At 33.2% G+C, this 243,793-nt stretch overlaps 33 protein-coding genes and 1 long non-coding RNA gene across 51 annotated transcripts in view; 23 read left to right on the top strand and 11 right to left on the bottom strand.

Moving 5' to 3' along the window:
- Positions 1–5,289: 5,289 nt before the first annotated feature.
- Positions 5,290–20,155, top strand: LOC144840006 (uncharacterized). Its single transcript, XM_078695620.1, has 5 exons — positions 5,290–5,652; positions 8,007–8,050; positions 10,843–10,908; positions 14,855–14,915; positions 18,139–20,155. Exons 1-5 carry the CDS (start codon positions 5,584–5,586, stop codon positions 18,733–18,735), a joined length of 837 nt encoding a protein of 278 aa, XP_078551746.1. The 5' UTR covers positions 5,290–5,583; the 3' UTR covers positions 18,736–20,155.
- A 2,680-nt stretch (positions 20,156–22,835) lies between these two features.
- Positions 22,836–27,137, bottom strand: LOC144840552 (uncharacterized). The gene is made up of 5 exons (XM_078696402.1): positions 26,822–27,137; positions 26,662–26,705; positions 26,512–26,574; positions 26,301–26,358; positions 22,836–25,530 (listed from the first exon to the last, which is right to left on the bottom strand). Exons 1-5 carry the CDS (start codon positions 26,918–26,920, stop codon positions 24,589–24,591), a joined length of 1,206 nt encoding a protein of 401 aa, XP_078552528.1. The 5' UTR covers positions 26,921–27,137; the 3' UTR covers positions 22,836–24,588.
- Positions 27,138–29,533: 2,396 nt separating this feature from the next.
- On the bottom strand, positions 29,534–40,094 carry LOC144839781 (uncharacterized). 2 transcript variants are annotated; one of them, XM_078695271.1, is made up of 5 exons: positions 39,935–40,094; positions 39,686–39,729; positions 32,756–32,821; positions 31,775–31,820; positions 29,534–31,432 (listed from the first exon to the last, which is right to left on the bottom strand). In XM_078695271.1, exons 1-5 carry the CDS (start codon positions 39,995–39,997, stop codon positions 30,614–30,616), a joined length of 1,038 nt encoding a protein of 345 aa, XP_078551397.1. In that variant the 5' UTR covers positions 39,998–40,094; the 3' UTR covers positions 29,534–30,613. The 2 variants fall into 2 exon arrangements, with proteins under 2 accessions (XP_078551397.1, XP_078551398.1); XM_078695272.1 differs by lacking the exon at positions 39,686–39,729 and having other exon boundaries at positions 39,935–40,025.
- A 4,450-nt stretch (positions 40,095–44,544) lies between these two features.
- Positions 44,545–46,089, bottom strand: LOC144840508 (protein PERCC1-like). Its single transcript, XM_078696338.1, has one exon. The coding sequence runs from the start codon at positions 45,441–45,443 to the stop codon at positions 44,646–44,648; it is 798 nt and encodes a 265-aa protein (XP_078552464.1). The 5' UTR covers positions 45,444–46,089; the 3' UTR covers positions 44,545–44,645.
- A 3,526-nt stretch (positions 46,090–49,615) lies between these two features.
- On the bottom strand, positions 49,616–68,331 carry LOC144840349 (coiled-coil domain-containing protein 33-like). 3 transcript variants are annotated; one of them, XM_078696136.1, is made up of 21 exons: positions 68,317–68,331; positions 65,264–65,539; positions 64,523–64,983; positions 64,162–64,322; positions 63,432–63,565; positions 63,164–63,273; positions 62,808–62,995; positions 62,225–62,336; positions 61,807–61,933; positions 61,250–61,383; positions 60,205–60,276; positions 59,613–59,891; positions 53,987–54,162; positions 53,680–53,770; positions 53,273–53,438; positions 52,841–52,929; positions 52,249–52,438; positions 51,980–52,071; positions 51,801–51,887; positions 51,377–51,490; positions 49,616–50,919 (listed from the first exon to the last, which is right to left on the bottom strand). In XM_078696136.1, the coding sequence occupies exons 2-21, from the start codon at positions 65,517–65,519 to the stop codon at positions 50,824–50,826; spliced, it is 3,135 nt and encodes a 1,044-aa protein (XP_078552262.1). In that variant the 5' UTR covers positions 65,520–65,539; positions 68,317–68,331; the 3' UTR covers positions 49,616–50,823. The 3 variants fall into 3 exon arrangements, with proteins under 3 accessions (XP_078552262.1, XP_078552261.1, XP_078552263.1); XM_078696135.1 differs by lacking the exon at positions 68,317–68,331 and adding an exon at positions 66,360–66,482; XM_078696137.1 differs by lacking the exon at positions 68,317–68,331 and adding an exon at positions 66,360–66,482 and having other exon boundaries at positions 64,162–64,319.
- A 3,031-nt stretch (positions 68,332–71,362) lies between these two features.
- Positions 71,363–71,947, bottom strand: LOC144841472 (histone H2B, gonadal-like). Its single transcript, XM_078697807.1, has one exon. The coding sequence runs from the start codon at positions 71,825–71,827 to the stop codon at positions 71,459–71,461; it is 369 nt and encodes a 122-aa protein (XP_078553933.1). The 5' UTR covers positions 71,828–71,947; the 3' UTR covers positions 71,363–71,458.
- A 1,562-nt stretch (positions 71,948–73,509) lies between these two features.
- Positions 73,510–73,821, top strand: LOC144841490 (histone H4). The gene has a single exon (XM_078697843.1). It carries the CDS (start codon positions 73,510–73,512, stop codon positions 73,819–73,821), a length of 312 nt encoding a protein of 103 aa, XP_078553969.1.
- Positions 73,822–75,327: 1,506 nt separating this feature from the next.
- Positions 75,328–75,769, top strand: LOC144839677 (histone H3). The gene has a single exon (XM_078695129.1). The coding sequence runs from the start codon at positions 75,345–75,347 to the stop codon at positions 75,753–75,755; it is 411 nt and encodes a 136-aa protein (XP_078551255.1). The 5' UTR covers positions 75,328–75,344; the 3' UTR covers positions 75,756–75,769.
- Positions 75,770–76,926: 1,157 nt separating this feature from the next.
- Positions 76,927–77,553, top strand: LOC144840678 (histone H2A). Its single transcript, XM_078696621.1, has one exon. The coding sequence runs from the start codon at positions 77,080–77,082 to the stop codon at positions 77,455–77,457; it is 378 nt and encodes a 125-aa protein (XP_078552747.1). The 5' UTR covers positions 76,927–77,079; the 3' UTR covers positions 77,458–77,553.
- A 1,386-nt stretch (positions 77,554–78,939) lies between these two features.
- Positions 78,940–79,511, top strand: LOC144840454 (late histone H1-like). The gene has a single exon (XM_078696272.1). It carries the CDS (start codon positions 78,940–78,942, stop codon positions 79,504–79,506), a length of 567 nt encoding a protein of 188 aa, XP_078552398.1. The 3' UTR covers positions 79,507–79,511.
- A 908-nt stretch (positions 79,512–80,419) lies between these two features.
- LOC144840679 (histone H4) lies at positions 80,420–80,761 on the top strand. The gene has a single exon (XM_078696622.1). It carries the CDS (start codon positions 80,435–80,437, stop codon positions 80,744–80,746), a length of 312 nt encoding a protein of 103 aa, XP_078552748.1. The 5' UTR covers positions 80,420–80,434; the 3' UTR covers positions 80,747–80,761.
- A 1,578-nt stretch (positions 80,762–82,339) lies between these two features.
- On the top strand, positions 82,340–82,991 carry LOC144839673 (histone H3). The gene has a single exon (XM_078695127.1). It carries the CDS (start codon positions 82,499–82,501, stop codon positions 82,907–82,909), a length of 411 nt encoding a protein of 136 aa, XP_078551253.1. The 5' UTR covers positions 82,340–82,498; the 3' UTR covers positions 82,910–82,991.
- Positions 82,992–83,959: 968 nt separating this feature from the next.
- On the top strand, positions 83,960–84,426 carry LOC144841458 (histone H2B, gonadal-like). Its single transcript, XM_078697789.1, has one exon. It carries the CDS (start codon positions 83,986–83,988, stop codon positions 84,352–84,354), a length of 369 nt encoding a protein of 122 aa, XP_078553915.1. The 5' UTR covers positions 83,960–83,985; the 3' UTR covers positions 84,355–84,426.
- Positions 84,427–85,723: 1,297 nt separating this feature from the next.
- LOC144841453 (histone H2A) lies at positions 85,724–86,135 on the top strand. The gene has a single exon (XM_078697784.1). It carries the CDS (start codon positions 85,724–85,726, stop codon positions 86,099–86,101), a length of 378 nt encoding a protein of 125 aa, XP_078553910.1. The 3' UTR covers positions 86,102–86,135.
- A 1,377-nt stretch (positions 86,136–87,512) lies between these two features.
- LOC144840190 (histone H1-like) lies at positions 87,513–88,138 on the top strand. The gene has a single exon (XM_078695915.1). It carries the CDS (start codon positions 87,528–87,530, stop codon positions 88,101–88,103), a length of 576 nt encoding a protein of 191 aa, XP_078552041.1. The 5' UTR covers positions 87,513–87,527; the 3' UTR covers positions 88,104–88,138.
- An 821-nt stretch (positions 88,139–88,959) lies between these two features.
- LOC144840034 (histone H4) lies at positions 88,960–89,419 on the top strand. The gene has a single exon (XM_078695662.1). It carries the CDS (start codon positions 88,977–88,979, stop codon positions 89,286–89,288), a length of 312 nt encoding a protein of 103 aa, XP_078551788.1. The 5' UTR covers positions 88,960–88,976; the 3' UTR covers positions 89,289–89,419.
- A 1,232-nt stretch (positions 89,420–90,651) lies between these two features.
- Positions 90,652–91,071, top strand: LOC144839736 (histone H3). The gene has a single exon (XM_078695208.1). It carries the CDS (start codon positions 90,652–90,654, stop codon positions 91,060–91,062), a length of 411 nt encoding a protein of 136 aa, XP_078551334.1. The 3' UTR covers positions 91,063–91,071.
- A 1,230-nt stretch (positions 91,072–92,301) lies between these two features.
- Positions 92,302–92,923, top strand: LOC144841482 (histone H2B, gonadal-like). The gene has a single exon (XM_078697822.1). It carries the CDS (start codon positions 92,325–92,327, stop codon positions 92,691–92,693), a length of 369 nt encoding a protein of 122 aa, XP_078553948.1. The 5' UTR covers positions 92,302–92,324; the 3' UTR covers positions 92,694–92,923.
- Positions 92,924–93,737: 814 nt separating this feature from the next.
- Positions 93,738–94,341, top strand: LOC144841429 (histone H2A). Its single transcript, XM_078697757.1, has one exon. It carries the CDS (start codon positions 93,756–93,758, stop codon positions 94,131–94,133), a length of 378 nt encoding a protein of 125 aa, XP_078553883.1. The 5' UTR covers positions 93,738–93,755; the 3' UTR covers positions 94,134–94,341.
- Positions 94,342–95,170: 829 nt separating this feature from the next.
- LOC144840097 (histone H4) lies at positions 95,171–95,564 on the top strand. The gene has a single exon (XM_078695757.1). The coding sequence runs from the start codon at positions 95,171–95,173 to the stop codon at positions 95,480–95,482; it is 312 nt and encodes a 103-aa protein (XP_078551883.1). The 3' UTR covers positions 95,483–95,564.
- A 1,162-nt stretch (positions 95,565–96,726) lies between these two features.
- LOC144839766 (histone H3) lies at positions 96,727–97,253 on the top strand. Its single transcript, XM_078695243.1, has one exon. The coding sequence runs from the start codon at positions 96,727–96,729 to the stop codon at positions 97,135–97,137; it is 411 nt and encodes a 136-aa protein (XP_078551369.1). The 3' UTR covers positions 97,138–97,253.
- Positions 97,254–98,036: 783 nt separating this feature from the next.
- Positions 98,037–98,560, top strand: LOC144841470 (histone H2B, gonadal-like). The gene has a single exon (XM_078697803.1). The coding sequence runs from the start codon at positions 98,037–98,039 to the stop codon at positions 98,403–98,405; it is 369 nt and encodes a 122-aa protein (XP_078553929.1). The 3' UTR covers positions 98,406–98,560.
- Positions 98,561–99,528: 968 nt separating this feature from the next.
- On the top strand, positions 99,529–100,199 carry LOC144840763 (histone H2A). The gene has a single exon (XM_078696778.1). It carries the CDS (start codon positions 99,673–99,675, stop codon positions 100,048–100,050), a length of 378 nt encoding a protein of 125 aa, XP_078552904.1. The 5' UTR covers positions 99,529–99,672; the 3' UTR covers positions 100,051–100,199.
- A 3,412-nt stretch (positions 100,200–103,611) lies between these two features.
- Positions 103,612–106,788, top strand: LOC144840760 (uncharacterized). The gene is made up of 5 exons (XM_078696774.1): positions 103,612–103,793; positions 104,249–104,635; positions 105,448–105,474; positions 105,835–105,867; positions 106,219–106,788. Exons 1-5 carry the CDS (start codon positions 103,781–103,783, stop codon positions 106,497–106,499), a joined length of 741 nt encoding a protein of 246 aa, XP_078552900.1. The 5' UTR covers positions 103,612–103,780; the 3' UTR covers positions 106,500–106,788.
- Positions 106,789–107,209: 421 nt separating this feature from the next.
- Positions 107,210–118,982, bottom strand: LOC144840757 (transducin beta-like protein 3). 2 transcript variants are annotated; one of them, XR_013611952.1, is made up of 24 exons: positions 118,877–118,982; positions 118,333–118,480; positions 118,099–118,143; positions 117,535–117,612; positions 117,122–117,270; positions 116,484–116,573; positions 116,081–116,234; positions 115,607–115,700; positions 115,209–115,420; positions 114,671–114,812; positions 114,504–114,562; positions 113,855–113,958; positions 113,499–113,631; positions 112,896–113,126; positions 112,545–112,615; positions 112,263–112,419; positions 111,850–111,908; positions 111,332–111,435; positions 110,982–111,053; positions 110,306–110,464; positions 110,060–110,156; positions 109,066–109,561; positions 107,740–108,341; positions 107,210–107,679 (listed from the first exon to the last, which is right to left on the bottom strand). XR_013611952.1 is itself a non-coding variant. In XM_078696768.1 (23 exons), exons 1-23 carry the CDS (start codon positions 118,900–118,902, stop codon positions 108,240–108,242), a joined length of 2,982 nt encoding a protein of 993 aa, XP_078552894.1. In that variant the 5' UTR covers positions 118,903–118,982; the 3' UTR covers positions 107,210–108,239. The 2 variants fall into 2 exon arrangements, 1 of the variants encoding a protein (XP_078552894.1); XM_078696768.1 differs by having other exon boundaries at positions 107,210–108,341.
- Positions 118,983–119,308: 326 nt separating this feature from the next.
- On the top strand, positions 119,309–122,220 carry LOC144840762 (uncharacterized). Of its 3 annotated transcripts, XM_078696776.1 has the most exons (6): positions 119,319–119,417; positions 119,565–119,683; positions 119,923–119,972; positions 120,504–120,627; positions 121,023–121,193; positions 121,652–122,220. In XM_078696776.1, the coding sequence occupies exons 2-6, from the start codon at positions 119,659–119,661 to the stop codon at positions 121,672–121,674; spliced, it is 393 nt and encodes a 130-aa protein (XP_078552902.1). In that variant the 5' UTR covers positions 119,319–119,417; positions 119,565–119,658; the 3' UTR covers positions 121,675–122,220. The 3 variants fall into 3 exon arrangements, with proteins under 3 accessions (XP_078552903.1, XP_078552901.1, XP_078552902.1); XM_078696777.1 differs by having other exon boundaries at positions 119,309–119,683; positions 121,023–121,188; positions 121,653–122,220; XM_078696775.1 differs by having other exon boundaries at positions 119,309–119,683.
- Positions 122,221–122,245: 25 nt separating this feature from the next.
- On the bottom strand, positions 122,246–125,586 carry LOC144840759 (uncharacterized). Its single transcript, XM_078696773.1, has 3 exons — positions 125,506–125,586; positions 124,382–124,902; positions 122,246–124,181 (listed from the first exon to the last, which is right to left on the bottom strand). The coding sequence occupies exons 2-3, from the start codon at positions 124,887–124,889 to the stop codon at positions 122,863–122,865; spliced, it is 1,827 nt and encodes a 608-aa protein (XP_078552899.1). The 5' UTR covers positions 124,890–124,902; positions 125,506–125,586; the 3' UTR covers positions 122,246–122,862.
- A 3,580-nt stretch (positions 125,587–129,166) lies between these two features.
- LOC144839666 (ras-related protein Rab-26-like) lies at positions 129,167–144,761 on the bottom strand. The gene is made up of 7 exons (XM_078695121.1): positions 144,580–144,761; positions 141,105–141,215; positions 134,305–134,346; positions 132,223–132,342; positions 131,913–132,035; positions 131,288–131,364; positions 129,167–130,892 (listed from the first exon to the last, which is right to left on the bottom strand). The coding sequence occupies exons 1-7, from the start codon at positions 144,649–144,651 to the stop codon at positions 130,790–130,792; spliced, it is 648 nt and encodes a 215-aa protein (XP_078551247.1). The 5' UTR covers positions 144,652–144,761; the 3' UTR covers positions 129,167–130,789.
- A 905-nt stretch (positions 144,762–145,666) lies between these two features.
- Positions 145,667–178,122, bottom strand: LOC144841247 (lethal(2) giant larvae protein homolog 1-like). Of its 5 annotated transcripts, XM_078697507.1 has the most exons (26): positions 178,025–178,122; positions 177,687–177,869; positions 176,213–176,310; positions 166,630–166,711; positions 166,395–166,504; positions 165,324–165,467; positions 160,751–160,847; positions 160,208–160,418; positions 159,998–160,049; positions 159,654–159,808; positions 158,580–158,652; positions 158,041–158,188; positions 157,498–157,722; positions 156,948–157,100; positions 156,318–156,785; positions 155,487–155,751; positions 155,196–155,359; positions 154,785–154,890; positions 154,293–154,485; positions 153,501–153,805; positions 152,764–152,847; positions 150,753–150,867; positions 150,442–150,458; positions 149,019–149,065; positions 148,269–148,307; positions 145,667–147,376 (listed from the first exon to the last, which is right to left on the bottom strand). In XM_078697507.1, exons 2-25 carry the CDS (start codon positions 177,789–177,791, stop codon positions 148,293–148,295), a joined length of 3,432 nt encoding a protein of 1,143 aa, XP_078553633.1. In that variant the 5' UTR covers positions 177,792–177,869; positions 178,025–178,122; the 3' UTR covers positions 145,667–147,376; positions 148,269–148,292. The 5 variants fall into 5 exon arrangements, with proteins under 5 accessions (XP_078553633.1, XP_078553631.1, XP_078553632.1 ...); XM_078697505.1 differs by lacking the exon at positions 148,269–148,307; XM_078697506.1 differs by lacking the exon at positions 148,269–148,307 and having other exon boundaries at positions 160,751–160,823.
- A 3,227-nt stretch (positions 178,123–181,349) lies between these two features.
- Positions 181,350–203,928, bottom strand: LOC144839812 (rab11 family-interacting protein 4A-like). Of its 8 annotated transcripts, XM_078695310.1 has the most exons (15): positions 203,620–203,928; positions 200,534–200,652; positions 199,293–199,362; positions 190,631–190,791; positions 189,494–189,658; positions 188,921–188,995; positions 188,254–188,289; positions 186,177–186,209; positions 185,672–185,780; positions 185,267–185,461; positions 184,903–184,952; positions 184,483–184,702; positions 183,954–184,100; positions 183,417–183,566; positions 181,350–183,279 (listed from the first exon to the last, which is right to left on the bottom strand). In XM_078695310.1, exons 1-15 carry the CDS (start codon positions 203,752–203,754, stop codon positions 183,133–183,135), a joined length of 1,812 nt encoding a protein of 603 aa, XP_078551436.1. In that variant the 5' UTR covers positions 203,755–203,928; the 3' UTR covers positions 181,350–183,132. The 8 variants fall into 8 exon arrangements, with proteins under 8 accessions (XP_078551436.1, XP_078551438.1, XP_078551439.1 ...); XM_078695312.1 differs by lacking the exon at positions 188,254–188,289 and having other exon boundaries at positions 203,620–203,927; XM_078695313.1 differs by lacking the exon at positions 188,921–188,995 and having other exon boundaries at positions 203,620–203,927.
- Positions 203,929–204,296: 368 nt separating this feature from the next.
- On the bottom strand, positions 204,297–211,940 carry LOC144839548 (uncharacterized). The gene is made up of 7 exons (XM_078694964.1): positions 211,857–211,940; positions 207,844–209,137; positions 207,495–207,626; positions 207,146–207,280; positions 206,280–206,475; positions 205,840–205,956; positions 204,297–204,893 (listed from the first exon to the last, which is right to left on the bottom strand). The coding sequence occupies exons 2-7, from the start codon at positions 209,062–209,064 to the stop codon at positions 204,751–204,753; spliced, it is 1,944 nt and encodes a 647-aa protein (XP_078551090.1). The 5' UTR covers positions 209,065–209,137; positions 211,857–211,940; the 3' UTR covers positions 204,297–204,750.
- A 1,016-nt stretch (positions 211,941–212,956) lies between these two features.
- On the top strand, positions 212,957–220,554 carry LOC144839373 (uncharacterized). Its single transcript, XM_078694689.1, has 17 exons — positions 212,957–212,982; positions 213,224–213,530; positions 213,814–213,990; positions 214,222–214,381; positions 214,575–214,716; positions 215,147–215,275; positions 215,470–215,552; positions 215,735–215,929; positions 216,142–216,323; positions 216,712–216,844; positions 216,923–217,165; positions 217,290–217,424; positions 217,877–218,064; positions 218,237–218,345; positions 219,011–219,184; positions 219,501–219,691; positions 219,918–220,554. Exons 1-17 carry the CDS (start codon positions 212,957–212,959, stop codon positions 220,095–220,097), a joined length of 2,754 nt encoding a protein of 917 aa, XP_078550815.1. The 3' UTR covers positions 220,098–220,554.
- Positions 220,555–225,144: 4,590 nt separating this feature from the next.
- On the top strand, positions 225,145–228,751 carry LOC144840338 (uncharacterized). Its single transcript, XR_013611897.1, has 4 exons — positions 225,145–225,242; positions 226,109–226,228; positions 228,226–228,345; positions 228,592–228,751. It is a non-coding gene; the product is annotated as an uncharacterized LOC144840338 (long non-coding RNA).
- LOC144839372 (uncharacterized) overlaps positions 228,369–243,793 on the top strand; it is a 19,891-nt gene continuing 4,466 nt past the window's right edge. The window contains exons 1-17 of the mRNA XM_078694688.1: positions 228,369–228,372; positions 228,592–228,711; positions 229,132–229,413; positions 232,536–232,787; positions 233,396–233,560; positions 234,060–234,179; positions 234,348–234,420; positions 235,424–235,467; positions 235,894–236,013; positions 236,137–236,256; positions 237,122–237,241; positions 237,327–237,446; positions 237,535–237,654; positions 237,808–237,924; positions 238,302–238,418; positions 238,719–238,835; positions 239,698–239,814. Coding sequence (XP_078550814.1) covers positions 228,369–228,372; positions 228,592–228,711; positions 229,132–229,413; positions 232,536–232,787; positions 233,396–233,560; positions 234,060–234,179; positions 234,348–234,420; positions 235,424–235,467; positions 235,894–236,013; positions 236,137–236,256; positions 237,122–237,241; positions 237,327–237,446; positions 237,535–237,654; positions 237,808–237,924; positions 238,302–238,418; positions 238,719–238,835; positions 239,698–239,814 — 2,128 coding nt within the window. The remainder of the gene's footprint in view (positions 228,373–228,591; positions 228,712–229,131; positions 229,414–232,535; positions 232,788–233,395; positions 233,561–234,059; positions 234,180–234,347; positions 234,421–235,423; positions 235,468–235,893; positions 236,014–236,136; positions 236,257–237,121; positions 237,242–237,326; positions 237,447–237,534; positions 237,655–237,807; positions 237,925–238,301; positions 238,419–238,718; positions 238,836–239,697; positions 239,815–243,793) is intronic.

Below are 243,793 nucleotides of genomic sequence, written 5' to 3'. Positions count from 1 at the left end.
GATATCAATATTATTTTAACAAACTTCCCAGAGGAAGCCAATTACATCAAATAGCTGCCGTCTAGGGTTCATTAATCGATGCAAAAATGTTTTTTAGCCCCATACTTTTTTGAAAATTAAACAAAAATCAATCAAATCGTTCGTGTCTATACAGTATATATAGTACCCAATCCAATTTAACGTTTGCGTAATGCCAATATTAGGCCACATCAAGCCACATGTCACTTTTATTGTTGTTAATTCTTAATACTATAATGCATTTTGTCCACTTTAAACAATTAGATGACATATCTATTAGCGCCGATTTTAACGGTTGTTGAAGAATTACGCGCGAATTCAGAAGAAAGAAATTCTAAGGCTGAGTATAATTGTATCAACGGTCTTTTGTCAAATATACTCACTTAATGATCGCTTGCTTTTATTGCTTGCTTCTTTGTAAAACCATGGAATTGACATTACCTCGGGTGGTAAGACATTTTATGTATCTAAAAAATCATTTATTTTATTCTTGGTAACTTATTTTTGTTCATCATGTACAATCGCTTTCCTTAGTCATTCTGTACTCATTGGCTTTAATATTCATTCATTAATATTATTCATTTTATTTTCACTTTAGGCCTAATGTCTTACAAATAAAGTAATGGCTTTGATTATATATTATTACGTAATAAATATTAACTCCCAATTATGAAAGTAGGCATATGGCATACGTGCATAGATTACATAATATCGAAACCCAAAATGACTAATGTTCTTATTTATCACAGTTTAAACCAAAGCATGTAACATATTCGTTAATTTAGATTCGCGGCCTATGGATTATTAAATTAATATCATTTATTTCCTGTCTTCCTCGTCTAAGCTATTATCTGATTCATAATTGTTTTGTATTAATTACGCCATCATAAATTAAATAATGATTCTGCAAAGTCTGTTAGTTTAATTAACAGGGAGCTTCATCAATTATCGATTCAACTTGAACTTGAACGAGGTTTACTAGATGGCATTGACGGCCTAATTCGAGGTTTCATTGTAAACAAACTCCTCGTTTAACCTTTCAAAGATACATTGTTTGATCGTAATACCTTCTTGTTGGAAAAGACACTTTTGTGGATATTTAAGTGCTTGAATCACGTGAAAATTAATAACAAATCAAGCCTTGACGACGACAATGTTTTTGTTTGTTGAGTTTGTTGAGATTTACAGTTTTTGACAAAACATGCAGGTGTCGTCGAATATAATTTCTTTTTCGTTTTCTAATAGCGATCAAAAATGAATAAGTCAAGAAATCATTAAACGAGTAGGCATATGCCTCAAATGTGGAATTAATGTGCTTTTCTTATATCCCCCGTGCACCCCCTCCTCCAGGTTCGGGTGTTGTTATTTTTCGGTTTTGGAAGCAGATGAGTAATGGCCTAATAACGAGCTTGCTGAAAAGAGTATTGTATAGAAGGCAATCTCCGCCGCCAAACATAAATTGAAATAAAACTATTAGGGCTATGACGCATTGCCAATATAATACTATTTATTCTCCCTGAAACAACGATGTGTTTGATTCTTTGGTCTCCTAAAAGTGTAAAACGCAAAACAATAATTGGTTTATTAAAATGCTGCACACAGGCGTTCCTCATTAGATAAATTATTGTTTCATTTCATGTCCTACTTAATAAATATGTTAATATAATCTGGTGTACTGATTTATATACTTTGGGGATAGGCTGTAAATGTTGTGCACATGAATACGCGTCGTCATTATCCAAACATTTATTTTCGATACAGTACGGTACATTTTTTGAGTCATCATCGATAACAACAACATTCTCAAAGCTGTAAATATCATAAATTTGTGACGTGATACGAATGAGGAATTAGAAGTCATAAACGAGTCCCTTGATATGAGTTGCGTTCATGAACCTTTAGAAACGCGTTAGAGATATCAGATACATTCTCATGCGTGTCGTTGTTTTGATTGTATCCTTTACATTTCATTATTTTGCAACAACGTTTTTTCAGATCTTTGAAATAAAATTTAAACTTACATATCATCACATTCACAATGATAAATATATTAAAATTATGTCTCTATTTATCAATGAAATAATAAACCAATAACAAGATATATTTATTGACTCGGCCTATTTTTTATTGATCGTGTTTTAGGTAAGCTAATTAAAAGCCTCCAAAGCTTTATTCATTAAAAAAAAATAAAAGCGCCGGAAATGAAAGAAAACCATATTCAATTTTAAAACGTACTATTAATCTATATCGGAACTGTACAATCATCATTTTAAAAAAAGTAACAAACAATTTATATACGTACTTGACTAATGCAAAAAAGAGGCCTATTTAATCTAGTCGAATGAATAATTGTAAAAGATAACGCATAGGGCAAAGTAGGACGATTACAACCCACCTACAGTTATTATGAGTTATAAATACAACGTATCATAATTATATTTAGAAAAATTGAGTCATTTTGGCTTTATAGAATCTTGAGTAAATACTAACTAAATCCTATTTATTTCAAGTATTTTTTTAGGATTATGACTGCATCTTAAAATCCTTTTACTATCATTTTATATGAAGTATTATGCTGCTAGCTATATTGTAATACATACATCTTACTGACTGGTATATACATATTACTTTTCTAAAGAATGTTGGTGCATTTTAGAGTGTCGCAAAACAGTATTCGAGTCGCACAAAATACATTTTATAAGAAACTAAACAATTAGATAAAATTAAGAACACTATATTGAAACACCCACACATTTCTTTGAAAGTCTGAGTCTTTCTATAGGAAAATGTGTCCGACCTAAAACAAAAAAAAATGGTAAAACAAATCTGAGAATACTATTTTACGTATTCCGTCTTATGACCGGCCAAGCAATAGTTTAAAAACTACTTAGGCCTATAATGTATAAAGCCCTGTCTACACTATCAAACTAGTTTGACAAAAAAGTGTGATGTGTCCAAATATGGTAGTGATATGCCCAAATATGGTAGTGATATGACATCATCATGTCCATATATGGGCACATCACATTTTTTTTGTCACATAAAGTTTGATAGTGTAGACAGAGCTTTACAGATAAAGTGTAAACCATGAGGCGTAACCTTTAGCTTACTGAATATGGCTGTTTTTTTTCTGATAAATTCTATTGTATTGGTATTAACCAGAAAGCGACTCCACGTATTGAATAAGATCTTCCTAGAGATAACCTACTTTAATTGAATCATTCAATTATTAATTCTGGCCAAATCACCGAATCAAGATGCATTGTTAGCTCAGATGCAGATATGTGAATCCGAATAAGCTTTTACGTTGCAATTAAAATAAACGATAGTTGATATCTGTTTGGATTGACATGTTCGGAGTAATTACAAAGTGTGCCATAAAGTGGTTGACAGAATTATGTGGTATAACAGTATACTTGAGAATTGCATCCGGGAAATAATTATCAAATTCCGAGAAATTTGGAAAATCAAACATCGATTTGATATACATCCTGGTTCATCAGTCTCCTACAACAAAATAATTCTTGTTTTCACGGAAACAAATCGAAAAGTTTGACGCTTTTAGTCGATTTCCTTTTCCCATTAAATGAAAAAACAAACTCAGCATATTTTTGTTTGTACCTGACTCAAGGTGGGGAACCCCCTCTCCAGCAGTATTTGCATTTGATTTGAGATGGGAAATTAAATGGGCTTGTCGAAATCTGTCTTTATGGTTAACGTTATCACAATTTGATAAAAGCTATTACAATTTGATATAATTTCATTTTCTTGAAGATTTGCAGTGGTGCGATAGATAGATTTACAGGCACTAATTCACTAACGTCACCTTGTGTGTATGTTTGTCTTGTGAATCTCTGAGAGTCCCTAATGATCAGAAATTGCTGGATGGATCACCCTCATTAAATATGGTCAAAAAGAAAAAAAAACAAAACAAAAAAAATAAACTAAATTTAACTCTTTTTTCGCTTCCCGCGGTTCTCTTATTGTTGAGTTTTTGACAACCGATCATATTGATATCATAACCAGAAAGATATTGCGTTAATGATCCTTGTTTTATCACGTATAGGCTAAATAGATACAACAATATTAATTATAGCTTGCTATTTTATCCTATTTTCCACTGATTTCTCACTTTTGTGAATGATTACACGGTCGCCTTACAGGAAAGATTGATTTGTATATATAGTTGAAGTTAAAAGGCTTCTGAAATTTATGAGAACACTGAAAATGAATGGATTTCTTAGAGATTTTCTTTTTTTTCTTGTAACCGTAATTTTGTTTTTCTTAGACTAAACATAACTGGCCTACAACTAATACCGGTTATGGGTGTTTTATATTATGATGTCTTTTTCATGATTTAGCCTATCTTTGTATTGATGCCGATGTTAAATCTACAACTAACGAGATGGAGACCAAAACAGTTTTTTCAATGCAATCTAACAGTTTGATTTGGGGTAAATTAACTACTGGAAAAGAATGCATCAAAGAAAGTTGGCATACTGTGTCAATTGTCAACATGAAAATAAACTCCTTCGTTGAAATACGGTACCCCTTTCAGTGAATAACAATGCCACTTGTAAACTCTCCAGTTTTAAATGAAGTGGAAACTAGAATTCAGGGCGTTTGTATGGATTATGCAATAGCTGTAATTATGACAATCAACGAATGATGCTTGTAAATTTATGTAGTAAGCTTGGTTGCTACTAGGACCCAACGCAAGGGCGCGCGTACACGCTGAGCATTTTGACCAATCACAAACAAAGAATATCCGACTGTTGCTTGTGATTGGTCAAATTAATTGCGTTGCGCGTACGTAGTTACGTTGCGTCCTAATAGGGAACTAAGCTTTAAAGTTGCATGGGTTGAAACGAAATTAGAAAAATAATTTATGCTTTGGTCTTATTTTCTTTTCTTGATCGTAAATATGTTAGAGGAAATCGAAAATGGCTGAAGGAAATACAACTATTGTCACTAATCTAATAATTCAAAATAAATATTTGGCGGATTATGAATTAAAACCGTTAAAATGTAGACGATAGCTCCAAATGACATGATTCTATGCATCCTGTTTGTAATAATATCTTCACTTGTTATTTCCAGATGAATTCAGAAATTTCTAGTCAACTTGACACGTTCGAGGCTAACTCCACCTGCTGCCTTGCACAATAATCCATGACGTCATCATCGGATAAATTTCTGACGTCACATGAGGCCATTGATTCAGCCATTGGCTGATGAAAGGCTGAGTGAATCAGCGAGTCATTCACCCACACAACAGCGTGCTCACAATCAACAAACCATGTACACACTGTCAGCGTTATTATTATCTCAAGTATCTGAAGCGAGCAGACGAATACAAATTCGACGGACGATATAATATAAGTATTTTTACGCGCATGGACTTCTACGGACGGACGTATATTGCATAACCAACGCGTGGATTTATAATAGCTATTCAACCAACGACTTCCTATATCTTGGTTTTATATGGATTTAAATTAATATATTTGTATTGTATGCCTTTTTTGGGGATTTATATATTTTGTTTCTAGAAATTTTAACAAAATGGAATTACCAAGTTTGGGTGAGCAGGTATTTGTTGCTGATTATATACAGAAACGACGAATACGCGGAGTAAGTAGTTGTTTTGTTTACATATTTATTGGGGAGATATAGAGTTTTCTGTTGCTAGCAGACGATTGAATTCTGATTGGTCTACCCAGCGTAAACGTGCTGTGACCGAGAGTTCGTTGTAACATGCTGGTTTGTTTTGATTTTGCAAGGCATAACCAAATTACCTTGTCGCTGTTAGCAAGTTAATGTAATACTAATTAAAAACATATCACACACGCACTTGTTAATGATATATTTCCCTGAGTGGACTAGGCTCGTTAGAAACAGTTTCAGAAGATAAAGATAAAGAATCTTTTTGGTGCATTAAAGATTTCATCAAAAATCATAGGAAGAATTATCGACAAAATGAATTAACATGGAGTAGGACTCATGTCTTAGCAGGAGTACATTTAAAATAGAAAAATTATACAAAAAAAATATCTAAACCTATTATTCGGTTAATAATCCCACCCCACACACTCTAAATATTAATAATATGATTTGAACTACAATAAACGTCAGCAGATTATAACATACGTAAATTAAAATATATTTAGATCTGAACAAATGTTAGCAGGTTTAATCGTACCTACTACTGGCGTACAATTCTAAATAATATTTTTATTTGTGGGATAACGAAATACTTCTCAAGGCCTTATTACCTTGTTTACACAGAGGACATGGGGGCCGAATAAAAATTGAATTATACCATTTATGTTCTCAATGTTGACACTGAACACCATGTTTTGAATTTATTTATGAATAACATTGACTATGTACATGGACCTTTTTATGCAATAATATTTTATACTTTTTTAGGTCAATGTAATTCCTGAAAAATCCCTTCGTCAGCGTAAACATTGACATTTCTATTTTATGATGTCACATGAATTGCGTTTTATAGTATAAAGACGATCATTCTAGAATCTTCTCTAGTTGTCGTTAAGAATTGTGTTAAAGTACTGCATTTGATTGGTGCTTTTAAGAAACTTCAAGATCTAATCTAAAGCTTTGTCTACACAATCAAACTAGTGTGACAAAAAAGTGTGATGTACCCAAATATGGTAGTGATATTCCAAAATATGGTAGTGTTATGACATCATCATGTCCATATATGGGCACATCACATTTTTTGTCACATAAAATTTGATAGTGTAGACAGCTTTAGTTAAATCTGTATACAATACAATTAATAATTATTCAATGTTTACCAAAAAGTTTAATCCTATTAGTACTGTAGACCTAATTAGAACTCATTCAAGATTCATTCTATAATAATTGTGTTTCTTTGTTGTAATTATTTTTCTTTCTAACATATCATGAATTTAATTTCTGATTCAATTGAATTGATCAATACATTAGCTTACACATTTGTCAAGAAGTAAATTGAGAGAATATAAATTGATTTTATGAGATCGTATGAGAAACAAAATAACATCTTCTTACAATTTTGTTTTCAATCACGAAGAAAATAATTTACAGTATGTATTTGTAACGTAAGTTGTTTAACCTTGACAGTGGATTCAACAGAGCCCGGTGAATATTAAGTCCGCAAATTACATTAATTGGGTGGTAAATTATTTCCAACAGTATTAATCGAACTTCCTGGATATAGTAGATTTAATTGTTTAGGTTGCAACAACCAGCGTCCCTAGAAAAAAGGTCATGGCCTCTGACCCGGATGCGCCTGTCTCCCGAGGGTGTTGGGATTACGTTGTGCATCACCCATACAATTCCTTCCGTTTCGGTCGCTGAAAATTATGGAACTGGTGCGTGAATTAGCTCACATCATGACCAGAACTTAATCTTAAACAAGAATATATCAACTTAATTCTGTAGGCATGGACATTTACTTTGAAGTTGTTAGTAATATTATTAATATTGCAAACGATCACTTATATTAATAACAAATAATTGTCGATGTGATCATCCACACGTACGTCCCAATCTACATCACTTCTACGAATATGGTCTGCCAAAGAACACTGATAACAATGCAATGATATCCATTGAAGCAGTGAGAGAGAGGGGTTTGGAATTATCATCCCCAACATTTTGTAGAAAGGCGGGGAGCAATAACATTGTCAAAAACCTTGCTCTAGGGTTTTAGGGGGTTTTTGCTTTGGGGTATCCACCTAAAACTCTATCGGCGGCCTTTTTCCTACCTTAAAAAAGATCAATTTAAAATCCCTATTTTTATTATGTGGTTTTATGACGAGAGACCTGTTGCTATCTATTTGTAGGCTTACATATTGACATGACCTTTGACATTATGTTTAGTGCGTGTTTTTCTCGGTCGATATTTTGTAAGGCTTTTATTTACGATCCATTAATACCCATTATATAATACTTTATCTTCGATTGTTTCTTTCCAGAGAAAAATTGAATACTTGGTCAAGTGGAAAGGTTGTTCAATAAAGTAAGTTAATCATTCATTACAGTAGGAATGACATCAATCGTAGTAACGATGTATTATCAATCTCCTTGGAGATTGTAGCATAATACCAAGAATGATAAAGTGTGTGTTTCTACAGTTTTTTTTATCGCATTCTGTATATCTTTATTTATATATTTATAATATAAAGGGCTAGTGTTGCCCGAAAGCTCTGCTAATTTTTCTAGCTGTTTACTTAATCTTTTTGATTTAACTTTTTGCTTATTTTATTTTGTATCTCCATTGAGATCCAGCCACTAATACCCACATCATTGCCATTTATTAAGTAATGGATTCATATATATCTTTATATTATTCTCATCATTATATGATGGCACTGGAGGATAGGTGGTTATATCATGGAGGTATACTGCCTCCATGGTGATACTAAGATCAATGGTGAATTGTCCGCCATCATTAAAAGTTAGGTCTATAGTCAAATTAGGCGACATCATGGTCATTAGCAAAGACTATGGCATAATATTAAATAATATCGAATTATTATTGAATCTTGACACGATGGATTACAATGATTGTTTGATACAATTCGATATGGTTGATTGGACAGGAGAGAAGGCCTACACCAAAATTATAATAAATCAGCATGTCGTTGATGGCGACAAACAGTTGGACAAATAATTATATTTACGACATAAGCATGTTGTTGATTTAAAAAAGAAACATAATTTATCAAAACACATCGAAACACAAACCAGTTTTGGTGACACAAATTGATATGATCCATTCCGTGTACTATTATTGATTGTTTTAGAGCAAGTTGTGAGAACTTACACACAGAGAGGAGTGTTTGGGTTATTTTAATTTCACCTTTTTAAATAGCAATTTGTGTGAAAATGCCTTTAGATAGTAAACAACGTACAGTAACATATCTTGCGGGATTATGTTAGTGAATAATGCTTGGCAAACCTCCAAATATCATGCATTATTTTTGCTGCGTGAGCTTTCTTTAATTCGTTATTCTAATCTGAAAGGCATGTACGTCATTTAACAAGGAACATAATGGGTTCAAATGAAATCAATAATTCTATGTTTAAAATAAATGGTAAACATACTTCAAATAATAATGTTGATGTGTTAACATCACGTGTGTATATGGAATGATGGAAAGGATACAATATTTATTTATTGGTAGGCCTATCTTAACACAGCCGCATGGGATGGTAAACAAAATGGTTCAAATTAAAACGCAAAAAAGGTGCATAAAACAAAAATTAATCAAATTGAAACATAAAATGTTATTATCAGCTAAGGTTCTATAATCAAATTCATTAAATTAATTTACTTAAAAAAAACACCAAAAATGAAAAACGAAAGTTATTTATTTGACCTTTACAATAATAACGGTTTAAAGAAGAACTCCTCCTTTTCCATGAAATGAACGAACATATATATGTACTCAAGAGGACATGTGTTCAGAAGGTGTCCCCTTCTACTGTATTCAATGTTGGTATCATTCTTTACTCACTTTATAAAATAACATAATCAGAATTTAAATTGGTTAAATTTATATATTTTGATTTTTTGGTTATGAAATAATAGTGAAACCATAGAGTGTACGGCGCCATTTTGTAAGATGCTGTAATTGCCTACTTAAAACATAATACACATATTATACATTGGAGTATATTGACACATTGTACATTCAGTTTATTTCAAAATGTCAATCTTTTGTTGCACATATCAACCTCGATATTCATTAATACAATAAACAATATCTCTATTTTTCTATTAAAATATTCTATATATATTCTATATTATATTTAGTTAATTATATAGCGGATAATAATTGTTTAATAATTATCAATTAATTTTTTATTAAGTTATTGTAAAGAATAACTAAACCAGTTTTCTTTTGGGTAATACATCTTACTCAAAAAGGTAAATTATTAATTTAAGACTATAATAATATTTTCAATCTAATTGTTCACTATTGTCTTCAATATTGATCATCAACAAGTGCGAGAGATGGACGCGCGCGCAACCACACACACAATCGTGTTTTTTTTAATGTCGAGTTTATTTCGGATACTATATAATATACAAACAATATCTTGACTTGTATCGCTATGAACGGTCATGACAATTAGTTTATCTTTCTATTTCATCCAAGCTGTACACAGGCAATTTACCACTCTATATTTTATTTACTCATTAAAAATGTCCGAAAATTTAAACAGACATTGAAATATAAGTAGTTCTTCCACAATGTTTTACAAATCAATCTAATAAATGTTATTGAATAATAAGATGATCACGTGGCTTTCACGAAAGCACTAATAACGCGAATCAATTGACTCGGGTCAGTGATGACTCGGGTCAGCGAATCAATTGACTCGGGTCAGCGAATCAATTGACTCGGGTCAGTGAAGTCAATGACCAGATTTGCTTTGATCTAATTGAGTCATTTTGTGACAAACGTGTAATATGATTAATTAACCAGTTATTTATTAACTGCATTGCATCGTATATCATATATAGTAATATCATACGACGGTACCGTAAGTGTAATGAGTGAGATTGATTGGCTAATAACTTATTTTCCGCGAATTCGATGCGCGTTTTTCCAAAGGTATATGGAAATATGAATACGCATGCGTATAATTACGCCACATTCGATAAATGGAATATGACATTAATTTATTACAAAATTAGTGTTTATTACTATGCTAAAACTTTCACCTTTGACCCTTTAATCTGCTCATAGGGGCTTAGATATGAAATGTGTTGTAATTCAATTTCTTTATGTTTATCTTTAGGGCAAGCACATGGGAACCGGAATCAAACATTCTTGATCCAACTCTCATCCGAGATTTAGAAGAAAGGTAAGCTAATCTTTTATGCACAAGCACATTTTAAATTCTAACATTTTGTAAAGCAAAATGATAGTTTAATAATATCAGTACTGGTTGTCTTATCATGCCTACGTTGCTTTACATAAAAGAGAGAAAAAGTCCAAAAATAACTCTGTTCTTTAGCTCCACCCACGAGAGATCGCCGAAACAGAATTCACGGATGCTCCAGTGAAAAGAGTATCCTACTACTCCTATCCTAGAGAAAAAACGGATTAATTATATTAACTGAGAACCAACCTTTGAAAAAAAAGAGTTGTTAAAGACTAAATCAACGGACGCACTCTTTTATAGAATGTGGCAGATAACTTTATGTTTGCGGTTGTCTGGGTTTTACCTAGGTCAGCATTTGTTACTTGTGCAATCAGAAATGAGATCAAAAACCACGATGGTAGTATTAAGACATGACGAAACAAAAGCGACTGAGCTGTTCTTGAAGCACGTTTTCATCTCCCAAAGATGTTAAAAGTGAAGAAATCTGTTGGCACTACGTGAAACTGCAGCAGACGACGGAAGTGTTGTATGCAATCTGAGCGCGTTTTTGGCAGTTATTGTTCACTTAAGAGCAACAATTTGGCAGATAACCAAGTTGCTTTTCTTGTGTTTACTTTATATCATTTATTATATCATTGTGTACATCGTAATTTCTACGTAATTTATAGGCGTACTTAAGCAGGAGTTACCGTGTGAGAGTACCGGTATCGTAAGTGAATGCGATGAAACGAAAATGTGCGTGTAAAAACGTTGCTAAATTGCTTTTCTTCAGTACGGTACGCGCGCGTAAAATTAGCAAAACCAAATCCGTGAATAAAAAGGTCGTAGAAATTATGCAATATCAGCATGAGTTAACAGTATAGGCTTACAGTTACATAATTTGAACTAAAACATTGTATCAACATAGAACATCATACACATTTGTTTACGTTTGTCACATAGAACGAAAGAAGATTGTTAGTGGTGAGTTGTGACGTAAGTAATCGATATGTATACCCGCCGGATTGAATAAACGATGTTGAAAACATCAATCCAAGTGTTACTTGGGATAGATAAAGCGATAGAATTAATTTGTATCAAATTACTCAACAATTACTCGACTCAAAGACAAGATTCTTAAAACGGTTAATAAATTAAAATCTGACTATAGTTACTTTTTTGCGAAGATGGCGTGCATAATTCCATGAAAAGACACAATGTCGATAATATATTTACACATTCAGGTCAACTTTGGCTTTTTTTGGCCAGATTTAGATACACCCATTTCTGTTATTTTATTCCGAAAATTTGGGGACAGACTATTGAGAAACGTAAAACATAAAACAGATCTCAGACTACTGTATAGTAAAACACTATAGAAGTATCGATAATATTTTGTTTTAACATTTGTATTAATTCCATCATTTTATATAAAATATGAATCAAATAAATAATAAAATAAACACACACCATCGTCAGCGGACTTGTTTCAGGTTCTAGCAAAATAACCGAATAATAACCACGTGAATAAATTAGTTAAGGGTTAAGGGTTATTTTGGTATAATTATGTAATTAAGCCTATATTAGAACTTTCGACAGCCTTGAACGATTTTCACCGAAATATTTGTTTGTGAAAACTAGCGATAGTGGTGGTTTAGTTATTGTGACGTAATTGTTTGTGATTGTTCAATTGTGGAACGACCGCGGATTTTGAAATTAGTTTTAAGAAAGAAAGATGTTTTACTTACCAAAGCAAGAAAATGGCCAATATTACTCAAATAAAGGACGATAAACACGAGACAAAATGTAATGTTTGTGGTTACCTAACCCGTTTGTTGTGTGCCTGTCTTGGGTGATGGGATTTTCAAATTGTGTGGCTTAGCAAAATCTGGTAAAAGATCCTCCATAACGTAACTTATCTATATTTTTAGAGGGTTTTTTCTGGAGTCAGCAGAATACCAGCTGTTGACATTGTTTGTACTTGTAGTAATTTGGGACATATTATATGAGCCGGTAAATTTTTAGAGAGTTCTTTTCTGTGCTGATCACATAACCACCGTATAGTAGATTATTACGTGGGTTTATTTTAAGTTCAGAAGGTCTCCTTCTTCGTGTTTCCATCACTTTTGATTTAACAAGCTTATTATAAATCTAACAGGGATAGAATGTGATTAACTGAGTGTGGCATTCGAAGGAAATAGGTCACTTTACATAAGATAATGGATTAAGACATAGACGTAGTTATAGACGTTTATAGCAATATTATTATGTTAAATTGGGAGATACACTCTTAAATTGTACTTAACAAGAAAAGTTCACTTGTCTGCCTGCGTTGAAAAAATTAATAAGTTACGAGTTAATGTTGAAACATTTTCATGACGTCAAGGATGACGTTTTATGATTCAATTCAATAATTTAAGTATAGAGTATTGTAAATGATACAACGATGTTGTCGAAATAGCAATTTAATTTAAAAAGAAAAACTGAAGCAGATGTTACTAGAAGTTTTATAAAACATTTTTTTTGATCAGTGATTTTCTTCATTGTGAACCAAAATTTACTTTAGTTTTTAACAGGTTGCGGAGACCAATACCATTTTTTTTTATTGTTCGCCAGCTCAATCTATGTTTTTCAGAGGTAAAACAGGTATTATGAATATCATAGACATGACTAGAAAAACAGTTCAAAGCCCAAAATAGCTATAAGTCTAAATGCATTAGAGAAATAATTTTTCTTTATTAAAATAAAGATACCGTACTTTTCAATATGGTCACTTTTAAGTTTTTTTCTACATGTCGTTATACCATGTCTGAAAAATTCACATGAATGCGGAAGACTGGGTGACTCAAGCCATAATTACTCCTTAATTAGTGTTACAAAAGTGATAGATTAATTATACAATGATTTGCAACTACCTACTCACTGATTAAATTACGATTTCGTGGAATCCTGATCTGAGCTGGCTAGATAGATGGGTGAATCAAATCTTGATTTCAAATAGAGAAAGTTAGACGTGTATCATGTAGAGCGCAGAAATGTCTTAAAGTTTTGGTTAAAAAACAAATTAAACGTTTATACACTGTCACACCCTTCTATCAGAAGAGAGGGGGACAACAGATCTCTTAGCCCGCATGACGGACGGGACCCAAAGGTAATATATTAATACTCCAAAGTGAATTTAAATTGGTAGTCTATGGATGATAAAGGCTGTTGAATTTTGGTGGTATACCATTTTTGGCTGACTCTTGACCATACATCTAGTAGGCCTACATACGTTTTATAAGCAAGGAAATATCGTATTCGATTGGGAATGAAGACAGTTCTGTACGTGTTGTTAATTCAAATGTGCGCATGTCCGTGACCTTTGCATTCAAAATTAGCACACAAATGTCACTTCGAGCGCATCTGAAACTAGAAGCTGATATTAATTGATGTTTAATTTATAATTATTAATAATATACTATTTTTGTGTGTTACTGATTAGTGTAATCTCTACAAGGTTGTTCATCAATACCTTTAACAGAAATACTGTGAAGTATTAGTTTCCGTTGTCATGGTTACACTTTATGGATTTCTAAAAATCAATAATCGGATGACATTTATTATTTAAATGTAATAGATCCGCCGGTATAAATACGAAATATGTCTAATTTACATGAATAATAAGCTAGATATAAATCACGTGTAAACCACGCGTACATACGTATAGTTGACAATGTGTAGCCTACACATACGACTTGTCGCGCGCGTTCAAAAATCTGATGAAAATGCGCGTGATATTAATTAACAACGGATAGGCGCGCCAAAACATTTTAAATAGATTTCAGAAGATGATATAAGTTCCAGATATTCAATGTAGTAGGCTTAAGACAACTAGGCCTAAATATTAATGATCGATGTTTTCAATTTGAGAAAGTGTTTAATGTGTTATATATTTCCTTTACAGATTACAGCTTAGTTGGTCTCAGCACAGAAGAGGACGAAAACCAAAGTTAACACACAATAAGGTATTTATATAATTATTAATTTCCTGATATTTGTTGTCAAGGAATATAAAAGCTTGCTAATTTCAATACACAGCGGAGGAGGAAGATTTCTATACATTTTTAGGGAAATAACCAACCGTTTTTTACTTCAAAATTCTCTAAACCGTTATTACTTGAAGTATGTGGTGACAAATCGTAGTGACACCACCACAAAGAAACAATATTATTTTACGCGTCTGTACAAAACTATACTCATCAATATATGGACGCGCACGTATTTTGTTCTGTATCAAATGTCTGTCCTCAATACTTTATTTCTGTTGCTGAGCCGCGGAGTTGCACTGGTCGACTGGCAATATCAAACCACAATTTAATAACAATAATAATATTTTATGTGCATTACTATCCTTTTACTAACGGTAGTTATATAACTAGTTTATTGAAAGAAATTAACCTTTACAATCTAACACGAACAAAGAGCAAGACGATTGTGTATTCGACGATGTAATAATACAAAATTCGAGGAAGGAATTATCTCTGTAGACATTGTACTAATATTCCATACAGGCTGATTCCCTTAAAGATTTTCCGAGTTAACTTATTAAAGAGCAATAATTAGGAAGGCTCGGGATAGACTATAATTATCAGGAAAGATATCATGCAACCCACATATTTGAGTACGAGTTTCATGATTGGCTATTAATAATATTTTGAATTCGTTTCAATTGTGGTTTAAAACAGCATCCTCACCCACCCATGTTCAAAGCCGTATATTTTTGGAAATCTAAAAAATAAACCATAAACCAGCATATAATGGACGGTATAATAATGGGGTTTAGGCGGGTCCGTAGGATGGTGAGTCAGACGTGCAGGGGAACAAACTGAGGTGAAAAGGCGACAGGAAAATGTGGCTTTGGCAAATGAACAAGATTAGGCCCACACATAATTCTTCTGTGAGTACTTTTACTATAGTGCTAGAAGAGATGAAATTGGCAGACAATCATGAAAAATATAAATCTTTCAAGATTGGCATCATATAATAATTTTGACGAAGTTCGCGCGTGTCTAGCAGACGATATTGATGTAATTCAGTTATAACCGCCAGAACAATTGAATTAATCTAAGCTATTTACTATAGGTTCATTTTAATTAAAATGCATTTACTTTAATTTGTTAACGAGATGGCGATTTATTTTTTTAGTTTTAATTTATATCACATTTATTATGATTTTGTCTGAAAATTACCGACATCAGTCCCATTTGATTAACTAACGAATAAAATGTTAGTCCAAAATGGTCACGAGATTCAGACAGCAGATTTTAAATTTATTTATTGTGACTGGAATTGGAATATTATATAAAATTGCTATTCAACTCATGCACAATAAAATTTGACAAACAATTACAAATATTAGGCATGTATATACAGTACAGTAATCAAATACGCCTACATATTGATAAATGAAAAGTGGAGATGCTTAGTTGCCAGATTACTCATAATTATTCGACCCTATTTGCATTGTCCCTTGTAGGGCGGTGATCGTCAACACCCGACTTAGTTCACTACCATCAATACATAATAATAGCTTAGGTCCCACATATCAATGCAAACTTATTAGTCACGAATTGATGTTGTTACTTTTTATTTATTGCCCGTTAAATGCAGATTATTGGCATGGAAAATGAAATGAATCGCTATCACTTAGAATGTTATGAGTTATGTAGATTACAATGTATTTTTAACATGGTAACAATTTTCTGTTAATTAAATGTATACTTGTTTTTTATAGTGTTATGTTTTCTGGAAAATAAATGAATAAATGCGTGAATATAAAGCAAATGCTTTAAGCTTGGTTCCGAAGAGACGCAACGTAAGGACGACGTAGACGCAACGCAAGCAAGTTGACCAATTACAAGCGACAGTTCGAACAAGAATCCATCGTTTGTGATTGGTCAAAACACTTACGCTACGCTTATGTCCTTGCGTTGCATCTCTATTTGGAAACAAACATAGCGGTAATAGGATAGAAAAAAGACAATCTTGTTACACTCTGCAACTATGAATAAATTGCAGTTGAACAATATTACAAGATTCCAATGTAACTAATTCCAATAAATCACAATAAAGTTGTAAGAAATGGATAAACTTACTTAACCATGATGTGGATTTGGGCATACATGCATTATTGTACCATTATAATAGATTTCTATTTTCTAACAATGACGAGGTCCCTTTGCGAGTATAATTTCTAGGAAATAGATGGGTGATTACGGGTTAAATGAAATGAATACAGAATAAAACTTATATCTGTAACAGAGCATTGTGATTGGGAATAATAGCATAATGTACACCCTCAATATAACACTACCGGTACATTATTAATTACCGATATATCGCAAGTTATCTAGAATTGGATTAAATTCTTAGAAGTAATCCGTAAATCATGAATACATGAATAAAATACAGATTTGACAAACGTTGTTACGCTATTTTATTTGTGGAGAAGGTTTCACAACAACAATATTAAAGGATGGATGGACCACCATCGTAAAATATTGTTGAAGCAAAAATAAAATATTATCTCAGTACGCACAATAAAAATTTAAAATTAATAATAATCTATTTGATCAAAGATTCTGGTGAATCCCGATTTAATGTGTGATAATTATTGATTAAAACAAATTATTGATAACATTATGATGTGATATTTACATCCGGGCTTTTGAAAGATAAATCGTGTCGGTATCACGTGTTTTGTAGAGAAGTATACATTCCCTGTCTAATTACACAATTATCATATGATGAATTTCCATCATTTAACTATAATATATAATTTGTCTAATTCAGTATTATCACAGAAATTCGATTGTTGACGCATTTGCTGTTTATTTTGTGCTAATAATAGAAATTACCGGAAAGTGAAAAACCAATCAATCGCAACCTTGTCGATAGAAAAGATCCGATCTAATAAATTTCTAGGAGATAAAATCTGGCATGAGATAAAGGAAGTAATACAATCGAAGGATCCGATTAAAATATTATTATTACGCGATGAAACATTAGCCTAATACGCAATTAATACCATTTGAGTATCATTTCGTTGTCGATATAAGCATTATTTCGTCCCCAACAAATAGTTCAAAATGGTTCAAACGTCACCAATCTGAATGATCAGTAGGCCTATGTACGTAGCTAAATTTCCGAACAGTATTAGTAATGTATAAATCATATTTATTCTTGCAGATTTTGGCGAGAGTAAGAAAATTATCAGATGTAAGTGATCTCGCATCTAGATTTCATTCAAGCAATATCAAGCCACGTAAACTGTCCGTAGAAGAGGTTTACGGAAGTGACGACAGTGATTGCGTCATGTCACCCACACTCGGTGACGGTAAATGGGATTCAGATTATTTCTCTGCGGACCACAATGAAAACACAGACCCAATTAATAGGAACATATCATGCGCGACGACAGACGCAGATGAACGCAAACCAAACTACGCAACACCTTTACCGCCAATTGATACCAATTTTCTGTTCAGCGCACCGCTTTCACCGGATGAGGGCTGCGTCACTTCACCAACCAGCGCGTATTCTTCATCATCATCAGACGGATATGGTACCAACCAAAGCAATCTACCACACACCGGTACCAATAACAATTCAGCTGTCACTCCGACTACCCTTAAAATGGGAAAGTTCTCACTTTTGAGAAAATATAGAAACTCATTGGAAGCCGAAAATAGGGTCACGGTGACGAATGTTACCGTCGGAGACATTACGGTAGCGATCAAGGAGAGCGTATCAAGTGACGGGTTCTTTAGGGATATGGAAGATTGAACGAGGAAAGAGGAAGCAAAGAGTAAACAATGCATTACAGAAAGTAAAAGACTGAAATACACTATGCAAGAAATACGATGTTTGTGAAAGACAGGGACTTGTTTGAAGAATTGCTTATAATAATTATGTACCTCAATTTGGTTTTGAAATGTGTACATAATGTTAGTAAATTGGAAGGTGATAGAGGGCGGTATTATTAGAGTTAAAGCAGAAGATGTTGAGGAAAAAACAGCAGATTATTGAGTCATGTTTGAATTTTATGAATGGAGATTGAGAGGTTAGAATAGTGAAGACAAATCTTGAATATTATTATTATACCGGAGTTATTGTTAAATTAGTTTTCATATTTGTTTATGTAAGAATAAAGTAGAACCCGGATGGGAAATGTAACATTAATCACCGATTGCAGAGAAGAATAACAACGAACCTTATGAACAACAATAATATAGCACTGGACCCACTGTATTGGTAGTTTAGTTGCACAAGAATAAATAAGATCAACATTAATTTTGTTAGTATTAATTGTTTAGGTTTATTGGTATAACTACTTTAATCTTGTTGTCAATGTCAACAACACAGAGAAAAAAAGATCTTTTAAAAATAGTGTAATCTATTAATAGGGAGCTATTGATTTGCGACGGCCGCTTGGAGACCTTATAGAAACCACCAAACAAACCTGACGATGAATAGAGAGCGAGAATCCAAATCACAACCTCTCAGCATGCGCACAATTGACTAATTTCTAACTAACCTTTGCTCCAGTCGTCGATCGTCAAAAGTTTCATATAATATGACAAGTAAAGTAGGGTTTAGTTTTAAAAATGAAAAAGTGAAAGAAATATATCGCCACCGATTTGTTGGTAGTAGGCCTATTCTGTAAAAAGCAAAACGTGTCGATGAAGGCAGACATTTTGCTGAATATTGTGAATTACTGGTGGGATTCTAGTCCCCACTCTCAACGTGGTGTACATTTTACAGTGGCAGGCCTACATAATGATAATATGCTAGTGAAAAATATTTCCATGAGAGGCAAAAAAAAAAAGGTTTACTACTACTGTAATTTGGTTTGGATAATGTTAAACTCAAGAAATGTGTACAAATTGTTTTTATTGTTTTATTTCTTTATTTGTACTGGTACTGTCACGTGAACAGGCAGAGGCTAAGCATGCAAGGTTCATGATTAAGTCATTCATTAGGCTTGGTTTTTAAAAAAACTTGAATTAAACACTCAAACATATCAGACCCAGGGGTACTAGTATATCGTCTGGGATATTCGAGCCTACCGTTTTACTAAATAAAATGAAGAGTTAATGGTAATCGAGAAAATAAGAATTCATTTTTAAACAACTTTTTAATTCATTTTTTCAAAGAACGAAATCCATGATCGATGAAAGAAAAATAAATATTGAAAAAAAAATAACTATGGTTTAAGGTGCGTTTGTTTTTTATTTTATTCAGCAGAGACAAAAACCTCCACTAACAAAGAGGCTGGGAGAGGCTTATTTTTCTTTGTTTAATTTAGGACTATCAATTATTGATAATAAATACGGAAATTGAAATTATAAATATTGATCAAATTAAATTAAAACGACATAATCTAGATAACGTTTGATTAACTTTCCAGTGTTGTTTGTTATATGCAGCAAGTAGTGTAGTTTGTTACTACAGTAAATAATTTCGCTAAAAACGCTCGATCAATTGTTCTGCCCAAGAGGAGTAGTCGATTTATCATTTTAAAGCGAGTAGTATAAAAGTACAGTTTTGTAGATTTAATTTATTTAATGTAAAAACTAAATAAACTAAAAAGACCTTCTTTGTAACATCGATATATAGGACTATATTGCCCGAACATTTTAGAGTAATGAATATAATCTGTGATAAGGGACGCGTCTCGGGGAAGACTCTAGACTTGCTCCAAGTCTATTGTATGTATTTTTACTTTTTTATGTCGGCGTTTCGATTTTTGTCTGGAAAACAAGTTAAGGTATTATATATATGAAACGCCATATGTGCCAAAATATTTATCTTTTTTTACTCATATTCGAAATACGGTTTAGAACCTAGACTAGGAATGTTCATGTTTTTGATATCAATATAACGATCGACCAATACTCAGTTTTATAGATCTAGACTCTTTCACGTATCAATATAACGATCGACCAATACTCAGTTTTATAGATCTAGACTAAATATAGACTTTCACGTGACGATATGTTTGTATTAATTTAGGCCTGATTTGTTTCCGAGATTCGCTAGACTGTATTAAACTTTATATACAACCAGCCATGCAAACCAAACACATATAGAGCTGTAATATTAGTATGTGATGATTTGGACCAAAAATGTGATGATTTTGTGTTAGTTCTTACTATGTTTGAGGATTTCCTCTTCAAAGGTAAATTCCAAGTTCTTGATATCAAAAGTAAAAATCCAAACCAGTATCTTGATGATCAAAGGTAAAAATCTTGATATCAAAAGTAAAAATCCAAACCAGAATCTGGATCAAAGGTAAAAATCTTGATATTAAAAGTAAAAATCCAAACCAGAATCTTGATGATCATAGGTTAAAATCTTGATATCAAAAATAAAAATCAAATTAGAAACTTGATGATCAAAGGCAGGCCTAACATCTTGATACCAAAAGTAAAAATCCAAAGTATAGAATCTTGATGAAAACAAGCTTAATGATCCAAAATAAAATCTTCTGAACTAATAGAGTAGGTAGGCCTAATCGTCTGATCCTCTTGAACTAATAGAGTAGGTAGGCCTAATCGTCTGATCCTCTTGAACTAATAGAGTAGGTAGGCCTAATCGTCTGATCCTCTTGAACTAATAGAGTAGGTAGGCCTAATCGTCTGATCCTCTTGAACTAATAGAGTAGGTAGGCCTAATCGTCTGATCCTCTTGAACTAATAGAGTAGGTAGGCCTAATCGTCTGATCCTCTTGAACTAATAGAGTAGGTAGGCCTAATCGTCTGATCCTCTTGAACTAATAGAGTAGGTAGGCCTAATCGTCTGATCCTCTTGAACTAATAGAGTAGGTAGGCCTAATCGTCTGATCCTCTTGAACTAATAGAGTAGGTAGGCCTAATCGTCTGATCCTCTTGAACTAATAGAGTAGGTAGGCCTAATCGTCTGATCCTCTTTAACTAATAGAGTAGGTAGGCCTAATCGTCTGATCCTCTTGAACTAATAGAGTAGGTAGGCCTAATCGTCTGATCCTCTTTAACTAATAGAGTAGGTAGGCCTAATCGTCTGATCCTCTTGAACTAATAGAGTAGGTAGGCCTAATCGTCTGATCCTCTTGAACTAATAGAGTAGGTAGGCCTAATCGTCTGATCCTCTTGAACTAATAGAGTAGGTAGGCCTAATCGTCTGATCCTCTTTAACTTATAAGCTGTTTCTTGTTGGTATTAGACGCATAAGGAGGTGTCGATAGGATTTCGCCATGATTAAAAAATGCACAGTAAACAATTAATTAATATGCATCATAAACGCTTTATCTATGTCACAGTGGATATTCGTCCGGCATGACGTTAGCCTCATGGAATTCTTACGAAGGTGCAATGTGTGTCGGGTGAATAGCGGGTATATTTGAAACTGATCTAGTACTGCACTGCAAATAACTCATGGTAGCATTATTATCCTTCTCTCGCCGCACAACACGAATGGAATGAGACCCACGACCCAAACGACTCTCGAGCAATAATATTTAAAACTTGGCGCGATCTGAACAATTTGATTGGGTGAAACGTTAATAAATGCAAATTTTGAGTCCCATCTGTGTCGCGGTTCACGTAAATTATTACCGTATATTTACAGGTTAACATTGAGTGTCTCAATACCGCTAATTAACATAGTTCAGATAAGCCATGGTTTTATGCTTAATAAATTCGTTTCAATTTTAATTAAATTTAATTAAATTCTAAATTGAAAATACCATAATATCTACAAAACAATCAATATAAAATTCGTTGCGGAGGTGCGTTTGTCTCGGGGGAAAAAAGAACAAGGTTTTACATTTAAGTAGCGAAAATGGTTTCCCGCGTCGTCGTCCCAGCAGACGACACCCGTCACAGAAGACGACACCCTTCACAGCAGACGACACCCGTCACAGCAGACCAGACAAACATGACAGTAACAAAGAATGTTCTTTTGACTGTTTCTTTTGAAGTTTTATTGAACAGAGAGAGTATCGACATTATCTGCGCACAAAACAAAAATTCGTACTAGCACACAATAAAGACGGTCTGAGATCACACTTTCATACAACAGTAACAAGTTAAGAAGGGATGTTTCACATGGGACAATGCTGTACTTGACAAAACGGTAAGGTAGATATAATCAGGGAAGAGTGAAATTTCAGTCTTCCCTGATATAATAGTATCGGCGCAAGCGCAGTATAGTAGTACTTGTCCCTATGAAAGAGACGAATGCGAGCCGCCCATAAAGATACTAACATTCACACACTACGTTCCACCAAATAACGAATTGTTGAATGACGATGTTGAATTTGAATCATTATATTTACACACCCTGGTTTTACGAACCAAAATAAGAATGTTTGATTGTATGTAGGCCTATGCCCTAAGCTTATCAAGGTGAGAACACATTTACAGTATAAAGGGAGACAACAATTAAAAGAGAGTTACACACAAAAATGCATATTCAACTCGTTCAAAAAATATATACAAGTTCAGTAAATAGGTATACAAGCAGCACATATTCATTTTTATAGCACCATGCAATATTAAAATATTTTAAATATGTTTTAATTACTTAACTTATGACCAAGGTATAAAGGTACATAGGAAGTAGGCTTGTATATTACACAAAAGGAGCGATAATTTTACTTCCAATTCCTAGGACACGCAAGTTATTTGATCAATCAACCGAGACAACCACGAGTCATCTAGACTGCCGATTGTTGTGATTGGTCAAATTACTTAGGTTGCGCGTACGACGTCGCCCTTGCGTTACGCGTCTTGTGGGAACCAAGCGCGCGTACGAGGATACAAAACACGCCTACTATTAGTCTACAATAAATTAGCGGTATTTTCAACAGATCGTTATACAGTACTTTAAAAAAAGTAAGTTCAAACCTAATGTTTTGCTCGTAATTAAATATAAAATTAAAAACATGATCAAATTTTGCGATTCTCGTAATTAATATAGCAATTCTGTAATTTTAAAAGTATATGTATAAAAACACAATTGGCAGTGAGGTAAAAAGGAGGCTTTTGTAATTACATTTCATAACTAGTAACGTTAGCGAAACTAATCTAATTCCTCTATTATAATTCAAACATACAATTTAAAGACAGACTATAATAAATATATAGGGCTAATAACATATTATTTTAAGTAAAAATTCTTACAAAATTCTATTACTGGTTTTTTTTGTTAAAACGTATTAACTTCTATAGCTACATTAACGTGACATACAAATATATTGTTTGAATCACCTCTGTACAGTAAAATGCAGTAGTAATACTCTGTCACCAAGTTCAAAAAGAGACACCATGTAGCATGCGCGTTAAAAAGATGATGAAATCAGCACAGCTTTTGTACGCGCGTTAAATTTGTGTTTCTTCATGCTTTCTTGTCACCGAAATTATAAAACCTGTATTATATAATCCATCTTTTCAGTTTTTTTCCAAGAGCATGCATTGTGATCACCATACATCAAGATTGTCACCCACAGTATAGTAAACAAATATAACTAAATCGCATATGAAATTATCCAACTTTAAAATAGAAATACCTTTTAATATCCTACCAACAACAGCGCGTTCCTTTTTCGCAATCGAGGGTAATTCCCCTTTCATCGTCGGGCGACTACGCAGTGCTATATTATCGTACATTTTCTTTAATGGTGACCATGATGCCACCAACAGATACATCTGTAACAAGTACACTGTTGAGAAGTTCATTTGGTGGTCTCCACACACTCATTTTATTGCGATTGCTATGGAGGGCGCGCTTTTCCGCCATTAGTTTATAGTCTGGGAAACGTCTTTGTTTCTGTGTATTTACTGGGCTTATCACCTGCTCGACTGGTGGTGTTGGCGGAACTACCGTTGTTGGAGCAGTCTTCAACGGGTACTTCCGCGGTCGTCCACGTTTTCTCTTCTCTTTTTGTACGGGTTCTACCGATGTAGGCTGCGAGGAAAGCGCGGGAATTAACGCGGTTGTGTTGACTGTCGGCGCACCCGATACTCTCACTTCTTCCTGCCTGCCAACCAGGCTTTCCTTCTTGGCAATTTCTGCTGCCAAAAGTGACGCTTTAAATTGGGCCTCTAACTTAGCCCGCTGTTTCCAATGTAATTTCTTTTTCTTTTGAACAGGATGTTTCTTTTCTTTGACCTCCTTTATCTTCTTATTCACAAATTTTATCAATAGTTTTGGTCGACCTCGTTTTGCTTTAGGTTTTGCTTCAACAATAGATACCTTTTCCCTTTTCTTCTTCAGCTCCTCCTCACTGTCCTTAGATTCGTCTATAACTGACGCAAGTTCGTAACACGTTGGAATCTCATGCGTAGGAGCATTTGTCACAGGACATTTGATTGTGGCCTCGTTTTGGTATGAGGCCGCCTCCTTTTCGTAAGAGGCTTCGCCATTCACCACCACCGCCGCGTCGGTAGGATTGATGTGTTGTTTTTGGGGGATCAGTACCCGGTCTTCTGTTTCTGGGGGTGGTGTGTCGGTCCCGGTGCACTGATCGTGAGTTTCCACCTGTCTTCGGGCTGGTATGGGTAGAAAATCTTCATCGAACGATGCAATTGACTGACTTGCCTGAAAAAGATAAATTTACGACATTGAACATTGTTTAGCTCCTTCAATTAGTATTTCCTGTGAATCGAACTGAGGTCGACGAATGCCAATGTCATTCCCGACTAGCCACTCTAAAAGGTCATGAAAACTTGTGGATAAGATAAATTATTACACAGTAGCCTAGTATTAAGTAAAATCTAAACATTTATATGAATGGGTGAATTAATGAGTTTATCCATTGCACATTATTAGGCCTACACAAGCGGATACAACTAACATAATTAAATGATGAATGTATTGTACAACTTAAGCAAACACACAGAGTAATTAAATGATCAGTACTATTCTATTTACTTTGTTTGGAACCAGCATTTACTAGCTTGTAGACCTTTGCTATTATAATTTATCCACCACGTGATATAATATTGTAATTTGCTATATCTTTTTTAAAGGGTAGGCTTGAATAAGAATGGTGGTCATAGTATATGTACTATTTTTTTGTATTTCGATGTTTTTTAAGGGGCAACTGACTCTAATTGTTTTGCTTTAGTTGCCCCTGACCATTGTGCTTTGTTTCTGTTCTGTTCTGTAGGTGTATTGGTCGAATAAATAAATGAAATGAAATGAAACAATATGTGTATATTAAAGTAGGTCTATGCATACTCAATCATTATTTTTACTTAAATAAACCTACAATTATGTTTTTAATTGTGATTGAGATAAACTCAATAAATAACAGTTAAATAATGACAGGCCTAGTAGTAGTAAGTAGGATGTTTACAGTGACTGACCTGTAGTTTTCGCCTTCGTCGTCTTTTTTTCTTTGGCTGTTCATCGAGTTCTTCCTGCCTATAATAATAGATAGAGTAATAACAACATGCATTGTAAAATAGAATGGATAAAATAGCGTTCATTTTGCTACAACAACACATACTGTATGTTTTTAATTACGCCATAAGCTAGGCTCACTGAGCTAGGCCCGTAACAGATGGCTCAACTTACCGTTCGAAGGCCTTGAACAGTCGTTCGTCCAATATATTTTCCTTCGGTTCCCATGTGCTGTACCTACAGCAGTGAGAAAATATCGTTTAAATAATAATACATGAACTTATATTATAATATTTAAAGAAAATATCAAAGAAAAATATTTACTTTATTGACCAGCCTTTCCATTTGATTAGATATTCCTCTTGATCCTACGGAAAGAAGAGTACAAAGAACGCAATTATTACCCGGGTAAAACAAAGAATAGGACAAAAAGCTCGATACGCTAGGCCTAGCTATAGAAATAATTTGTTACCCAAATACGTACATTTACTATCCTTTTCTTGAGCACAGCTTCAGCGGCATAAACGCTTTCACCTATACTGCTGAGCTCCATGCTCTCTTCATGCCTAGCCCTTCGAACCATCTCTATTTTAGCGACCTCTGACACTAATATAAATGCAGCAGACGATATCTCTTATGAAGCTAGGCTTACCAAACAATTCTTCTAGGCTACTCTACTCGTTCGTTCTTACGCTGTGTTCATTGACCTACATTTACCACCCTGACACATGCAATATAAACATACTGTCAAATCAATTTGGGATATTTAAGTTCGAAAAGACATGTATTCGTCGGCTGACCTAGTCTTGTAGGCCTATTTCATATATTATCATAATAATAATATGTTTAAAAAACATTCTTCCTGTACACTATATATAGCTACAGTATTGTCTTGGGGAAAAGTTGTTAAGTTCATATAGCAAATTTATTTTTACAGATTAAAGTATTTAGAATTAGATATATTTTCCTTATCACATTTTGTGATATTGATATAAAAAAACATGTTTACACATCGGTCAAAGATGTGACGTAGGCATATGGTATCACACGGAGCAGCCAATGATGCCAACTGCATGATTTCATGTGTTTGTTGTAGGTTTGTGTATGTGAATAGTGAAATGTTAACATTATTTTGAAGTTTAAGATTTGGGAAACGTACCTTTGTTTGCTATCGGCGTTGCCTAAGAGAGCGGCCTTAGTTTTGTTTTTATTGTGTAGGCTATTGTATTGTTTTTGTTGATGATAAATAAAGAGATTAATTTGATGAGTTGATATATTTTTTTATGAGTTGAAAGATTATCCTACGTGGTGAAGCCGATTTTATAGCAACAAAATTACAAAACGATCAATAAAACTGCGCTAAACTTGTATAAAATCACAGTACTCCCAGTCCATCTTGATCGTTAGATTTGTTCAAACCTCGGATCCGACAATCGACGCTCGGACAGCTACAACAATTTCCAATCAAAAGAGAATACACCAAAAACAATAAATACCAAAGAAAAATAATTTAAATTATAGCCTCAGTGAAAACTTTACAACATTGTTAATCAAATATAAATGTTACTGTTCATAGCAAATGATTAACAATAAAGCAATTAGTTACAGTAATTTTATTATATAATACGAACACAATGAACTTTATGAGTGTGTAAATTGCGCCCTCTATGTGGAAAATGCACATGACTTGAGCTTACCGTTACGTGATATTGGAAAACATGGGAACGAAGAAAAATTCAATGATGTTTCTCTCAAAATGCATTCGTATTAGCTAAACAAAAAACACAATATCATTTTTTTTTACAGATTATCGACTATAATGTGACAAATTCAAAGAAAATGAAAGTCAAGCCATTGAGATTTCGTCCGATCTTTATTGTAAACCAATTAATTTAAATAACCCTCCCTTTGTGTCAAGAAAAAGAATTTATCAAAATCTTTAATTTAGGAAGATTCACAATAAACATGGTCACATGGGATGAGTACGGTGTTTTGTATCTATATTTCTGAATTTTCAAACATTAATTTATATTTGACTATAGGCCCTAAATATATATATCTCGGTATTTTATTCAAACATTCACATTTAAAAGTACATACATGGCAGCACATGGCTGAATTGCATATGTATTACACAATAAAAAACACTATCAACTATATATAAATATATGAATAAGAATAATTTTGGTTATTTAGGCTATTCATATCAATTTATATATATTTATTTTATATTTATTTATTACACTTGCACCGATGAAGGGCTAGTGTTGCCCGAAATCTCTGCTAACTTTTCTGGCTGTTTACTTTTCGCTTTTTTTTTGCATCTCCATTGAGATCCAGCCATTGTCATTTTTTCAGTAATTTGCCTTTGGATTTATAGATCTATAGGCCTTATATTTTGTTTTTGTTCTGTGTTTTATTTGTGTTATATGTATATGACAAACTGCATTAACGTACGGTGAGAGTCAATAAAGAATTGAATATTGTGTAAGTCTAAAATGTTTGCGAACACAGAATATACTGTAGTATTGTACATCTTTTAGTATCCCGCCTAAAATCCCGACCGACTGCACGGCGGCAGTTTCGATAGCGATTCAGTAGTGGTGGAGAAGATGAGTAAGTTTGGTGATAGAGACTGAATTCTACAGTTCGTAAATAATAATCTTGTTCTATCTTTCTGTGCGAATAAGCGATGTTTGTAAAAAAAGTCACCTCCCCGGGTCACTCCATTTTAGGGTTTCTGGTAGCACGTGTGTAAGCTAGTAGGCCTAGGCCTACTAAGTACGTGATGAAACCGAAGTCAGTGTGTTTCTACTTATAATAAATATCGGTTGTGCATAATGTAAACAAAACAGGAAATGACACTTATACGTCGAACTCCAAGTAATATTCTGTAACAATACGGAAATGAGGCGTAGAATATAGATTTTATTGAACGTGAAAGATGTGTGGCCTATGTAATACAGTGTAGTAGTCTAGGGCCGTGGGCTTCTGATAGTCCAGGCTAACCATTTAGAAGGCCCATTTTCTCCAAAACTTGAGCAACTTCCGTATCCGTCCCAATGGTCGTCGAACCCGATGCTAGATGATTCATTTGGGGTTAATGCTAGGACTGGATGTGCTCTGCATCTGGCGTTTAAATCGATAAACTACTCTAAATTTATACAACAAACATTTAACAAAAATAAATAAAAAATGCTATCCATTTGCCATTTAATATTTTTATAATTGAAAGCGCTGCCAAAATAGCGAACAAATGAAATTTATATCCAGATTATACTAGACTACATAAATAAACAAATGTAAGATTATATTATACAAATATCGTTTTCCACATAAATGTCTATTTCAGAAAGAATAATAATCGGTCCATTTCAGAACACGTGTTACTCTTAAGCAATGCTAATAAGTATATCCATGCGTAATCCAGCTATCTATCGTTTCCGTTAGTCTCCATGAAAAAAAGATCCAATTTGATAAGATTGTTATCCAGAACATTTATTGCATTGACCTTTGGATTAGTGAAGTTCCTGTTTCTGGAATCAACTGGTAGAAAAGAACAAAATTGCTCATAACATTTATGTTCTAATTTTAAATGAATCCGGGTGGCGGTTAATGTATTTATAATTCCAAGTTGTCTTCAACAAAATATTATAATTATGATAAACGATCCAGTGGCTGTTTTGAACAGATACAATGTTTTCGTTAATTCGAATAAGATTAATTAATTTTTCCTCACAAAAAAACTCCTTTGAAAAAAAATTAGGCCTATAGCATATATATAAAGTTTGTTTGTTGAGTATAAATTTATAGTGGGTGATTTTCCCAACAATATTGTAATTTTAACTCCTGAGTAAAATACTGAATGACATTTGCTATTCACAGTTAATTAATCCAACAACCGGTAAAAATAACCTTCATCGACTCTCAGTACGGAAACAATATCATGATTTTTCGTCAGAAGGTTAGTGTCAATGTTTAGTAGTTGATAAAAGCTGAGCACAAACTGCCAATGAGACAACTGATCCTGGTGCGTCCACGATACGAGGAACACAACATATTACATTTTGTAAATATATTCTAAAGCTGTCATGGAGTCTTGCTTGACAACGTGGAAATTCCAATACAAAAACGAAATATATGTATGTGTTTTCCGTAGCATCGCTACCGCGCTCACTCGCTCTACATATTGTCTCCGATGCAATCAGGAAGGCACGCCGATCCGTCGTGCTGATATGAATCGACAAATTTGAAATAAGTACTGATATAGCTTTTCTTATCTTTCAGAATTTTTTCGTATTAAGTTATTGTTGAGTGCATATGTATAATCCATAATATTGATAAATGCTGTAGAATCGTTAGCTGAAATGTTTGTCTGTGGTGCTACCATTGAGTGTGATGAAGTAGCAACATGTTGTCTACTTGCTACATCATTTGATGTAGGGTCAAATAATCTAGGCTTCTTAATACTAAGGTCTAGAGGTTCGTCTTGTAGTGGGAGAGAAGCCTTTCTTTTAGGGTGAATATCAGCGCTGCGTAACGACTGCGCAGAGCCTACGTTCGAATAATTCCATGTAGTAGGATACGCGGCCAGATCACCATGTGACCGGAATTTATTTTTGTGATTGGTTGAATTGTACGATGTTTTTGAATACGTGCTGTATCTGTTTAGACCTTTCCAGAAATTCATATTTACAACGTAAGCTTCCTTTGGTGATACGGATGGTGGTTTTCCGGATTTTCGCTTGCAGGTCGTCATGCCTGAATACATATTTTTAGGTGTAGGCCTACTACTAACATTTGATAAAATCTTGGTCGCTAGGCCTACACTTGACTCTTGGTCTACACTTGCTTCTTGGCCTAAACGTGATTCTTTTACCTGGGACGCACTTTTAACCAAATCCAATGTGCAATATTTTCCAATTTTCTCCGTAGGGCTACAATTATCATCTGCATTTTTGCATGATTTATGTTTAGTGGATATGTCCGCTATGACGTCACCTTGTGTGGCATCATTCTCAACATCTTTATCGATGTTAGTCTTTGCATCTGTTTGGTGTTTGTGATAAGGAAATACTAATCCCTTTCGTTTCCCCTGGAAAAAGAAGAGAAAATTAAAACAGTGCGTCAAAGTTAGTCGAACATTTCACGCATTTCCGCAACATTGATGGTCATAATGAGCCAGGAATGACTAATTCAATGTTTTGCTATGAGCTGAGTATAGGTATCAGCGGTAGCTCACCAATTAATCATATATAATTCAGAAAAGGTTATGGCCTAACTTTGTAAAAGTTAAAAAATGTTAACTTCTTCAGATCATAACATCTAGACTACTACAATCTTGCGGCTACTAAATTATAAACGTCTTGTTCACAAGCAGGGGCCTACATTACAGATATGTGCTGTTGCCTAGCGTTAGAATACTTTTTATACCCACCTTTGGTTTCATGACTAGACTTTCTGCTTCTTTCGTAACTTTCATTCTGTGGAAAAGAAAAAGATAAGTATAAATAATAATAATTAAATGATTTCGATATATTAACGCCCCTATCTCGTACATTTTTGTAACACAGTGACGTCACGTAGGTTGATGGCTTAGACTTTCATGATTCGCATGGCTTGCGTGAATCGCATGCCTCGATTTGCATCTTGCCCTTTGCAGTACGCTTTTGTTCGATAAATCCCCGCAGAAACCGGGTTTAATGTATTAGGCCAACGATATTAAACGTACGTGGGCAGCAGTGACTAAGCTAGGTCAATTATAGGCCCGGATGCACAAAGAAAATTTGGAAAAATAGCAATGTTATACCATGGTTATACGAACGCCTTTGTTTGCACAAGAGTGGCATTTTCATTGAATTTACTGTAGCAGGAAATACACAAAAATGTAATGTAATCAACGTCGTGCGTCCATCACAATAATATGTTTTAAACTGAACGAAAGTTAGAACAGCAGATGCGTAACTGAGTTGTTTAATGGATTTCGTAAGCACTAAATCAAAATGAAATAATATGCCGTTTGACACAAGGAAGAATCCGATAAGGCTGCGCTAGTGTGAACACATGCCGCCTACAAAAGAAAAAGTGAACCACCGTATCGTTGCTTTGCTTTGAGTATCTGCAAATGTGTCTGTGGTCGGGACACTGGTAGTTAACGGTTTTGTTCCCTCTGTCCCTTTTATGTTATTATTCCTTCTAGTCGTGGGCAGATACGTGGGTGTGAAAACGGCCTCATAACATATTACAGTACTCTGTCAGTGCAGCCAAACATTTCTTTATCTTTTTTATTTAGGCTTACTTTGCTTAATGCTGTTAATTAGGGAGGATAGTATTTCATTCTAATTCGCCAAAACGGTGTCTTTTATCAGTTTATATATGATATTCAACTTGATATAAACAAATCTCGTTGCAAACATACCTTTGTTCATAACGCTCAAATAGTCGAGCATCCAAAATATTGCCTTCTGGTTCCCACGTGTTGTGCCTAATGAAAAACAAAAAAAACAATGTCATTTTACATGAGTATCTCAGTGTAGAAAAAGTACTCGAGCTTTGCTAGTCAGCGGGGCAGTTTCATAGGGTATGCGATCGAGTTATAAAACTCACGTGTGCCTCTATCCTCCCCGAGAACCAGACATGTCTGGGTGTGCAAGTGCCTTTTGTATCAGTGTATGTTAGGCCTATATGATTTATTTTGAATGTATCTGTGTATAAAGACACTAAAGTCGCTATGCCAATATTAATACTACTAAACAGCATCTGATAATGCCTACATAGCATCTAATTACTCACTCATATTAGTTAGAATTGATTTATTTATGTCTTTCTTCGACAGCTGATGTTGAGAACAACATTTCATAGTTATCCTTTAAAAACTAGCATACTTTAGTTTATTAAAGGTCTAGGGGATCTATGTCTGCAAACAACTTTCGTTTGTACCGGAGACGCCTCTACGGACAGTCTGTCTGTCGAGAGGCTTTCCGCCTGCTCCTACCTTCTAGTTTGAAATAACGAAACGACAACGAAGGTAGCAAATTACGCAACCTACAAATAAACTGAATTCTATGGCCATTTCAGCCAATAATTAATTACCTCTCAAATTTGAGCTTTGTTAATCTGAATGTTTTGCTACAAGTCCCAATTACGTGTAATTTATTATGTGTAAAACCAATCATCTAATTAATATACTACTTTACTATTGGCTCAATTCCAAACCATGTATTAAAAATCAGTTTATTAAAAGAAAACCACACTAACGGTAGAGACAGAGAGTGCGCGCGCGCGTAAAAAACTGCACCATTATTATTGGATCCGTTTGCAAATAATAGACGCTACTGTAGAATATTATGTTTAAAAAAATAAAGTTCGTACTTATCGATATCTACGTCATTAGCACTATATTTTCTCAAGCTTAAATTGTTCAATTATTACATTACAGAAACGAGGTGCAATGGCTTTGGACTTTAGCAGGTCTGATACTAAGGCTCATTTACATCCTATAATGTTGTTATCATATTATGCATTTATGATGTATAGAATGTGGTATCATGATCTACAACTACAAATGTCAATGAAGAATATCAACGATCGATTCCTTCAACGTTTACCGCACACACTTAACAATGGCCTATTGTTTAACAGTCACGTTAACATCATCCCAGTCACAATATTCATTTGCATATTAATATTTCCGTCAAACTAGTAATACATCACTTTTGGTTTATCAACCATACAGTTGTTCCAAATTATGTTTTATTTATTTATATTACACAAGACTAAAGTTGTGAAAAAAAATTGATAACCGGTAATTAATTTGCTACTGTCGAAACATGACACGATCATGCTGACAACATTAGTACGCAATGACGGGTTACCAAACCGACGCGACCTTACGCTTTAAACGCGCGCGTCCGAAGTCATGACGTAATAACAATAATTTACTTTAAAGGCCCATTTACACTAGGGCGATAACGATCGACGATAAATAGATAAACATACATTTTTCTTAGATAAAACAAAAGAAATTAGAACAGTTTTCGTTCTAGAACTATTGCTGTATTTGATAAAAATAATATTTTTGAAAATCCAATCAAATGACGTCATGATCAATAAAAACAATAAAATCGTTGTATTGTAACGATATTATTGCTCTTACTAATCATGACGTCATTTGATTGGACGTGTGGAAATATTATTTTCATCAAAGGCAACATAGATAATAATCCTATAGTTCTAGGATGACAACTTTTTAAAATTCTTATGTTTCGGGTACGAAAAATGTATATTTATCTTTTTATCGTCGATCGTTATCGCCCTAGTGTAAATGGGCCTTTATTAATAAAAATGATTCGTATGCTTATGTTTATATGGCTATTAGTATTATTTTGTTAATAATATCTTTTGAAAAATCACTTTGGAACCATGAATTAGATAATTTAATTCGTTTTTATTTGGTCTAATGAAAACACTGACCCAAATCACAATAGTTGACACTACCTCTCCCAATGAATAAGGTCTAAACAACTCAAGCGATAATCTACCTAAATGAGGCTTAGAAGGATTAAGTTCTTCCTTCTGGTGAATCAAAAGGGAACTTCGATTAATCGATGATCTTTTCCCCATTTAGACCTAGTTTAAAAAAAATATTTATAGGAAATTTTCGAAAAAATTCCAACTTATTTGACATGACAAAAATCAAATAGCGAGCAATCAATCTTCCCATCGTTTACAAAATGTTCACTAAAGCCGGTGTCAGGATCAGGATCATGTGAAAAGTTGATCCAATCCGCATTATTATCCCAGTACACTCTCTAATAAACATTAGAAATACATTAATATGCTATACACGTCTTACGCATGCGCTTATGCTGCAGGTAATAGACTTTTGCGATATTTCATTCTGCCTCAATTACTCCCGTTCTTCCTCAACAATCAATAAAATAAATTACTTTAAATGCTACGTTAATGCATAGTTGCAATCATATCTAAGTGAGATAGTCAGTCTTCTCTATCAATTAAGTATCTAAAGGCGACATGATATGATAGCGCTGGTGATGACCACACGATCATTTTGAACAGTGACGTCATCATCGTATTATAATACAGTGATCACGAGAAATAATTTCCTATTATAAAATATTATACAATATGACTTGGCTAATTTAATCATTTCTATGTAAATAAATGATTAATTTAATCCTAGAAGTCTTCTAACCAACGCAGTAGGCCTATCCATTCATACACGGTATAAGTATGTATTTTGTATTATAAAAAGTGATGATGAACACCCCACATGGTTCGATAAACATAAATAATAAGAAAATAATAAAACACGTAAATACGTTTTTTATTGCGGTGATTGCCCTATATCCATAAAGATTTAAACTTATGTAATACGGTATTAATTAAAGGGTGAATTCCAACTTTTAAAATAAACTTCCACTTTTTAGGAATGTTTTAATCATTTTTCATCATATTTCCTGTTTTAGCACTTATAGGCCTACAATAAAAGGTCTCCTGACGGTTTTTAGCTTTTGAAATTACATAATAATAATATTGTTGGGAATTTCAGATAATTCTTGCTCTTTGTGCTTTAACAAAGTTAAAAGTGCAACCAGGAAGTAGCTACTTTAACTTGTAATTCAGTAATTTTTTCCAGTCATTTTTAGGGCGTGTAAATTATTTTGTGACCATTTAGGCCTACTGATACTTGTTTTAATTCCGAAACTCGCATTGAGTTGCTGAAGCTGAAGTTGGTTTAAAGTAGTAGACTTAAGAAGTTTAAATTTAATATTGTTTCATTTATAAATGTATTTATTGAAAATTCAGCAAACAGCCAAAGATAAAACAATGGACTAAGGGCCCAATATTGGGAACCTCTTTTTATTGGAACTTACAGGGATGGAGGATTTTATTTCAAAACAGTAAAAGAAACCGGTGGTACAATCCATCTCACATTTTTAATACTCACAGCAGACAAGCGGATTCATCTACAACTCTAAGTATATTCATAAGTTATACAAGCATGTGACGACTGTGTTTAAAGGAAGGCTCCAGAATGGTGACATGTCATTTAGCATATGATATTTGCCACAACTGTATACGTGTTTCAGTTTTTATTGGAATCGGATAAGGTGTTACCGGTTATGGTCAAAATCTACACGCGTAATTTGGCGATGATGACGTAAGAGAAATTCTCTTATTATGGTACCATATTCAAAGTGTCATGACGTCACTTGTTCTATTTATTCACGTCACGTTTCTTTAATTTTCTACTTCATTAATAATGGATAATTAATGTTGTAAACTAAGGCCTACATTACTTGAGTAATAATTAACATATACAGTACTTAGATATGATTGTTAAGTACGGACTTATTTTAAAAGGCCTGCTATACTCTTTTTTTAGTTTTTCAGAAGAAAAAAATAATGTAAACGATCTAGGCTAATTAATAACGGTTCAGAATTCTATACAGATTTTACATAATACGCGCAGAGAAACCGGATTTTTAAAACTTGGTAAAAAAAAAAACAATCGAAAAGCGTCCAAGGGGATGATTAAAATAATACATTTGCTATAGAACAAACACATTTAGTGGATTCGTTGCAACCAGATGTCCATAATGACTATTGTCAAATGCTGCTGTGAACAGTTACAGGATGTATGATCCAAGGTTCAAATCATATCGGCGGCGGATATGTTCCGATCTTAACAATTCATCTTTGTAATTATGATGAGTTGTTATATGGTCGTAAAGCTTCGTTCTCACTAGGACACAACAATGTAGGCGCAACGCTGACCAATCACAAGTCTGATGATCCATCGCGTCGTGATTGGTTAAATTACTTGCGTTGCTCTTACGCCCTTGCGTTGCGTTCAAAAGTGGGAACCCTATAGTTATTTATTTATTACCATCTTTAATGAGGGTGGCCTACCCAGTTCCAGTGAAGGAACTGATAATTGAGGGCCCGAAAAAACATATAAATTCAAACATATAAAATATACAGACCAAGTTAAGTATATAAAATCTGTACATCGAATAGCTATGCTTTACAGATTCATTTTGCAACAGAAGAAATTGCTGTGCACGGCCTAATTCTTACATTTTAACATTCCATTCATGCTAACGAATATTCATCTTGTTTTACTAAACCATTAATTCATCCTCCATGTTTACCGACAGAATGAGAAGCTATACAAAGTTATCGATATTATTATGAACGGCGTTTCTTGTAACAACAATCCACGAAATCCGATAAGAGTAATCTTCATATACACACACTAATTAGACTAATCTTAGCAATGACAACATATAACAAGATAGACTACCGGTATACCGATAAAGTACACAGTCGGTCCGGCCTTAACACACAGTCCACGATACTAATGTCGTTACCACCCGGAAATGATTCTCTTTTGTTTTGAAAACTCATTTCCCGATTCATTAGATTCTTTATTCGATAGAAACATCTAATTGTATATTTATGTGGTTAACTATTATTTACTTGAATAGGCTATCGAGCTTTGTTCCCAATTGGACGCAACGACGCGTTGCGTTGCGCAGTGCCTACTCACGACGTAGGCGCGGCGCAAGTGAGTTGACCAATCACAAGCAATTGACAGTGTGGATGAACTATCCCGTCATGATTGGTAAAATTGTTAGGGCTGCGCTTAAGCTGTTGCTTCAACGTGGGAACCAAGTTTCAAATAAGATGATAACGTACATTTACGTGCGTTTTTATTTTTTAAACAAAAGGAAATACTGGACATTATTTTATGTCTATACTTACAGATCTATATATTCCAAATTTTGTGTTATCAAGTTTTTTAAAAAATCCCGAAAACCTCTTCATGAACAATCATTAAAGTGTTCCTTTCATCATCGCGAACATTACAGATCGCGAAACTAAAGTGCTTTAGACTTTTGCAAAACGGAGTTATTGAGCATATTAACCGGATTATAATAATAATAATATATCACATGTACAATTCCTGTTTTGTTCTATTAACCGTAAAGCTTTTAATACTGTACTACACGGGTGGTTCTTGGAATCTACTTTCAAAGTACTGTTTAGTGGCCCAGTATTTATTTAGTCGACATTTTTCGTCAGCAAGCGTATGTGATGGTTGTAAACCGGTCATTGCCTGGTTTGGGCTTGGCTGCTAAATAAGTCGGAAGCGACAGACGGATCAGTTACACAATAGCAAACCACACCCAAAATAATTTGGGCCGATCCATGGTAATACAAAAATACGGGCACCATGAGAGAAACCATAAACTGCTAAATATTGGACGCCATTTATGCCTAATAACATTTTAGTATAAATATATATATTGAATAATTATATTTTATTTCTAATTTTATGTATTTTTCATACAGAATTTGACCAACTTATATACTGTTCACTATTGATTTCGTATTCCGTTAGATACGCACCAATTCGCGCTTTCCTTTATCCTGTTGAGAACACAGAATATAACGTGTCCTTATTGTCAACCTATAATCGTATTATCGCATTTAAGTGCCGTTAGGGAGTAAATGTCATTCTTTACTTGGAAATCTAAATTACTAAACCAGAATAGTTACAAGATCCGGCACTGTCATCTTAATCATGTTTGATAATTATATTCAAACCTCGGTATCAACCTATGTAACAAACACGTTGTTCATCAATGTTATTACATAATTCAGGTGGGTGTCCCAGGTGGGTGTCCCAGGTGCGTACATAACCCAAAATGTGCGTAAAGCATGTCATGTCCCTTGGATTTTAACGAACTTGCCGATTGAAGGAACGACCGAGAAAACGAAATAATGATCAAAGGAACGCAAAATGAATTATTTGAATGATGATGTATGAAACGAAAATAAAAAATATAAAGTATATGAAACACATCGTAATGCTCGGTCGCGATAATGTTTAAAAAATGCGTAGGTCAATTGCAAAAATGGTAGCCTACAATCACCTTCTGTCAGTGTGTCCCCTCCTCATCGATTAGAATTCCGTTCTTTCAACTAAAAGGGGCAATAGTGGTTGGGATGACTATAAAAACTATTAAACGTTAGGATATGTATTAAAACAGATTCTTTTACCTGATTGTGAAATCCTGGAAAACCCACGATTTTAAAACTCATAACTTCAATCATTATTGCAATTTGTTGTTCAATTGTTCAAGTGTATAAGAAAGGAAATGTAAATATGCCTATAAAAATGTCCAACACAAATTTTCAAACCACATAATGTTGTTTCTTTTCTGGTCGATTACAGGCGGGGGGATATTTATTATATTCCGAACTGTAGGCCTATATGCACACGAATAATAAAAGTGAGATGGTTTTGTATACCGACCTTAAAGACCAACCTCTCCATTTCACAAGATATTCCACCTTTCCCTAGAAAAACAACAAGATTAGCGTGCACGTTATCTGGTAGACCTAGATAAGTTGAAGGAGCATGCGAATTAACTAAATACAGTCAATTTAGACAACATGCCCTGGAGTATTGTATTTGTATACGTATCCGTGACAGACTGAGTGAAGCTGAACGTGTAACGATCAAATGTGATGAGATATTGAAAATTGCCACAAAATAACTTACCTTTCGAATACGTCGTTTTAACAGTCTCTCGGCGGCAAAAACATTCTCTCCCATGTCTTCCATAATCAACCAACAATATAGTAGGCTGACTGAGGCAGCAGTAGCAGACGATAGCTGTTCACGGCTTCACGCTAGGCAGACGATGGCAGGAAATCGATCAATCGCATTGAAATGAAACTAGAAACAAAAATTCCGATGTTGGCGCTACACTATTTTATGGATTTCACAATAGATTTTCTGGTCGATTGGACGCTGTAATGATTGGGCGCGGCAGAAGACAAGCCCACACATTCACGAAAATTGTACACAACGTTCAAACAGATAGATCACAGTTCTGTTCAATATTATCTATCGTCGAAATAGAATTAAGATCATGTTTACATTTTGTATACACACATTTGGCCTATTCTATTATGAATACATTGGTGAACCAGCTACTGTTAATAAATTCATAATGCCGGGTTTCCCAAAATTTATTTTAATTTATGACGATAACCTAATACACCGAACCGGATGACTATATGCTCATGATTTTATCGAAATGTATGTTTTTCCTATTTTGGTGATAATCAATGTTTCATAAAATCAGATCCGTAAAATAAGAATTTACGTTTGGATAAATGTCAGTTCTGAAAATGAGTAGGCCTACTGAATACTATAAATAGATCAAAAAATCGCCCATGCCTATTGACTGCGGAACATTGCAGATCTAACATTTACAGTACTTACAATGTTTGGTCATAACATTGTCTGGTACTACTGCATTGGAAATTCCAGCGCGCTCCAAGTAGATATTGCACGGGTATTGCATGCCTTTATTTTAAAATGTATGTCAATTGCGTAATACGTTGTAAACGTCCGTATTGTTCTAACGGTATCACAATTTGATCATCGAAGCAACAATGAAACATGATTGTTATAGCAGGGAAGAGTTAAATTACAATTTAACTCTTCCCTGGTTATAGGTAGGGCTATATTTGAAATGTTTAAATGACGTATTTCCTTTATTGTCAAACATTAATACATTTTTGGTCAAAAAACCGACGGGAAAAAGTTCAATGCAATGAATATTTTTTCAATACTTCCGTATATTTTAAAACCATTAATAATTATTAGTAATAATTATAACATATTTTTGGCAATAAATTACTTGAACATTTAGGTAATAATTCCCTTTTTAGAGCATCTAATATATAAATACGAAAACCACGATGCAGGCCGATATCTATAATAGAAAATTAACCTAAATATGATATGCAGGGACTTCCCCAATATTCTTTTGATTGTATAAACAGCAAACCATAACCAACAAGAAAGCCATAATGGTTTTCGATTAACGCGGTTGTTCAGGCCGATTGGTCATGTTTGGTAGCCTACGCAAGAAGAATAGGCCTACTTTAAACTGGTTTGGAAAGTTGGTTTCACTAAAGCATGCCAGGCCTACGTAGTACAGTTGACTTAAGAGGCACCTCTTATCTACAGAAAATTCAAATTTAAAACATTTAATTATCTTGCTCTGTGTTGTTTGATATAGGCTGGCCCAACTCAAGATGTTGTTATCTTCTCGAGTATCTGTCTGCTTCCTTTAATGATTGCTCCCTACTTAATTCACAGTTTAAATGTAATATAATTTGTTACTAACTTTTTTTTCTATTTTATATGATGTTAAAAGAAAATAATTATTTGAAATAAAATACAATAAAACATCAAGGTAGGCCTAATACTATTTACTGCATTAAACAATTGGTCTCTTCCTGGAAAGACCAAATTGTTTAATGCAGTAAATACTATTACTTTGATGTTTTATTATTATTTTCTTTTAGGGGTCGACGGGATGGGTCACTTAGAGACCGGCGAAAGCCTTCCCAAATTAATATAGTCAGTGGCCATCAGAAATCTGTATTTTCAATTCTTTAAACTTATTCTAAACGTATTTTAGACAAAAAGTGCGAAAATTCAATTTGTATTGAGACTTTCATTGAAAAAACAGTACACTGTGCATATAGTATGCATCCTAAACGATTACACCGCCCCCTCTATCTTTCATACCAGCTATTCAGTAACGGTAGGCTTAACCATAACATTAAACCAAATAGTATACGATCTAGACTGTGCTTCGACTTCGCCTTTGTATAGTAAAGAGATAAATATTTTGAAACATATGGCGTTTCATACGTATAAAACTTGAGCTCCCAGACAAAAATTAATTAATTTTTAAAAATCTAATTTAAATTGGTCTAAAAAATACACAACGCCCTCTAAATTTAAAAGCGAATTTCACGTTATGTTGGTTCATTGTGCGCATGTGTATATATTGGAATGTACGTATCCTCGGCGACGCTCCCCCTCACCTCCTCGACGAGGTTTGAAGATTTCTAGATCCATACGACGACCGACGACTCATCGATTGACCTGAGGTCCCCCGTCCGTGGTCGCAAATCGAAACCTCCCTAATCCAGGAACAACTCCCTACCTAATCAGGGCCAGAGTTGTTAAGTTCGGGTTTCAAATACACAGAAATGGCGAACAAACATCTAAAATTGAAATGGGTATGGAACAAATTGCTTGGGGCGCTAATTGTTTAGTGTACATAGTGCCTGCCGTCTCAATTTGGACTACTTGAGCTTGTCAGGTGTAAAGTAACAATTGCAGAATAAATAAATAACTGTTAAGTGCCAATACACATTAATTCACGATCTGTAAGCGATAGTAATCATCTACAATAATTGAAACTAATTTAAACCTCACAAATCATATTTATAAACCAATTTTCAAACAGACAGTTATAAATGATATCTCTAAATTCCATGTGCAAATAATCAATTTAAACAAATTCGTCACGGGTGTAACAAGATTGACACATCTTGTAACCCTATTGATAACAACAGATACTGTGCAGTACTTAACTCCAGTGACTTACATGTTTAAATATGATTCTTGACACTAAAGTACACTTTGCCCCTCTTGACAACATTGTATCAATGTTATTCCTATTGTCGGTGTTTTTGTCCGTTTGCACTCAAATCGATTTTCGATAGCGGTTGTAGGCGGGTAATAACAGCGGTCGCAATAGGTTATCTTAGCCTCCTGTTTCTTGTTGTTCTATGGCTGGTACACTTGACTGTCAAGGGGTGTATAACCAGCACGCTATGGCCCAATGTTTGTTTTAATTAACTGGTACATACGCTTCATGTAGATAGCACATACAAATATTAGCGACTAGTTACTTGTACGGGTACATGCGTAATTCATGCAGGATAGGGTCACTGTGTTATCCAACCATTAGCATCACTATCTAATGTGGTCATATACTATACCACATTAAACCGTTATAAATTTAACTACGATAATTGGAAAGCAAACAGAATAATGAACCTTATCAGCAGCCTCCGAATGTAAGACGAAAAAACATGACCGGACCAGACTGGACGTACACGTGCGCTGCACAAACGCACTGTCTACTTAACCAGTCAAATTTGGTTCACACTTAAGCACAATGACGCAATCAGCAACGCAAGCAAGGTTGACAAATCACAGCGGCGATATGATTTTAAAACTGTCGCTAATTACTTGCGTTGCACGTGCGTTATTTGCGTTGCACAATGACATGTCGGTATTGAAAATAATACGATAAAAGGTATAGGCATATTGTTAAAATACAGCTGCTTTATCGGATATTTTAAATATACAACTGTACTGTTTGGAAATTTACATGAAAAAGAATGTGTCGACTATTATACGGTAACACCAACTAATTTAGTTTAAATCAATGACAAAATTCCGGCGTTTGTTGAAAATCAACTGTGTTGTGTAGAAAAGTTGACAAACTGCAGGAAACAAGATTACATAAGTGTACAACTCGAGTTTTGCAAACACAAGTTTGCTAACGGGTGGGTTACGTGAGAGAAATGAAAATAGTACCTGAATGAACCATCGACATAGTGATAAACGCCCTACTGACGAAACCCGATATCAGAGACCCAATCTGATGCAAAAATCAATATTTCCTACAACAGTGACAGTAAAGGTGATTAATTGTACTGAAATCACCCTACACTAAACAAGGTTTGGAATCGATCGATACTAAATGGTTTTAAATAGAATATTTAAAAAATTACTCGGCGATTCCAGCTGAGGCAATGCCAAAACTGTTTAAAGGTCGTGTGGTATCATTCTAATTGGGTGTCTAAATATTATAATATCTGGAATACGCTATAAAAATATAATTTAAATTTTCCAGAAAGATATAGGCCTAGAGTGTTATGTCTGTTTAACTAGAAGCAACGCTTAACTTATCAAAAGTTAAACAATGTAAAAAATGAGTGAAATTACTGCACTTTGTCGCTCTCTCCTTGCCAAAATAAATGAAGATTCATATTTTGTACAATATTAAAGATATGCTACAAGTTTCTGTTTAAAAAGAAATGAAAAATAAACCAAAGCAACAGCAAAATGAATTTCAAACAAAATATGAAGATCTCATAATTGTATTTTTTTATTTATTGAGTGATGCGCATCGGTTGGACGGAGTATCCAGTAGCCTACGGTACTTAAAACAACATGCTTTTTTTAAAAGCAAGTAGGCCTAGGCCTAATGGATGATTCAAAGGTACACATAAAATAGTAATGGCAATTCTATCCTTTCTAAGGAGAACAATTTATTTACAACAGCTAAACAATTTTAATTAAATATCTAACTATTTTTTTGAGTTTACAAACTCTGGAACGACATGTCATCCGTGGAAGAATTAAACTCACTGGAGCCGCCTGGACTCGTGTCCTCATCCACCATCCAGTGGGCTAACAAATCACTAAAATCTAAGGTGTTAGAAAATTTACTTGCATGCTTACTATCACCACTGCCACTGTTTATAGTTTGTCCTATATGGGGTTCATTAAAGAAACTAGTTGGTAATTTACGTTTCTTCCAAGGTAAGGTATAATTATCAGTACATGTTTCCATTCTATGGCACGTTGTATCCCCGTCTTGTTCTTGAGCAGTAAATGAAGATACATTTCTTACTTCGTTTGTCTTAAAAAGATCACCAAATGGTCCTAAACTTGAAGAAGATACTTTTCCATTATGAGTTTTATCTTGCCAGCTAATTTTATGAATAGTTTCTGTCTTTTCTCCTCCATTCTCTCCATTTTCATCAGCACCGTTTACGTCACTAATTTTGGCAATTCGTAAAAGATCAGCATAATATAGTTCTGGACCAGTTTTCCTTTTCTTAGTTGATTTATTATCAACATCATCTAGAAATTTACTTTTTCCGAAATATTTCTGAATATCTTTGTTCACAATATCAACATAATTCAGAAGCTGCTGACAAATATTTGGTTGAAATTCAACATCCTCATCCTCCTCCTCTTCGCTATCGAAGTCATCTTCCCAGCTCGCTTCATCGTCACTTTCAGGCAAAAATGCTCGATTTGAAACGGTAGTCTGTAAATTTTGCAACGTTCCTGTTTCATCTAACTCGCCGACTTGAAGAGAGAAACTGGCCATTTCATGTTCGTTTAAATCCACGGTGAAAGCTTGCTAATCTACCAAGTTCGATAAATCAAGAGATGATGTCACTTGGTGTTTCTAAGCCTTATTGTTATCAATGTGGCTCCAGCAGAATCGTTGCTTTAAATGACCAGTTTTCTCAACAAACTTTAGGAAAAATCGCGAATGTACGCGCAATTTTGAATTTCATCAAACAATAAGATAGTTTTTATGAAAATGTTTTCAATGTGGCTTCAAGCAGACTCTTTTCAATCAGTCCTCAGTAAATAACATGACTTCTTGAAAAATGCATCATTAACAAGACTCGTGGATTGAATGCTAGCGGTCCTTAATGTTAAGGCGAATACAGAAAAAATCTCATAAAGAATCGAATACCAACAGGAAGACTCGCCAACCAGACTAAATCAAATCCAGTATAGGTCTATTAGAGTACATTTACAGCAAACATGACTTTGATCCGTGGCTACTCGTCAATACTTTATTAAATGTGTCGGTTATACCTGGAAACGTCAAGAGAATAAATACATTCATTAAACATAGACTGCTGCCGATTGCGGATCTAGTTATTAATTTCTTCGACAATACAATGATCACATTCATACATTAAGTGCGCATTTGACGTCATAAACAAAAGGAGAATAAAACATAATTACTGAAGCAACATTGTTTAAAATTTAAAGCGTCATAAATTTTGAAAAGTGTTAATATCATTATGAAGCAGCAACGAAAACAACCCAGTGTATTACAGTTTAATGTTACATTACATTCAATAATGTTCTTGATAATATGTACAAAATTTAACAACATTCACATTAATTTTCATTATTTTTTAATGAAATTAATAAGGTCTATTATTAAATATTGCTCAGACGATATTGCTCAGATTTTCAGACTGTTAAATAACTTGTAGGCCTATTTAATTTATAGGTGATTATGCGGCAAACAATGATACTTAAGCCTAAACTAATTAAGGAAATACTTACATTCGTACTAACACCAAATGTTAGCAAACTACAGTACCAAAAATAATTCCGGTAAGTCGAAAGCTTGAATTGATTTAAGTAAAATTCAGCTAATCGCCGTCGTCACCGGCGGTTTGATCTCAGTCTTGCAATACACGACATCTAATCGATGGTCAAGTGATATGCCGACAACTGATGCCGTATTCATGTACTAACCGTTTAAATAGTCTGTATTTACCGGTTGCATTATTGACAATACAAGTTTGCTAGATAGGCCTCTACATCAATATTCAGACAACAAACAGCGATAACGAGCGATCGAGCTTGGGCGCATTTTAATAGCTTGTACTAGGCTAATTATTACAGTAAGTGTGGGTTTATTAGGTGAATGAAATTGAAGTATAGTGTGGTCATATGCTAAGCGAATATTCATTTGTTGCTGATGATGAAAAGAGGGGTCAATGTCTACTAGTCTGTAAATGATTTCTTACAATAAGGATGATAAATTTAATTTCAAATTTACGCTTGGGAAGCATGTTTGTAAAAATAAATTTGGTGACACACCATCTTATATAATACAAAATAACAATAGCAAAAATACAACTTGTACCGATTTCGTAAATGAGAGATCTTAGCCGCCCCGCGGAAGATATTGCTGTAATTACTAACATTGATTAAACCAAGGACGTACGCGTAACAGACTGCGGCAGATCATTCGCTTGTGATTGGGCAAATTACTTGCATTGTGCGTGCGTCCTTACGTTACGTCCAAGCTTCACGACGACGACGTTGACGACACAATGCAATATGAAGCTTTAAATTCAATTTCGTTTTATTTTTAAACGACAACCTATGACGTCATTTTAATTTAATGTGCGTTTGTGTTTGGTTTGGCACGTAGGCTAGGCCTAGTCGGACCAATTTTTGTTTTGCACGGTCGTCATGATTTAAAAGCGACGTTTACGTTGTTGCATTACGTCCAAGTAGGAGCCAACTCTTGTCAATGGTACATATAATTTTTCTTACATACATGAGATACATAGGCCTACTCATCATAAACACTATTATGTATACATCATGAAACACTTTATTAACCGACCATCAATCATATTCCAACAGACGAGGTATATTGTATGATTACCACTTGACATGTCTATGTGTAATTGATATTGTGGTTTATAGGATGGTCCACAGTAAAACGTGTTTAATCTTGATGTAGGCATGGATAGAACATGTTAATTACTATACCACTTAAGAAAAGCAAACATTATACGATACATTCGTACAAAACGCTAATCGTCGCCAACGACAAATTGAAGACCAATAATTCCCTTACGCACATCGCTTACAAATTACGCACGATAGCAACACTTTGGAAGCGGGCATGCCTACACTAGCATACGCACGTATAATATGCGCACAGCAACTATTCACAAACGACAGTTCGGATGGTTCGTCGCTGATTGGTAAATACATGCGTTGTGTGCACGTCGTTATTGCGTAGCCTGCCAAAGTTCACCGAACGTCGTTTTGTTACATTTAACTGAAAATCGGTGTGTGTTTCGTCCGATTGTTGGTTTTTGTTTAACTTTCTTGCTGAATTTTTTAATTTTTTTTAATGTTTTTTTATATGATGTACTATTCAAAATATAAGAAATGAATGAATAATAGAGTATACTAGTGAAATGGTAGGCTGCCCGATGTAAATCTAATTTCAATACAGTACAGTACTGTCACTTTCGAAAGTAAAGAGACAATCAATTGTGTAATTTATAATAATCGCACTGGACAATTGACGTTAGGCAAACAAAACAATTCGAATAAGTGACGGTTGGAGAATTATTAACTAAAACACTTGTGCCGAAGTCACGCTACAAATACGCTAGCGTTCTCAAGTGTGTGTTACGATCATTAGACCTATACTTGCAATCAAATGTGTCAACACAATAAATCAAAAAGAAAAACACAAAGAAATAAGACTATCAAGAAATCGTACGCTGTTCAGTGGTGGTATTGTTTTTGTCCGAATAGATTTATGTGTCACATAATTGTATCATTTCGACAAAATTAGCAATGTTCCGAACGGCGCCCCGTAGTGGTAACTAGTGGTGAAGCGAGAAGCTTCACCCAATTTACCCAATATACAGAAAATGAGTTCGTGTATCGACATAAAATACGCGGTCTTTACGTTCTTTTTTCAGACACAATTATTAACAGTATTTCTAGACTCGACAACGCAGAATCAGATTTATTTTATAATTAAAATTATAAAAATTAATTGATTATAAAATTTAATAATTATCGGTTGTATATTTATTATGTTACTCTGTATTTTGCTCTATTATTTGTGGAAATAAATATTATTATTATTATTATTATAATGATATAAATATGATATTGAAATTTAATATTTACATGATTTACAATCAGCTATGTACAGAGGATAAGTTTCCACATATATATGAAATATATTAACAAGATGAGTATAGGCCTATAGGCCTTGCACACATTTTATGAAAACCTACTTTACTGGTAAGTACATGCTAGCAATAGAGCGAAAACAGATGTTTAACTCTCCAAGTTTTTCATATATAGTGATTTGGAAATTGCGGCCATCAGAAGCATGAGCCTGTGATCTGGAGCCTGCAGCCATGAGTCGAGTGATCTGGAGCAACTTTACTGTCAAACAAACCTACTCTATTGCAGATATTTTAAATTAATTAAATTTATTTTATTGTTTTTCTTCTTTACTTTTTACAGTCGTTTTGAATAAATTGAATATTTATTTAGAATCCTTGTATTCAATTGGCTGCCCATGTACAAATAATTTGAATAAGTTGTATCAAATTCCAGTGAATTGCTTGTTTCCATTTCTTGTTTCCATTCTACAGTTCAAATACATCAAATCTTGATCCAATAAAATACTTTCATTCTCATTGGACGCAACAAGTAGATTTGAACAGATGAATGTAGAGCAAGCCTGATGTTTTCTCCAATCAGACAGCATGCCTGATGTTTTCTCCAATCAGACAGCATGCCTGATGTAGAGTTTTCTTCAATCAGACAGCAAGCCTGATGTTTTCTCCAATCAGACAGCATGCCTGATGTAGAGTTTTCTTCAATCAGACAGCAGGCCTGGTGTAGAGTTTTCTTCAATCAGACAGCAGGCCTGATGTGGAGTTTTCTTCAATCATACAGCAGGCCTGATGTAGAGTTTTCTCCAATCAGACAGCAGGCCTGATGTAGAGTTTTCTCCAATCAGACAGCATGCCTGATGTAGAGTTTTCTTCAATCAGACAGCAGGCGTGGTGTAGAGTTTTCTTCAATCAGACAGCAGGCCTGATGTAGAGTTTTCTTCAATCAGACAGCAGGCCTGATGTAGAGTTTTCTTCAATCAGACAGCAGGCCTGATGTAGAGTTTTCTCCAATAAGACAGCAGGCCTGATGTAGAGTTTTCTTCAATCAGACAGCAGGCCTGATGTAGAGTTTTCTCCAATAAGACAGCAGGCGTGGTGTAGAGTTTTCTTCAATCAGACAGCAGGCCTGATGTAGAGTTTTCTTCAATCAGACAGCAGGCGTGGTGTAGAGTTTTCTTCAATCAGACAGCAGGCCTGATGTAGAGTTTTCTTCAATCAGACAGCAGGCGTGGTGTAGAGTTTTCTTCAATCAGACAGCAGGCCTGATGTAGAGTTTTCTTCAATCAGACAGCAGGCCTGATGTAGAGTTTTCTTCAATCAGACAGCAGGCCTGGTGTAGAGTTTTCTTCAATCAGACAGCAGGCCTGATGTAGAGTTTTCTTCAATCAGACAGCAGGCCTGATGTAGAGTTTTCTCCAATAAGACAGCAGGCCTGATGTAGAGTTTTCTTCAATCAGACAGCAGGCCTGATGTAGAGTTTTCTCCAATAAGACAGCAGGCGTGGTGTAGAGTTTTCTTCAATCAGACAGCAGGCCTGATGTAGAGTTTTCTTCAATCAGACAGCAGGCCTGGTGTAGAGTTTTCTTCAATCAGACAGCATGCCTGATGTAGAGTTTTCTCCAATCAGACAGCATGCCTGGTGTACAGTTTTCTTCAATCAGACAGCAGGCGTGGTGTAGAGTTTTCTTCAATCAGACAGCAGGCCTGGTGTAGACCAGCCTTGTTATTATTCCTCAGATTCCTCTCATACAGACATTCAGCTGCTTATTTATCATCATTACACTCTAGGAAGATTCCAACTTGAAAACCAATTTTTCATAAACGATCTGGTTTAAGAAGACTTCATATACATCTCAATAATATACATCCTTCAATAAAAATTCAATCGCTTAACCACAATCCCAGCCATAATGTGGTGAACCGTAATGTGTGATGTCAGACAATGTTTTCCCAGTTGATATTCATAGTCCCAGTTTTATCAGAGCTGCAGCACACATTTCATATAAGAGGTTCTAACTGAGGTGAACCGTACCTACCTCTACCTCTTAACCTTGTATGCCGTTTAGGAAATATTCTGTCATCTTCATCGTCATCCTGCATTACAAATAATATAATCATAATTAGTAAAACTGAAAATGAAATAATTTCATGACTTAATAAATATTTATAATATTTTATATTTATTATTTTTTTTATTTTAAGCAATTTTTTTAATCTTGTAAATATCTGATAGACTACAGTATATTGTAATTTTTAATGTTTTTAGAGTTTTTTAATTAAATTTCATTTTCTGAGATGGAGTAACCGGCCCGTGGGTCGAAGTTTTATTTTAAACTGTGGTTATTCCTTGCCTTCTCAGATTGTGTATTTTTATATTATTATGGCTAATAAAAAATTGAAATATTTAAAGTATAAAAAGAAAGGAATATCAGAATAATTCTTTAATCCAGCACATACAATCAAATCAATGGTTGTATCTGAAAGAAGACATGCCATCAATACACCATATCACAAAAATATAAAGAGATCAAAACATGAGGTAACATCTTACATATCGGTAGTAACTTCTGTTTAATGGCGGTAAAGATGGCCGATGACTTTGCTCATTCAACCGTAACAATAGATCTTCCTTTTCTTGACCCCATTTTCTTGCATTTTCTCGTACCTTTGTACAGAAGCAAAAGGTATGTCACATTTACAATACAAACACAGGATGATAAACAAACAAAAGGAAAAGAGAGAGAGAGAGAGCAGACATAGTGATCCAATGGTGACATTTATGTAAGAGCAATCAACTCATAGACTTGTTCAGCTGTATATCGTTTTTAACGTTGTAATTTGTTTACAAAAAGTTTTCCTTTCTCTCCTAGGCCTGACCTAGGACATATATACATGTATTTTTTACATTAAAATTGAAAAAAATAAATATAGCATTTATTTATTAATTTATTTCACAGTAAATAAATTTCACTTACTGCTCTTTCTAATGTTCGTATGCGACCATCTGACCTATCAAGTTTACTATACAGTTCCATTCTCTCGGCATCGTCAAAAGATGAATCCTAGAAGAAGAAGACGTAAACAATTTGGTCTTTATAGCTATATTACCACAAATCATTAACCCATGGTAGGAACAAAAAGTGCCATGACTTACCTGTACTTGTACTTTATTTTTCATTTGGTTAATTTCACCTCTAAGCCGTGCGTTTTCTGATAAGAATGCTTCTTTAGCATCTAATCTGGGTGCTAAAACAAAATTGTTAAAGAACAATATTATTACAATTTTAAAATCTGCTAAAATCTTCAGAACTATTGATTTTGGTCAATGCAACAAAGATTAAAAAAGTTCTTTAATAATATGAGTGTATAAAATAGGGTAAAAAATGTAAAAACTGTATACACTTTAATTATTTAATTTCTTACATTCATCTTTTCCTTTTTTTATTTTACTTCTCAAAATTTTCTCCATTTTCTCAATGACTTCTTCCTGTTTTTTACACGTTTCTTCCAGTTTCTTAATTTTCTGTTGTTTTTCTTGTAACCGCTGAAGTATTGCTGATTGCTTTGAGTGGGCATCCTGTAGGTTAATGAACTCCTTTTCTCTGTCATTATGCTACATGAACACAAAAGAAATGCTTAAGAACAAAATGGAAGACAGTTTATACACAAGAGTTTAAGAACACAGGAAGGACCAGAGTATTTTATTTAAATGAGAGCAAGTGGCAAACAAGAAAGAGAATTGTGTTCACAACATGTTTTCCCAAAAAATGGTGGTGACATTAATCTGGTGTATACCTGTGATACCACTACCTAAAGCCTGTTTTCTAGTCGACGTAACATTACGGTGAGTTGTGTTGAATTTTCAATTCGTTAAAGTTGAAAATAAATAAAGATAACGACGATCGAGCCGGATGGCAAATATTTACACATTTTTACCTTATAATGAAACTTAGTATGGATTTAAGTGTTAAGTTAAGTGTAACTTACAGCAGTTGGGACAATTCTAAATACTTACCCTAATAAGTTCATTTTGAAGTTGTAATAATTTGTCTCTGTAAGAAGTTGCTTCTCTTACTTGACTAGATAATTTATCCCGTAAAGATGCTTCATGGGAAATAAAAACAATAATACAAATTATAAATTTTGTTGAAGAGCATGTTATTAAACTATTAATTTAAAATTTTAAAATTGAAATTTTAAAAATAATTTATTTTAAAGAGAATAATGTCAATGTCGTGAGAAAAAATCTTGTGGGATTGTTACTAAAGTCCTTTAACCACAAACTACAACCACTACTGAATAAATAGAACATCATCCTCATGGAATTCATTACCATATCACGTTGTTTCAAGCCCAACACTCAACACTTTCAAACGAACATATCATATACAAGTAATACTCTTTGCCTCCTAATTTCACTTAAGGTAAGCATTATTTAACTACCTACCATATCTCTGTATTAACTCATTTCTTGGAATATCTGCGAGGTCTGAATCACGTAGTAGTGCCTTCGTTGTGTCTTCATGCATGTTTATTTGTTGACGTAACCTACTGTTAACCACTTCTAACCTTGTGACCTCCTCCTGTAATCTCACAATCTCATCCCCCATTCGCTAAAATAATTCAAATGAAAAATATTCATAAACAAAGGCCACGAAAATAATTTGTAAACAACTTTTAAAATGCATTCATATATAATAGATCAAAGTATGATGACTTTCTTCTGGAAATTGTACTGATTTATTGTTTCAATAAAAAATAAACTTTTCAAAGTTTTGGGAGAGTGTAAGACTGTGCTGAACTTTGTTTGACATAAAACTACAAAAGATTAAGTTAAATGTCAATGTAACAAACCTTCATTGCTGATCTATAGTTATCTAGCTCCCTCTGTTGGTGATCAAGTAAGGTCATTGCATACCGGTCTGGTGGAGTCTTGAGACTAGATCTGTAGATGAAAATGAAAATGTTAAACAAATGAAAATGTTGAAAAATATGAAGATTAGTAAACTTTAAGACTTTTATAAATTGTTTGTATTTTCTAATGAAATCATACATTCATATTGCATAGATATATTATGTTTGTTTGTTCCTTTATTCTTTATATATGTGTTAATTTATCCAATTTTTCATTTATTCATCCACTTTGTATTTATTCACTTACTTTGGTTTATTTTCCTGAGGTATTTCATTACGATTAAGGTCTTTAGGTGGTAATCTGGTTGGAATTAATCCTGGATGATCCTGATATCTTTGATCTGGATCCAGAAGTACCCGTTGGGGATCTGGAAGAAGATTGTGCACTGCATCTAGTGGTGGCAGTTCACCCTCTTGTAAGACCTAAAACACAAAAAGTTATATTAGGGCAATTTGTATCTTTCAAAAATTTAAGATTAATTTCCAAAGCAGAGGAAATTATATTAAGAGTACCTACCAGTCAATAAATATCAATTGAGAAATGTGATTATTTTATACATACAATCTTAAGAACTTATCATTAAAGGCTCAGTCATACACAATCTAAATTGAAAGCTGGCGATATCAGTTTTTCTGCCGCCCGTTCTGTCACTTACTAAATATCTGTATCTATCAAAAGCACTCAATCTATTCCAAGCAATCATGGTGTTCAATACTGTAGATGAGCAGAGAAGCAATAACAAAAACCAGGATTTAAACCATCATCCCATAAAATAGGTCAGTGGTCATTTACAGTAAACCAGTAGGGGCACAACAGCAACAATTGCATCTGCTACCTCTACATGTAACCAAATCCGATCCGCAAATAGCACTAAGAAAAATGTCTAATGGTTGCGAGTATGAACCAAGTGCGTAGAGTGATTCTTTATTAGATGATAGTTTGTACTTTGACAGCCCTAGTTATAATTTACTACACTGTTGTTCTCACAACACATCTACTACGTAAATGCTATATTATTTACTACACTGTTGTTCTCACAACACATCTACTACGTAAATGCTATATTATTTACTACACTGTTGTTCTCACAACACATCTACCTCCTGTAAATGCTATATTATTTACTACACTGTTGTTCTCACAACACATCTACCTCCTGTAAATGCTATATTATTTACTACACTGTTGTTCTCACAACACATCTACTACGTAAATGCTATATTATTTACTACACTGTTGTTCTCACAACACATCTACCTCCTGTAAATGCTATATTATTTACTACACTGTTGTTCTCACTTCACATCTACCTCCTGTAAATGCTATATTATTTACTACACTGTTGTTCTCACTTCACATCTACCTCCTGTAAATGCTATATTATTTACTACACTGTTGTTCTCACAACACATCTACCTCCTGTAAATGCTATATTATTTACTACACTGTTGTTCTCACAACACATCTACCTCCTGTAAATGCTATATTATTTCATTAGACTTTCTTTGTGGCAATATCTTGTGTTACAGATATACAATGTAATCTGAGAAATTAATCTAATTTTTCTTTCATTAAATTTCTTGTTTTTAAAAAGGTGACATCTAGTTTAGATACCAACGAACAGTTTAAAGTGTATGCTTTCTTATTGGCAAAATTGGCCATAGAGGAAGAAAGGAGTAAATAAATGAACCGACTGAACACATACTGTAAATGAATAAATGACCTGAACAAATAAACAAAATAAATAAATTACTAGGATTAAAACATTATGAAGAATTTAAACGAATGAATATTTTTAGAGTAATAAATAGCAACTCATTGTATGTTCAAAGATTAATTAAAGATTATTGTAAATTATTTATAAATAGGCTGAATGAATTACTGTACACAGTGGCTCATTGTATTGCATGATTAAGAAAGAAAAACAGTTTTAAAAAAACATATACAAAATATAATTGGCCCCCAACCAGAAGAATAATTCATAAATTGAAGGAATGCACCCACAGCTGATGGTAAGATTATATTCAAATAATAGAACCCTACTGAGATACACCCAACTACATGATAAAACGTCTGATCCCACCACAATGTACCCTGTATTTGTGAACACTTTGTCACTAAGTCTCCATTGCTCTAAACTAAGTCTCCATTGCTCTAAACTAAGTCTCCATTGCTCTAAACTAAGTCTTCATTGCTCTAAACCAAGTCTCCATTGCTCTAAACCAAGTCTCCATTGCTCTAAACCAAGTCTCCATTGCTCTAAACCAAGTCTCCATTGCTCTAAACCAAGTCTCCATTGCTCTAAACCAAGTCTCCATTGCTCTAAACCAAGTCTCCATTGCTCTAATAAACTAAGTCTCCATTGCTCTAAACTAAGTCTCCCATTACCAATTTTCTAAACAATACTGTACTAACAGATTTCATATACAAAAGAATGAACCTTTTAAAGTTGATATGTGATACAACAGCAAATACTGAAATAATCTCTCAATCAATTCATTTAAATAATAATGATGTAGATTTTAGATTAAATGAATTGCAAAAGCCTCATACAAACCCTTTTAAAGAAATTGGTTTATAAATAAAACTAGTTTATTCAATGCCATTTTCTATCATACTTATTTATTGTGATAATGTAAATAAATTGCTTTAATTAAATCACTTAATTGACAATTTTTTAGCTTAAAGTGTACAGAATCTGAAAACTGTGAATTAAAATGTCAACACCATTTTACTAACTTACAGTCACTTAATTAAAAAGTGACAGTTGTCAAGGAAATAAGAAAACAGTTCTAAACACTGAAAAATCAATAGAATTCATATGGCTTTGAGTTCAGAATAAATAATGACCTTTTTACAATAAAAATATCTGTATTAATTACTATATTTGACTATTTCATCTTTTATGATAAATCACCATAAGAACAAATAAAATCTAAATATAGTGGGTCGATTCGATTGCAATTCTCTAATAAAACATAAAAAACATCATACCATTATAAGAATAGTATTTTCTTGAAAAAAACAGGAATTACATTTATAAATATTAAGTCACTATGGCTAAGAAGTGGTTCAGTTAAAAACTGAATATTTATTTGTAAAATCAGTTCTTTCTTTTTAATTGAATCTGTCTAAAAGTATACATAATAATTTTAAACTGAAAAGTTAAGATGTTTTGCTAAGCAAATACGACCCCAGGTCTAACACTGGTAATAGCAAAATAGTTATATTTATTTCATTAGCCAAGTGCAGTCATAAAGTTTTGATGTTCAGGTAGTTAAATATGAGGAACGTTGTATGCTACTACAAATATGACCTACTAAATACCAATGTTATTCAAACTAACCCACCATTGCTTTATTGATTTGGGAGTTCATTGTAAAACCTTCAAAAGAGAACTTTTTAACTCTGAAGATTAACAAACAATTGAGATCGGACCACCAACAATAGACACGTCATTTAAGTACAATACAAAACAACAAAGTACTATACAGTGAAGTGTACTAAATGCTGTAGTAGTAGTAAATTACCACCCTAACAGTTACAACTAGACTTTGGGATCGTATGATCTAAAACCGAGTCACCAGAATGTAATCAGTGAAAAATAAACACAAACAATAGTATAGACTTAGAATGGTACTTTTAACATATTGCATAAGGGCAAAGTATAGTGTTAAGGAGATTTTTATTTTCAATACAAACAATGAAGATATGAACAACAGAAACATTCCAATAATAAAAGAGTTTGGTTATGTCTAATTAAAACTGTTTTTGTTCTTTAATCAGTGCTTTTGAACTAAGTTTTAATTATTTTTAATTAATTGAGAGCCTGATAAATAGCATGATAGAACATTAAACATAAAGACATCTTTACCTAAAAACCATGATTTGTTTGGATTGTCCTCTTTCTATTTTGTTACAGGAAATACCAGAAACTTTCAAATAAAGAAATAAAATATTGGACAGAAAAAAAGCTAACAAATTGACATGCAACTATCTATTTTTGTAAAAAAAAAATACACAGTCAAGCAATTTAGGTGAGATGCATTGTGAACAAAATAATCTAACATTAAACTTCTCACTGATCATTAAGAGAAGTGCAGAAAACATTAAGACAATATTATGGTAAAAGTAATACAGTACAATAATAAAGTATACTTAGAGAGAAGATGAAGAATACAAGTATAAATGAATAATAAAAGTTCTTCTATATTTGAAAAAAATACAAGACACAATATGAACCATAAACAGCATAATAATAAGCGCTAAAATATCTCTAAAATATTCTGTATAAAACACTTTCTCATACCTCTGATGTGTAAGGTCTATAGTAAGCAGTGGCCATAGTACTACCATGAACAGTATATCCAATTAAAATCAAACATCAGATTGATAGAAAATAAATTGAAACAAGAAAAACAACAGGTAAACTGATCAGTTAGAATTCACACTGATTTTTCTAATAAATATTTCGCTTCAGGTAACACAAATGGGACAGTTAGGGGTCAAAGTTTATAACTATTATATTAATAATAGAAAGGGAAGTTTACAGGTATCTTAGCAACAAGTATGTTAGACTGATCCATTATTTATGTAGGGGATGTAAACAATTGGCAGCAGGTGTTTCTAATGCAGATTATTAATCAGTTTATGCACATATCATTTCACAAGAGACGTAATTACACATTTTAGAATCATTTATTACTATTGGAATTAACATAGATGATGTTTGAAGACCCAATTATAAACCAAACGCTAAGGTTATAAAAACTGATCTAAAAATACACACTTTCCAAAATTCAATTATCAGACCACTTGAGTAGAAGAAAAAATTATTCTATGAATTAGGTTTAAAGATCTTGTTTTTTCTTTAAACATAAATGTTGATATCTTGAGCAATAAATTGGTGATAGTCTAATTAATACCTGATATTAATATTGAGCAAAAGAAAGGATATGTTTGGTTTGATTGATTTCAGTTTTTGTGCCATGCATTCCTTATTGTGCAATTGTAAAGTTAAAGATAAAACTGATTAATATGTGCATATGTTCTAGCAACTCAATTATATCTTGATATGGATTCTACAGTTGTGACAGATACTCTCTCTCTCTTGATGAATCTTAATCATGTAAATCAACAAATCTAATACAGTTATGTAATAATATCTACATATTATACTTTTTGTTGTATTATAATCTTTGATTACTTTTCCAATACATTGTCCAATTACTTTTCTAATATTGTTTGCCCCTGAATGATTGATCCACTTGATAAATAATTGACTTTCAGAAATGCGGCCAAATCATGAATAGGGATATCTTGACATAATGATGAATCAATATCAGTGTTTGGTACAACTAAACATTAAGCTTGGATAGATTATTATTGCTAAATTCAATACACCCACAGTTTGTGAATTTAAAAGAAAATTTTAAAAATATCTTATTCTTATGAAAATGAGAACAAAAAATAAACGGACAGAAAAAAAAATGAACAAAAGAATCTACCATTAAACTTCTCAATAATCATCAAGAGAAGTGCACAAAACATTAAGACAATATTATGGTAATGTATTACAACAAAGAGATAAAGAAGATGGAGAATACAAGTCTAAATGAATAATAAATATCTTATTCTTATATACCATTAATTTATTTAACAGTAATTTTATTTAAATAGTAATTGTATAGATATATCTTTTAATAATAATGTACAGTATCTTTTTTTTAAAACAAATTGTCTTTTTACATAGGGTTTGTAAAATCATGTTTTTGTATAATTCATTTTTAAAGGATCACTGACGATTGCCTATTATTTCTCTTTCATTTCAATTTATTTGAAATTCATTAAAATAAATCACAAAAAAACTTACCATTTTTTTAGGTCTTGTTTTTGGTGGCGAATGATTCACTTTGTTGTTATACAATGGTATGGGCAGTGGTGTCTGTCCATCTCTAAATGGAATGTTCGACTCTACCAGTACTGTGTCTTGTTGTGTTGGAAGTCTTGGTGGGGACTTCTTTGGCGGGGAACGCATTGGGGATGGTTGCTTTTGTGGTGAAGGTGGAAGTACTCTCTCAGCTTCCATTGAGAAGCTCTCTAACTTTGGAAGATCATTTACGTAGCTGGCGTTTAGAAGAGAACTTGGATGCTAAAACACAATAAATAGTGCTGTCATATTAAACTCTTCTTTTGAAATGAAAACTCTCCAAAATGAGATAAAAGAGTGGCGTAAAAGAGTTTAAAAAAAAGAGGACATGAAAAATACAGTGAAGAAAAAAGAATCAAATAAATGATGTGCAAGAGAGAAAAAATGGTCGTATACTGTAGCAATCATGAACCCATTTGAAAGAAAAAGACATTTATTTAATAATGATTAATAAACAGTTATTTTACTTAGTTTCTAATATCCAGAATGTCACTACTGTAGTAAATTAGTTTAACTTGAAGAATGTATTAATTACCTCTTCTGAAATAAGGCGTAGAATGAGATTGACAGCTGGAACGTGGTTGTTCTCAGTTTCCAAACTCGTCTCCTAAAACAATTAAACATATAATACAGAAAATATATCAAACAGTAATTCATTAGGAGTTTCTTTTTTGAGAAAGTGCTTAATTTTGTAAAAATGTTAAACTTCATATTTTGTTTAATATAATAAAATTAAAAATTGCTTTGTGTGCAATATCATATTATTTGGCGAACAAGGCGGTTCAAACTTATATAAATCAAATTTCATCAAATAGATTTGTACAGTACACACGCTTAAATTGAAAACACTTGGATTTGTGTTTAGCTAAAGACACGATCTACTACACACATTTGAATTAGGTGTTTGCTCAAAATATTTATTTGTTAAATAAATTTACAAGAGGTTAAATAGAAGATTTTATAGTATACATATTGACTTGTATAAAGCATTAAAAATACTAATTAATAACTGGATCAATGATAACTTACCAACTAACAATAGTTTATATTTTTTATTTTTCACCTCATGAAATATTAGTACCATTGCACTCATATTATTTGTATACTAATCACTGGATCAGTGATCACTCTTACAAAGCAACAATTGCATATTCATTTATGAGAGCTGCATACAGTAAATCAATTTATTTACATACTTATAATACTGTACTATCATTAGCTTAATAATTAGAGAGCGTGCTGATTCGGTCAAAGTACATGTGGAATGAATTAACGCATATAATCATACTATAATGAACAATTTAAAAACATTTGTGCCCTAAAGCCTTTCTACCCATGTGAATTGAAGAAAGTAAATTCCTGAATCTTTCTGGACACAACAAAGGGTTTTCCTGAATATGGATTGGTAGTGTTATATAACTCTATAGTGCCCCTTGTTTTTTCTTGGGTTCAGTGGGGTATACTAAATGTTGTATTTTACTGTAGTAAATGATGATGTTAACCATAACTATTGGAGGCAGGTCAATGTCTAGATATCCTAACTCTCATCACTGCTTAAGAATTAATAACCTTGTACTTACTCTTATGGACAGGTTTTCAACACGGATACCTTTTCTACCACGTTCTGATCTGAGAGCATTGAAGACATGCTTGTTAAGCAACATTGTTGAATATCCAACACTTTTACTCAAATACCATTTATTGCTTTCGAAAACTTTAAAAAAAAGAGATCATGTTTTCTTGAAACAAATAAACTAACTCTCAGGGGAAATTCACAATTACTGACTTTTTAATATTTTCCTTGATCTATAGTTCCAGATTACTTGGTTAAACCAAGGCAATCCAACAACAGAATGCTGAGCTCCGGAGATCAAAGGGTTTATCTGTGGCTGCGACACAATCAGTTTCACGCCCCATAACAGACATAGCACGCTGCAGAGAATATGTATACATAGTACAGTACTGTTGGTATTTGTCGTAGCCAGACATAAGAATCAAAGGACGAGTTCCTATCTTGGCAAGGCAAGCTCAGTGTCCTGTTGTTAGATTGCCTTGGTTAACCTACATAAAAGACGGTAAGAAAAGTTACTATTGTAACAACACAGCAGTAGACGCATGTCTACTACCTGATATATACCTGAGATTACACTGTAGTATTCAATGACAAGAGCAGAGACGGCAGTAAAGGTGGATGCCATTTGACGAGCTTCACAAAAGAGGAGTTGCTGGTTCCAGTGTGATTGGTCATCCAGTGGAAGTGAAATCTGAGGAAAAGAATAATAAACAAATGATTGCACTACAAAGTAAATTTGTTTTTTCTTTTGCCATTTTAAGAAATTGAATTCAAGTACATGGGGCTTTCTAATGAAAAAAATATTGACCATAATCAAAGATAATTATTTCTTCTTTCAAAAGCAAAGTAGACATATTTCCAAAATTTTAGTAGAGTTTTAATATAAAGTATATGCATGGAGAAATAATTTCTCCATGGTATATGTAAAGAATCATAACCGTATACATATATTTCAATAAAACTTCCATTTGTGAACACTCACCTGTGGATTGGTATGTTTTAAATTGGAAGGACTAAAGTCAAGCTCTTGGACTGGACAGAGAACAGGACGAGGGTGAAGCTCACTAAAATGATGGTTCACCTCATGGTCCTTTCTGTTAACAAAAAAATGTTAATAAATGTAGTTGGTTATTGTATGCTGCCAGTTTTTTAAATTCATTTTCTTCGGCATCCGTTTCTCTATGGAATGCGTTGCCTATTGAAATCCGTCAGGCTACTTCCACCAGTGTCTTCAAATCTCTCCTCAAAACCCACCTTTTTAATTTGTAATTTTTCTAAATTTTCTGTCTTTGTAAAGCGCATTGAGGCTTTCAGCATAATGCGCTATATCAAGTACCAGTTATTATTATTATTATTATTAAAATGAATTGTTGTTAATCATTATGTTAGGTCCTTGAAAGATATATCTTCCATAATCTTTCATAATAATAATGTATAATTATATTATGGAAGAAAATAGGAAGGGGAAATTTTTTTGCTGTCAACTTCCACAGAGGTAATTAGTTTTATGCAAATTAGTTTATGTAAATTAGTTTTATGCAAATTAGTTTTATGCAATTTCTCACCTCAAAGCATAATAATTTGGCACGATTCTTACAACAGCCATCACAGGACAGGATAAGTTTGATATTGCACGAGAAAATGAGCATAGGGTAATTTCAACACCATTGTACACAAGTGCATCAAAGAGCTGCAAATGGCATGTACGTCGTAGTACAGACACATACAAATGTGTTTCATATCCTACGCCCTCCTGAAAAAGAAAGTTATATTAGGAGTGAAGAAACAAAATCCATATGGGGGAGTATTAGTACATATTTGAAATTCTAAGACATTAAAAGATTTAGGATTAGGATCTTTTCTCAATAGAAACATAATAATTAATTGATTAATTGTTTTCCTCCTATGTTACACAACTCACCTGAATGAGATCCAAGTGATACTGATAAAAAGGCTGCAGGTAAACAAATGGCAGTGAAAACCTAATCAAGGTCTTCTTACTTGTTAGGTCAATGACCAACAGAACAACAACTGAAAACAAAAAAGGCATAAATCTTAATATTCTATATCAGAGTTAAGTAAGTATAAATTTAAACCATAATTGAATAAATGAAATGAAATCAAGAATTTTGGCAAAAAATGTAAATCAATACAAGCCATTCACACACACAAAATAAAAATAATTTTACCTTCTGTATCTGCATCTTCTTCTTGTGTTGTTATGACAACTGTGTTTTCCCAACTTGGAAAACTTGTTGCAGACGTTGCTATGCTTGTTGTTTGTTGAGGAGCAATCCCTGCTTCTTCTTCAGATTTTGTTGTTCTTAAATAGAATACAAACCATGTTTTGCACTCGTCAACAAAACAAAATACTGTACATATTACAAGCCAAATGGATTTTGAAGACTAATTGACTAATACCCTAAAACCTTACTCTCCTGACATGGTGCAATACTAAGATGTGTATAAAGAACATCTCCTACTAGCACAGCGAGTCAAATGGCCGAGCGGTTAAGGTAGGGGCGCTGTTTACCGTACCTAAAGAGCCAACAACATCGGCAAGGGTTCGAGGCCGACTCGCTCCTAGTTCTGGTGGTGGAACAAGTCTTCTCGGATAAGGACTATAAACCGTAGGTCCAGTGTACACAGTTATAACCTGTGTGCACTTTAAAGAACCCAGTTCATCATTCGAAAAGAGTAGGGGTTACTCCGGTGAACTGGTTCACAAAATAGCCTCTGTATCACAGGGATTACCACCTATATGATATGACAGTGATTAATTCACTATTGGTAATCCTTGGCCACATTGCCTAAAGACATAAAATAAAAATAATGTATATTTTTGCTCATGGTTAAAAAAAAAACTTTGTCATTAACAACTTGCTGAATAGAAATTGATAACTAATAAAAAAAACATACCCCGCAACATATGGCAAAGGTGGGTGTGAATCTTGTGAAACTTTTGGAAGTCCACTGGCAGCATGCACATGCACTATGACTTCTTCTTTACCAAGTTTTGAAACAATTTGTCTACGATAATTTTGAGAACCTTTTGTCTTTGGCAACATTTTCTTCTTCTTCTGAAAAAAAAAACAACTAAAGAGTTACTTAATAGTACTTCATTGTCATTAACTAATTATTATAGAAGATGACATTTTTTTTATATGTCATTTTTGTTTGGTACAGTATAATTCCACATACAGTAATCACTTGGACAAATTTGTTAAAATTCAATAAAGCACTGTAATTGGAAAAACAACAACAAAAAACAATTTTTTACTTGAACATCTTGCTTTGGTGCTGTTTCCACAGGAATCAGAGGAGGTAGTGGTGGCACTGATTCTGGTGTTGTTTTAACATCTTCAGGTTCTGGTGTTGGTGTTTTCGGTTCTTGCTCAGGCTCTGGTGTTGGCTCTTTAATTGGTTCGGGTGTTGGCTCTTTAACCGGTTCGGGTTCTGGACTTGGTTCAGGAGTCGGTTCAACTTCAATAGCTTTAAGCGTGTAACTCCAAATAATGCGACCAACATGAATAGAAATATCTTCATCCAAGAGCTTACTGGTTAAGTTGAGACTGTTCCGGGTCGTGTTCTTCACAATTTTATTGGAATCAGGGTTTGGAAGGTTAGCAGGAGATTGAAAGATGAGAACACGAGATGAAGCTACATTTGCTTGAGTATCCTCAGCTTTAGCAATATCAACCAAAAGTAAGAGTGAGGAGTCATCCTGTTGTGTAAAAGTACCTTTAGTTTAAAAAAGATATTAAACGTTACCATGGAGGTCAACAGACGCTTTTAGTGGAATAAGCACAGATCTTAGTCTTAAAAAAGTGATCATATTCTGTGTTTCAGATACTGTAAGTGTAACAATAGTTAATCCATAGAGTACAAATTTAGAGACAACACATGGACAGAAATTGCTAGTTTGCCCTGCAAAAGTAAGTGAAGCAAAAAGGAAAAAGGCATTTTAAAAACATTACAAAGCAATAATTGATACTGTACAGTATGTACTTTTATACATTACCCTTTGGAATGTAAAATGTCACATTCTTCTGAAATTGCACCACTTTTCTCAAAAGGTCATCTGTTACTTCAATATGACCTAAGTTTGTACGATAACCTTGTTCCTTTCCTTTATGGTCAACTTCAACAGAAACTCCATTTAGTTTCTCTTTATCTGAACTTTCTAACGCTAAAGCAACAGAAAATGTACCGGCAATGTTTAAACTCAATTCACTGAGTTCTACATAAAACTCTAGTTCAACATGATCAGAATTCATTGCATCTCATTGAATTTATTCTGAAATTTAAAGTAGTTATTTAGAGTAGTCAGTTTCAGGTGTGGTCTCAATTTCAACAAAAAATATAGATTTTCTTGTTTCCATTAAACATTCATTCTAACTATATTATAATTATAATCCAGACATATTTTATTCATAAGAAATCGTACACAGAAGGCAGCCAAAGGCTGACAAATTCTAGACACAATGTAAAATGACAAGCAATAAAAAGGGCCGGGCAGAGCACAAGTAAGACAAGTAGTTATATAAAAATATTTATAAAATTGTAAACAGTTTAAAATATTATACCATTAAATCATATTCTAAGATTTTGCCTTAGCCTTAGGAATATTATTCATATATTTATCTCCACAACACAATACAAGGCACAAATATTATAGGCCCCTACTAGAAAAAAATGAGAATGGCAATGAAGGGAGGGAGAAGCTAAAACAGCAGCTAACAAATATCCAATCCAGCCACCCCAAAAACGAGAAATAAATAAATTTGTATATAAATTTTATTCCTGCATCTTATAGTATTCCCAGGCCCAACTAGCCTCTACTACTCTACTGGTTTATAATCTAGGTAGGCTATGTTTCTCTACACACAGTTTCAGTTCTAGCCTATCACCCTCTATTTTCTTTACTACTAGCCTACTTGCTGCTGTCTCAGTCCGACTACTACTACAGTACGTAACGTACTACTACTACTATCGATCGAGTACTAATTAATGGGTAGGCCTAGCCTTACTAGGCCTAGGCTAGAAACAATTCGGCGCTACCAACTCAAGAGAACACATATAGGCACCGAATTAAACAGTGTGCTGTATTGTTATACCTATACTCTGCTAGTTTCCTTCGTCCTAAACCCTTCACCCCGTCACCTTACCACACCACCCCCACACAGCAGCGCAGAGGTATATTCAGAGCGTCATTCTGACGACTGGAGCATTCTCTACTTCTCTACGGAGCGCCATTTATGCCTTTATTAACTTCAATAATAGAAATAGTACTACGGTAACTGCTCAAGTGGACCCAATTTAGTACCAGGGTAGCACAGTGATATAAATAGAAATAAAAGTCACTACTTTTAATATCGTTTCGTATATACCCATATCACAAACTGACAAACATCTTGGCATTCACATTGATTCAAATTTATCTTTTTCTTTTCATGTAAATAAACTCCGTTCCAAACTTGTCCATCTCCATCTTATCGCGTGCTCGGTCATTTCATTAATAAACACACATCCATACTCCTCTATAACACTATAATCCTCCCACACATTGGCTATTGATGTAGTGTTTGGGGAATCAGATCGAATATTGACCGAATACAGACCATTCAAAATAGAGCACTTCGCATTATGTTTAAAGCTCATCCTCTCACACCACGAACTAACATTTACAACACCTTAAATCTTCATACAGTCCAAGATCGCAGGCATCTACAACTGGGCTGCCTTGCCTACAGGTCTGCAAATGGTCTTGCTCCGGAATACCTTGCCCTGCGTCTTGCCAGAATTCCAAATCATCGATGTACCCAAAGTGTCAGTGAGAGGAAAAACTGAAACTTTTAAGAACAGCTTCATCTATAGAGCACCAACATACCTGAATTTGCTACCCACCAAACTAAGAAATGCGGTAACAATAAATAATTTTTAAGTCTGCTCTAAAAAAATATTTAATCCCAAAAGAAAAAACTCAACGTTTTGTATAGTATTGTAGGCTATATTTTTGTATAGTACATATATATTATATATTTTTATATTTTTTGAACATAGTTCATCCGTTTTTTCATATATGTTTTTGACTGTCTGCATATGCTGTTTAGGGTCAACCTCACAAAATAAGGTTTAATAAAAAAATAAAATAGAAATAAAGTCACTAAATTTTAATATCTTTTCGTATAAAACACTGTGCTCAAGTGGACACAATTTGGTACCAGGGGAGCAGTGATATAAAATAGAAATAAAGTCACTCAAGGAGTGAAGTGGACCCATTGGCACCAGTGGATTTTTTTTTAAATGGAAAATAATGAATGTTGTTTTTCTTTTATTTTGAAAGAGAGATATTTTGAGGATTGTAAATGTCAAGTGGAAGTTTTTTTAAATCAGAATCAAAGTTTTATGGCATTATTTTCCATTTTCCAGACTGCCATAAAACCTCGAAAAGAAGCCCATGTGCTCCTTCATTTTTACTCTTGGGTGGGCTTCTTTTCCACATGGAGTTATTTTCGAAATTACTTTTGCAAACTAAACGAGGGGAACTGCTAGCTTCCCGCCCGTAAAATATTTTATTTACATGATTTGAAACATCTTCTAATGTAAATAATTAACAGCATCAAAATTTAACAGTGTGGCGTGTTGACCGCGAATGACTAACATACCATCTTTACCATAATACACCTGCACAGACTCATTTGCATAACAACGCACGCACATACCAAACTGTTTAAAATACCCGAAAATAACATCTATTATGTTTTCAAACAACATGCATAAGAATCTTCAGTACCCCACGATGCTTGGGGCTGAGCAAAGACAATTTTGAAAAAAAGAGCTGTATACAGTAGGTTCCCGCCCGAAAAAATGGCGTTACATGATTTGAATGAAACATACTATATAAGACTCACCAGGACAATATATGAGCTTGTCCCCGGAAAGTGCACCTATTCATTGAAATATAAAATTAAATATTAAGTCTCCAGTACTAGCCCATCCATAGTTGAGGCAGAGCAATGAAAATAGAGTCCAGAAATGCACTTACTTATACTTATTACTATACATAGTCACCTATGATAATTATGATAATGTTAAAATTTCAATATCCAGATGCGACTTCAACATTTTAGGTGGAGTTTTCTACTTTAAAAACTCGACTTCGTATATGCCTATGGCCGGCCTAGCCCGGCGGCGGAATTAGTCTAAGCTTCGAAATTGGTCTGGAAATCGGCATCTTTGCAACCTCATACAAAAACCATCGGAGACTATCTGTTATCATGTTTATTCTGGGACGGCGCGGCCATACACACCAACTACTATGAAGAATCGGACATTTCGCTACCAATGTTGCAACATTGATTAACAAAATCAAAATTTAACGGTGGGGCGCGTTGACCGCGAATGACTAACAATACCATCTTTTCCACTACACCTGCACAAACTTATTTGTATAACAACGAACGGCATACCAAACTATGATGAGAGATACATTCTCTTCTCAACACGTAACGCGTAACGAAGATAATTAATTCCTTTTTTACATTAAAATTGAGGCCGCTAAACATAAAATTTACGAGATCAAATACATGTAGCGAAAGCCAAAAAAAAGAGTAAAAATTCAAAAACTCATTTGCATAACAACGCAGGGCTTACCAAACTGTTTAAAATAGCTACAAGGTCCCCAGAAATGACACCTATAGTATTTTGAAACATGATATATAAGAGTCTTCACTACCCCACAATGATTGGGGCTGAGCAAAGACAATTTTGAAAAAAATATTTATTGAAATATGAAATTAAAATATTAAGTCTCCAGTTAAGCTCACCATGGTTGGGGCAGAGCTAAGAATGAAAGCTTAGTCCTCGGAAATTATTGAACGAAATATAAAAGTCTTCAGGACCAGCCATACAATGGTGATTGTTTCCCAAGTGTGAGACATGCAATGCACGCGGCCGTGAACGGTGATTCAACAAAACAAAATTATGAAATACAAACAGAGCTAGCACACAAAAGCCTACTTACTAATTTTAATATTTCTATAATTTAGAAAACAATTAGAATTATCATATCACCTTTGATAATTATACTGTTAAATTTCAACTATCCAGATGCGAATTTTAGGTTGGGTTTTAAAAAACTCGATTTCATAATTATGCTTTAATTTCGAAGATCTGCTTAAAACATGTTTATTTATTTATTCTACCATAAACTTTTATTCACAACATATTAGTAGGCCTACAATACAATATCTTGCATGAAACGGATATTTAAAAGTACACTATAATGTGTAACGGTAGAATTACAATTCTAATGTAATATTAACAAAATAAAAATTGAACAGTGTTGTGTGTTGATCGCGAATGACTAACAATACCATCTTTCCCACAGCACATGTACACACTCATTTGCATAACAAACGCACGGCATACCAAACTACGATGAGATAAAATTAATTTTCTTCTAAACACGTAAGGAAGAGAATTAATTCCCTTTTTTTTACATTAAAATAAATTGAGGGCGCTAAGCATAAAATTTAAACCACCAAAGCAGTTTGCGAGAGCCAAAAAAAAAAAAAAAGATGGTAAATGTGCTCTCCCTGCCTCAGCACTAAGGCCCTGCCACAGCCTTTTGGGGTCGTTTCCACCACATCACCAGATGCATTGATGTTGTCGCCTCATGATGTGTGGTGGAAAGGGGGACGTATGATCTGTGAACCCCAAACACAGTGGCCGCATGCCTTTAACTCTATTCCACCGACCAGCGTGGGAATCGAACCCACGACATACGTGTTGTTAACACGACGCTCAGACGACTGAGCTAACTGATCATTTTGGTTTTAGCAAGATTAATAGGATATTTATGACGTAATGATCAATTACGTAATACACGTATAAATAGACTATTATCAGCTTTTCAGTCATGTACTTGATGGCGTAACGGGTAATGCTCAGTTTTGAGTGCTATCGGCTGGGGTTCAAACCTCGACGGATATTTTTTTTTTTTAATATTGTTTTTTTTTTTTAATAGAGATATGTGACACTGTATTGTCGAACATGTATGGTACCATACCGGTAGGTATTCAAATATGCTTAATACGAAAAGATATTAAAATTCAGTGACTTATTTCTATTTTATATCACTGTGCTCCACTGGCTCCAAGTTGGGTCCACTTGAGCACAGTGTAGTAACATACGAAAAGATATTAAAATTCCGTGAATTATTTCTATTTTATATCACTGTGCTCGCCTGGTGCCAAATTGGGTCCACTTGAGCACAGTGTGTATTAACATACGAAAAGATATTAAAATTCAGTGACTTATTTCTATTTTATATCACTATGCTCCCCTGGCTCCAAATTGGGTCCACATTAGCACAATGTAATAACATACGAAACGATATTAAAATTAGTGACTTATTTCTATTTTATATCACTGTGCTCCACTGGTGCTAAATTTGGTCCACTGAACCAGTTACCGTAGTACTATTTCTAATTCGGAAGTAAATAAAGGCATAAATGGCGCTCCGTAGAAGTAGAGAATGCTCGATCGTCGAAATGACGCTCTGAATATACCTCCACAGCATGGCTATCATGAGCAAAAACATTGGGCAAAGGTTATAAATTAAGCTCCGCCCACTACATCCTATGCATCATGCTATTGCTAAGCGACGAAGTGTGAAGCATGGTGTCTATTAATGTATTTATTTTAAAGAACGCAACGTTGTAAAGGTGTAGCTTCAATAAATATTTAATATTATAAAATATCTAAGATCTATGAGAATACTTTGAATTGAAAAACCTGGCATAGGATTATTATTAGGTGAGAAAGAATATTTTAATTGCAGATTTGGTTAAATTTGTTAGAGAACTAAGATTTAATTGTCTGAAAAAACACTTTTTGGGCTTATTCGGGTACTTGTGCAATTAAATAATCTGGTATCAACTAATATTAAAAGTATTGCCGATTAAATACTGAATTATTCAAATTAATTTTAGCAAGCATTACAGTATTATGCGCATACGCTCTGTGATTATAATTTAGTAGTACTGTAATTAGGTAATTGTATTAGAAAACGCCTGGTTTCAGTAATATTTAACTAGAGAAAACACGTATAACAAAATAAATACACAGAATACTACAAATCAAATCTCTTTTGAACATTTGGGTGGCTCTGAAAAGAGCCGTTTGGTTTGAAATGAGACTGCAACGATGTTTACTTGGAGCTTGTGTATTTGGTGACAGCTTTGGTACCCTCGGAGACAGCATGTTTGGCCAATTCACCGGGCAACAAGAGACGGACAGCAGTCTGGACTTCCCTGCTGGTGATGGTAGATTTCTTGTTGTAGTGAGCAAGACGAGATGCTTCTCCTGCAATACGTTCGAAGATATCGTTTACGAAACTGTTCATGATTCCCATGGCTCTGCTTGAGATACCAGTGTCTGGGTGAACTTGCTTCAACACCTTGTAGATGTAGATGCTGTAGCTTTCCTTTCGCTTACGTTTTCTTTTCTTGTCTGTTGTTCTTACAGCTTTAGCCTTACCGGCTTTTTTAGCAGCTTTTCCTGAAGTTTTTGGTGGCATGATTATACGATCTAATTCACAATCAAAATCGAAGTGAAGAACTGCTAACGAAAACTGTTCAATATATAGCCTTTGATATGCTAATGAGGACTTCGATGTTGGGTTTTTTAAAATAGCGTTTCCTATTGGCTGTCGACACTGCGCGGTAGTGTTGAATAGTCTTCATTGTCTAAAAGGCGGAATATTGTTTTATTTGAACCTAAGCTTGGTATATTTTCTTTATTCAACATAAAAGGTAAATACATTGGCAGCCAAAAGCTGAATTGCTGCATTTTTTACAGTATATTACCATGGGGAAATAATAATTAATTTCTCCATGATATTACAAATACTGTATCAATTATATACAGTATATATATAAATGACATAAAAACGGTAAATAATATATATAAACATAATTGATGATCATAGCCAATTCGGTTATTGAGTAAGGTTGTGAGGTATGGTATTTATAAAAGTTTGCAACAAAAACAATTATAATTACTTAATTTTCTATGATTTAGTTAGTTCTCGTCGATACGATAAAATACACAACACATAAGAACAGTTTTATCAAACATTCTGCAAACTAGTCGGAACATTTAGCCTTCTTTAGTCCCGTGGTGAAAGTCACAAATTATTGTCTTGGCTCTAACGTCGACAGATAAATAATGAATATAATGGGCCTACCCTGATGTAGTGAGTGGTACCATAGATTGATGTTGGTTTATAGTTAAAAAGACATGGTACTGTAGTACAAAACTGAATTGATGATATAACTTATAAGACAAAACAGTTAAATTTGACTGAAAATTAGTTAGTCATGTAAATAATTTTGGTTTTTGATCTGTATATGACATTAAAATGGCATCATGGGGAAACTATATCTTTAACATTTCAGTATAACATGAACTAACTCCAAATAATGAGAGGTGAAAGAGGGACCAGGTCTATAATATAGAATACAATAAGAAATACATACAGTACTGAAAATATATATCTGAGTAGACACCCGTTTTTTATGAATAGTATTAGGATAGGACCTTTTTTAAATCTATTTTAAACCTATACTTTACTGTACCTATATGTGATGTGTGTACTTTTTTTTAAATGTAGGCTTATTATGTTTTCTCTTGTACAGTCATGATATTTGTTCAAAGGATGTAGATAGAGGTACTTTATGCTAAAATCATTAATACAGTATATTGTGAAATTTATATAGCACTTTTAACAATCACTAACAGATTGTCCTAAGGCGCTTAAAATAAAAATAAGAGAACAAGAGATTGAAATTACAGAAAAGGGGGATTTTAAAAGGCGATTGAAAACTTCAATAGAAGTTGCATTATGAAGTTTATAAGGAATTTTGATGCGTTATTAGTGTGGTTATTGTGTACATTCATTATTTCTATTTTACTTACCTGTATATTTGAATGAGGCGCTATTTAATCCAGTATATATTTAAAAAAAGTAATAGAAATAGAACAAAAGAACACATGACAAAGAAAGAACAAAAACCCGCCTTTTATTTCCCTCCAAAATTAAATACAAAGCTGTTACTAATTACTTCTTGCCAAAGCACTAGGTCGTTAGGCCAAAGGTCACGCCCAACAGAATGACGTCCGCATTTGCTCTATAAATTTGTCTATTTTCTAAACGATCAGTACATTTCGAATTCATCGAATAACCTAAAAATTTGAAACATGTCTGGACGTGGTAAAGGAGGAAAGGGTCTAGGAAAAGGAGGCGCTAAACGTCATCGTAAGGTGTTGCGTGATAACATCCAGGGTATCACTAAACCAGCTATCCGTCGTCTTGCTCGTCGTGGTGGTGTTAAACGTATCTCTGGTCTTATCTACGAAGAAACACGTGGGGTACTGAAGGTATTCCTTGAGAATGTTATCCGTGATGCTGTAACATACACTGAGCATGCCAAAAGAAAGACCGTCACCGCCATGGATGTCGTCTACGCCCTGAAGAGACAAGGCCGAACCCTGTACGGATTCGGTGGATAAACAGTTTAACCACTTAACTCAAACCAAACGGCTCTTTTCAGAGCCAACATTTGTACAAAAGAGATTTGAAAGCTTTCTATTTAATAATTTAAAATAGGCTACTGTAAATCCCAATGCCAATATATCAATAAATACATTCTCTTTGACTGTATCATGATTTTCAATTTATGTGCAGCACTATGCACAATTTTTATAACTGTATATACAGTACAACAATACATTTCACATTTGTAGATTTGTAAATGTTACGTACGTCCAGGTCCTCATAGATTATCCGGACACTTATCGTTTTCATTTACAGTAGTTTACACACCATGTGCTGAATAACGCAGCTATCTGTACCATTTTGTCCCACTTACGATTTACGTAAACATACAATATTCTATATGTCTATTATCAATACTGTACCTTTTTTATTTACAAACTTGTACGCAAGGCTTGTAATTACAGTACTTACTTAATTAACTTAAAATAAAACATTCAATATTTCTTCATAATGAATGACAACTTAAAGTATTGAATCAAAATGTCCCCACTTTCATTCATAATAATTATTTCTTTTTCTCTTTCAAGGTAGCAAAATAAAAAAAAAAACAAATAATAAACAGGCAAAACCCAGAAAGTAAACAAATTTAAAGTTATATTTGGATTTCTTTTACTTTTTAGATTAAAAGAAAATATTTTTTGTTAAGGTGTCATTTTAATTTCGTAGAGGAGATATAACGGATATTATGTTACATTAATGTTAATTTGGTAAGTGGAGGTTACAAGAGGATCTAGTGTTATGGGTATGAATATACTGTATTTTATAAAGCTGCAAGTAGACTTGGAAGTAGACTTTTTCTAACTTTTTGTTCTATTATAATTGTAAACCTTATAACAATATTTTAACATTCATAATACAATTTTATCATTTTACATTTAATGATACATTACTTTACAGTGTAATTTTGTTTGACTTACAGTATTATTTACTTAATAATGTACTTATAACGTAATATAATGTAGCAATTAATATCACAATGCTGCAGTATTTTTTTACATTGAAAATTGCTGAATTATTGTTATACTGTGGATTCAATACGTAATACTTTAGTTAGTGGTACAGTATAATACAAAACAAAAAACACATTTCCCACCAAAAATGACAAAAAATGCGGATTAATTGTTGAAACGTAGTACAGATAATACTTTAGTATGGGGAATACAGTACTGTATTGTATTATCACGTACAGAACATACAAAGCAAAAAAACACATTTCCCACCTAAAATGAACAAAAGAAACAGAAACAAAGGCGGTTTGTTTGTTGTTCAAAACGATCCGCCAGTTCCAAGTACAAAAAAAGTGCGGACGTGTTATAAGCTGCATAATTTAACCAATCATATGAATTCATTTTAATCGCCAAGAAGGAAACATAACCTACGCTTAGCCAATCATATTACTTGAACTAATCGCGTAGGTTCTTAAAAGGCCACAAATTTTAAATTCTATCATCATTCAAATTGATATACGAAATCGAAAATGGCTCGTACTAAGCAAACAGCCCGTAAATCTACCGGAGGAAAAGCTCCCCGAAAACAACTTGCCACCAAGGCAGCACGAAAAAGTGCACCAGCCACCGGTGGTGTCAAGAAGCCTCATCGTTACAGGCCTGGAACCGTCGCTCTCCGTGAGATCCGTCGCTACCAGAAAAGCACTGAGCTTCTCATCCGAAAGCTCCCATTCCAACGTCTTGTCCGTGAAATCGCCCAAGATTTCAAGACAGATCTTCGATTCCAGAGTTCTGCTGTCATGGCTCTTCAGGAGGCTAGCGAAGCCTACTTGGTTGGCCTTTTCGAAGATACCAATCTGTGTGCCATCCACGCCAAACGTGTGACCATCATGCCAAAGGACATCCAACTTGCCCGTCGTATCCGTGGTGAACGTGCATAAGAAAATATATACTTACTTTTTCTCAAACCAAAAGGCTCTTTTCAGAGCCACTACTTGTTCAAAAGAGATTTCAATAGCTTCTGTCTTGTCTTTTATTTCAAAAGTATTATTAACAGTAACTATTTAATAAAATACATTATATATATATATTTACTACTGTATATCATTTAAATCGCCCATATAATATGTAAGGCCTAATATCCAAACCAAAAGGCTCTTTTCTTTACTTGTTCAAAAGAGATTGATAGCATTCTTATGTAGGCCTTGTATAAAATGTATATACAATAATATAAATAGTACACAAAAAAACGTTTCAATGTACAGTATTTCCAAATTATAATTCCTGTAGGCAATTGAATCAGGGAATAGATCTATACCAAGAAAATAAAGATAAAACATAATGCCATTTTTTCCAGACCAATTGTCGCAGTTTGCACGTCAAAGCGGATTTTTCTCGTTCCAGTTTTTATTATTTCATTTTGCATTATTTAATGTATTATAATATTTCTCTATATATTCTGGCTCTTGATAGAAAATAAACAACAATATTTATATTAAAAGGCATGTTCTCTATTTTTGCTTGAAAAAAAGCCAATGAAAACACTTAATTCCTACATACAGTATACAACCTGATCGAAAGTTACATTTAACATCACATTATTATATTAAAACAAAGCGGGATTTAATTCATCCATGAAAAATAGATTTGAAATCATTTCATCATAATCAGTACGCCATTTTATAATAATGTATCGTATTCACTTCAACATTGAATTGGAAACAAAAATGAATTACTTTAATAAAACTACAGCACAACATGTCCTATTCAAAGTTTGATATTTACAGTACAGTATTTTATGTTTCGTGTTTTGGTGAACAAATTAAATTTAGGCCCAAATAAATACGCATTAATGAACTACAGTGGTAATAATTAAATATAGGTAAAAACAGTATTTAAAATGTATCTATAAATTATTTAGCGCCAACAATGTAACTGCCAATATATCTAATCCCTACTCATAACATAATATTGATTCAATTTCGAAAGGTAAGTTCTCTCATTTAATCTTTCTATTATTTAGCGCTAACAATGTAACTGCCAGGTCAGCATTATTCAATCAATATTCCAGGCGGGAATGACTTCTATTGGTTGATAAAATCAGACATACGCCCAAGCCACTTCAAGCGCGAACGTCTAGCATTGGTCAATCAAAAACAGGCTACAAACCATTGACAGGGTATATAAACTTGAGTACATTACAAAACTACTTTACTTTATTCTTGTTCGATTTCTAACCGAAAAAGAAAATAACTGTAGTACAGAATGTCTGGACGTGGTAAAGGAGGCAAAGCTAAAGGAAAGGCCAAGAGCCGATCAAGCCGTGCTGGACTTCAGTTCCCAGTCGGTCGTGTTCACCGATTTTTGCGAAAGGGTAACTACGCATCCCGTGTCGGTGCTGGTGCCCCAGTCTACATGGCTGCCGTACTTGAATACTTGACTGCTGAAATCTTGGAGTTGGCTGGTAACGCTGCCCGTGACAACAAGAAGAGCAGAATCATCCCTCGTCATCTTCAACTTGCCATCCGTAACGATGAAGAGTTAAACCGTCTTCTTGGAAGTGTGACCATCGCACAAGGTGGTGTACTACCAAACATCCAAGCTGTACTTCTACCAAAGAAGACCCAGGCCAAAGCCAAGTAAAGAAAACCATCCATTTTCAAACCAAACGGCTCTTTTCAGGGCCACCAAATGTTCAAAAGAGATTTAAAAGCATTTTTACTATACTGTAGTATATATTATTTCCCCTTCTTACTGTATTATTATATATAAAAATACGAATTCATTCATAACAATATATATATACACTATACAAAAAGGAAAATTACTGAAAAATTACAATAATGTGGGTATCAGTGGCTGGTACAATGGAGATAACCTAAATCCAAACGATAAAGTCAAACATCCAGAAAAATGAGTTTTATATACATTCTCACATGGAAGGCTTGATTAAAGCATAGTACTGTACTATACAGTATTTTAATTTTTTTCATTTAGGTCTATCGACCAATACACAGATACAGAACAGAAACAGAGCACAATGGTCAGGGGCAACTAAAGCAAAACAATTACTATAACACAAAGAGTCAGTTGCCCCTTAAAAAACATCGAAATACAAAAAATATTGCACCAAGTAAAACATTTATATTACATAACACTTATATAAGAATGCAAACATGATTACATATTATAATGCATCAGGGTAGGGCATTACTTGCCTGTTTAATTTTGTCGAATTAGGCACAAAGGAAGCCTGTATTAAACCTGTATACATATTCAAATTAACGTGTTTTCTTGTGGACCAGAGGTAAATTATTTCACATTCATTTCAATGCACGGTGCAACATAAATACTAATACACAATATTAAGTATTAGTGGCACTTAATTTAATATCATTTTTTAAATGTCTGATTCAATAAAGAATTTTAAAATGGTTTCAATGTTGAAGTTGGTTCATTCCTTATAAACGTTTATATTCGTCGACATATGTGTTTGCTGGTATATCTGTTTTATGCAGAAAGAAGGCAAATCTATAGTAAACATCTTTAAAAAAAAACATGACATCAATACTGAAATCAACTCTCCTCGGATTGTGTCCAAGCTATTTACACAAACAAACAAAACACAAATATTATTATATTTATAATATTATACATTTTGAAATGTTTTAACACAGCCGAATATTTAGTGAAAGTTTCCAAATCCGTACAATTTTTTGGTCATTAATGTTGTTTAATTACCCTTAATGAATAATAATGTGTGTTTATAATGTCTAAAACATACTACAAGTGTAATTGTACGTTTAATGGCGTTAGAAATAAATACATTTTGAAAGAAAAAAATATGCTGTATCATAAAATAACTTTTATATAATAGTATGATTGAAGCATTTATTGAGGAAAAATAAAAATATAGTTTAAAATTAGTTTTAAAGTTAATGAAAAAACACATTTTTTCATAAAATTATCTTTTACCAGAGATTATAATAAAGCGCGGAGTCTCCAATACTGTATATACAGTGCTTACAATGCGGTCCGCAACATAATGGCGGCCTATATAAGAACAGAATCCGGCTAAACTTTCACAATTCGTTCGTTTCGTTCGTACATTTGAAGAATATTAAAATGGCTGATCAAACCAAAGTTAAAAAGAAGGCTGCACCCAAGAAGCCGGCATCTCACCCGACTTATATCGACATGGTGACTGCTGCAATTGGAGCATTAAAGGAGAGAAATGGTTCATCTCGTCAAGCTATTGTAAAATATATCTTAGCTAACTACAAAGTTGATGCGGACAAAATGAAGACTCATCTCCGTATGGCTCTGAAGAGAGGTGTCGACAATGGTAAACTTGTTCAACCTAAAGGTAGCGGTGCCAGTGGTTCATTTAAGCTAAACCAGGCTGCAGCCAAGGCTGATGCAACTGCCAAAGCAAAGAAAGAAAAAGCAAAGAAAAAGGCAGTCGCAGATAAGGAAAAGAAAGTGGCAAAGAAACCAGCTGCAAAGAAGGCTAAGAAACCAGCAGCTAAGAAGGCTAGCACTAAGTCACCCAAGAAGGCTAAGAAGTCCGAGAAGAAGGCTGCCAAGCCAAAGAAGGCCAAGTCTCCTGCGAAGAAGCCAAAAACCAAGAAGCCCAAAAAGCCAAAGGCTAAGAAGGCTTCCAAGTCACCAAAGAAGCCCGCCAAGAAGTAAATTTCATCGACTCACAATTTCAAACCAAACGGCTCTTTTCAGAGCCACCAAATATACTAGAGAGATTTTATAGTTTTTTTCCAATAACTTGTTTTCATCCAATAATCATTGTTTCATACGCTAAATTTTGAAAGGCATTATTATGAAAAATATTAAACTCTACACATTGCAGTCCCCAAAAACTACATAGAGGGAATTATGCTAAATACTACAATACATACTGAAAGACACTATTATAAAAAAAATATGACTCTATACATTGCAACCAGAAGAAATTTACATATAGGAAATTATGTTACAGTACATTCAATTTTACCATTACAGTAACCAACCAAATGTTTAAACAATACTTATACCTTAAAAGAAAAAAGAATTATACTAAATACTGTATTAATTGAAAAAGTATTTTCAGTCCAAATGTACGTATCGTAAAAAAGATGAATATTATTTACTTTTATAAATAACCTAACCACAATATACATTAGAATATGACCAATTATTTACGACAGTGTAACGATTTAGAGAGAGAATGTTGTACAGTATATATATGATATGACATTTTTTCATTCATTATAAATATTAAAGTTACACTTAAATGAACTTAGTTGGTTACATTCATTTGAATTATATTCAATATGTATTTGAATGCTTTCGAGTACAGTATTATTAACAGCAAACGTAATATAAAAGAAATAGAATAAAAGATCTCATGACAAAGGACAAAAAACCGCCATTATTTGTGTTTCCCACCAAAATTAAAAACAAAAGATGTGCCTTCCTGTTACATTGATAGGCTGAAGTTACAAAGGTCATGTACAACACTCAGAATTACGTCCGCATTTGCTCTATAAATCTGTCTATTTTCGAAACGATCAATCAATCATTCAATTCAATCAGTACAGTTTGAGTTTGTCAAAAAATCTGAAACATGTCTGGACGTGGTAAAGGAGGAAAGGGTCTAGGAAAAGGAGGCGCTAAACGTCATCGAAAGGTGTTGCGTGATAACATCCAGGGTATCACTAAACCAGCTATCCGTCGTCTTGCTCGTCGTGGTGGTGTTAAACGTATCTCTGGTCTTATCTACGAAGAAACCCGTGGGGTACTGAAGGTATTCCTTGAGAATGTTATCCGTGATGCTGTAACATACACCGAGCATGCCAAGAGAAAGACCGTCACCGCCATGGATGTCGTCTACGCCCTGAAGAGACAAGGCCGAACCCTGTACGGATTCGGTGGATAAACAGTCAACAACCACAATCTACTCAAACCAAACGGCTCTTTTCAGAGCCAACATTTGTACAAAAGAGATTTGAATGCTTGCTATTTTGTTTATTGCACAACAATTATGGGTTTTTATTGTATTTGATTTTTTAATTTAAAGTATCCATATACAGTAGCCTACCGTACAGCCTTGCACCTTACAGCACATCGAACGAGATGTACCCTGTAAATGTTGACCAATCATATTACTTTTCTTAAGCGCTTGACCAATAATATTCATTTTGGCCAATCATAGGTAATCTACGATCTTAGATCCTTATAAATAAACCCACACGTTTCAAAATTCAGTCGGAGCAGAAGAATTAGGCAGTGAAAGATATGGCCCGTACAGAGAGTGTACCACCAGACACCAGCGATATCATGGAGCCTCAATGTTACGGGCCCGGTGCTATTCGCTATGATTTCTATATTATTAGCGACGATATTGAATGGGAGAGTAGAATTTTACGTAAAATTGAGGAAAAAGGCCACCGAGGCTATGACAGAGGAAAATTTATTCTTGGTGGAATGAATTCTCGGGCAAGGCTGTATGGCGTCCAAAACTGCGATGTTGTGATTATTGGATTTGTTTCTCAAGCGAAGAAAATGGAGGGTGACCATGCTCATTACGTGGCAGGCTTAGCTTTAGAGTTTTGGAGGGATGGCAGGTATCTGATATGCATTCCAACATCGAAGGATTCCATAGTACCCAAAGATTTCTCTGCTTTCAGTTGGGGTTGTTCAAGCATGGAGGAAGATGAGCTATGTAATCGTATTTCTGATACCATCAACAGTGCCAAATTCGAACGTGTCAAAGCAGCAGATGACGAGAGTTCCTGAAATTGTTGTTTTATAAAAATGTAATAAAACAATTAAAAAAATTAATGAAAATCTGACTTGTAGACTGCGTTTTAATGATGTACTGTACTAGTAGAGACTGAGACAAAACGACGACGTAAATAAATGTCTTCCATACGCGTTGACGTTACACACAGCCGCGGAAAATGTATTGGTTACCGATTGCCTAAGCTCGATCAACCGTAGTCCAGAATCTAGATGAGGATACAGTACTGGGAGTGGTACTACGGTACATTGCAGCTCAAGTTTTCGAATTATCTTTACAATAATCATAAATATATACAATACAACTATACTCATTGCCTCAGTTTACATTTTCAAATTTTCTTTACAATAATCATAAATATATACAACTATACTCATCGCCTCAGATTTACAAATTACAAAACATACAAATTTAAAGTATATACTGTATAAAAACAATTGGAAACATCGAAACAATATGTATTAACATTCATAATACAATGAGAGGTCTACAATATAATAATCTACATCAATATTGTTTATAGTAACAACATTTACTTAGATTCCAATGTAAAAAATAACCAATAAATACTGAAATGATTGTAATACAGTACCAATTACAGTACAGTGCAAATAGCTATTGTTTGTTTGTACAAGATGCCGCCAAAAAATATTCCCGCCTCAACAGACAAAGAAACAAAGGAATATTATTAAAAAACAACCGCGAGTTTCAATGAAAAAGATGCGGACGTGTTATAAGCTACACATTTTAACCAATCATTTGACGTTGTCCTAATCGTCTATAAAGAAACCTCAGCCAATCATATTACCTTAACTAATCGCCCAAGTTCTTAAAAGGCCACATTTTTTTAAATTCAAACATCATTCAATTTGAGATTCTAAATCGAAAATGGCTCGTACTAAGCAAACAGCCCGTAAATCTACCGGAGGAAAAGCTCCCCGAAAACAACTTGCCACCAAGGCAGCACGAAAGAGTGCACCAGCCACCGGTGGTGTCAAGAAGCCTCATCGTTACAGGCCTGGAACCGTCGCTCTCCGTGAGATCCGTCGCTACCAAAAAAGCACTGAGCTTCTCATCCGAAAGCTCCCATTCCAACGTCTTGTCCGTGAAATCGCCCAAGATTTCAAGACAGATCTTCGATTCCAGAGTTCTGCTGTCATGGCTCTTCAGGAGGCTAGCGAAGCCTACTTGGTTGGCCTTTTCGAAGATACCAATCTGTGCGCCATCCACGCCAAACGTGTGACCATCATGCCAAAGGACATCCAACTTGCCCGTCGTATCCGTGGTGAACGTGCATAAGAAAATATCTACTTTTTCTCAAACCAAAAGGCTCTTTTCAGAGCCACTACTTGTTCAAAAGAGATTTTAATAGCTTTTGTCTTTTATTAACAGTAACTATTAAATAAAATACATTTTAAATATATATACAGTATATACTACTGGGTACTGTAACATTTAAATCGCCCATATAATATGTAAGGTCTAATATACAATAATTTCATTGAACAGCACAATTCAAAATGAATATGCGTTGACTTAAAAGTAACCAATACAGTTAATATTTAGATATATACACCACACCTACATACATTACAAGTGGTTAAAGTTACAATAAAAGACTTATACTATAATTATACTTACTGAATTTACGCGCAGCAATGAAATGTTAAAACCATTTATTTAGTCATCTATTCAAACCAGAAATTTAGTATGAAAAGATTCCTTTATACATGTAATAATATAAGATTTAATCTTATATGATAGACATATTTATTAAAACCAATAGATACTGATTATGTTTCAATAACATATTATAAAACTTACTCTAAATTATGACGAAGGAAGTAAATGATTCTTTCAGCAATGAGTAAGATGTACATATACATTTTGGGATCATCCTACATTTTGTATACATATAACATTTTCAAAACATTATGTATTAACATTTAATGAGATCTCCAAAACTAGCAGTGTATATATTCCAGCACAAACTTACAAGATGATTATTCAAAAACATCCTTTTATTTTTTACCACTGTATACTTATTCAAATCACAAGCTTATTTATTCAGAAAAGAACCGTTTGTATTTCTAATACATTAAAGAATAAATAAGAAGATATTTAAATTTAAAAAAACAATCGATTATCAACATCCGAAATGGGAAATTTTGTAACAAAGAAAGCAAATGTGTGTATTGTTCCCGCCAATTACATTAAATAAATTGCGGTCAATCAACAACCAATAAAAGCGCTTGGAACCATGAAACCTACCGGAACACCTCATTAGCATATCAAAATCTATAAATACACTGGCTAACAAGGAAATCATCACTTTTATTTACTGTACACGTATCGTAGACATCCAAACTTTCAACATGCCACCAAAAACTTCAGGAAAAGCTGCTAAAAAAGCCGGTAAGGCTAAAGCTGTAAGAACTACTGACAAGAAAAGAAGACGTAAGCGAAAGGAAAGCTACAGCATCTACATCTACAAGGTGTTGAAGCAAGTTCACCCAGACACTGGTATCTCAAGCAGAGCCATGGGAATCATGAACAGTTTCGTCAACGATATCTTCGAACGTATTGCAGGAGAAGCATCTCGTCTTGCTCACTACAACAAAAAATCTACCATCACCAGCAGGGAAGTCCAGACTGCTGTCCGTCTCTTGTTGCCCGGTGAATTGGCCAAACATGCTGTCTCTGAGGGTACCAAAGCTGTCACCAAATACACAAGCTCCAAGTAAACGTCGTTGCAGTCTCATTTCAAACCAAACGGCTCTTTTCAGAGCCACCCACATGTTCTAAAGAGATTTGATTTGTAGTTTCTGTGTCTTGTTTGTTTTATATTATAATCTTGTTAATATAAATTTTATATAAACATAATAAACAATTTTATAAAAACATAATTATCCCTAATACAGTATTATTGCAATACCTAGTGAATACAGTCTCCCTGCTACCACGACTCATCTGTACTGTATGAAAAATTGTAATTAACAAACTAATATTTAATTTAAAAGCCAATAAGTGGACGTAATATGGTAAAGCACAGTACGTATCATAAATCGGCTATTTCTATAAGAACGTTGAATACACATTATAATATATATGATAGACCTACAGTAAACATAAATAATATATAGTTGTGTGCATAATACTGTAATGATATTTATTTGAACTCAATGGTAAAGGGATTTTTTTCTCGTCCCACTTTTTATTATTTCATGTTACATTAATGTATTTTAATATTTCTCTATAATAATATTCTGGCTCTTGATGGAAAATAAACAACAGTATTGCTAAAAGGCATGTTCTCTATCTTTGCTTGAAAAAATCCAATGAAAACACTTATTATCTACATACAGTATACAATTGTCTAAAACTTGATCGAAAGTTACATTTAAAATCACATTATTATATTAAAACAAAGCGGAAATTAATTCATCCCTATAAAATAGATTTGAAATAATTTTTGTTGAATACTATACTATTATAATTAATATACCATTCGAATGTATCGTATTCATTTCATCATTGGATTGGAAACAAAAATGAATTAGCAGTGAATGATCATTACTTTATTAAAACTACAGCACATGTTTGATATTTACAGTACAGTATTTTATGCTTCATGTTTTGGGGGACAATGAAATGTAGGCCTATATAAATACAATGAGTGGTAATAATTAAATATAGGTAAATACCAAAACCTATATTATTTAGCGCCAACAATGTAACCTCTCCCTACACAAAATATTTCAAACGGTAAGTTCTCTATTATTTAGCGCCAACCATGTAACTGCCTAGTCATAAAATAATGATTAAATTTTAAACGCCATGTTCTCAATTATTCTATTATTTAGCGCCAACACTGTAACTGCCAATTAGTCAACATTGAATTCAATCAATATTCCAGGCGGGAATGTCTTCTATTGGTTGATAAAATCAGACATACGCCCAAGCCACTTCAAGCGCGAACGTCTAGCATTGGTCAATCAAAAACAGGATACAAACCATTGACAGGGTATATAAACTTGAGTACATTACAAAACTACTTTACTGTATTCTTGTTCGATTTCTAACCGAAAAAGAAAATAACTGTATTAATACAGAATGTCTGGACGTGGTAAAGGAGGCAAAGCTAAAGGAAAGGCCAAGAGCCGATCAAGCCGTGCTGGACTTCAGTTCCCAGTCGGTCGTGTTCACCGATTTTTGCGAAAGGGTAACTACGCATCCCGTGTCGGTGCTGGTGCCCCAGTCTACATGGCTGCCGTACTTGAATACTTGACTGCCGAAATCTTGGAGTTGGCTGGCAACGCTGCTCGTGACAACAAGAAGAGCAGAATCATCCCCCGTCATCTTCAACTTGCCATCCGTAACGATGAAGAGTTGAACCGTCTTCTCGGAAGTGTGACCATTGCACAGGGAGGTGTACTACCAAACATCCAAGCTGTACTTCTACCAAAGAAGACCCAGGCCAAAGCCAAGTAAAAGAAAACATCGATAAATTTCCAAACCAAACGGCTCTTTTCAGAGCCACCAAATATACAAAAGAGATTTTATTGCACTGTACATTGTTGTTTACTACTACTGTCTTTATGTCACAGTACAGTATTTATCCTTATACTGTATATATTATATATTGGTATTTATTCAAATTCAAGATATATATTAAACCATAGCAGCAAAAAATGCTGAATTTAGTTCTAATTTACCTGAGGTAAAAACTACAGCAAATATAAAAAAACAGTACAAATTAATTCATAACAATATATAGATATACTATACAAAAAATTACTGAAAAATGACAATGATGTGGGTAACAGTGGCTGGTACAATACCAGTCAAACAGCCACAAAAATGAGTTCTATATACATTCACGGCTTGATTAAAGCATAGTACTGTACTGTACAGTATTTCCTATATAAGATTGAATGCAAACTTGATTACATATTATAATGCATCAGGGTAGGGCATTACCTTGCCTTCCACATTTTTACATAACACTGTACAATTTAATTTTGTCGAATTAGGCACAAAGGAAGCCTGTATTAAACCTGTATACATATTTAAATTAACGTTTTTTTCTTGTTGACCAGAGGTAATTTACTTCACATTCATTTCAATATACGATGCAACAAAAATACCAATATACAATATTAAGTATTAGTGGTAATAAATATCATTATTTTTGTTTGAATGTATGATTCAAAAACGAACGTATTAACAGTTTATAACATGGTTTCAATGTTGAAGTTGCTCAGTTTCTTATAAACGTTTATATTCGTCGACATATGTATTTGCTGGTATATCTGTTTTATGCAGAAAGAAGAAACATCTATAGTAAACATCTTTAAAAAAAATAAAACATGACATCAATACAGAAATAAACTTTTCTCAGATTGTGTCCAAGCTATTTACATAATCAAGCAAAACACAACACAAATATTATTATACATCTTTAAATGCTTTTAACACAACAGAATATTTATTGAAAGATTCCAAATTCGAACATTTGTTGGTCATTAATGTTGTTTAATTACCTTTATTGAATAATAATGTATGTTTATAATGTCTAAAACATACTACAAGTGTAATTGTACGTATAATGGCGTTAGAAATAAACACATTTTGAAAGAAAAAAATATGCTGTATCATAAAATAACTTTTATATAATAGTATGATTGAAGCATTTATTGAGGAAAAATAAAAATATAGTTTAAAATTAGTTTTAAAGTTAATGAAAAAACACACTTTTTATGAAATTATCTTTTAGCAGAGATTATAACAAAGCGCGGAGTCTCCAATACCGTACAAACAGTGCTTACAATGCGGTCCGCAACATAATGGCGGCCTATATAAGAACAGAATCCGGCTAAACTTTCACAATTCGTTCGTACATTTGAAGAATATTGAAATGGCTGATCAAACCAAAGTTAAAAAGAAGGCTGCGCCCAAGAAGCCGGCATCTCACCCGACTTATATCGACATGGTGACTGCTGCAATTGGAGCATTAAAGGAGAGAAATGGTTCATCTCGTCAAGCTATTGTCAAATATATCGTAGCTAACTACAAAGTTGATGCGGACAAAATGAAGACTCATCTCCGTATGGCTCTGAAGAGAGGTGTCGACAACGGTAAACTTGTTCAACCTAAAGGTAGTGGTGCCAGTGGTTCATTTAAGCTAAACCAGGCTGCAGCCAAGGCTGATGCAGCTGCTAAAGTAAAGAAAGAAAAAGCAAAGAAAAAGGCAGTCGCAGATAAGGAAAAGAAAGTAGCCAAGAAGGCCAAGAAACCAGCTGCAAAGAAGGCTAAGAAACCAGCAGCTAAGAAGGCTAGTACTAAGTCACCCAAGAAGGCTAAGAAGTCCGAGAAGAAGGCTGCCAAGCCAAAGAAAGCCAAGTCTCCTGCGAAGAAGCCAAAAACCAAGAAGCCCAAAAAGCCAAAGGCTAAGAAGGCTTCCAAGTCACCAAAGAAGGCAGCCAAGAAGTAAATTTCATCGACTCACAATTTCAAACCAAACGGCTCTTTTCAGAGCCACCAAATATACTAGAGAGATTTTATAGCTTTTTTCCAATAACTTGTTTTTTCTTTAAAAAACTGAATCATTGTTTCATATGCTAAATTTTGAAAGGCATTATTATAAAATATATTAAACTCTACACATTGCAATCCCAAAAAATACATATAGGGAATTATGCTAAATACTACAATACATACTGAAAGACACTATTATAAAAAAATATGACTCCAAATTATGATACAGTACATTCAATTTTACCATTACAGTAACCAACACAATACATATACCTGTAAAAGAAAAAAGAATTATACTAAATACTGTATTAATTGATAAGTATTTTCAGTCCAAATGTCTATCAGCAAAAAAGATGAATATTATTTACTTTTATAAATAACCTAACCACAATATACATTAGAATATTACTTCAATTATTAGTATTATTTACGACAGTGTAACGATTTAGAGAGAATGTTGTACAGTATATGTATAGTATGACATTTTTTCATTCATTATAAATAAGTCTACACTTAAATGAACTTAGTTGGTTACATTCATTTGAATTATATTCAATGTGTATTTGAATGCTTTCGAGTACAGTATTATTAACAGCAAACGTAATATAAAAGAAATAGAATAAAAGATCTCATGACAAAGGACAAAAAACCGCCATTATTTGTGTTTCCCACCAAAATTAAAAACAAAAGATGTGGCTTCCTGTTACGCTGAAGTTACAAAGGTCATGTACAACACTCAGAATTACGTCCGCATTTGCTCTATAAATTTGTCTATTTTCTAAACGATCAGTACATTTCGAATTCATCGAATAACCTAAAAACTTGAAACATGTCTGGACGTGGTAAAGGAGGAAAGGGTCTAGGAAAAGGAGGCGCTAAACGTCATCGAAAGGTGTTGCGTGATAACATCCAGGGTATCACTAAACCAGCTATCCGTCGTCTTGCTCGTCGTGGTGGTGTTAAACGTATCTCTGGTCTTATCTACGAAGAAACCCGTGGGGTACTAAAGGTATTCCTTGAGAATGTTATCCGTGATGCTGTAACATACACCGAGCATGCCAAGAGAAAGACCGTCACCGCCATGGATGTCGTCTACGCCCTGAAGAGACAAGGCCGAACCCTGTACGGATTCGGTGGATAAACAGTTAACAACCACTCTACTCAAACCAAACGGCTCTTTTCAGAGCCAACATTTGTACAAAAGAGATTTGAAAGCTTTCTATTTTCTAATTTAAAATAGGCTACAGCACATTTATGTAAATAGGACTGATGAATAATGCAATAATAAATACATTCTCTTTGACTGTATCATGATTTTCAATGTATGTGCAGTACAATTTTTATAACGGTATACTATACTACAATATATTTCACATTTGTAGTCTGTAAATGTTACATACAGTCTACATATAAAATACATTTTTTTAAATAAATGAAATTGTGACTTGTAGACTGCTTTTTAAATGACGTACTGTACTATGTAGAGACAAAACGACGACGTATATAAATGTCTGTAAAACTTCCATATACGCGTTGACGTTACACACAGCCGCGGAAAATGTATTGGTTACCAATTGCCTAAGCTCGATCAACCGTAGCCGTAGTCCAGAATCTAGATGAGGATGCAGTACTGGGAGTGGTACTACGGTACATTGCAGCTCAAGTTTTCGAATTATTTTTACAATTAATCATCAATATATACAATACAATTATACTCATTGCCTCAGATTTACACATTACAAAACATACATATTTTCAATTTAAAGTATATACTGTATAAATACAATTGTAAACCTCTAAACAATATGTATTAACATTCATAATACAATCAGAGGTCCAACATTTAAAGCAATTATATTCAGAAGTAAATATACTGTAATACAAATACTCGATCAAATACAGTAGGAGTATTTATAAATACAATGCAGATAGCCAATGTCTACAAAATGCAACCAAAATAATAATTCCCACCTATACTATGGCTATTCAAAAAGAACAGCGAGTTTCAGTTAACTTTATTCACTTCAAATGCATTTACGAATACAGTACAACATTAAAGATGTACATAAAATGTTTATACACACAGTATAATATTAATAACTTTCAAATAACTAAAACAATGAGAGGTCTACAATATATAATCTACATCAATATTGTTTATAATAACAATATTTACTTAGATTCCAATGTAAAAAATATACAATAAAAACTAAATTATTGTACTGTGCTACAGTAGTACCAATCACAGTACAGTGCATGTGCAAATAGCTGTCTGTTTCCCGCCTAAACAGACTAAGAAACAAAGGATTAAACAACCGCGAGTTTCAATTACAATGATGCGGACGCGTTATAAGCTACACATTTTAACCAATCATTTGACGTTGTCCTAATCGTCAATAAAGAAACCTCAGCCAATCATTTTACCTTAACTTCTTCGCCGAAGTTCTTAAAAGGCCACCATTTTTTAATTCAAACATCAATCAATTTAAGATACGATATCGAAAATGGCCCGTACCAAGCAAACAGCCCGTAAATCTACCGGAGGAAAAGCTCCCCGAAAACAACTTGCCACCAAGGCAGCACGAAAAAGTGCTCCAGCAACCGGTGGTGTCAAGAAGCCTCATCGTTACAGGCCTGGAACCGTCGCTCTCCGTGAGATCCGTCGCTACCAGAAAAGTACTGAGCTTCTTATCCGAAAGCTCCCATTCCAACGTCTTGTCCGTGAAATCGCCCAAGATTTTAAGACAGATCTTCGATTCCAGAGTTCTGCTGTCATGGCTCTTCAGGAGGCTAGCGAAGCCTACTTGGTTGGCCTTTTCGAAGATACCAATCTGTGCGCCATCCACGCCAAACGTGTGACCATCATGCCAAAGGATATCCAACTTGCCCGTCGTATCCGTGGAGAACGTGCATAAGAAAATATCAACTTTTCTCAAACCAAAAGGCTCTTTTCAGAGCCACTACTTGTTCAAAAGAGATTTTAATAGCTTCTGTCTTGTTTTTTATTTCTAAAGTGTTAATAACAGTAACTATTAAGTAAAATACATTTTAAATACATATATATATTTACTACTGTATAGCATTTAAATCTCCCATACAATTTGTAAGGTATAATACACAATAATTTTTTTGAACAGCACAATTCAAAATGAAGGTGCGTTGACTACTAAAGTTACTAATATTTAGATAAATAACCCTAACTACTATATACACCACACACACCTACGTACATTACAAGTGGTTAAAGTTACAATAAAAGACTTATACTATAATTATATAGGGACTTTTATTTTGACTGAATTTATATACGCACGTGTAAGTCATTTAAATGAAGGTGCGTTGATATTATATTATTACTATATTTATATAAAAATGTTCCCAATTAAACTACTATATACTTACATACATTACGATATTACAAGTGAAGTTAAAATTACAATAACAGATCTACAATTATATAGATGAGGGACTTTTATTTTGACTGAATTTATATACGTACGCGTAAGTAATTAAAATGTCTGTTATAAACGTTTTTTTAGTCGATATAAAAATCCCAATTTGTCGTTTATAACATGTAACCAGACAATTACATGTTATTCAAACTAGAAGTTTATTATGAGAAGATTCCTTTGTATCATATCTACAGCAAAATAAAATATTTAAAAAATATGAAACATTGCATCTTTAAAACCGATAGATGTCAGTGCACTGTAACATTCTGTACTATAAAACTTACTCCAAATTACGACGAAGAATAATGATTCAACGAAAGATGTACATATAACATTTTGTATACATATACACATTTTCAAAATAATATGTATTAACATTTATAATACAATGAGATCTACAAAACTAGCATACATGTATATAACATTTGTATTTCTAATACCTTAAAGAATAAATAGGAAGATACGATAAAAAAAACCAGAAAAAAACAATCGGTTATCAACATCCGAAATGGGAAATTTTGTAACAAAGAAAGCAGATTTGTGTATTGTTGCCGCCAATTACATTAAATAAATTGCGGACAATCAACAACCAATGAAAACGCTTGGAACCATGAAACCTATCGCAACACCTCATTAGCATATCAAAGTCTATAAATACACTGGTCAACCAGGAAATTATCACTTTTACCTACTGTACTCGTATCGTAGACATCCAAACTTTCAATATGCCACCAAAAACTTCAGGAAAAGCTGCTAAAAAAGCCGGTAAGGCTAAAGCTGTAAGAACTACTGACAAGAAAAGAAGACGTAAGCGAAAGGAAAGCTACAGTATTTACATCTACAAGGTGTTGAAGCAAGTTCACCCAGACACTGGTATCTCAAGCAGAGCCATGGGAATCATGAACAGTTTCGTAAACGACATCTTCGAACGTATTGCAGGAGAAGCATCTCGTCTTGCTCACTACAACAAGAAATCTACGATCACCAGCAGGGAAGTCCAGACTGCTGTCCGTCTCTTGTTGCCCGGTGAATTGGCCAAACATGCTGTCTCTGAGGGTACCAAAGCTGTCACCAAATACACAAGCTCCAAGTAAACGTCGTTGCAGTCTAATTTCAAACCAAACGGCTCTTTTCAGAGCCACCCACATGTTCAAAAGAGATTTGATTTGTAGTTTCTGTGTCTTGTTTGTTTTATATAATATTATACTCTTTATACATTTTATAAAACATAAATATCTATCATCTTCCTGGTATACTCTATAGTATTGCAATACATAGTGAATATTATTATAATAATTGATTTCAAAAGCCGATCGTCACATCAGTGGACGTAATGATAAAGAACAGTACATGTATCATAAATACACATACATTATATGATATTAAATGATGGACCTACAGTATTTTAAATAATATAGCTGTGTGTGTTTAACAGCATAATAATACTTTAATGATATTTTTAACAGCACTTACTGGAAATATGTCGGGACATAAACAAGAATACCTACCTTATCATACTAACAATACAATAATATATTCTGACAATGATTAAAATAGTACTAACAATACAAACAAAGGTAATTTATACTTCTGGAATAGGACTTATTATACTGTAAATAAATCTATAAACACAATACATTATACAAATCAATACATATTTTAAAATATACGAAGCAAGTTTTACACAAGAAATCAAAGATCTTAGGTAGGAATATCGTTTTTAACTCTATACATAATATACTATAGTTTATTTTCGATAGATAATAAAAAAAATTGTGTAGGGTTTTATTATTTTTTACTGGAAAAGTGAAATTTCACTCTTCTTGCATTTATTACAATTTATTTATATTCAAACCATGGACCTTCAAACTGCTAACGTGACGATTTGTCCGAAGCTAAATTAACAAAGAACATCGGGTTTGGGCGCGGTGGACATTGATTGGCTAATCCAAGGTCCAATAGAAACTGGTATTGTGATTATTATTTACAACAAATCAAATAGCTTGCTTTATAATCATAAGGACACGCATACGATTGGTCAGTGTAATAATCCTAGGTACCTAACAAAACCGTGACACGCTATATAAACTCGACTCCTTTTTAACCTTTAATCATTTTTATTTCTCAAACTCGAAGAACGTAAACTCTGAATCAAAATGTCTGGACGTGGTAAAGGAGGCAAAGCTAAAGGAAAGGCCAAGAGCCGATCAAGCCGTGCTGGACTTCAGTTCCCAGTCGGTCGTGTTCACCGATTTTTGCGAAAAGGTAACTACGCATCCCGTGTCGGTGCTGGTGCCCCAGTCTACATGGCTGCCGTACTTGAATACTTGACTGCCGAAATCTTGGAGTTGGCTGGCAACGCTGCCCGTGACAACAAGAAGAGCAGAATCATCCCTCGTCATCTTCAACTTGCCATCCGTAACGATGAAGAGTTAAACCGTCTTCTTGGAAGTGTGACCATCGCACAGGGAGGTGTACTACCAAACATCCAAGCTGTACTTCTACCAAAGAAGACTCAAGCCAAAGCCAAGTAAAGGACACCATCCATTTTCAAACCAAACGGCTCTTTTCAGGGCCACCAAATGTTCAAAAGAGATTTAAAAGCATTTTTACTATACTACTTTAGTACATTTCTTATTGTATTATATATAAAAATACAAATTCATTCATAACAATATATAGATACACTATACAAAAAAGAAAATTAATGCTGTGGGTATCAGTGGCTGGTACAATGGAGATAAACTAACAACTGAAACATTGTTTCATGCTAAATACATTTTGACATAAAAAATATGAAACACATTGCGCCCCCAAAAAATACATATAGGGAATTATGCTACAATGATGATATAATGATACTACAATACATACTGAAAGACACTATTATAAACAAATATGACTTCATACATTGCAACCAGAAGAAATTTACATATAGGAAATTATGGTACAGTAGATTCAATTTTACCATTGCAGTATAAATCAACCAAATGTTTACAAAATACATATACCTAAAAGGAATTATACTGTATTAATTGAAAAGTATTTTCAGTCCAAATGTACGTATCTTCTATCAGCAAAAAAAAGATGAATATTATTTACTTTTATAAATAACCTAACCACAATATACATTAGAATATTACTTCAATTATTAGCATTATTTACGACAGTGTAACGATTTAGAGAGAATGTTGTACAGTATATAATGACATTTTTTCATTCATTATAAATAAGTCTACACTTAAATGAACTTAGTTGGTTACATTCATTTGAATTATATTCAATATGTATTTGAATGCTTTCGAGTACAGTATTATTAACAACAAACATAATATAAAAGAAATAGAATAAAAGATCCCATAACAAAGAACAAAAACCGCCATTATTTTCGTTTCCCACCAAAATTAAAAACAAAAGGTGTGGCTTCCTGATACGTTGATAACCTGAAGTTACAAAGGTCATGTACAACACTCAGAATTACGTCCGCATTTGCTCTATAAATTCGTCTGTTTTCGAAACGAAATCATTCAATTCAATCAGTACAGTTTGAATTTGTCAAATAATCTGAAACATGTCTGGACGTGGTAAAGGAGGAAAGGGTCTAGGAAAAGGAGGCGCTAAACGTCATCGAAAGGTGTTGCGTGATAACATCCAGGGTATCACTAAACCAGCTATCCGTCGTCTTGCTCGTCGTGGTGGTGTTAAACGTATCTCAGGTCTTATCTACGAAGAAACCCGTGGGGTACTGAAGGTATTCCTTGAAAATGTTATCCGTGATGCTGTAACATACACTGAGCATGCCAAAAGAAAGACCGTCACCGCCATGGATGTCGTCTACGCCCTGAAGAGACAAGGCCGAACCCTGTACGGATTCGGTGGATAAACAGTTAACAACCACTCTACTCAAACCAAACGGCTCTTTTCAGAGCCAACATTTGTACAAAAGAGATTTAAAAGCTTGCTTTTTTTTTTTCAATTGCCAAATTGGTGTTTTGTAATAATGTTTACAATAATCATAAATATATACAACTATACTCATCGCCTCAGATTTACACATTACAAAACATACATATTTTCAATTTAAAGCATACTGTATAAATACAATTGTAAACCTCGAATCAATATGTATAATAATAAGCTTTATTTAATCACGGATACTTAACTCAACTGAAAGTTGTTTTTCAGTAAGACCGTGCTCAAAGGAAACACAAACAAAAAATAAATGTAAAAAGACCTTAAATAACTACATAATACAATGAGACATACATTCAGAATCATAATACAATGAGAGGTCCAATATTTACAGCAATTATATACAGATGTAAAGATACTGTAATGCAAAATATCAAATACAGTACAGTACTTATACATACAGTGCAAATAGCCAATGTCTGCAACCAAAAAAAAATATTCCCACCTATACTATGGCTATTCAAAAAGAACCGCGAGTTTCAGTTAACTTTATTCACTTCAAATGCATTTACGAATACAGTATAATGGCAACATTAAAGATGTACATAAAATGTTTATACATACAATAATATTAATAACTTTCTAATACCTAAAACCTCGAAACAATATGTATTAACATACATAATACAATTAGTAGGTTTTAAAAATAGATTTATCATTTTAGATTTAATCTTACATTACTTTAAAGTGTAATTTTGTTGGACTTATTATTTACATAATGATGTACTTCGTCTACTTAAATATAATACTGTAGTATATACTACAGTATTATCGTGTACAGTACTATAATGTAGCAATTAATATCACAATGCTGCTCTATTGTATTTACAGTGAAACTTGTAGATTCAATACGTAATACCATAGGTTAGTGGTACAGTATATCATACAAAACAAAAAACACATTTCCCACCTAAAATGACAAAAGAAACTGAAATAAAGGAGATTTTGTTTGTTGTTCAAAACGAACCGCCAATTCGAATAAAAAAAAGTGCGGACGTGTTATAAGCTGCACAATTTAACCAATCATATGACTTTGTCCTAATCGCAAATAAAGAAACCTCAGCCAATCATATTACCTTAACTAATCGCTCAGGTTCTTAAAATGCCACAAATTTTAAATTCAAACATCATTCATTTTGAGATTCTAAATCGAAAATGGCCCGTACCAAGCAAACAGCCCGTAAATCTACCGGAGGAAAAGCTCCCCGAAAACAACTTGCCACCAAGGCAGCACGAAAAAGTGCTCCAGCAACCGGTGGTGTCAAGAAGCCTCATCGTTACAGGCCTGGAACTGTCGCTCTCCGTGAGATCCGTCGCTATCAGAAAAGCACTGAGCTTCTTATCCGAAAGCTCCCATTCCAACGTCTTGTCCGTGAAATCGCCCAAGATTTCAAGACAGATCTTCGATTCCAGAGTTCTGCAGTCATGGCTCTTCAGGAGGCCAGCGAAGCCTACTTGGTTGGCCTTTTCGAAGATACCAATCTGTGCGCCATCCACGCTAAACGTGTGACCATCATGCCAAAGGACATCCAACTTGCCCGTCGTATCCGTGGTGAACGTGCATAAGAAAATACCAACTTTTTCTCAAACCAAAAGGCTCTTTTCAGAGCCACTACTTGTTTAAAAGAGATTTTAATAGCTTCTGTCTTGTTTTTTTTATTTCTAAAGTATTATTAGCAGTAACATTATTATACAGTATTGGTATTTACTTCTTTACTATAACATTTAAATAGGCCTAATATATAATAATTTTATTGAACGGCACAATTTGAAATGAAGTTGCGTTGACTTAAAAATACTAATTTTTAGATACAGTAGATAAAAAGTACACAATATACCAACACTATTATATACACCACACCTACATACATACGATATTACAAGTGGTTAAAGTTACAATAAAAGACTTATACTGTACTATAATTATATAGATGAGTAACTTTTATTTTGACTCAATTTATATATACGTACGCGCAGTATTGAAATGTTATAAATGTAACCAGACAATTACTGTACATGTTATTCAAACTAGAATTTTATTATGAAAAGATTCCATTGTATCATATTTAAGCGAAATAAGATTTTAAAAATATGATTATTCAAAAACATCCTTTTATTTTATACATATTCAAATCAAAAGCTTATTTATTCTGAAAAGAACCGTTTGTATTTCTAATACCTTTAAGAATAAATAGGAAGATAAGATTAAAAAAAAACCAGAAAAAACAATCGGTTATCAACATCCGAAATGGGAAATTTTGTAACAAAGAAAGCAGATTTGTGTATTGTTCCCGCCAATTACATTAAATAAATTGCGGGCAATCAACAACCAATGAAAACGCTTGGAACCATGAAACCTATCGCAACACCTCATTAGCATATCAAAGTCTATAAATACACTGGCTAACAAGGAATTCGTCACTTTTATCTACTGTACTCGTATCGTAAACATTTAAACGTTCAACATGCCACCAAAAACTTCAGGAAAAGCTGCTAAAAAAGCCGGCAAGGCTAAAGCTGTAAGAACAACAGACAAGAAAAGAAAACGTAAGCGAAAGGAAAGCTACAGCATCTACATCTACAAGGTGTTGAAGCAAGTTCACCCAGACACTGGTATCTCAAGCAGAGCCATGGGAATCATGAACAGTTTCGTAAACGACATCTTCGAACGTATTGCAGGAGAAGCATCCCGTCTTGCTCACTACAACAAGAAATCTACCATCACCAGCAGGGAAGTCCAGACTGCTGTCCGTCTCTTGTTGCCCGGTGAATTGGCCAAACATGCTGTCTCTGAGGGTACCAAAGCTGTCACCAAATACACAAGCTCCAAGTAAACATCGTTGCAGTCTAATTTCAAACCAAACGGCTCTTTTCAGAGCCACCCAAATGTTCAAAAGAGATTTGATTTGTAGTTTCTGTGTCTTGTTTGTTTTATATAATATTATACTCTTTTTAATGAAATTTTATAAAACATAAATATCTATTATCTCCCTGGTATAGACTATAGTATTATTGCAATACATAGTGAATATTATTATAATAATTGAATTCAAAAGCCGATCATCACATCAGTGGACGTAATGATAAAGAACAGTACGTGTGTCATAAATCGGCTATTTCTATAAGAACGTTGAATACACATACATTAGAAGATATAATGATGGACCTACAGTATTATAAATAATATAGCTGTGTGTTTAACAGCATAATAATACTTTAATGATATTTATAACAGCACTTACTGGAAATATGTCGGGACATAAACAAGAATACCTACCTTATCATACTAACAATACAATAATATATTCTGACAATGATTAAAATAGTACTAACAATACAAACAAAGGTAATTTATACTTCTGCAATAGGACTTATTATACTGTAAATAAATCTATAAACACATAATACATTAAAGCATTTATATAAATCCAAAGGCAAATTACTGAAAAAATGACAATGCTGTGGGTATCAGTGGCTGGATCTCAATGGAGATACAAAAAAAAAAGCGAAAAGCTAAATCAAAACGATAAGTAAAACAGCCAGAAAAGTTAGCAGAGCTTTTGGGCTCTGCATCAGTGCATACATATTTTAAACTATACGAAGCAAGTTTTACACAAGAAATCACAGATCTTAGTTAGGGATATCGTTTTTAACTCTTTACATAATATACTATAGTTTATTTTCGATAGATAATTAAAAACTGTGTAGGGTCTTATTTTTTACAGGAAAAGTGAAATTTCACTTTTCTTGTATTTTATTACAATTATATTATTTTAATTCAAAATTATACATGTTCAAACCATGGACCTTCAAACTGTTAACGTGACGATTTGTCCGAAGCTAAATTAACAAAGAACATCGGGTTTGGGCGCGGTTGACATTGATTGGCTAATCCAAGGGCCAATAGAAACTGGTATTGTGATTATTATTTTCAACAAATCAAAGAGCGTGCTTTATTATCATAAGGACACGCACACGATTGGTCAGTGTAATAATCCTAGTTACCTAACGAAACCGTGACAGGCTATATAAACTCGACTCATTTTTAACCTTTATTTATTTTCATTTCTCAAACTCGAAGAACGTAAGCTCTGAATCAAAATGTCTGGACGTGGTAAAGGAGGCAAAGCTAAAGGAAAGGCCAAGAGCCGATCAAGCCGTGCTGGACTTCAGTTCCCAGTCGGTCGTGTTCACCGATTTTTGCGAAAGGGTAACTACGCATCCCGTGTCGGTGCTGGTGCCCCAGTCTACATGGCTGCCGTACTTGAATACTTGACTGCCGAAATCTTGGAGTTGGCTGGCAACGCTGCTCGTGACAACAAGAAGAGCAGAATCATCCCCCGTCATCTTCAACTTGCCATCCGTAACGATGAAGAGTTAAACCGTCTTCTTGGAAGTGTGACCATCGCACAGGGAGGTGTACTACCAAACATCCAAGCTGTACTTCTACCAAAGAAGACCCAGGCCAAAGCCAAGTAAAGAACACTATCAATTTTCAAACCAAACGGCTCTTTTCAGGGCCACCAAATGTTCAAAAGAGATTTAAAAGCATTTTTACTATACTGTAGCATATATTATTTCACTTTCATACTGTATTATATAGCATGGCAATATTGTTAGGTGGAAAATGTTACAGAGTTGTCAAAACAATATAGACTATCTGATAACTTGGCCACACAACAAACTCATAGAAAGTAGGAAGCCTTTTAATTGACTGTAAATTAAAGGATAATTACTGTATTACTAATACTATCCATAATTAAATAAATTTATTTGGAAACTACTTTTAGACACGATTCTTGAATGAAGGAGTAATTAAAAAATAAAAGTGATTTAACAATAGGCCTATTTACAAGAAAACTAAATTATTTACAAAATATAAAATTAACAATAATACAGGATTTTAGTGACAAAGAACTATTTGGAACTCAAAATTAACCACAACAGAGAAATGTCACATTCACAATAACCTTCGATAATGGACTCAACCATTGTTGGGAATGGGTGGTGAGAACAGTAATTAGATTAATTGTTACACATTTAATTTTAATCAGTACATTGCCATTGTTGACATTCCATCTTATTCATATTATAAATTTATTTTTATTATGAGTCTCTCTCCGTCTTTATTAAGGTAATTTTATTTTAAAATACTTTTATAAACGTAAACTGTTTTTTCTATAATGGATTTCTAATTTTTTCAAAAACAAAAAACTTGTCCTATACAATCTTGGAATTGAATTGTGGAATTGTAAAATAATTGCAGGCGTATAAACATACAGTATAGATGTAATAGTTATGGCACAACTAAGAGACCCCACCCTCTAGCAACCTTTGAGTTATTGTTTTGGATTCACCTTCAAATAGTTGTTCAAAAAATTGTATTTCATAAAAACATAAATTTAATACTTAATACAAATTAAGTACATATCAATAAGCAATAATTAGAAATGTTTGGCTGTACCAAGAATATTGTACAGTTACATTATATAGGTATAAAAACATTCATAACAGGTATATAAAACATCCCGCCAGGGACATTTTTTCATACAACGAAAAATATGGAACTTTCGCCGATGAGCTATGCCCAACACGATTATAAGATCATGTTCCGAATATGAGCACTGTTTCTATAATTTGACAGTATGATTTATATATAAAAACATTCAAGCTTGGTTCCTACTTAGATGCAATGCAAGTGCGCCACAAGTAAGTTGGTTTGTGATTGGTCAACTCGCTTGCGTTGTGCCTACGTTGTTGTGTTGAGTTTGAGTGGGAACCAGGCTTTAAAAGTACAGTAGTTATTAATACTAGGCCTACTGATCATATTGTTAATACTGTAGTATTTTAAATAATGTATGACAATTATTTATATGTTTATATACTGTAGGACAGTTGGCCTCATAACCAAACATAATAATTATTAGGTCATATAATATCTTGTGGTTATCTATCTGCTAACTTTTACCTGAAAGAAATAATTCATAAACATTAATTACAATACAGTTGAAAGTAAATAAAAGATTGACTATACTTCCATGTTAAAATAGCTCAAATACTAAATTATCAACAAAGAGGGCAGTAGACAGATTTTAAATATAACCATAAGTGTACAAACTAAAAACAAAAATAAAAATCATGGTATAGTACTGTACTTACTATTCATTGTTAGATCATCACTGGCATGCCTTTGTACATGCATGGTATCTATATCTATACTATTTTATAATATGATCATATCATAGAGCCAGGCAGAAAAATATTCAAAATTTATATTCTGATAACAAGAGGTTAACAAACTATCACATTTGAAAATACCTATTAAAATACATTGTACATGTATGTACTCCGATTGAAAACATTTGTTAATGTTTTTTTTGGTGAACTATTACATTTTTTGTTTGTAAAATACAACACAAATCATCATAGTTTTAGGCCTACCTACCAATCCGTTGAGCCAGCAGGTACTACTAGGCTGTGTAATATATTGTGTATTTTTATAATACTGACATACCTGGTAAGCCTTATTTATTGGTCACTACCTGGGCTGATGAGATAACATTATCCTCCTACCGAATACAGATCACCCAGCCAGCCAGGCCGCCTCTCTAAACACCTGACCACGTGTAAAGGAGGGATGACTGAAATGAATAAATAGTGGCACCCCTCCACACACGTACAGACATGTCCACATTCCGCGGGCGCTACAACCCAAGGATGTTGTTATTTACCCGCAAGTTCTGGCCTAAAATACTTACCAATAGTAGTAAGGAACTTTATCATGCATTCTCAGTTCTACATGTCGTTATCATATCATACATAAAAACAATGCTCTTTTCAGTCAGCCTGAATCCAAACTATTAGGCAATTTCCTTACTCACAATAATGACGGCGTGTGATGGTGGTGGAGTCGTAGTGGAGAGAGAGGATCATGTGCGTGCGCGCTCTCAGATATCAGGCACGGGGCGGGAAAGTTTGGTTGTAATTTAAGTATAGAGGGCGCCCGGACAGTTTTTACGGCAGTCATATGGCTCTGTTTTACGGCAGTCATATGGCTCTGTTTTACGGCAGTCATAATTATATTGAAAATATGGCTCTGCTTTACGGCACAGCCATACAGTATACAGTATTATACTATTACTGTTTATTTAAATTTTTTTTTTCATTTTACTGTTTTACATATTATAGGCCAAGTAGCTTTGAATTTATCGTAAAACAGACTATAATAGGCCTTATATAATAACATTACTAGATCAGTGTCAACTAATAAACTATACATACAATTAAAACGTTATAAACCAAAAAAAAAACACATTTAAAAAGAAATATATATGTACACTCAGCGATACATATATAGACATTAAATACAATAATAATAATAAAAACAATGTAATGGCTTTTCTTGACTTTAGTATTTAAGACATTAAAATTAATAATGAACAAAAGAAAATAAGAATAAACAAAATTATATAAGCAACAAAGCAAATTAGCTCTTTTTAAACTCAGTTCTTTTTTTCAAGGCAACTTTAAGAAATAAAGTATAAATAAATAAATAATATAAATATTTGTCAAATGATTGCCGTCGTCAAGACAGACTGCAGAGCCATATAATTTAATTTTAATGTTTAGTAGATGCAAGGTACATATCATATCTTGTACATATTTAATTTTGAAATGATGTACAGTCGTTATTTTGGTAACGATGGCATTTCAATTATATAAACAATTGAATTGATAAAATGGACATGACCATTTATTTTGTAAACTGAATGTATCCTACATAGATATTTAATTTTTAAAATCAAAAGGAAATTACTGAAATGACAATGTTGTGGGTAGGCCTATCAGATATATAATTAAAAAAATAAATGGTAATTTGAAGAAAAACAAGTTTTAAATTTAATTTACTAAGGATACACATCAAAATACTGTTAATTACTATCAGATTTGGCAGTCGGAAAAAAAGATGACATCCCTCAAAGCAATTCCGCCCTCTATGTGAGCTAGCTAAATGACTGGAGAAAAGGCGAAGGAGAACACTCGTCGTCCCCACGTACCAGAGTTGGTCTAGGCCTCCTGACAGTAGGCACAATATACTTGAATTATGCTACCTATATTTCCACTTTATCAGTGAAGATTGTTAATTTGGATACAACCAGTTCGAAATATAATAGTTGAACTGTGCTCAGATCTTCATAAATAATTACAGATGGCTTTTGACGGTAAGATATTAATGATAATCATTTGGAGTAAATTTTGACTGAATAAATAAAAAGGGGATTTCCCATTTCATATGACCGGCATATTAATAGCACGTACAGTACAGTACATTTAGTACAGTGCTTTTATTAGTAGAATAGGTGAAACATATTTTCATTGTAGGTCTATATTGTAGCAGGAAGGGTAGAGTAGGCTTTTGCTATTTCCTAGATATCTGCATTTTATGTTTATATTTATATCGTATTTACATTAATTCAAAATCAATTATTATTTCATATTAGTGAAAATAGGATACTGTACTGTAGTACTACCATCCATGGACCTATAAATCCATAATGGTCCATGGTACTATCTACTCAGTAGTAAATATAAATATAAACTTAAAATTGGGAACTTTAAAAAGGGTTAGTTCCTGTAAAATTCTATTAAATTGATTAATTTAAGTTTTTGGTTACAGGTTATTATGAATATGATTTTTACATTACAAGCGATGACTATGATTGGGAGACCAGAATACTGCGAAAATTAGAAGCAAAGGGTCTCCGTGGTTACCACAGAAACACTTTTACCCTTGGAAGTTTGAAGTCCACCAGCAGACTGAATGGGATCAAGAACAGTAAAGTCACCATTGTTGGTTTTGTACCACCATCAAAAACAAAATCAGGCGTTGACAAATACCTCGCTAGTTTGTCATTTGAAGTTACAGAAGAACGGTTGATATGCGTGCAGATAACAGAAGATTCTGTAATTCCTGAAGAGTATGCAGGTCTTGTACATTACCGTGGTTCGGACGACGAAGCCCTATGTTGTCAAATTGCAGAAGTTATAAAGAGTTTCTCTCCAGGTTGGTCCAATCAAACTCTGTCTACACTATCAAATTAGTCTGACAAAAGAGTGAAATACTCAAATACGGTAGTGATATGACATCATGTCCATATGTGGCACATCACATTTTTTGTCACATAAAGTTTGATAGCTGTCTACACTCTACACTATCAAACTAGTCTGAAAAAAGTGTGATATACTCAAATATGGTAGTGATATTCCCAAATATGGTAGTGCTATGACATCATGTCCATATGTGGCACATCACATTTTGCTGTTACATAAAGTTTGATAGTGTTAAAGATGTATTGTCCCCCAAAATCATGAAAAATAAAGATTTTTAAAATCGGACTTTGAATAGGCCATTTTGCAGTTTTAATGAAGTTGTTCACTTCCATAAGAAAAAAAACGGGGGAAAAAAATTATTTCACCTATAAAAAGACAAAATAAACAGTTAAATTAACCAAAAAACTCATTGTCTTCCAGACAACTTGACCATTTTTTGCTTTAAATTATATTTTTCTCAGGTAAATACATTTTTTTCAGACCCAATTTTTTGTGAGAGTGAATAACTATTATGTGACATTAAAATAACATATTCAACAAAAAAATTTAAAAAAATATTTTTTTAGGGGGACAATATATCTTTAAACGAAATGTCAAAGCTTCATGAATTACCATGTTTTCTGTCTTTGAATGTATTGTATAAATGTATATAAAGCCTGTTTAGCCCCCGCCTAAATCCGTGCCTGTATTGTTATGAAATTATTGCATATTATATTCTTCTGAACTCTTTGGCTAATAATGTTGATTATTTTATATCTTTTTAAGGAGGATACAATTCTTTAATGGAAACTGGTATGTATTATTCATTACAGTATGAACTATTCACTATACAGCAGGTAGTCAGAATAGTACTTACAGTGTGCCTCTCAACTCCACATTGAGTAATTCTGCAAATGCTCATCTTTCTAAGAAAATGTAAAATTACTTTTCGACTTGACAGCTGCATGTTAGTTGAGTGGCAGAAATGAAAGGTTACCACCATGTGAAGACTAATATGATCTCCCCACCTCTACGTTTCAACATAATTTGCCATTTACCCCCATCCCATCCCTCAACATACTCTAAATTTTGAGCTGATACAATAAAGTGCTAACATTACATTGTATAAATACCTGTATGTGATTATATCTTAACATTGTCTCATTTTTTTAGGGGATGTCATGGATTCAAGTCGTCCGCCATCAGGTAAGACTACTGTTTAAAATGTACATGTGTTATGAATCGTCATCAAAGCCAGCAGCCACAGTGCAGCACACTGGGAGCAGATGCCCATCTCTTTTTGAATTTATGCCATGTGCATTGTATGTACACATAGGCTTTACATCCCAGTGGAAGGACAAGGCAAAGGATAAGAGTAAAGTATCTTGTCTTAAAAGATAGAAGCAATGTGGCACAGCTCTTTCTTTATGCCTTTCACTTGCTAGTCCAATACTGTATACATCACTCTTACTGCTCTTACTGCAAAATAAATTGAAATTTCAAAATTCTACATTCTATTGTTGGCAATAGCTTATGCATATTGTTTTTCTGTTCTAGAAGACTTTGGACCACTCACAGACCTGCATATTGCCGAGTTGGCAAGAGAGCTTGGTAATGATTGGTCAATGTTGGCAACGTATTTAGGGATTTCACTCGCTCAACAACAAGATTTACGCCGGGATCATCAAATCTGTAGTCGTGAACGCAATCAAGAAATGTTGGTTTTATGGCGCAAGAGAGATTCATGCTCGCCATCACAGAAACTACAAACGCTAATGACTGCATTGGAAAAAAGTGATAGAACGGACTTAAAAGAAATGGTTAGCCTATGGCAATGAAATGTTTCTATGAATGTCGTCTCATAGTAAATCAACGAATATTAAATTTTAAACTTTCCGAATTTATTATTGAGAAAAACCAAAACCAATTTGGTTAGTTCACTTTTTATACCATACCTACCTGTGAATGTCTGGACTATTATAACTGGAGGTCTCCTTTATGGATAAAAAGACCAGGAAAGTACTTGTATTTTAATTGAGGTCCATGATGTGACTACTTACGTTGAAACTGGTATCAATCTAAGTGGGGGTCATACTGTACTTGTGATGATGTTATTAAAAAATGTGTGATGTTACCAAAAATGGTAGTGATAAGGCATGATCGTGTCCATAAATGGCCACAGGCACATCACATTTTTTTGTCACATAAAGTTTGATAGTGTACACAGAGCTTAAGTGCGAGTTCCTACCACTAAATCCTTTAATTTAATTGGTTTAAACAGGAATACAGTTTCTCACATAAGTGTGATTGGTGAATACTGCCTCTGGACCCTGATTCTGTCACTGGCTCAGGATGTTTCTGGGCTAACCACTGCCACTTTCTAATGATGTGTGTGACAGAAGCATGGATTTGTCTCCCATCTTGTCATTGAAAAGGTACTCTATGTACTGGCAGTTGGATAATGTGAAAAAAAAAATGTGAAAAATACTCTATTTTACAGTAGTTAATGATGATAAATAAATATTCTCAAATGAAAAAGTTATTGATTATTTTTTGTTTATTGAAATTTGTAATACAGTTTATATTACATTATGTATAGTTTATGAAACAAGCATGATTGAATATATTTTGTGTCAATATGGAAAGTTCAGGTGGAAATCTGTTCACTAGTAAACAGTCTGGCCTCTACATTAACGTTGATAACGTCTTACTGTTCCCAGGCACTGCGATGTTTCATTGGTTCATGGACCTATTATAGGTCCATGATTGGTGTCATTCTTTATGGGTGAATTACCAAACTGCATATAAACTCTGTGTACTGTATTGCATAATAAGTTCAGGCTAAAACAAATCCACAACGTTCAGATTGTCTAAGTTCCATCCAGTTTTTTTTGTGTTACCATGTTCAAAGATATTAAGCTGGTAACTCATTGCATATTAAAGACCTGTCTGTGGACATCAGGGACCACCTACTAATTAATTTTGATTCTTTTAAACATAGTATTAAGAAATATTTTACTAATTTAAGGTAAACACATTAGGCATAGAACAATAATTCTAAACCGCCCAGTGATATACTGAAATTTAATTAATTAATTTAAAACAATAAGATGAGGAAATCTGAGAATGAGAAAATATTTTTTATGCAATTTTAATCCTATTTAAATATTTTTAAAATATTTAATTATTTGTATGTATTTCTTTGTGGAGATACTCTCAACTGTTATTTTTGTTATAACATTTAGGTAATCATGTCTCATTGATTTACATTTGTTCTGTATGTTTGTTTTTGTTTTCTATATGGCGAAATAACTGATATATGATATACATCATATCCAATGCATGTACTAGGTTAATCAGATTTCAATTTAACATGATAAAGATACTTTAATTAATTTTGAGTTATCTTGTATTTGTAGAGTCAATGTCAAGATACTCTAGTTAGTATAGTATCTTGGACTGGTTTACTGCATTTGAAAGTAACCATTGTTAGTGTGTCATCTCAATAAAAGATAAATTGTATAGATAATTGTGTTGTTATAGATTTCATTAAAAATAATTCACTATAAAATATCAAGTTACTTTGTGGCAGACTTTCTTCGTTTTTTTCCTTGAGATTTTCTCAATTTGTCTTTGTTTTGTTTTTGGTCTTCTTTCATCTTCTTTACAAGTGTTTGTAGCTAAAAAAGGAAATCAATGAAGAAAAAATAATATAAACATATAACTATAATAATACTACATTTATATAGCTTTTCATGGTTTATCACTATTACCCTGGTCATTTTTTGGATCAAACACAGCGCAAAGTGTCTTGATCCAACCGGGTACCCATTTATACACATGGGTGGAGAGTGTCTTGCCTAAGGATACAAGCAATGCAGAGAGAGTTGGATTCGAACCACAATCACACTGCGCCTTCTCATTAAATTAATTTGTTTAATTTGATCAACTAATAAAACAATACTTCATTTGAATTCCATCACAATATTAAATAAATTTTAATTTTTTTAAATTTTTAACTTTTTATTTACTGAACTTAAACACTTTATAATTCTGAAAGAGTTCTATATTTTATGTTGAAATTTGTACTTTTTATTGTAAGCTGAATCTTTCTACACTATCAAACTTTATATGACAAAAAAATGTGATGTGCCCATATATGGACATGATGATGTCATATCACTAACATGTTTGGGCACATCACACTTTTTTCGTCAAACTAGTTTGATAGTGTAGACACAGCTTGCTGTAATCCATCTCCTTCTTTTGTTAATTGCCCCATGAGGAATGAATACAGATATATATACTAATACTGATAGCATTTAAAATAAAGATATAGATAATGTATGTGTACTGTAAAACAAGTGTGATGCTGTGATAGGCTCAACACCAATTCACACTTACCGACTTCCTGGACTTTTTCTTAACAAGCTCTTCATCAGTTGTGTCCATCTCATTGTCTCTGTCGCTCCAATTATGCGTCATTTCATCCCATTCAAAATCAACTGGAGATGTTTCTTCTAAACGGTTATTATTTTGATTGTTTTTCACCTCTGGATTTGAGTCCTTTGTTGACAAGTATTTACCATTTGTTTGAGATAATCTATCAGACTTCTTTAATTTCTTTTGTGATTTGTCTTTAATGTCTGTTTCAGAAGCTGATCTCTTTTGAACAGAAATGTCTGTTTCAGAAGGAGTTACCTTTTCTACAGTTTCAGCAACATTTTCTTTCTCTACAACATTTTCTGACGTGCCTTGGATTGGTTTTACAGAAGTTGACGGAATATCTTGTACTTGTGTAGATGTGGAAGGAACACTCATTGTCTTCCGTAAGGAAAATTGCTCAGCATCAATGTAATAACTTTCTTCTGCGTTAATTTCTCTTTTTTCATCAACATTTCTATGGATATAAACATTTATTTAAAATAATAATGTATTGGAAGCTACACAGTAATAAAAATAAAAGTGATTTAACAATAGGCCTATTTACAAGAAAACTAAGACTAAATTATGTACAAATATAAAACTAATACAGGGGTCAAAAACAAAGAACTAAGCATTTCCAATGTTGCTTTCCCTTCTCTTTTTCCACAAACTGCACTTCAACTACAAACTAGAAGCTGATGTTGGGTCTGCACAAACACTTTACTCTTCCCCCTTACACACACCCAACCATTTCTAAAGCTCTGTCTACACTATAACACTTTATGTGATAACAAAATGTGATGTGTCCATATATGAATATGATGATGGATATGATGATGTCATATCACTACCATATTTGGGTATATTACTACCATATTTTGGGCACATCACATTTTTTTTGTCAAACTAGTTTGATAGTGTAGAGGACAGAGGTTTAGTAAAAATGTATTAATTATTTATTTATTCAACTCACTGTATAGAGGGTGCTGTTACTGTTCGTAATCTATGCCAAGTGTAATCAACAAACATCGACTGCTCCATTAAACGATTCATTCGTGAGAAATGTCTCTCTAAAATAAAATAGAAATTATGGTAAAAATTGTTTCAAACATTGAAAAATGTTTTCTTGGTTTCCGAATCAAATATTAAAAATGGGTCTAATATTCTTTCAATAAAAATAAAGTGATATAATTGTTGAATATTACTATAGTTAACGTACGAGTGTAAGGTAACAAGCCTTCAAGACTCTCTGTAATATTGACACACTCCAAAAGCTGGGCATGTGAAAACTGACTGATCACCGTGTTCACTACAGCTTGGGCTACGTGACAATGCTTGGAGTTGGTGTTCCATTGAACGGCAAATTTCAGTAATGCATCTAAATAAAAACAATTGAAAGTTAAGCCTACATTATCAAATAGTTTGACAAAAAGTGTGATGTGTATAAATATGGTAGTGATATGATGTCATTGTGTCCATATATGGGCACACACATCACATTTTTTTGTCACATAAAGTTTGGTAGTTTAGACAATGAAAATCACAATGTAATGCTATGGTTAGAAATTGGCATAGCAATGGATTCAATAAAAATGGAAATCTGTACAAAGTAGTTTTAATTTTATTAAGTTGTCTACTAAATGATGTCATAGTCATGATTTAAATAACTAGGTTTGCCAATAGAGGGTGCTGCTCTACAACTAACATCCAGTCATTGCCGGATGAAGATTTGTTGATAACAAACAAACACATATGCATCTTATTACTGGTTTATCATAAAGAATTATATACAGATAGTAGCTTATTAGTGTTTAGTCAGTAATTACGCAATTGTCTGTATGGTATTGGTACACTTAAGTAATAAAAAAGGTTTAAAAATTAAATGTTTGTCTTACCTATTTGATCAAGTCTGAGTTTTGCAATAATATTTGCAAGACATGCTTTGCCATCAGATTCATTTAACATCCCTGCAGAAATAAACAAATTTTTGTTTGTGATAAAAGCAATAAAGCTTACTTAGTCTGTCTCACTCAATATATCAATCTTTTTTTTATATCATGTTAAGAAATAAAAGATGGCAGATGACTAATGTTTCACTCGCTCCATGGTTCTGGTGGCAGAATGAGTCTTAGATACAAGCGCATGCATGTTACTGTTTTATTGTTTGTATCGCACACAAAAATGATCAAAATGACGGCAACCAAAACTATGTAATTAAGTCCATAAAACACCTTGTATTACTAACCTTTTAAAATATTAAGAAGTCTAAATGGTTGTTCCAACGTTAGAGCCAACCCGATTGCTTTCTTGAAATTTTTACCAATAATCATGTTTGATAATTGCTGTAGTCTGCGAAAAAAAAACAAGTAATTGTCTTGAATATTCTACAAAATTCTGTCATAGAAGAAAAGATTTTAAAAATAAGGTTACCTAATATAAATAAATCGTAATAAAGAAGAAATCATTGCAGATGTTCTGATGTAGCAGCCAAAACATGGGCTTGCAAAACAAGGAAGACCAGCTCTCAAATACATTAATGTACTAGAGACGGATACTGGTATGCAGAGAGAGGAACTTGCTGTCACAATGATAGGAAGTTATGGAGGAATCTAGTCATATAAGTTCGGGTATGTCCCGGACTAAGTAAGTAATATTACTTTATGATAAATATATAAGCATGAAGTATATGGACACATCAAGGATCCATACTAACAAAAAATTGTAATAACATTGAGCTCTAAAAATAAAAGCAGTTTGTCTCACTTGATAACTTGATCCTCTTCTTTTGATTGGTTCTCTTCCCATTCCTTTTCTGTTACATCCTACACACAAACAATTTTAAATAATATTCAAATTGGTTTATACAAATCTATAAAATCCCTATCAATATCGGTGAAAATGTCAACCAATCCGATGTGAATACATTAACTATCTGTACTGTATCACCACATGGTATTACCTGTCCAGTACCATAGGCAAGTTCTGTAATACAGTTTCATATATGTATCACATGTGATGTCTGTATTAGAGTTAAGCTAGGCTTATTGCCTATAATTAGAGACAAGGACAGGCTAGAATATGTACTGTATCTCAGGAAAGATTTACCCACACTACCAATCCTACTCTCAAATGTTTAGATCAAAAAATGTGTGTATGAAAATAAAAAGATTTCTAACCTTCCAGAAAGCAATGACAGAGTCTGCCCCTCCCGTAGCAATTGTATCTTCTGATGAATTGACGGTAAGCGCCCAGAGCTTGTCGTTATGTTCATCATATGTTGTAAGACATTCGTTGTCTTTGATCGACCAAATCTTTAAAAGTCCATCTGATCCACTGTAAAAAAAAACATGACAAGAACTACTTTAAAATGAGACGTTAAAGAAGTTTAGCAGGCAGGGGGTTCCTAATCCGGTAATTTTTTAATAAAAGGATGAAAATTATGACACAAAATAACATACCTGGACAATAACTGCATTCCTCTTGTAAGGAAAGCGACTCGTAACACTGAAGTGTCATGTCCTTGAAAAGTCTGCAATAATAAAAGAAATTATTCTACATGTATAAGTATTTGGCATAAACAAAAGTCCTCTCAATTACTGTATTTAGTTGGTAGGATCAACTCTTACAAGGGAGAACATTAAAATTAGATCATCGTCAGTCAAGTGGACAAAAAAAGGATTCAAACTTCTTGCAGTCAAAAAACTGTAGGAAAAATATAACAGGCCTAGGGCGTGATATAACAGGCCAAGAATTTGGAGACCAGACTACAACCAATTGGAATTAGAATTTGATTATTTTAAGTAACTAACCTTAACACAACTAAAATCTGTAATTGACCAAATCTTGATTGTGCCATCAGCTGAGCTAGTGGCTACAACCTGATCTGCTGGAGAGAACTGAACACACCAGATGCTTCTCTTGTGACCTCGGAAGGTTCCCAAGAATGTGTGGTTCTCCAAATTCCAAAGCTTAGCAGTTTTGTCGAGAGAGGCAGTTACCAGAAGTTTATCATTCGGTGCTACGGCGACGCTGTTGATGTCCTATAAATTGGAACATTCATAAGAATCCAAGGATTATTTATAGAAATTATTGATTATTTATAGAAATAAATTTTAATCAATGTTTTATTAAATAAACAATGTTAAATTAAATACATCTTGACTTGACCTGATGGTTTAAGCTCTGTCTACACTATCAAACTTTATGTAATAAAAAAAATGTGATGTCATATTACTACCATATATGGGCACATTTTTTTGTGACATAAAGTTTGATAGTGTAGACAGAGCTGTAGACAGAGCTTTAGAGATTCACCACAAGATTTCAATTTGATGTCACAACAACAAAAACATTGATATTCACATTCACATACAATTGAAGCAAAGATGTATTAATGTGTTTGATTAAGTTACCTTTTCATGAGCTCGGTGTGTAAAGTTAACTGCTAAGTGTTGTGGTGAATTACTTGGTTTTAGGTTTTCTGGAATATTCCAAACTTTGACAGTGCAGTCTTCACTGCCAGACACAATGAAGTTACCTGACAACCTATTTTAAAAAGTGGTGGGTAAGGCACATTCAACAAGAGTTCATAGTTTATTTTATTTGTCCAATAGGAAATTCATGTCTACATAAAATTGCTCAAATTAAGTACCACTGAAAAAGACAATAATATTTTAATACAACAGAGCTACAACATTACTCTGATAAACAATGAATGAGTCATACAGCTATTTCAAAATCATGCTGACATTCAAAATGTTTGACCTACCTAGACAAAGCAATTGCTCCTACTGAGTGGGTATGACCAAATGCAACTCCTACGCACTCAAACTTCTGCTCAGTGTTCATTTTCCAAAGCCTAACTGTATTATCCTACCGAAAGTAAACAAGTTTTTAAATAACAAAGATGTTACTCGACAACATATTTCTAGAGTGTGAGTAACCATAAAGTAAAAGTAACGTACTAAGTAATTATAGAGTAACAAAAGTGGAGTGTAATGTAATTTAATGGTAATAAAAACAAGCATCTTGAAAGAGGATAAATTATTTCAATTTAATTCAAAGCAACATTTATTTTCTCCTTTCGTATACAAAATTGATTTCAATGAACAATATATATTTAAACAAAATTTCGAAAGAAGAAGGTACACGCCCGGAAAGATGAAAAACACATCTTGTGGAGGGCGTACCTATTACTGACACAGACAATAAAAATTTAAAAAAATAAATAATAAATAAATAAATAAAAAATTGACCGAAGAATAGTTAATATTTGGAAATAAGGTGACTTTTAAGTTTAGATAAAAATGATTTACTTGAAACAGAGTTTAAGATGGGGAGTGGCAGATCATTCCAAAAAGTGGGTCCGGAATACCTAATGTTGAATAATATATGAGAATATAGTTAACTTAATTTACCTTAGAGCTACTTGCCATAGTCTTCTTATCATTAAAAACATCAACAGACAACACAATGTCTACAATCAAATGATACCAATAAAACAAAATGTTATTGAATTTGTCTTGAAATGAAAGCTTGCACAGTTATGTTATCAACATATCAAAGAAATCTAACACATACATACCTGTATGACCTCGCAAAATTTGACAGTTCAGAGTTGAAATGTCATAAACTTTGACATATTCACTGTTTGTTGCTACGACGAGGTGAGAATCATCAGAACCAGCAAACTTTACATCTAGAACTTCATCATTAAATCCAACAAACTAAAAGTAGGAATAATTTAAATTAGTTAATTTGTGATTGTTAAACAGAAAATAGGTAGGTCTTATCATGTGTACAGCTGGTATTGCAAACGATCACTGTAGACACCTCCCTACCAACATACTTTTTTTTTTTATTTTACACAGACGAGCGGTAACGGTAAGCAGAAAACCGCATAGTTGTCCGCATAGAATCTGTATTTATCCTCAGCGGAAACCACCTGTCCACTCCGCGTTGTGTAAATGGTCATAAGGAATAACATAGATTCGATATTTTTATCACCGTTACTGCTTATCTGTGTAAATTGGCCTTAAGTGAGCTGGACTATTTGTTTGTAACAATCTGCCCAATACATAATCAAATTTTCATTGTCATAATCTGTAACACATACTACCAACCTGTTTGTGCAAATCGCCACCATCAACATTGTAAAAAAGAATATGATGATCATAGGTGACTAGCATGATCTGACCAATAGCTGGACACAATTCTGCACATGTGATCACACTGGTTAACTCGCCATTCTCACCACGAACCGGTATCGTCGTGGCAACCGTTGTCTGTTGATAAACTACCTGACCATTTACAGAATCAATTCCTCGAAGGTACCCTGATTTTAAAGAAATATACATTAATACAATGTTTTATAAGAGTTAATGCATGTTATACAGGCATAGATCTTGGGAAATGGACTCTTCCATTAATATTGAAGGGTTTTTAATTGTTGATTTATCTATTTAATAATGAAATAATAATACTGAAATGTTACTTAAAAACCTAAACATGCTTGAATTACCCAGTGATCCACCGATCATCACTACAGGATTATTGCAGGAAAAACCAAGTCTCTCTTGACAATCTGGTGGTATCCAAAAAGCACTCTCAACCACCTAATAAAAAAGGAAGTATTTAATTATATACAGAGACTAATAACCACTGCCATAAGGCTTTCTTTAATGGTTTAATGGTTTAAATTTATACAGCGCAAAACACAAATAGTCTCTATGCACTGTTTAGCACAAGTGTAAAAATGAAAAAGTTGATGTAAAATAAACCAGGAAAAAGCCTAATAAACCGAATAAATTGACCAAGACAACAGAAAAAATTCACACGGAACAAAACAAGTGAGTCTTCAAGTGAGCTTTGATGATCGAAACGGAGGGAGACTCACGAATCACCAAAAGCAAAGAGTTCCACAAGTTTGGAGTACAACAATCTGAATCATGGCTCCATTATATTTTGAGTGGTATAGAGGAGCTGAACACCTTACCTCCATTACAGGGATGGTGTTGATTGGTTCAAGTGTTTCTACATTCCATATTACAACAACTTTGTCTCTTCCACCAGACACCATTCTGTGTCCTTCCCAAGAGAAATCTAAACTTGTGACTGTTCCATAATGGGTCTCTAAGCCGACCTTCAACCTGAAAATACCGTTTTACATAAAAATAATTCATTCATTCACATTTATTTAGTCATCGTTTATAACAAATTACAGTATATAAATGATGGCAAGGATCCTGCATAAAGAAGTTTCTGTTCTGTAGGACACATTTACATAAAACATAAAAAAAATAAAAGTGAGAAAGAAATGTTGTTTCCTATATACACATACACATTGCTTATAATTATAGCATTTATATTTACATGCATAAACTTATAAAGAAACTCACTTGCTATGTTGTAGATCCCAAACATATATAAAGGAGCCAGCACAAGAAAACAACAGTAATTTCTCAATATTTGGATGAAACTTCAGATAACTATGAACAAACAATGTACAAAGAAAGTTATTTGTTAGGCCTAGCTGGATACATGTGTATCCTGTATGAATTTAAAGCAAGGCTCAGCGTACTTAACAAGCCAGTGTTGTTGCTCATAGTAACACAGCGACAACGTGTGTATTTCGGAAGTCCGTATCAACAGATTACAAATATTATAACAATACAAATAAATAGTGGCAAAAACAGTTTTGACTACAAAACAAGGTTTGAAACCTTAAAAATAGATTGTTATATGAATATAGTATTCCATTTCCTATACAGTTTTGAATTCAACTATCTCAACAGTGTGCTCACAGGAATTGACCTCACTGGACACTGTGCTAGGCATGTTAACTACTAAAACACAGTTCCACAATCAGTCTCTGCACATAGTATTTATGATTTTTTGTTCTGAATTTAATGGTATTGAAACCATATTAGAACCAAGTATACTGGGTTTGAAAGGGAAGCACCATAACATTGGACCATTATATCAATTTAAATCAATTATTAAAATAACAAAAATAATGTACAGTTTTCACATGTACCTTACAACCGAGTGACTACCCTTCAAGTTGTGTGTGCAGTACTGGTGAACAATGTCCCAAATTTTAATTGTGTGGTCACCACTGCCAGTGGCTAAGAGTGTAGAGGTTGCATCAAATGCCATACTGACAATCGGGGCGGTGTGAATTGCCTAAGTAAATAATGACAACGAAAGTGGTATTCATTTCATAGCATATTATTATTATTTCATAGCATATTATAATACAAGAAGCTACTAGAAAAGTTGCTCACAAAGTTGCAAAAACTATTTTCAGCAGGATCCCTGGAAATGCAACTCTTTGAAATTATCCAATCCTAACTTGCCTACTTTGCTTATGAATGTAAACATGTATTGAATAGATTGCTGAAGAAGTTTAAATAATATCATAAATCCAGATCATTTGCACAATATTACCTTCCAGGTGCGGACACATGTCTCTTCCTTCCAATTCCACTGACGAATAAGAAGACTCCTATAGGCAATCACTACAATCTATTTTTAGAAGATAAAATTAAATCTACGGGTAACAGAGAGATTGGTAAAACATTTGAATTAACACAACTAAAGTCCGTCCTCATCTAAGGGCGTGTGGCGCTGTGTGTTGGACGTTCGACTACTGATCGTTAGACCGAGGTTCGAATCCAACTCTCGCCGCATTGCTTGTATCCTTAGGCAAGATACTTTACTTACGTTTGCCTCTCTCCACCCAGGTGTATAAATGGGTACCCGGTTAGATCAAGACACAACTTTGCGCTGATTACTAGCTGCATATATGGGAGTATGTTTCCATAGGTGTTTGATCAGGAAATGACTGGGGTAATAATGTTCAGCGCATTGAGAGCTTGCTTATATGCGCTATATAAGAATGAACTATTATTATTATTATCTAAAGTCCACCCTCATCTAAAGTCTGTCCTCATTTTATTAATTTTTAAGTTCATCCTCATCTAAGTTCTCCCTAAAAGGCAGTCAGCTTACCTGATCATCTGGACTGACACTAAAACAAGTCACTTCATCATCATCCTGTAGAAATAATACATAAAGAGGTTAAAAGAGAAATAGTTCAGAACAGTTTGAGGTGACATTCATTTAAATGTTTTGATGCCAATCACAGAGATTTCTGGATGGGATTTGCCATTTATATTGAGTCCATCATGATTTTAAATTTTATAAAAATGATGCAGTTTTCCCTTTTTGTAGACCTTTACTGACCTGTTTTAGAGAATGTAGAACTTTGCCAGATGTGGCTTCTAATATTTTGACTGCTTCCCCGCAAGTACAGAAAATATACTGACCATCCTTAGATATTTCTACCTTGCCACCAGTGTAAACAGACTCAATTTTATGCACCACACTCAAGCTGAAAAAAAGTAAAAGTTTGAATCATAAACTCTAGGTAGGCACCCCCTAGTAGTAGGCCTAATAAACTAATAATAGTATTAAGTAATACAATTCGACATTGGTGTTGGTTGGATGGAAATATTATTTTTATATAGTAAATAATATTTCCATCCAACATCAATTAAATTAAATCTCTCATCCCTAGGAATACCCTTCTCTAGCTAGGCCTAGGTAGTAGTTAGTAGGCCTAGGCAAGATAGGCCTAGATAGAACGGTTTGGTGCGCAGCGTGTAGCGTGAGTATGGTTGGTGGGGAGGCCTAACTATTATTAAGTAAGCTAAACATATTTATAGGCTCGAAATACCCATATTAATATAAATTTGTAATATATTATTTATCTTTACAAATTTCTTACCTTTGTTTTAACAACGGCGGTGTCATTTTGGTGATTTATCTTATTTTACAGATTGTTTTCTAAAAAGGCGCACGTGGGAGCTACCATTTAATTTTACATGGCATGCACAACAGAGAGAATATATGTTTCGTTTTTCTGTACAGGCGTATTCGAATATCGTTTTGGACCGCTCAACTGGACTCTTTATTCACTAACAATTTATGATGGTTTAGTTCATTTTAGTGGAAGGTAAACAGTGAATATACACATGCATAAGTTTAACCAAGGCTTAAAATATATAAAACGTAAATTAATTAACAAGTCAATTACATTAATTAGTATTTGTTAAGATTAATCGTTTCTAAAAGTAATAGAAAAAGGGAATAAACGGAAGTGTACCTATTTGCGAATGGACGAGTCTTTACATTATGCAATTCACTTTGGAAACGTAAACAACAAAATCACAGTCACTGTCACTTCTCTTCACTTCAGTTGTTGTGCTTCTGGTGTCTTTATAATTTTATAATCATTTTATATTGTTCAGCAGTAGGTCTGTTGCTTGGTGCGTACTCATTTTCCCCCATAAAATCTTTTTTTGGTGTGTTTATTTTTGTGTAGATAGGCTAGGCAGACCTAACAAAATACTAGTGAAGATTGAGTAGCCTGCCTGGAGATGATGTCATCTGATAATTAATTAAAATCCTCACAGACTTGTTTACAATCTGGAGTACAGTAGACCTATATCACCATTGTTCCAAGTTGATTAATGCAGACTGCTGCCTGTCAACAACTCATTTTCCAAAATGTATCAACAAGCTAACGAAGCCGGTAAGAATTGTTCTTGTTTTCTACGTTTTTGTAAAATAATTACGTCACCTTTCCCCTTTTTCATCCATTTTACACAACAATCTTCATTATACTTTCGTTGTTTTGCTGTTTAATTTTTATATTTTTCATTTACCTTTTAATTCGTAAAATGTCGTTTATCATGTCGAGTTTTCTCATAAATCTTGTGTTTATATCTTAAAAGAATGAATTATAGTTTGATGATGTTTCATATTTTTCAGCTATTATGGGATCATTACAAGTAATTAAAGACCATTTGAATCATGGAGAGGTAATTACGTATATGAAACTATTCATTCTTGTAATTATATATCTTGTTAATAGGCCCAGCAGCAGGAGGTCACAATTATCTAAAGTAATGTACAATGACTTGCGTCATAGTAGGCCTTGTAAAGTTATAATTAAAATACAAAGCCGTTTTTTAAGTCTTGAAAATGATAAAATATATAAAAATGTTTTTTTAACATTCACACTGAATATTGTTTTGGAAGAAATTGATGGTCTGTATCTTGCACAGTCTAAGATTATACCAAATTGGAATAAAAAAAATAAAGTACCAATATTGTTTAAGAACAATGTAGTCACTGGGTCAATCCTTGACAGATGCCCGTATTCTGAAACTGAACTTTAGTCGTAGTTCAGGCTTTTTTTTAAATCAATCAAATCTGTGACTGAATCAAGAAAACCTAGACTAAATCGAGACGGATTTTGATGGATTTTTTAAGCAGGATAAGGACACGCTAAATGTTAGACCCAGGCATTGGTATTAATCAACTACAGTACATTTGTTGTTAATTTACAGGATCCAAATTACAAGTACCCATACAACTTGACTCTGTTGCATAGAGCAGCAATGAATGGTAATTTGGATTGTGTGCAATGTTTGGTGCAAAGAGGCTCCAACATTGATTCTACAGATATAACAGGTAAGCTAATTATTCAATTTATGCTTTTATTTTTAAATGCTTAGCTTACAATTTACTAGTACAGGTATATTGTTGCCCCCACCCCCAAATAATTATTTTTTTTGTTCTGAATATGCCATTTTATGCCAGTTATATTGACCAAAAATTGGGGAAACAATATTAGTACCTGAAAAAACCGTCATTAAAAAATATCCAACCAGAAGTCAATTTTCCAGGTCTCAGAAGTCTCAGGTTTTTGGTTAAATTTACCCATTTAAATTATTTTTGGAATTTTTTTGACAAAAGTGAAAAACTTTATTTTAAAACTACCAAATTTCCTATTCAAACTTTGATTTATTCATCTTTATTTTTGTACACGGACAATACACTCTTTAAACATCTTTTTCCTACAATAGGCAGAACAGCCCTACACCACGCCGCAGGAAATGGACATCTAACAGTAGTGAAATGGTTGATAGATGTGGCAAAAGTAGATGATACTTGTAAGACAGTTAAAGGACGAACACCCAAGATTTTGGCAGCCAAGAATGGTCATAAAAAAGTTGTCAACTTCTTGAATGAGTCAGGTTTGTTTCACAATAACATTATTTTTATAATTTTGACCCCCGCAGCATTGTCATTTTTTCCAGTAATTTGCATTTATAATTCTCAATTATAAACATATTGTAGAAGAGGGGCTAGTGTTGTCCGAAATATCTGCACATTTTTCTGGCCGTACTTTCATCTTTTTTATTTAGCTTTTACTTATTTTATTTTTTATTTATCTGCATTGATATCCAGCCACTGATACCCACAGCATTCTTTTGTATTATTTTTGTATTGTTTTATTATGTAAATTAGTTAGAGAGCTTTGTATCTGCAGGGAGTTGTTATTATCTGTAATACTGTATATGAAAATTGGATTACAAAATAAAGAATAAATAAATATAATTATAATAAACATTTATTACATCATGAACCAAGAATATAATTAGATTAATGCTGTAACAAATAATAACAAACAACAACAAACGTTTTCTTTTAGAATGCAAGTTAGCCTGGACATAACTATATGCTACCTTCCATATTTGCATATAATCCCAGTACAGCTTCTCAGCCTCAGTGTCGGTGCTCCTAGATAAGATACTTAATGTAGATGTCTTCCACACTTCTTCATTTAAGTACTACTGATTGCTTGTCCAACCTACTGGTTCCCAGAAAACTGTATTTATGTGTTATTAATATTAAAGTGTAACATTAAGGCCAAGTGCTGAGCAAGTGTCTATAACCAGAGATTGGTGTGTAAGAATCTTTAACAGTAAGCCATAACAACTCCAGTTATATAAAGGTCCCTCCAGCAACTTCAAACACTCAAGTTGTTACTTAATGTGCTGTGCAATTGTATTGGTGCTTAAATTTGCCATGTGTGTGTAATGTAAATAATGTAATAAAAAATAAAATGTTATATTTCTGTTCATAATAATATATACTGTAAAAATGTTAATCTCAACATTGTCAATCAGCGTATTTAGTAATAATATTTAGCATGTTTTGCAATATCCATGTTAATGCCTTATTCCTGATCATGACCTAATAAATGATTAAATGTTTAAATTGTGGCGTCTCTCTCTTTTTAAAAAATGATCTGTCTTGTTAATTTTAATGTGATGTCAAACCAAGTAATGCTGTCTGTGTATGCTTCCCCAATTTACTTCCACAACAAATTCCTAATTTCAGAGTTACAATCGCTACACAATACATAAAATGACCAACAGGATTTAATAGTATTTCAACTATAAAAGAACATTTTATTCAAAAATATGTTGATCAATAACAAGAAATTAAGAATCCAATCTGACTGACAATTCTGAGCTCAATAATATCTCCCACTTTCAAATACAGTAGGACCTACATTTTATGCACCCTGATTATGTATAGTGACCGATGACATCATCATTTTTTGTAATACACATTTGGGACTTTCATGGGCTATCCTGCATATCTGTATTCTTTTTAAATTTAAATTGTATATATATATATCATGTTTTGATTTTGATGCAAATAAATCAAATCAAAATTATTATTATCATTATTTTGTATTGAAAAAACTCAACCAATAATGGGATAAAATAATAAGTAAGGGCTAAATTTTTTGTAATACACAATAATACAATACATAATATGTTTTCAGTAATTTTTATTGAAAAAAAACCAATATTGGGATAACAGTAAGGGGCCTATGGTAAATTTTAAACGTTATCTATCGTTACGAGATGAACGTCTTGTGGACTGACCATTTGGCCACGTGTCATCTGTCTCACTGGAATTATAATCGTTATCAAGCAATAATGTGGTCAAGTTATCTTGGTCTGTGGTCAAGTTATCTTGATCCGTACTAGAGAAGTCATTACTAAAAGCATCTAAAAAATCTTCGTCATCGATGCTCGAGTCGGACAGAGATGCGTCGGTAAACGGCGCCCAACTTGATTCATCCGAGCTAGAATTGGCCAGTGCATCAACAAGTTCTTCAATTGTGTTTCTGGATAGGATAGGTTCAGTGGACAGCAATGAAGAACTTTGTTGTTTACTTTTCACTTTCCCACTTTCAGGATTGGTCTCCGATGAAGAACCTCTACGAGCAGAAATTCTTGATGATCTGCGCACATTAACAATCATAACGTCTCTGTCTTCCTGGTTTTCAGATTCAAGAGACAACAAATCGACTTCGCTGGAAGTGTTCATCCTATCTGGTTGAGGGTTACCAGCATCTAATTGGTGACTAGTGTTCATCCTATCTGGTTGAGGGTTACCAGCATCTAATTGGTGACTACTATTGGCTTGATTGCTAGTTGCTTGATTCAGGTTAACAGTTTCTTCTGCTTGACATGTTGGTGAGTCATTGTTTAACATTATCTCTGATGATGACCCTCTTTCTATATTTTCTACTGCACTACTAAAAACTACATCAGTCGTCAAGGATCCACTGCTAAAAGATCTGTTCATCTCGGAATAGAATGACTCATCTCCAGAGGTTATTGGTGTGCCATTGAAACTAGACAACTGAAGAGTTGAGGTATCTGAAAATGATGATGATATCTCCGATTCATTATCATCAGATGACCAAATTAGGGGAGACCTACTACGACTTCTGGAAATGCTGGTGTCAAAAGGTGATGATCTTCTTCCGCTTCTAATCTGTTGTAATCGTTGTCGTATACCTCTTAACAAGGGATTTGAAAAGTCTACATTGGAATCACGTCGTCCTCGTCTTCGTCTATTGCTTTGTACGTTTCGATTATTATTGCGAAGATCATCAGATCTTCTACGATTTGGACCACTTGGAGAATACCAAGGCGATAGAGGGCTCCCTGGTGGTGAAATTGAAGGTGACCTATCTGACGTTTCATTAGGAGCACTTGGTGAAAACCAGGGCATTGGAGGGCTCTCTCTCCTAGACATTGGAGAAATGGAACGGGTTCTCGACCTCCGAAGTCTTCTGTGACGTTCTAACTCTTTAACTCGTTTTTCTAAGTTTGACAATTCAGTTGTCACTGTCTGATAGTTATTTTCTACTACTGTAAAATAAGAAAAAAAGACAGAGAGCTTAATTTATTGGACTAAATTTTCTTTTACTTTATTTTAATTTATCAATTAAACATCAGTTAACCCACTGGGCTAAACTGGAAGGGTTACCCTCTTTAAAGATGGTGAAATATTTTTTTTTCCAATTTAGTAATAATAAAGTCTAAAGCAATAATAAAGAAATAGTACCTACTTTGTAGTTTAACCTTCAATTCTGACATACAGTTATGCTCTCTGAGTTTGCCAAGAGGAAGCATCAGGTCACATCCCTTGTTACATTTTGTTAATCGATGACAACATTCATTCTCATGTTCACTTAAATGTTTGCGTAATACTTCTACGTCACATTCATTGTTTTTACACTTAACCATTGAATACTCGCAAACATCTATGTGATTGTTGTTATAGGTTTCCAACTGGGATGTATATACACAACCAGTTTCAGCGTTCTCACAACGTACTTGTAATCTGTTTATCATGTTGCATAATATTGGAAGAACTGGCTTTAGACGTGATGAATGTAAATAGGCTCGACAGTTTGGACAGCTTCTATGGTTGCGAAGCCACGTAGAGATGCAGACTTTACAGAAGACGTGTTGGCAGGGGCTTACCATGGGATTATCCAGCACACAGCAACAAACGCAACAGATCAAATCAGGATCGGGGGCAGTGACAAAACGATGTACTTCAAACCTACCCATATTGATGTTTGGTCTGAGAACAAATCAACATTTAAATGCTTTAATTAAATAGTATTAACAATAAATATGAATAAAGTATTTTCAGTTTCATTTAAAAAACATTTTTTTTTAAACGTTTATTTACGAATTCTGACAAAAAAGGATAATAAAATACAATTAAAATGCAAGAAAATATAAATGATAAATTTAAAGGGTCAGAGTTTGAAGGCAGATGGAGCTTTAAAAAAGAAATATATAAAAGAGACATTCGATTCTTTAATGGGGCCGAGTTGACCGATTAGTTTTCAGGCAAGTTGAGACCGAGTTGAGTTGACTTCTATCTAGGCTAGGCCTAGAGAGGCTAGAGGGGCCGACTTGAATTTGGCTGAGACGGTTTAGTTAGGGCCAAGCGAATTGAGATAGTCTACTGTACTACCGTACCTAGCTAGCCTAGCTAGTTAGTTAGGCCTTAGTTAGTTAGTAGCCTAACCCTACCCTCTAGTAGGCTAGGAGGTGCCCCTAGCTACCTAGTAGAGCCGTCACTTCAAGATTAATTATAATAAAAAAATCAAAAATATAAATACAACAATCTAATAGATGGAAAAAGACAATAGGCCGCCCTCCGAAATTCACTTACTCAAAGAAAAGCACGTTTTTATTGATGAGAATGTTGACAATCCTGTGACTTGTGTAGGCCTAAAGTGAGGGCCGACCGCAGGCGGCAGCAGAGAGAGTGAAAAGATCAAAGGCGACACCGCCCCACGCGTAATAATGGGGCTATTTACTTTGTTTAATGAAGCGTGACTCGACCGTGCACACTTTTGGGTGGCTTACACAATATAAAAATAATAACAAGCTCATATTTAAGCATTTATGGGGAAAAATAAAATCCCTGTACTACTACTTTGCCAGTATTTTTTTTTCAAATTCGGATCGATCCTCAAATTCATTTGCTATGTCATAATTGCCACACATTTTCTTGCCAATTGACCAGTTTATATAAAAAAAAGACTATAAAAATTATTGCAATAATTGCCATAATATTATATGCGCATATATTGTGTTAGCATCATCTACTATCAAAAGCATTTGTCACAAAATAAAAAGGCCATTAAAACATTTTTTTTTTATTGACTATAATAATATGGTGTGAATCATGACAGAAACATGTCACAAAGGGTACAGGAGACGCTCATGAGAGAGTGCCTTGGAATTTCAGTTATGAAACGCCTTGTGTGCCTTATTTATGGTTCTACCACCACATGAGTCTAACCAGGGAAGAGTTAAATTCCTCTTCACTGGTCTAACACATTATTTGTTTTTCAAATGACCAAAAAAAAAACACCACAAAATCATTCAATCACAATTTCTTTATTTTACACATAGATACAAGTTAGTTTTCCTCTAGTTAAATAACATCATAAAACACATTGAAGATTTACATTAATATATGAAAAAAAAAGATTTTAGGTGGTTAGAATGGAGGAGTCATGTGACTAGGATGCAGGAAGTAGTTTATAATGCTCATCATATGACATACATTCATGATGATTGACATCAGTTATGCAAGTGTTAATGTGAACACACGTCAACATTTATGACATGAATTAACTGTATATGGCAGTCATTATATCTCAGCAGTGTGGACACAGCCTAGACATTGAATGTAACAAGGGTTACTATAGGCCACAGTATCTTTTTTTAGCAGGTGTGCGAACACAGCCTACAAATTGAATGTAATCAGGATTTTTCTATAGGCCATTATCATAATATCTTACTTTATTAGTGTGGACACAACCTATAAATTGAATGTAATCATGATTCTCTATAGGCCATAGAATCTTACTTTACCAGTGTGGACACAGCCTATAAATTGAATGTAAATATGATTTTCTATAGGCCATAGTATCTACATTTTCAAATCATTGCTTGACAAGTACAAGTAAGTTATCCACAATTGTTTTTGTAATAATTATAACAATAATAACAAAATATTAAGAAAATCACTGCACAGAATATAAAAAATAAATTGCACTGAAATTTCCATAAAACATCAGTGGAGTCATCTGGTGGGATAATGTGGATATATAATAAACTTGTTCCTGCCTAAAAAATGGCCTAAGCTTGAGACATCTCAGATCATGTAGCTAACCTTATATAAATGAAAACAGAGATTTAAATATTTAATAAAATACAATTATAAATAAATAAAATACAATTATAAATAAATAAATAATAAAATACAATTAGAGACGAAGAAGAACTCAATATTCATACGTAAAAGAGTAAATAGAATTTAAATCTAAGAAAAAACAAGCATTGACATGGAAATATTGCAATTAATTATAATATTATAAACAGACTATAGATTATTTTACTAAATTATAATAACAAATAATCATGTACCGATTGACAACAAAAATATATATTAACAGTATACAACATGTAAAGGCCATTAATATCAAACTAACTCAACAATAAGAATATTTCAATTATCTATACCATATTTGGGTATGATGACATCATCACAACCATGGGAATGTTGACCAATTCATTAATACTTTAGTTCAAGCAATTTACACTTCCCCTCGGAAAAGTCTTTACACAAAATTGTAATTTATACATAAAAGGTAGAATATTTGCCGCCAAATCATCGACACATTTTAATACTAAAGACATGATTTATAATTATAAAAAAAGTAATACAATAGATTCAATAGATTGGTGAGCACCATTAACTTTCATGATTGACATGTTCCAATCCACAAAATCAACACTCTTTCTGTAATCTAGTATTTAGTATACAACTTAAATCATCTGTAATTACTTTGTATTTTACCATAGAGATATTATAGTTCACTATAATATCTCTATGATTTTACCTATGATGTAAGTATTTGTAGTATATGCTAGCATATTTAGATTTGTTTGTCTTTATTGCTAAGGATAAACCATAAGCAAATTCATTAACTGTCCTTAAATTAAAGGTGGAAATCCTGACAAAAATATGCAAGATGCTCTAAATAAGCAAAAAGTTTTAATCAAGTCTTTGGGAATAGAGTTGTAGAGCTGACAGAATTTGAACCGAGCAGAGCTGCGGCATCTTAACACCAAGCTACAATTCTATTACAGCACTGATATTTGCACCTAGTAAATATATTACTGAACTGGAAACATACCATAGTAACTTTTTAAAATGTTACTGAAAGAGTGGTTACTGCAGTAAACTATTTTCTGCAGGTTTTGTCTTCTCACAAAAACATACAATATTATAGTGTGACAAACAAATAAATACTAAATAGATAGTTGTGAGATAGTTGTTTTACTTACATACTTAATTTTTGAATACAAATTAAATGAATTAGTAATGGCTTATGCAATAGTCAACCTCACATCAACACAAACCTCAATCTTCTTCTCTGGCATCAATACAACAGAACTAGAATTCAACTGCAAAAAGTGAATGTTGCTACTACACCAAGGATTAAGATATTATGGGCCAGTGGCCTACATACTGGTGAATAATGTCTTAGGTAACTAACAACTGGAGTATGTTTGACCATCAGCACAAATCCAGAGCTGTATATTGAAAGAGTTACAACAAAAACAATGTATTAACTTTAGAGAATCACGATCTAAACTAAATGTGCACGTGTAAAGCGTGAATGGAGAGCGCAATATTTTGGACACAAAAATGGCTTTTAATCCATTTAATGTCAGAACTCTTTCAATATATGGCTCTACACAAATGGGTATAATACTGCCCTCAATCATCCAAACAACTCACTTACTGGTGACAGAGCCAAATTAATATCAAACACATACATAATTATAACAGATACATGTACTATTCTGGATCTTGTTCACTCTCTCTTTGGGAATTGTGGTTAAACAATATTAGTATCTAAAAAAAAAACAAATAGAAAAAAAAATGTCATAGTGATCATATTGCAAATTATGGAGTGGAGTTGTGGCTTGGTGGTTATGATGCTTGGCTGCCACTCTAAGGGTCCTGGGTTCAAGTCCCGTCACATGTCAGGACCAAATTACAACTCCACTCCCAAAGACTTGTAATAAGACTTTGTTTATGTAGAGCATCAAGTGTATATGTTTGTACTGTGAACCTCTGAGGGTCCCTAATGATCAGCAATTGCTGGATGGATCACCCTCATTAAATATGGTGTAAAAAAAAAAAAAAAAAAAAAAAAAAAAAAAAAAAAAAAAAAAAAAAAAAAAAATTAACTTCCATGTTATGAATCACAATTTGGTTTCTATTAAGAATATTGCAAATGTACGGTTTCATCTATTACACATTTAGAAATATTTACAAATAAGTTAGTTAAATTAAATTATGATTGTCAATCAGACAATGGAATGAAGGATTTAATCAAGCAATTTATATTAGTACTAATTAATATAATTTAAATACAAAAAAATAATGTTGAAAAAAAGACGACATTTTTAAGATTATAAGATGTTATAACATGGTTATAATTGAATATTTTGAAGTTATTTTTTATAACTGAATTATAGAATGTTTCAAATTGCAATACAGTGATATCATTACTATTGATTTCTACCTATAATCTGTATTCTTACTATATTATATTCTTATTTATAAGAGTTTTAAATTTACATCGAAGAGTGGCAGTGGCGATAAATACACATTGAAATTAGAGTAAGTAAGTACAGTTAACAATTACACAATAAACATTCTGATTGTAATAGTAGTAAGCAGTCATCAAGCCTTTCTGATTTAGTGTTCTACTTTTTACCAGTGGTCACTGTGTCATTTGGTGCCTTTCACTGCCTCAACAAGCTACAATTACTGCCACAATTGGCTGCAATCACTACCCCAAATGATAATACAATCACAACCCACATTGGTTACAATTACTACCCCAACTGGTTGAAATCACTACCCCAAATGGTTGCAATCACTACCCCAAATGGTTGCAATCACTACCGCAAATGGTTGCAATCACTACCGCAAATGGTTGCAATCACTACCCCAAATGGTTGCAATCAATACTCCACATTGGCTGCAATTGCTACCCCAACTGGTTGCAATTACTACCCTAACTGGTTACAATTACTGCCCATCCCCAATTTCCTACAATCACTGCCCACAGTACTGTACATACACACACACTCCTATCAAATACTGCCACAGGATTTGAACATTGAATCATTGAATTGTAGACAAGCACTTTAACCTCACAATCACAATACGTATCCACTTTCAAACACTGTGCTGATGAATTTAAAAAAATAAAAAGTTTTGTTGTTAATGCTATTAGTATTAGATATTCTATTGTATTTCTATCATATATTATCCTTTTATGTCTTTTCAATATTGGTGTTTTTTTTTCCTTTTAAGTGCTTGTAAATGTTACACGTCATTGGCCACACTTTGTAACATATTGCTACATTGTTTTTGAATACAGTAAATCAAGTGTAAGTAAGATGCTTTCTTCATCACAACACTTTATATATAACTATATACATGTATGAAGATGAATGATATCACTCAATTTAGTATCTCAAACTAAAGAGTGACATTTTTTAGTAATTCTAAGATAGAATTTATAAACAAGCTCTTCCAAATGATGTCATTAAGTAATTTACGCACTTAATTTAAATGTTATCATTAATAGCCAACTGCAGAGCTGATACTGCATGGAACAGTTACAGACCAAAAAAGTATCTAAAAATTAACCTTAATTTCATCTTACAAATATTTTATATATACATCTCTATTTAAAAAAAGGATTTTCTTCACTTCATAATCTTTGTATTATATTTGATTTACCAATCATATCATAACAACCTCCAATGGATCTGATGCTTTGTTATCACTAGCAAGAAGACATTGAAACCATATGAAGTAGACCTGTACCGGATCCATTCTCTGCTGCTAATTAAGTGCAACAATTAGCAGGGTTTACTTTTTGTTCATCTACATACTGTTTTACGCTGAATGATGGGTCGTTGGCTTTTCTTGTTTTCTTTGAACGAAGGTCTCTGCAAGACAAATTTAATGCTTTTATTATTGTTCACAACAGTTCTAAATATTGGCTTATAACTTTTGAACAAATGATGATAAGAAAAAATCCAGATTATCTTTTTAATTTAGCAGGTCAACACTCTGGCTCTGCACTTCTGGTGGATGAGAAACTAAACCCATGTTATCTTCTAAAATATGTTTAATGAGACATTTTTAAGTGCACTTATAATAATGATAATAATAATAAAATCTTTATTTTTGCAACAGAAAAACTTTGAACTTTTACTAGTAGTAGTCATTCCTAGTAAAGGACTTGAATCCAGGACCTTGAGGTTTAAAAGTATGCCAACCACAAAGTGCCATTACATTTGAACATAGTGACCTAAAATAAACAACTAAATAATGTACATACTTTGCTACTGCTATAAAGGCAAGTTCAACATTCAAACCAGTTTTTGCTGATGTTTCCATAAATGCTATTCCATGGTCCTAAGAAAATAAAAACAAGTAAAAGTAAATTTGTATTTAAAAAAGAGATGACATTTTGAAATAAAACGCTTTTCATTTTAGTAACTTATTGGAGTTAAATAGCCATATCTTTTTCAACAATTCATAAAAATCCGATTCAGTCAATTGTTAAAAATGACACCCTCTACAGTTTGCATTTTAAGACAATTTTGCAGAATGGATTTGATGAGATTAGAAGAATGATTTCAACAACAACTGGTCTATGGCTCTATAATTGTTTCCGATATACCAACTATTATTATCAAATAGCTACATTTCACAAAACGTGCAATACAGTAGTAGTTGTATAAATATTTTGAAAATCAAAAGTTTTGGTTTTAATTAATAAATTTAATATAACGGTAGATATCTCCTGCAATCAATATAAGGCTTTTAGGACAAAGTTATGGAAATGAAAATATAAATTAAAAAGTCACATTACAGAACTGTAAAAATAATCTATAAAACAGGAATATAAATATTAATTTAAATACATTTAGACAGTTTTTAATTGCCTAAATCTTACTTACCCTAGCTAGTTTTTCGCCTTCATCTCGCCTGACTACCCTGTCTGAAGATATATCAGCTTTGTTGCCTAGTAACATGACAACAACATCATCGCTAGCATACTCTTTGATTTCTGCCACCCACGACTGCAAGAAAAAGAAGAAAACAAACCTTTAATTCAATATTGAATTATAACAGAGTGACATATAAACCAAGGCAATCTAACAACAGGATGCTGAGCTCCGGAGATCTTCTTCAAAATCAAAGGTTTTATCTCTGGCTGCGACATGATGACACGGTTGCGGAAAATATGTACATAGATCCTTCACTCACCCGAATATGATCAAACGATTGGCGATTAGCAACATCGTACAGTAAAAGTAGAGCATGTGCATCACGGTAGTATGCATGTGTTACACTGCGAAACCTTTCTTGGCCTGCAGTGTCCCATATCTGTAATGATAAAACACAATTAAAGTCAGTGACATACACAGGTACATCCAATCTAATAATGGACTTTTAAAAGTTGTTTTTGTACTTAAATCACATTTTGAATCAGGACTTTGAAAACAGACGATGCTGAATTGGGGATAGGAGGAGGTGGCTTAGGAGCTTCTAATAGTTACTGTTAATTTTTTTAAATGGTACAAATTAGAAGTAAAAATCCTCTGTTATTCTGACTTTCAATAATAAATCAATTGAATTTTCAACCTGGTTTTGATAACAGTTCATATTCACTGTTCGACAGGCTATTTTTTTTATTATCAAACTCTAAATTGGTCACATTTCCAAATGTTCTGTTAAGTACAGTAGTCCAAAAATATAAATTACCATAGCATTTACAAGACACCTGTTCAAGTGTAAAGTAGACTGTATCTGTGTCTATTAGGCCTACAACTAATTGCCATTGTTATTATTTTAAAATAACAGTGCTTTCAAAGGGGTTTGGCTTTAATGGAAAATAGACACTTTGACCAAAGCAATATTATTATGTAACATTTCATAAAAGAATAATGTATATCTTGTCAGCGTCTTTATATAACTTCACTTCAAAATGGCTTAAAAATATCTTAAAATTAATAAGACTAACAGATATATTTATATTCAAAATAATATGATACAATGCATTTCTTTGAATAAAATGTAAATTATCAGAATACTCAATGGAGCAGTGAAACATGTTTAGTGACATTTAAAAAAGAAACCTCCTTTGAGACTTTAAGTGACATTTTCACTATGAAATATTCCAGCAAAGAGACTATTGAAATTGATACTTCAATAAGTGTGAACTACGACCTTTACAATAAAAAAGATTTTCCATGGAAACTTGTTTTTACAATAAACCTTTTAACTAACAAGTATGAATGTTCAACATTTTTGTCACATCTGCATGTAGACTACTGTAACATAGATACTAGCCTAGTAGTATTTAAATATAAAAAAACGGTACACACCCCTGTACAGACTGTACTTAGAGGATGCTTCTACCATGCTTAATTATTCATGATAAGTTTACTGACATTTTAAATCATAAAAACACCTGCATGAAAACTAATTTACAGTATTTACATACAACACACAAGTTTCTAGCATTTTCAATAATACTTGTGTATGACAGTGGATATTCATCCATAAATAACACGTACTGACATTTTATTAAAAAAAAAAAAAAAATGCAGTGATGTACGTGTAATATATATTATTGCGGTTCTTTGAGTAGTCTCAAATTCCAGTTCCTAAACTGTTATGCCATAATTGTACCATTGACATTTTAGATGTTTCAACTCAATGAATAAGATACAAATTTATAGCAAATTATGAAGTCTCCCAAGATGATGTCGCTACCGTGTTTCTATTTTCTTTGCATGCATTATATACAATAACCATGTTATATACTAGGTTAAAACATCATCACTTAACACAACTACTTAGCATAGAGTAGCTTGCTGACCCTGAACCATACAGTGTTTACATTAAAGCAATCTACCACTATCAGATGAACATGACAATGCACTGAAATATTATACAAATAATGTATGTCTATGAGTGCGATGGTACAATTAATTTCATTCAGTAAAAGATGAAAATCTATTTTTACAAAATGAAGATCAACTTTCTTATACATGAGAATGTAATTTGAGAATTTGATTATGTAATAATCTATCTGCATAAAGGTGGTTTTCTTCAAGTTTTATTCAAGTAGAGGTGACTCAATGTGCAGTGAAATCGGCTATCAATCAAGGGAAAATTCTCAGAAATAAATAAGATTCTGACATATAATCAATCAATATGTATATCTTTATTCTAAAAAAAATCAATAAATCTTTATTTAAAGCAACATGCATACAGTACACCTAAAATTTGTGACGAATTAAATCTGGTTTTAATTGCAATAATTGTAATACTGTAACTAACCTGTAATTTAATCTTGGAGCCATCCACATCAACTATTTTATTCTGTAAAAATTAAAAGAGAATGGTTAACAATAAACAAAACTACAGTACATAACAAATATTACAATAATCATAGATATGGGTGTGATGGTACCTGTAGTAGAACTTGAAGGCCCAGTGTACATCATCAGTATGGGGTTCTTACTGGTCCTCCACATACTGCTGGTAGAGGATATTGTCTCCCGGAGGAGTAGCACCAACATTCAATCATTAATTAATAATATTTTTTTAAATGCATATTGTATTGTATGATATTTCTTTGTCATAATATAAAATATAGTACATTCGATGCCATTGCATAATATCATAATAAATTCTTCATATTTGTTTTATTAATAAATGAATATGAGTGGGTGGTTTGCAAAGTAATCTTTGCATACCTAGTACTGTACTAAACTGTTTATCAATGATTAGCTCAAGCTGTTAGTGGGTGAGCTACACACTTAAACTGATCTAAATCTGGTTATTAATCTCAGCAGAAACAGGACCATAGTTTATTATTTTTGTACAAAGGTTCTTCTACAGTCTGTGATGTGATACATAGACTTTGGACACAATAAAATTGACCAATCATGATACAGTAGACAAACACTAAATGTTGACAGGTCTACTACAAGGGTTCAAAGTTCAATTGATTTCACACTTTCATCAGAATCATTTTAAATTTGAACCTACAAACACAGTAGTAAACTACATACAGTAGAAAGCAGAAGGACAGAGACTAGGATTTCCTCTCAACACACCTTGTTATCACTATCAGTACTGTAGTTCAATTACAACTAAATCATCAATCATATTATTGATTGTATACTAATCCTTCCCTAAAGCTTGGTTCCCACTTGCACGTAATGCAAGAAAGTGAGCGCACCGTTAAAGTGATTCACCAATCACGACGTGATGGATCATCCGAACTGTCGCTTGGGCACACTCACTTTCGTCCATGTGGGAACAACGCTTTACCCTTTCTTGAGTAAGCCTACTGGCTATAGAGTATGGAACTGAACATACACTTAATGAAGATGAATGAATTAAATGAAGTGAACATGCCAGACCATTACACGTTGGTCTTTCTCTTAAACATGTACTTACTATACAGTTAGTCCACAACACGCCTTAATGTTACAACGTGCCTTAAATCTATTTTTAAAGAATATGCACAGCAAACAAATGGATTATATGGACATTATGTCAACATTGCTAAAGCATTGTCAGACAGCGTGGGAGCAACTTCATATAGAAAATGAAAATAAGTGTTCAGCAAACAGAAGGGGTACACCTGTTTTGTCATTTCAACAGTTTTAAAACAAGAGATTTACAAACAGAAGCTAGGACAGCTGATAAAACATTCTGCAAAATTGTATTACCGAGTATACTGTACATCCACCCCATTTTTAGCTCAATAAAGATATGAGAAATTATTGTCATTTCGGTCAAAATAAATGCCTTTTTTGCTAAATTTTTGTGTAAATAATGTTTTCAGGTTTTTTTATTATGTAAACTGTACCATAGCACTCAATCCACAAGCAGAAATTAAAAATTGATTTTATTGCCTAGAATCGTGTGGATTTAACATCATTATCTATCTTGAAATTAGCTTTTTATAAAATAGATTGACTAGATTATTTATACATTACTTGTATTATACAGTACAAACAGTATAATGGAATAATAATGGATTAAATACTTAGATGGCAAAATCTGATTGGATAAAACCAGGTGCTGTGTATGCAAAATGCAAACACTAATGCTGCCAGATAACTTATTTAAAACGAAGGGTTTTTGTTGTTTAAACTTTTCCATTTCCATTGAGTGATTGTCCAACTTTCATAGATCTAATCCTTGGTGTGAATGTGGGCAAGAAGAAACACAAGTTATAAAATTTCTTTTTATCAGGTTATCCATCTATCATTTAGCAACAAACATGAAAGAAAATCCTCGCTCACTTTTTCATCCTTCAATGGATCTAACAACAAGAGGTTTGCAAACACCTACGTATTTTACCAAAGTGTTAGAAACAAATTATTGTTTAATGTACTATAGATTACTAGAAAATGAAATTTGAAACATCAAATCGCAATAATTTCCACCCACACATCATACCATAGTTGAAAAATGAGGGGTGGTCAGGTTGATTCGGAGGACGTTTATCATCAAGAACAAACGAGTAGCACAGTAACAAGCGGTTGTGTACATGACTACAGAATTAGAACCGCAAATGGTCGTACAATGACTTAAAAATAGTAAACTTGAGATCATTTGAGATCATTTTTGTCACACTTTAATGCAGAAAAAACACATTAAAATGTGAACATAACTCTGAGAAAAGAAGTAATTTTTGAGTCAAAACTATGGATACCATAGTTATCAAAATATTAAGCATTTACACAGTAAAAACTAGGGTGCCTACAGTATCATTTTGTTCAGTATTTGGTAAAATACACATTAAAATTAATAAAGAGTTTTAAAATCAATTTCCCAGGGTACTTTTTGTGACGTGTGAAGTTTAAAGATTTCAACTTACTCCCAAAATAGGTTTGTGATACAGTCTCATGGAATATGGATTCATTGTTTTATATTTAAGTCATTTGAAATGATTGATCATCAATGTATGAGTGCATAATTTGAATATTAAGACAATTAGGAAACTAAGCTTTAGCGTGTGATTTGGAATTTCTGCAATCTGGTAAAAATGTTTTTATAGTAGAAGTAGATTTGCTTCTACTATCTCAATCTTATTTTTCAAGATTCTTGAAATTAATAACATTAAAAATCAGATATTTTAAAGCTTTGAATACTAAAACCATCTCCCATTTTTTAGTGGGAGGGACTTTGCTAATTCAGTTCAGTTATCAATCTGGTTAGCAATAGAAATAGTAAGTACAGGGTGCATCTACAAAAAATAAAATGACGAAGTACAGTATTAATAATATCTAGATTTGAGTATTATTGTTTTATTGACTGGTATATCTTTATTCAAAAATGAAAACAACAAATTTACAAAACAAAATTCATAAAATATAGCAGCATTTAGGGACGCATGCGTCCCAAGCTGAATTGCATTTCATGATAACATTAAAATAAGTGATTACAATTTTTTAAAAAAAAGGATCGAAGGGTGCAACTCACAAATACTAAGCTTAAAGGTGTATTGTCCCCCTGAAAAAATAATTCTTGAAAAAAATGATTTTGAATATTCCATTTTAATGTAATATAATAGTTATCCACCTTGACCAAAAATTTGATCGAAAAAAATGTATTTACCTGAAAAAATGTAATTGAAAGCAAAAAATTGTCAAATTGGCTGCCAGCCAATTGATTTTTGGTTGAATTTAATCATTTATTTTGTCATTTTATAAGTGAAAAGATTATTTGTTTTCATTTTCTATGGATGGAAGTGATTAACTTTATTAAAACTACAAAATAACATTCAAAGTCTGATTTTATTAATCTTCATTTTTCATGTTTTTGGGGGACAATACATCTTTAAATAACATTAAATAATTAGCTTAAATAATTTGATTAGATCAATTTAGTCATTACTACAGTATTGCACATTATCTACTTATTTATCTATTTTCATCTCATTAATAATTCTTGGTAGGTTTTTATGATCGAATGCAATCATTTCCATAACAACTATAAACCATATTTTCTCTTTCTTTTCTCCTTTGTAGTATCACCCACCTTTATTGTTCTCATTGTTATATTGCATGCAGTATATTACTATTATCACAATACACACGCATCCATATTTTCAATTGATCATTAAAAACCAACAGTAAATCTTTGATAGATATATAGTCAATCATAAAATGAGACTTGATAGACATTGAATATACTGTGTATTGATTTGATTGATCTGAAATTAGCTTTCTAGAAATAATATCATAATTTAATACTTTTTTATTTGGATAGCTTATGGATGCTTACATTAAGCACTGCAACAAACATCTATTCAACAACACAATTAATTTTTTCAACTTGCTAGCCCAATGTCATTTTGCAAGCTCCAACTAATTGTTTTTGCTTTATAACGTCGAATAAAAAGTTGATTTAAATTAAATTATTTTAAAACAAGATTTAAATATAATTTGTATATATACTGTATATATTCTGCTAAATTTATTCTCCCAAATAACCATTTAAATCAGTGAGTGGTCGTCAACATAAATTGTTACCCAAAATGCAAAGTGCTCTGGAATAAATCATTAATTGAATATTATAAATGAATGGCTATTAATTGGATATTAACTCTAATGGATATTAGTGCACTATTGCAATGAAATAAGACACTGTATCAGTCATTGTGAACGTTCTAAAAGTGTTGCCATTTTTATTAACAAATATCGTGGATAAAATACTGTGCTACAATAGGTGGGGACACCTATCTTTTTAATGTCAACATGAAGTATTTTAAGTTTCTTTCCATCAGCTACTGTACACCAGCCTAATTTCAGTACAGTAATCAACATTAGAAAACACCTTATATTAAAGATATATTGTCCCCCTAAAAAAATATTTTTTTTTAAATTTTTGTTGAATATGTTATTTTAATGTCACATAATAGTTATTCACTTTCACAAAAAATTGGGTCTGAAAAAAATTTATTTACCTGAGAAAAATGTAATTTAAAGCAAAAAATGGTCAAATTGTCTGGAAGACAATGAGTTTTTGGGTAATTTAACTGTTTATTTTGTCTTTTTATAGGTGAAATAATTTTTTTCCCCCGTTTTTTTTCTGATGGAAGTGAACAACTTCATTAAAACTGCAAAATGGCCTTTTCAAAGTCCGATTTTAAAAATCTTTATTTTTCATGATTTTGGGGGACAATACATCTTTAACTATTTTTCCAAACCCACCATTAAATGCAATGGAGACTTCTGAAGCTATCCTCACATCATGTGTGCCATTTATTCCACCATTAAAATGATAATATCATATATTTGTGAAGGTGATCATGCACACCCTTGTTCCTCTGGTGTTGAGGCATTTATTACATACAGCGAAAACAGCACAGGACATGAATTGGCAACCAATGAATAATAATATCAACATTTCTATTTGTACATAATTTTAACATTGTATTCAATCCAGCTACAGATCTACAAATACAGTTCAAATAAATGTTAGATTGTAATTATATCTTGACAAATAAATTTGAATGAATTCTATTTGAGTGAAACAATTTAAGCATTTGATAACCCCCTATTATTCCCTGTCAATCAGCTTGACATAAAGTATGGATAATAATATTTTAGTACTGTGGATTTTTTGTTAATAGAGTTAAATTGTTAGAGTGATAGAGGTACTGTACAGTTTTCAAGAATGGGTCTGTAGGAAAAAGATTTTACATTATGTTGATCTCCAAAATAAGCATAATTTTATCCAAGTTTAAGTTTGGCTTTGATTATACAAGAAGAATATGAGAAGAATAGTGAACACAAATATCATGTTGACAATTAGTAAGAATTATAATTACAGTCTTTGTAAAAGCACTTTAGATATTTCCCTAGAGAAACAATTAGAGATAGCAGCGGTGAACACAAGAGAAGAAAAGGTTTCCCACAATAAACGCCTCGGCTATGAACAAAATTCTCAAGGCTCTTAAACTTTAGTGCGGCAGATATTAACATTTTACAGATTAGCTAATGCAATTCAATGCAATGATTTAGGGCAATAGGAAAGTTGGAAAATTAAAGGTTAATAATAATTGTATTATTTATAGATAGATAATAGATTTCTTCCTAAAAAATAGTATTACATATTACATTATAATAAGTAATATAGTAATCTGTAGTATTCACAATTGTAATATATGTTAATCTGCCAAAATACTCTGTAATTTAAAGGAAAAAAAATCCACTTTCAACAAGTCCATTGTCTATCAGAGAACAGGTTTTTGGTTAAATTTTGATTTTTTGTAAGTGAAATCATCATTTTTTTTTTTTTTTTTAAACGGCATTAATTAAAGTCAACTTTTTTATAATGTACACATACTTACAGTTGTGAAGAAGATATCAGAAAGTAGTAGAAACAGGCAGGAATTGACTACACAATAATGATATGCATGGTGTGTGGGTGTATGCAAGATATTATGCCTGCTGCTGCCACACGTTACTCAATGCAAAAGAACTTGACCAGAACTGTTTATTATTATCGTATCACATTCTGATAAATTGCTATCATTTAGATTTCCTAATGTTTGTTTATTATTCAAGTAGGCGTCTTACAGGCCAACATTAAATGTAACGTTTAATTAAAGGTTTATTCATAAAATAGATCAGAAATCAAAATAAAAGTGTTTTTGTAGTACATCAGTACCTTTATTGCAAACAATGTCATAAAAAATATTGAAAATGAAATAAAGAGTATTTAATGAGTTTAACCTCTACATGGATGTACTGTACCGTAGCTAGAACGAAGGGATAATGTGGTATACAAGTTTAATCTTTGTTCCCACTAAGACGCAACGCAAGTAATTTGACCAATCATGACACGATTGATCATCCATAATCGACTCATTATTGGGTGGGTGGGAAAAAGGCAGTACAATCTTATATAGCTATAATTATAGCTATTCGGACTGAGGCTTTGTGGAAATTAGCCGGATTGGAAGACCTACAGTAAAAGAGTTTTTTTTAGGCTGAGTGGACAAACAACTATCTAAGCCCTCTCTCTGGAGAACATGGGCTATTGTTGGTTTATCCAGGTAAGCTAGGCACGAAATAGACAACAATTTTCAAGATTACTGGGATACTCACCCTAAAATCAATTCCAACGGTGGAGATAAAACTTCCAGCAAGAAAAGCGCCATCTTTGAAGCGAACGAGCAGACACGTCTTACCAACACCGGAATCACCTATCAACATCACCTGTCAAATGACAAATGTCAATCCCATTATTATTTATTACGAAAATGTAATCAATAAAATTAATTACCAGTAAAATAACAATTACTCAACAACACATACAGACTGTACACTCAATATTTGGAGTTCATGGTAAGGATGCAAACAAGCAATATGGGAGCGACGACAGGTCATGAACCCATGCCACTCACATGTTAGCCTGATTCATAACATTTGGCCATGCTAATCTCTCAGTATAGTACATTAGTAGAGATAGTGGAAGAAGAGGATACAAAGCAACCATGAACAGATTAGGTTGAATCCTGTTTGCTTATTCGTGTCAAACAATTTACAGGTAATAGAATCATGAAGCAGTGTTAAATCATATAGTAGTACTGTAAAACAAGAAACTTTCACGCACATTAAACTTTCGCGAATTGAGCGACTGATTGAAATTCGAGGAAGTTTCATGCCACAAATAATTTTTGTAACGTACAGTAGGCCTACAGTATGTAGCTTACATATTAGCATCCTTATAACATAAAGGTCACGCATACACGATCTTGTTACAGTATTTACTTGCACTTTATTTTTCAAATTCGCAAAAATTTCATGTCTCGAAAGTTTCTGGTTTTACAGTAATATGCGTCCTCTTGTTTATCAAAGCAGAATGTTGTGCATTATGGAGAAATGAGTATCAAGTTGTTTTAAATAAAACTAGTAATTTATCTGCTAGGTGTATAGTTACTATACTACAATAAAATATTAATTTAATACAATATTAAGTATCTACACCTACAGCACAGCAGGCCTTGTCTTTTGAGGCGTGGGATTACATAATCCTAAAATTCCCCTGAGGTGTGGTATTTACAGCAGACTTAAGTTTTGGTAAACTTGTATTCTACACACTAAGATACGAACAGAAAATCTAAAGCACCCCTGAATGTGTTAAAGAGTGCAATTTGTAGCACAACATTTACAAGGACCTGGCACAGAGTATCGTAACAATAATTCTTGGCTCTCAAGTTGTAAAAACTTAAATCTAATTGTTTTCATACTGAGCCATGAGTTTAAATGGTTTCAATAAAAGGGTACTCATCATAATCATTTTTTATTGAAATATTTTCATTTTCACTGAGCAAAGAAAGGTCCAACAAGCACATTTACTGCTTTGACTATATTGCTCAATTAACAATTTGTTAATACCTTGTTAAGCTCTGTCTACACTATCAAACTAGTTTGAAAAGTGTGATGTCCCCAAATATGATAGTGATATACCCAAATATGGTAGTGGTATAACATCATCATGTCCATATATGGGCACATCACATTTTTTTATCACATATAGTTTGATTGTGTGTAGACAAAGCTTTACTTAGCATTTGAAATTGTACTAATGAGAAAACCACATACAAAACACCATGTTTTAGTTGATTAATATTCATCTTTACTAGCACATTCTAGGATTTCTAGGAACACTGAAATTCAGTGTTCCTAGAAATCCTAGAATGTGCTAGTAAAGATAAGTACTGTAGATCTGTGAGTTAAGCGTGACTTAAATGTCACGCTAGGCCGTTTCACAGGTGCTGCTAACAACCCACATACGCTTATCCTCCCACAGTTTTTATTCGATATTGTTATGAGATAGAAGAAGGATAATATTAACAACGTGTAATTAAGAAAATAGATTTCCTCAATCTGAAAACAAATCAAGTGTAAAGTTCTACCTCAGGTTTATATGTAACATTGACAATCTGTATACTATCTAGTGGTTGCGGTCACTGTACTGCACTTTGTATCTATTGCTAGTAATAGTATGCACACTAATTACAAACTGGTCAATTACAGCAATGCCTGGCTTGGCTAATTCAGTAATATACCTTAATGTCCTAATTGACTACAGTAACGTAATGTAATTTCACATATTTAATGTATCAATAAAATGTTATTTGTGTGTGGTAAACATAGAATAACTACAGATGGTTTTCAAATTGCTATAAAGGTGCTATACTTAAAATAATATTTATTTATTGTACAAATAATGTGCCAATGTGATCATTACCATGAGATTATTAATGCATAATCACCATCAGTCTCAGACTACTGTACCTGGAATAGGCTACAACAATAAGCTATTGAATAGCCTGCTTAGGTGATACAAAGTGATCATTAGATACAATTTATTGAGTTAAATTGCACTTAGCTTGTAATATGAAAGTTCCTCGACATCATTGATCAAAATGGTTTGGTAGATTAGTACGCATTTAGTACTTGGGGGCATACCACCATTGGTGTATATGTTGTGCGCAATTTGAATGATTTGCGCAATTTGAAATTGCTCCTTCGGATCGAAGTGTATTATTATTATTACAAATTACCGACTTTGGGAATCATAATCAAATGTGCTGATTTAGTAGAAATGCTTAAATTTAATGAGTAAGTCAGTAATAATGCCATGTATTTTGCTGTAAGAATCAATTGAAATGACCAGGAAGATGTAAAATAGTTGAATTATTTTACATCTTTTTGATAATAGTAAGACTATAGGGCCTATACTGCATTACATCTCTAATCCATCATCATAAAATACAGTAGTAGTATAGATGGCATGACGGAATGTTATTAGTATACCATTGACCGTGCACGTATGTAAAGTTTCTATCGTTATGGTCAACTGTTAAAGGTTCACCGCTTGGTTGACCGCTACAATATTGTATATATTTTTGTACACAACGTAACGCAACCTACGCAGCATAAGCAAATACCCTTCCAATAATTGTGTTTGCCCTCGCCTTTGTGAAATCAAACCTGCTTATTGCGTGTCAATGTTAGCATGTCGTAGACTTTGAGTACGCGCTGTACTATGTTTTCCAGTACGTGTTCTTTTGCCTTGCGTTGCTGTGTGAAATCAAACTGATTTGATTTCCCCTGGCGATGTTTGCAGCACTGTTGCGTTGTCGGTTCCCACTTGTGATTAATACGCAATACGGTACTTTGCGTCGATACGTCGCGTCTATACGCCGCTGCGCTACATTGCGTTCTTGTGGGAACCACGCTTAAGCCATACCGTACCGATAGAATGTATTAAATTACACACAGGGTTGACCGTGCCGATAGCCGATATATTATTATTAAATATTATTATTTATTATCCAAATTGTTAATAGATAATCATTCATTAGTGTAAAATCTCGCACTTTATTGATGATTGTACTTTGCAGTGAAGTTAATTGTTATTAGAGCGACACCAAGGACAACACTATGTTTTTTTAGGCCCATTGAACAACAAAAACCACCTGTCGACCTGCACCGACCTCCAGCATCAGCAGTCACCACCTGATGTTGTTTTGACTGGCATCATCATCTCATTTTTTTGTAGCTAACTTACCTTACATGAGAAATCGTAAAATTCTCCTCCGATGGAGCCACTACGCACGACTCCGTTACTTGTGGACGACATAACATTAAATACCAACCAAATGATAAAATTCTCACATAAACAAGCAAAAAATACTGAAATTACGGTCAAATTCAATGCAACATATTGATATTCCAGAAATAAGCCCCTGAATTTCCAAGAGATTCTGCTCATTTAGCGCCACCTATAGTTTCAAAATATTACGTCGTCAATGTAAAACTCATGTTGGCGCCAGATTCGTACAGCTGAAGACTTTTAAAATAATGTTTATGGTGTACTGTACATTAGTGAACTTTAACCATGCCATTAAAATCCATTCTTTTTAAATCCAAATACGTCCACAATAATTTAATACTGATGGCGTGCAGCTAGATTGCTATGGAACCACAATCTTTTAGTAAAATACAGTAATCGAAATTGAATGTCAAAGTCTAAATTACTTTTGCTTTTGAACTAAATACACAACTCTCCTTTTTCCTTCCTATTTGGGATGGCCTAATATTGTCTGTAATACAAAGAAAAAGTAGGAAAACTGAATAGAAAAGATTGTAATCTTATGCACGTCAATGAACAAAGAGGTCGAGGGTCAATGAACAAAGAGGTCGAGGGTCAATGAACAAAGAGGTCGAGGATCAATGACATTTTTGTATGAGGAACAAACAAAGGATGCGACTTATTAAGATTGACATCGCGTTATAAGATCATTGGTACAAGAACCATTGTACCCGCAAAGCTCTGGTTTAATATTATGTATCCTATAAATTTTCTCTAATACTGCAGTATTTTCAAATCCAGCTTTTCAAAACCTGTGGTCTGTATTTATACAGTACAGAATGCAAGGTCTGCACCATACATCCACTCCACACCACCAGTTCACTGAAGTTTCCACTCCACCCCACTCACACCACCAGTTCACTGAAGTTTCCATTCCACACCACTCACCAACAGTTCATCTAAGTCATCGCTTAGTTATTAGAAGGGCATTTTCTTACGTTGCATCGCTAGTGGGAACCAAGCTTTAGTCATAATAAAGTAACACAGTGAATAAAGACAACAATTGTTCAGTAGACACAAATACAGGCTTTTAATTCTACATTAAGTGCATTGTCAGGTGAACACCCGATTCATTCTCCATCGTATTATTTGTCATAAATGCTCATTTTAACAATTGTTCTAATATCAATGATGTGCAAGATAAAGCAGTGTGAACGACGACGTTGCCTGGCAAAATGTATCGCTATGGAAACCCCATACATATTCCTCCAAGAAATAATATTAGATAATATAACAAGTTTTAAAAACATTTACTAAAACAAACAAGAAAAACATTTATTATAAGATGGTCCCATAATATTCTGAATAACTTAGAAATATATATCGAGTTGCGCAAGAATAAATAAACGATATAAAATACCAGCGATACACAACTTACTAACCTCAAGAGGGTGGTATACATTGTAACTACATAGTCACATACCAGCCGTAAGAGGGCAGTATACATATTCTAACTGTCAAGGCTATGATTATGATAAAAATGTTATTATTAAACATTACTGTAAACTAGTCAACAAAAATGTTGCGGAATCAATTATTAAGGAATGTTTATACTCTTTCAATCTTGATTGTCTAAAGTTTGGTCAATTTCTTTTTTTTTTCATTTGATTGTCTCTTTTCAAATCCTAAACATTTACAATAATTATGTCATATAAATTAGCAGCCATGTCATTCATGACATCATAATATTCACATCACGACCTATCATCAAGTTCATTGAAGCCTGATCACATACAAACTAATTTTTCAAACCATTTATCAAATTCTTATAGAAATTGTCAGTCACAAATAAAGCCAATAATTTTAAGTTCATGATACCGTATTCATAATGGAAAAAGTGTCAAATACAGACATTTTTTTCACCAGTTTTTACAAAAATCAACAACCTACCTCTATGCCTAGCCTATTATACTAAATCTAATGTAAGCAAACATCTTATATTTTTCCCACATACCAATGAAAAAAAAAATTAATAAAACAAAATCAGCTTGTTATTCTATTTGAAAGTTTGTTGGCTTTACTTGCAGTCTATCCTCCCTTTTCACGATTACTGCAGAAATTAAGCAGTTAACACCAAGTTGCTGCAGTAATACAACTCTAGCTGCTGCAGTAATACAACTCTAGCTGCTGCAGTAATACAACTCTAGCTGCTGCAGTAATACAACTCTAGCTGCTGCAGTAATACAACTCTAGCTGCTGCAGTAATACAACTCTAGCTGCTGCAGTCACATTACTGCAGTTGATGCAGCAATAACTCTTATAGTGTGTTCCTGTTTATTGTACATCAAATGTTGAAGCTATTTACTCTTAATAAACTGAATTCATTTATTTACTGCAGCAAACTACATATGTACTGCAGTAGAAGCTATCAACATTGGAATGCAACACTGCGGATATCATCATTAGACGTTGGGTGAATTGGTTCACCATATATTCTCCTAATTTGGGCGTTTACTCATTTTTCAATTATCATTAACATTCAGTCATTTCACAAATAATTCTATTTTAGGAACTACAGTGCATTGTGAACCTTGCTGGGTGATACCAGTCGTAGCGGGGGCTGCTGTGCATTCACTGATCAGCAAAACCTTCAATGTAAGGTTGAATTTCCTGGCAACTGCACACTGATAGCGTTACAAGACAATCACAGACATCTTCATTCAGTATCTTCTTTTATTTGTAGTTCTGGCAATTCTTGTTTGGGTCCATTAGGCTAAAAAAAAATAAAAAATTCAGTTAATGAGTGAAATGAGAATGAAATAATAAAATATGTGAAGAACAAAGAAAGAAATACAGTCATGCAAAAAAACACAAGTTGCAATTAGCCTGTCTTTTTACAACACAAGTAGGTTGTCCAATCACAATCGCTACATCATTTAGACTCTTGACTGTGATTGGTCAAATTACTTTGTTGCACCAGTCAGATCTGGTCAACAACAAGAAATTCTTTGGTGTTGCAATAAAAACTGAAATGTTACAGTGTCAATTTGCCTTACTTTGTCTGGTTCAAATTATTTTTACAATACAAAATTCAGCCACGTGCTGCTATGTATGTCTGTATGTGAACGTAAATAACAAATATAGATATAAGTCAACTCTCCCAATACCGAACTCTTTGACAATCCAGATACTCTCACAAAACTAGACTTTCTTAAGTCCAAAAACAGTCCCAAATTCATTTTTATCATTCAAAACACATTTCGTATACCAGACTAGACATATTTGGCCAGCTCAAAGGTGTCCAAGTATTGGGAGAGTTGTTTGGATATATTTTAAACAATAGTAAAACCACAATCAGCCCCCACTGTATCTTTTTTTTTTTTTAAAGACTAAATATAAACAAACTATTGAAATAAGATGAAAATGAATGACATTCAACTATCCCAAAACCAAAGCTGAACTTTCCAAACATTTTTGAACTTTGACAAATGCCAGATTTCTGGATTTATGTTAAGTTTTTGTGATTCTGATTTCGGGAAAGTTGATTGTACAGTTTACACACTAAAAAGTAACAAGACAACAAATACAAGCTAGGACAAGAACAAAGCAAGTGTGAACACAGTTTAAGCAGGCTCTATTGTTTAGGTTAAGAACTGTTTATTTACCTGAATTTACCCACTACATGCAAACTAATTAGCTGCTGGCTGTAAACCCAAAATAAAAACAAAATCTTAATGAAACTAATTTGGTTATCTTATTACATTTAAATTTATTCTTCATTTATGTTCTAAACATGGGGTACTTTAAAAAAGTTTAAAGTTATTTTTTAGTAAAATTCTTTTACTAAAAGCAACGAACAATGTAGCGGACTTAAAAACAAGTCGTTAATAAAATTATGCATTTATTTGATGCCACTTTTAGGTAAGTCTACAGGGTACTACATACAAATGGATTAGAACCCTAAATGTAGTTAATGTTACACACACCACACACACTTAGATTTGTGATCTAAAGGGTCAAGAGGATTAACTAACTAAACGATAGGAGTTTTCTAAATTTACAATATGTTAATGAGCTTATGAATATGCAGAATGATGTGACGTTGACATTAAAATACCAAAGAGGTTTTCAAGGTTACCATGCTAATGAACCTACTAGTTTGACGAGCTCATTAACATATTAATCAGATTTACTACGCAACTCATTAACATATTAACGAGTTCAGTACGTATCTCATTAACATATTAATTAGTACATATCTCATTAACATATTAATTAGTACGTATCTCATTAACATATTAATTAGTACGTATCTCATTTCCATATCAATTAGTACATATCTCATTAACATATTAATTAGTACATATCTCATTAACATATTAATTAGTATGTATCTCATTAACATATTAGCTAACCTCATCCGAGGCTGGTTTGTCATCCTCCTGCTTGTCCTCTGAAGCAGCTAAGTAGCAGAGAGAAAAACAAATATGATATGAGCACAACATAGAGTGAGTTATGTGTACACATGCTAAAGATGCAAGTAACTGACTAGCTTTTCCAATTATAGACAACTGCCATTTGTAACAACCAACAAAATTGGTAACAGGTCTACATCATTGTTCTTTGAAATAATTGTTTACAAAGTTTGGCATTTAAAAACAGTTTGTGGAGAAAATTGTTTATTAAATTGTTTATTAAGTAATAGGGAAAGTACAGGAAGCTGTGATTCCTCATTGATTCAATATGGGGAATTTTTCACAAAATTTAGAAGAGATATGTCTAAATCTAACTCTGGCCTTAAGTGGTCTTTAATTGGAGACAGACAAGCAGATTCAATATGTCAGAATAATGGTAGCAACATGTATTATAACACACTTATGTATCCTTGTAACTTGATTCGTTGATTTTGTATCACATGCTGTGCATTAGTTGCTATAACGATGGGGATACTGCAGGGTCAGCTTAATTTTTGTGGCATACATTTGAGAAATTTGTGCAATGCCGGTTACTGTTCGAAAATCAATCTTTAGTGTCTATAGCTGTCTGGACCAAAGTCCAGGATAACTGTCTATATACCCTGGGACCAAAGTCCAGGATAGCTATCTATATACACTGGGACCAAAGTTTAGATGATGCCTTTTTAATGGCTTATCTTTTGCCATTGTATCAAGATGGAAGCAGCGCCCGGGTTAATTGAATACAAGTTTAGATGATGCCTTTTAATGGCTTATCTTTTGCCTTTGTATCAAGATGGAAGCAGCGCCCAGGTTAATTGAATACAAGTTTAGATGATGCCTTTTAATGGCTTATCTTTTGCCATTGTATCAAGATGGAAGCAGTGCCCGGGTTAATTGAATACAAGTTTACTTTAGAACAGTAAGTGTGTCATAATACAAATAATGAATGTTTTGTATTCATTGAATAATGGCCAGAATATTTATCTTGTAAACATTCATTATTTGTGTACCATTGAAGGTGTGATTTACTAAAGCTCTGTCTACACTATCAAACTATATGTGACAAAAAAATGTGATGATGATGTCATATCACTACCATATTTAGGCATATCATCACTGTATTTGGACAGTTTGATAGTGCAGACAGAGCTTAAGACAAGAGAAGGTGTGATGTACAAATGTGTAGGTAAGTGAAATAGTAATGTTAAATAGCAAGTTTGTGTTACTGGACATACAGATGGTGTAACAGAGAGCTGAACTACATATAATGAGTCACCAGATATGTGTGCTTCTATTAATTGTGTTATTACAGATAATGTGAACTGTATTGATGAGTGTAAATGCAATACCATACAAATTCTATTACACAGAATGTACATACCTTCTGATTTTTCTTGCCTGCAAAATAAAAAAAAATTGAATTTTTATTTTAAATAAACATGGAAAGATTGTTAATTTGGACAAACTCGAGAATAAAAGGAGGTAGTTTTCTTACAAGCAGGGGTGTGATGAGTAGCTAATTTAGCCTAAGATTCTTCCACCCTATCTGAAGGCTAGCCTCAAGTTATTAGCCCTCTGTTCCTACAGGACTCATAAAAATGTGTAGTGAAAGCATATGGGTAGTCTAACCCCTCCCATCTTGTGTTTTATATATATACAAAACCACACTGGTGATATGTTGTGTCAACTTACGCAGGGTAATCTTTGACCTCGTCCACAGTGATGTCTGGATTCTCCTCAGTATCTCCCTCAATACTGACATCAATCCCGCTCTTTGCTAAAAGTTGGTTGACTTCTTCTACCAATTCTACAAAACAAACACCTAGAACTTTAAAATCAAGTACTTAATGTCCATTTATCAACTGACCAAACCTGAGTTTTTTTGTGAAAAGGTTGGGAGAGATTGAAGCTTACAATCTTCTCTCTTACAGGGCAAGTTATTGACAAGGTATTCAACAAGTGCATATTCTAACATCAACTATGATAGAATCTAGATAAAAGGTCTTGAAATCCCCTTTGTTTTTTATATCAAATGTATGCCTTAAGCTCCTTAAGTTGCTGAATTTTAGCCAAGCAACTTGAACCCTTAGACTACTGAAGATAGTAGAATGACACCTGCAAATAGCATGCTGTAAAAGGTGGCATGCTATAACCAAGATCATGCCGACGTTTCATAGGTTTCCAATCAATTTACAATCATTCATTCTATAAAATATATATACATATTGTTTTTTGATGTTTTCTTGTCTGTATGTATTTTCTTGTTTTTTCATTTTTAATGAGTCATACTTAATGATAATTGTACTAGGCCCAACCACTCACTTTTCAGTCATTATGGATTGGACCCCATTGGAAATAAGTTTACTTTTTTGTCGACTTAATGGGTTATCCAGATATTCTTTTTATACATTGTATATTTTAACTTTTTATGTATGAATATCGAATAAAATCAATCAATCAATCAATATATCATGTCGCCTAAAACATAGGCTTGGTAGCTTTGTCTGGAAAGTAAGTCAAATCTTAAGTTCCCTGGTATTCTTTCAGGTACTATCAAGTCAATGGTGTATATAAAGTGGGTGATAAGTGTGCTCATGCAAACCTCTTTGTTTAATTTATTGTCTGTTTACATTTTTTTAGGAAGAGCTTCTGTTCCTAACACAACAATGTAACATCTTGTGGTAACCACCAGATTCAAATGCAATGTGTAAATTATAAGTGTACCATCCATGCAGTTATTCACAATATGGTGAATTGTGTGTGAACACAAGTTGTAGTGCAGCTCATACCATTCATATAAATTCAAGACAAGTGAATTGTGTGTGAACACACATGTAGTAGTGAAACCTAATATTAGTATAAATTAGATACTTGCAGTGGATCATGTGAACATATGTATTGCCTATACTGGGTCAAACAATTGAACTATGTGTAAACAAACATATAGTAGTAAAACCTCATATTAGTGGTTCATGTGAACACATGTATTACTTTGGCCAAACAATTGAATGTGTGTGAACACAAGTAATATGCAAGAACTCAATGCCAGATTGTGTGAAAACAAGTACATTAGACCACTTGAACCAAGACAATGAATTGTGTGTGAAACCATGGTGAAACAAGTAATCATTTTGCAAGAACATCATACAAAATGTGTGTGTAAACAGGACTATAATCACTATATGCAATACCAGTTCTTTAGATAGAAAATCTGAGAGACAGTCATAAACCTATACAATTATATAACATCCTTGTGAAGATACAAATAGTCTTGCCTCAACGGTTTTCATACAAAAGTATTACACATGCAACATTAATAGTAAAAAGGGTTTAATTCAGTTACATAATGTACATTATTAGTAAAATCAAGACCATGCATATTGTTGTTGGATGAATACATCAGTTTCTTGTTAGTTAGGTACATATACATGGGTTAAAAATGACATCAGAAATTAACACAGATGGAAACTGTAATTATGTTAGTCCATGAGTTGCACACTTAGCTGGATTAACAATAAATGCTATATTCAAAGAAATAAAACGGATCAATCCCATTATATTTCAAGGGGTGTTCATCACACTTGGAATATAGCATTTATTATTTTATCCAGGTAAGTAGTTATCAGGCAATTGTGTGGATGAAAAGGTTGAAGCTTGTAGAATTGGAAAGAGTAGTGAATGAGGAGGAATGTTAGCATTTCACCTAGAGGATCTACATCGTCTGCATTCGTTTCACCATCAGTTAATTTATTCTTTTCGAGCAACTTTGCTACCTCGTTTATATAATCTGTAGAAAGAAAATGTTGGAGGAAAGAGAAACACATGAATGATGCATTTCAAGCAAGGGCAGCAGATGATGACACTGCTTTTGATTTTAGGTAATGTGTGGACGAAGCAACGTTGTGAAATGAAACATTAATTAATGCATCTGTAATACATGGTTTCTTCATTTATTATTTCTTGTTTAAATGTTTTCAGTGTGGAAGAAGAAAAGGGAAGCGTATATGAGTCCATCTTCACAGGTTGTAATGTGCCAGCAAAAATAAGGTGCTTGACAGACAGGTGCCATATAGGGTATGAATTTAAGCCACAAGGGGTGCATTTTGGTGACTTATAGGTGCCATATGGGGTATGAAATTAAGCCACAAGGAGTGCATTTTGGTGACTTTTTAGAGTATGATAAGGTGGAATATGGCAAGTTAGTGGCTCCTGCAAGTCTACAAGAACTTTTTGTGAATTTATCACAACAAAAAATCTGAAGAATATCTGTAAATATGTATAAAATTAATGTATATTAAAAATTATTTTTTTTTTTGTGAAAAAAAGGTTAACCATCAAGATGTAAGTCACTCACTAATGTAACCTAAGTAAGTTGCAACTATTCTATAAGGGAAGGATAAGCAGGATTGGTTACTATGGTAATAAAGCCACTCAATTTACCATCTGCAGACTGCTCTTTGGCATCATCACTGGCAGCGACATCTCCAGCAGTAATCTCTGGTGTCTCTTCTTCCTTTTTCTCCTCAACCTCTTTCTTCTCTTCGTCCGTTTTCTTTTCTTCTTCTGCCGGTTTCTCGTCTGTCGTTTCAGCTGCAGGTGTTGCTGCTGCTGAGTCACCTTCTGCAGCTTCTTTGGGTTCTTCAGCTGCTGGTTCTGGTTCTGGTTCAACTGGTTTTGGCCTCATGCCTTCTGGCAGCTCTAACATGCACATTGGTCGAGTGACATTACGAGCAGACAAGGAGAACCTGCAAGATAATAAGGATATTAACAGTTCAAAAGATGACAACAAGTCAGTACAATATAATTTACATTATACTAGACGAAAGGTATAATGTTACCCTCTAGCTGTTTAGCTTCCTGCTTATTTATTTTGTTAGGATGATAATAATGCTGATAATGAGAACACCAGTAATGAAAACAAATGATAGGAAACATCCATTAAATGTGAGATTGATAAGAACAAATCAGGCCGCCCACAGGCTCCTAGAGCTGCCAAATTCCACACATAGTTTTAACTCAAAGATTGTTAGATCAAAGCACACCGCCAATATATTTTTTGCAGTAGCTTTTAAATATAATTTTAACCTAAATACAACACAGGACTTTTATTTGGAATTGATGTATGCTTTAATGTATCTCATTTGTTGTTAATTGTAATTTTATCAAATGTATGTTGTAATTATGAATGTTTTGTTTTATATGGAACAAATAAAGATTTGATTTGTCACTCACCTTTCATACTCTGACGGTGACAGCAGGTAGAATCCCTCACCCTTCGATGTAAAGGTAAGTGATGATATTCCTTGTACGTTGCCCTTACTGATGGCAGTGTTTACGCATTGCTTTCTTAAATATGGGATACTTAGTACAGACAGGTCACCAAGGTTTGTTAAACATGTCACACAGTTCTCAGATACATTGTCATCTACAAATAAATGCACGAGAATGATAAAAAAAAAACATAATATTTTACAATATAATTAATCTTCGTGTTTTGTGTTATTTCATGTTCGCATGTGAACAGCGGGACACACAAAGCAAATAATATTTCAACAAAAAATATATTTGATATCAAGTAGACAAGAATTTCTTTTCACAGCTTAATAACACTATACCTACCAAACACAAAATAAGACTAATATGTTCTATATATACAATACAACATTTTACTTTATTGTGTCATGCTTGAAATAAAATAAACATCAATTTCAACAACTGACTTACCTTTTATGCTACGGAAATTAATAAATGCTACTTTGCGTACTTTAGCGCCGTCCATAGCCGTCAGCTTGTATTTCTGTATGGGCCTCAATTTAGGGAGCGAGAACACCTGAGAAGAAGAGATAGATTGGTAAGCCATCGTTACAGAATGTGCAATGACATAAGGCATTGATCCATGTGATGTGAAGGAATACATCACAGGCTAAATTTAATCAGTCATTTGTATTAACTACTTCAGCTTTTATTACGTTGATACTTGAACATTGTGATTTTTTTTAGGACATTCCTTTGGAGGAAAGAATCCAGTAACATTAGGCTTACCACAATATATCCTACAAAGAATACTTCTAAGATGGGGAACATCATCAGCATTATTTGTTATACATTAATACAACCAACCCGGATGGGCCATACCTTAAACTGTTCTTCTGAGCATATTATCAGACTATTCTTAGCCATATTAGCTGGTTTTGCTCTTTCATTCTTTACATCTATTGGGTCTGGTAATGGGTATGCATCATCGTCTACTACAACCAACGATACCACAGGTGCTCCGTGTTTCAATTTAATTTCTTTGCCTGAAATTGAAATTAAAAAAAAATATTATTAAAGAAAAATTTCATAGATTAGCCTTTACTTACACTGGATCTAATTTTATCAAGTGTTATTTTATTTATTGGAAGGCGTTCTTAAAAAGGAACTTACAAATTTCTGCAGTGACCTCTGACCCCTCACGTTTCTCCTCCTCAGGCACTTCAACATTAAAGATATACACATGTCCTGCGTTGCTTCCGACCCACAAGGTGTCGTTGGCAGATTCTGAATCACGGATAAAGGTTTTGGTAAAGTAGAGACAGCGCACCATACTCGTCATTGATTCGTCGGTTCCTCTAGCTTCAATCTTGCGCTCCGCAGAAGTGACCTCTTCTTGTTTTGGGCTTTCCTGTTTCTTTGGTTCTGGGGTAGCCGCCTAAAAAGAACAATAATATTGTAATTTGAATAATACAGAAATGTGGTATTGTTAATGATTGCTTTTATATTTAATATATGCTATATTTATTGCATATCACATGTTCCTTTTCTTTTCTTTTTTTCTAAAAGTGTATATTATGTCTGGGTTCTAGGCAACACATGATTTTAAAATGTCTCTTTGACTGATTAGTTATTTTGTAAAAAAAAAATAATACACCGAAAAAGACAATAATTTGAAAGTATAATTGAATGCTGTATTTGAAACGTGTGTACAATATTCAATAGAATATAAAGTTAGGGTCATATAAATAAAATAAATAAATTTTGGACTTTTAAGCACATAATGCATAAAGCCTCTATGCGCTTCACATAAAAATAAAAGTAATCCATGAACTAAATACAAAAAAAAAACAAGCAATTAAAAATGAGAGTAACAGGCCATAAAATATACGGATCTCAACTGAATTGAATATGGTTTATCGAGGGTGAAAATGTATGTAACAAATTTAGGCTAGTTCCCTCACAACCACATAGCACTTATGATGAGCACTGCATTTATCTTACCTTTTCAGCAGGAGCATCCAGGTCTGTTGTAGGTACTCCTTCCTCCTCTTGTACTTTCTTATCCTCTGCTTTCTTCTCCTCTCTACGTTCTCGACTCTTGCTTTGCTTTTTGCCACGCCCTTTACGCATCCTTCTGATGGTTGCACGTAGCGACTTCTTCACAGACTTTCGTTTGGATAGCTGTTCACCAGCTGCAGATAAATCCATTGGGTTTAGTGTACACTGGTTGGTTACAACCTTTCTGTGTATACTATCAATTAAGGCAAACCCATGACTTGTACCAACAGCAGTTACACCCCATGTTGTTTGTACTGCGAGGGCGGTAATTGCGGCTGGGGGTGTGCATTGTGCGATGAATACAGGTTGGAATCCTGGTGCAGTTGTGACTGCGTCTTCTTGAATAGGCAGAGCTTCATGTCCCTTCCATACAAATTTGTCTTGTTCACCTACAATTTGTACCTTGCATGTCTAAAAATAGGAAATAAATTAATTTACAATATTGCCCTTTAGTCATTGATATTGAGAAATTACTGAACTCAAAAACTGTGGAAAAGGATTCAATAGTAGCTGTTCACTAGGTGATTATTTATCCCAATAGTAGCTATTATCACATCACATTGGGATTATTACCTCAATAGGGGCTGTTTTTTCTTCAGTTGCAATCTTCATGTGGATGACCTGACCGGCAGTTCCAGCAATCACCAATGTACCACTCAAGGAACACAAGTTCATTTTCTGAATACCGAGACGAGGGTCGTCACTGTACGGGTCGAAAACACCAATCTGAAAAAAAAAGATTTATTAATTAAGTAAGTTAATTAATCCGTATCAGATATCAGCCATACAAATTAAACATTCTATGATTATTATAAAGATTCATTTCACATTTATTTAGTTATCAACTTGGGCACATTCGCAAAACTTAATGAACCATGCATAGGAGTTCAAACTTCATTGTGAGGTAATTTCCTGAGTGATCATGAAATAAAAACGGTACTGGGTTTTGTCTACTAGCGTTCCTGCTCCCAACTAGTCATCCATTCATAGAAGCATTGATAAAGCAAGTCTACCTGGTGGTGACATAGGAGTTCATAATGTTAAAACTTGTATATTTTCCTCGTTTATTTCACAGGAACGTGTTCCTTAATAGGGGTGCATCAAAGGAGGGGTTGTACTGTACCTTTCTGAATGGAGGCCATTCTTCTTCACTGTCTGCACCCGCTGATGGGTCTACGTGATCAGCGTCTGTCATAAACAATGGCGCTGTGCTTAGTTTGTACAAGAACCTCAAAGCTACGGTTGACGCATCCCAGAAACGGATTGAACCATCTTCGTGACCTGTCATCAATAGGTCATGCTCCATGGGGCTCTCTGCCAAGTTTTTACCGCCATTAAGGGGCCATTCCTAAGCAATCAAAGAAAAAGAAGTCAATATTTATTTCCATAGAGGTATTATACAACTAGAGGGTCAACTCAATCACAGCTCATTTAGAATTTAACCATGGGAAGCAACCATAAAATATGGCATTATTTCTGACAGAAACACTTTAATGTTTAACATAGAAAGGTTTCTTGACAATATGAAACTCCTGGAGAAATTATAATATATAGACATAATTCCTCCATGATATTATAAAGAATTCAAGGTCCGATAAAACCCAGCATTTTGTGGAATGAATTAGATCTTGAATGCAGTGTTATTGACAAAGACTGTACCACTTACCCTCTGTGAACATATGGAGGCAATTTGCTGTTCCCCGGCTGCTGTGATCTTATCCCACAATTCTGAAGGCACATTACTGACATGATGCGAACAAGTGATCGCTGAGGCGTGAAGTGATGATAGATATGGTAATGTAAAAGATGGCCATCTGTTAAACAAAAGGTAAACAAAGTATATTAAATTTTGCTTGAATTGTAGTAGCTAACAGACTATATTTAATTTAATTTAATCACAAAAGAAATACACAATGACGCAATAAATCAGAATACAAATTAAAGAGTTCAAAATCTACATGACGGGTTCATAAAAAAGGGAAATATATCACTGTCAAGTGGCTCACCAAAATGGAAAATGAAAAACAAAACAAAGGTTTCTAAAAATGAATAAAATATAATTCATAATCAATGAATAGTTAAAATTCTAGATGAAATGTAATTGCGCATTAAACTATAAATATTGTGTGGAAAGTTGAACATAGCTGACCACATGATGTGTTCATAGCTTACCACAAGACCATTCAAATATTAAAGTATATTTACCCTTCCGATTGCAAATCAATGAATACCAGTTCTTCTTCCACCAAGACAACCAAAGTGTGTGGTTCATCAAATTCTAGAAACAAATATATTATGTCATTTTTCAATTTTTATAACTTAATCTAAACTGTCTTAGTTGAATAAACAATAATATCGCTAAGATATTTTAACACCGCACCACTAAACTTTATGACTCAATAGCAGCATAGTCTTAAAAAAAAATGATATTGGCCAAAAACACTTAATATAATTATATAGACTCTTGTTGTTATTCGAAATAGATTATATTTTCAATCTTGGATCATTAGATTACAAAATGCATCATACACGGAAGATAACAAAAATATCTAGAACAAATTAACAATCCAAGTCCATCATCATAAGAGATGCGTTGCCAAGCAATGAAAAGCAAACGGAATCAATTTCATCTTCCAACTTCCGCTAAACCTTGCATTAGTAGGCGTTGGCAACCAAATCCAATATTACTTATTGTCACAGTATGACGCACCTCAGATTAACTATATTTTGTCTAATTATTATTGATCATTTTACTCATAATAAATAACAGAATCTTTATGGATTCAGAATTTTGCTCAAAGCATGTTTATCATATTAGTTTGACATTTAAACACATTGTCTGGATACAATGTTTTTATAAAGACTTTTTCTCAGAGCCATACAATGTGCTGAGCTTTCTCAGAATACATTATACTCAAAATGTCTTGTGTTTCTTTACTACAGAATTACCACTTAAATATTAAAGACAACACTACTAGCAGAGTACAGTATAATTTGTCAAGTATCAATTATCATAGCTAATTCTGTAATACACTGTCACATATGAATCACATGTGCTGCTTGTATTGAAGAACATAAGCCTAACATAACCCAGGCACAACATGTGATACAGTTTGACACTGTATTAAGAATTTGCCAATGATACTGGACAGATAATACCATATGTAGAGATACAGTACAGAAAATTAGATGCTGCTTTTCATTATGAATATGTTACCAATAATTTCCATATTTCTTGCATTTAATAAAATCTGCAACAAATATGTTTGTTGTACTCACCATATTCACTGTCGACGTCGGACATTGTAAAGAAGTCAATGATGCGTGATGTGAAATCAAAGACTACGTTCTTCTTGCCCTGCATAACGGTCACACAGTGACGGTCACCGTAGCTCGCTCTTGGCATACCACCGGAGAATATCATGAATGGGTCACTGCAATTAAACAAAACATCTTGTAATGTCTTGCTATTATTATGATGAAGCAACAGAAGGGGGGGGGGGGGGGGAGGGTGGGAAAGATAAAGGAGGGAAGGGACTCAATATCTCCTGTTCTACCCTTTCTTCTCCAACATTTTTAATTTTCTTGTTAAGTTAGGGGGTAAAGAAATAAGTGAAACTTACCTCTTTGTAGTTAAATGCTTTATATTATTAATTGACTTGCATGGAAATGGTCCTAAAAAATAGAAACAAAAATAATAGTCTTGTTATATTTTCAGTGAATACAAACCAAATACTTGACATTATCAGATAGTAATATTATAAAAATTGTACATGTTCCATGGAAATGCTCATCTGTTAAATATACAGTAATTACTGCAGTAAAATAATTACCATAAGGTGTGGTTCTGTCTTTCTCTGGAGTCGTAGAGTCATTCATGTTCCAGACGCAGTAGCTACCATCATGATGCGCTGTTGTGAATCGTATACCATCACGGTGCCACGTTAAGGTCTCCAAGCTAGGGTCACTCACAAAGGTTCGGTCAGCATTGAACTCTTTGCTGTCCCATACAACCATCAAACCACGATTGTATCCAATCAGAAGCTGAGAGTAAACATATAGATGGTGAGGAAATTGACCAGAAGGCGATTTATCTTGCATATTTTATCATGTTTATCAATTACATTATTTATTTCAATACTATTTTCTCTTTGGTCATCTTTTACGAAGCGCTAGACAACTTCCCTCTCATATAAAAATGATGATGCAAAGCAATGAGTGGCAGTTTAAGATAAATTGAGGCATGTAAGTATTAATTATTGAAAATCACAAAAAAGAAACTTTCTTTTAGACTACTACCAGCTCTAATCTAATCTCTAATCAATCTAATTTAATACTATTATTATTATTGTACAAAATAAAAAACAATTTCTTACCTTGTCTGGGCTGTTTGGATGCTGTGCGATGGCCTCCACTGAGCCTGGGTTTACCTTGCAATCATCAGGTACACTGAAGGAGGAGGAATCACGTAGCCTAGTTAGAAAGGTTTAGATAAAAGTTGGAAGAAAGCAAGGCCAATTGCAAAGATACTGAAGAAGAATAGACAGTTTAGCAAGACAGTGTGTGTGTTTAAATTCTAGTGACAGATAGATGTGGAGTCGAGTGCTTGCTTTACCGAAAAAAACAAAATAAAAATGAACCATTGGGCAAAATCTTAGATTGTGTACCCAGAATTTTGCCCAAAAAGCCTCAAAATGGTTAGTTTACAAAGCACTATTATGGCCAATTTATAAATTAAATCTGTTAAATGTGCTGAAACAAAGACTATTAGAACCACCTAGAGAGCTTGTTAACATGCGAAATCTGTCAATATTTTGCTGTAGTTCACATTACGTTTCTAACTATTATTGTCACTTGAGTATTCCTAAAGTGGATTGTCAACCAAGATAGCCTTCTTGAGCCTTTCTTGCTACAATACACATTTTACAAATTTTCAACCTCTCTAGCAATTTTTTAGTCACGCTTACATTGTGTTAATTTTTTCATTGAAACATTAATTATATTATTCAATTTTTTTAGAATATCTAAATTTAAATATATGTAATTTCTACAACTAACGTTTATTTGTACATTCAAATGTCTCCCACATTGCCATCATTGTGTGAAAAGACAATAATAAGACTGCATGCACATGCACAATATAAATGGTTCCTCACATTGTTTCATGCATTGTTACGGAAGTGTTTACATGAGAATGTTCTCCCAGAGGTTTAGTAGAATGACACAGATTAGTGGTAGATGCAAATAAAATCTATTTGATTGCAGGAAGGTAAACTCACTGCAAAAGACTTGAATCAATATTGGATCTGTATTGTAATTAGTACAGACAATTTGGTAATTTATTCAGACCTACACTTGTGATTATTTAATTTTATCAAGCTGCGCAATAGAATGGAAAATGTTACAAACTATTCTGGCTTAGAAGCGTAAACCCTTTTAACAAGGGTCAGCTGTAACTATGGAGTGAGTGCAGAATCTGTTTGGGCTTAAGTCTATTCTCATCTCACTCCTGGTTATTCATTAATGAACAAATAAATAGTATCATTAACTAGTTAGTAGTACAAAGGAATTAAACATTTCCTAAAAGTTTAAACTCAAAATGTTGGTGTATTAAAATAATTTTATTATTAATTATTAATCAGACAATGAAACAAAGCATAATATTAAATGTGTTTTTGTAAAAATGGTAACTACTACTACAAAGTAAATCAAGTGTAGTGGTATAATGCAGTTTAAGTACTGGAAGGTAAGGTTATATTTAAGTGGATAGCTGCAGTATGAATAGAGATCTTTTATCACCGATATTCTGAAGTGATGCATTTGAAAACAAGCTTTGATTTCCTATCTAAATTAAACACTTGTGTATTCGTTGTTTGTGGAAGCTCTTTAGACTTTGTGTGCTAAAATTTAAATAAGAGCTATACAGTAGTAACAATTTAATATCAATCAGAATATTCTAGGTGGAATTTAAACAAAAAATAGTGCTATTAAATCATAAATGTTGCCATTATTATTATTCATTTAGCAACTATTAATTTTTAAGTTGGTGGGCATTGGAAGCCTATGCTTAATACTGTATATTCTTCCTACTATTACAGTACATCCCTTGGATATTTGCCAAACCCATCTAAACCCCCTTAAACTCTTTAAACAACAAAGTAAACTAGGGAACTAAGCCTGCCCTTTGGCTACTTCTCATGCCATAACAAATTAAATTCTCACAGACTATTTAACTGGATGGAACCCTTAGTAAGATGGTATCTCCATACTTAGATTTAAGTTATACTGTACTTTACACAAAATTCAGACACAGGGGGATAGTGTGCAAAGTGTGTGACTCCACTATTGAATACCTCCATACCCTCTATTGGTTAGAATAATACTTACAATTAACAAAAACATTTATAATACCATAATTGTTCATAATATTTACTCCTATTTTCCCCCAAGACCTCAGGGGTGTTGATTTTTTCCTATAACCTCCTTTCCAAATAAACTATGCTGCTTACTGTTTTACTTTGCAATTTATAAATCTACAGAACTCCACTTATGCAGAACAATTGTATGTTAATATATTATTGCAGAAGGTTTAGTCCAAATGGTAATGAGATGTGGCTAGCTAACATATGGACCTGATGGGTGAAACTGGCAATCATCACTCAAACAATATGGCTGCATTAATGCAAATGATCAAACCCTCAATTTATTAGCTATTCTAAAGCAACAAAGTGTGTACAGTAGTTCTTGTTCAACTTGTCTACATTTTTAATATGGAACGGTAGTATTTTTGTATATTTTGCATTGTTTAAAGGCACCAATTTTATTATGTACACATTATTATCTAACTTGCTTGTTTAAAGGACCCCATTGGAATTAAGCTGTTTCAGCTTTATGGGTCATCCTGGTATTTTTGTTGTATTTCTTGAGTACCGAATAAAACAAACAAACAAACAAACAAATTCCAAGCATTGAGTATACTGAAAAAAGCAATGTAATGTATTGTATATTTCTAATACAACCTTGTCTCCTTTTCTCATAACCTTCTTTTTTTTTTTGGCATTATAATAATAACATTTACGAGCCTGGTTGGTTTGGGCAACATATCAATTTAAAGAACTGAATGTACAGCAACAATACACTTGATACATCTTCCTCCAGCAGTGCTTAAGTGTTTTTTAAGCCAAGCTACTGTGTGACTAAGTACAATAAGAATGACTCAACATACACCACCAGATGCTACTAAATGTCACCTACTACTAATGCATTACAAAGGCTAAACACTTGAATCGATTACATCATCGCTATTTGTGTACTAAATACCATATTAGGTAAAAGGGTGGGAAACTAGGAGAAAATATATTCCAATATTTGTGACTAATTAGTTTGAATTGGTTGAAAATTATAATATTTAGTGTTTCATGATAATAAAGCTAACAGCAGATGGGGTTGTGTTTATGCACCAGTGTTGCTGTAATATTATAAAACATGATTTATTAATTTGCTTGTCAATTTTGCAGATGTAACTCGCCTAAATATGATATTTAATATGTTTCAAGGTCAATTATTAATGAAAATACTGGTTATAACCAATTTCACACCCAATTGCTTTTCTAATTATTTCAAAATTCAAATAAGATTATTAATGGTAAATTATAACTCCTCCTAATTTGTTGAAAATTTGTGCTTTTATTACTGTTATTGAGAAAAGAGAAATAAATGTTTTTATTTTAGTTGTTGATTTTATAAATTGCTCACTTTTTCTAATTTATCATAATTAATGAAGTCTACGGTTACATTTTTCCAACCGTAAGATCTACAAAATAAATGTCCTTTAAAAGACGGTTGTCACATAATGCTTTGTATTATTTTTTATTGTATTTATATGTTTCATATGGACAGTTTGTCTGAAATAAAGTTGAATTGAAAAGAAACCACCCAACGTAAGCCTCATACCTTTGTCATTGGTTGGTATATGCCAATATATCATATTCTTTTTAAATTGTGCAGTTTTAAATTAAACACACAGAGCTAATTAAAATGCAGTAATCTAGATAGTAGTATGGCCAAGGAAAAAGACATAATATATCATGAGATGTGTTTTTACATAGATACTGTAAACCGATGAGTAGTGATAAATGACGTTGGCATTTAAACCATTCTGTTGCATCAACTACCACAAAAATATAAATGTGTATAATTGCATATGATTGCAAGATTAGTTTAATAATACAGTAGAGCTCCTAGTTTGGTACACCCATATTAAGAAGACACCCATATTAAGAGGACACCCATATTAAGAGGACACCCATATTAAGAGGACACCCATATTAAGAGGACACCCATATTAAGAGGACACCCATATTAAGAGGACACCCATATTAAGAGGACACCCATATTAAGAGGACACCCATATTAAGAGGACACCCATATTAAGAGGACACCCATATTAAGAGGACACCCATATTAAGAGGACACCCATATTAAGAGGACACCCATATTAAGAGGACACCCATATTAAGAGGACACCCATATTAAGAGGACACCCATATTAAGAGGACACATGTTTATAAAGCTCTGTCTACACTATCAAACTAGTTTGACATAAAAAAAGTGATCAAATATGGTAGTGATCATCATGTCTATAAATGGGCACATCACATTTTTTTGTCACATAAAGTTTGATAGTGTAGACAGAGCTTTACACTAAAGTCAACACCTATTTCATGTGACACCTCTATTAAGGAGACACTTTATTGTGTTCCCAGGTGTCCCCTTAATTGGAATTCTACTGTACAAGCTTAATTTTTATTTAGAAACCATTCAAAGAATTCAATTGTCAAATTTGTATATGTTCCTATACAGCTCTAAACTACTACATTTTTAATTAGTTCTCTGTATAATAAGCCCAAACATTGTAACAGCCAACAAGGTGTTGCTATGGATACTTACTTTTGCATGACAACATCTTGGTAGATGATGTCTTCTAAAAGGTCAAAGGTTACAACATCAAGGAGATAAATGTTACCGCCCTCAGTGCCTAAGTAAAGGTGTTTGTGATCTGTTGATAAGCAGCAAACGGAAATTTTCTTTAATCTGATGAGACAAAAGAAAAGAATATTTTAAATGAATTAATATACAAATCCAGTCAGTGAAGAGGGGTTCATATAAAGACCATAGGTCATAGGTCAATCCTCTAATGATAAGAATGAAGAATTGGACTGGCACATATTTTTTAAACGGAAGATACAATACAATAGATTTAGAATAAAACAAATAAAAAAGGCATGAAAATTAAAACAAGATTTGTTTGTAAACTCATTTGTGGGAAGGAACAAATGTTATGTGCCCAAATATGGTAGTGATATGCTCAAATATGGTAGTGATATGACATCATCATGTCGATATATGGGCACATCACATTTTTTTGTCACATAACGTTTGATAGTGTAGACAGGGCTTTACAGGACACATTGCATGTAACTATCCACCACCACATTTATTAGTTCAAAGAATACTCTTGAGAACATAAAACATTACATCAGTTTATAAAGATGAACTTAACAACATGCCACCTACCACCATTCAAGGCATGTGCCCTGAATGTGTATAAACTACAAAAGCAACAACATCTAACAGAGGAACCCATTTCTTGCAAATAAAATAAAATATAATGTGTTTACTGTACGTACTCTGGGTCCTTTTTAGCACTGGCAGGAGTGAAATATGAAAGAAATGAGTTCACAAGAACCATTTTAGTGCAAAGGATAGAATGAAATAAAACAAAAATTGCTTGTTATTCTAAATTCAAGATTTTTTTAAAATATTAATATATTCATTTTAGAATATGGTATGGTGAAGTATTAAATTTTTGCATCATTAATATACTGTATAATATTATTTATATAATTTCACTGATAACATGACCTAAAGATGAAGAGGGCAAAGAAAAATGCTACATGTACAGAATCTATTGTCATTTTTTGGTGTCAATCATTCGACGTAGTCCACATTAATACTCACCGTCCTTCCAATGAGAAGCTCTTCACCTCTTCCAGTAAGGAGTTACCGTCTCGAATGTTCACCTCCCACAAGTGGAGTGTGTTGTCATCACATAGTGATATTAGACGTCCCTGAAGAAACAAATTGTCAATTACTCTTAATCACCAGTGGGGTACTGTATACTCATACTTGTAAACATTTTTTTTTTGCCGCACAATACAATCGCAAAAAAAAGAGAATTGATGAAAAAACTTACTTGATTTGGTAGAAAGAATAGTTGATTGACATTTGTTGCTTCACTGCTAGTTCCAACAAATTCTACTCCTGGAGCACCAAGACTAATGTCAAAGGTCAAGGACTATAGTTAAAATGTGAAAGCACAAGTAACAAGCAGCTGTGACGCGTAAGTGGGAAAAAAAAGCAGTTTCATTTAAAAGAGGAGAGCTGTATTATCTGCAATTAACATTATTATTAATGGGTCAGTAACCACTTATTACTCTTGCTACCATTCTATGCCGCATTATGCAATTATGAAATCATTTGACAGAACGACAATTGGTTCTTTTGTTTCGCAACATTCATAACTGAACACGGAGAATTAAAAGGGTTATACAAAGGGCAATGGGCGTAGATAATGCTGCAGTGTGAATTTGGACACGGAACAAAAGCGGAAAATGCATCAGAAATTTAAACTGTTCTCTGGAAGCAATATTTGGTTGATAACAATTTAATATCGATAAATGCCGGCATATTGTGAACGTAGTAGAATTCCAGACATATTTAGGTATTCTCTACATTTGAGCATAATCAATAAGATACCATTTTACACATTGTCTAAATAAAACCAATTAAATAAACAATAATCTACATTTTACTTTACACTCAAACAAATAGTTCTTGACAACCAACATTTGTAATTAACAGTATTTTCTAATTTTTTTAGCACTTATTTCTTCCTCAAATTCTTTCATTCAAAAATCAAACAATACAGTTGTTCCAACATTTGAACGAGAGGACAATACAAAAAGCAGAAATTATGGTACTGTACGTCTTAAAAAGTAATAAATCAAACAAATAAAACAGAGTTTAACTGTTGATGCTTAAAGTAATTATGACACGTGTATTTGTATAGGTATTTACTTAGCAAGATTAAAATCAGTCTAATTTCGTAATTCTCGTTTTGGAAACAAACATTTCTAAGAACCATTTATCACTTAATCAATTTTGTTTGTATAGATCTTACAATCCACTTACAATTGAAATAAAATGTCAACAACAGTAACTAGTTCTGATCCTGTTTAGAGCATTAATGCAGAACATCACAGAGATATAGTACCGATAAAAAGTCATAAATTACCTATTACATCATTATAATTTGCAGGATATTGGGCATTAAGTATTCATCAAGTAGATCGTACTTATTATTGATTATGGTAATGATTACATTTTATTTTACTATCTTGTTTTTCAAGTAAAATTTTCAAAATAAACTGACAAAATTTCACAATAATGCATGAACTCCAACAACATTCAAGAATCATACTACATTATGGGAGTATGTTTCCATACGCGTTCCAACAAATGAATGGGGTAATACTAGGGCCTGTTTCTGCTGAGCAGAAATAATCGATTATTAACCGTTTATTTTTTTAATCGATTATTTTTGGGCAGCAGAAACGGCGCAAAATAAAATAACCGATTAAAAATAACCGATTAAAAACACTCAATCCATTGCGTGTTTTAATCGATTATTTCTTGTTTTAACCGATTATTGCGGAGCAGTTTTGAGCTGCAACACAAATAGCGATTATTGACCCCACTTTGACCTCTAGAGTATGGCAAACTCATTCACGTCACAAAGCATGCTTTGATATCGACGACGATCAGCAAAACAACCATCGCGATGTAGACCGAATAAACAATCAAATGTTAAACATTTGATTTTTATTATTATGTTTTTTATACCGAGAGACTCCAGGATTCTGTGTTACAAGTACACCGTTACATCCCACCAGTCCAGGCTAACGATGTTTTACATGTCCTTTTTTATGCCTGTTGTCTGTTTCGGTAGAAATATAGCCTCTAGGCCCTATAGCAGGAGGCCGAAGGTAGAACCAACGAACGGCGAAATGAACTTTTCTCGCCGACGTGTCTTTATTAATATAACATCATTATTCTGTTGTATGTGGTACGGTAGTAGGCCTAGATGTTTATTTTACAAATAATATAGCTTTACGTAAAAGTAATTTTTAATCCTACATGTGAGAGTTTTAGGCAGCGATAGGATGTAAACAAACCAACTCTCATCGGCCTTTCATAACTTGAATGCGCTGTGGGGGAATGGTGACGTAATTTTAAAAACCGATTACCTGAATAACCGATTAAAGTAGTAGCAATTTTCAATTGCAACGCGATTATTTTTGTGGTTTGCGGTGACTGGAAAAAATCGATTATTTTGATTTTTTCAGCAGAAACAGACCCCTAGTGTACAGTGCTTAGAGGTTTCACAACATAAAGCACTTTATAAATCCAGGATATGATTATTATACAATTTGTTGATTTTTTGTTCACCTATGTTTATGTATTGTGATTACTCTAACAGTAAACCACAAACTAATGTGCCAAACTTCAATACTACAAGACCCACGTACCATAAATAATTTCTTCCTAATAAAAACTACTTACACAATAAGACTAGAGAAATGTAAACGTCGTCTAGGTGTAAATCGTCTACTAAACCGCAATAATCAGATTATTTGGTGACAAATGTAGACTGATTAAGTTTGCTCATTAATCTAGAAAAGGTTTGTGAAATTACCACAATACTGATTGGCATTATTATGATGTCCAATTCATTTTACTGCAGTAGTACTACTGTATATACTTTCTTATACTTATACTTAATATACTATCTTGTCTTTGTTCGTTCGTTTTGTGTCCGAGGCAGACCCAACTCAAGATCCTGTATCTTTCTGGGATTCTGCCTTCCTTCCTCCCCCGATTTATTATTTGTCTATGCTATTTCTTATTTATTCCATTATTGTTTAAATCTTAAAAGGAAGTAAATAAATGTTATTTTGAATTGAGTTGTATTGATCAAATGAGGGATAAAAAGTTTAGTACTACGTATTAATAAATACTGTATTTTGTCAGTTATTTTCTAAGTACTGTATCTGCATAATGTCCAACATCTAAAGCTGTTTAAGTTAACAAAAACCTATAAATACATTAACATTCGCCTACACACTGAACTCAGCATGACCGTTTTTAATGGAAGTGCAATTTTTTAATGCCCAACATTTACAACATGAACTGACAACAGGCTTAAATTCAAGTATGGTGTGTTTACTGCATAAATGTGAACTGTAATACCCAATAAAATGATTAGGATTCTACAACAGAAACACAGTTCTGTACAGTACCATAGTCTAGTAGTGTAGTAAGTACTGTCCATTGCCATTGGTACCATAGTCCGTGCTGTGATATGGATGTACAATCTATTTTCAATATTAGAGGTGCACCATTGTGAGGAAGATCAAGTTGGGATTAAACATAGATACAGTAGCCACATGTATACATTGAAACTTTCACAAAAGGTCATCCCTAATCTATTGAGGGATTCAGTTCTTCTGTAAATTTCATGTTGCTAATGGTATACGATGGCCACATAGCCAAGATGTTTCAGGGCTTTGAAGCCATTTGTAATGACACTGATTGTGTCTGATGAAATAAATTTCATTTTTAAACATTTATTTTATTCATTAATAATAGTCATCATAACTTGCTTAAATAAAATAATTTAAACTAATGAAGACCATGATATTGTTGCTGTTTAATTACAACAATATGAACAACTGCCCTTCACTAACCACAAACAATACCAGACATCCTGTAATGAGTAGGGACTAAGCACAGGAGTCAGTTCTTAATTTAACAAACCAAGAATGGATTAAGTTTTAATAAAAAACGTGATTAAATGACAGCGCGATTGGTTAAACTACGAAAGCATGATTCAACTTTATTTTTAGTTTTTAAATTGCGACAGGCGCTGTAAGATTGCTAGACAAATATTACATATTAGCAGACTTGTTATAAAAATAGTTTAATCTCAAAATCTAAAAAACTAATATTAATACCAAAACAAGAACAATTGGTTTAGTGTGTATTTGACTTAAATCCTGAATCCAAGCAATCAGATAATATTAAAAGAGCATTTGTATAGAAAGAAAGGTTTGTTTTTCTTTGTGATTTTACCAGATTTCAACAATAAAAATATTATTAATTATTTCTTTGTTGCAGTAATCATCTCCAGGGTCGTTCTTAGGGTTTAATAATAAAGTCACGTTGCTTACTAAACAGTATACTGCTTCTTTGTTCAATACCATCTGGATGAGTTCATCACTCAAAATCCACTATTTAGTTTGTTGTCAACAGATGCATTTTGGTTGTGCAGCAAAAACTAATAACAATTCACAAATACTAGTAGTATAGTATTAATTTCTTTTTTGTATTCAATTTTTAAAATTTTTTTTTTGTAAACATCTTTTTTGACCCAAATTTTAAAGTATCTACAGTAGACTATGGTACTGTATTAGGTATTTCAATTTTAGACTATTGTTTGCCAAAACTTAGTAGAAAAAAAGCATGGTCTATAGGCATTCAAATCGTCGCAACTTGTGTCTGTACATACAGTATTGTGAAGCCATTGGCAAGGAGTTACTGGCAAAAATTATTACCTGAAACTAAAAGTTTTAAACTAAACTATAAAATATACAGATTTATAAAGTAAACCTATTCATTTATGCCTGTAACTCTGACCAAGGAAAAACCTACACACTATCCTACCCACAGAGTGTGTTGATAGTGGTTTAGTGAGTGTTGTCATAGGATACCAGTCACAACTTACAAACCAACATCCTGCTGCACCACAACTTTTGCATCAAACCAACATTTGAAATCCTTGTTTTGTTTTTACAATATTGTGATGATCATTGAATTGAATACACATACTGTAGGGAAATTTAATAAAATAAATTACTAAATGCCTAATTTCAATTATTTATGATGTAGCATTTAAAATCATATTACAATGCTGAATCCATTTTGTGAAAATCTGTTGAATAAATTGAATAGCTAACACCTACACAAGTTCAAGACATGATCAGGGTGGTGATCTATTGCAGTATTTGACCTTGATAGGCAGGTAGTTGGAAGCTAAACAAACCCACATACTTCTAGCACCAGTCATGCAATATTACTACTGTGTCTTCTTTTCCACAGGGAAAGTCTAATGCAAATATACAGATCAAACAAATGCTTTATATTATTATTACACAAACCAAAAGTGGTGTTGGTAGTCTAGCTAACTTCTTGCCTGGATGAACCGACATTGGCATATTCTCCTCAAGAAGAGAGCTACTGTACAACTTGAAAATATAACATTTTTATTACACCACTATCAGATAATGGTATATTCCATGTACCCTGCTCTCAAATGGGAGCATCCTAATACACAAACATCATCATTGATATTTTTGACATGATTTATATTATAAATAACATACTGTAGGGTAGAACCACTACAGTACTAACTAGTAGTAGGTACAGTAACCACAATACCACATTCCAAACCACCTCTTCTACTGTACCCTCCTTTGCTATCCCACGTTCATGACAAGAATCACAAATTTTATTTAGAAATTTAGATCAGCGAAATAAAGGGCATCGAATCTTGAGATTCTTTTATAGATTGTTGCAAAATTATTTATCGTCACATGAGATTTGATCCAATCAATAATCTTCGTCGGAGCACAAGCACAGGAAGTCATGCAAGCATTGTCTAAAATCGTTGTATACAGTAAATAGTTCAACTATTGATCTATTTACCATACAAAAACACAAACTTGTATCATCCTGAAGATGAATACGGATGGTTGAATGGCGTGCATTTGGTGCCACTTCCCCTCATACTCAAACTGACGGAAGGATATTAAGACTTCAAATTTGTTTAATTCTCACGAATGTCACCAAAAAAATAATAATAATAAACTCATTACATAATAATGCAGGGAAAAATTTTATTTTAAAATTTGTTTTACCAATATTGCTATTCAAACTGATTTGAGTCCAGAAACATAGTTTTGTATTGTATTTTTTGCTACACAATTTTAGAAATGTGTAGCAATAAGTTTGTTTTGTATAGCTTTTTACTATGCTAAACTGGAGAACTTATTCCCTGAGCTGTACTGTTGTCTGTCAGTATTGAAATAGTTTGGATTCACAGACAGACTGACCCAATTATTTTACATCAAATAATAATTGTCATATAAATCTTTGCATTTGTAGCTGAGTAGCTTGGTATATAACTCGCTATAATTTGCCATGATTGATTATAATTGGTTAATTTAAAGAATTACAATCATGTTGTTTAAGATAATTAATGACTTCCAACATGTCTTGTCTGCTACAATTCAATGCAGAAAATGATTACACAGCAGAACAAAATGTATTGGTTATATTTTGAGATATAAATTATATTATAAATAAGCACAAAAAAAATACTATTACTATAATATACTAAATACTATATTAAGAATATGTAAATGAAACTTTTCTTTTTTTTTTTTTTTTAACTTTCAAATTATAACCGCTTAAACTTTTTGTGCAACAATGTGTGGTGTATTCTATATTTTATTTATTTTTTTATATTTTATTTATCTGTTTTTTATCGTAATAATAATATTTGCCAAGAGGAATTTCTATTGTTATTTTATTATGATAATGGACAAATAAAGCTTTTCAGCATTCAATAAACCCTTGGGAAAAACCCAAGTATAAGATGTAATAATTTAGTCAGTTGAGCAGTCAGTGGGGTAAATGTAACAATAGGCAAATGTTAACATTTATTGATTTGAAATGAAAATGCATTGCCTTGCCGTTCTCTCAAAACAATAAGTATAATAAATATATTTAAGTAGTAACCATACTATAATACAGTAGCTAACAGTGATAATGTTTTTTATGGATTCAAATACAGTAATGTTATACAAGGCTACTTGGTAATAAATTATATATTAAGAATAACAATAGAAATGATATAACTAAACAAACAATGTGGTGATTGATTGGCTGATGAGTCACTGCGAGACAATCAATATAGACCGACTGACTCACAGCAAACGCTAATTACACACACAAATTACAACCTAATTTATATTTCCAAATCTATTTTGGTACAAATTACACTGTTCTCAATCCAAAGTAAATCATTTAAAATTTGTCGGGTTTTGGCTGCAAAATATTTCCTAATGATTTACAAACAATTGGCATGGACAGTGAAATCAATAAACCCAGTTACTGCAGTAACTAAAGTACAGTAGACTCTGGTTGTCTTTTCTTGGCTTTCCTTTTTTTAGCCTGTCTATTAAATCATTTAGCAATCTTTTTCTGGGTAATTTCATACTACACACTGTTGTTCATTGCAACAAGCACAAATACTTTGCAGTAAAAAGAAATTAGCTTACTGCAATAGAATCATTTTAACATGATCCCTTTATTTTCAATATTATAAAAAATTGCAACTTTTTCTTTCATAAAAGTAACACAATTCATCAAGGTTGCAACTACATGTTTATCAAACACACAACAACACTGCGTTTAGTCAAACCCAACGCATTATTTATTAAATGGTTGAAACTGTTACAACGACAGCGCTATATTTGACACTTTGCTGCAATTTTCTGTTCATGCGTAGTTTGTCAATTGTTCCAGTCTCGACACCTTTCATCCTCACCCATTCACGAATCAATAACGGAGACACTGGCTCGCTTCAGTCCACAAATGAGCCTACTATTTGCTGTACGACTGCATACAGCTGTTACTAACTCAAATGCTTTGCTCACTAAATGGTTTTACAATATTTTAATATAGGTAATTTAGAATATTCAAAATCTAGAATATGAAATATTGGTCTGATGGCAATTTCCTCAACATCTGTGAACCATTGCAAATACTACACAAATAGGTCAAAGGTCACATAATAGATGCTTTTCAAGGTCAATAAATACATTTTTATGGTTATATTCATAGTTCATAAATAAACACAACAAATGAATTATCACCAGACATTGCTATGACAACCTCATCTGCATCATCTCTCTCCTCTTTTGTTCTTTATGTAATATTGGAAAACGGCAGTAATAAAAGAATTGAATGTAACAAATACTTCAGATAACATGTTCTATTTCATTAGAAACTTTAAAAGATAAAGAGGGAAAAGGCCTATTTACAGGTGGTAAAATAATTAGATCCATAACTCACAATATTGTACTCAGTCTCAAAGGGATTATGAATAGATTATATTTCAGGGGATATCTTGTGACCTTCATGGTCAGACTACTGTATGTTGTTAGCAGTACTGTACTGATTCACAATTTACAAATCAAATAATTTTTCAAGATGTTCCAATAACTACCATAGCTTCAACCAAAAATAATGGTTACTGTATAATTATTAAAATAATAGCTACTGTATTTATGCTTCAGTTCGAAAACAATTTTATATTACATTACATAGTATATTTTATATTATGTTATATAGACTGTAAGTGTATGCTATAATGTCAAGTATTCTGCTTTTATTATACTGTAGGTACTATGCTATAACAATCCTGTGCTTGGGTGAAAAAAAAAAGAGAAATGGGACACAATTAATTTATGTTTTCAAGAAAATGAATGCATTACACAACCCATTCAGTTTGCATGCCTATCTAGAGTATGGACCATCATCTAAAGCTTTTTTGCCATACAGGATACCATAACAAATTAAGATATTACTATTAAGTACTGTACTAAGTACTGTATACTGTACTTTGTATAATAAATCACAAAAAAATGTACAAACAGGATGCATATTAATATTTACAATTATTCAATTAAAATATGTTTACAATGTCCAAAAGTGAAACGACGCAAACGCTTGCAGACACCGATTGTATACAGGTTACGCAAACAAGTCCAAGAACTCAACGACATGTTTATCAAACATTGCGTGAAATGAATCATACTTATCAGCAGACAATAGTTTCATGTGATTGATCGTCATATTTTAGCGGGAAAATGATATTGACATTATGATGCAACAACAATGCCAGGACACTGTATTTACATTGTACTGTATAATAGAATACCAAGCCGGTACATTAGCCAGGGGATGTTCGTTTTCCACAAAAGGGGCAAAAAATACTACTGTACTTAGGTTACTTAAGCTCTTTCTACATTATCAAACTTTATAAATGTGATAAAAAAATGTGATGTGCCCATATACTGTATGGACATGATGATATAATATCACTACCATATTTGAGCATATCACTACCATATTAGAGCACATCACTACCATATTTGAGCATTTCACTACCATATTTGAGCATTTCACTACCATATTTGAGCATATCACTACCATATTAGAGCACATCACACTTCTTTTTCAAACTAGTTTGATAGTGTACAGTAGACAGAGCTTTAGACCTATTTATCTTGACATTCTGCTGATACTGTAGTCTCTACAAACAGTAGTTTGAAAAGGACACTTCAGGAAAAGTGGGGTTCGTTCAACCCCTCGAATCCACTGGCAATGGGTCCGAGTATTATTTTTCAAATATTTGAACTAAACGGTTTCAACGGCAGCAGCACATGACTAATGTACACACAGACAAGATGTTTCTTCACTATATTATAATTTAAACTCAGAAACATTAAAAAAAATAAGACTTACCTTAAATAGATTAATGTACGTAATCATTCCTGAACAAGTTTTATATAAAATTGTAAAAAGGATACATTTTAATGATTCCACTTTTGGTACCCAATGCAACAAGATTTAACTGTGGATCGTAGGCAATCGCTGTTGGTTTGTGTGGAAATCCATGCTCCACCGTCTGCAAACAACAACAAATACTTGTAAGGTCTTTTATTGCCTTTTTTTAAATATTTTGTGTGTATATTATGCTTCTCCCTTGGAGAGGTTTTTGAAATAAATAAAATAATTACTATCTACATAAATAATATACAACTTACTCCACTCTGGGGTATAACAGTGAACTTAACTACATGTAAATTAATATTAATTGTTTGGGTTTCAGATGCCAATAAATTACTATTGTAATATTATTGGGTTTTGAAATTGTTCCATCTGTTTGGCTAAGTACACATTTATGATTTTTAAACTATGTAACTATAATATTGTACATGATAGAAATTAATTGAACTGAATGAATGTAAAAAATATAACAAAACTATTCAAAATATTCCAACAAAAGATTAGTACAGTTAATGCATGAATGATTGTCAATCATTTAGTACAGACTTAAGTAATTCAACAATTTGTTATAGGACTGTGCAACAAATTGATCTACATCAGTGCTGTAGCCACAAGAAATAAAGTGGTACGGTGGCTGCAAGAAAATGAAAGTATTTTTGTACTTTATGGGACACATGGTTGTCAAAAGCCTCTGTGAAAAAGGTCAGGTCAAAACCTTACCAACTGTACTGGTGGCTACGGCCCTGTACTCAGTCATCGTGTAATTGTAATGTTTAGGATGAGTATATAAAATATTATCAATGACCAAATTTTATTGGTCAAAATGGACAGTGTAGTACATTTTAGTAAATGATAGTTATAATATAAATTGGGTTTACTGTGAATGCATTGGTGGGTGGCAATTACAGGTTCTAATCCAGTCATGCTTGGCTGGTGGTGGTAGAAATATAGAATTAGGGTCAACTCAACCAAAAGGATGATTCGTTTTAGTTGACTGTGAGTGACACTTCGGACTGAAACATTCTTTTTTAGGCAAACCAAATGGTTATAAATATTTGTGGTACTGTATCTACTGTATACTACGCCTCCTGTATCTAGTTTTAAAGTGTGTTTTAACTAATTCATTCTATTTTATTAAATGACTTTCCTCAATTCTATTAACATTCTAACAGTAACAATATGATAGACAAGACAATAATATGTCACATCCTCGGGCTGTATAATCCAGTCATTTATATCAGGTAAAATTGAAAAAAAAATAAACACAAATATATATGGGCAATAGAGGAGGGACGAGTTTACAAAATATATTCCATACTTTCTATGCCAGGCCGGTGTTAGCTAGTCGTTCTCCTCAACCCCGGTGACCCGCCGCGGTAGATCTGATTTCTTCAGTCAACCGTAGCCCTCCATCAGTCTGAAGTTCAGGCCTATTACAAACAAGTGATGTTTATACAGCTAACTAACCTAATAACATTTAAAGTAGTAACTCACCTTCTTAAAAGCAAATAGCTCCTTCTTTAGTCTTTCTCTTTCAGCACTTGTATGTCCCCCTCCCTTACGTTTGAATAGATTCCGAACTCTTGATGCAGCCGACATGGTTAGGCCTAACTCCAATTTTTCCAGTTAGTGCAAGTCGTCCAGGCAGGTTCACACACAATCGAATTTTAAATATTTCTGTATGTTAAGAGCAACAAAATAAATACAATATCTTGGACTTGTGGAATGAAATCAAAGTAAAATGAATATAAAAATCACAGATCAAAACGGATAAATTGAACACGCCTATTTTCTGAAGAAAACACCGGTATTTCAACCGGCTTCGCACTTACCAAACTGGCACACCGCGAACTGAAGTTCATTGAGCGAACACCACCAATATGGAAATCAAGCGCCACACAAAATACATAACCAACCCACATTGGGCAATCAGTGTAACTAATTTCAATATCCTTACGCCATATTATTTGATATTTTCACCATTATCTCAGCTTACCATTAGAAATAACTATCCTGTATAACCATAATATTTCTATTAAAACTCAATATGATAAAAATAACATAATCATATTGCTTAGCTGGAGTGTTTTGCAGTAATTCATTAAACCACATTACCACATGTGTTCATCCGCACATAGGTGTGACCCTATATCTAGAAAGCATTGGCGTTAAGTCAATTAAAATAGATCTATATTGATACTGTACTTATAATAACATTTACTACAGTATTTTAATAATTAATATTTATTCGATCACCCAAAACAATAACCAGGAGTGAGAATAAGCTAAATCCCAAACATATTCTGTATTAATCTTTACCGATGTAATATTCATTCTTTAAATAAATTGAAGATAAGAGTCCAAATGCCACATTCAAACTCCGTTCTATTTATTAATTATTTTTCATAATTTCATTTGACATTTTAAAAATTTATGCAGATGCTTATTATTAATGTTTGGCTTGGCCAAACTATCATGGAGAGATAATGTGTCAAAACATATGATGGAAGGGCGCTTTGTGGTTCCGAGAAGGCCCTGATCCCTTAGACCCTAATATAAAGTCTGATTTTATTAATCGTTATTTTTCATGTCGAGTAGCCCTGTGTTTATCATATCACATGATGATTGAATACAAATAGTAAGCACTTAACTTGACTAAACAAATCCCAATAGGGCCTTAAGTTTCATCTTCATGAGTTATAAATAATAGTATGACTCTGTGTCTATACACCAATTCTCAGACTGCAGTTTACCGGGGCCTAAAGTATCTGTTTTAAATATCAGAATAGGCCTTTATTAATATTCTCCATCTCCGAATAATGCGACCTTGTACAGCAGAATATTAATTATTGCCGTTTTATTTTTGGTTTGCGCCATGTCGTCATAAACACTTTCAACATCATTACCTTGATTATCATCACATGGCTTAAGCATAAAATTAGTATCTAATTTTATACTTCCATGCGTCACTATACAGCATCCGAAATTATGCGAAAAAACTTACTTTTAAAAGAATATATCCACAAATAATCCTTAAATAAAACAATCGTTTTGTTATGTAACAAAATATTTAATATTTCAAAAAGATGTTTTGCTGTCGTCTGCTGATTCAGAAAGAGACGCGCTCTCGTGTGAGATATCGTCTGCTAGCTTTTGACGACAAACAAAAGATTTCAAAACTCTTTGTCCTCCTCGTGTTTGAGTACATTCAGCCGATTGTGTACCGTTAAACAAAGAATACAGATTATTTTCTTTCATTTCATTATTAATCTATTGAATGGAGTGGTTCTAATCAATCGATAGATCATAGGTTATCAATAAGTGGCAAGTCTGTCTCGAAGATTTTGCATGATAAAAACGACCGGTGTGATGATGACTCTGGAAGTTTTGGTCACAAAAACTCACGCGGCTAGCTCTGTGTGGAACTTCATTCTTCCAGTACGGCACAGTACCGTGGAATATATATATTATAATAGTGTTAATATTTTAAATATCATTCTACAGAACTTTGAAAGATGAGAAAATATATTGAAAAAAGAAAGTTATTTGAATGCAAATGTTTTTTTTGTGAAGGAAAGGTGAATAAACGCTGAAACTCACCCAACGTTTCGTGCGTTGTCAACACACTTTCTAAAATTCAAAATATCTTTAAAGGAGATGAATTTATTTAATTTTGATGTTATTGTAATAATCTGTATGTCTATAAAAGTTTTAATAAAATACTTGCAGGTAGAGCATGGGTGAAAAGAAAACTGCCTCGTCGAAAAGAGAGAAAAAGAGTGACTTCACTAATAATAGTAATACAAATTGTCAGTAGACAGAACAGATAACATACTACTTATTGGAAGAAGGTTAACTGATGGAGCAGCTACCGCCAGTATAAGCAGATAACATATACATAATATTAGGAGAAGGTTAACTGATGGAGCAGCTACCGCCAGTAGTAGTATAAGCAGATAACATATACATATTAGGAGAAGTAACTGTGAGTAAGCTACCAGTAGGTGACGATAGATAAAATTAGCAACAATGGAAAAGTTAACTGCAATTACAAGATAACTGTGATAAACAGTAGGAAGCTACTAAAAGAAAATAGACAGAAAGGACAGAAAATGAGATTCAAGATTCAAGAGATTTTATTTGTCCATAAAAATGGAAATTCACTTTGCTTGGTAGATTAAAACAACAATATTGCAACAGATTAAAAATACAAGAAAAATTTGTGAACAATATTGGGAGAAATTAACTGTTTTACTAGTAGAGAAATGGAACAATATTAGGGGAGGTTAACTGCAACGAATTTTCCAGTAGACAGAGAGGACAGTAATGAAACAATTGGGAGAAGATAACTGTGGTGAATTTTCCAGCAGATAGAAAGACAGAAGGAAGATTGCGTAAAAAGGAGGTCCGTTAGATCTGGTTGTAACAGGTTGTTGGATTGTTCTGTAATATACAGATCTTCTACTACAGTTACTACTGTAATTATAGGCCTATATTATAAAATTGTTGCACTACACTATTGCTATTGTGTTTACCGTTATTTTGAGGTTCTTTATTTTAGTTTCCGTTATTGTTCGTTTTTTTTCACTGGGAAACTTTATGAAAATATAGGTGGCGCTATACCAATTGTTCTTCTTTATTATAATTATATTATTCAATAGTTTTGTTCTATCATAATTCTTTTACAATTTAATATTAACCTTTAATTAATCTATTTATCCATTGTATAATTTATTCATCCTTTTAATGAGATTATTGTACACATAATTATGACAAAAAAAGAAGTTGATTTTAGGAATGTTTGAATTTAATCTTAATTTACAGCGAGGCACAATATCAAATGTTAAACAATCAATTTCTTTTGTGTTGCTAATGTTGCGAGGCAAAAGAATTATTGTACATTAGTTCATAAAACCAGTTAATAGTATATATTAAAATAGTAATGACATTGATTAGAGTGTATTATATAACACCTAAATAAATTCCTGTCATTTTATTGAACGATTGTGGGCCACATTATAAAAAGTGCCTTATCAGTTGCTCCACCGTAGTACACTGTATTCCGATTTTTATCGGATGAAGCCCGGACAGTGCGACCCCTTATAAAAGCATAATAATGCTTTGCACATGTTCCAGTGAGAGTACGGTGAATTACTATTTGTCAGTTAAAGACTATTTAATCAGATTATTAGCACAAATATAGAGACATCACTCCTGTTATTGTACAAAATAACAAATGAAGTATACTACTAATGAACAGTGTACAAACCATTCAATAGTATCAGTGCACAATATATTAATATCACTCTCAATAAACATACTAATCATTTATCTGGATATTCAATGCTACAAGATTGGTAGTGTACAAAACTATTCAACAGTTTCACTACAAATACTTCAATTGCAAAATATCTTATAAAAATCTTATTTACATTTTCTACACCTTTATTTACACTTTTTAAATATTCACCCTGACATAGCAATCTTATGATTGTTTGCTTCCACAATTTTAAATTGATGATTGAAGAATTTGGTAATAAGGCACCTCATGCCGCTAAACCTTTATAAAACCATTAGAAAAAGGCCCCTTAGCTCACTGGAAAATTAGACTACGCCACTGAAAGGAGTACATTCTTAAAATTAAAATAAATCCTTACGAGGGAGCGAGGCTGCCACAAGGAAAGAAACAAAATGAGTAAACTTTACAAGAAAATGAAATAAAATGCACATTTCACCAAGTAAAACTACATAGATCTTAGAATAGCCGAATTCGACAATCTTTGGTTTCTGAAATTAAACAAAATCACATAAAAAATTGTTGGAACACAAAGAAGGAATAAAACAAAGCAATTCCTAAATAAAAACAACATAATATATACACTACTTAATTGATACTAATAATAACTCTGATGGGGATGAGAAAACAAACAGTTTTCCTTACAGAAAAATATTGTAACTTTGAGCTAGAAATCTGAATTTGTCTGCACAAAGAATCCATGCCTGTACTTCGCACATGAATGTTTTCTTTATTTGTTCGCATTTTTATTCTTTAGGCTAGCCTACTACGAGTTTCAGTTAGAATGTTTCTATGTTATTTTTTACCGTTTCCTTTTCAATTGTTTTATTTATTATATATAATTGAAGGAATGAATGATTATTTTAAAGTTGCCTAATTCTAGCTAATCTGAAATGATTTATTTATTTATTTGTTTGCATCATCATATTATCAAGGTGTAATTAACTGTAGTACTTTGTTGAAGAATCTTCTAATAAAACACAAATGTCAGCACACATGGTATAATGTATTCAAATACTAAGGCATTGGATAAACCAATCATGGCACTTGCTGTAAGTCATTTGACAATTCTAAATTCTGGAATGATAAACGTGGCACTAAGCCTTAGCACAATTATAAACTTATTCAACATTTGACATGTGTATATGGTAGAATTGAATAAAAACGGAAACATTTCACTTTTTTTGGCAAGGAATACCTTATACATTATTTTTTTCTTCCAAAGTCATTAAAATACTAATTAATCATTAAAATATATTTGCAGTTTTAAAATTCATGCATACAGTATTCTATATTGGTACTCCATATATTTAAAATATCTTTTATTCATAAGTAATAATAAGTGTTTATTAAACTTGATTTTTAGTAAAATTTGTTTAAAAGGTTTACTTTTTAAAATATTGATTCTTTACAAAATATTTCAATAAAACTTGTATAAAATTGATATTTCATTTAGATGTAAACAATATTTATGTAAATAAGCTTTCATAAACAGTAGTCAAAAAGTATGTTTCTGTTCCACATATGTTTGAAATTGGTGGCATGCTTAGAATGAAAGCATACATATGAGTGAGAACTTTAGGCCAAAGTATTCAAGTCTAAGATTGGTAGATAAATAATCTTCTACAATTGGAGAACTAAACGTCATGATGATTTAGCAGAACTACTCTTGGATCTAGGCTGGATCTCCAGTAGGGATGGGTTGTGTTCAAGGATTCGTGTCAAGATATGCCCAATGTATTCTCGTAGCTCTACTGATATCTTCTCTTCGTCTCGTAAAGCTTGCATAATCTAAAAAAGAAAACAATTTAGGTTGGTTACAATAAAATTAGTCGAATTTCAAACTTTTTAAAATCTGGAATCTCTGAAAACTGGAAACTCTCCTAACATTTTTTTCTAGAAAGGTACTGAGTTCTTAATTGACTTACATCATCCTTGGAAGCTGTCTCAATCTCAGCTGCAAAGGAAGCTGCTTTGGACACACCAGAGTGCAACAGGTGTGCTGAGAAGGTCACACCTGTGGTGCTAATCACCTGTGCATTTAATTCATCATTACTTTCTTTTAGCAAAGCATTTTCCTGCAAAATAAATAATAAACAAAAATGTATTTCTTTCATACAGTTTTTCATTTCATTTAGTGATCATTATTATACTGGATCAGTTTACTAATCTCATGTTTGTAAAGCTCTGTCTACACTATCAAATTTTATGTGACAACAAAATGTGATGTGCCCATATATGGACACGACGATTTCTTATCACTACCATATTTGAACATATCACAACCATATTTGTGCACATCACATATAAACTAGTTTGATAGTGTAGACAGAGCTTTAGTTTAATTCCTCAAAATGAAATGGTGTTGTTTTTGGAAGAGAAAAAGTCCTGGCATCAGAAAAGATTTGACACTAGCCTTTGGAATTGGTAGGTAAGCAATCACTACTAGGGCCTAGATATCTTACCTGCTTAACTTGCTTAAACTGAATGTCCAGTTCTTGAAATCTACCCGGCATGTCTAATAAACTATTACTTCGCATTAGGTTCATTTGCTGTGTCTCTTCACGGTATCGTCTTAAATCCTCGATTTCTACGTTCATCTCATCAATTAACTAAAAAGAAAATTAGAAAAATGTTTTATACACAGTAAACTCTCAAAACTCTTTAGGATTAAAAAGTCGGGGCAGGCTAGTCAGATTTTAGAATGCTTATAGTAAAGAATGAATTGAAATTAAAATAAATGTATTTAGTTTAAATTTTGGTTTTCAGATGTAGTACACTGAATTAAAATCATCCTCAATCAATCAATCAATCAATCAAACAAACAATGTTCTCTACTGTCACAGATTTTATTCTTCTCTCTTCTAATTTTCATCCAATCCAATTCTTTTGTTTTTTTCCTTCTCCATATATTTTTTCCTAGCTCATATTTGGTCCTTTTACTATTTGAACCTCAAAAATTAAACACAAAGAAATAAAAGAAAATACACTCACAACAGCATTTGTAGCCAATTCTTCTTCTAACTCTTCTTTCTCAATTCTGTATTGTTGTTGCTGACGCTGAAACTCACTTGATAACGAAAACCATTTATCATCTGCTTCTCTGAATGCTTTCATCAGGCGATCACGTTCTTTGCGGAGACTCTCGTTCTCTTTCTTTATTTTTGGAAGGTCACCGAGAAAATCATTTCTCTCATCTTCAATTTCTGCGATTCTGTAAAAAGAAAAAATATTGTTTGGAACTGGTTTGTATACACTAAAGCACGGATCTCCAAATATTTATTTATACCAAATGACACTTTCAGGCACTGGTTTACAAAGCGGTTTAGTATAGTATATCAACAATATGTAAAATTTAAAATTGATTAGGTAAATGAATTAAACATTTATGATTGAGGAAGTTGTAAAACTTACTGGCTTTGAAGATTATCTATTTCAGATCTTAATTCTTTTTCTTGTTTACTCTGAAAAACACAAACATTACCAATTATTAATGATTATTTAGATAATGCGTATTTATTATCTTAAGCTCTGTCTACACTATCAAACTAGTTTGACGAAAAAGAGTGATGTGCCCAAATATGGTAGTAATATGACATCATCGTGTCCATATAATAGGCACATCATATTTTGTTGTCACATAAAGTTTGATAGTGTGAACAGAGCTTTAGGCTTTGGTTACTTTTGATACATTCTTAATATGTACAGTACATATTTTACACATATTTATCCATGGTGTGAATAGGGCATTATCAGAGATGTGAAACAGTATAATTACCATGGCTTCTTTATGTTTGTTCTTTAGTTCTTGTTTTTCTTCTTTAATTTTGACGTCAGTTTCTCTAATTTGCTCTTCCATCTGGTTTAATTGCTCCCTCAAATGGGTGGTTTCAGAACGCATTTTTTGCAAGAGGTCATTTCCAGATGCTTTGACCTCTTCTAGGTCAACTACTTGATTTTCTAATTCTCTGACCTATGGATAAAAAAATAATAAAAATTGTACTTATATGAAAAAGGTATTTTGTTAAACCTAAGTATAGATTATTACTATAGAAAGTACTGTTAGTAGTTTATGAGTGGTGTATACCCAACTGACCTATTGTAGGTCAACTATGCAATGTACACTAGTATATATGTAATATAGTGATCAGAGTACATGTACTGAACAATAGCAAACCCTTACCCTATCACTGAGTTCTAAGACATCACTTTCAGAGGCTGCATAATCACCGAGACCATTAGACATGATGCCATTTTGAAGATTGTTGGATGAAGATGAACGATACAATTGGCTGAAATATTCAAGAGAAATTGAATCAGAGATATTGTCCACATTTTCATTTCATTTATATAAACGTACAGAATATTAATTCTAAACCGCCTGGTGAAATAATGAAATTTATATATATATCATTTCGAAACCTGCACTGACAAGATTTAATAAGATCGAAACAGTAATGTCTGCAGGTTGGATATATATATATAGAAGGTGGTTCCTGGGTTTGAATCTCAGTTGGGGCGTCTTTTTCTCATTGTCACAGATTTCCTCATCTCATCGTTTCAAATTAATAAATACATTTTCAGTATATTACCGGGCGGTTTAGAATTTGTTCTATGCCTGTGGTGTTTATATATACATATTATTTTTCATTTTACATCATATTTGCCTGTAATTCAATATTGTTTACCTTGCAAATTCGTTCGATGTTACTCTTCTTGTACTGAAATCAAAGATAAAAACCCATTATAAAGAATTATTACAAAATGGTATATAAAACAATAATGTGAAAGTGGTAGAGACTTCACTTAACACGTCACCATGTAATGGATACCAGCATACACTAATGTAAATGTGTAGTGCCATGCTAAGAATAACCACCAACTAGTGTCTTATTTCAAAGCACCTACTTAATGACATTTAGTCTATTATTATGGTATGTTAATCATATTTTATCAATGGAGAATAATATTAACTGAAAAAAAAATATTATTAAATTAAAAACCTTGATATTTCTATGAATGCAGCATAATTATGATTTTTTTGTTATGCAGAAAAAAATTAGTTCTAAAACAGAAAAGAAAATTAAAATAAAGAACATGTTAAAATAAACTAGTTTGGTGAGTGAGTGAAGAAATAAATGGCGTCATTTGTATAGGCTTGTTTGCCAATTATTCAACATTATTTTCTATTGTTAGGCATTATTTTTACCGATGTGCAGCTACCAGTGTGCAAGAGATGTTGATTGCAGTAAGATGCAATGAAAGCAGTGTGCAACATAGCAACAACTAAAAACCTACTCCAGAATATGCTCAAAGGCAGATCAAGGAGTGGGTGGGGCATCCCGCATGACTCCCTACATTTTGAAAATTACAGAACATTAAGTTCACAATTCTTAGGCCCTTGGACCATATTTCAAAATCCTGGACCACCGCTGATTTGTAGTCCAGAATAAAAAAGAATCTAATAATATTGGTAAGTATAGTATTAGTAGCTATCACAATGCTGATTTAGTCATTATTATTATTATTTTTAATCAAACATAATTGCTTTCATATTTGCCCCATAGTGGAATCAAAAACTCACATATTGAAGAAAAAACTAAGTTGTATATTGTTATTTAAAAACAGTTTTAGCAAAATAAACAAAATGGTAATATGTTGACAGATGAAAACAACAATTCTATGAGCTTTAAAGTACTGTACTCTTTCTAAACATACAGTAGACATTGTAAGTTACACTAATGGAATCTAAATTACTTCAACTAAGTATGTGTTGAAAGCTTTATAAATCTATATCAACATCTGATGTAATAACAATTGGTTTGAGGTATTCATTTCAATCATCTTAATGAATGCAGTCTACATTTATTCTCATCTATTTATAATCACATGTAATCACATTACAATTAGTCATCTATCACAGTTAGCAACAAGACCAGTGATGCTGTAAGTAAGTAGCAATGATACTAAATATGGACACTAAACTTTAACGAAGGATAGAGTGTAAGCTAAGCTGCATACTATAACATAATGGGTAAGTGCAATTGTACTATGATAGCTTGTCTACCAATCTCAAGACGCTGGGTTAAAATCATATTGTCCTCATGAAAAAAAACCCAGCTAATGTTAAGTGCAATTATGATGCCTTGGTGGTTCTAATACCAGCCTACAACATTGTCCTTGTGATAAAATAATAGAATAGTCATTGTTTAGACGAATGGGCGCCATTTGGTGGCAGTACTCTACACGAAAGTAAAGAGTAAAGTAAATGGGTGGAATAACCTGAGACTTGCAGCCTACTGAATTGCGCACAGGTGTGTCGTCAACACCTGTGCGCAATTCAGTAGGCTGCAAGTCTCAGGTTATTCCACCCATTTACTTTTTTTTTGTGTTAAACTGTATTGATATGAGTGTGCATGATGATCAGCTTTGGCAGGATGGAGGACCACCCTCATAAAATATTGTTGAAATCAAATAAATAACTACTTATTGTGCTTGTTATAGGATGTTAAGGTACAGTAGATAGAATTTGGTAAATGTTTGTTATGTTAGGAGTGTGACTAAGTTCATATTGGCAATAACTGGCAATGCCCCTAAATAAATAAGACCAATCTATTGTGGCCTTAGAAAAGCACATAACACCGTACACAATTAACCAAACAAGCAGAAAACACAGATAACAACAGCAAAATGGTTAGTTAATAAAACAGCCAAAACATTTATACACAAGACAATATACTTTAACAAGAACCGATTAAGATTTACCGAAGACTAGAATACTGGCGGCTCCCTCGCTTGAAGCTAGAATGTAGAAAAAAAAATCATGCAGTTAGTATGATCATGCAACAGAAGAAATGAAAAATTCTTTTGATAAATAAAATATCTGAAATAATAAAAAATAATAATTAGAAAAATAATGTATGGCATTAGATATTTTTTGTTATTGAAATATGTTAAACTAATTGAAGAAAAATAATGTTTAGATTGTTTTAACTTTTGTTATCAATTAGTATTGCAACAAGAAAAAGTGCTATTAAAAAACCACTCCTTAAGCAGAAGTATGGGTAATTTGTTTGATAAAAAGAATTGTTTACATTTTAGAAGTTTGTGTTGACAGCCTAATTACATACAAGTGATGGCCCATACTGTAACTAAAAACGTCATAAACAAAAAAATAATATTAGATTAATTTTAGATTTGATTAAAAATGTTCATCTGGTTTTGAATATCCATGAGTTAGTAGGAAAGCAAAACTGTCACGCAGTTTAGTTTCGCTAATTTTTGTTTTTTGCAAAAAGAACTACTAACTCATAATTTTAGATGTTTAAATTTGTTTTGATTTGGTAGTTTTTCAATAAAGATTTTCTTTTTAAAGTTAATAAGGGTGGTTTTCCATTAGCAAGGATATCATATCTATTAAAAGTTTAGATACCCGTTGTATTGTTCACACTTAGACCACACGTCACGCTTGAGAGTAACGAGTCGACGGTCCTGACAAACGACTGTGCTGTGAAAAGATTGTGAAAGGTATGTTAGTAACACTGCAACCTCAAAATACACTTCCAACAGACATGTACTGATACCTACAAACACTAATGATACAAGAATTAGTTTTATGAAACAAAACGACACGAACATGTATTATGTTACATAACATGAGACACAACAACATATACTGTGTAACTATTAATAAAAATTCTATTTGTTTAAAATCCCATGTAAAAGGTACATTTGTTCCTTCCTACAGTATGGTAATAACTCCCACACACTGCACTTAAAATAGATAACAATTACTTTTCATTTTTGATAGATGTACCAAAAATAAAATCTTAAACTTATCACATCCTCGTCATTTTAAAGTACACTTTTTACACCTACTGTATACTATTATTCATATACCAGTGACTATCCTGTGAGTAATTATGTTAATTTTAGTAATTAAAACATTATTTCTCAATGAGAGTGGGTGCAGTGCATACAGTGTAATTAGTAACACATTGTTTACCTTGTAGTGGCTATAGACTCAGTATCTTTATCAATATCTTCAATGTATACTTGTACTGGGCTAGTGCTATCCAAGTCACATTCTATATCTGTGTTTTCCCCATAGTCTTCATATTGTTCTTCATCATCGGTGAAAGATTTACTAAGAATACTATCAAAATCAGTTCTGTTGGGAATAAATTTAATTAGATTTATATTCTCTTATACACCAATCTTGCTTGTATATTTGTAATTTAAACGATGTACAGTATTTTATCTTTATTTTTGTGTTTTAAATGATATTTTATCTGTATTGTATCAAATCTTTTTACTCTTTACTTATTTTTATATTTTTTTATGTGAATTTTTAACTTTGAACAAAAATAATTTCAAACCATGTACTATTATTTTACTGTGTTTGACCATGAATAAATAGAAGTTATGGAAATCTTTTCCCCTCCACTACTACTTTCAATTAAACAATATGACCGTGCATGGGGAGAGGTCCCAAATCTCTAGTTCTTGTTTCTTTATGTTTTTGTTGGCATTTTCATTGTAACTAGGTAATTCCAACTTAAGTATAGGTATAAACATTCATGTGCAAAATTATGTTTCTAAATATTAAAACAAAATTTAAGGAGGCCTTTCACCCAGATTCCACTGATCATAACTGGGCCCTCTGGGAGACCAGTCTTTGACTGAAGAGGTTACCCAGTATAAATAAATAAAATTTAAATAAACATTATTTTTCATAAATAAACCGAAAAAGTCCCAAATTTTGGTGTCAAGTAATCAGAGTTTTAATACTGTATTTAGGATGAGTCAAATGTAAATTTTATTATCATAATATTTGTCATTTCCATCTGCCAAAACTTCTTTCATAAAATGCAGTTGGTGTTAACACAATACAAGCTTGATGTCATTTGATGCACACTTCATTTAACAAACTAATTCCTCCTCTTATTCTTCAATGATCTTACAATTTGTATAAAAAATAAAACTTTTGAATTCCTGAAAAGGGACAAAACTAACTATTTTGATTTATTTTCCTAAAAAAGGATCATTACAAATTGGAAGTTCCAGGGTTAATCCTTGATTTAGAAAACAAATTCAGTTTTCAGTATTTCTTTCAGTCTGTTGATGAATGTGAAAAAAATACCTCAATCTAGTCATCCCATTGGCTATTGCACTATCGTCATCATCGCCGTCTATTGATTGGCCGGTTCCTTCGCTTAAGAACGGGCTTGCAACAATGTTTTCTTCACTCATGTCGGTCATGACGCTATCGTCATATTCATTATACGTGCTAGCAGTGGAATTCTGAAAAAAAAAATGTGGTTGACTTGCTTGTTTAGCAATTCTAGGTTCAAATCATTTAGTACCAGAAATTTTCTGATAATGATATTGTAAACAGAACTATTTTGTAGCCTGAAAATAAGACTTTTGAAACAAAATTACATAATAAATTGATTTGGTTGTCTTCTTTACAAAATAGGTAATACAGCACTTATCTCGTATCTCGCATGATACCATGTAATTGAAAAACTTCAGATTTTCTATAGCTGGAAAAATGGGGAAAGAGTTTACCCACAGTACCTATTAAAAGATGGTAACTTCCCTTCACCTTAATCACACATTATAGAAAACAAAAAAGGGTGTTCCCCATTTCAAATGAATTATTATCATAATATAAAGCAGATAAATACAATGACAATAGAAGCATGATAAGTGTCTGTTGACCTGACAATCTTTACCTACTGACTGTATTTATTTTGATAAGTCAATACGATTAGTTTGGGTAAAGGAAGAGTTGAAATGCTATTCAAATTAAAACATTTATTTTAAACCACAGTCAACTCAACACCTAGATTATACCATGGAGGAAAATGTTTCCCTCCATAATTATACAGAATGCCTTTTCTAATACAGTCATGTACAGTATTGTGATACAGTGTTGTGAATGGCTTTCTTGATACTTTTCACGATAAAAAAAAAGTGGTATTAATGTGGTAGAAACAGGATATGAACCTGGGACCTTTTCAACTAAGGAAGCCAGTAAGTTGTTAACCACAGGGTAATAGATTGATGCTATAAGCCTACAGTACATGCTATTAGTAGGCCAGGTAAACTTACCTGAAACACAAATTACAGTACTAAACAGCAGACCAGCAATTCATAACTACTCCACATTAATAATTAATATCAATGATTGAACTCAAATTACCATGCCATATGTTGTATGACAATGTTTATGTTGAATACTTTATGGACAAAATGGGAGTATCCTCTGAATGAGTCAGTTGACTAACAACATACTGCCTAAATAAACATTGTTTGAAGTAAATAATGTGTATGGCCGTGTTTCATGTTTTCTAATTTAGGCTAATCTCTTTTATTTCTGTTTATTGTATAACAACGAAGGCTGAATCTGTCACGATAACTTTGGATTAACATAATACACTACAGTATTTTTTGATTGAATAATATTAAGTTAATTTAAATAGTTTGGAGCCGGTGAAGATACAACACAGCAAGTATGTCAGTGACCATTTGCCGGCAAAAACTACTTTAGTGTAGGTTTCTACTTGGGGCTAACACGGGGGCAAACAAGAACATTTACAACAGTCGCTAAATACTTGTAGTGAATACAGTAATTTCGTAATTTGGCCAAAATCTAGTAGTACTTAAGTATTTACTGAATCTGTCTAAAGATCCCTACTTGTAGCTCATACTGTAAAACATAACTTCCAATATTAGAGACTAATAATTATCAGAAAAATCATTGCCGGTACAGTATGAAAAACTGAATTGATACTGTTACGTTAAAAAAATAATATAACAGTAACTAAAGCAGTTCCCATTTTAATATTGCACTAAAATTACTGCATAAATCTTAAATCACCAAATACCTGTTTTATGTAAAGATATTATAATCCAAAAGACAGAGAAATGTTGAGAGCGAATGAAACACAGCACAAGTGACGTTCATCAAACTAAAGCAATGCATGAACTTCGCACCGGCTTATTTACATGGCACTCTTTTGATGGTAGGTATTAGATTGCTCATTACTATATAAACAAACGGGTGACTTCCGTCAAATGATACTTCATTAAAATACATTCACAGCAGTAGACCACTATGTACTGTACTGTAGAGTGGTTCAAGGAATACAGGGAAGTTATGTACCCTTTGTTTTAAATTAATCATTAAACGCTGTCTAAATACCATATGGAATATGAAATGGTATTTTATTTATTCCCTTCAGTGAAAAATAAAACGGGAGCACTGAGGAGAGACAAGAACTGTCAAAGGACGTGTCACTCAAGACAAACAATTATACAAGCAAAATAAAATAAAGAATTACAAAAAAATAGACTATCATCATCATTGCAATACATAGGCCCTATAGTAACCCTACAACATAAGTTACTGCACTAAAGTCTAGCATTTAATGCAGTGCAGTGCCATACCATGAATACATTGCAATACACAGGCCTTGGCTCTACTGCACAACATAATAAGTTACTGCACTTAAATCCTGAATTTAAGGCAGTGCTATAATTATGAATACACTAAGAAGTACATTACCTCACCATCACTATCCATTGTATTATTGTTGTTTTTCTAATTTGAAAACAAGTCTGTATTCAAGTGCTAAAATAAATATAAACTGTTCCTGTTATTCTCACCAATTTCTTCACTGTTAAAGGAAGCTGTCTACTAAAACCAAGAAACCTTGTATACAACACCTACAAGTTGTACACCAAATATAGAGGTCATGACCTTTGCGGCTTTTATAAACAATTCAGTGAAAACATTATCCCCTGTGGATTGACTCAGGCCTATTAACAATGCATTAGAATAATGCCTAGTATTAGCACCTATAGAGTGTTTACCTAACAGACAATTACATGGCAGTTATCAGTAATTTTATTCAATATTCATTGACAATATTGTACAATAAATTTCAAATTAATGGCTAATACTCAATGAGAATCTCTAAAAACAACTTTATTACTATTAGTAGAAAGAAGTACTTTTAGTATAGGTTTACCAGGTAATTCAGGTTAGAAATAATATTAAAAAAACCTTCTGTTTTTACTTTTTTTCCCCAGAAATTCAGTCTTTGTAGACACCCTGCCATTCCAAGGGCCTTTCTCTTTTCGGTTTTTAAATTCTGATAAAAATAAACTGGCATAGCATTGTGTACAGTAAGTACTTTTTCAATACATCTGGACTAAAACATAGTAATTATCAATTCCATGTACAGTATTCATTTTAGCAATATTCCCAGTAATGAAATTGTCTTTTTTTTAGATTCACCTACTGATTCGCCTCTTTATCTTCTATTCAATTCTACTATACGACTGTCTTGATCTTCTATAAACAAAATCTTTTACTTACTATATTTACTGATTGTCCCTTCAGAACTGGATTACAGTATAAATGTAATAAGGCATTTAACCTCCTACGAAGGGTGTATTTATTATTATTAAATAGCTTTACTTTTCCTGTGGAGAAGTATGGTGTGGGAATTACCGGAAAAGACGTTTCAAGATTGCATCCTAGTGGTCAACAAATTCTAATAAATAATTCCAGAGACAATCATAATGCTGTAAATTATGAAGATATCAACACATGTCTAAAACTGTAATAATTATTAAAATCTATCACAATTTACTGAAAAACATAAATTGTATCCGTTCTGTGAATGAATTAATTTTGTTCTGTGACTTTTCTACATACAGTATCTACAGTAATATATCATAATATAATTGGTAAATGCATTTTATTTTTACTATAAATTTTTTCTTAAAATTCTGATTTGATTTCATTTTAATAAACAAAACAAAAACATTCCTGTCAACCTTGATTTAAGAATAAACACTTTCGTTCCTTTCATTAGATTTAGAGCCTATTGCTATTTCAGTACCGTACTAATAATCAAAAAATCTAATTTCAGAATACTCAAATATCTACTTCATTTTTTACAGTAAGTGCTTCTTGTAGTAGGGCCCTACAGTAGTTTCATCAATATCCTGGTACTACTGTATGAGTTTTACATGGTATACATGGCTAGCAACAAGTTGATACTGATGATGGAACTGTAGAACTTAATATCTTGCGAGTTTACACTAGAATTTAGAGCATTTTGTGAAGGGCACAATCTCACTTAGAGCACAACTCCCTGCACACAGGTTTGAGAACGATCTAAGACCGTGCAGGAAAAAAAAAACTAGAAAAGAAAATAAACATCTGAGCACCAGAGTACATCACTAGACCTAAATAATATAAATGTGTTTTATAAAACAGTGGACACATTAAAAACTCCTGTTTGAACAACTATAAACCACTCACCATTACCAAATAAATCAAAGTACAGCAACTTTGTATATCATCCTTTTACACTGTACAAAACTGTAAGCATCTTACTTAGCTATAGCTAGAAAATGCAAACCTGTTCTTAATTCTCAACACTGTGAGAAATTAATTTGCATGACAATTGACAAGCTTGAATAACATGCTTTAAACAGGGAGCAGACTGGATAGTAATCAATACAGCCTATAGATTGGATCTATTCAAACGCTATAGTGATAATTTAACCTGGGACGATATAATTGATTGGATCATGATTGGATCTATCTAAATGCTATATTTGCACCATCTGTAATAACAGTAGAACCTAATTGGATTACCAGAATGATACCAAAGACGTGACACTTTTTGCCTGGTGAAATGAAGCAGTATCTAATTCCGAGGATACTGTAGATTGTATCTGTTGAAACGCTATTACATAGTATTAGAATTATATTAATAAGCAACAGGCTTCTGGCATTGACACTTGATGTTTTTACCATTACAAATGCAAGCAGTGAATAAATGCAAAATATGCAAGATTAATTTCCAAGGACAATGAATATTAAAGACATATTGTCACAAAAATGTGAAAGTAAAACAAAATACAGTATTATTAAATTGCTAAACGAACAGAAAAGAGTAAAACAATTAATTAATTAATTACTTCTGATTGAGATGAAGTTATTTTCATTGCTTCATTTTTATTTAAATAAAAAAAGCTTGCATGCAAGATTATTCTATGATTTTTAGAATGCAATATTTTGACTACTAGTACAATTTGGTCATTTTGATACACCATGTGTATGGATGCGTGCTATACATATAGAAAGAAACTATACAATAGATAGAAACTCAATTAAACTGAAATTTCAACAGAGCCATGGATGTTAGGTAAGCGAATTCTTTGACGGATGTCAGAATTTTTAGACTGAATGGAAGAACTTGTGAGTGGACTGATGGCACAAAGTAACCCTGCACAGTTAAACCCATTTACGTACCTTTGAGACTGCATTAATAAGTACATATCCAACGCACACAACAGCACACACGTACATCCAATTATGAAGAAAGAGTATAGAGAACGCAGACACTGCTAAATGGTCACCCCATCCTTTTAAAGGCATCAGTTCGAGTGATTCTGAACAATTTTGTCCCCTCATTCGCTTATGTCAATCTAACCACAACGGGAGACTTTTAATATCGTGAGCTGGACAGAAGTTGCCAAATACCAATTACTGACCCCTATTGCAATCCAGAAACAGTCATGTAATCATTTCACATCGAAGTTGGATGCAGATTGTAATGATTGATATAATAATCAAAAATTTGCAATTTGCTAATATTTCAGAAGATAAGATACTGTATTAACCAGGTCAAACTATAAGACAGTAAAGTGTATTACAAAAAATCCACACAAATCAGGTTTGATAGAATTACTCTTTCTATTCAAACAACCACTTTCTACAGTTTGGAAGTTTGACAAGTGTTAAAATACTGCAATTCACTCACAAGCTACTGTACAACAATTTTAAAGTATATATCAATTTAAAATAGAATGTTGCTTTTGACATTTTTTTTTATAGAGCAACACTTTTATTTACAGCATTTAACATGCCTGGTATTTTAAACTGCATCCCGATACTTAAATTGCACTTATAAATGTCAGATATCATTCCTGTCACCACATGTAACTGGCCAATACATTATGTCATATGTCAGGACTTGCGCTACACTCCATGCATTAGGACTAACTTGTGCTACAATATGCATTAGTTAATTGAATATTCCTTTAGATGTAAGGCTTCACTAAATTGAAGAGCTATAATGACAAATTGACAATTACATCTCTCAGAAGACTCCGTATAAATCTAGTAACATCCAATATCAAAAGAGAACAAATCTTGAAATAAGAAAATGGATTCTGATAGCAGCATCCCCAAAGATCAAACACAGCAAACAGTAAAATAGATTAAAGCAAAATTTCAGTAATAATTCAATATCAAATTAAAAAACAGTCAATTCTTGATCGACATTAAAGAGAGACAGCAGGTGTGTAACATTAAAATGTTCGTTTTCGATCTTGCAGTCCAATTTTATTAAGATGTCTTGAAACAGCAAAACCTGGATGAGGTTTGAAGCTCAACAGAAAAAACAAACAATAGCTGCAATATTCAAATCAAAAATCTAGCAAGTGCAAATTATAATTAGCTTTGTTACCCCTGGCAACATATCAAGAGTCTTAAGTCCACAAGAATAATCATCAGCATTTTATTACATCTGTACCCTGTCAAATTTACTACATAAGATTAGTATGTTTGAGCAAACTACTGTTTAGCAGATGACAAAATGTCACTAGTGCAGTAGCAGACGACAAAATTGTACTGTAGTGTCGTCTGCTCACAAAACCATTCACCGGATCAATACTATAAATCTTTTACAATACAAAGCTTTTCAGGTAGCACAATTGGAAGAGGAAAACCGTTAAAAAAAGATGGGTCGGAGTGACAATGACCCCAGGTCCAATCACACAATTTTGAATGGAATTATAGAACTTTTTCATGCATGGATGATTCTACAAATTCCCACTCAATAAACTAAATAATAGTCTGATAATAGTTGCACAATGAATTCATAATAAAAAAGTAAAAATCAACAATTCAATTGTCTTTGTTTTATGTGGATATTCAACTTTGAGATTACTGCATACTGTATTTAGTCAACAAGTAGGCCCATGTCATCATTAACATTAAGGAATCACAAACTGTTTGTTGTTTTAAAAGTAAAGTTAAAAAGTATCTACAGGAACGGACACTTGCATTAGAAACTATTTAATAAGCGCTACTTCTATATTTTGATAGTCTAATTGTTAGCATTTTTATTAATAATTATATGTTTCATTGTATGTCTTTTTTTGCTGTTCTTTCAAAGGACCTCATTGGAAACAAGTCCGTAGAGGACTTTTATGAGTTATCCTTGGCATCCTTCTTGTTTTATTCATGGTTTTTTATATATGCTATTTTTTAATTGTATGTCTGTGATTTTTAATGTACTGATGCCGAAATAAATCAAATCAATAATGGTGAGGTATGCATGGGTGTTGTTGCCCACCTGAGGGCATGGTACACTAGCTTGGAGGGAATTTGTAAAAATTGTTTTCACTCTTTGAGTCCTTGAAGGGGAAAAGGCCTATGTCGATTTATCCAGGTAAGCTAGACACATAATAGACTAATTGCTATACACTAAAAAACTGGGTGGTAATTGGAAAGATTTCATAAAATTATAACATGTTATATATTTTAAAATATGGGTTTTAATTCGAAAGATACCCATGTACGCCAATATCATTTTATTTTAGCCGAAATAACTGTTTAGAACAAGTTGATTGAAATGATTAAACTAAATGTCGTGATTTTCAAATAACAACAATTATGAATAAATTGATTTTATACTATTTGTGTTGGTATTGAATGTTTAGAAGCAAAATATCTGAATGTGTGATTCACGGTGAGACATATGGTTTAGGTCAACAATAAAATAAATCAATAAATTGAGTTGATTCAGAGATTGATATTATAGTATTTAACCTATTTATACATTTTTTTTGATGTAGAGGTTCTTGAACATTAAACAAAAACAATAGAAAACATTGTTTGGCTGCTGCACATCTGTAAATCTTCCTAATCAGTTCCTGTTTCAAGTCTATTTATTACTTTATAACTCAATAGAGGGTGCTATAACCATACTTAATTTGACCAAAAAAAATGGTTTTATGAGTTCAGAATCCACTTAGTAATTTACTAAAGATTGCTTTTGTGTTTATGGAGTTTTGATTATAGTAATCTTTTCTTGGAAGATAGGAAGAATGTTATAATATTAATATAATTTCATTTAATGATAATTGTTTTATAATTTTTATATTTAGAATAAAATTGATGTCCGTATTGAGATGCTATAAAGTATATTTAATTACAATTTCCTTGACAACACTAATTGTATTCATGGGGAAATAAAGAATACTCATAGCAACCACACATAATGGCATAAGAATAGAATAGAGTAGAATACCATTTGGCATTTGAATATTTCAATCAATATAAACAACATTGTGAATTATAAACAAGGCAGCTATTGGCCTATTGTTTATTTTGGACAGTGTTGCTGGTAGTGGTACAATTAGTGCATCGGGATGTAAACTTCCTCACTCTGGTATGTTGGACTCATCCAAAAACAGTTAATTAAAACATTAATTAACAAAGACAGGATTTGTTTTTCATGAATTAGGCCCAACTTGACAGAAAACCAATCACAAACAAATTAAATAATACCTTATTTCATATTGGAAATTTACATTCATTTTGTCAATTTCTTTCACAAGACAACATTAAGAGTAACATATTAGAATGTTATTCACAGAATCCCCAAAAAAACAAACGCATTTGAAATGCAAGTTATGTAAACTACCTCATCTTCTGCGTGCCCATCACACTCATCCAGCGTCAACGACGTCATGTTGACATTTCTTTCTTGATCGCTACCTATTAATAGAACCAAAACAGTTACTATGACAACCCGTGAATGCAAGCAATGTAAACATAATTTTGTAATACTCACCTGATCACTAACCAATCATCATCAGGCACTTTATTCAGCTTATTGCTTAATAATACAAATTCTGTTTATAATTTCTAGGGCTTTAAATTAAAATATTCTTGTTTATACTGTAGGAATATGTTTGCTTTGTTGGCAAAAATGGTTTTGTTATTCAATGATTATGGTTAGAATTATTTGAAGAACAGTATTGACTGAGCGCTGCAACCTAATGCAGTAGTATAATCTCCACTTCTAATTTTTGCCAAATTTTGTAACCAGACCTAAGACTACGATTCTGTAATTAATTTGTTTTATTTTATCTGAGATTTCTGCTTTTCGCTGCTGCTAGTGTACTTGATATTTCAACAGTGAATTTAAAAAAAAAAATAATACAGTTTGTATGTTTTTGTACAGAGCATCCACTATTGTTGCTAAGTCAATAAAATGACTTTCTCATGGTTTTGACAATCTGTTATCATTTATATAAAAAAATATTAAATATTTTGTTATCTCGTTGGCAGCATCTCCCAGTACCAGGCTACAACGGTGTTATTATATGTTGCTGGATGCTTCACTGACCTTGCTATTCTAGGCCACTTCATTAATCATTCAACTACAGTATATAAATGAATACCATTCGAAATATTTCTAAAATCAATATTCTAACTGAGAATTCTTAATAACAACATAATTGGACCAACAGGTATTCTTCCTTGTTGACTGATGTTTATTAACTACTGTAATTCCTACCATTTCTAATTGCAGTCCATCATCACTTTGTAATGGTAGTACATCTGCACATCTGTATAATCATCTGTATGCACTCAAAAAAACGCACAACCAGGCAACAGGAAATGAATGAGAAATTAAAAAATGGAAAAGATGGAAGTGGAAACTCTAACTTTATGTGACAAAAAATGTGATGTGCTCATATATGGACACAATGATGCCATATCACTACCATATTTAGGAATATCACTACCATATTTGGGCACTTCACACTTTTGTTGTTAAACTAGTTTGATAGTGTAGACAGAGCTTGACATTTATGCAGGCATCATCAAAAGCATGAATCAGAAAACATTTCTGCCGATTCGTCTAGTTCTAAATACTTACATGTATTTTCTATTGTTGCCATATCATTAATTACTTGAACACCGTCACAAAATGAGTTGAAGCTTATTTGTCCGCAGCCTTCAGGGTCTAACAACTGGATAAGACCTGTAATCTCCTGCAAAAAAAAAAAAAAAAAAAAAACACTTATTAAAATATAATACTGTAGTAGAATAACTTAACAGTTATTTACAGTAACTACTAAACTAACTTATAGGAGAAATCAGATTACATATAAAAAAACTCTTGATATGAAAGGTCAAAAATTCACAAATTTTTTACTATTCAATGTATTCTTTCCATGTGTTAATCTTAAGCATTCTGAAAACCAGAATTTTGGAAAAAAACTTCAACAGCTTGGACCAGAGTCTACATACAGTGTTTTAACAAACACACATATTACTATTATTATTATTTTATTAATAATATAATTTTTCTAAATGTGCAAACTTCACATAATTGTACAAAAGTACATTTCAATTGGTAAATTACATTAGTTAAATCTGGAATTTATCAATAATAATTGTTTCTATTTTTATACAGAATTTGACAATGTAATCAAGGAAGTGAGGTAATCCTTAGGCTATGGCTACTGTACAACCGGAAAAATAAACCAATTCATAGTGTACACCAAGTGTCTAGATCGTCACAATTCAGGGTTTATAAAGGGAATTGTACAAAAACAAATGTTATAAGAACATGATAAAAATTAGGCTTTTTCCAGATATAATTTATTAAAACTATTCTCATTCAAAATGCTAACATTAAATATTTAAAGATAAATAAAAACTTAACAAAATGTACAAGTTATTAAACTTACAGTACTTACTGTAAACCAGTGAAATTAACAAACTAAACAATTAAAATTGCTGCATAAAAATAGACAAACTTTAAAGGAGTAATCAAACATCAGATTTAATACTTAGATTTATTTCATAAGCATGCTTTAACTGATTCAATTGTTCTACAAACTGCATGTGACTTTTTATAATGGAAAAGGAAAGTAAAAGACTTGCTATTGTTATTTTGGTTTGTGAAATCTGTTCTTATAATTGTTAATTATTTGAATTTGATTGACATAATGCAAATGATTCAATGGCAGGTGTTTTGTTATTTTAATATAACTGCATCAATTCATATATTTATTAATACAGTAATCCTATTGTTACGCTTTATTTTCAGGGCCCAAATATCCTAGGACTACTGAAAATCATCAACAACAAAAATATAAAATTACAGCAAAATACCAGGATAGTACAGGACTAAAATTAGTCCTTTTCAAGAATACAAGCCTTTATCTAGTACATACAAAAACAATGAAACAGACCAAGAAAGCCATGGCCCAATATAAACAGGTAGTGAAATTTTACAAATCATGTGATTCATAAAATAATAATTGATTGATTCAGTCTGGAAAGAGGGTTAAATAATTAGAAATATGATACATTCAGTAATTATAACAATTAGGAAAAATTAAAAACACAATTAATTGTGTTGTTCTATTTTATTAATCTAGCCGGTGGAACATAGTGTACAAAAATTCATCCAGGGTGCCATATAAAGCAATGATTAGTTATTAGGATTAAGATTTACGGAGATTAACATGTTACAAAACCTAATATTAATCCTTTACAGTATCAATTTTTGCAAGCACTAATTACAGAGATCAGGAGATTAACCGTTATCCATTTATTTATGAATACAAGAATAATTTTAAAACTTGGTAATTACTACAAAAAAAGGATTTTACTTTGTCAATTTTTCCTATTTATTTTATTATAATTTATCAACAATGATTGTATAGTATGTAATTTTGATTTGATTTTTTTATTTGTTGTAATGTAATCTACAAATAAACAATTAAAAAAATTTGAAATTCTGATTTAAAGATACAGTAGCAGTTGTATGATTTCTGATTTTTATGAAGCTTTTGCCTTTTGTGAGTGGGACACACCACTTTGATGATTCATCAGGAATAGGATCAATACATTCCTTCCTATTAACAAAAACTCCTCCCAGCACGGGCTGTCGTATGAACAAGACCGTTTAGCCTCTTTGTCTGCTTCTACATCATTTAACAAACTCTTAAACACACGTTTTCCAGGTGTGATTTTCAACAAAAACCTACCGATGGCCTATCCTTAGCCTAACCAAACAACTTACGCAGAATCTTTCACAACAGGTTCTACCGTAAACAAAATCAAAGTCAAGATTTTCTACTGATTGCTTCTTGACAATAGACTGGCATGGTGAACAGTTAGTAAAATAAATACACACCTCAAACAATAGCATTCTATCTAAGAAGAATTATTGATCAGCCCTTCCTTTTACGCAATCAAAAGTTTTTTTTTTTATTTAGCTTTTTAAAACTGGGTGGAGTTCGATTAAGGTTTTTCCGCCCAGTAAAGCTTTTGAGGACCTTCCCGAAACTGAAGGTGTGAATATTTTGGGCCACAATTAGATTTTTGTAGCTTAAAAAAATAAAAATAGGCCTAGGCCTAGTAGTAGTACAGTAATCTAAGTGCTGCTGGATATTAAAACAAATGGAAAATCTATAAATCTGTCAATCAATGTATAAAAACTGGACATCCTTGATTTTTTAAAGAGTTCAATTTTATTTCGATGCTGTGAGAAAAAGATTTTAAAATTAAAAGTATTACAAGTAATAATTATCTAATACAATTCTGAAACATAAAATTATTATGAAATGATTTATTTACCGTAAATAGTGGCGATACTATTTATACAGTATGGCATTCTTATTTATATCTATCTAAAAAGGCTGAATAAAGCATATTCTTTTTAGTTAGACAATATTTCATTTAATTAAAAAATAAAACCATATTTTTTTTCCATATTTTTTACTAAAGTTAAGTGCTTTTACTTTAGTTAGCTACCACTTAAAAAAATACTTAAATACTTAAATTTAATTTCTTTTAATTAAAAATAAAACCTATTATTTTATACATTCCTTTAATATTAGTTAGCTGTAGTCTTAAAAAAAATAGAGTGAACAAAAACAACCGGTTAGGTCTAGACTGGCTAGCTAGGCCTCACTGTTTCCTCCTTCCTTCCTCTTCCTTACCTTGTGCTTGTCTTCTCCGAAGTGCTTCTTGGCTATCTCACAAAAATGGTCCACATCAATGCTGCCTCGACCATCTGCGTCGAACGCTTCAAAAACTACTTTAAGCTGTTCTAAAATATCAGCACAGTCGACCATGACACCAAAGAATGATATAAATGTATAAAATATTTGAAAATACGGATGTTACAAGAACATAATTATGTTTTTAATCTATCGTACAATACCCCTTCTTTCTTTCAAATCGACTCCCACTGTGCTAAACCATCGCGTTGCATGCCGACGACGAAAATAATATCGTTGTTTATGTTTGTCACGGTTGACTGACTAATCTACCGCCCCCTTTCATTCACCATGCAACAATTTTACAACAAAGATCTTGGATTACTTTTATAGCGATTGACTTTTTTCTAAACACAATATAAAACAATTGTATTATTATATAGAGAAATAAATTCCCCGTACTCAATTCTCATGATAAAACACAGAGTTCAATAAAATGAACAATTAATCTAAACAATGCATGTACACAAAATTGTTCATTTTGTACTTTTAGTCTCTTTTTAGTTTCGAAATGCGATGTCTATCGGCATTTAAGTCTCATAAGACGATTTTCGTGCAACAAAACAAAAAGTTTTAGTCTTTTTTTCCAGATAAAATAATACACAATACAGTTAAAAATTCATGAAATTTAATTTTAAAAACTTGGCATAAAAAGAAATGTATTAACAATAAATGGCAGAACAAAAATTAACCTCAGTTTTCCACATTTTAAATGCTCAACTGTTACTACTACTACATGATTTCCTTCATCGACCGAGCCGTTAGATTCCATCATGGAATCTGCCAGATTCCATCATGGAATCTGTCATGAAGGCAGCAGACATGAAGTTCTTCCTACACTTTTTAAAAATCTTGAAAACAAAAATTGATTTCACCACTGTAATTAAATAAAAGTAAAAGTACTGTAAATATTCCCTGTATAATCTACTATATATTTCAATAAATTGTTATTTGGAAGTTTAAGTTTTTGGCAGTTAAGTTTTGAAAGTTATTTTGTGCATGTGACAAAAACTATATTAAACATATTGTTCATTTACATACTATACTCAGGCCAGCGGTCATTGACTTTGGTCAATCAACGTCATCAAACTGACCAGGTTGGCAATCATCAAGACCGAGTGAATCTAGTTGTAAGTTCTCAGGATGATTTATTGATGGAACAAAAAGAAAACGGCTTGGCTTCTCAGGTAATGAATAATGCACATGTTCTATCTCTGAAAAATAAAAACAGTAATGATAATAACAAAGATACAATTATTAATACTAATAGTTTTCAAATAACATTATATTATTATTAAAGACCCCTTCCCTGCAATTTTGGACGTTTTTTGGAAAATAATACATATATATCACTTTAAAAACATTAAACCATGTCATTCCTTGTCTTAAATGTACGTTTTATGGTAAATTATGATAAAAAGTGAGAAACAATGCACTACCTAAGTAGCTCGCGGCGATCGACCTCTCGTGGACGGTCTTAGGCCTAGCCTAGCTAGGCTTAGTTTTGTAGGCCTAGCTGGTAAACATCGGTAACGTACGAACATCGTACGCTAGCTATATACCTAGCCTGACGTTGTATAGTTGCTGCATTAATTGTCTTTCTATTTTTGCCAGACTCCGTTGATACAAATTGGAGAAAACCCGGTATTTTCGCTGAAAAGTTAGGAGTCTTCCATTTGTTTTGGCCTCACGATCGATCGAAAAGTGGGCGAATTACAGGTGAAAAACAAAAATATCAATCCGCGCGCAATGCATTTTGGGATTTATAGCGGGCCGCTATAATTATTAGAATCGACTTATTTTTCACATTTTTAACCGTTTAAAGACGAAAAAAGTTATCTCAATAGGACCATATAGTATTATTTTTACATTAAATATAGTTTGTGATCTTAAATTAGATCTAAAAAACGTAGGGAAGGGGGCTTTAATGTTTTTAGAACTTTTTATGCATGTTTTGAACCTTTTATTTTCTATAAACAGGAATATAAAAAGTACATATATACACAATATTGACAAAACTCAAATCTTATTCAATTACATCATTCATGACGCATTCACCGAGGCCCCTGGTTTAGGAACCCCAAGCTCCAGGGCTCCTGGATTTAGCTAGTGTCGAATTGTTAAAAGACCTGGAGGGTGAATTATTTCCATGATTCTTACCATAAGGTCCTGTATCTAGTTCTTCTTCCCAATTTTCAAGATCAGTCTCCCGTTCTTCTTCCCAATTTTCAGTATCCACTGTGTCGCAAGTTGATGTTGTTTGTTCATCATTATCATCTTTAAAAATAACATAGACATCATTAATCCAAATAATGCATGATTCTCCTGATATTTACTCTTTATTCAAAATTCTAAAAGGTGTATAAAATGGGTCCCGGTTAGATCAAGACACAACTTTGTGCTGATTACTAGCTGCATTATTATGGGAGTACGTTTCCATACATGTTTGATCCAAAAAATGGCCGCGGTAATAATGTGCAGTGCATTGAGAGCTCTTCTATATACAGTACTAATTTCAGAAAGACAGTGTAATATCAAAAGTTTATATTATATATCAATACAGAAAACTGGTTAAATCTGTATAAAAGTGTAATTATTACCACTGTAGCTAATATGATAATGTTCATCCTCTGACTCATAATCAGAAAATTCATCTGATTTCTTGTCATCGTCATCCTCCCTTCCTTCCGTATTTAACTCATCTTGATCAGTTTGTTTCAGCAATTGTCTGATCCATGTGGATTCAGCCTTGTTTTCCTTCTCACTTTCTGGATTTTTGTCACTTTGAAAAGTAACCTGGGAATAAATGAGATAAAACCATCAAGATTCTTTAACTATAAATTTAACTTTCCTTTGATAATACAGAATTATATATAAAAACTAGATACTATGTTCAATAGAACATGAACCCAGTCAGATGACTTTTGACCCTAAGCTTTCAACACAAATTTTACTATTGACCAAGTTTAAATAATGTGGTAACTAAATTATGAACCTGCTGCAGCAGTTCAAGTTTACCCAAGAGGTTCCTCAATAACTTGTAGTTTTTTAAGATTGCTACTACATACAGTAGAATCCTTATTAGTGGATACTTTTAGGATCCAACATATTGTCCCCATAATGGCTGTATCTCCTGAACAGTAGTTGACTGAAGTGTTAAAAACACATTGACCGTGTTAATTTCACAAGGTGTCTTATTAACAGGGGAGGGATTCTGTTGTAACAACACTAATGGCGGAATGAATAATGTTAAGCTCTGTCTACACTATCAAACTAGTTTGACAAAAAAATGTGATGTGCCCAAATATGGTAGTGATATACCCAAATATGGTAGTGATATACCCAAATATGGTAGTAATATGACATCATCATGTCCATGGGCACATCACTTTTTGTTGTCACATAAAGTTTGATAGTGTAGACAGGGCTTTACGAATGAGTGAATGTTGCATCATCAAAACCACACCTGTTGAATGACAGGATCATAGTGGTCAGCTCTCTTCTTCCCTCGCCAATTGTTAGAAAAGTCTGGATTGCGTTCAGCATACTTATTTCCACGGAAAATCTTGGGAATTTCACTTATTGAAATATCGATACTATTCTGAAAAAAAAATAATAAAAAGTTCACATTTGAGAAGAACACCGATTGCCAGACTCATTTTCATCCTCAGAGTTTCCACCATAATGGAAACATTTATATCATTAAGTATGGCTTACAATCAGCAGGCTTATACACCACGAAAGAGTTGAGTAATACAAAAATGATACAGAATATACATTGTACAGTATTGCACCCACAAAATGATAGTACTTACCTCATCAATATCCAAACCTATAAGCTTGTTCATTACGCTGATACAGGTTGGAATGGCAGTAAGTTTATTGCGAAACAGGTCAAGATATTGTAAATCTACAAGCATGTCAAATGACGCGGGAAGCTCTGAAATCTGAAAAGTTTGAGAAGACTTAGTACTGTACTACAATATACTGGAGTAATTTTAATTTCTAAGCTAAAACACCAGATAATAAGTTTGTTTTTTAATTATATACAGTTTAATAAAAATGAAAGAATGTTTAAAATAATGATCAATACAAATATTACTAATAATAATATCAACAAATTCCATTCTATTTATCTCGAGTGTTTCATATCTATGATGTTACCTCATTGTTATCAAGTCGCAGTTCTCTCAGCGCTTGAAGTTCTCCAAATCTTTCAGGCAGCTTTGTTAAATGATTTTGCGAAAATAAGCACTTTCTTAAATTGTGTAAATTAACAAAACTATCTGGTATTTCACGAATCATGTTCTGACACAAGTCAACATCTTGTAAATTACAGAGGCACCCGAAATCTGTTGGTAAGGAAAACAACCTGTTTTCATCAAGGTGCAGCTCTTTTAAAGACTTAAGATTACCAAAGAGTTCTGGAAGCTTTGGAATCCAGTTACCATTCTGAAAGCCACGCCTCTCTAATTCTCCAATAACACTACCTAAATGTACGTACTCCAAATTGACAAGACACCCAAATGAGGATGGAAGATCTGTTATAGAGTTGCCCGCAAAATCAAATCTTTTCAATTTTACGCTTATCTCTCCAAAGGTGTCAGCTAGAGGGCTCCCTTGTAAACAGTTGTCTCGCATCGTAAAATGAAGTAACTCTGGAAGCTTTGCAAACCAAGCTGGCAAGATACATATTCGATTTGAATCAGCATGGAGTCTTTCAAGAATAGGTGCAGACTTAAAAGTATCTGGTAGTATACTAATTTGATTATCAGAAATATCAATACATTTTAAATTTGTTAGATTTCCAAAATCTTTCGGTAAGGACTTTATTTTATTGTTAGAAATGTTTAGTATTGTTAAACAGTTCAAATTGCTCAGACTATCTGGAATACTCTCAAGTTTGTTGAAGCAGGCCTCTAAGATTTCCAGATTCTTAACACGACCAATGTCTGCAGGTAGTGCTCCTAAAGCATTCTCATCTAAAACCAGTTTCTTTAAAGACTTTAGACAGCACACTGCAGAACTTAGTTCAACAAGATGATTGCCAATAAGATGAAGATCTTCAAGACACAACAGGTTACCTATTGAGTCTGGAAGTGTTTTTAATTTGTTCTCATTTGCGTGTAGAGTTTTTAGTCGTGTGAACTTCTTGATACTATCTGGTAAATGTTCAAGAAGGTTTCCAGATACCAAAAGGTCTTCTAGATGTTCCGGTTCATCAAAATCAATTTCCAAGTCAGACAAGTCTTTAAATTCAAGATCTAACTTTGTGATTTTTGAATTATTATAACCATTTGTTTTGGTCAACATGTCAATCTTAACATTGGACACCGCAGTGCTGGCTCTTTTAGAGCAACCAATGGCGTCATTCATTCTGGACATCAGAAAAGTGCACTGCTGGTTGCTGTGGTTGTCAATTGTCAATTTCACTCTCTACCTTTCACTCACTTCATTTCTGCAAAAGCAAATACATAACTAGTATTTAATTATTATTAAATTATGTTTTTTTTTAACAATTTCGTTGTCTGCTCATTATTTCTGTTTACCGCTTCTGTCTAAGCAAGATGCCAGTGTATCCAACATACCTACTTTATATTATTAATAGACCTCGCGCCGCTAACCCTGTATTTTAGGCTAGGCCTAGGTGACTACTACCTACTATTTAGGCATAGCTAGCCCTGTGCTGTGACTCGCTGGACTTCTATCCTACTACCTAACTAGACATGAAACTCGTCACTTTGACGAGTTAGTTATCCGCACAACGACAAACGCCACGTGCACGTCATACGTTGGAATATTGCACACAGATAAAGATTATGGCATTATGACAAGAACTGAAGAATATGATATGCTGTTAGTGCTGAATTCTGTCAATTTGTGTCATATAGTATATACATGCAAAGAGTATAATCTGTATACATATTACATACAGTGTAGAATAGGTGAAATTACGGGACCCGCCATTTATTCCAATTTTTAACATGGCGACGGTATCAAAATGAAACACTTAAATAGCAATTTCTGGAGGAAATTATCTCAGGAACAACATATTAACGTGTAGAAGAAATTTGAATACGTAAAATATAGATGCGCACCCTTTTAAATGTGATGAACTATTACGCAAAATATGAAAATACGACTTTTTTTATTCAACTGGCCATATGATGACGTCACAACATCCGATTGGCAAAATGTTTACATGAATTCGTATCTACAATCCAATAGCTTCCAGAAAACGTTTTAATCGTGATTATCACATTTTATTCTTACGAGCTATTACAGATTAAAATTTACTGTAAAGATGAAATTAATGACCCACGTAATTAAAATTTTTATGCATGATGACGTCATAAAAATTAAAATATTTTTATCTCATGCTAAAGAAAGTTGATTGACCTACACAATATATAAATTTAGGAGAAAAAGGAATACAGATAAGCATGATGCGCTCCATTGAATGTGATGAGCAATAACGAAAGAGACAAAAATCCTATATTTTACATTCGTGTGGCCATACGATGACGTCACAATGTTTTTTTAGCCTTATCGATGCATGATCCGATATCTACAACTCATCAACTTCTAGATTTTGTAATAAAAATAAACGGTTCACGGTTTACTTTAGAAACTATGACTGTTTAAAAAAAGACATAATTTTGACGATTTTTTAAGCTTTTTCATAAAAAACGCGCACGAATTGTCTAATTCAACGTGTTCGTATGGCGTTATTTAAACTGGAAAAGGTCTAAATTGTTTTCAAAATTACTAGGAAAGACTTGAAAAATATAATTCAAGAGAAAAAAATATGTTTTTAACGCTACGTGCGCACCGCGTGCGTAAAAAATTGCGCGCCCGTGGGAATTTTTGACATGCTCAAAATGACAAGAAACGCATAAAAAGTTGATTAGAAATTAATTTTGCGCATTTTGAAATTTTAAATGCGCGTGCGCGCGTAACTTCTTGTGAAACATGCCATTTTTAATCCGTAGAAAGTTTGCCCCTGATATGACTTAAATTTTGTCAAAGTGTCAATACTAAATGACTTTTGGTTTTTAATCTATAATCAATCATTGAAATTCATAAAATTGCGCGTAAGTCACGTTGCGCAACTATGACGGGTGTGTAGAAAGCGACGACCTCGAATTGGACGACTCCAACGACCCGGGCGACCTCGAATTGGACGACCTAGAATTGGACGACCCATAACACGAAACCGACGACCCTTATAGCCTAGCCTAGCCTAGGCCCAAGTGTGGTATAACATCCCGAAGCCGAACATAGCCAAAGATCTTTAAACCATACCTTATATAATACTCGCAAGCAAACAATTGATTGAAAAAATGCAGAAATATCGCCATTTGATACTGAATGTGTCGATACGAACAAACGAACAGATATGGAACGCCAAGAGTGCATCATTAAAACTGCATTCGACTCGATTAGCACACGAAATATCATAAACATGGCAAACCAGGTCAAAACGGCCCCTTTTTCAGCGGCGGCGTTGGCGTTCCATATCTGTTCGTTTGTTCGTGTCGACACATTCAGTATCAAATGGCGATATTTCTGTATTTTTTCAATCAATTGCTTGCTTGCGATTATTATATAAGGTATGGTTTAAAGATCTTTGGCTATGTTCGGCTTCGGGATGTTATACCACACTTAGGCCTAGGCTAGGCTAGGCTGTAGGGGTCGTCGGTTTCGTGTTATGGGTCGTCCAATTCTAGGTCGTCCAATTCGAGGTCGCCCGGGTCGTTGGGGTCGTCCAATTCGAGGTCGTCGCTTTCTACACACCCCAACTATGACGTCATTCAAAAATAGGAGGTGCACAACTTCACGTAAATGCCCATATGTTGTCAAAGTTATGAAATGTTATGTTTACACATTTTAGAGAAACGTGACTCACAAAAAGGAAGGAAGGATCCAAGAATAATACAGAAAAAAACTATTGATCCCATACAATAACAAGGAGTTATCCGCTTGGTATACCAAGCGGATAACTAATTACTAGCCGCCTAGCCTAGGCTAGCCTAACCGTCCACTCTAAGGACTACTCTCCTACTAGGTAGGTAGGCCTGGGTATGTAGGGTGAACTAACTCTGCTCGAATAACAAGAATAATTCGGTGACTATATACAAACATCAGAAATAAATAACAATTCTTCATTATTTTACCAACCAACCGGCAGCAAAATACCACTGTACCACACACAACAACACCACACACATGTACCGTACCAACCGACCACATGGGCCGGTTGATGGCGCCCTGCAACTTCAATTCTCGCATGCATTCGGTTCATCGGGTTCACTCGGCGATCAATGTAATAAAACAACAATATGCAATCGATGATCCGATTCCGAAACTTCAGTAGACTTCTGTACGTAAACAAAAATTCTTCTAAATATTTAAATAATTATGAAAAAGATGTCTCAATTAAAACTTTATTTGTTGCTGCTGCTTACGGATTTTTTCGAGAGCTTTTCCAACATACCGAAGTGTACTTTAATGTTATTTGTGGATAATGTTGCTGAACTTCCGACAGCATAATAAAATTAAAATAAACTTGAGTTTGATAATAAACAATGTTTACAAACATGTTTCGTTGTAATTCGTTTTTACTTGTGCTAAATATAATACTTTTTCCACACGTTCACCAACTCCAACAGTATCTGTCCTGTTTCAATATTTATATTGAGCACTCATAAGGCTGTGCTTTATTGTTGCTAATTATGTGTTATTACAGGACATGTCGTAGTCGTCATTCATAACATAGATAAGAACAGGATTCCGACAAATCTGTCTTTATCATTAATTTATAAACAAACAAGTTACTTATCTCGTTCTGACAACCTTTGGGCTGAAATATTGATTATAAGTGCATTAACTTATTTGCTAAAGTAGTACCAACTGAAAACACTTGCTAGGCCGAATAATTTCGACGATAAATATTGCTGCTACAGATTTTCAGAATTATGGCAAGGGACAGAGGATACTTCTTGCTTTTAGTGATTGTGTGTTCCTTTTGGAAAACAAATTCAGGTATTTATCAGCAAACAAGCATAGGCCTACACGAATAAAAAAATCAGTATCAAATGAATGATTAGGCCTATGTGAGTTGAATGAGGAATGCAATGCATTGAACTATTGACTGAGAACAGTCATTCTTTCTACTCATGCAATGTTCTCTCCATTCACACAAAACATAAACGTCATTTTGATAATGCACAGCAAATGAAGTTTTTCGATTTTTATAGGAAGACATACAGTAAATATGTCACATTTTTTTACGTCAAGAAGGTAGTATATCCTTAGTAAGGACCAGCTGTGCTTGGGAGATTCCCCCTTTCCATTACTTTGTTTTGTAATGATTATTTATGTATGTTTTTGTGAATGAAAATAAAGAAAAAACAAACTATATTCTAAATGGACACTTTTCTGTGAATGTATGTTTTAATACTATACTGCCAACCTCACAGGGGACACTCTTATTTATAAGAGGGACACTTTGTGGGTCCTGAACGTGTCTCCTTCGTTATAGGAGGCGAGTTCTCGTCTGTAACTCCACTTACTATTCATTTCTAGGAGCAGGCGTTGCATTTCCAAGTGGTATTGTATTTGAGCCTGTTAACCCTTCTGACGTCACGGAGGAAGACGCACTCTATTACGCTGACTCGAAGAGTACAGGCTCGGAGCTTTTTCTGACGTCACAATACGAATCACAAAAGTTGACCCTAAGTCTTAAGGTTAAAGATTTTGTAGCACCAGGCAGTCTTTACTTCAGGTCACATCCGACTTTGTTTGAATGTCTTCAGAAAGTGAATACTAATGTTTCAGAGACAGGGAGGGTAAGTATCTTAGATAATTAATGTTGTGTAACTGGGATATACATGCAAATTACAGAACTGCTTGTCTCATTAGTCTCATTCACACTTGTTTTTTACATTATTATTAAAGTTATAGTCAAAACTTTATTTTACCCGATGTTCTAAATTGAGGATATACTTACTACAAGAGATATTATTAGCAAGACATCCCTGCTAGTTTTGTAAATCTTCTTTCGCAAACTTGGTTAGGAACCATTTTAAGAGTTTGAAGTGTGACACTGACGACACAATCCTATTTGCACAGATTACGATAGTGAACGGCTACAATCCTGATGGAAGGACCTTAGAAAGAAATGAACAAACCCTTTACTTGGCATCAGGTGCCGGTATTGACATCAAGGTAGAAGCGATTACTGGATACACTACATCCACACATGACCTCGCAGATGTTGTTATTCAGCAATGTTTTTCAATTTTCCAGGTAAGCTTTTTATCTCCTCTCTCTGGACTTTTAGCTTCTACGTTCTTTGCTTTCTCTTTCATGTCTTGTTCTGGATTTACTTATTTCATTCTTCTTCTTTTGTCTCACCTCATCCTTCGTTATACCATTTTCCTCTTTTTCTTTCTACTTCTCTCTCAATTTTTCGTTCTAATGCTTGAAAATAAATATATTTATTGATGTAGGCCTAATAATAATAATGTTTGTGAATAGAAAATAAACAGAGACATGGGACTTGTAGTAATGGATGACCGCTTACATGTTCATATCAGAGGATCTGAAGATGGCGAACCGTACTACAGCACTCAAGGCGGCTCGATGACGGATAATGAATTTAAAGATCATGTCTTGAACGTTATCGACAAAACCTATGGTGAGTGCTACTGTGGACACTCAATCCGCATTTCCCCCAATATGTTAAAGCTACAGAGGGTTCGACTCCAATCTTTACCCCATAGAGGAGGACGTTTTTGACATCGGCTAATGCTGTGTATGTTTTCTAAAGAATATATACAATGTACATATTTTAATAAATGTTCTAAAATGCTTATGTGTATTTTGCTTAGATCCCGTTCATTTTCCTTCAATGTGTTCTGTGAACCCATTTACATCCGGAGAAACATTTCCAAAAACTGCAACATCAGCAGAGGAGGCCGTTGGGAGAGTGGATCATCCAATAACTAGGAATGATATTGAAGACTTTGAAAAGTACAGTCATTTACTTACTTCATTAATTGTGTCATTTTAAATAATATAGGTTACTTATATGGATCATTTTCCGAATCGTATAATTCCTAGTCTACACTAGTAACTTTTCTAACTGGTCTACACTGGCAAACGGCGTACAGCTTTTGACAAACGACAGGAGTTTGCCTGTGAGTTTGCAAATAAATTGGCTTTAGTTATCCATGAAATGTAAACGACACTAGCAAACTCTGAGTTTGACAAGTTTTCCAAAATTTGCTATTCTACAATTACTGAACATTTTTGCGTATGGTTTGTAAAATCAGCGAATTAAACGACAATGTTGCCTCCAGTAAAGCCTATTTTACACTAGCAAATTTTAGTTTACTAAAACTTTTGTTCAAAACGGCGAGTCTGCTCATGCGCGCGATTAATAATGTTTTATTTTGTCTAGATTAATTCAGTATCCAGCTCGACTGATCGCCTTTGAAAACTCTGAACGTTCCTCTAGCTGGTGTGGAGACCAATCTCGGGGCTGTGTTGATTGTAGGAACACTATTTATGGATCAGCATTATCATCAAGGTATTGATGTTAATATTGATAATACATTTATGATTGTATCAAGAGCCACTTTTTCTTCGACCAAAAGTGCTCTCAGTGTGCTTTAAAGTTAAAAAGTGATTCTTTTAAATTCACCAGATTGTACTTGTGCTCACTTTAAGTTGTTTAATGATAGGCCTACAGTACTTATAAAAAGCTTTATTTTATGAATACAGATGCTCTGATCGGACAATGACTCCTAGATTAATGAGCGTGTTACAGAAAATGCAAAAGATGACGTCAAATGCATATATTGGAGGTAATGAATTAATATAAATTCAGAATCATTGATTGATAAACATATTAATGTTTATAATGAAATAAAAACATCTCGCCGCGGTAAGTAAAGGGTCATAAGTAATTTTTGTATAATTTGTTGATTCTAACTGTTGAGAGAAAACATTTGACTCAATTAAATTTGTACAATTATCTTTTCAATAGAGAAACTTGTTATAATTGAAGCTTGGGATGAAGTTTACGCAGATGCGCCAGTAACTAGTGGCGATAATCCAGAGGGCTCTCTGCACTATGAAGGTCGAGCAGCAAAGGTCACTCTACCTGGCGCAGACGATGGAAAACTCGGTCACGTGGCATCATTCGCACAGTGCAGTGGCGCGGATTTCGTTAAACATAATGGTTTGTTAAAAAATATCAATGAGATGCGTATAAAAGCCGTGGCTTGTGATCAAGTCAAGTAATCACTTAGCCATGTTTTACTATTTGCGTTTATAAAGCGCGCCTTCATTCTGTCCGTGTAGGCCTACTGATTTCCCATTAAAAATAGGATGTAGGGCCTACTCTACTTTAAAGGTGTTTGAAGTGAATTTAATTATCTTAATTAATCACAGGTGATCATGTTTTCATTGCGGTACAGAAGCAGGCAGGATATGTCGCTCAGAAAGTTCAGTTTCCTAGCAATCAATTTATTGTCGTAGCTCCGCCCACACACCAGTTATCGCAACATGAACTGCCAATCAAATTTCAGGCCTATGGTGATGATAAAATGCCATTATTTGACAGTGATCACCAGGTAACTAATTAGACCTTTGTATTCTATAAATCAAGCAATGCCACACATCAATCAATCAAGAAATTTCAACCAATCAAATGATATAGATTTGGTGATTGAATAAAAGTTTGTCGCTTTAGTAGTCGATTCAATGGCAGTGAACAAAAATAACTGTCGATCAGTACAGTAAATGGACTGACTGACCGACTTCCTGACTGAACTGTCCAACGACGTTTACTATCTGGAAGTTTATCATGAAAGTTACACATAATTATGGATAAAAAACTTCATTAAAAAAAAACAATCTTATAAATTAAAACATTCATTGCATTTAAAGAAGTTCAAAAATAGAATATTATTAAATATTACATGTATGAAAAAAAGTTCTAACATACGCGTTACTTATTAGATGGATAAGTTAGTGGCACAGGACTCTTCGTTGTCGAACTTTGTTTCCATGGAATCACGATATCTGCGTTTGAATCCGCTGATTGCAAGGTGTTACCAGGCGTTGATCACGAAGGAGAACAAATGGAGAGAAGGTAGGCCTACGTAATAATCAAATAATGGCCTAGCCTGATGAAGATAGACATTTTTATAAATTATTATTTTTTTTACAGGTAAAGCAGAAGTTAACATTGACGTTCTCTGGTCTTACCTAACTAATATTCAGCGCAATGATTTGATGGAGAATGACGATCCGCGCTACGACACGCCTGCTCTTGGACGCGCAATGCAGGTCATGTACGATCCATCATCCGTAGTAAATGACCAGGAAGTCTTCACACCAAGACGTCTAGTGAACCTTATAGCACACCAGTGTGGACCACTATTTCAAAAACCTGGATTCCAGATAGGCATTGGTAAGTAGGATATGGTAGAAACAAATAGCATATACATTGATGTTTGATTGTCTTTTAAAAAATAGACATTAAAGAAAACATTAGTCTCTATTTGACACAAGTTTGAAAATGTTATTTTCCTTAGGGCTGTATAACGGGTCGGTATTTGTAGACCTGAGAAGTGAATTCAAAGTCTGGGTTGAAGAACAACAACTACTGAACGGTGAAACATTGGAGGAGTTCACACAAGACGTGAAAGATCGAACTAAAGCAGCGTTAGGTAAAGATTTACAACATTATTATGCGTATTGTAAACGTCATTTCTGTAATAAGGGGAGATTTAGAAATCACGACGGAAACTTTACGTCTTACAATTTACTTAATTTGCTTTGAACTGCGCATGCCTAATGTATATGCATAACGTTTGTGGAAGTACAAAAAGTATGATGAAACTTTACGTCTTACAATTTACTTAATTTGCTTTGAACTGCGCATGCCTAATGTATATGCATAACGTTTGTGGAAGTACAAAAAGTATGATGAAAAGTGTATGATGAAAAGTGTATGCAAGAACACTATAAATATAACCGCCACCTATGTCTATGTGTTCAAGTTAACACATTTTAAATTTTCAAATTAGTAGTTTTGGATTTATGAAAATTTGAAAATAAAACTAGTTTGTTTGCGTGAATGACATGTAGTGTGAAACAAACTTGTTTCTTCTTGTTTTAGAAAGTCGTGTAATAGACCCAGACGACAAGACGACTGTGTGCAAATCTTCAGTCAAGCCAGAGAAACAGTCCATTGACTTTGAGCATACATTCCCAGAATCTTGGTCAGCTTTCACTGGCTCCAGCAGTTGCAAGTCAACTCTAGATACAGAGTTTTGCAAAACATCTGTGGAACATCGAAAAGAGGAGGTACATTAGTTAAAAGCAAACCAAGGACGGCCAAAGTGTTTCTTTACCTTCTTGGTGTAAAAATGTTTATACAGGAATCATATGAAACTAAATTTAAGCACTACTGTAGTTTAAATTATTGTACGTACTCTATAAGTAAAAAATAGGTTAACTCATGCATTATTTCGTTTAGGTTGAAAGATTGTGGACAGAAATTACACGAAAATATCTTTACCGCAATAGGCAAGATGTGAGAAATGCTCTGGAAGGTTGTTTTGGCGGCTGCAGTACTTGCGAAGAAGGTAAAACAAAACAAATTAAAAATGTAATTACATTTTGTTGGTCTGGAACAAGATGTTTCCAACTGAAAGTTGCTATATTCTAGTACAAATTGCTTAGGTAGCCTATCTCAATGGTTTTTGCTTAAAGATGTATTGTCCCCCAAAATCATGAAAAATAAAGATTTTTAAAATCGGACTTTGAATAGGCCATTTTGCAGTTTTAATGAAGTTGTTCACTTCCATAAGAAAAAAAACGGGGGAAAAAAATTATTTCACCTATAAAAAGACAAAATAAACAGTTAAATTACCCAAAAACTCATTGTCTTCCAGACAATTTGACCATTTTTTGCTTTAAATTACATTTTTATCAGGTAAATAATTTTTTTTCAGACCCAATTTTTTGTGAGAGTGAATAACCATTATGTGACATTAAAATAACATATTCAACAAAAAAATTTAAAAAAATATTTTTTTAGGGGGACAATATATCTTTAATGCTACGTAATTTAATTGTTTGAAGGTTTGCATGGCGAAATCAATATGTAAGTACACCACGTATAATAGTTCTGAAAACTGTTGAGTTTCTCGACGTTTCGAACAATATACTTCGATGGTCCTCATGCTACGTAATTCTTATCATACTGACCATGCTCCAAAATGAAAATTTCTTTCGTTTGCTTGTCTAGGCGTTTATTATGATGCCAAAATTGAAAGCTGTAACAACCTAATTCACTGGATACCATTCACATTTCTCGAGGAACAAGACAGATCAAACTTCTATGCTCGGGAAAACCAAGAAATGAAAGCATATGCTTGCAAAGAACATTGTATCGATACATCTCCAATATTCTCATTAGTCGGTAAGAATCTTCTTGTTTCACGGCAGCTTATCTAGGATTATTACCTAGTGGATCTAGGATGTCGAAAACAAGCATCCACATAATAACAAAGTTCTTAGAATAATGTAAAACATTTCTTTTGCATTAAGAAAGATCTAATGTTTTTTTTCTAAATTGTTATTTACCAAATTATAACCAAAGAAATTCTGATTTGATTATGGGAAAAAACTTGGACATCTCTTGAACATCAACTGACAGGTCTAAGTACACGTTTTTAACATTTAAATAAACACGATACGATATCTAACTGTGATTATTCTATCAATTATTGTTGAAGCTCCATCGCTAGAAGCAGTTTTTCGACCTGACCCAAAGGAGAGTGCCAAACATGACCTTTACGCTGCAAATGAGAACCCACTGCCCGTCAATGATTTGCTGTACAGACTTTATGCACTTCATTCCAGAGGAACCGTTAAATTCTGGGTCAAAGACGACGAGGAACTTTTGACTCTAAAAATTCCACTACAGGTAGGCAATGCTAAAGTAAAATTCGCAGATCAAAAGATCTTTGAGTATGTGATCGGCTAATTTTGATGTTGATTACATTCGGCATTGTTTCAAAGAAATCACTTTAACGTTTGCAATTGTTATTATCTTTGTAATTTTTGTTCATATTTCAATTAGTAACATAAAAAAATAGCGATCGTACGATTATCATCTACATGAATTGTTTTTTCTTAAATTATGATTTCAGGTGTTAATGGTTTACAATAAAGATATTACTGATATCGAGATAAATGTTGGAGCGAAAGTCAACGTAAATAGCGTAATTGGAGTAATGAAGAGTCTGGTTATGGATTGGTCAAAGTCAAGCTGTGCAGATTATTCTAGAGAATATATGCCGCCATTTGTTGTCAATGCCATTTCTGCCTAACGTTCATCTTATAACAATGTAATAAATGTTTATAATATCCAACCTTTTTATTTTGCATTTTTAACATTAATCAATGTTGTGCTTTTTACATTTTCTGTTGATTGTTTAGAGCTTAGAGGCGCCCTGCATTTTGCGCTATATAAATTGAACATTATTAATATTATTATATGACCATCTACGCAAACTACATATTGCCTATTAATGCTATATACAAGTAAATGATGTGAATGTCCTCACGACGAGACAAATAAATATTTAATATGATATATAATTCGACGAAATACTTCGTGTTACTTAGAACGTTAAAATATTGAAGTTACAAATATGGTTTTAAGATTATTAGATGCTTGTATAAGAAATTATGCTTGTTTCATTCAAAATAGGCCTACCAGGATTAACAAAATAGTACCAATAAAGGTGTGTCTCCTAGTGGTCTTAGCACATTCAACTTGCAATTCAAAAACACATAAACTTTAAATCAAACAAACGAACATGTAACATGTTGTTACAGCCGTTAATGCGATCTTATTAATGAGGATAATAAATGTTTGATGTGTACATGGTGTTTGCATTATTTAATAATTAATTCTGTCATAATATTATAATGGTAATTTATATTCTTACACAAAGTGACCAATTGAGTCATAATGCATGCAATCAGTGTTCTCAAACACGTTCTTTGTCAGCAGCTTCTTGCAGTGTGTTTGATACATTATCGCTCAAACACGTTCTTTGTCAGCAGCTTCTTTCAGAGTGTTTGATACATTATCGCTCAAACACGTTCTTTGTCAGCATCTTCTTGCAGTGTGTTTGATACATTATCGCTGGACAATTTAGGTGTAATTTGTCCAACACAAGATGTGTTTTCCAAGAAATTGTATACTTACACTCTTGCTAATTTGCCAAAATACAGGTAAGTGTCTGTATAACTTTATTAACAATGTTTAGGGTCCTACATTCGAAGAAGATGAATTTGTATACCAGTGACTCAATTACATATAGACATTTTATGTGCCTTTAGGATTTGATTTTTATTATGTGAGGTCTCTGGTGCAATGCTTTTAAAGATCAACCCAATAAAATAGTTGTAAATACAATGTGGAGAAAGTGGTGGTATTGGTCCGACTTGTTTTATTCTCCTCTCACTCATTGTCTTAATAACCGAAATTAAAAAATGCCAATTAATAGATTATTTGTTTTTTGTTTGATATTTTAAAATGTGATGCTTTCTATTTTAAGAAAAATATTCAGATCAGGGATATTTATTGCAACTAATTTGTCTGCTAGTTTGGTAAATTTTTTCCCCAGTTTTTTAAAATAAAATATAATTGGTTATGGTTATAACGCACAACATTTCAGGGGTATGTTATGCATCCTGGCAAAGGTACGGTACCAGTGAGTATAAGCTTTTCCACGGCACCAACGATAAAGTTAGTTGGGGAACTGCGTATAGCAAATGTTATGGAGAAATGGGATCATTAGCTTCAGTGACGTCATCGGGGGAAAACCAATTTGTTGGCTCATTAGAACATGATCATAATATCTGGATTGGATTGAATGACAGGGCGGTTGAAGGGACATTGAAATGGGCAAATGGAGACACTGTAGGCTATACAAGTATGTCGTTTTATTCAACCAATTGCGGATGCGCAGTTCATTTTTTAGGTCACGCGTAGGCCTATTTTCCTCATTTAATCTACTTACATTTTCTGATATTAATATTTTTCAACAATCAATGTTTTCAGGATATCATTTTTAAACATTAATTTCTTTATAAAGACTCCATTCACTTTCACTATAATCTTCACAATTACCACACTAGATCCTCGACGCTATTGCATATTTCTAATCCACGTACCAATGAGATTCGCTTTAGTGGACCCAAAAGCTGGAATAATATTCCTGGTGAAATTCGTGTTCTATCTAGCAAAAAAAATGTTTTTTTCTAAGTTAAAATAATACTTTATTTCTAGATATTATTTTCTTTTTTTTACTTTTTCCGAATCTTGACTGTTTGGGTCTGTGTGCTGATGAATGTGTGTTTATTTTGATTTGATTATCATCGTTTGTATTTGCTTATATTTCATAGATTGGGAAAATAACAATAACCCTAACAGTTACGGAAAAGATTGTACTGTGATACTTAATGGTAATGATGAAACATGGTCCATGGAATATTGTAGCAACTCCAACTACTTCGTTTGTGAAAGAGGTAGCGTATTAATATAACATATCATATACAAACTAGAAGGGCAAACCTCCACCTATCCAGATGACAATTTAATGACGTGTTCTCACACAGCTATGAAACCATCCTTTAAAATCTTATGAAAATTGGGTAATAACTTTTGAGTAATCCTGCTAACTAACAAATATAGAAACGAAGAAACAAACACACTCGATCGACCACACATAACCTTTCTCGCCATTCTGGGGGAGGAATATAAAAATAGATGAAAAGCACAATATAATTTGTTTAAAAAACAAGGCCATTACATGGCTGCAGTCGCGTGCTCAAGTTAGTGTTTACCGACCGACCAAGCGACCGACCAAGCGACCAACCAACCAACCAACCAACCAACCGACTGACCGACCGACATAGTGAGTTGTAGGAGTCGCGTTGCACGCACGCACGCGACTAAAATCTGTCATGCTTATTAGAAATTTCGTGATGTTACATTCATTATTTGGCTTATGTTTTAAAATAATGTATACAGTAAGTTACAACATTACAATGCAGATTACAATGAATGCACCAATAATGCGGATGGATGTCAAAATGGGGCTACCTGTGTGAACAGGAATAATGGTTACGACTGCACATGCGTTGAAAGATTCACCGGTGACCTTTGTAACGGAGGCAAGTAGACCATTCATTAACATTTACACAATCATCAATAAATTGAGATATGTAATACAAACAATATAATCACAATATCAGAATGTACGTAAACAGTTTTTTTTAAAAACAAATGCTCATAAAAAAAATTCAAATAATTGCAGATTATGACGAATGCACCAATAATGCGGATGAATGTAAAAACACAAATATATATCAAACCACAAAGGGCGCTATTAGCATATATAATAGTAAACACGAATTGACCTATGTCGGGTGTGCCAAAGGCCGAAAAAGCTCTATCTAGTGCCATTTTAAATCATATATGTTTTTATACATTATCTGTATACTTTTTTGTTTATCCAAGAAATCGGGAGAAATCGTATTTTAGCGAGGGGAAAAAATATTAGGCCCGTAATTATCGGGAGAGTTGGAAATCTGGTCGAATTAATGTAGTCCTATGATTGTGTCAAATATGGTTCAGAGCACGTCTAGGTAAAGTCTTAAAACAAGAAATAAAGTAATGCCATGGTATCTAAACAAACTTAAATAACAGATTTATTGAATTTAGCAGTTAGGTTGAAAATATTTAGTTTTCTTGTTAGACGTTAATGAATGCACGAATTCAAGGGATGATTGTCAAAATGGCGCCACCTGCGTCAACACACATGGAAGCTACAATTGTACGTGCGCTGAGGGTTTCACTGGGCAACGATGTCAATCAGGTAGGTATGGTTCACACTCGGAGTACATAGATGGACGAACACAGCATAAATCTATACCTGGTATACGATGTACAATGTGAACACGATTTTGATTAACGACGTGTTAGTTTTTAGAAAACAAAATTCAATGAATCTGTTTACTCACCGATTTTAGACCTAAAACTCAAATCTAGAAAACTCAGATCTCAGATATATCTGAGTTTTCTAGATCTTGTTCATTTTCAAGATTAAATAAACGTGTTAATTCTTAATCTTTCATTTATTTGATCAACAATCACATTGCACATACAACAATTTACAATGTTATGTTCCCAATTTGGAAAAAATGAAATATTAGGGGATTTCAGTATAAAAGCATGTCCAAACTATAAAGGCAGCTATAACATTTTGAAATATATATCAAACCATAAAGAGCGCTATTAAAATTAGCATAATAGTAAACACGAATTGACCTATGTCAGGTGTGCCAAAGGCCGAAAAAGCTCTATCTAGTGCCATTTTTATTCGTATATGTTTTTATACATTATCTGTATACTTTTTTGTTTATCCAAGAAATCGGGAGAAATCGTATTTTAGCGAGGGGAAAAAATATTAGGCCCGTAATTATCGGGAGAGTTGGAAATCTGGTCGATTTAATGTAGTCCTATGATTGTGTCAAATATGGTTCAGAGCACGTCTATGTAAAGTCTCAAAACAAGAAATAAAGTAATGCCATGGTATCTAAACAAACTTAAATAACAGATTTATTGAATTTAGCAGGTAGGTTGAAAGTATTTAGTTTTCTTGTTAGACGTTAATGAATGCACAACTTCAAAGGATGATTGTCAAAATGGCGCCACCTGCGTCAACACACCTGGAAGCTACACGTGTACGTGCGCTGAGGGTTTCACTGGGCAACGATGTCAATCAGGTAGGTATGGTTCACACTCGGAGTACATAGATGGACGAACACAGCATAAATCTATACCTGTGTGAGTACGATTTTGATTAACGGCGTGTTAGTTTTTAGAAAAAAATAAAATATTCAATGAATCTGTTTACTCACCGATTTTAGACCTAACTATTACGGATGTCTAGAAAACTCAGATCTAGAAAACTCAGATCTCAGATATATCTGAGTTTTCTAGATCTCGAAAACTCAGATATCTGAATTTTCTAGATCTAGAAAACTCAGATATCAATATCTGAGTTTTCTAGTTCCATTCTGGAACTAGAAAACTCAGATCATCAAATGATTGGTTGGTAGGTCATTTGGATAATTCCATTATAATCAGAAGGTAGGTCATTTGAAATACTAGAGTATTATTAAAACTGATTACTGTGTACGTTTTCTTACTAATATTGTAACATGTAGAAGCGACCTACGGCTTAAATCATAAAGAAAATACAGTGCACGTTACCGTTAAAATGTGATTTTGTAATTCTTTCAAACAAATACTCATAATTTTCAAATAATTGCAGATTACAATGAATGCACCAACAACGCGGATGAATGTGAAAATGGGGCTACTTGTGTGAACAGAAATAATGGTTACGACTGCACATGCGCTCAAGGATTCGTTGGTGACCTCTGTAAGACAGGTAAGTATAGGCCTATATGCACACCAGAACCGTCAACACATTGGTTAATTCGCCTCCAGAATTGTGTCCCTTATTTTTTAGTTTGTAAAAACATTTACGGCTATGATACACTGACAATAAATGAGATCAATCTAATGATTGTATAGAAACGGTGCTACGTTCAAACACATTTGGAAGTTACGACTGCACATGCGCTGATGGATTCACTGTTGACCTATGTGAAACAGATATTCATGTGCACATCACAAATTGGATAATTCCTTTCAGAATTTTAAGCTAATGTGTTCATTTTCAAGATTAAATAAACGTGTTAATGTTTAATCTTTAATTTATTTGATCAACAATCACATTGCACATACAAAAATTTACAATGCTAAATGTTATGTTCCCAACTTGCAAAAAATGGAATATTGGGAGGTTTCAGTATAAAAGCATGTCCAAACTATAAAGGCAGCTATAACATTTTGAAATATATATCAAACCATAAAGAGCGCTGTTAGCATATATAATAGTAAACACGAATTGACCTATGTCGGGTGTGCCAAAGTCCGAAAAAGCTCTATCTAGTGCCATTTTAAATCATATATGTTTTTATACATTATCTGTATACTTTTTTGTTTTTCCCAAAAAATTGGGAGAAATCGTATTTTAGCGAGGGGAAAAAATATTAGGCCCGTAATTATCGGGAGAGTTGGAAATCTGGTCGATTTAATGTAGTCCTATGATTGTGTCAAATATGGTTCAGAGCACGTCTAGGTAAAGTCTCAAAACAAGAAATAAAGTAATGCCATGGTATCTAAACAAACTTAAATAACAGATTTATTGAATTTAGCAGTTAGGTTGAAAATATTTAGTTTTCTTGTTAGACGTTAATGAATGCACAACTTCAAAGGATGATTGTCAAAATGGCGCCACCTGCGTCAACACACATGGAAGCTATACGTGTACGTGCGCTGAGGGTTTCACTGGGCAACGATGTCAATCAGGTATGGTTCACACTCGGAGTACATAGATGGACGAAAACGGCATAAATCTATATACTTGTGTGAATACGATTTTGATTAACGGCGTGTTAGTTTTTAGAAAAAAAAAAAAATATTCAATGAATCTGTTTACTCACCGATGTTAGACCTAACTATTAGGCCTACAGGTGTCTAGAAAACTCAGATCTAGAAAACTCAGATCTCAGATATATCTGAGTTCTTTCATTTATTTGATCAACAATCACATTGCACATACAACAATTTACAATGCTAAATGTTATGTTTCCAACTTGGAAAAAATGGAATATTGGGAGGTTTCAGTATAAAAGCATGTCCAAACTATAAAGGCAGCTATAACATTTTGAAATATATATCAAACCATAAAGAGCGCTATTAAAATTAGCATAATAGTAAACACGAATTGACCTATGTCGGGTGTGCCAAAGGCCGAAAAAGCTCTATTTATTATACGATTTTGATTAACGGCGTGTTAGTTTTTAGAAAAAAATAAAATATTCAATGTCTCTGTATACTCAACGATTTTAGACTTAACTATTGTGTATTTCAGACATCAATGAATGTAACAACTCACCAGCTACTTGTAAAAATGGGGCCACTTGTTCCAATACATTTGGTGATTACAACTGCACATGCGCAGAGGAATTCATTGGAAAACAATGTGACTTAGGTAAAGTATGATTTACATCAGAGAAATTGAGAGTAAACAAACAAATGCAAATACATATAAACTTAAAACACTGTAAATCCATATATGATATTAGATGGGTACAGAGTATATTAGTTTTCGCTTGTCCGACATAAAAAATGGAATATTGGGAGGTTTCAGTATAAAAGCATGTCCAAACTATAAAGGCAGCTATAACATTTTGAAATATATATCAAACCATAAAGAGCGCTATTAAAATTAGCATAATAGTAAACACGAATTGACCTATGTCGGGTGTGCCAAAGGCCGAAAAAGCTCTATCTAGTGCCATTTTTATTCGTATATGTTTTTATACATTATCTGTATACTTTTTTGTTTATCCAAGAAATCGGGAGAAATCGTATTTTAGCGAGGGGAAAAAATATTAGGCCCGTAATTATCGGGAGAGTTGGAAATCTGGTCGATTTAATGTAGTCCTATGATTGTGTCAAATATGGTTCAGAGCACGTCTAGGTAAAGTCTCAAAACAAGAAATAAAGTAATGCCATGGTATCTAAACAAACTTAAATAACAGATTTATTGAATTTAGCAGTTAGGTTGAAAGTATTTAGTTTTCTTGTTATTAGACGTTAATGAATGCACGAATTCAAAGGATGATTGTCAGAATGGCGCCACCTGCGTCAACACACATGGAAGCTATACGTGTACGTGCGCTGAGGGTTTCACTGGGCAACGCTGTGAATCAGGTAAGGTATGGTTCACACTCGGACTACATAGATGGACGAACACGGCATAAATTTATACTTGCTATACGATGTACAGTGTGAACACGATTTTGATTAACGGCGTGTTAGTTTTTAGAAAAAAATAAAATATTCAATGTCTCTGTATACTCAACGATTTTAGACCTAACTATTGTGTATTTCAGACATCAATGAATGTAACAACTCACCAGCTACTTGTAAAAATGGGGCCACTTGTTCCAACACTTTTGGTGGTTACAACTGCGCATGCGCAGAGGAATTCATTGGAAAACAATGTGACTTAGGTAAAGTATGATTTACATCAGAGAAATTGAGAGTAAACAAACAAATGCAAATACATAATTATAAACTTAAAACACTGTAAATCCATATATGATATTAGATGGGTACAGAGTATATTAGTTTTCGCTTGTCCGACATAAAAGCTGAAAAGATCTCTTTTAACATTGCATTAAACGATGTAAGTTGTAGGTCTGGTTCACCCTAGAGTAAAATACAGAGTAATTTAAACGTACTTAAAACTACTGCCCTTTAATAATAATGGTGTTAAAAATGTCATCTATTTAAAGATTTTAATGAATGCACAAATTCAGTGGATGATTGTCAGAATGGGGCCACGTGCGTCAACACACATGGAACCTACACGTGCACGTGCGCTAAGGGTTTCACTGGGCAACGATGTAAATTAGGTAGGGTATTTTGTTTAAAAACCATGGGTAAGATTAATTGTTTTATACACTCTCTCGATGTTGGTATATAAATGTCAGCTAGGACCATGATCTTTACTCTAAACTTAACAGTAGGCCTACTGTAGCTAAATTTATTAAGCACAACCATGTTGAAATAATATGATGGATGGGGAAGGTAAAGTTATGGATGTGAGGGGCTGAACTATTGTAATGCGACTAATACAAAAACATGACTGGCTACTTTAGATATTGATGAGTGCACTAACTCTATTGATAGTTGCCAGAATAACGCCACGTGTGTGAACACGAACGGAAGTTACACCTGTACGTGTGCTCATGGGTATACAGGCATTTACTGTGAAATGAGTAAGTACACCCATATTTATTAACGACTTTTCTTTTTCATGACGTGCCACGCACAGGACGCGCCTGTTACAAAGATTTCTGCGCACGCTCAAACAATATTAATTGGAGCGCTTTCATCCACCTATCCTCATCTTTTATCTAACCATTTATTCCAAAAATATTAATCAATTGTGACATGTTATTTTGTATCTGCTTCCAACCAGCATAATTTCCTCGTCTTTTCCCGCTTTTCTTGTCTGTTTCCAAATTTTTGTTCGTTTGTTTCTTAACTTTGTTCATCTGTTTCAAGCCAAACCGAGATTTCATTAAAAAATCCATATAAAGTTCTAACAATCATCTAACAATCATCGGCGGACAAACAGACAAACTTTACTGATCACCGCTATGATTTAGTAAATGATATTTTGTCTCTATTTTAAGAACATAGGACTACATCGAGGGGCACGAAAGTGGTCAATGCAGACGGTCATCCAGTTTGTCTTAAACCTGATAAATTAGCCAAGTTTACAGTTAACAAAAAGCTGCTGAGAAGTACGATCGAGTGTTTTCAGTTTTGCCTCAAAGTTGGTCACTGTGACACAAACAAGCCAACGAATGCGTACCAAGTTCAACAGACGTCAGCAGGAGTGATGTGCTACTTGGTGGAATATGACGACAGTGACCCGACTGACTGTGACCCGACTGGGTACATCAAAGTTGATGGTTGCACTCTATACAAAATGACAGAGGGGCCGATAATGATCACGTAGTCTTGCCCATGTTTTGAAAAGAAAACTTCACAGTATATACCTTCGTGAACCAAAAAAATGTCCTCTTATAATAGAGTGTAACATATATTTTACGGGAAAGTGTCCACTGGTGTCCCACCGAAGAGGTTCTATTGTTTATAGTAATTACTTAGATGCATATAGCACTGTTAGTATTATTATAGAAAGTTTATACCCTCTATCAAAATACATGCCTCGACAATTAATGTATTACACATATATGAATACACAAGTGAAGTTTTAACAAAATCTGTTACGCTTCTTCAGTAGAGAATGAATACACAATAATTTCCACGACCTTCTTTCGCTAGAGGTATTTGCATTTTTTATTTTTTTCTTATTATCCACGGAGAATACCAATTACAGTATACATCAATAAAATGACATAATACAGTAGACCTACTTATCAAATTCACTGTATATTTTTAAAAGTATAACTTTAGACTGTCTACTCAAGCACCACAATGACAACCATAAACCGACAATGTTGATGATGCTAGATAATTGATATAATGATACTATGCCAACCTATAAATAATAATAATGATAAAGATTGTCATGGCATAATAAGACAGCAACACTATAGCAGCCTACATTGTAACAGATGAAACTTCATCAAAGCCTGTATTGTAATGTTTGATATATTCCTTAATTTAATATGCAGTAAAATAATGTTATGGCTTACGATGACATCAAATAAGTCAATAAAAAACCTTTAATAAATGAACTCAATGCATACATGCAACACTATATCCATTCTGTACAAGTAACAATACTGTAGGCCTAATAACCTATAATCTTTATTAATAATGAATACGAATAACGCACTAATGAACGAATAAAGCGCTAAAGTGTCACCTATTTTGGTTGCTGTTGGTTGTTGTTTATTAGTTTTCCACAAATAATTCATATTTTCTAAATTTATCAAATCATTAGGCCTTACACATTATTTTATAAATGTGGATGGTGGTCTCAATAAGTCTGTAAATAGACTTTAAGCAGTGGTCAATAAGTCTGTAAATAGACTTTAAGCAGTGGTCACCATTAACAAAATAAAGAAAGAGAGATAGAGACCCGTATTCATGAAAGGGGATCTTTTTTTCGAGCTATTCTTGAGATAGTCCAGGACTAACTTTCTTAAACCTACCCCTTGGGTGCACTATCTTTTGCTGGTTTTAGTCCAGGTTTAGTCCAGGTTTAGTCCAGGACTAAGGATAGTCCCCTTTCATGAATACCATTTCGAGATAGTCCAGGACTAAATCCAGGGATAATCCAGGACTAAAGTTAGTCATGAATACGGGCCAGAAAGATTACTGTACAATAAATAATTTGTTACAAAATAAAATTCACCTAAAAAAGACATTATGTAGTATTTACAATTTTTTGTCACGCTTGGTTTTAGATTTCATATATTCACTTATTCTTATTTTACTGCAGTATACCATATTAGACTTTACTATATCTGTAACTTATTCTTATACTGCAGTATATCATATTAGACTTCACTGTATCTTTAACTTATTCTCATTTTACTGCAGTATATCATATTAGCCTTTACTCTATCTTTAACTTATTCTCATTTTACTGCAGTATAATCATATTAGACTTCACTGTATCTTTAACTTATTCTCATTTTACTGCAGTATATCATATTAGCCTTTACTCTATCTTTTTAATAGAAGTTCAAGTTCAAGTTAAAATTTATTGTCAAATACAAAGTAAATGAAATTTGCCTTCCAAGGTTCAAATCACAATAAAAATAACAACAGTTAAAAACATACAATACTATACAATGGATAAGATAATAGACAAGAAAATATGCTATGTATAAAACATTATGAACAGTATAAATATTAAAATAAATATTTAATTTAAATTTTATTTATAAATTTTAAAATTAGAATAGATATACTTTAAATTTAGAACGCTTTTTCGTAGGAAACCTTCTGTGTTTATTTGAAATTAATCTACTAAATTAAGATAGTAAATACACAGAACGTAAAATGAAAGGTGGGTGGTATCTACAGCAGAGTGCAACTAAAAACCTGAAGGCTGACTGTGGGAATCGTGCAGATTTCTGAGCTCTGATTGGTTAATTTAAAAGCAACAATATGAATATGTATGAGCACAAACGATTTAAATGTGCATATTGAACCAGGTTTATCGCGGCCTCTCGCTATTGGTCAAAAGCAGGATGACGAATTAACATTACGCAACGAGAATGCGCATTATTATGTTACACACATTCTATATAATAGTTATAAATTCTGGCAAGCACGCACAGCGTTATCAGCTCTGATCGTTTACCAGACCTCTTATCCGCCGTTTGTCTCTTCATCTATTCCAAGTTCCAATCTCATCGTCTGTTACAATTTGTGTTTCATATTTTACGTGGTAATAATATGACATTGTGCAACGAACGGATCGTCAATCTTCCGAAAAACTTAAGATACAAATGTATAATTACATTGTTCATACTTTGTATAAATACAGGTAAGGATAAATCATGTTTTAACAAATAAAAAGTAGGCCTACTTTTTCTGACGTTTAATTTGATAAAAATAGAATAAGAATGTTCATAATTAATTTGAACGCGATACGTATCGTTAAAAAAATCGTCAGAAGTAGACGTCTCTGAACAAACCATACATTTACTGTTGTAAGTTTTGTTAAAGTATAGGCTTATTTTATCCGAAAAACATTTACATTTTTTGATATGCCATTTTAATGTCGCATAATATTTATTCACTTTCACCAAAAATTGGATCGAACAAATGAGTTTACTTGAAAAACTGTAATAATTTAAAGCTCTAACTCTTTATTTTGTCTTTTTTATAAGTGAAATCGTTATTTTGTTCTTTTTTTTCTACAAATGTGAATAACTTTATTAACTACAAAATGGCCTATTCAAAGTCTGATTTGTTTAATCTTCATTTTTCATGTTTTGCGGGGACAATGTATCTTTAAAAATGGTCTATTTCACGTTTTTAACTCAATTCTTTTCGTTCAAGAGAATCAAAATGTTTATTCTTTTTGCTGATAACATCTTTATTTTAGGAGTGCTGTGCGCAACATGGAAACGCTATAAATACAATGCGTACGCAGCCTATGAAAGCAAAGTTTCTTGGACTACCGCGCTTCAAAGATGTGAGGATGAAGGGGGATCGTTAGCTTCTATAACCTCATCTGGTGAAAATAATTTCGTTTATTCGTTGGATTATGATAGTGCTTATCTCTGGGTTGGATTGAATGACAGAGGTAATGAAGATAGTTTGCGGTGGACTAATGGAGCATCTGCAAGTTATACAGGTAAGCCTATGTAGGAATATTTTAGTTTTGGCTTCCAACAAAACTTGTAAAAAAGAAAAGAAAATGTGGACATTTAAGAGTATTTGAGCATTAAGCGCTATGTTAGAACGATGTTTTTATGCACAGCCTATAGAGATAAAAACATCCACTAACAGGCTGAGATAATTATGTATTATTTTATTACGAATTATTATCATTATTGTATTATTGAATCGTTATAATCAATAACACACACGTCGTCGTCACATTGTGATCGGTTGCGCGCGCAGTGTCTGTCACCACAGGGCAATCACAAGACACCTACCTGCTCCTGAAAGAAAACCTATATTTACCCTATTTACCCTAACAAATAAGTATATTATTTTTTTAATAATTTACCCTGCATCCTCTTCTAATATGATCACAATACGATATTAAAACTTTGTTACATTTAACGTGATGTTTGCACATTAGTGGATTATGAATTTGTACAGATTTGCACATTAAGTATAGTTGTTTGCACACTTGTGACTTTTTGCACATTTCACGGCTCAACAGGCATACCTTTTATTTTCGAATAACTTATACGAGTACAGTATGTCCATTTTATATATGTTTCCTTTTGTTAGATTGGAATCCACTTTACACTAGTTATAATTCAAACTCAAGAGACTGCTTAGTACTGAGAGATCGGACCCTTAAAACTGGCGCTTTGGGCTTTTACGTCTATACTCATGTCAAATATTGGGGTATGTTTGACTGCAGCAACGATTATTACTACGCGTGTGAAAAAGGTAAATGTTTGTCTTATGGATTTTATACATACAAATTCAAATTTTCAAGTGTGTTATAATGTTATAGGTAGAACTTCAACCTAGATTGCAAGATCACCTTGCAGTGGATGGCTTGTATGAATCGGATTTTAATTCTATAGTAACTTAGCTATGTACAACATCATCTTAATATCTAGCTTATCTAAAGCGTCGGTAGCGTACTGGTGACCTGAAGTTTCTTCACAAAGTTTAGGAAATCAACCAAAGTTAAAAGACAGAACAGTGTCCTTACAATGTTCTTCCTTCTGAGTTTAAACTTTCTATTTCATTAATTTTAAATAGTAAGCAACCACATTTTAAAATAATGCCGGTTATGTTTAGTGGAACCTCGAGTAATATTTTTCAAAAGAGTGTTATTTAACAAAGCTCATTCAGTGAGTTTCACTGTTAGAAGTATTTTAATTAACAGTAGCTAGTAGTCTAGTAGGCTAGTAATCATGACTATGTGTAAACATTGCAGATTATGACGAATGCACCAATAATGCGGATGAATGTAAAAATGGGGCTACCTGTGTGAACAGGGATAATGGTTACGACTGCACATGCGCTGATGGATTCACTGGTGAGCATTGTGACAGCGGTAAGTATTCACATTTACACAATCATCAATTAATACAATGAGATCTGTAAACCACAGTATAATCACAATTATATTATGGGTTTGGGATGGATGGATGGCTACGGATTGTTATGGTTAGGATATTGTTGGAACAAGTTGGACATTTCATTAGTATATTTATTATTACAGATATCAATGAATGTAACTCAGCCAATACTTGCAAAAATGGAGCCACTTGTTCGAACACATTTGGTGATTACAATTGCGCATGCGTTGATGGTTTCATGGGTAAACGATGTGGTTCAGGTAAAGTATAAAAACAGAGTACAGTAATGTAATATATCTCAAGAAATGTAATGTACTCACCAGTTTTAATGTAATATTACCTTGAAATTATTTATTGATTTTTTATAGATATTAATGAATGCACAAATTCCGATTGTCAGAATGGCGCCACCTGCGTCAACACACCTGGAAGCTACACGTGTACGTGCGCTGAGGGTTTCACTGGACAACGATGTCAATCAGGTAGGTATGGTTCACACCAGAACATTTTTAATATTTTAAGGAAAAATGTCAAATATAAACATTACAAAATGACTCAATCGATTGTAAGTGTTTCTTTCATTTGTTTTGCCTGTTATGAGGTCTTCCCACTTTTATTCTTCTCAAATAATATGTAACAGTACAGTATTACAGTACAAAAGTATTATTGCACATTCATAATGAAAGGAAGACTTATGATTTATTTATATTTTTAATAACATTAATCGTTATGATTACTTTTGTCTCTCTATTAAATTCATTTTTAAATAATTAAGTTAATACAGATATCTTTTCTTAAACATGTGCATATGCGCAAAAAAGGCCTTGTTTCCCAAATTTATAACAATAAATAATATGTAAGCAATATTCAATACCATTAATGAGTATTCAATAAAAAAAATAAATATTCAATAAAATTAATGAATATTCAAAATTATCATATTCTACATATGTGTTTCAATAAAAAGCCTCAGGAACAATGACTTTGTGAATTAATAAACATTTCTATGGAATCTAAAAATGCAAATAACTTGTATGAAATCCGATTAAAATATACTAAACAAATATTGCTAATGTGAATTTTGATTAAATTGACAACCCGTGCTGGTTAGTGTAATATTTCAACTGTTGTATATTGTAATTTCAGATATCAATGAATGCAACTCTGCAAATACTTGTCAAAATGGAGCCACTTGTTCCAACACAGTTGGTAATTACAACTGCGCATGCGTTGATGGTTTCACTGGTAAACAATGTGAATCAGGTAACCTTATGTCGGTTTATTTTTACCAAAACTGTGTCTCATAACTACAATTTTAAAGATATTGTAACGCTGAAAAATAAAAAAAACGTGTTTTTGAATTTGCCATTTTAATGCCACATAATATTTTCACCAAAAATTGGATTAAAATAAATTACATGAAATTGTCTGTAAGCGTTGATAATTTCATGGGTAAACAATGTGAATCAGGTACGGTACTATGGTTCACGTCAGAGCATGTTAAGAGTCGAGAACTCTAAAAAAAAAACACCAAAAAAACACGAACTACAGAGTAATAAGATACATAAAATATGCTCCTTAATGTTTGAAATTCAAGATATCTCATTATTTAGTAAAGGACAACATCCATACAAAAAATATAATAATAGATATAGTTATAACAGTTTAATGTTTGAAATCTTTTATTAGATATTAATGAATGCACAAATCCAATGAAAGAATGTCTGAATGGCGCCACCTGCGTCAACACACATGGAGACTACACGTGCACGTGCGTTGATGGTTTCACTGGTCAACGATGTGAAGCAGGTAAGGTATGGCTCACACTATAATACAAGTCACGAATATTAATGAAAATACAAAAATATAGATAGTAAATGTAAACTTATAATTTCCCAGGTAAATTATGTTTTAATTGTACTTTTGCTTTAGATTTTAATGAATGCATGAATGCATTGGATGATTGTCAGAATAACGCCACCTGTGTCAACACACCTGGAAACTACACGTGCACGTGCGCTGAGGGTTTCATTGGTCATCTATGTGAATCAGGTAAGGTATGGTTCACACCAGAGCTTAGTTTTATGTTTTCAATTTGAATTCCCGGCAAAAATCTTCTTTCTTTAATAGGCCTACTCACATTCGAACACGATAGGATTGTTAGGCTAATTAAATTATAATATGCTGCCTATTTGAAAAAAAGCTAATTATTACATGTGTTTTGCAGACATCAATGAATGTGACAACTCAACAGACACTTGTAGAAATGGGGCCACTTGTTCCAACACCTATGGTGATTACAACTGCGCATGCGCAAAGGGATTCACTGGTAAACGATGCGAATTAGGTAAGGTCTGGTTCACTCCAGAGCATATTTTAGAGTCAAGAACTAAAAACAAGAAATGTAAAGATACATAAAAATGCCTTCTTGCAATGTTTGAAATTCAATTTTTTATAGATATTAATGAATGTAACAATTCAAACGAATGTCAGAATAACGCCGCGTGCGTCAACACACCTGGTGATTACAACTGCACGTGTGTTGAAGGTTTCACCGGGCAACGATGTGAATCAGGTAAGGTATACTAAGTTCCGGAACCAGTTTTGAGTCCGGCATTGAAAACAAAAAGTAGAGTAATGGAATTTTATAACTCCAGGTGTAAACACATGCAAAATTGCCCTTTACATTTATGTTAACGAGAAAATTGTCTTTGTTGATCATTTCGAAAATGCATTGCTCGCATAAAAATATATAAGCAATACAAAATTACAATGATGTCTGGAAAATAGGAAACAGCAAACATGAGTATAAAAGATAGCATTATCAAAAACATAATTATTATTGTTATTGTCAAATTGTTTACATTTAAATTATAATTAAAGAGTTGAATTGTTATGTTGGAATTATTATTTAAAGATATTAATGAATGCAAGCAATCACTGGATGATTGTCAGAATAACGCCACGTGCGTCAACACACCTGGAAACTACACGTGTACGTGCGCTGAGGGTTTCACTGGACAACGATGTCAATCAGGTAGGTATGGTTCATTTCAGAGTACACTTGTAATTATTGCTCATCACGATTTTAAATTACAGTATTGCATAATTGTGTATTGCAGATTTCAATGAATGTGAAAACCCAACAGATGCTTGCAAAAATGGGGCCACTTGTTCCAACACATTTGGTGATTACAACTGCACATGCGCAGAGGGATTCATTGGTAAACGATGTGAACAAGGTAAGGTACGGTTACCGCTAGAACACTTTCTAAGAAAAAGTCGGAAAAAAAGAAATATTTGTTTGAAAGTACTTAGTTTTCTTTTTAGATTTTAATGAATGCATGAATTCAATGGATGATTGTCAGAATAACGCCACCTGCGTCAACACACCTGGAGACTACACGTGCACGTGCGCTGAGGGTTTCATTGGTCATCTATGTGAATCAGGTAAGGTATGGTTCAAAACATACCTTGTTTTTAATTTGATCGACACCAGCATAAATATTTATCAACATAAAAAGGTAATACAGTTTTTTTTCTAATGTGTAAAATGTATTTTATTCTGTAAACTACAATTTTAAACTAATATTTGTATTTCAGATATCAATGAATGTAACTCCACAGACACTTGTAAAAATGGAGCCACTTGTTCCAACACATTTGGTGATTACAACTGCACATGCGTTGATGGTTTCACTGGTAAACAATGTGAATTAGGTAATCTTATGTCGGTATATTTTTACCAAAACTGCGTCTCATACAATTTTAAAGACATTTTTTCTCCTGAAAAAAATTAATTAAAATGTGTTTGCCATATGCCATTTTAATCACATAATAGTAATTCACTTTGACCAAATTGAATGAACAAAATTTACATGAAATTGTCTGTCGGACACTGGGTTTTTGCTTAAATTTAACAGTTTATTTTTTCTTTTATAAGTGAAAGCATCTTTTTTATAGTTTTTTTCCTGTGAAGTGAATAACTTCATTAAAACTGCAAAATGGTCTATTAAAAAACTTTTAATAACCTTCATTTTTCATTTTGTTTTTGGGTGGGACAATACATCTTTAAAGTAACTACTATTGTATTTCAGATATCAATGAATGTAACTCCACATACACTTGTAAAAATGGAGCCACTTGTTCCAACACATTTGGTGATTACAACTGCGCATGCGTTGATGGTTTCAATGGTAAACAATGTGAATCAGGTAACCTTATGTCGGTTTATTTTTACCAAAACTGTATCCCATACTACAATTGTAAAGATATTTGGAAAAACAAATTTATCTGGAAACAAGTCGAATTGTTTGTCAGATAATGGGTTTTTGGTTAAATTTAACAGTTTATTTTTTCTTATCATAAGTGTAATTATTATTATATTTTTCCTCTACGGAAGTGAATACATTTATTAAAACTGCTTTTCCTACGGAAGTAAAAAACTGCTAAATGGCCTATTCAAAGTCTTTCAACCTTCATACATCTTTAAAGTAACTACTATTGTATTTCAGATATTAATGAATGTAACTCAACAGACATTTGTAAAAATGGGGCCACTTGTTCCAGCACATTTGGTGATTACAACTGCGCATGCGTTGATGGTTTCACTGGTAAACAATGTGAATTAGGTAATCTTATGTCGGTTTATTTTTACCAAAACTGCGTCTCATACAAATTAAAGACATTTTTTTTCCTGAAAAAATTAATTAAAATGTGTTTGTTGAATATGCCATTTTAATCACATAATAGTAATTCACTTTGACTAAATTGAATGAACAAAATTTACATGAAATTGTCTGTCGGACACTGGGTTTTTGGTTAAATTTAACAGTTTATTTTTTCTTTTATAAGTGAAAGCATCTTTTTTATAGTTTTTTTCCTGTGAAGTGAATAACTTCATTAAAACTGCAAAATGGTATATTCAAAGACTTTTAATAACCTTCATTTTTCATTTGTTTTTGAGTGGGAAAATACATCTTTAAAGTAACTACTATTGTATTTCAGATATCAATGAATGTAACTCAACAGACACTTGTAAAAATGGGGCCACTTGTTCCAACACATTTGGTGATTACAACTGCACATGCGTTGATGGTTTCAATGGTAAACAATGTGAATCAGGTAACTTTATGTCGGTTTATTTTTACCAAAACTGCGTCTCATACTACACTTGTAAAGATATTTTCCCCTGGAAAAAAATGTGTTGAATATGCCAGTTTAATATCACATAGTTATTCACTTTCAATAAAAATTGGAAAAACAAAAATTATCTGGAAAAAAGTCGAATTGTTTGTCAGATAATGGGTCTTTGGTTAAATTTAACAGTTTATTTTTTCTTTTCAGAAGTGAAATTATTATTATATTTTTCCCCTACGGAAGTGAATAAATTTATTAAAACTGCTTTTCCTACGGAAGTGAAAACTGCTAAATGGCCTATTCAAAATCTTTCAATCTTCATACATCTTTAAAGTAACTACTATTGTATTTCAGATATTAATGAATGTCATTTACCAGCTACTTGTCAAAATGGAGCCACTTGTTCCAACACATTTGGTGATTACAACTGCGCATGCGTTGATGGTTTCATGGGTCAACAATGTGAATCAGGTAACCTTAACACTAAAGCATGGCATTCCATACTTACATAATACAGATGATGGAATAACAAGTTTCAGAACGTTTATTTAGGTGTGTCTCTAAGCACACAAAGTTTGCCTGCCACCAATGTCGCTGAATACATCAATATCCTTGGTCTTAATCCTCGTTTAGAACTAGTTAAGTTGTTAATTAATATATATGGTTAGCTTTGTTTATTAAAGTCAGGCTGAAATTGGACATATACCCTACTTTATACATAATATGACCATGGACTGCACTACCGAGACTGTATTGGTAACAGGGGCGGATTGTTTAAAAGGGAACCGCGCTAACATATTTATACTTTGTCCAAAATAGATGCATGTCCCAGCGCCTCTCCAAACCTAGATGGTTTAATTTAATTACTTATATATTAGTAACTTTCTACCTTAGACATAGATGAATGTGCAAACTCTACTGATAAGTGCGTGAATAACGCCACGTGTGTGAACACGCAAGGAAGTTACACCTGTACATGTGTTGAGGGGTATGCAGGCATTTACTGTGAAGTATGTGAAATAAGTAAGTAAACACTCGATTTTTGGTTATTATGTTTTCTTGTAAATATAGTGCCCCTATTCATCCATAGCCTATTCATACAGTAGCCTATTCATCCATAGCCTATTCATCCTGTAGCCTAATCATCCAGTATAGCCTATTCATCCAGTAGCCTAATCATCCAGTATAGTCTATTTCAAAAAGCCATTTAAGTTTATGATGTCAAAGGTTCAGAAAGATTTGAGGGTCTGCGATCAATTTTAAACCAAAAAATGTATTTAAAGTTTTGTATTTACTGTACTCTTTATTTTAAGAACATCGGAGGGGCACGAAAACGGTCAATGCAGACGGTCATCCGGTTTGTCTTAAACCTGATAAATTAGCCAAGTTTACAGTTACCAAAAAGCTGCTGAGAAGTACTATCGAGTGTTTTCAGTTTTGCCTCAAAGTTGGTCACTGTGACACAAGGAAGCCAACGAACGCGTACCAAGTTCAGAAGACGTCAGCAGGAGTGATGTGCCACTTGGTGGAATATGATGGTGACCCGGCTGGGTACATCAAAGCTGATGGTTGCACTCTCTACTAAGATAGAGACAGACGGTGACCCGACTGGGTACATCAAAGCGGCTGGTTGCACTCTCTAGAGACAGACGGTGACCAATCACAAATTATGTATTTATCACAAAATTATGTATTTATCACAAATTATGTATTTATCACAAATTATGTATTTATCATAAATTATGTATTTTTCACAAATTATCAATCAAATACAGTACACTAATGTTTAGATAATGTTTAGATAATGCTTTAGTTTTATTATAAATTTATGTTTTTATATAATAATCATTAATATTTTATCCCGTTTCAACATTTGACTGTGAATCATGGAGGTATAATTTTTTAATAATGTTATACCTCCAAGAGTGAATACAAGTTTTTTTGTTATTAAACTTCAAAACACTACCTTTTCTTGCTCTATATAAAAGTAATTCCAAATGTATAACATGTATATAAAGGCAGAATAGGGAATAGAAAGATTAACAATTATTAAATTATGAATTAAGAGACGTTTACTATACTTTTAATAAATTAATTAATTAATAAATTTAATGACAAAAAAGATTAACGTTTTGGAACCATCATTGAACCATTCTCAAGAACAAATGAGTAAAATTAACAACTATATAAAGCACCAAAGGGTGACAAGAAATACCTAAATAATTAGTTACAAAGACTGACAAATTTAAAAGATAAGCTCCTCCTCTCGTTAATTATTTAATTTTATTGAGTCATTTTGTTTGTTTCAACTCTTTTATCCACAGCATTTCATTAATTAAGCAATCAAATTTAGAATTGCACTTAGACAATACTTTGAAATTGACTGTATCAGTAGGACTGATATCATGATTTCTTAGATGTTCTCTTTTGATACCTTTATTGTGTTCATTAATGCGTTGATAGAGGTGCCGACATTGCATCACACAAACCACGTTGTACACAACGCATTGCTGGTTAACAAGCTTGGGTTTCTTTTCTTTTGATTTTAAGATTATTATGAAATCATGCCAGTATATTAGGAAGATAGGCGAAATCTTAATATCAAAAGAAAGGAACTCTAAGCTTGTGTTGTGTACAATCATTCCGCTTTTTCGGTACAGATTCATTTCCATGACTCTCGTTCGCATGTGATTGGTCACATCATTTAAGCTTGGTTCCCACTAGAAACGCAACGCAGCGACGTATTGACGCAAAGTAATGTATTGAGTAATCACAAGTGGGAACTGACGACGCAATAGTGCTGCAAAAATCGCAGGTTTGATTTTACGCGGGCGGGGCAAACACAATTATTGGAAGGACATTTTGTTACGTTGCGTAGGTTGCGATACGTTGCGTCGCTCAGTGGGAATCAAACAGTAATTGTCATTGACTTGCGTTGCGTATACGACGTCCGTGCGTTGCATCTCTAGTGGGAACCGCGCTTTGCGCTTACGCTGTGTCTCTAGTGGGAACCGCGCCTTGCGCTTGCGTTGCATCTCTAGTAGGAACCACGCTTTGCGCTTGCGTTGTGTCTCTAGTGGAAAGCAAACATTGCAACACAATGCCTACCAGCACTATACTGATAAATGCGAATCTATAATTGATCAAATGATACTATGGCAACCTATAAAATAATAATAATCATCAGAAAGATTGCCATTGCATAAAAATAAGACAGCAACAACCTAGCCTACATTGTAACAGATGGTCGAACTTCGTCAAAACCTGTTTTGTAATTTTTTATATATTCCTTAATTCAATATGCAGTAAAATAATTGTATGGTTTACGATGACATCAATTAATTCAATAAAAAATCCTTAAGAAATAAATGAACCCTTAATGTTTGCACGGACACATATCTATTCTGTATAAACAACAATAACAAGCTATATTAACCTTATTACTGTAATAATGCTAATAAAAAAACGAATTATTCATGACTGCACTAAAGTGTCACCTCCGTTGGTTATATAATGTTTTGTGTTAATAGGAAAAGGTATAAGAATGGGTTGTAAACATCAAACATGTTTTCCACTAGGCGAATTCATTCATGTGAATTGAACTTTAAACACTACGTTCTAAGGCGAGTTTAGTTATATGAATATGATTCTGGAGCAGTATAAAACGCGAGACATTTATTTGAAACATTTTAGGCCTCTATTTCATATGGCTCTGAAGCATGACAACCAATCTGAATTCAGAAGTGATCGATCCCAGAAAGATTGGCCTTATTTGAAAAGAGAAACTATACAGACGCAACGCAAGGAATTTAAAGCGAGTCGACCAATATTCTAACAGTCGCTTGTGATTGGTCAACTAGCTTACGTTGCGTCCTATCGTAGTGGGAAACCAAGCTTCAAGACTTCTTTTTGTTATGCGTAAAAAGAGCTCATGAAATGTCTACTTCAGATTTCACTTAGTTTTACATTAAATCTTTAACTTACAAAATAACCAATCAGAACTCATGACATTTCGATTCGCGCTAATAAATTCACCAAATAAAACGTCAGACTTTACATAGTATTGTTATGTTTTCACACTTGGTTTTAGATTGCACGTAGTTTTCATTACAATAGACATTCAATCTACAACTAATTCCAACTACTAACTCTTATTTCGACTTCACTGTACAGTATCTATTCTCATTTTAAAGGCTTACCGTAGTACTATTTCGTTCTCATTTGCACTTAGGAAACTTTTTCCAGTGTCGGATTTTCGGGGTGTAATGAAACTCATTCTGACTATTTTCTTTTACAACTAAGGCTAATTTAGTGGAATTTTAGGAAGTCACGGTTTTGGAAATTGATCTACTAGTATCATTTTGAAAAATAACATAGGCCTAGGGTGGAAGGTAAAGGAACAACATAGCAAAATATAAATGTTTGTATGTGTAGACCTACAATGAATCTG

Source organism: Antedon bifida, chromosome 4 (assembly GCF_963402885.1).
Source record: "Antedon bifida chromosome 4, ecAntBifi1.1, whole genome shotgun sequence".
NCBI classification, from domain to species: Eukaryota; Metazoa; Echinodermata; class Crinoidea; order Comatulida; family Antedonidae; genus Antedon; species Antedon bifida.
The sequence above is the reverse complement of the archived record's forward strand: the minus strand, read 5'-3'. Positions and strand labels throughout refer to the sequence as shown.

Excerpts from the sequence above, each read along its gene's own strand:
- LOC144841490 (XM_078697843.1), top strand. The coding sequence starts at position 73,510 with ATGTCTGGACGTGGTAAAGGAGGAAAGGGTCTAGGAAAAGGAGGCGCT.
- LOC144840097 (XM_078695757.1), top strand. The coding sequence starts at position 95,171 with ATGTCTGGACGTGGTAAAGGAGGAAAGGGTCTAGGAAAAGGAGGCGCT.
- LOC144839766 (XM_078695243.1), top strand. The coding sequence starts at position 96,727 with ATGGCCCGTACCAAGCAAACAGCCCGTAAATCTACCGGAGGAAAAGCT.
- LOC144839736 (XM_078695208.1), top strand. The coding sequence starts at position 90,652 with ATGGCCCGTACCAAGCAAACAGCCCGTAAATCTACCGGAGGAAAAGCT.
- LOC144839812 (XM_078695310.1), bottom strand. The coding sequence starts at position 203,754 with ATGGTCGACTGTGCTGATATTTTAGAACAGCTTAAAGTAGTTTTTGAA. Across the intron at positions 186,210-188,253 it reads CGCCAGTATTCTAGTCTTCG|TACAAGAAGAGTAACATCGA; the intron begins GTAAATCTTAAT and ends CTTTGATTTCAG. Across the intron at positions 184,703-184,902 it reads ATAGATAATCTTCAAAGCCA|AATCGCAGAAATTGAAGATG; the intron begins GTAAGTTTTACA and ends TTCTTTTTACAG.
- LOC144839666 (XM_078695121.1), bottom strand. The coding sequence starts at position 144,651 with ATGTCGTCCACAAGTAACGGAGTCGTGCGTAGTGGCTCCATCGGAGGA. Across the intron at positions 141,216-144,579 it reads TTTACGATTTCTCATGTAAG|GTGATGTTGATAGGTGATTC; the intron begins GTAAGTTAGCTA and ends GTCATTTGACAG. Across the intron at positions 132,343-134,304 it reads GCTCCAAGATTAAATTACAG|ATATGGGACACTGCAGGCCA; the intron begins GTTAGTTACAGT and ends TTATCATTACAG.
- LOC144840508 (XM_078696338.1), bottom strand. The coding sequence starts at position 45,443 with ATGGCCAGTTTCTCTCTTCAAGTCGGCGAGTTAGATGAAACAGGAACG.
- LOC144841482 (XM_078697822.1), top strand. The coding sequence starts at position 92,325 with ATGCCACCAAAAACTTCAGGAAAAGCTGCTAAAAAAGCCGGTAAGGCT.
- LOC144839677 (XM_078695129.1), top strand. The coding sequence starts at position 75,345 with ATGGCTCGTACTAAGCAAACAGCCCGTAAATCTACCGGAGGAAAAGCT.
- LOC144840190 (XM_078695915.1), top strand. The coding sequence starts at position 87,528 with ATGGCTGATCAAACCAAAGTTAAAAAGAAGGCTGCGCCCAAGAAGCCG.
- LOC144839781 (XM_078695271.1), bottom strand. The coding sequence starts at position 39,997 with ATGGAAGACATGGGAGAGAATGTTTTTGCCGCCGAGAGACTGTTAAAA. Across the intron at positions 31,821-32,755 it reads TTTGAGCGTTATGAACAAAG|AATGAAAGTTACGAAAGAAG; the intron begins GTATGTTTGCAA and ends TCTTTTCCACAG. Across the intron at positions 31,433-31,774 it reads GTCTAGTCATGAAACCAAAG|GGGAAACGAAAGGGATTAGT; the intron begins GTGGGTATAAAA and ends TTCTTTTTCCAG.
- LOC144839548 (XM_078694964.1), bottom strand. The coding sequence starts at position 209,064 with ATGTCCAGAATGAATGACGCCATTGGTTGCTCTAAAAGAGCCAGCACT. Across the intron at positions 207,281-207,494 it reads TAGGTTTGGATATTGATGAG|AATAGTATCGATATTTCAAT; the intron begins GTAAGTACTATC and ends TTTTTTTTTCAG. Across the intron at positions 204,894-205,839 it reads ACTAGATACAGGACCTTATG|AGATAGAACATGTGCATTAT; the intron begins GTAAGAATCATG and ends TTTATTTTTCAG.
- LOC144840760 (XM_078696774.1), top strand. Across the intron at positions 104,636-105,447 it reads TATAAAGAGTTTCTCTCCAG|GAGGATACAATTCTTTAATG; the intron begins GTTGGTCCAATC and ends TATCTTTTTAAG. Across the intron at positions 105,868-106,218 it reads TTCAAGTCGTCCGCCATCAG|AAGACTTTGGACCACTCACA; the intron begins GTAAGACTACTG and ends TTTCTGTTCTAG.
- LOC144840762 (XM_078696775.1), top strand. The coding sequence starts at position 119,659 with ATGTATCAACAAGCTAACGAAGCCG. Across the intron at positions 119,684-119,922 it reads TCAACAAGCTAACGAAGCCG|CTATTATGGGATCATTACAA; the intron begins GTAAGAATTGTT and ends CATATTTTTCAG. Across the intron at positions 120,628-121,022 it reads TGATTCTACAGATATAACAG|GCAGAACAGCCCTACACCAC; the intron begins GTAAGCTAATTA and ends TTCCTACAATAG.
- LOC144840349 (XM_078696136.1), bottom strand. The coding sequence starts at position 65,519 with ATGAATTCTGATCATGTTGAACTAGAGTTTTATGTAGAACTCAGTGAA. Across the intron at positions 63,274-63,431 it reads AGAAGATGCAGATACAGAAG|TTGTTGTTCTGTTGGTCATT; the intron begins GTAAAATTATTT and ends TTTTGTTTTCAG. Across the intron at positions 61,934-62,224 it reads TAAAACATACCAATCCACAG|ATTTCACTTCCACTGGATGA; the intron begins GTGAGTGTTCAC and ends TCTTTTCCTCAG.
- LOC144840757 (XM_078696768.1), bottom strand. The coding sequence starts at position 118,902 with ATGACACCGCCGTTGTTAAAACAAAG. Across the intron at positions 117,613-118,098 it reads GTGTCAGTCCAGATGATCAG|ATTGTAGTGATTGCCTATAG; the intron begins GTAAGCTGACTG and ends TTCTAAAAATAG. Across the intron at positions 111,436-111,849 it reads GAAGAGGATCAAGTTATCAA|ACTACAGCAATTATCAAACA; the intron begins GTGAGACAAACT and ends TTTTTTTCGCAG.
- LOC144840552 (XM_078696402.1), bottom strand. The coding sequence starts at position 26,920 with ATGGTTCGAAGGGCTAGGCATGAAGAGAGCATGGAGCTCAGCAGTATA. Across the intron at positions 26,706-26,821 it reads TCAAGAAAAGGATAGTAAAT|GATCAAGAGGAATATCTAAT; the intron begins GTACGTATTTGG and ends TTCTTTCCGTAG. Across the intron at positions 26,575-26,661 it reads TGGAAAGGCTGGTCAATAAA|GTACAGCACATGGGAACCGA; the intron begins GTAAATATTTTT and ends TCACTGCTGTAG.
- LOC144841458 (XM_078697789.1), top strand. The coding sequence starts at position 83,986 with ATGCCACCAAAAACTTCAGGAAAAGCTGCTAAAAAAGCCGGTAAGGCT.
- LOC144841429 (XM_078697757.1), top strand. The coding sequence starts at position 93,756 with ATGTCTGGACGTGGTAAAGGAGGCAAAGCTAAAGGAAAGGCCAAGAGC.
- LOC144839673 (XM_078695127.1), top strand. The coding sequence starts at position 82,499 with ATGGCTCGTACTAAGCAAACAGCCCGTAAATCTACCGGAGGAAAAGCT.
- LOC144840006 (XM_078695620.1), top strand. The coding sequence starts at position 5,584 with ATGGAATTACCAAGTTTGGGTGAGCAGGTATTTGTTGCTGATTATATA. Across the intron at positions 8,051-10,842 it reads TGGAAAGGTTGTTCAATAAA|GGCAAGCACATGGGAACCGG; the intron begins GTAAGTTAATCA and ends GTTTATCTTTAG. Across the intron at positions 14,916-18,138 it reads CAAAGTTAACACACAATAAG|ATTTTGGCGAGAGTAAGAAA; the intron begins GTATTTATATAA and ends TTATTCTTGCAG.
- LOC144841247 (XM_078697505.1), bottom strand. The coding sequence starts at position 177,791 with ATGTCGGCTGCATCAAGAGTTCGGAATCTATTCAAACGTAAGGGAGGG. Across the intron at positions 155,752-156,317 it reads TGGATGCTCCTGCTGAAAAG|GCGGCTACCCCAGAACCAAA; the intron begins GTAAGATAAATG and ends TGTTCTTTTTAG. Across the intron at positions 152,848-153,500 it reads CAAAGAGCAGTCTGCAGATG|ATTATATAAACGAGGTAGCA; the intron begins GTAAATTGAGTG and ends TTCTTTCTACAG.
- LOC144841472 (XM_078697807.1), bottom strand. The coding sequence starts at position 71,827 with ATGCCACCAAAAACTTCAGGAAAAGCTGCTAAAAAAGCCGGTAAGGCT.
- LOC144840034 (XM_078695662.1), top strand. The coding sequence starts at position 88,977 with ATGTCTGGACGTGGTAAAGGAGGAAAGGGTCTAGGAAAAGGAGGCGCT.
- LOC144839373 (XM_078694689.1), top strand. The coding sequence starts at position 212,957 with ATGTCACATTTTTTTACGTCAAGAAG. Across the intron at positions 217,166-217,289 it reads TGGATTCCAGATAGGCATTG|GGCTGTATAACGGGTCGGTA; the intron begins GTAAGTAGGATA and ends TATTTTCCTTAG. Across the intron at positions 218,065-218,236 it reads TGGAACATCGAAAAGAGGAG|GTTGAAAGATTGTGGACAGA; the intron begins GTACATTAGTTA and ends TATTTCGTTTAG.
- LOC144841453 (XM_078697784.1), top strand. The coding sequence starts at position 85,724 with ATGTCTGGACGTGGTAAAGGAGGCAAAGCTAAAGGAAAGGCCAAGAGC.
- LOC144840763 (XM_078696778.1), top strand. The coding sequence starts at position 99,673 with ATGTCTGGACGTGGTAAAGGAGGCAAAGCTAAAGGAAAGGCCAAGAGC.
- LOC144841470 (XM_078697803.1), top strand. The coding sequence starts at position 98,037 with ATGCCACCAAAAACTTCAGGAAAAGCTGCTAAAAAAGCCGGCAAGGCT.
- LOC144840679 (XM_078696622.1), top strand. The coding sequence starts at position 80,435 with ATGTCTGGACGTGGTAAAGGAGGAAAGGGTCTAGGAAAAGGAGGCGCT.
- LOC144840454 (XM_078696272.1), top strand. The coding sequence starts at position 78,940 with ATGGCTGATCAAACCAAAGTTAAAAAGAAGGCTGCACCCAAGAAGCCG.
- LOC144840678 (XM_078696621.1), top strand. The coding sequence starts at position 77,080 with ATGTCTGGACGTGGTAAAGGAGGCAAAGCTAAAGGAAAGGCCAAGAGC.
- LOC144840759 (XM_078696773.1), bottom strand. The coding sequence starts at position 124,889 with ATGGGTAGGTTTGAAGTACATCGTTTTGTCACTGCCCCCGATCCTGAT. Across the intron at positions 124,182-124,381 it reads ATTGAAGGTTAAACTACAAA|TAGTAGAAAATAACTATCAG; the intron begins GTAGGTACTATT and ends CTTATTTTACAG.